General features: G+C 41.5%; 2 protein-coding genes, 1 long non-coding RNA gene and 1 pseudogene across 9 annotated transcripts in view; all 4 read left to right on the top strand.

Moving 5' to 3' along the window:
- Positions 1-7,545, top strand: part of TBX19 (T-box transcription factor 19) — a 43,781-nt gene extending 36,236 nt beyond the window's left edge. For 3 of the 4 annotated variants that reach the window (XM_032291465.1, XM_032291464.1, XM_032291463.1), the window contains 2 exons: positions 2,064-2,199; positions 5,841-7,545. In XM_032291465.1, the coding sequence (XP_032147356.1) occupies positions 2,064-2,199; positions 5,841-6,135 (431 nt within the window). In that variant the 3' untranslated portion in view covers positions 6,136-7,545. Of the gene's footprint in view, positions 1-2,063; positions 2,200-2,283; positions 3,037-5,840 lie in introns of those variants that run through there. The other variant, XM_032291466.1, reaches the window with a different exon arrangement.
- A 26,811-nt stretch (positions 7,546-34,356) lies between these two features.
- On the top strand, positions 34,357-36,347 carry LOC116560182 (annotated as a pseudogene). Its single transcript, XR_004272841.1, has one exon. The product of XR_004272841.1 is annotated as a dynactin subunit 5 pseudogene (transcript).
- A 3,773-nt stretch (positions 36,348-40,120) lies between these two features.
- Positions 40,121-209,144, top strand: XCL1 (X-C motif chemokine ligand 1). Of its 3 annotated transcripts, XM_032291459.1 has the most exons (8): positions 40,121-40,525; positions 40,696-40,826; positions 110,827-110,866; positions 164,021-164,201; positions 204,106-204,267; positions 204,379-204,528; positions 207,807-207,921; positions 208,791-209,144. In XM_032291459.1, the coding sequence occupies exons 6-8, from the start codon at positions 204,468-204,470 to the stop codon at positions 208,957-208,959; spliced, it is 345 nt and encodes a 114-aa protein (XP_032147350.1). In that variant the 5' UTR covers positions 40,121-40,525; positions 40,696-40,826; positions 110,827-110,866; positions 164,021-164,201; positions 204,106-204,267; positions 204,379-204,467; the 3' UTR covers positions 208,960-209,144. The 3 variants fall into 3 exon arrangements, with proteins under 3 accessions (XP_032147350.1, XP_032147351.1, XP_032147352.1); XM_032291460.1 differs by lacking the exons at positions 40,121-40,525; positions 40,696-40,826; positions 110,827-110,866; positions 164,021-164,201 and having other exon boundaries at positions 202,042-204,267; XM_032291461.1 differs by lacking the exons at positions 40,121-40,525; positions 40,696-40,826; positions 110,827-110,866; positions 164,021-164,201; positions 204,106-204,267 and having other exon boundaries at positions 204,297-204,528.
- Positions 209,145-251,026: 41,882 nt separating this feature from the next.
- Positions 251,027-256,857, top strand: LOC116560180. Its single transcript, XR_004272840.1, has 3 exons — positions 251,027-251,227; positions 251,411-252,498; positions 256,494-256,857. It is a non-coding gene; the product is annotated as an uncharacterized LOC116560180 (long non-coding RNA).
- Positions 256,858-258,847: the final 1,990 nt, after the last annotated feature.

Genomic DNA, 258,847 nt, shown 5'->3' with positions numbered 1-258,847 from the left:
AAGGCAGCCCAGAGGGGTTAACATTTAAATTGACCTTTGATGGCAGGGCGTGGTGGTCCAACGCTTGTAATCCCAGCACTTTGCAAGGCTGAGGTGGGTGGATCACGAGGTCAGGAGTTCGGGACTGGCCTGGCCAACACAGTGAAACAGCGTCTCCACTAAAAACACAAAAATTAGCTGGGCATAGTGGTGGGTGCTTGTAATCTCAGCTACTCAGGAGACTGAGGCAGGGGAATCGCTTGAACCCAGGAGGCGGAGGTTGCAGTGAGCAGAGATCACACCACTCCAGCTGGGGTGACAGAGTGAGACTCGGTCTGATAAATAAATAAATAAAATAAATAAATAAATAAAGCTAGCCTTCAAAGATGAATAGAAAAGGACAGAGTGGGAGTGGGCGGGGGTAGAGGTGGATGACATGTGCCACAGGCAGAGGTGCAGGGCGTCCCAGGTAGGGAGAGTGGGCTGAGCAATGGTACAGAAGAGGGAAAGAGCCTGGGTGGTCGGGAACAGCCTTGGAACAGAGTGTAGGGGGAGTGGGGACAGATGGAAGACACCAGAGTTAGGGCTGGAGAGCCTGCAAGTGGCAGATAGTAAAAAGAAGAGAAGTGGCCAGGTGTCTCAGTCCACTTCGTGGGGCTATAACAAAATGCTTGAGATTGGGTAATTTATTAGCAATAGAAATTTATTTTCTCATAGTCCTGCAGGCAACTGGTAAGGGTCTTCTGGCTGTGTCATAACATTGCAGAAGGCATCACATGGCTGGTGGGGAAGAGGGGGAGAAGGCAGGAGGCTAAACCCATCCTTTTATCAGAAACCCACTCCTCCAATATTGGCATTAACCTATTCATGAAGGTAGAGCCCCTGTGGCCCAATCACCTTTCAACACTGTTGCATTGGGAATGAAGTTCCCAACACATGAACCTTGGAGGACGCACTCAAACTGTAGCACCAGAGATACACACTGGAATCTTCCTCCTCTCTCTTCTCTCCCCCTTTTCCCTTCCTTCCTTCCTGCCTGTGCCTTCTTCCTCTCTTCTGTATATACACTATTTATGCAAATAGAGATTCAAAGAAATGGAAGACATTATTCATTTCCCCTCCATAAAAACTGTATATATTTAAGGTGGACACCATGATGTTTTGACATACATATGCATAGTGAAGTGATTACTGCTGTCAAGCAAATTAACTTGTCCATCCCCTCACATAGTTACTTTTCTTCTTGATGAGAGCACCTGAAATCTACTCTTAGCCAATTTTCCAGTACACAGTACAGTATTATTAACTATAATCTTCAGACTGTAAGTTAGATCTCTAGACTCATTCATCCTACGTAAGTGCAACTTTGTATCCTTGGACTGACATCTCATTTCCCCAGCTCCCCACTCCTGGTAACCACCTTCTACTCTCTGCCTCTATGTATTCAACTTCCTTAGAGTCCACATGTAAGCGAGATCATACAAGCGACTTCTTTTTGTAAAAAGGTACAATTTTTTTTCTTATTTTTTTTTAAATTATAAAGCTGGTGTGTCTCTCTGTGTTGTCCAGGAAGGTTTCAAATTCCTGGGCTCAAAGTGCTAGGATTACAGGTGTGAGTGCCGTGCCTGGCCAAAAGGCCCTGCTCTTGAGATATTTAAACCTACTTGAGGATGGCTGAGAAGAATAAGCTCCTGGAACTCAGAAATCTCATCTAGGGCACTGGTGGCCCTTAGGCTTAGCTTGAGGGGAGGCTGCTATGGTCCCTTCTTAAGAGGGTGAATATGGTGAAATGAGTTAGATCCGGGACACCCAGGGGAAATCATTCTACCACACTGAGGCTTATCTACAAGATGGAGATAAGGAGTCTCTGGTGTGAATATTGAACTATGAATAACACCTGGCATATGATTGACATTCAAGAACCCTATGTTTCCTTTTATTTTCTATTTCCCTGAGAAAGAACCAACAAACTATTGGTGCCTGTAGTGCAAGCCATGGTTATATTTTGCTCTAGGACAATGTCACCGATCATCTTTATGTTTCCTACATTTGCTATCAATTCAACTGTTGTTGTTTCCCCAAAGTGAATTTGATAGAAAGCTCAAGCAATAATCTGCAAGTTTTCTCGGGACCTGACAGCTGGACTTCCTTACCCTCCACACCCCATGCCAGCATCCTGTCTGTACCTCATACCAACGGACCAATCAATCCAGGGCCCAGGTAAGACCAGCATCATCAACTCACTCATTGGTGCTCTTGGGGTTTACTTTAGCACTGGGGACTCAAGTTCATTCTTTTTCCTAGGGTGACTGGGTCTAAGCTATTGTCCTGACCTCTAAACCACTAAGAAGTAAAGGTGGCAACAGGATGCGTTCTCCTTATATAACTGGAGAAACAGCCCAGTCATATACTGTATGGCCTGCGACCATTTGTCTTAAACCGGTCAGAAATACTTTAAACTATGGTGGTAGCAAATAGATACCGACTGCAGAGGAATTAAAGAGGAAAACTATAAATATACACTGAGAAGTCAAGACCCATGATTGTCCATTTTCCCATAAGTCACCCATCCTAAAAAGGGGACATATTGTGGATGGCTATCCTGTCCTCACAACCCTGGTAAGAGGGCTAAGTGCAGCATGGAGGACTATGGTTTAATCCTCACACTAGCGACTTGCATTAAGTTCTGACTTCTAGAAATCTGAGTGGGGAAGTGGGAAGAGAAGGCCCCTTTGAGTCTGACAGGCTGGGGTTTGAGTCCCAGTTCTACCTCTTAGTGACTTTGTGACTTTGGGTAATTTTCTTAGCCTTACTGAGCTCCAGCTTTCTTACTATCTTAGCCTTACTGAGCTCCAGTATCATGGAAATAACATGACCTACGTACTTTGCAGAGTTACCATGAGCATCAAATGCAGAAATGAGAAAATGCATTAACATTCTTTGTAAGGAGTAACGTTCTGTGTAAATGTCAGCTATTATGCAGAATTTTGAGAAAGTCCAAAGTGGATTCAATATTAAAATATGAGACTTGGCCGGGGCAGTGGCTCACGCCTGTAATCCCAGCACTTTGGGAGGCCAGGGTGGGTGGATCACCTGAGGTCAAGAGTTTGAGACTGTCCTGGCCAAAATGATGAAACCCTGTCTTTATTAAAAATACAAAAATTAGCCAGGCAAGGTGGCGCATGCCTGTTATTCCAGCTACTTGGGAGGCTGAGGCAGGATAATCACTTGAACCTGGGAGGCGGAGGTTGCAGTGAGCCGAGGCACCGCATTCCAGCCTGAGTGACAAGAGGGAAACTGTCTCAAGGGGAAAAAAAAAAAGATGGGATGTAGGATGACATCAGATGACTTGTGATTTGTAAGTCTAGAAAAAATTAGGAGAATGTGATGGCCTAGAATCACCTGGGGTTGTTGCTAAAATGCAGAATCTGATTGGTAGGTCTGGGTGGGGGCCTGAGATTCTGCATTTCTACCAAGTTCCTGTGTGTTGCTGATATTGCTGTGGCCCACAGGGGTGTTGCCATGAGCTACCTGTGGTTGTCAAACACTTGAAATGCAGCTAGTCCAAGTTGAGATATATTGTGAGTGTAATACCCAAACAGGATTTTGAAGATTTAGTATGAAACAAAGAATAAAAATCTCAGTTTTTTAACATATGTATATATAAACATATAGCTGTGTATGTAAATATAGATGCTATTATGTAAATATCATGTAAATGTATACATATATAATAATTTACATCAAATGCATCAAATGCATGTTGAAATGATAATATTTTGAACATTTTGGTTAAATAAAATATTAATAATAGTTGTTTTTTTTCTCAATATGGCTACTAGAAAATTTAAACTTATATATGTAGCTGGCATTTATGGTTTGCATTTTGATGCTGATCTAGAGGATCATTTACATTTGACACTGAACTAGAGGATCTGAGGAAAAAGCATTGATTTGGGCTGTGGTAGGAAGTGAGAAACAGAATGAAGATGAGGTTCCCTAAAGATATTAAACAATCATGTGCCGAGTTGTATACTAGACACTTACATATACATAAGTCATCCATATATAAGTCTCCTGTAGTACTCAAAGGCAACTATAAGGCAGGTGTTAAAATTTCTGTTTTGCTGATGAAGAAACTGAAGCTCAGAGGCCTTAAAAATGTACTGAAGGTCCTGCAGTAAGCAGTACAGCTCAGAGCCCATCGTTCTCCCACTGGCCCAGGAGGCATCAGAAGGGGCCTGTGAGAGATAATGTAGAAGAGCATCTTCTGATGACTGGGGCCAGAATCCCCACAAGCTGAGCTAGCACAGAGAGAGCTCCGAGGATGGGCTTCTGCAGGTTTCATATGGTCCAACGAGGCCTGTAGCACTGAAAAATGGCACCAGGTGAAGGATGGCATTGCCAACTCTGGTTTCCTTGTTGGTGTGTTTAACTCATTCCTGACTCCATAAATATTTTGTTAGAAACAAAACATAATAAATGTATTCAATATTGCCATCGGATAATAAGCCAATTATCAAGTAATGCAGTGTTGGGCAATGCAGAAACTCTCAAATGTAAGAGACATAGTGATGACTAAAGGCTGAAAACATTGGGATCGTTGTACCTATTCCAACTGCATCTATATTAAGGGTGCAAGCTTGCTGTACATTACAATCACCTGGGAAACTTAAAAAACTCCTCATACCCAGGCTGCATGCCAGACCAGTTCCATCAGAATCTCTAGGGCAGGGGAGTGGGATAGGGGTGGACCCAGGCACCAATATTACTTTTTTTTTTTTTTTTTTTGAGATGGAGTCTCACTCTGTCACCCAGGCTGGAGAGCAATGGTGTGATCTCAGCTCCCTGAAACCTCTGCCTCCCAGGTTCAAGCGATTCTCCTGCCTCAGCCTCCAGAGTAGCTGGGACTATAGGCGCGTGCCACCACACCCATCAAATTTTTGTATTTTTAGTAGAGACAGTGTTTCACTTAGTTGGCCATGCTGGTCTTGAACTCTAGACCTTGTGATCCGCCTGCCTCGGCTTCCCAAAGTGCTTAGATTACAGACGTGAGCCACTGCACCAGGCCACCAATATTACTTTAAAAAACTCCCTGAATGATTCCAATGTGCCCAATGTGCAACCACATGTGTGAACCAGTGCTACAGAACTAGAGAAGGCAAAGAAAGTGTTCTAGCTCCCAGCCTTTCTGCCAGGGACCAGAGCTCACAGGTGGAGAGCAGGAAGGGAAGAATTAATGATAACAACTCATTTACTGAGTACCACATGCTAAGGACCATATACTCCTCTTCTTATTTAATCCTTGTAGCAATCTCTGTAAGGTAGGTAAAATTATGACTCCACATCTTGAAGATGAGAAAACTGACACTCAGAGATATTAAATAATTTAGCCAAAGCCACAGAGCTAATAAATAGTAGAGCTGGGATTTAGACTCCAGTCTTCTGCCGGCAATGTGTCTTAGTTATTATGTTACACTGGCCAGGGAGAGATCATATGCAGAAATCATACAGTTTCAATAACTTTCTTTTACTGCCTTGCTAATTTTACATAGGATGCAAGAGAGCCCAGATTAGTGAAATTCTGTGTCTAAAACCAAATAACTTGCTGGTGGCAGGGCCAGTGCCAGAATCCTGGTCTCTGGACACTTAACCTTATCATTATTCCACCATACTTTGCTGCTTCTCTTAGCTTTTCTGCAGAAACAGGACTGATCTGTGTCACAGCTAGAAATAAAGCTGTGGTCAGAAGCCCTCTCGCAACCATGCCCTCCTCAGCACTGTGTACATGCTTGTCAGGTGGGACTTCTTCCTTGGAGTGCCATTGAACGTTCCCTTCCCCTCTTTCTCTGTCTCTGCAGCCCCTATCCGTGCCTGTGGACCATCAGCAATGGTGCCGGAGGCCCCACTGGGCCAGGCCCGGAGGTGCATGCCAGCACCCCAGGAGCATTTCTCCTCGGAAACCCAGCTGTGACTTCACCCCCCTCTGTGCTGTCCACCCAAGCACCCACTTCGGCTGGTGTGGAGGTTCTGGGGGAGCCCTCGCTAACCAGCATTGCTGTCTCCACCTGGACAGCAGTGGCCTCACATCCCTTTGCGGGCTGGGGTGGCCCAGGAACAGGTGGGCACCATTCTCCTTCCTCATTGGATGGTTAAGCAGGATCCTAGGAGCCTCTGTCCACAGAGACCCTTCTATGTGTAGAGTGCTTAGAAACCCCATCTACTGATCTAGTGAGTCAGACTGTGAAATCTCCCTTCCCACTAGCTGGCGGCAGAGGTGGGTTATTACAGAAGTCGAACTGGGACAGGATTCAGTTTGGATGACGCTAGTTAGGTCATTCACACCTCTCCACCATTTCTTCTGCACTCCCATTTTCTCTGCAGCTTATTCTTGCCATTCTTAGGTGACAGAAGTCTGTTAAGTACTGTTCTTGTGCTCTGCTCCTTAATCTCAAGTAGTTCTGGAAAGCCTCACTTCCTCTTCTATGGAGCAGGTGCAGAGCTGTTAAATGAGCGCAAAGTTTACTGAGCTAAGGCCACTGCTTCCTGCTTTGTGCAGCCCGGGAAAGTATGTGTGGCTACAGGGCTCACGTTCATGCTTCTGCTCTGAGACTAGGAGGAAGTGTAAGCCATAGAGTAAGGTTAACAAAAAGAATGAAGCTAATCATGTGTTACTCACAGCAGTGTGCCCAGACTTGTGGAAATGAAGTCATGTCACCCCTCTGCTCAGAAACCTTCCGTAGTTCACCGTTACCAATGGAATGAAGTCAAATTTCCTCACTATAGCTGGGTGTGGTAGCTTGAGCCTATAATTTCAGCCCTTTTGGAGGCCAAGGTAGGATGACTGCTTGAGGTCAAGAGTTCAAGAACAACCTGTGCAACAAAGTGAGGCCCTGTCTCTCCAGAAAAATACACACACACACACACACAATGAGCTGGGCATGGTGGCATGTGCCTGTAGTCCCAGCTACTTGGAGGAGAATGGCTTGCTCTCAGGAGGTTGAGGCTGTAGTGAACTATGAATGTGGCACTGCATTCCAGCCTGGGCGATAGATCGAGACTTTGTCTTAAAAAAAAAAAAAGAACGAAATCCTACTATGAGCGATCCCACCATCTGGCCTGAAACCACTTCCCCCAGCTTAGGTACCTCTGTTACCCTGTCGGCCTCCTGTGTTTCCATCGAGGCCGGCGTCTCTGTTCTCTGAACATTCGTTGCACTTTCCCACCTCTGTACCTTGCCTGTGCCTGAGTGTCCTTTCTCCAGTTCACCTGTGCGAATTCGACCCACCTCCCAGGGCCTGGCTGGAATGCTACTCCCTGCATTCAACATCTGATCTGCTGAGATACATCTGATCTATCCCTGCTCACTGTTCTCCCACTGTTTTTGCCTCTGCCACAGAGCCACCTCACTCTGCCTTGTAGTTTTGTTACCTGTGAGTGTGTCTTTCTCTATTAGACTGTAAGCCTCTCGAGGGTGAGGCCTAGCCTTCTTGTCTTTGTAACCCATAGCACCTGGTATTGTGCCTTGCCTATTGTAGGTGCCCAATAAACACTTGCTGAACTGAATTGGTGTAATGTGCATGTGTGCTTCGAGCACAGTGTGAAGTGGCTGGGAGGCAGAGCTCCAGGACACATGCCCCATGACACATAGGTGTGTCCGTGTGGGGGCCGAGGAATATGCTGGCTATGAGTTACCCCAGCTCCTCATCTAAGGCACCACCAATTCTCAGTGAATGACAATGATATATGGAGATGGGGTGTGCTAGAGTGGTTATTGCCAAATACTGGTACTTGGATCACCTAAGTCAGGATCCCCTGGAGCAGGGCCCTTGATAGACATATAGATTCCTGGGTATACCCCACAACTGTTGGGCTAGAATCTTTGGGGCTGGTGTCCAGGAATCTGCACTTCAAACAAGAACTCCAGGCATTGGCTGTGGGCTAGGTTTGGAAATTCCTTGCCTAGAAGAGAGAAATAGAATGGTAAATACACCAGGATCCTTATTTCAGATGACTTTTCACCTCTGCCCCAGCCAAGATCATTGCTGTAACCAGTGAGCAAAATCAGTTTCATGAGTCTTCATCTTCTTTTTCTACCTACCACTGGATGTACTAATACCTTGGGAGTGAGATTTCCAGACCTGGGTGACGGGCAGTTCTCCAGACATCGACTTTAGACTGCACTGACCAAGCAGCCCTTCTCAGAGCTACTACTTGGGGAGTCTAAGGTTCCACTTGGAGCCTAGCATTGGCTCAGCTGCTTCCACCACTGTTCCATCAGCTGAGCCCATGCCAAGGCTTAGTCTGAGGGGTCTAAACATGACACTATTGAGTCCTTGGCTCTTTCTACAGCAAAAGGTCCTTCAACATGCTGTGGTTAGCACTGCCCAATAGTTCTGTCCTGTTCCATTTTTTGGATCTCAGGAAACAATACTATTTCAGCTACATGGTGTCCATGAAAGACACATTACTTGACTTCAGGTTGCCTGGCCAGAGCTCTGAGCCACTAGCAGGTGTGTGAGTGGCCAAGGCACAATGGATCCATGCATTTGGAGAGCTGCCTGGTCAGCATGCCCACAAGGCAGTGTTGCTCCTGTTTCCCCATCCCTTTACAATACCATTAGAGGTCACTAAGGTATTCACATATTAGTATCTCTGCAAGACATACTTTGGTAAGTTATAACAGGTGGTCATTTCTCGATCTGCTAGAACTTTAGGCTATGGTGGCCTTTAATTGCCCCAGCAGGTCTAGCTAAGGCCTCTTCACCAGTCATGCAGCAAGTCCTGGCACCAAGTCCTTCACATGTCCTGTACCAAGAGCTCAGCAAGTGTAATTAGGGGATAAAAACTCATCTCGATTCTCGCCCTTCCTGCACCTGCCCTGGCCTCAAGCAGACAGAAGACCTGGCCCAGGGGCACAGAACAGAAAGAAGCTCATAAACATTATATTTTCATTTATATTGTTCAGGTGAATGGGGTCTTCTGCAGCTTGATAACATGAGCATTAGCAGAGTTTGGGGTGATTATTTCTCCTCAGTCTTGTAGGATGCTCAGCTTGGAACCTGCTGTGATTCTTAAACACATACTCCATGATAGTTGGTTTCACATATAGGTTCTGTTAGCTGTCTAACCAGAGACACTTTCTGTTTTCTTCCTTAAAAAAATTTTTTTTTGAGACAGAGTCTTGCTCTGTTGCCAGGCTGGAGTGCAGTGGTACAGTCTCTGCTCACTGCAACCTTTGCCTCCCTGGTTCAAGTGAGTCTCCTGCCTCAGCCTCTTGAGTAGCTGGGACTACAGGCGCCCACCACCATGCCTGGCTAATTTTTGTATTTTTAGTAGAAATGGGGTTTCACCATATTGGCCAGGCTGATCTCGAACTCCTGACCTTGTGATCAGCCTGCCTCAGCCTCCTAATTATAGGCATGAGCCACCATGCCTGGCCTGCTTTTTTCTTTAAATAGTCTAGGGCTGATTTCTGATCAGAAGAAACAATGCTAGTTAGTTAAGTCAGTCTCATAAGTGACAGATTAACTTCTGTAATGTGTTAGACAAACTCTGGAGTCTTGTATACATTTCCTTGCTCATGTATCTTCTCTACTTAGCTCATTATAAAACAAAAATGGCGCCTTTCAGGTTTTCTGAACTATTACATGAAATTTAAGAGGAACTGAAATCCCTCTTGAATAGAAACAGTTATGTAATACTTTCAGCCAGATGGTAGAGATTCTAACTCTCCCTGAAGCCTGGGCTATTGAAAAGCGTACCCTGCTGTGGGGCCTTCATTGGAGTCTATGTGACCTCACCAACCCTCCCTTTCCTGGATGAGCCAGCCTCATTCCTAACCACCTCTGCCCACCATGCTGAGCCAGATGCCTATGAGAAACTGCTGATTCCCTTTATGTCACTTGGTGGACACCCCCCAGAACTGGAAGGTGGTCAAATTAGGGGAGTAAGGTTTTCGTGACCTAAGTTCATAAGAAAAAAACTCAGTAAATGATATCGGAAGCTTAGTATGTCTTCACCACTTTCCCCAAGACTAGAATAAATTTGAGTGACTATCAGCAAGTTAAAATTTGTGAAAAATATGAATTCTGTTTTATGGAAATTGTGGGTCAGTCAAAGTAAGGAATGGCAACTGGGATATTCAAGTGGCACTTCTTTCAACTCCTTCCTTTTTATTTTCTCCACCCATTCCCACTTTACTGAGCCACTTGTTGGCTACTGGCCAGGTTGGTGAGCAGAGAGAGTACAGGCATCCCGGAACAGAGGTTAAGGTAGGGCTACGTGGTGCCAAAAAAGATATAAAGGAAGAGCCTCTGTGGTCTGAAGACACCAGAACTTTTCCATCATCATCATTGTAGACACATCTATGATGCTGTATGTCTGACACCCCAAGCTTCTAGGAACAGAACCCCCAAACTCTTGGTGAAACTGCCTTTTCGGAATAAGTAATGAGAGAAATCTAACGTGACTGACTCCATCTTGCGTCTAACTTCACAGGATAAATTGCTTATTCCAGCATGAAGGCCAAGATAAGTATGAGATAAATTTAGTTCACAGTTAACCTATGAGGCAAGGAAAACTGCCCTCCTGCCTTGTTTGTAGACCGAAGCTGCATTCATAAGACAAGGTTAAAATTATGGTAGGGCCTTGAACTTTGCTATAGAATAGGCATAAACAATGACCTGCCATTGCTTCGTTTGTTTTTCCATAAGTTGTTTGCTGCCCCAGAATCACAAAACTGGGGTCACATGATTATAACTCCCCCAACTACTCCTATCAATAACATCACTGTTGTGAAGCTTAAAGAACTTGTCTTTGAGATATTTTTCAGATTTAGCATTTGAACAGAACAAGAGATGCCACCTGGTCCTGAGGCCCCTTTCAGAACTCAGCCACACGAAGACAGTTTTATGGGTCTCTGTGGTTTCATCTCCAGCCAATTAATTGTTTCAGTTCTCCAGCTCCCTCCCTGCCAAAGTACCCAACCTACTGAAATAAAACTGGAGTCTGGCAAACCTGGAGGCCAGAGCAACAGGTCAGGCCTGTGTGAGGACTTAGAATTCAACTGGTCAGGGGTGAGAAGTTGATCAAACTCTCATTCTCAATATGGAAACATTGGAAATTCACTTTTTCTGGTCATGGCCACTCTGATTTGGAGCACCTTGTAGGAGTAGCTGTGTGTGTATTTGTGTGTGTGTGTGTGTGTGTGTGTGCACAAGTATGTTTATTTAGTGATGAGTTCCATGTCCCTAGAGAAGAAGTCAATAAACCTTTGGTACAGACTCATTTTGTTCTGAAAGAGCACTTTTTGGGGGGTAGGGTTTGGGGAAGAATTTAACAAGGAGTTTTGGGTTAACCAGGGCTGGCTCTGGAGGATGGAGCTGTAGTATCCCTCCTACATGCCTATGAGATGGGGAAGGCTTTGAGCTTGGAGGTTGCTGAAGAGGGATCAGACATATTTAGATGGGAACACAGTAATCTCTTAGGAGGAAAGACCTTTTCTATTTGTGGTTCAAATGTAGTGAAATATAATGGATGGCTTGGGGTTAGCCAAGACCAAGATTGCGCAGCAGGAAAAGTATATTTCCTCTAAGACAAAATTATATTACCACAAGGGGAGGAATAGTTTGAATGGATGACTGGTTTCCACACAAGTCAGGTAAGAGATGCTTCTGGACCCTATATGGACTCATGCAGCCACCTGGACACTGGTATGCCTTGAGAAAAATGGCTGGTATGTGGGTTAAAAGAGTTGATCCTTAAGTATGAATAGCTTGGGGCCTGGGCTAAAGTTGCTAAGTGGGATACGTTGGGGTAAAGTGTCCAGGGTTGTTAACAACAGGAAGTCATGAGAGAGTGAGGAGAGAGTGAGGATACTCCATGGATTTCTATTAATTAAGCATGTGGGTGTGGATGGTCATTAGAGTTAGAAATTTAAATTAGAGAAATGCTTAACTGTGCTGTTACAGGGTGGATGACTGTCTTGGTTACAGTTGAGGGCAAAGTCTGTTTTCCATTGCTGTACCTTCAACACCTTGCACATGTGCCTGGTAGGTACATGGTAGGCACCCCACAGGTATTAATCAAGAATTTTTAGAAATAATCCTTAGCAGTGCTTGGAAATTTCAGATGGGAAAACATGCTTGGTTTGATAAAAAGTTCTTTGTATAATTTTTGTCAAAGCTATGTCTTTATAAGATTGTATCTTTTTGGAAATTTTTTTTTCTGCTTTTTTTTTTTTGGAGACAGAGTCTCGCTCTGTCACTCAGTCTGGAGTGCAGTGGCACGATCTTGGATCACTGTAACCTCTGCCTCCCAGAGATTCTCCTGCCTCAGCCTCCCGAGTAGCAGGGATTATATGTGCCTGGTATCATGGCTGGCTAATTTTTTTTGTATTTTTGTAGAGATGGGGTTTCACCATGTTGGTCAGGCTGGTCTCAAACTCCTGATCTTAGGTGATCCACCCCATCTGCCTCCCAAAGTGCTGGGATTATAGGCATGAACCACTGGACCCAGCCAGATTATTATTTTTGATAACTTTATTGATATATAATTTACATAGCCTATTTAAATTGTACAATTCATTGGATTTTTCTAGTATATTTACAGAGTTGGGTGCCCATCACCATAATCTAATTTTAGAGCATTTTTGTCATCCTACAGAGAAAGCTTATACCCATTAATAGTCACTGCCCATTTCCTTCCTTCTCACCTCCATCCCCAGCCCTCGGCAGCCACTGATCTTTCTTTCTCTGTAGATTTCCCATTCTGGGCACTTCGTCTGAATCATGTGATGTATGGTCTTTTGCGACTGGCTTCTTTCACTTAGAGGTTCCTTGATGCTGTAGTGTGTATCAGTACTTCGTTCCTTTTTTTGCCAAAAAATATTCCGTTGCTAAATATGGCCACGTTTTGTTTATCTATTCATCTGCTGATGGGCATTTGGGATGTTTCCAATGTTTGAACATTCATATATGAGTTTTCATGTGGGCTAGATACTATTTTTCATTTTTCTCATCTTACAGACTAGGGAGCCATCTCAGGGAGCGTAGACGGGGTGTTCAGTGTAACACAACTACTAGGGGCAGAATTCGTACCTATCTGATGGTGAAGCTTTTGCTCCCATTCACAACTTGATGTCACCCTGTACTGAGAATGGTCCCAAGCAGGAGCAGTTACGTTATTCCCCCTGGTTTCTTGTTACATTTATATCAGGTTCTCAGGGCTGCGGTGGTGATTAGGGAAAAGAGTCTGTGTTCATACTTGGGAGGAGGCTGGGTGTAGGGAGTTGGAAAACGGAAGACAAGGAGATTGTGCAATGAGCCAGGCTTCATGGGCCAGGGACCAGCAGGGGCCTGGTGGTAGATTGCTGGTCTTCCAAGGGTGGGGTAGCAGGGAAACGTCTCTAGGTCATTTCCAGAAACCTTTTGGGACAGATTCTGGTGAAAAGACTGAATTTTCTGGAGCAGTAGAATGTGGCTATGAGTACATTATAATTTGATTAAAGCAATGTGATTTCAAAATCTAATGAAGCCTGGCAAATATTGATTGATACTGAGGTGATTCATTTTAGGATAGATATTTTTAAAAGTGCACTTATTGACACCAAAACAAAAATGTGCTGTAGCCAAAGCATTCAGAAATCCAAGACTTTGCAGCTTTAAAGTTCACAAATGTGAGGAAAGGGAGAAGGACTCTGTAATCCTTATAATGATTAGACCTTGAATTGGGAGGCCATATGTGTAAGTTACGCCACTGTTTGGCCAGCCTGCTGCCAAGTCAGCTACCAGCAAGATGATGCCGTAAATTTCTTGCTCTACAGAGAGGATGTGATACAGGGACCACTGACACTTTCTTGTCCTGGAGAGAAGTCAGTGTCTCAGACTGAGGGGCTTTCTGGGATGTGGGCATTTCAATTTAAAATGGAGACAGCCTGGATTTGCCCAGGATAAGTTGGTCAACATATAACATTGGACAGGTACTCGTGGGATGACGAGTGGGAGTCCGGAATCCTGCTGTGTGGACCACATGGGGAATGAATATTTTTCTGAAAAGAGATAGGGCAGAGATGAGCAGAGCGAGTAGAAAAGCTAACAGATGGCCTTAAATTCCTACGGTTACACTTTTCTTAGCATGCTGTAGGTGGGTCTATTGTTTAGCACAATTATTTACAGGAGGCAAAGTGTTATGTAGAGCAGCTAGAAGCATTGGATGCAGTAAAAGCAGCTTTTTATTTCATCATAGACAACCTGTTTATCTCTCCCAGCTCTATCAAATATACCCCGCAAATACTTGGCTGTGATCTGAGACCTAGGAAAACAGCTTGCTATCTCTCTCTCCTGCTTTTTTTTTTTTTTTTGGCATGTGATTTTAAGATTTTTCATTTTTAAAGTTATTATAAAACTCCAGGCCTAGAGCATGGTCCAGAACTGTTGGGGGTTCACAAAACAGATCAAGAATCAGAGTTGGTGAGTCATACAGGCTCACAGCACTCTGAGACACAGGGATAGGGCTTATTCATTAGTTCAGACATTAGGTGTTCCAAAGGAGGTCCTGGGAATGTGGTAATGACATTGCCTCAGGATCAATTATTTGACTGTTGTTTAAGAGGTAGGAACCTCATCAATGGGTTTACATAGGGAGGAGATAGGAAGTAGAGAAAGCCAAGCATTCTTCCAGTGCCCTGATCTCTTGTCATGTGGGCTAGTGCCTCATAAATCCAGAGAGGTTATACTGCAGGTGGGAAAAGGGTAGGATAGGGCTCAGGGAGTTCTCTCTCTTCTTTTCTTTTTCTTTCCTTTCCTTTTCTTTCCTTCCTTCCTTCCCTCTCTTTCTCCCTTCCCTCCCTGCCTTCTTTCCTTCCTTCTTTCTTTCTCCCTCCTAGAGCCTAAGCGAAAATGGAGAACTTTCCACATAGTTCTTCTTGTACCAGTTGGTGGACTTTCCCAAGTTCAATCTTTTATGGATAATGTTGACATCTGAAGGTCTTATTTTTTATAATTGCCTCAGTTTTATATATTTTGGCACCTTTCTCCCTCACTGGCCAAAGCTCCCCAAGGGTTTGTGTCTCCTTCGTCTTTGTATTTCTGGCGACTTCTATAAATGTCCATTACATCGTAGCGGCTCAGTGAGTGTTTCTGAACCGAATTAAACTCTCTTTCTTTTATTCTGATGTCACATTCCTGTCCTTACTGAGTATCCATTTATTCCTGCTTACCTCATTCTTTTACCCTTTTTTTTTTTTTTTTTTTTAGCGTTTTTTGTTTTTTAAATTTTTCTTTTGATTACTGGAGGTACAGGACCATAGATGTTCAATAAATTAATAATGTTATGAGTTTAGCATTTATTCGATTCCTTTTATTTGCAATGCAATAAGCATAAATATTTTAGCGTAATGCATTCAAAAGGTACCAGGGTAGAAAAGCATCTCCCCAGTACTGGGTCCCCATGGGGTGATGCTTACATTCTTGTTTTTATCCAATACAAACCAAGTACAGAGTTTATCTTCCCTCCCATCAGTTTATGCTCTATAGACATTGCAAGTCCTGTGAAAAGGCTGAAGCCTCCAATGATGTGCTATTCTTAGTTTCAATCCTGGCTGAGTGCTGTCAGTTGTCATTTCAGCAAAGCTGGTGTGAGACTTGTGGATACAAAAAATGAAGAGTGGAAGGAGAATGCAGTTAGGAGAAATAACACAGAAAGTGCATTTTAAATAAAATTTTATGATCACTGAAGATATACTTACTATTATTTATGGGAGAATCTTCTTTTCAACAATTTCCAGTATAATCTTTCTCTGTCTCTCTCCAATCCCTCATAAAATGTTTCCCACTGGTTCTTACATGATTGACTCTGAAGTCTCCATGTTAAAGGCGAGAATGAGAGTTTAAAAAATAAACGATTACAAATAATTCCCAAAACCCATTTTAATCGTTAATCTTTTGTCTCCCACCTCCCACTTGATTGAGGATTGCTTGTTTAAGTGGCAAACATTGGCTTGGAATTCCATCTCCCTCCTTTTCCTTTAATAATGTTAATGATAATAAAAATAATAATTGGTATTTTTATTTTGCTTTGGAGCTTACAATGCATCTTCACATTATTTGGACCACTAAGCTGAGAAAGACCCATAAAGAACTGTCTCACAACACTACTCTCATTCCGATTCTTATTCTCATATTTTTGGATTATGGCTATGGCTTCCCCTCTCTGTCTTTAGGCCATCTTACAATTGCTGTGAGCACCATCTTCCTAAAATTCCATTTGGGTTACGTCACCACTCTGCTTAAAAACCTTCAACGACTCACTACTGGAAATATAAGTATAAAAGCCAGTTTCCTTGGCTTGCCGTGGAAAACCTTCCAAAACTGACCTCAACATGTCGTTCCAGTTTAATTGCCCATTATTCTTTTACATAAAACTTATGTTCCAGCCAATCTACTATTATCCTTTCCACAACTTACTTTTGACTTTTACTGTTTCTCCATGTGAAACTACCCGTTTAATGTTTTTGTTAAACCCCGTTTAACTTTTAAGGTCCAATACACAATCCATCTACTCCATGGAGCTCTCCTGGCTGACAAAACAGATCTTTCCCTCTTTAACTTTCTTTACCACATGGTTCCTTTGATCCTTACTTTTCATTAAAAAAAAGGTTAATTTTAAGCATTTCTATTTTCCTTATTATACAGGTATGTGTCTTTGTACAGGGGCCTACCTTCTGCAATAGACTAAAACCCTGAATCTCAGTGACTTTACACAGTAAGCCTTCAGTTTTTACTTATGTGGCATTCTGACACAGCTTCTGGATGGAAGAAGCCATTTGGTGGCTCTTCTATTTTTAACACAGGCTCCCGAGTTTCTCTTGGTGGTGGACGTCTTCTTTCTTCACCTCAGCCGGCAGGGATGAATGATTCTTATCAGCCAAAGCTGGAAACAGTGCCTATTGCTTCCTTTCATATTCCATTAGAAATCCATCACAGGCCACGAGGGAGGGTGGGAAATGTCTCGGCCTGTGTCCCTGAAGAAGAGGAAATGAGTTTGCTGACCAGCTAGTTGGTTTCTTTACAGATTATGATAATTTGCCTTGTCCCCATTGTTCCACTATCAGCCCTTAAAGAAAGACATCCAGGCAATATAACTTTCTCTTTAGGAGATTCTCTCCCTTAGAAGAAGTTTTGGGGGCAATTCTGCTATTTCTCCATTTCACTTGCTTTTTTCCATGGGAGAAGAAATAACATATAGAGAACTCAGGGACAATCAGATGCCCACTGGACCAGATTAAGCAAAGACTGTGGGAGGGACCCAGGTCGTGTTGTGCCTTTAAATTGAACAGTTTTGGAAATGCAAACATTATGACTATTGATTTGATAGTGTCCCCCTAAAGTCTTGGACGGATTTTTACAAGTAAGAGCTCTGATACTTAAACTTCCTTAGTTCAGTAGTAATCCTGTCTTTGGGTGCTACCAAATTGGTAAAGCCACTGAATTCCTTGTTTAGACTCTGCCATCCGCCAGTGTATAAGGAGGCTGCACTCCCCTTTCTGTTCTTCTCTAGGTCAGATCAATTGCTACAGGCCTGCCCTAAGGTCTGAGTTGAGACAAGAGCCTCATTTTGACTTCAGGTCTTAGCTGCATTCTCTGATTCAATGTAGTAGCTTTGTCATGTGTGAATTTTGCTAGGCAGAACTATGTTTTCCAGAATCTCTTTCTTGTGTATTGCTACTTAAGGGATCCCCCAGTCTTATGGGAAGTGAAGCAGCATCTGCTTTGCAGCTCATACAAGTTCTTGCTTATCCATTGGAGAGAGGCAGTGGCTGAGCCTGCCATTGCTCCAGCCTGTCTGACTCCTCCTTCAGCTGCTCTGACTCCTGGGCAGGGTGTGTCCATTTAGTTCCAATGATGATGGGCCCTGGTTTCTGTAGGACACTCATACTATCCATATTGAGGCAACAAGAACTGACACTGGTTATTTATCTGTGTGGTTTTTGGCTCATGCCTATGGGCTTGAGCTTATTCTTGTTCTCCACTGTATTCTCACCTTCCCTCCCCAACTGCCTGCCCTGAGTATTTCAAGTTCCAGCATCAGACGTGAAGACAACAGTTTTATAGAAACTGCTTAGCCAGCTCCCCCAGTTGCATAAGGTAATATCCCCGTAACAAATCTATCTATCTATCTATCTATCTATCTATCAATCAATCATCTATCTTTCTTTCCATCCATCCATCCATCAATCATCTATAGGCTCATGCCTGTAATCCCAGCACTTTGGGAGGCCGAGGCGGGTGGATCACCTGAGGTCAGGAGTTCAAGACCAGCCTGACCAACATGGTGAAACCCCATCTCTACTAAAAATACAAAAATTAGCTGAGCATGGTGACAGGCACCTGTAAATCCAGCTACTTGGGAGACTGAGGCAGGAGAATCGCTTGCACCCAGGAGGCAGAAGTTGGAGTGAGCCGAGATGGTACCATTGATCATTTATCAGGCCAAAATTTATATATGGCCTGATAAATAATATCAGGCCAAGTTTAATGAGACTGGACATATTTTGCAACCAAATTGGTCCTATTGTTATTATCTTTGAGACAGAAAAATAATATTTCACCAGAAAAATAGAATGTAGTCTTGTGGATATCAATATTCTAGTCTCACTCATTATCCTCAAGATTTTGTCATCTATAAACTGCTCTGTTCCTGAAGCCCTGCAAGCTAGAGTTGAACAACTTGATATAAATTTTAGAGGACAACTCTCATGCCTATTGATGCATGCATGGACCACTCAGGGAATACACTGAACTGTTCAGTGTCATAATCAGAGACATTCAAATTACAAACCAGGAAAAGACCTTCTGAGTTCAAATCTAGAAATCTTCTCTACTAACTGCTCCCTGGACCCAGAGGCTGAGTTGGTAGCTTGTTCTACCTGTTAACCTTTGTTTTTATTTTGTTTCTTTTGGTTGATTTGGTTAATGGGACACACTCCAGTGTCTTGGAATTGTCCTCGTATACTCGTCATTGCAGTCTCCCTGGTCCTGGTGCACTGTATTCTTTCAAGGGTCTTAAATGCACGTCTGTAGCATTTAAGACCATTAATAGTATGTGAGAAGGTGTCACTGTGATTAGGGTGACAAAAATGGATGAACAACGAAAGGAATATTTCTTCCAGGAGCCTGATGTTGTGACTTAGGAACTTTGTGCTGAGAAGAAAAACCAGCCGTGATCATGACAGGGAATGGTGTTTATGCCCAAGTTGTGGTCAGTCTATCATAACAAGAGGCTGATTGATAGGTGAGGAACTGCTAAAATGTTTTGAAAATTGAGAGGTCATTAGGCTGGAATGGCTCCAGGGCTTCAAGCTCCTACTGAGCAAGCAAATCCCAGCATAAAACGGTGAGATGAATCTAGGGCCTTTACCAATCAGAAACCAGCAGCAGAAGTTAGTTCATGGCTGCTAATTGGTAAAGACTCTTAGATATTTAAATATGTTTTCTTTGCCTTTCTTCTGCATTTAGCCCATAAATAAAGGCTTGCTGTCCAAGCTGCTGCAGCAGTTTTCCGAACTTCTGCTGGTGATGAGTGCTGCCCAACTCACGAATGATTCTTTGCACAAATCAACTCCATTAAATTTGTTTTGTCTAAAGTTTTTCTTTTAACAGCTCTAAACCTATCCTCTCTTCCCATGGCAACCCTTCACATGTTTGAATATAGCTCTTCAGTTTCTCCCTGGGCCTTCCATTCTTCCATTCCAAACATCGTCAGCAGCTTCAGATTTTCCTCATATGCCGTCATTTCTAAAGTGCTCATCACTTCTCTTTCCTTTTATGCTGTGGCAGGCAGAATAGAACACAGCATTGCAGACAACACGGCATATTCAGTAGAGCTCCCACCTTGCTTGCTCCCAACACTGCTTTTCTCTTTCAGCGCTGCCTAAGACTGCTTTGTCATTTTTGGCAGTCACATCGGGTTACTAAAATGCCTAGGGCTTCCCACATGAACTGCTATTAAGCCAAGTTTCAACATCCTGTATTTGTGTGGTTAACTTAAAGAAATCTATTTCCAGGACTTTAGTCTTAACTCATAATATAAGCCTGTTGAATTACTTTTGAATGACTTCTGCCATGTGATGCATTACCAAACCAAGCCCTTCTAAAATTTGATAAGCATGTGTCAGAGTCTTCCCATTGACAGAAATATTCCACAGACACAGATGAGCACAGAGGGTTTTAACTACCTGAAATCACTTGCCTAGAAAAGAGAGAGAATTTCCTTATGAACTCTTACTTAACTAGAAAATCGAATTAATCAGGCCTTCCAGTCCCTGACCCTTCTAATTAACTAAAGTTCACAGCATTATTATTATTAAAAGTATGAATGTCCCCACTTTGGCATACATAATACATACCAGGGGTTACTAGGGGTTCAAACTTGCAGAGGAATCACAAACAACCGTCAGACGTAACTTTAGTTAAATAAGCTAAGCTATTTTTCCTAAGTGTTGATTTCCTAAGTTGGTTGACAGGGTCCTCTCCATGCCTCCTTATGGATGCCACTGACATCACTTTAGTGGTCTGCATTACCTGGAGATTTCAGAGCTTGGATATTAAAATCTCTTTCTCCCCTTTAGGTCTTGGTTTTAGTCCTCAAAGGTCTCTGCAGGGGAATGAGGAGCCGAGAGAAAATCACATTGCTTACATTTTCCTGCTTCCTCCTCTGTTTCTCTATTTATTCCCTAGGGGAGAATATCGTATTGGGGGAGGAGCACAGGAAAAGTCGCCCAAGGGCCACGGGATACGTTGTGGAAATGAAGAGTGCTGGTCCCACCCCTATTGTCCTGGTGATGGGGTGGAACGGCAGGCACCAGCCTCCGTTTTTCTGCCTGTGGGTGTGTGTGGTTGACCTCCTTAAATCAGAGCCAAGCGCGTGACCCAGAACTCTGCACCATCACCCCTGCCCACTGCATAGCCGATGAGGCTCTCTGGAGCTTTCAAGTCTTTATCTAGGGAACCGCGTCATCCTCCCAGGTCGGACACTAGGTGGCAGCAAAGCTCCGACTCATCAATCACCCCACCCTGCGTCCAGGCCGTCTTCTGACGCAGAGCTTAAAAAAAGATACTGCAGATTTTCCTTCTAAGGAAGGCGCTACCCATGCAAGACTAGCAGCTTTAAAGAGAGCCATAGCTATAACTGAAATTGTCAGGATGAAAGCGGCCTTCTGAGTCGGATAGGCAAAACACCACAATCAAACTTCAAAACCAAATCATCATTTACGAAACTTCTTTGAGGAAGGTATAATGCAATTTTGGTCCTGGTGCTTCTGACCTGACAACTCGATATTAGAGGTGTATGAAAAGAAGCAAATCTTCTGGTTTTCTGAGGCCCGCTTCTGCCTGCTTGGCAGTGAAAATGTGAAGGTTTCATAATAAGTTGTTGGCTCTGGAGTAGATGGTTCTGCATGTTTTACTGGTGTCCAGGGTCTGACCGATGACTCTAGGACCGCAGTACTAATGAGCATCTTGTAGACAGCATATGGACCTCAGGCAGATGTTAAGATGGGGCCAGCCGAGGAGCTAATTGAGAAGGATTTACTCAGGAGGAAGAATCCGTCTGCATTCTTTGAGCCTTTTGGAGAGTGGATGATAGAGCCCACTGCATAACACAACGCTGTTGTATTGTTGCATCGTAGAGGAAGGAGAAGGACAAGTGGTGGGCAGAGGAGGCAGTGCAAACAAGAGTGCAAACAGAACAACACTTCAGTCCTGTCTGTGTAGAAAAAGCTAAGGTGTCATGAGACCTCTGGTTGTTATAATGTAGTAAGCCCACCCCGCCATCCCTGCTCCCCACTCTCTCTCACATGCACTGTCGCTTCAACAGGATTTTCTTTTTAAAATTTTTATTGTACTTTATGTTCTGAGGTACATGTGCAGATCATGCAGGATTGTTGCATAGGTACATACATGGCAATGTGGTTTGCTGCCTCCATCCCCATCACCTATATGTGGCATTTCTCCCCATGTTATCTCCCCCCAACCTCCCCACCCCCCGATGTTCCTCCCCCAGCCCCTCCAACAGACCCCAGTGTCTGATGCTCCCCTCCCTGTGTCCATGTGTTCTCATTGTTTAACACCCACCTATGAGTGAGAACATGCGGTGTTTGATTTTCTGTTCTTGTGTCAGTTTGCTGAGAATGATGGTTTCCAGATTCATCCATGTCCCTACAAAGGACACGAACTCATCATTTTTTATGGCTGCAATTATTCCATGGTGTATATGTGCCACTTTTTCCCTGTCCAGTCTATCATAGATGGGCATTTGGGTTGGTTCCAGGTCTTTGCTATTGTAAACAGTGCTGCAATGAACATGTGTGTGCATGTGTCTTTATAACAGAATGATTTATAATCCTTTGGGTATATACCCAGTAATGGGATTGCTGGGTCAAATGGAATTTGTATTTCTAGATCCTTGAGGAATCACCACACTGTCTTCCACAATGGTTGAACTTATTTACACTCCCACCAACAGTGTAAAAGTGTTCCTATTTCTCCACATCCTCTCCAGCATCTGTTGTCTCCAGATTTTTTAATGATCACCCAACACCATAAAAACCCTAGAAGAAAAAACCTAGGCAAAACCATTCAGGACATAGTCATAGGCAAGGACTTTATAACTAAAACACCAAAAGCATTGGCAACAAAAGCCGAAATACACAAATGGGATCTAATTAAACTCCAGAGCTTCTGTACATCAAAAGAAACAATCATTAGCGTGAACTGGCAACCAACAGAATGGAAAAAAATTTTGCAATCTACACATCTGACAAAGGGCTAATATCCAGAATCTACAAAGAACTAAAACAAATCTACAAGAAACAAACAAACCCATTCAAAAGTGGGCGAAGGATATGAACAGACACTTTTCAAAAGAAGACATATATGAGGTCAACAAGATTTTTTAAAAGAGTGCTGCCAAATTCCTTTAAGAAGCCAATCCATTTCAGCTGAGGCTGTTACACTTGCAAAAGCAATCTTGCTGAAGATGAGCTTTTCAGCTTGTTTGTTAGCTACTTAGGTAGCTCTAGAGACTCCAAGGAGGTGATAAAAAGGCCAAGGACAGGAAGCCAGAATCAGAGCAAGAGTGATAACCCGGTCAGATACCTTGTCTTTTTTTCTCTGTCATCTAAGCAGCCCTGAATTCCAAGTGTAGTAGAGATCTGTAAATACGTAGAGGATAAGAATTTTGCCATCTGTGGACTCTGAGTTGACATCCTCACCTTTCAAGGTCTTCCTGTGACTCACAGCGAAAGAGGGAACTTGGTCCACGTCCTCAATGTCTTCTCATAACCCTCGTCTTCCCTTATTAGCCTGGGTGATGGGAGGAGATACATCTACTTGCTGTCCTGGGTCAATGGACCACTTACCCCTCATTAGTGCATCTTAAGCTCAGATGTTATTTAAAAGTTTTCTGACATCCCTCCTTCTTCAGGAAAACTTTGACTAAAGAATAAGATTCAGTTAATAATGAATCCCCTACATTAATGCACCAAAATTTATTTCTTTGCTTACAATGTAAAGGATTTCCTGGTAAATCTGTGTGTTTATGCTGGATTTGCTCATAGTTTGCATTTTCTCTATGCGTCCAAGTTTGCTGTGCTGTGTCCCAGATTTCTGTTTGCCACAGGGCATGCAAATGAGGAGGTTGCCAGGATGTTAAGTAAATAGATGTATAAAACATAATGTCCAAAAATATGGGCATGGTGCTTTATAGCCTACAGAGATTTCAGATGTTTTATCGAATTTGACCTTTGCCTTATCACTGTTAGCCAAGATGATTATCCTCATGCTATAGATGGGAAACCAAGGCTCTGAGAAGTTAGGTAAGGGCACTGTCTTAGGGCACTCAGCTGGGAAGTGGCAGGAAGGTTTTCTGTTACTGAAGTCCATGCTGTACTTGGGTATCTTAAACTGTTCCAAGTTTAGCATAGTTAGGGGCTGGACACACACAGCTGATGATAAGGGATGGAGTTGTTGTGACCTGAGCTAAGATAGATAAAAACCAAAATGAAAATGGTGCTGTAGGTGGATTAATTTGCCATAATTTCTTTCCCCACTTTCTCCTCTTTCTCCTGATTTTTTTTTTTTTTTTTTGTAAGTGACAGGGTCTCGCTACCTTGCCCAGTCTGGAGTGCAGTGGCTATTCACAGGTGTAATCATAGCACACTACAGCCTCAAACTCCTGGGCACAAGGGACCTTCTTTCTTCAGCCTTCTGAGTAGCTGGTGTTATAGGCTTGTACCACTATGCCTAGCTTGTCTCTTGATTTTTAAAAGTAGTTTTATTAATTTTTTCTGTGTCAGTGTGCTTAACTGTAGAAAAAGTAGAATTTTATTTTCTTTCTTTCCCTCCCTCCCTCCCTCCCTTCCTCCCTCCCTCCCTCTTTCTTTCTTTCTTTTCTTTCTTTATTCTTTCACTTTCTTGCTTCCTTCTTTTTTTGAGACAGAGTCTAGCTCTGTCACCAGGCTGCACTGCAGTGACGTGATCTCGGCCTGCTGCAACCTCCGCCTCCTGGGTTCAAGCGATTCTCCAGCCTCAGCCTCTCGAGTAGCTGGGATTACAGGCACGCGCCACCACACCCAGCTAATTTTTGTATTTTTAGTAGAGACGGATTTTCACCATGTTGGCCAGGATGGTCTTGATCTCTTGACCTCACGATCTGCCCACCTCGGCCTCCCAAAGTGCTGGGATTACAGGTGTGAGGCAGAATTTTCTTTATGATAAGCCAGACAGAGCTGGGTGCAGTGGCTCATGACTGTAATCCTAGCACTTTGGGAGGCTGAGGCAGGTGGATCATCTGAGGTCAGGAGTTTGAGACCAGCCTGGACAATATAGTGAAATATAGTCTGTATTTAAAAAAAAAAAAGACAAAAAATTAGCTGGGCTTGGTGATGGGCACCTGTAATCTCAGCTATTAGGGAGGCTGAGACAGGAGAATTGCTTGAACCTAGAGGCGGAGGTTGCAGTGAGCCAAGATTGTGCCATTGCACTCCAACTTGGGCAACAAGAGCAAAACTATGTCTCAAAAAAAAAAAAAAATCCAGACAAATGCTTTCCAAATTCAAAGGACACCGTGAAAGTGATGGGCAAGATTGGAATAAAGAGAGAACTTGAGCCCAAATTAATGGTGTTTTTTTATTCTTGGGGCTCTGAGCAGCTGGCCCCAAACAGCAAGGTGCTGCTAAGGATCAAGGTCTTGCTTCCACTGCAGATTTTCCTTCTGCTTGACTTTAGGGTGGGCGGGTGGAGGAGGCTCCATTGAGGAGCCAGGCAGACCTAGTTTGAAGCCCTGTCTCTGTGTTGCTAAGCTGAAACACTCGACAACATTTTTAAAGCTTACTGAGCCTTAACCACCTCATCTGTAGGGTGAGGCTCCATAATACTTAATTTGCAGGGCTGTTTTGAGATTAAGGCAGAATACTTGTCAAATGCCTGGCACTTTGCAGGTAGCGGCTCTAAAAGAGAAACAAGTGAATCCGTCTAATATCAAAGTAGTTGCTAGGATATTGTATAATTTCTTGGGCCTGAGACTTAAGTCAACTGACAAGTTTCAAGAAGGAAGAAATCTAGGTTGGGCATTTCTGTCTAAGTGTGATGCCTACAAGGTTGCCCACAAAGGCAGCCAGGCAATTTCATCTTCCAAGAGTCATACAAAATGATTTAAAAATGACCATTTAAATTTTATCCCAAAGAGATACAGCCATTATGGAAAATAGTATGGAGATTCTTCAGAAAACTAAAAACAGAACTACCATATGATCTGGTCATCCCACTTCTGTGTACATATCCAAAGGAATTGAAATCAGAATCTTGGAGAGAGATTTGCACTCTCATGTATTAATAGCATAACTCACATCCACCAAGATATGAATACTGCTTAAATGTCCACCAGTGGATGAATGGATAAAGAAAGTTTAGCAATGGAATACATACATGCAATGGAATATCATTCAGCCTTAAAATAGAAGGAAACCTTGCCATATGCAACAACATGGATGGACCTGGAAGGCATTATGCTAAGTAAAATAAGCCAGACACAGAAAGACAAATACTGTACAGACTCACTTATATGTGGAATCTACAATAGCCAAACTTGTAGGAGCAGAGAGTAGAATGGTGGTTGCCAGGAATTAAGGGGAAGGGGTGATGGTTAAAGGGTATAAAGTTTCAGTTGTGAGAGATCATGCATATTTGAAATAGATGCAAGGATAAATTCCTACAGGACGAACATATAAGAAATTAACATCGTTCTACTTTTTAAAACAGAGCAATTAATTTGTAAGCTCAGGGACATCTGTGGATACAATGAATTGTTGTTGCTGCCTGACATTTGGGGATGTGCATTCTGGCTGTCTTGGTGGAGAACAGCGTGTAATATATGACTGGAGGCTATTGTCTCAGGTACCCAGACCCGTCGGAAAAAACAACACCCATTCTCGGCCTGCGGGATGGTCCCTGGTTGAGGCAGAGAACTCTGTCCTGGACCTTGACTTTGTCCTGTTCAAGAATTTTATCCTTGACTCACATGAAGAAAAAAACATTTTATAATTTAGCAGACAGGACAAAGCACGGAGGAAGTCTAATAACGATGACAGGTCAGAGAGTTGAAAATCATTTTAGCAGCCTGGAATAACAGGCTAAAACTAACAGGATGAAGTTAAAATTTCAGAGGTTTTTTTTTTTTCCCCTAAAGCAATTGTCCAAATTTAGAAGGAGAACTGTTTATGGGAAAAGATCCGGGAGCCAAAAGATACAGCAGCTGCAGAGACAATGAGAGCGCAGAGGCAGGCTAGGTCTAGACCGAGCGTAAAGAACTGGCCTGTGTGCTGTTGGCTCTGGGTCTGGAGTTGGTGGCAGACCTGCCGTCTAAGGAAGACACTGAGAGTCAGGGCTGTGGTCCAAGCAGGCTTCAGGATGATGATTACAACACTGGAAAGTGAACACTGCACAAAATTATGGGGTGTTTTACGGAAGAATAGAGAAGAGGGAGTTTCTTTCGGATCTTGGGAGATGGGTTATGCAGAAGTGGGACTGACTAGTTCTGAGTAGCACCGAAGGCCAGAAATAGTTCTCCAGACCCACTCTTCTTCACTCTTCACTCTCAGTTTATAGCAACTCCATTCTAACAGGCCTTCTCTGAGCATCCTACAAAACGATCAGCCCATCAACCTTTTTTTATCCTCATCCATCTCCCTTCTGTGTTTTCTTCATAGCACATGTTAGCACTAAATAACTCTACGTACTTATTTTCAGGCAGCTTTTGAGAAGCAGTGTAAGTTGGTGTGTGTGTGATGCTAGGCTGTGGAGTCTGATTGCCTGGGTTCAAATCCTAGTCCTGTTCCTTTCCTGTAACTTTAGGCATGTGTGTTAACCTCTCTGAACTCTATTTCCTCCTCTATGAAAGGGGGGATAAGGTAATAATTGTATCTACTTCATAGGGTAGTGCAAGCACGAAATAAAGTAATTGTTGCGAAGGACTTAGAAGAACTCCTCCCTACGTACTCAGTAACTGTAACTCAGGTGTTGAGGGAGGGGCAGGTGTGTCCTTGATTGTGAGTGAGGTGCAGCTTGTCTCTGCTTCCGTTGGGATGTTGGACTTCCAAGATGCTCTGTAGCTTCTGAAGAGGGAAATGATCTTATAAAGTGACAAAGGTCATCACTGGGCAAGAAGAGCAACTAAGGAACTGCTAAGTCCACTGAGCTTATAAGATGCCAGATAAGACTCTTTTGGGTGTAAATAACAGAAATAGAATCTGGGGCTTGCAACTCCCGGGAAGCTGGACAACCAGGCATGACAAGCATGCAGGAATTGTTACCTTAGGTAGCCAGTCAGGCAGAGCAGGGCAGGAGGGGGATCTGCCTGCCCAAGAATGTGGGGCAACCATCAGGTAATGGCCAGGTGGTTTTTAACTGTCTCTCTGAAATGGTGATTGGTCTCAGCCAGTGCCAGAAAAGGCAGTCTTCCTATAGACAGAAGAAACCTGAAACTGGTGATCAGTAGCTTCCTGATAAAATCTCAGGAGTTGGGCCAGTGATCCCAAGCATGTGCATGAAGAGGCAAAATGGTGGAGTTTAACTGGTATAGGACCTGCTGCAGGCATTGCACCAGAATAGGTAGAATGCCTCAAGTGAGCCTGTGCGAGGACACTGCATGCTCCCCTCCCAAGCTCTAGCAGGCCATTACACGCAGAAAACCCACCTCAAGGGAAGAAGTGGGGAGAAAGGATGCAAGACCCCAGAAGTACGCCAACATAAAAGCCCCAAGCCAGAAGGTCAAGCCCCACACTTATGCTCCAAGATGCCCGCTTAGCCCTCTTCCACGTGTACTTTCTTTGCATTCCTGCTCTAAAGCTTTTTAATAAACTCTCACTCCTGCTCTAAAATTTGCCTCAGTTTCTTCTTCTGCCTTATGTCCTTCAGTCCAATTTTTTCTCCTGAGGAGGCAAGAATTGAGGTTGCTTCAGAGTTGTATGCATTTGCTGCTGGTAACTCAGACATCCGTCACTGATAACAGAACCAGGTGGGCTCCTGTGGGTCATGAGGCAGGAAGCCAAGGTGCTTTTTTCATAACTCTGGGTGACAGAGTTCAATTGGTCCTGTAGTATGCAGGAGGCCGACTCCCTCCTACCAAGATTCACAAAAATAGGAAATTTTTCCAAATAGGATGTGGGTTTCTATTATGGTTTGAATTCGTCTCTCAAAAATCAAGTGGTGCCAGTGCGACAGTATTAGGGTTAGGGAGCCTTTCAGAGGTGATTAGGCAGTTAGGGCTCCTCTCTCGTTAATGGGATTAAGGCACTTACTGAAGAGGCTTCTCTCCTGCTCTCTCTTGCCCTCCCACCTTCTGCCATGCGAGTATGCAGCAAGAAGGTCCTCACTGGACCAAATGCCAGTATCTTGATCTTGGACTTTTCAGCCTCCAGAACTGTGAGAAATAAATTTCTGTTCTTTGTAAATTACCAAGTCTCAGGTATTTTGTTGTAGCCGCACAAAGGGACTAAGACAGTTAGTTGCTGGCCAGCTGGACAGTGTGGCAGAAGTCCTGTGTCCTGCCTGACGTCCCCCCCACCTGATGAAGGCGCATATTCCCGGTGAGGTCCAGGTGTTGGGAGGACAGGCTTGCCCTGTAGACCTGGCTCAGTCCCAGTCAGCAGCATCTCTTTTTGCTAGTTCTTCATCTCCCAGTTGTGCTGGTTGGTGATATGTCATGTGTCGCTTTGCTGTCACAAGATTCTTTAGTCTTCATTGCAGCCTTAATAATCTTAACACCAATAACAGTCCTATAATAGAAAAATAATTATTAGCATGCTCAAAAATGTATCAGATGCCAAGCATGGTACTTGGGTATTTACATGTGATATTTCTTTTAATTTTCATTTCCTTGAGGAAGATATAATTTTTTCCATTTTATAAGTGAGGAAACAGAGGTCAGTAATCAGTAAGTAACTTTCCCAAGGTTCCAGAGTGAGGGAGAGTAGGAGCTTGGATTTCTAAGCCTTTGTCTGACTCCAGAGCCCGAGCTATAACCAATGTACTATATTCTCCCGTCATGCAGTGGGGAAAAAATGTTTTTACTTTTGTAAAATGCCAATAGTAGATTCCTTAGGCTACAGGTTGGTCTTCTCTAACTCACTTTATTAAACTGTAATGTTTACTTTTGAAGTAGAAAAACTCCTTAACCACGAAACCAATATAATCTTGCCCTCAAGCACAGCCACATAGATAGGCTCAAACCACACCGGGCAGACATAAGCCAGTCAAGGTGCACTGTGAGAGAGGCAGGTGGCAGTGTCGGCTCTAATATCTTGTGCTGGCCACCGTCTTTCTTTCCCCGCCTGGAAGAACGTGCAGTGTATTACCTGCTCCCTTTCCCCTGTCGTGCTTGTCTTGGTTCTTTTCCTCTCCTCCCTTTCCCTCTCCTCTACTCTCTTTTCTTCTCTCTCCCTCTCACTCTCTTTGCTTTCTTTCCTCTCTAGCTTAACAATATTCCCCAACTTATACCCTGGAATTTTGCCCAGGTACTTTAAGAGAATCTCCCTCCGTCACTTACTTTCTTTTCTTTTTTCCTCCTTTTCCTCTTTTATTTTGTTTAGTCCATTTGTAGACCAATTTTTAAAAAATTATCATTGATAAATGCATGAATATTGCCACCCAAACGTCAGTGGAAAGGAAAGTTCTATATCTGAGGGTGAAATTAGGCAGCTGGCATAGTCAGGATCGAAAGTCCTGGAAGCCATTTTAGAAAATCCAGGCCAGGTGTGATGGCTTATGACTGTAATCCCAGAACATTGGAAGGCTGAGGCAGGTGGATCATTTGAGGTCAGGAGTTCGAGACCAGCCTGGCCAACACGGTAAAACCTAATAGCTACTAAACACACACACACACACACACACACACACACACACACACACACACAAATTAGATGGGTGTGGTGGTGGGCACCTGTAATCCTAGCTACTTGGGAGGCTGAGGCAGGAGAATCACTTGAACGCAGGAGACAGAAAGTGCAGTGAACTGAGATCGTGCCATTACACTCCAGCCTGGGACTCTGTCTCAAAAAAAAAAAAAAAAAAAAAAAAGAAAATAAAAAAGAAAAGCCACACAAGTCTTTCGATATATCTGAACACACTTGTAATGAAACCTGCTTTTTTCTCAAGCACTGAAATTTAATGAGTAAAAACATTCAGTGATGGGCAGTGGGTAAGACTGGGAAAGCAGAAACATAATTAAATAAGGAAAAAAAATGATACCCTCAAAGAGCTCCCAATCTAGTTTTATCCATTATTTAAAATCATCTTTTGGCATTCATTCCTAGTATCAGAGTCATTTTTTTTCTCCCTACTAAGTGAATTTTCTGTCAATTACATTTTGGATGGGAATTTTGCAGGCAGTTTTGGAACCCAGCCACCTTTTATCAAAACAATTCTATGGGAAAATGCATTTTTAAGTTCACAAAAACGGACTTGGACACCAAGTGGAACACAGTCTTTTTGTACATGAGGGCTGCTCTGTGAGCGTCATTGGACGACTACCTTCTAAGTCACTAGGCTGACCTATGGCTGAAAGAAATCTGTATCTGGCACCATCTGGGGTTTGAAGGAAAGGAAGTGCTGTTGTTAGCATTTGTTCCAATACTTCACCTTATCATGACGCTAAGAAAACCCCAAGCTGAAAATGACAACCAAAGAGCTAGAAGCAGTTTTCTAAATGGGACTGGTGTCTCTACCAGCCATTCACTTTGGTCTTTGGGTTTTAGCTTCAGGTCTGTCCTCCTGTCACAGCCCAATTAGAGCAGGGTGAAATAGATAAGGGCACGAGAGGCTGTGTCAGCTGTGGCCAGCACTCTTAGGATGGTGATGATGATGATGCTGCTGGATGGAAAGCTTGGGCAGGGAAGGAAGGGAGGGAAGGAAAGAGGGGAGTGTCAGATGCTTCTGTACTGGAAGGCTCATGAAAGAAACAGCAGTACTGGGTATTTCATAATACATGCCATTGGGTGAGAAAATGAGTTTCCTGACATTATTATTTTTTTAAAAAATGGCATTAAAGAGAGTCTACTTTAGGTAAAATTAGTCACGAAAAGTACTGGGTCCACAAATCTGGAGGTGGACTTAAATCAGGCAGAAGGCCCAAAAAAGGATGGGGGAGTTTGATAGATTCTTCCGTTTACATTTCCTCTCAGCTTTGATTTTTTTTTTTTCAAAACATCAATTCTGTGACCATGGACTATGGGGATGAGGCTGGGAGGTGGAAGGAGAGGAGAGCTCAGAATGTGTAGATCTCCCAGCCGAGGGAGCCTGGTGCACAAGGGAGGTGACTGCACAGTCACTTATGAGACCATCGGCAAACTCGGAGGCATCTTGTTTTTTGAAAGCTGTCTTCATGAAAAACAGGGCTCCTTAAATATGACGGCATATAGCACCATTTTCTGAACACTTATGAACCCTCAGAGGATGTAGGATTCAGTCAGAAAGCTACTTGTTTAGCCAACCTGTTTACTCAGTACAATTCTCTGGCTAACAGAGTAGGAGGCAGGGTGAGAGGAAGGTGTGAAAATAAAGACAGGGCTCCTTTCTTGAGAAGCACATATTCCTTGTGAGAAGAAGATACTAATACGTAGGGATCAATGAAAGCAGGATCAGAGGCAATTCACAAGGCAGTATGCTGCCATGTATATAACCCGCGAGTGGAGGCCAACAGGGAAAGCCAAAGTCCCCTGTGCGGGCTGGCTGGGGAAAGTTGCATGAAGGAGTTGGGATTTGAGTTGGATCTTGAAAAGGGGGAGGATGTTGACTGGCAGAGAGCAGGGACGACACTGTGGGCAGAAGAATTGCCAGCTCGTGGGGGAACAGGGAATAGACTTGCTGAATTGGCACAAAGGGAGAGATTTCAACTGTGTGGAAGTTGGGAGTTAGGGACTGGCCAAAGCTCTCGCTTTGAGTGAGAGCACGCAATCCTATTAGCCAGTGTTGTACGGATTTTTTTTTGAGACAGGGTGTTGCTCTGTCACCCAGGCTGGAGTGCAGTGGCATGACCATGGTTCACTGCAACACTGACCTCCTGGGCTTAAGTGATCCTCCCACCTCAGCCTCCCGAGTAGTTGTGAACACAGGCACATGCCACCATGCCTGGATAGTTAAATTTTTTTTTTTTTTTTTTTTTTTTGTGGACAAAGGGTCCCACTATGCTGTTCAGGCTGTTCTTGAACTCCTAGACTCAAGCAATCCTTCCACCTTGGTCTCCCCAGATGCTGAGATTACAGGAGTAAGCCACTGCTTCTGGCTGATTCTTGATTCCACAGGTGATGGGGAACCACTGCAGATGTTTGGAAAGGAGGAATCACATGACTTGAATCATAGATACACTTCATTAGAGTTGCAAGAATCCTTAGAGAGCATAAAAGTCAAATCCTTCATTGTATATATGAAGAAACTGAGGCCCAGAGAGGAAAGATGATTAGTCCAAGGTTGTCCAGCAAGTCAGTGGCAAGGCCAGGTCTCTGATACCACCCACCAGTCCAGAGGCCCTTCCCTAATGTTCCAGGGTTGTGTGCTCTTTGGAATATTCCAGTCTTGAGGATGGAGTCCACATCTGCTCATGGTTGCTGTCTTCTGCTGAACCAGACTCTGCCTCTGCCTCTTCCCTGCCACAGTCCCTGTTTTCTTTCTGGGATTTGGACGTCCTTGCGAGAGAAGCAGCTTCCTTTTGGTGCAGAGAGCTAAGTCCAAGCAATGATTGTATTTGGAGTGATTGTGGAGTTGGAAATATGGCTGATGATGAATTTATCATACAGCTTGGACATCTGTTCTTTCATCAAATATTTACTGAGCACCTACTAGGTAATAGTAGTAATAGGCACTGTGCATCATGCTAAGAAGACAACTGGGTTTTTAGGCTAGCGGAAGAAAGAGAATGAGAACATAGCTTAGGAAGTGAGGTGTGGGTGGGAGACCCCGCCAGTGCTGAGGCAAGGGTCTGAGGCCTCAGCCTGTTCCCGTATAAATATTGAACTAGAAAAGAATTAGAGATATAGTCACATAGTTATTCCTGTATATAATCATAAATAATCACATAGTTATTCATATGTAATCATATATATATACACACACATATATATATACTCAATATAAACTTTTAATTTTATTAATGAGTCTCGGGTCATGAAGCATGGAACTGAAGTAACACTGTGAAAGAGGTGACCCTAAGGCAAGATGCTGTCAGCCCTCTGTCACGCCCGCTTAAGGGCTGCGGGAGGGCGCCTTGGCTGTGCGGCAGTGCCAGCGGCTGGGAAAGCGCCTGCTGTTTAGCTAGCTATGGAAGGAGATGTCGGAGATGTCTCCTTCCTCGGAGGAATTAGAAAACTCCACTCCCCCAAGCTCTTGCGGTAGGCCTGACGGCTGTCAGGGGACCCACACACATCTGGGGGCTTAACCGTCTCTGTGATGCTGTGCTTCAGCGGTCCCATTCCACGTCTACTTTCACGTTCCGCTTCTGCACCTGGTTCCTCTTCTTAGAGGATAAGAATTAGTAAAAGTAACATAAATCTTAATGTCTTTGTTCTTTCTTGACCAGTATGAAAAAAGTGCAGACGCATTAGGTCTTCTCCTTACCTCGGCTACTTCAAAGCCCTGGGCCCGTCTCCAAGACACGTGAGTTACCTGACCCTATCACTGACCACCAATGCTTCGCCCCACCTACCCTGCCCCCTGTCTTGTACTGAATAAAAGTCAGAGCGTCCGGGCACTGGGGCCACTGCCGGAGTCCACGCTTTGGTGGGCAGTGGACCCCTGGGCCCAGACTTTCCTTTCTCTATCTCGGTGTCTTGTGTCTTTTATTTCCACAGTTTCTCATCTCCGCACCAGTAGAGAGGGGCTCACAGGACCCTGCAGGGCTGGACCTTACCACAAGAGGGAGCTGTATGGGCACAGAGAGCACTGACCCATTGTGGAGCAGGGGTGGGGAAGGCGAAGAGCAATTGGGCAGGCAAAGAACTAACCGGGAAGGAGGGAGGGAGAAAGAGAGAGAGGGAAGAAACAGAGAGAGAGAGAGAGAGAGAAGGAGAGAGAAAGAGAGAGGTTCTTTCAGGGTCCGCACTAGGCTCAGTGTGTCTGAAGCAGTGTGTGCTGGCTTGGGAGATTGAGAGATGGGGCTGGAAAGGTAAGTGGAATAGATAGTAAAGACCTTTATCGACCATTTACGAAGCTTGGATTTTAAATAGCAAAGAGTGGAGAACAATAAGTATTTACAGATGCTTACTCTACGACCTCAATCAGTTTTTAAAGCAACTCTAAGAGACAGGTGCTATTAGTATCCCCATTTTACAGATGAGAAACCTGTGCTAGAAACGAGAGAGTCAGGATTGAAACCAGGTAGTCCAGCCTCAGAGACCATGTATTTGAGCATAGCCCCTGGGCTATGTGGCCTCATTTAAGGGTTTCAGCAGAGAAATGCCATGGCCACATAGAAATGTTGGAATGGCAGGATCTCAGAAAGACCGACCGACTGACTGACGGGATCCAGGGCTGAGGGAGGGAGATGGTGGCCGTGGAGTTGGGTGAGCTGCTCTACCAGTCTGAGTACCTCAAGACAGCATCTGGGAACAAAGTCAGTTACCAGTGTTGTGTGGAATCTAGACCATCGTTCTCAACAGAAAGACTGTTGTGATGAACGACTGTGTTATCCTAGGGGATCTGGCAAACGTAAGAGTTGGACACCATGGTGTTGTGAAAAGTCGTAGTGTCATAAGGCCACCATTCAAGACATTCAGCAAAGGTGTTGCATTCTTTCCTTTACATATTGGGGACCATGTCTTTATTGAGGACGATTGTATGGTCAACGCAGCTCAGACTGGTTCCTATGTTGGCAAGAGCTGTGTGACTGGGTGCTGGTGTGTGTTGAACGACTGCTGCAAAATTCTTGACAACGCAGTATTATCTCCAGAAACTGTGGTCCTACCAGTCACTGTCTTCTCGGGCTGCCCAGGATGCTCACACAGGCAATGCCCAGCTTTGCTGCTGCTAATGCATCTGGCCAGTTGTTGCAGTTGCTCATAATCCTGGGAAAAGGTGTTTGTGACTTTTCGGAGCACAGATTCCTGTTGGCTGTTAAAACTTGAAGGGAGGGGTGATTAGTGTTTCTCTCTCTTCTTCCTAAAAGGACCTTAGCTGTCCTAGGGTAGTTAGTCAAAGATTTTTTACCATTTTGACCTAGGGCCTTTGGCTTTCACTAAAAGTGGGGACCTCAGCATCCCAGATTATACTTTTGCCAGGTGTTAGATTTGAGTCTGTCATGTGGATGCATTAGTTAGATGGTTAGTCCTTGCCTCAAGGTACTTACCTTATTTCATTGAAGACACCGTATCTGTGAACTCTTGCTTCCTGCCCTGGAACCATTCAGCCTACCCTGTATTTGCTATAAACTCCACAATTCACACAAAAATGTCTGTATTAGGAGCCCAGTCACATATATATATATGAAGGGCTCTTAAAATCAGTTTGTGGGCACAGAGCCCCAGGAGTAAATGAAGCTGCCAGGGCTGTTCTTACCGTCTCCTTCTGGCCAATAGCACAACCATTCCTGGTTCTGCTCTGACCTCTTAGCTTAGAACGCAGATTTAGAAGTGAGGGGCTGAGAAAGCTGGCCTTGCTTAGTGCTCTGATCTGTAAGTGAATAGGGCAGAACAGTTCAGCCTTGAAGGTTAGAATTTAGCAGGAGCCATCCTGACTTAATGTCCATTTTTGGGGTTTGCAAAACAAAACAGCTGTATGTAATCATTTCCGCTAGTTCCATCTAGAACTCCTTTCTAGTTTGTCATTTTTAAAAAAACGTTTATACATTAAAACCACATAGCTCAGACAAGATGGAAGTTTATTTCTCTCTCCCTGAACAGTGCAGAGATAGTCAGCTGGTCCTGGCCAGGCAAATGCTGGTTCCATGATATCGTCAGGCACCCAGGTTTCTACCGTCTTGCCATGTGACCACGGTTAGCAACAAGGGAGGCTGTAGACTTAGTTTCTACGTGGACAGCTAACACTCTGAGGAAGGAGATTCTGCTAGTAAAAAGGAGCGAGGGGAGAATGGCCACTGGGAGGCAACAAGCAAACTCGAACAGGCCTCTGTGTTGCTTCCTTTCCTCCTGCTGCATGTGAGCCTTCTTCATGCATCTGGGGCCATGACAGCTGTTAGCTCCAGACCTGCATCCTCCCAGCTTGGAGGCCCTGAATGAACAGCTTCTTCCTGTCAAGTTCTAATTTGGAAAACTCCCAACATTCTCAATTGTTTTTTGTGAGTCCCATGCTCTCTTGGATCAGTCACTGTGGCCATGTGTGTTTGGCCACGTGATTAATCCAGTGTAGGTCATGACCTTTTCTCCATCCAAAACAAGGTGCTAGGAAGACAAAAACAATAGCTAATACAAACAATAGGAGTTTATAATTATGTGCTGATATATTTGAAGCTGTGTTGACAGTCGTGAGTGTGTATCCTTGGGAAGGCCAGCTGGACTCTGTCTCTCACCCCAGGGACCTAGGAACAGTCTGTTACCACACAATTACTTTTATAATCCTCGAGAAGAAAATCTCCTTGTCCTCAGAATACTTCCAGAAGAACAACCGGATGGGAAGAACCTTGGTTGGGACTCTTTCCAGTGGGCTTGGGGCAGAGGGAATTTAATGGCTCATGTAGCTAAAAAGGCTGGGCTAGACTGGGCTTCAGGCTGCATCCCAGGACTCCAAACAGGGATCTGCCTCCTCGGCTCTCAGCCCTGCTTTCCTTTGAGTTGGCTTTATTCTTGGGCTTCACAGTGTGGCCCCACAGCACCTGTTATTGGTAAAAAGCGCTCCCCTTTGATGACGGAACTGCTGGATTTGGTTCTCATTGGTCCAGACGAGGAAGATACCCAGCCTCAAGTTATCACTGTGACCAGGAAGATGAAATGCACTGAGTAGACAGGGCTGGCATGCACCCGCAGAGACTGAGGGGTGGTACTGGTGGTTGTGGTGGTTGGATGATTTTAACCGAAGAAGGGATGAATGGGTGTGTAACCGGGTTTTTTCTTGGATGTTGTAGGTTCTTGGCCTCCAACCTCTTAAAGAATAAGCTGTGGGGCTGCTTCAGCTGCACCATACGCCCTCGAAAAGTGAGTATCGGACCCAAAAATGTTGCAGAAAGGTGATTTTATTTAGGTAGAGAGAAGAGAAAGAAAGAAGAGGAGAAAGCTTTCCACAAAGAGTGCGGAAGGGGATTCCAGAGGGAAAATCCCGGAGGGAGCTCCCACTATGTGGGAGGGGATTCCACAGAGCTGGAAATCTGGCACAGGTGAGGGAGCACGGACTTTTACCCTGGGAGGAAAGCCCGCCTTCTCCAAGACCCCGGGCCAATGAAAGGAGTTCCTTAGAACTTCCGCTGGAGTGATTGACTTTTAGTTTCTTACCGCGCCCGCGAAATTCAAACATAAACTGTTGAATCTCCCGGATGGAGAGAGATAGGAGGGAGGCATGGCTCGGGGGAAATTCTTGCCCTTAAAGCTATGCCCCGGGCCGGGCTCAGTGGCTCACGCCTGTAATCCCAGCACTTTTGGAGGCCGAGTGAGCTCAGGAGTTCGAGACCAGCCTGGGCAACATGGTGAAACCCTGCCTCTACTAAAATACAAAAAATTAGCCGGGCGTAGCGGCGAGCACCTGTAGTCCCAGCTACTCGGGAGGCTGAGGCAGAAGAATCACTTGAACCCAGGAGGCGGAAGTTGCAGTGAGCCAAGATCACGCAACTGCACTCCAGCCTGGGCGACAGAGCGAGACTTGGTCTCAAAAAAAAAAAAAAAAGAAGCTACACCCCCTCATGGACCCGGAAAGAGAACACATTCCCTCAGGTACTGGGCAGTAAAAGCATGCACAGTTTAGGCCTCTTCTCTTTTGCTCTTGTCTTCACTTTCCTCCCTCTCCCTGCTGTCTTTTACCCTCTACCCAATCTCTCAGCACTCTTGGGAGGTGCCTTCCGAGGATCCTCCTGGCAGGGGTGCCTGAGCCCGGATTAGAGGACAGGGACAGGATGTTGCATAGCCACAGTGGTTGTTCAATAAAGACCCCCCATTTGGATATGGTTAAAAAAAAAAAAAAAAAAGAAAGAAATGTTAGAATGACAACTCTGGCCATAGTGAGGGAAGACCTGGGCCAGTAAAGGAAAATGAGCTGTGAAGAGCTGCCCTTGAAGAGGGTCGGACTGTAAGAAGATAATCAGCATCTTTAGCAAGCCGGAAGACACTGCTGTCCGATTCTGGAAGTGGCAGTTGCTTCCTTCACAGTGTAGGCAGGAGAGCCTCGTGCACACTGAGGCTTTTCAGCTGCTGGAATAGATGCATATTTGTGAGTGTTTAGGAGAAAGGAACAGAGCTGACTGAGGAAATGGAGGAGGGATGATCAAGGTCAGAATGATGTGTCACTGATCCATGTGCTTCTTGAAGGCTACAGTACAAAGCACTGGGAAAAGTCAGGTGGACAGAAAGCAGGAGGGCGTGGGGCAGAGGAGGAGGGCGTGGGGCAGAGGAGGAAGGCGCAGCACTAATCTACACACCCTTGATGGCAGAGAACTCCATCAGTATGCCCCAAGCAGGAGGGGCTTGGGGCATCATTCCCCATGAAGGCAGAATAGGGAAGAGAGGCAACATCTTGACTGGACATGAGGAAACACCCTGAGCAGCAAGGGGATACAGGAGATGATGACCCCTGAGTGTCCAATCAGCTCCTCTGTCAGGTATGAGTCAGCCTCAAAGAGGAGCTTCTTAAGCTCAGTTCTGGATTCTGGCCACACAGAGGCAGCCTGGCCGTTTGCTTGTGGCTCTGCTCCTGGGGCAGAGCCTCTACGGAGAATAACGCAGAGAGACAGTGGGCTGGGTGAAGGCAGGAATTCTGCAACCAGGGCTGATGTGCCAGTGTTCAGCTTTGTCTTTTCAGCTATAAAGCCCATCTTGTTTCTGAGGGGAAGGAAGATAAAGGAATAATGGCCGACTGGGCCTGACCCAGGAAGATCCTGTGGTTTACTCTTCATAGCCTAAATTACTAACACCTAACACCGGGCTTAGCATGCAATTCATACTCAAAATGTCTGCAGCACACATCAGGAAGTCCTGCAAAATCAGATATATAGCTGGAAATACTGACGGCATGAGGGACCAACAGACAGGAGAGGTCAAAAGCGTACACAGAGTTTTGCATTTTGCAAACCCGGACTGGGGAAGAGTTGAGTGGCCATCAGTCCTGCACTGGAGAGGGACGGTGGCTTCTGAGACAGGACACTTCCTTTATAATAAGGAAGCCTCTGAGACACTCCTCTTTCAGAAACAGAGAAGTGACTTGCTTATTGGGTTAAAAACTCATCTTGTAAGAAAACCCAGGTTGGCTGCGGAGTTTCCATGGGGAGGATGCTGCAGACTGCCTCCCTCCTGCTGCAGGCTGACTCATTCCCTCTTAGACAGATTGTGTCCTGCGTGGGAGTTGCTATGCAGATCCCAAAGCTGTTCCCTGAGAGTTACAGGAATTACAACCTGCTGAAGGGAATGATTGTTCTAAATATGTTCTTTTTTTAGTATATTTGCTGCTGAAGCGAGCACTAAATATGTTCTTTTAATGAGACTTTATTTTGATTATTATTTTATTAATGGAGTCCTAAGAGGAAACAGCAAGAACCACTGTCTTCAGAAAACCATTTGCTTTTCTCTTTGGGGGTGTTTGGTCAATTGGCTCTGAATGCTAAACTCCGCAATCAGGTCAGGCCTGACTTTTAGTGCACCGGTGTTTGGCAAAAGTCCTGGGCTAAAATCCTCCAGGAAGGCTGCTGCCTTGGGATCAGAGTCTCTGGGTGGTCTACCCCGGCACATGGCATCACCCAGGGATCTGATGACTTAGTAAGGGCCTGTTACTGGTTCATTATGGCTGGGATCTGTTTGAACAGAGCTGACAGCTGTCAAGGCCTCCAGGGGAAAGGAAAGAGCACATATCAGGTATGTTATTTTTCCAGGTGCCCAGGCCGAAAGCTCACACCTCCTCAAGAGGAAGCTGGGCTGGCAAAGGTCCTCATTGCTTGTGTGTGGCACCCCCTAACGTCAGATGGTTGCTTTTGGTTCTGTTCTGTTGGACATGTGGCAAGAGCTAAATTTTTAATCATTCCTAGTTTACAAAGCTTGGATACTGTGTCTGGTGGCTGCTGGTAATGCAGGAGACGTCCAGGCCGATTTTTACCGGGTGAATATGAACAAGAGAGGTCCCCAGAACAGCAAGATCTCCACTGGGGGTCATCAGGAGGTAGGCTGCACACAGTGCCCAGCTGGTTGTTAATCCAGCGCAATTTAACAAATGTCTGCTGAGTGCCTGTTGAAGGGCTGGGGCGGGAAGGTCAAAGGTAGGCCTGCCTCCAGTTGCTCATGGATAGCAAATTCTTCTAGTTCCTGGAGAATCTGATAAAAATGCTGAGAGCTCAGCTTTATCATCTGTAAAATGGAGGTAATAGAAACCTAATGGTGTCCTTGGGAGGATTTAAAGGGACAATGCATGTAAAGTATGTTATATTTGCCTAGTCCATACTGGGTGCACATTATTTGTGGAAGGGCTAAATGAATGAAAGTGAATCAAAAAGACAAATATGAGTCAAGTATGCATATTGTGCTGAGAGGTAGTAAATCTGAACTAGTATTTTAACACGCTTCCAGGTGGGGGAAAGTGCAGGTTAATTTAGGATGGGCTGACTTGTTACCCAAGTCAGGGAGTGTGAAGGCTGAGAGCTGAAGATCAGAAATGGGTCTCAGTGTGCGTGCTGGGTTGCGTTGGAGACACAGAGCCAAGTGCTATCAGACCAAGGGGGCTTTGGGAGACCATTGGGAGTCAGGGCCCCGCATTACTGGTGATCAGAGAGGCAGGGCTGGCTCAAGGGCGTGCACACAGAATGGGCAAATGAACAATAAATTTGGAGGTCTGGGGCCCTCCCTGCTGCTGGAGATGTGTTTGCATGGGTAGGCCTTGTCTTTGAAAAAAGGTGGAGAATGGAAACTCCTTCCATGAGGCACTTACATTCATTTCTATCCCTGGCCTGAGCCCAGAGAAGTATTACATTAATACTTATTGGATTAAAGGTTGTTTCTCTTTCCACTGCTTCCACCAGTTTTCAGCTTTGCCTAAGAGATGAGGGTATGGACTGTGAGCCAGTTTCCTCTGTCTGCCTCTGCTCTGCCTCTTACTTGGTGTGCAGTCTTACTAGGCAATCTCGCTCTGTCTCAGTTTTGTTAAATGTGAATAATACCTCATCAGGCTGTTATAAGGACTGGATGAATTAGCATAAGTCAAATGCTGAGAATAGTCACTCACACACTGTAAGTTCTCCAGTAACTCTTAGGCATTATTAACACCTTCACCACTGAAATGAGGATCCCTATCACTCTGGTGGGTAACCAAGCAGGAGAGTCCTGACTGGGAGTAAGGACCTTTGAATCTCATCCTACCATGTTGTATCCTAATGCCTAGATCCTGGCACACAGTAGGTGCTCAATAAATATTTGTTATTGTTGAATTGTATAGAGTAGAGTTGCTGGTGCAGGGCAGGGAAGGAAGGACAGGATCCAGGGTCCTTTAGGCAATCAATTGCCTGACTTCAGGAAAATGGGGCAGGAAATTGGTGAGGGTCTCTGGACTTGGGACCCAGGCACAGCTTGCGGACTGATTAGTGTGGAGGGCAGGAGAGGCAAGGGAGAGGGAAGAGTGAGAATCACTCTGGGGCAGCTCCATTCTCAGATAGGCAGAAAGCTGGTTTTGAGTCTGCAGTCAGCCCTTTCACTTGCATAGGTTAGGAGTGTTGGGTCAATATTCCTGGTTATCAGCAGTCTCTTATGTAAAATGGAAATGATAATACCAAAAATATGTTCTGCTTTTCTAAGCCATATGTTTGTTAATAAGAATCAAATGAGGCCATACCTGCGAAAGTGCTTAATCAACTATAAATTACCGTGGAAATATTATGACTCGTATAATTTTCTATCTCACTGAAACCTTGATTCCTTAGCATATCTTCAGCTTTTCAGTCTCTGGGATATTTGCATTTTCCAAGAGAGTCTAGAAAAAAAGCCTTAATTATGTCAAAGGAATGAATGGTGAAGACTGAAATATTAGAAAGGTGTTTCTGTTCAAGAGGACCTTCTCATCCTGAGCATCGGGACTATGATCGCTAGGAGAGAAGAGCCAGGAAAGAGAGCTTTATAAAATGGTGGCTGCAAAATGCTTCTAATTTCCATTACTGCTAACCTCCACAATTCTCTTCTTCCTTCCTTTTTAATCTCACTGAATTGTAAAGCGTTACAGTAGGTCATGATGGGAACTCTGTCTGTGAAGCTAAGCTGAGGGCAGGAATTGGCCTTGGGGGTGCTTCTGTGCCCAGAGAGTACAGTGCCTATTGCTTTCAAATAAGTCCTATAAAGAAATTGAAAATATCATGTTGTGGTAATATTGAATCCACTTGTACATGTGCAAAAATACCTCCACTGAACCCTCTGGGGAAACATTCCCCTTCAATTTCTTTCCTTGTGCATGTAAACCTCTTTTTTCAAAATCGATCAATCTACATACAGCAAATCATGTATAGCAGGAAGCAACCCTTTCTTTTTTGAAAGAAGGAGTGCCATCTTCTTTCTATTTGCAAGATAATTGGGAGAGATATGTTTGATTCTTATTTCCCACAGTTTAGTGAGGAATGAGTGAAACAAACTAAGGCAGGTTTTAATTAGGGAAGTAATACAGTTCTGTAGGGAAATCACCACCTAGTTGCATTGAAGGAGCTGTCAGACTTGAAAGTGAAAAGAGTGGGCCCAGCGCAGTGGCTCATGCCTGTAATCCCAGCATTTTCGGAGGCCGAGGTGGGAGGATTGCTTGAGCCCAGGAATTCAAGACCAGCCTGGACAACATAGCAATACCCCATCTTAAAAAAAAGTTAAAAGAGTGAGTGAATTTCAAGTGCTTCCAGGCAGGTGAGGTACCCACTGTTTTTCCTCACACAGAAATGTTTTCCACCCTCCTTTTCATCGACCATAAGAGCTGCTCGACCAGAAGAATTGCACTTATGCATAATTTCCCTCTCAGCTCTCTTTCTCGTGGATGCTGATTAGTTAATGCATTCATTTGCTTAAAAATATTAATTGAGCGGCATTTGATTTTATAGTATGGCTTTTAATAGTAGCAAAGTGTGTGGGTTCTGCTAAAAATTTGCCCCCAAACACAAAGTCTATTTCTTCTTTGCACTCAATTTTAAGGAATTCCATTCAAACATTTGTAATATAATAAATTACTGTTCTCGAAGACGCAACGATGGGGATGGGGCAGCAGAATGGGGACTAATTGGCTGGGACAGGGGTCAGGTCTAAATGAAGAGGCCAAGCTATTGAGAAAACAGTTGAGGACAAGATTGAGAGATGTGTGAAGGAAACAAAAGAAGGGGTGAGCTCCAGCGCATGTGTAGAAATGAGGATACAGACTCAGATGATGCTGCGCTCACAAGTTCTTGGTAGGGAGGGCATCTTGAAGCTAAGCAGAGCTTGTCCTAGGGTCCAGGCATGACAGAATGAGAGAAGGGCCTGCTGGGGCTCTTTCAGCATGAGGACGTGTTTCTCAAGCTCCTCCTGTTCATGCTCTACATAGAGAATGATCGCCATGGTATGCCACACTGAGGTAAACTGAGGGGCTGCTGCCTGCATAGGGGGCCTGGCTCTGTGACTCTTGACCTTCAGCCTAGCAACTGTGGAGACTTCAGGGGAAGGATATCTCCTGGCACATCAGTGACCTATCTGCAGCATGCTGGTTGGAAAACTCTGGTTTGGGGAACCTACTTGTCCTCCCCAGGGGAGAGATGCAAGCTTTTTTTTTTTTTTTTTTTTTTTTCTCCTAAGAAAAACCACTTGGAGTCAGAGATAAAAGACAGTTTTGAGTATAGCATTCATTCTGCAGGACTCCCTCTAGCTCAGGCCACTGCATGTTAAACAATGTTTGTTGGGCACCTGCAAGTGCCACACTGTGTGTTGTGAACAGAGTGCTCCACTGAATACTGAAGAAGAGGAAATGTTGTCTGAAATCTCTGAGACAGCTCAGCCCAAAGGTGGAAGGGCTTCTGCTGCATTACTGCTGACACTGGGGCTCTGGCTGTGGTAGGGTGGGAGGCATCAGCACATCTGTAGCTCTGGCACCAGGAGCAGCTTCTTGGGGTTGGCACTGCAGATTCAGAGGAAACAGCCACAAGAGGCTGTGGCCTTGGCCATGCTAGAGGCTTTTCTCCCATGGTGTCCATGGAGACTTTGTGCTTTGGCAGCACCTTTGAGTTTCAGAGATGTCAGGCATTGCAGCAGGGGAGAAGAAAAATGGCTGATGCCATGTGGTGGCCAAGAGGACTCTTTTGTGAGCACATGGAGACATATTTTCGGGACGTCCCCCATAGATATGTTAACTTAGGAGGGACGTTTGGATTCTGTAATGATAAGTAAGGGCAGTGTCAAGTAATGCTAAGGAATGAATGTTTGTGCCCTCCTTGTCCCCAAATTTATATGCTAAAGCCACAATTCTCAATATGATGGTATTTGGAGATGGGGCTTTTGAGAAGAAACTATGGTTAGATAAGGTTGTGAGGGTAGGGCCAAGGTCTGATGGGATTAGTGGCGTTATAAGCAGAGACATCAGAGAGCTCAATCTCTCTCTCCCTTCCCACAGGCACTGAGAAGGGGTTATGTGACCGCACAGTGCAAAGGTGGCTGTCTGTGAGACGAGGAGATGAGGCCTCAGAATAAAACCTGCCTGGCTAGTGCCTTGATCTTGGATTTCCTTGCCTCCAGAACAGAAAATAAATTTCTGTTGTTTAAGTCACTCAGTCTACGGAATTTTGCTATGGTAGGCAGCCCAAAGAGATTAATACTAATAATGCTAATAATGGCCAAACCTTGCCATCACTCTTGTTTTAACTCCCAGCATGTGCAGTCTGGAGAAACAGCTACACATTCTTGAAAGCAAAGCCCATTCTCTAGCAACAGGTATTCTTTAAGCCACAGCAGTTACCGTGGGCAGGTGGTGTGGGCAGAGCAGACCCTCATGGAACCTGAGCCGGACTCTCTGTTGGGTTCTTCCAGATAGTGCCACTTACTTTTCACAACAGCCTGCAGAGTGGGTATGATTATCTCCACTTTACTGATGAGGAAAGTGAGATTCAGAGAGTAATTTCCTAGTGAGGATGGCATCCAGATTTGGACGCGTGTCATTTGATTTACACTCAAGCTCCCATTCTCTTGAGCAGAGCTTAAGCTAGGGAGTAGAAAAGCTAGTATTGTATCCAAGAGCTATCTAAATTTGAATTTCATGTTCTTTTCACTCTATCACTCTAATTCTCTATACTCTGGGAAGACAGTTTGTTTTTCAACTATTTTAAGTCTCTATTTCATTCTTAAAAGAATCATATTTTACTCTTAGAAATACGTAAATGTTATTGGAAAGTAAGACCTACATTTTCAAGAATTGAGACAAAGTGTCTTCCTTGCTTCTCTAATGAAAATTTGGTGTGGAAAAAAAATTTTTTTTTTGAGACAGAGTCTTGCTCTGTCATCCAGTCTGGAGTGCAGTGGTGTGATCTTGTCTCATTGCAACCTCTACATTTTTGGCTTAAATGAGGCTTCCACCTATGCCTCCTGAGTAGCTACAGGTATGCACCACCACATCCAGCTAATTTTTGTATTTTTTTGTAGAGAGTTTTGCCATGTTGGCCAGGCTGGTCTTGAACTCCTGAGCTGAAGCAATCAGCCCGTGTTGGCCTTCCAAAGTGTTGAGATTGTAGGCATGAGCCTTGCCTGGTTTGGATTTTTTTTTTACATGAAAGGAAGTGTCTGGTCAAACTGTTAAGATAAGTGGACTGGACTCCCCATTACTTTACTTCTGTCCAAGAAGCTTCCATTTCTTGGGTGCTAGAAAAGGTAGGTTTGCAGAAGCTAGAGGGGGACTGAAAACAAGTGACTATATTAAATGCATTTGTTGGGCCTAGTAGCTGGTGAATGTGGTTGAAATAGAATATAAAATAAAGCAAACGTGAGTCAGAGGTTAAATGAAGCCATTTGAAGGCTGTTTCCGGGAGGCTGTCTTCATCATCATCGTCAACACCAGCAGTTATGCAGCATGCTGATCACTTTCCCTATTTTACTGTATTTAATCTTCACGATGGCTCTAAACGTAGGTACTGTTAATATTCCCATTTAACAGGTGAGGAAATTGAGACTTAGAGATATTGTTTTCCCCAGGTCATTGGCTGGTTAACTGTGGAAAATAGACGATCTTGGTATCGCTGAGTGTTGCCTACACGGAAGGGGGAATTGTGGTGTTGTGGCATTTGGGGGCAGTTTGATTTTGATTCAGTAAGCAGGAAGATGTTAGTGAAGTTTGGGGGCAGAAAGCGATGTTTAGAGCAGTATTTTAGGACAATTAGCCAGCCCTGTTCACCATATAACAAGGCAGGAAGATTGGTGCTCTCAAGACCAGCTAGGAAGATATTGTGTAGTTCAGAGGAGAGGAGATGAGTATTTGAATTGGGTGGTGGCAGGAGGTCTGGGAATGAGGGGATAGATGCAAGAGTCCATCAGAGGAAGAGGCATGGTCTCTGGATGAATACCGAAGTGGAAGAAGGATGAAGCCGATTTCAGGATTTCAGACTTGAGCAATGAAAGGACTATGAGGCCTTCAACAGAAGTGGGAAGTGAGAAGGTGGAGTTTATTTCGTTGGAAGAAGAGGAGTAGAGTAAGGTGCTTTGAGCTGAATAGAGAATCTCTGGATGGACTTACAGAGCAGGCTGGTAAGAGGTCGGGTTTAGGGGTAGAGATTTGGGCAACACCTGCAAAGTGGTGATAGTTGTAACCGTGGAAGTGTGTGCTTCCAGGCTGGGCTCCTAAAGCCGTGGTGGGGTTCAACCTTGAACCATGCCTTGAGGCTTGGCTTGTTCATCTCCTCCCACTATCTCAGGCCTGTCAGCTAGTCCAGGTTGAAACCCAGCATGGGATAGAAAATAGCATCCTTCCTCAAGATACTTTTCTGATATCTTGCACAATTTTGCAAAAATAGCTGTACAAATCTAAAATGATTATGAGAAAATGGTGCCCCCTGAAATTGCACGATACGCACAACAAGCACCAGCTTAGTCATCCTGCATTAGTCCTCAGGGTTCAGATATTTTGGCTCCACATTCACTCCTCCTCTCAAGCTTTCCTGCCTGGGTTTGGCACCTTGGTTCTGGACTGAGTACTTCTGAACCAAATCAATACCACTGGGCTCTCCGCTATTATATGCCCCAGGTATCAGGCTGTGCAGCTGCTTCAGTGCCTCCTTAGGTCTCCCAGCCTCCCACTCTGTCCAAGGTCATGAAAGAGGAAAGATTGAGATAGTACAAAGAGCGTCCATATCAGGACTTTAGGGGTCACCGCCATTATAGGTGGAAGAGACAAAGTGACAAGAACTCAGAAGTTGAATGACTCGGAGCCCCGGTGTTTGGACGCACAGTTCAGTACTTGCTCCACTGGCCTAGGCCACCTCCATTTTACAAGTCCTAGGCAGCAGTGCTTGATCTTAAAAGCAGCCTTAACATATTATAAAATGCAAAGGCTATATGTATGTACTTATTTATTCTCTAATAACTATTGTATCACTCAACTGATGTCAAACTAAATTGCTATTTCTCAACTGAGTACTGTGCCCCAGGTCAGTTCTCTTTCTGCCATTCTATACTCAGATGTCTCTTTTGTATGCAAGTACAGATTTTTCTCTGCGTCACTGGTAGACATCTAGAGGCCAGTGCTGCATCTGATTAATTTGTTTTTTATAACACTTAGCATGATGAAGCAGGCAGATAGGTGCTAACGAGAGGTATTGATATTCTGTCATCTTCCTGGGAAGAGGTCTAGGTGGCTTCAAACATAGCTACTTGTTAATTTGTAGGTCAGTGGTAAGGATGGGCACCAACAGGGTGATGGGCGGATAAGGAGTAGAGGGAGGTGAAAAGTTCTGTCTCAGGAAAAGCCATCTCATCCACTCCTTTAGCATTGGGAACACAATAGTTAACTTAATATTGGTATGTAGTGATACACATATTATGGCCAATTTCCGAAATTTTCTTTCTGTTATATCTAACTTTGGTTTGTTACAAAATATCAGGAACACCGAAGACACGTTGAAAGGTAATCAAACTGGCAAGTAGCAGAGTTTGTAAAAGCAAAAAAGTTGAGGCTAAATTAACTGCTGTTTTGGTAAAATAAGAGTGGTTGTGTTGGATGGGGAGAAGCCAGTATTCTGAGGATTTAGGAAATGAATTAATAGCGTTCCTCCTTCACTTGCTAAGTTTAATGAAATGCTGTCACAGCAAATCAGCCGCTTTGGACTGCCTACCTGACAGTATCTGCGTAACAATTTTGTGATTAAGGTGGAAGGTGTAGTGATACATCCCGTGTTATGTTTTCTTATAGGTGATATTCTAAGCATTCAGTTTGTCAGTTTCTGAGATTTTTCTTTCCATCTTAGTTTTTTTAAAAGTCAGGAAATGACTTTTCACAATCAGTTAGGACATATAACAATGTTAAGGTAAGTTTATGAGCTGCATAGGTACTGTAATAAACCTCCTTTTAAGTTGTAATGCTTTGAAATAGCATATTAAAGGATTACGAAGGGAAAATTGGAACATCAGTGTGAGTTGTTTCACAGTCATTTGTCGGTCTGCTTGTGACCGTGGCCTTTTCTCACTAGTTTCTCTATCACCTTTAGTACATTACTTCTTGGCACAGGTTGTCTAATCATGTTTCATTTTTGCATCAAAAATCCCTTGGTTTAGTGATTCTTAATCATGTTTATTTTGGAATGTCATGGACCTAAATTCTTTGAGAAGTTCTTGAAAACCCTATATCTTTTCCCGAGAAATAGGCTGCATATAATTTCAAGAGGTTCAAGGTAGGGAAAACAAACTAAAAATCCCAACTTATTTGACCTTAAGAACTTAAATTGCTAACCATATTCTTCTGCTTCTTCCCTTTCCTGAACCCCTTCCTTTGCCTCTTCCTCAACCAGCAACTGCACAGAGTGGCGAGTAAGAACATAGCTGATAGCAGCAGGTCAATCGGAGTAAAACAGATATCCCCTGATCCTGCTTCTAGAATACTGTCTTCCTGAAGGCGAGATACTAAATTTGAACCAAGCCTGCTTAAATAATGAATTCATATAACAAAGAGCACTTGAGCACCCACTAGATACCTGGCTCTGAAACAGGTCTGAAAATGAATAGTGACTAGGGCTTCAAGTCTAGTGGTGAAGATCAGTTTAGAAACAATTAGTTAAATATCAGGTCTTGTTTCCTTTATGAGGTCAGATAGCACCTTGATTTCTAACCATGTCACCTCACAGATGCATAGTTTCTCATAAAAAAGACTGACAAAATTTCACAGGAAATACACCTAAAAAATGCATGTCTTATTAACCACAAGCACCTCTGTACAGGTTTCTCTAGACATTTCCAGTGTTGGAATACTTCTATTGCATAAGTTCCTGGAAATGGACTTGCTAGATCAAAAGGTTTGATTATTTAAATTTTTAATAGAGAGACCCAAATTGCTCTTCAGAAAAAGTTGTGCCAATTTCCTATAAAATCCCTGTCATTTATGAATGATGATTCTTGTTCAGTGATTAATTCTGCAAGAAATATTGACATTTCCTTACATGGGCCTCTGTGTAAGTTCTCTTTCATTCCTTTAAAAGTCTTACTTGTCTTCTCTGGGAGAACCCGGTCATAATAATGAGCTCATCCTCTGTTGCATCTCTGACACATTGTTTTTGGAATCTCACTTGTCCTTGTCCTCCTTGTAGCCTTCCCCCAAATGCTTGCCTTCCAGTTTCTCTCCCAGCTGCTCTGGGCCTGGTCTCCATTGCTGCTGGTCTGCTTTGTCCCTGTTCTGGTCTCCAGCAGCACATCAGGGCCTCTAGGAGTGAAATTTATGGTGCCTTTCTCTAGCCCTTTGAAACAAAGAACACTCCTGTCTTTTCCCTTGTAGGAAGGGAAAATGGATTTAGCTAAGCATGGAGGAGATTCTGGGTTGAGGAGGAGAAAAGAGATAGGGAGGGAAGAGAGAGAGAGAGACAGTACATTTTTCTTTTAGCTGTGGGATCAAGCTTTTCAATTTTATTTTGGTCACTAGAGTTTTTTTTTTTTGCATGTGACTTTTTGTGGAGGCTGGAGGCTGGCTTGAAGGTGAGAACTTTGTGGCCTGGCCTTACAAGACTCACAAAGGTCAAGGCTACCACCAGCCCGCTGCCCTTGTGCCAGGCATATAAAGTGCTACCACAGGTGCAAAGTTAGACACAAATGGCACCTTTGCATACATTTTAAAAAGCATCAGGTGCAGGCAGTCCTAAGCCTTTCCTTCAGGCGAACTCAACTTTGAGCCAGAATGCCTGGTTTGGTAAGAACAGGGGACATTGTACTTCAGCCCCCACTTACACTCTTGGCCACATGTCTTTACGCAGTAACTCACACAACTGCACACAGCAGTCCTGGCAGGTTCCATACCTAGCTGCTGCTCTAAGGGCCTCCATGTCAGTGGCTTGTAGTGTGCTCAGGGAGACACACACACATGGCCTGAGCACTGAGCAGAGGCCTCAGCCTCAACAAATTCATTTTCCTTCAAACTTCCCTGCCTCAACTGACTGCTCTGTCTGTCTCTTGCCTAATATCTCTCCCGTGTCCTGGAAACAGCCACACTGAGGTGTTTTGCTGTAGCCTGCCTTGTTTTAGTTAGAGTAAGTTTTGTGTTCAGCTTTGGTTGATGGCCCAGCTGTGCTGGCACCTCTGAGCCCAAGGCATGTGTCATTGGCTTAACCTTGCTGGTGATAAGGCTGTAGAAGTTAATGCTAGCTGCCATAACAGAGACACTCTGAAATCCCAGCTGCCTACTACAAGAGAATTTGTTCCTGACTCACAAAGCAATCCAATGTCTGTGTTCAATGTACAGTTGGCCTTCTGTATCATGGGTTCTGCATTTGTGGATTCAACCAACCATAGGTCAAAAATATTTGAAAAAAATGAAAAAGGACAATACAGTATAATAATCATTTACATAGTATTTACATTGTGTCAGTCATTATAAGTAACCTAGAGATGATTTAACCTATATAGGAGGATGTGCATAGGTTACACACAAATACTGTATTGTTTTATAAAAGGAACTTGAGCATCCCTGGATTTTGGTATCCGTGGGGGTACTGGAAGCAACCATTTTTGGATACTGAGGGACACCTGTAGTGATTTAGGGATCCAGGATCCTTCTATCTCCCTGCTATGCCATCTTAGTCTGAGGCGGCAGAAGGAGAGAGAGGGTGTAGATGGCCTCATTTTGATTTAAGAATGACCCATATCACTTCTGCTCACTGGTAGGAACTGGTCACGTGGGGCCTGGGTGCAGAGGCTGCTGGGAGGCTTCTCCAAAACAGTTTTGCAGCACAGAAGGGGATGGCTAAACCTTTGTTGGTGGCAGTAGGCTATCTGAGAGAATGGCATCAGGGGTCTCCAGCTTCCTCCTCCCTGCCCAGTGGTTACCCTTTTTTTCTGTGGGGAGAAATCGTTATACTTATTGAGTGACGGGCTTTGCCCAGAGATTGAGGATTCAAGTAGAAAGGGAGTGGGGAGGAGAAAGGGGTTTTAACTTTCTTGATCAGATTTGCCTCTGTTCCTACTCCACAGAGTGAGGGCAAACCCCTTCCAGTCTCCCGCTGCTATCCATTTTCTCATTCCCTGGGTCCCAAAGCAGAGTCACAGATACATTCGCATGGGGATCATTCAGAACCCCTCTGTGGTTCCCTGTCCTGTTTTTCTTTTCTTTTCTTTCTTTCTTTTTTTTTTTTTTTTGCGATTTTGCCTTTTCATAAAGGCAGCTTCCTCCCTTCCTGTGTTTGCTGAGGTAGGTGGGAGTGGGAGGGCAGTTCTGGGAGTTCTGGAGAAGCTCAGGGAATCAATTAAGTCTGACACAGGCCAGTGAAGCCCGCGGGAGGCGCGGCCGCGTGGCTGCGGAGGTGTTCTCGCTCAGTGACGTCAGGCGCGGCTGCCGTTGCCTCGGCAACCTCACCTGATCACAATGCCGTGGGCGCACACGCTGACTTCTGGGCTCTCGGCTTTAGTGACGAGGAGCTAAAAATGAATCGCGCTATCCCAGAAAAGCAACTTAATCATCAGGAGATACTATCCAGTACTCATGCAACCTGTAGGTGGAGCCTGCTCAAGGGAGTGGATGATGCTGAAGGACATGTGGGGGACCAGGATTCTTTCTTTTCACATAAAATCTTTATGTTCTGGGAAAAGGAAACTGCTAGTTTGCCCTCTGACAGTGCTCTTCAGTCCCACCTGTTTCATATGTAATCTCATTGAATTATGTGGCCCATTACTCATGAGGGTTCTGGAAATATCACAGAGGTAGGCACCATTAGATGCCCACATGGTAGAGAAGGGGAAATGGCCCCACTCGAAGCTTAAGGTCCTCAGCTACCCACGTTCAACAGATGTGTTCCTTTTCCTCTCATATTTGCTTTTGGAGCCGCTCAGATGTTCGGATGTGCCAATTTGGATTATATGCAAGAAGGTCACCAGAACTAGTGGTTGAGACAGAATTGCTTTAGTGGCCAAACACCTAGGCATTTGAGTGACACTGACCTACCGGCTCTACCACTTCCTGGCTGTGTGATCTTGACCCAATTAATTAACGTCACTGAGCTTCAGTCTCGTCGTAAAATGGTAGCATCTACTCCATGGAGTTTTGAGCAGTAAGTGATATCATACATGTGAAGTGCTTAACACATGATCGAGCACATAATAGTTACTCAAATAAATGATGGTTATTTCTCCTCTTTAGAATATTTCTTAAAATGCTTCTGGTCTGGGGCTGACATTTGCACACACTAAGCCTTCGCACACATTAGAAAAAGTGACTCAGCTGGCAGACAAATTCGACAATACTCCCTCCTCCTCCAGCCTAATGCAGGCCTGTGCAGGCTCCCAGAGCCTTCATGGTTTGGCAAACGAAGAGTAAGCGTCACATCAGCATGCAGCGGCCCTGGCTCTGAACTCCTGCGTCTCTAGTTTCTCAGCAATTTTCCTGGAAGGCAGCTTGGAAGAGTTCAGTCTAATAGAAATATTTAAAAGATTCAAAATAAATAAGGGTTGGGGCAGGTGAAAGTTCTACATAGATTTAATCACCGGAAATCAGGTGTCAGTTCAGCATTGCTGGTCTCCTCTCTCCTCTCACCACAGGCCTGCTTACTCCCAATGGCTAGCCTGTCTGTGACAAGCTGCAGGCAGCATCGGTAGCTTGTTTTTCAAAAAATTCCTTCTTGTTGTTACTATACTTTAAGGTTGGCTTGTTGTGAGCTGACACTGGATAAGGTGTGACCTTATTTTATTTATTTATTTTTTTGAGACAGGGTCTCACTCTGTTGCCCAGGCTGGAATGCAGAGGCACAATCTCAGCTCACTGCAACCTCCACCTCCCGGGTTCAAGCAATTCTCCTGCCTCAGTCTCCCAAGTAGCTGGGATTACAGGCACTCGCCACCATGCTTGGCTAATTTTTATATTTTTTAGTAGAGATGGGGTTTCATCATGTTGGTCAGGCTGGTCTCGAATTCCTGACCTTGTGATCTGCCTGCCTTGGCCTCCCAAAATTCTGGGATTACAGGCATGAGCCACTGCAACCAGCCAAAGTGTGACTTTATTACGGATGGTGTTGAATTTAGGAGAATTTGATGCTGGTTCTGAAAGCTGCTGCTCAAAGCTGGCTTCTTGGGACTGTTTTCTCTATTGGGGTGCTGCCATGATGAGTATTAGAGCCATTCACTCAATACACATTTGCAGAGCAATAGCATACACCACAGCCTGGGCTGAACTCTGGGATCTGACAGATTGAACGTAGTCCCTGTTCTGAGGGGACTTGTATTCTAATGTGGGAGAAGAAAGACAGAAAAATGGTCATTTGGTCTTGTATATTTATATACACCTGGGAATCCTGGATTGCATGCTGGACATTTTATGTAAGAATAACATCCAGTTAACATCTGGATGATGTTAGCTTTCTCCAAAGAGAATTTGTTTCTGCTTCTGGCAGGCTGTTATACTGGGGGCACATCACCTTCATCCTATTTGGGATTGAGATGATTCACAGCTGTGTTTCAGTTTTGTAAGAATTTGTCTATTTCTAAGTCACTTTTACTACAAGGATGTGTCTGCTGAATAATGACTCCCCAAAGATGTCCATATCCTAATGCCCAGGATCTGTGAATCTGTTAAGATCTACAGTAAAGGAGAATTAAAGTTGCAGATGGTGTAAAAGTTGCTAATCAGCTGGCCTTAAAATAGAGAATATCTTAGATTTTCTGGGTGGCTCCAGCATAATCACTGGGACCCTTAAAAATGGAAGAGGGAGGCTGAAGAGGAGGTCAGAGTGATGAACTGTGACAAGGATTCCATCTGGGCTTGCTGACTTTGAAGATTGAGGCAGAGGGCCACCAGCTGAGGAATATAAGCAGCTTCTGTAAATTGGAAAAGGCAAGGAAATAGATTCTCCCCTGGAGCTTCCAGAAGGAATGCTGCTACCTTGATTGGAGCTCAGTGAGATTCTCGTCAGACTTCTAACCTACAGAGCTACAGGTTAGCACCATACCTTTGTGTGGTTTTAAGCCACTACATTTGTGGTAATTTGTTGCAATAGGACATTAATATAAGGGTTCCTGCTGAAAGTCTTTGAGTGTTTTTTTCGAGAGCATCCTCTTGGTGGGTCTTGAACTCCGCATTTTGTTTCCATATCTCTGTGAGGCTGCTAAAATCTTTCCCTTTTACCCAATGGTTTCTGCTTGCCGCTTACAAGCCAGCAATAAATCAGCAAATCTGGAGAGCAAGAGCTGTCCAGAATTCAGAATCGCTTCTCTGTATTTCCTTTCTTTTAGGAATCAGTTCCCTACACTTGGGCTGACTTGGTAGCCCTGAACTCAAATCTATGTCTCTCCAGCCATGTGGCACTTACCAGCTTCTCAGCGTGTAGCCTCATGCTGCTTATGAGTCAGCAGATATATATGCAATAAATAAATTAAGCCATTGTGTTACTATTATCATTAATTGAGTTTAGGAAATCCTAGCTCAGCCTAATGGCTTTGGGTGAGTCATTGCCCTTCTCTGGGCTTCTTTTCCTTCATTTATATAATGAGGGTTTCAGATTAGATTATCTCCAGGTTCTCTTCCAGCTGTTGCCATCTGCAATTCTGGGGTGACCTCTGTGTGCAGGAGAGCACCAGGTGGGTTGGTTTTGTGAGGGTCTAAGAGATGGAGTCCCTGTAGAGAAAAGGGAACTCTTGTACACTGTTGGTGGGAATGTAGGTTAGTACAGCCATTATGGAAAACAGTATGAAGGTTTCTAAAGAAATTAAGAATAGGAGTTACCATACAAACTGGCAGTCCCTCTGCTGGGCATACACCCAAGAAAAATGAAATCATCACCTTGTAAAGATATCAGCACTCATGTTGGTCGAAGAATTATTTATAATAGCCAAGATATGGATACAACCTAAGTGTATGTTGATGGATCAATAGATAAAGAAACTGTGGTACATTATTACAATGGAATGCTATTCAGTCCTAAAAAAGAACAAAATCTTGCCCCTTGCTGCAACATGGATGAGCTTGCAGGACATTATGCTAAGTGAAATAAGCCATGTACAGGAAGAAAAATATTGCATGATCTCATTTATATGTGGAACCTGAAAAAATTTCTAATATACAGAGATAGAGAAAAACAGTGGTTACGGGGGATGGGATCAGGGGAGGAAATGGTGAAGTAGGTCAGAGGATTCAAAGCATCAGATATTTAGGATGAACAAGTCTAAAGAGATAATGTACAACATGAGGATTAAAGGCAATAAAATTTTATTGTAAATAGAATTCGTGCTGAGTAGATTTTACCTGCCCCCCAAAAATAGATAACTGAGATGGTGAATATGTTAATATGCTTTACTTATAGTAACCTTTTTACAATCTATGTGTATTCCATAACATCATGTTATGTATCTTTTTTTTTTTTTGAGATGGAGTCTTGCTTTGTTGCCCACGCTGGAGTGCAGTGTGTGATCTCAGCTCACTGCAGACTCCGCCAGCCGGGTTCAAGCGATTCTCCTGCCTCAGCCTCCCAAGTAGCTGGGATTACAGGCACCCACCACCAGGCCCAGCTAATTTTTGTATTTTAGTAGAGATAGGTTTTGCCATGTTGGCTAGGCTGGTCTGGAATTTCTGATCTTAGGTGATCTGCCTGCCTTGGTCTTCCAAAGTGCTGGGATTACAGGCATGAGCCACCACGCCCAGCCCTGTTATATATCTTAAATATTAAAAAAAAACTAGTTTTTTTTTTCTGGGCCTTTTTACACAATAAAATTTACTTAACAGTGAAAGAAAAGGGTAAAGCCCTTGCCCAGAAGGTGATTCCAGTATCCTTATTATATTGATGAAATAGGCCTATTTATACAGAAAAAAAAATTAGAGAACCAAGTAGCATATAATCAAATGATGAGACAATACAGAGCAGGCAGACAGCAAGATTTCAATTTAGATCTAATGAAATGACACAGCCAAATATTATGAGCTCTTGTCGCTAAAAAAAAAATAACAACCGTAAGCCTCAATACTTTCATGTCAGCACAGTTTGGTTAATTAATCCATGATTAATCGGGAGAGTTAATTGAATTCACAGAATTTAACAAACTAACATCATGATGGATTTAGGACCCAATGGAGTTGCAAGCTATCTAACATTGGTTATTTGCACAAGCTGTGATTTTGACCCGATGATTGAGGTTCTTGTAAGCAGTGTGGCAGTTAAATGGCTGGCAGTTGGTTCCATATTAAATAGGATGGCATTAGGTGGTATTTTGCCGGCTCTGCAGTTCAGTTTGTTTTCTGGGAAGGGAGTCAAGAAAAAAAGCAATAAAAGCCCTTGATTATATAAGCATTAGACAAAAGCAAGGACTCCTCGGGGAGTTCTAACTCTTATCGTCTTTGCCTCCTCAGTGCCCTAGTGCATCGCTTGGCACACAGTAGGTAATTAGCTAAGTAACTGAATGAATGAACGTGTGCATGAATAAACAATGATTTCTCCATCCATCTCTGAAATACATATTCAATAAATTACCCTGCTCCAGGACCTAAGGCAGGTATTGTATCTAAAAGTTGACAAATAAGTCCCAGTCCCTGTCCTGGGAGGGCTCCCAGCCTCATTGGGATAGCTGTCTCCCAACAAGTAATTGCCTGCCATTTGATGTAGTATCAGGTCAGTGACTAGAATGAGAAGCACAGAGAAGGATCTGAGGGAGGTTTCACAGAGGAAGTAACACGTGATCTAGACCTTCATGCACGAATAGATGTTTGCCAGACAGAGAACTGGGGAAACCATGGTCCACAGAGAAGGATGGCGTTACTGTTAAAGATGGAAGTGCAAAAGCAGAGAGCCTTTGAGGAATGCTGAGTGGCTTTGTGTGGCCAGAACGTGGGAGGGAGCAGAGGGTAGAACCAGAAGGGGGATTGGAGCAAGTTTTAAAAAAGGGAACGCCACTTTAGTGAGCCTCGATTTTATCTGGACCTAAAAGGGAGTCTTTGAAGGATTTTCAGTATGTGAGTGACATGGTCAGATTCATGTTGGAAGGAATTCTCGTAAGTGGACTTAGCTGGGTTGGAGGAGAGAGACTCGCGGCAGACCCTGGTTAATAGTTGGTATAGACAGGCAAGGCAAGAGGGCAGCAGGTTGGGTGGGGAGGATAGGTGGCCGTGGTGGGAGGAGGATAGGAGGGCATGCTCTGGGCCAGTTAATTTCTCTGAGCACCCTTTAGTCTATAAAATGGAAAAAAATAATTCCTACCTCATAGCGTTGAGATTTTGATGAGAAATGGCACGCAAAACTCTAAGTATATATTACCTGGCTCATAATAAGCACTTAGTAGACATTAATTGTTTATGATTCACCTGGGGAACAATTATAAGAGCCCCAGCTAAGGCAGCAGCTGTAGGGATGAAGCTCAGGGATAAAAATGAGAGACATTTAGGAGGTTGGCTAAAATGCTGAGTCGTGTTGCTACCCTTGGAGCCGAAAGCAGTTTTATGCTGACATTTGCTGCTGCTGCACAGTCAGCTCTGCTGGCTTCATTATAAATTTCCCATGAGGCCCTGGGTCGTTTGACATTGGGCCATCCTGGGCTGTCAGGTAGAGCCCACAAAACTAAGTCAGCCTCCAGCAAGAGAGGCCCTGCTCTGGTTGATAGCAGCTGCACCTGAACACCGGCTCATTGCACCTGTCCTGGCAGGAGCTCAAGGCACGTCTTGCCTAATGGTGATCAGCTTCGTTCCTGAGCAGCAGAGCCACATAGGCCCTCCACATGGAGTGGCAGACCTGACTGCATCGGGAAGGAGGCTCAGGCACAGATAGCAGCTTCTGTGAGTCCCAAGTAGGTGCCCATGACGTTTCTCTTGGTCTGATCCCTGCTGTTAGGAACCTAATTGTTTGTATTTAAATGCTCTTTGTCTTCCACTGAATGCAAATACCCCAAAGAAAGATAGTATATGTTAAGGGAAGGGATAACAATTGGTACCAGAAATAATAATAATAATGTGACACCAAATATTTATGGAGAACTGTTTAGTGTCACTAAGCACTGTGATGGGCACCTTCTATTTATTGCCTCATTTAATTGTTCTCACAGTCCTATGAGGTGAGTATTATTATGCCTGCAGACATGAGAATTGAGAGAAGCTAAGAAACACACAGCATGCATCATTGAGAGCATGGTGGTCAGAGTCTGAGAACTAGGGCGAGAGTGAGAGCAAGAGCTGGAGAGAGGTAGATGTTAGGTATGGAATGTTGAGTAAGTGTCCCTGGAGGGGAGAGAAAAGGAGGAATGAAAGGTAAAGGAGTAGCTAAATTCTGGCCAGGACTGGCCCTGCTTACTTCATAACCACTAAACTTACAGATTTGCTTCTCCCCATGCCACTGACACTTTTTTAGTTTGGAGGCATAGAGATGATCGCAGGGCTCCTAAGATTGGTTGAGTTAAAGATTCTGGAGGGGTCTAGCTTGACTGCCTAAGAGATTCCACTTTATCTAAGTCTATCCAGCCACAGTCAGAGCAAAACAGATCCCTCAAGAGCCAGGGTTGGAGATTAATAGTTTTTGCATTCCCTATGCAAGGCACAAGGCATGGCACTCAGTAGTTGCTCAATAGATGCTCACCTTAAAATGTTACCTAAGGAGTCCCCACTAGAACTCAGGTTTGCTCACCTCAGAGCCCTGCACACTCCTCTGACTGCTCTCTCTGTTTCCAGTGATAAAGGAATCAGAGGTTCTTTATGTACACATTCAGGAGGGACTGTATGAGGATCCAATGCAATTGAACTGCACTGTTTATTAATGCTTGCTCATCTGAACTATTTAAAATTTGAATCCTAAATTCTAGGCTTTTAATCAGAAGTGGGCAGAGAAGATGGACAAGGCAACTGTCCTGATGGACAAGGCAACTGTCCTGTTCTTCAGGGTCATGGTGACACATGTATCTCAGACACAGGGTCAGAATGACTTGATGGTGTCCAAGAGGTATCACATTCCAGCAGTAAACTGTATGTAAACTGTAAAGGTATCATGGACACGTCCAAAATGACGCTGGAGAGAGTGCTGGAAGTTAGGAGGTCCTGGTTTTGCCACTAGCCGTGTGACTTTGGGTATCATGTTTGCTTTTTGTGCCTCGGTTTGCTCATTTGTAAAATTGGGATATTGGATTTGATGTAGTTTTCAAACTGCATTGAGATTTGGAGTTCTGAGTTGTGATCTATTCCAACTCAAACTTGTTACATTTGGCTTCTACCCTCCCTATTGCACTGAAATGAAGTCACCAAGAACTCTGTAAAATGAAGAACGCTTTTTAGTCTCTGCATTCTCTCTGTGAACCATTTTCTTTCCCTCCTCCCTCCCTCCCTCCCTCCCTCCTTCCTTCCTTCCTTCCTTCCTTCCTTCCTTCCTTCCTTCCTTCCTTCCTTCTTTCCTTCCTTCCTTCTTTCTGACACAGGGTCTTGCTCTGTCACCTAGGCTGGAGTGCAGTGGCGTAATCATGGCTCACTGTAGCCTTGAACTCTTGGACTTAAGTGATGTGATCCTCCCCCCCAGCATCTCGAGTATCTCAGACCACAGGTGTGCACCACACATCTGGCTAATTTTTAAAATTATGTAGAGATGGGGATCTCCCTATGTTATCCAGGATGGTCTTGAACTCCTGGGCCCAAGTGATACTCCCACTTCTGCCTCCCAAAGTGCTGGAATTGCAGGCAAGAGCCACTGTGCTTGGCCCTGTGTGGACCTTTTCTTCTAGCAATTCTCTTTTCTTTTGGCTTCTGAGGCATCACTATCTTCTGGTTCCTTCCTAGCCCTACCTCCTTCATGGAATCTTCTTCTTTCCCCTCTTAAACTTCAGTGTTTCTCTTTTTACGCCATACCCTAATGGTGAGTGACCTTATTTAAAGTCAATTTCAGCTTCCTCAGATGAGTACCAATTATCTCTAGGCTTCTCTCTGGTGTTGCACAGAACTGTGTCTCTACTAGATAGTTCTACTAGGATGCACATAGGCATTTCAAGTTCAGTATGCTAAATCCTTGGTGAAACACGCACCTTCTGCTATATTTCTTATTCCCGTAAATGTAATCACAGGCCCCTTAGTTGTTCATTTTAAGTATGAACAACTTTCACTCACTTGTGTATCATCTCTTGCTCAGCAAACCAGTCACTACCTTCCATAGCCTCCTTAAATTCTCCTGTATCAATCAACGCATCTCCATCCTCACTGATGTTGCCTTGGATTAGTCCTTTATTGCTTCACTATATGTAGGTACCATATAGTAACCCAGGTTACCATTCTTCCTGCCATCAGTATTTTCCACCCTCCATTACTTCTTCCATACTGCAGACTGAGGCATTTTTCTCAAATCCAATTTCCAAATTGATATGTCTTTCTCCTCCAGTGAATTTTTCTCGATGTGCTCCTTGGTAAAGTGTTTTGCTTACCTCTCTAGCATCATTTTTCTTTCCTAGGCCACATACATTCTTGCTCTGATAGTACTACCCAGCCAAGACCTGAGCTTCTAAAAATTTTTTTGGGCTTCTTTTTTATCCTAACTTGCTTTACTGTCTTTGATCTTTCCCAGATCTTCTTGTAGCCACTATCTTTAAAGTCCTAATATTTTGATGGTAACAAACTTAGGCCATTTATATTTAATAAAACTTATAGTTCCTTTATGAAAATGCCCATATAAGTTAATCACATAAATGAATGGGAGCACACATACAAAAATAAGTGGGAGAATGTGTTTTATGTTATAAAAATGTGATTTATACTGAATTTCTAAGCACAATTATAAAGTAAGGAAAAGTGCATAGCTTTAAGGAAGTAAACAAATTTATTAATAGATTTTAAAATTGGAAAAAATAAAATAATTTGAGAATATTTTGCTCCTCCTAAAGCCACTGGCCACCATTCTTCCACTATTCACGGACTGGACAATGATGCATCTAATTAGAACAAGAGTGTAACGGACAGTGTTTTCCAAATTGTGGGTCAGATATATAAATAATTAAAGGAGATGTTGGCAGGTTTATTATTTGTGGTCTAGCTTATTATCTTCAGATATGTGTTCATATGCAAGGCTGCATTAAGATCAGACTTAATTTTCACTTAATCCATCAAAAAATTTTTCTTAAGCTCAATCAAGCAATGGTACAATGATTGAAAGAAGCAAATTATTCATATACTCTGACATGGCTTCATGTATCATTATTAGAATTGATGTGGTGACTTATTCCTGGAGAAATGCTAAATAGCTATCATCCTGCCCTCATAATTGAGTGGATGGGTGGTTTAAAAAAAATCTAAAAGATCTCTGACTTGTTTTGTAAATAATTTTGTCCCATAACATAATGAGGGGCTAATCTATAAACCATGTATAAATTACATGAAATACATTTAGCCAAAATGAAATTAAGATGAACATTGTCATTATGGATCTCTTAAGTGGAGAAAGAGAAAGTCATTAAAGATTCCACATAGTTTTCTCTCCCTGGTTGCTTAATGTTAGCACTCAATCAGATTCATTGAAAAAATCAGTGTTGAAAGAATGTGTGGATGTATTTTAGTGCTGATACCCAGTTACTATTCTAGGTATATCACTAGGATAACTTTTAGTAGTTGTTATGTGTTCTTAGGCAAATCTTCTAACTTCTTTGAGCAGTGTCTTCACCTGTAAAGGGAGAACAATACTAGCAATCACACCCACATCATAGGTCCACTGGAGGCGTAGTGAGTTTATGTATGGAAAACTCCTATCATAGTGCCTGCAACTTGGTAGGTCCTCACTCAGCCCAGCTCCTACAAATGCAAACAAGCAGATACATGTGCAAAACACATGGGCTCAGGCACAGAAGGACAAATATAGCTTTCATGTGGGCATGAAGATTGTCCCAGGGGTCATGGGGAAATGAAGACAAGCTAAAGAAAAAGAATGGCTCAGGCAGGCAAGTGGACTATTTCACAGAAACCATGTAAGGCAAAATTCTTCATTTTCGGTGATCATCACTATGCTCAGTTTATATGCTTGTTGGTTGCTAGTCAGCCGTGACATCTCACAAGAGTTTCTAAAAAGGAGTAGATTAAAATTTATAATCCTGTTTCTTCCAATTACTCATCCCCACTTAGCCTGAATAGCTGATAAGGATCTTTCATAAACTGGTTTCTCAGAATCATGTTCATAAAGCTATAATTTAGAGCTTCTTCATTCTATGGAATATGATCTAATGTTATTTCTTTGTGGAGTGGAAAGGGGTAGGTGGAGAGTGGATGGAGACTGAGGGGATCAGGGCAAGGAGAGTGAGACTAAAATAGGTCTAAATATTTGTCACCATCTTCTGAATTAAGTGTAACATTTGGACTCTTTCTTAGATATACAAGTTGTCTCTGAAATCTTGGAAGGTTTTCCTCTTATTGAAGATTCTGGGAAAAGATTCCCGAGGTTCCCCAGGGCAGGATCTGCCTACAATTAGTTGACAATGCAGATCAGTGATTTGCCAACTTGAGGCTTCCCAGGGACTGCTCTGAGAAGGGGTGGGGGCCCAGAGCTAACTTAGGGTGTGGTTCAAGGCCTGGGGCCATTCATACTGTGAGCAGCCGGGATGCTCTTCTCTAGAGAGCGTCTGGGCAGGAGGGGTGGTAGCATCTGAGCACCAGTGTGCAAGTCCTAGCTCTGACTAATGAATGGTTTCAGGCAAGGCACTTAACCTTTTTGTTTCTTATTTTCTATGTCTGAAATGTGCAGATTATGTTATCTGTCCTGCTTATCAAAACACATTGTTTTGAAGAGCAAATTATAGAATGTATATGAAAACACGTGGAAAACAAGAAAGCTTAGTACAAATACAAACCTCTCCAGGAAAAAATAGAGATTCTGGGCTGCTTGAAGGAGGAAAGTGTGTTGAAAATGCCACCAACAGGGCTATCCTGATAAGCAGAAGGGTGTGGCAAACAGAGAGCCAATATGGAGTGGTGGCTAAGAGCTCAGACCTGAGGTTGAATCCTGATGCTACCACACATAACATGCATATCATGAGCATATTACTTAACCGCTTTTAGTCTCAGTTTTATCACCTGAACAATGGGAATTATCAAATATTTACTACCTGGGTTGCTGTGAAAATGAAATAAGAAAATATATGTAATGTGCTTGCCATGTAGTAAACTCTTAGTGAATATTAGCAACATATAAATGGACGTGACACCTCTTCCAGCTTTGCGCTAGGGGCTGACTTCATGTATGTGACACTTGGGTTTATTTTTTTGCACAACCTTTCCAAAGTTCTTTATGTCCTACATAGGGGAGGTAGAAGGAGGGAAATCACAAAAATTGTGACAATTTCCAGATTAGACATAGTGTAGGTGTTGTCACCTTGGAAAGAGTTTGGTCATATTTCTTAAACATTTTTTAGTGTTGTCTTGGAGATGATCCAAGAACATTTTCTTTCATTCATTCAACAAACTTTTACTGAGCACTCAGTGTGTAGGATGAGCTAGGCTAGGAGATAAGGATGCAGTGGTGAGTAAGATAGATAAAATTCCTCTGCTAAAGAAGCAGATGCTCTAGTAGGGAAGATACAAAAAAGTACATATTTAGTATGTAGTATGTAGTAACTAGAGCTAGGAAGAAAAGTAAGGTAGGGGAAAGGCACAGCATTGTCTCTGGGAGTGGAGGAGTGGAGGGGTGGAGACAGTAGCCACTCTCCCCTGTCCTGAACCAAGGAGCACAGAGTGCAGGTCACAGCTTAAAGGGCATTGCACTTGGCTGTCCTCTGTGGCTGCATTTTTAAAAAAATACAAGCATGTTTTAAGACATGAGAGAATGACCGCATATCCTCTCTGTCTCTATTTGGAGGCAGTGAGCTTGGTCAGTTAAGACCCTAGGATCATAAGCGGGATAAGGCAGAGGTGACGATCTCCTCCTGCCTGTACCCCTGTCCTGGCCCATCACTGCCCATAGGGTAGGGGTGTGTGTGTGTGTGTGTGTGTGTGGCCTGGGGTGGGATGGGAAGGTGGATGGTTTGGTATACATAAGGTCTTTTTCAGAACACTTGAAATGCAGACCTCATCTGATAAGACTTTCTGTGACTTGGGTATATTATCTTCACAGCTCACAGTTTCATGGGACATTTGTGCAGATGAAATTGATCAGCAGCAGGAGGAAAATAGTCATTGCCTAGGCAACCAGCTGATGACTCATGCAGGCTTTGAAGCAGCCAAAGCCATGAGACTGCAGTAATTTTCCAGATGCTTAACCCGCCCTCCTCTTTCTCTTCTCATTGTTTCCCACTCTCCATCCTTCACATCTTTCTCCACACCCACTTCCCTGGATGCTCCTACTGGATCCTGAGCTCTCTGGAGTAGGCATTAAGACCTCATCCCACCGCTGTCTATGTGGCTTGATCTGCTGCTGCTCCTCATTCTAGCAACCAGGGGATGAATGGCCAGGCTGCAAAAGTCTTGTTGCTACAGAGCTCCAAGAAGCTGCTTGTTGCCTTTAATAACAAAAACCTTGCATGAGAGTAGTACCTTTTCTTCTCATCGAATCTAACCTAAGCTTGTCCATTTGTCTTAGAGATCTGCAGAGCATTCCTTTGAGGAGAGGCAGTTAAACCTTGGGCCTCCCCAAGCAAATTTGTGGAAATGATATTTACAGGTGGCAAAGCTCCTTTTGACACAGCTCTCTCTGTTGGGTTTTCTTGTCTTCTTGCCCCACCTTTCCTCACTCATAATCTGGGGTCTGATTTTCCAGGCTCTTCTTAAATATTCATCATAATCCCCTCTAAAATTCAAAGTGATAGAAGTTTAAACCATTCCCTCTTCCAAAGGCATTTTCATTTTAACAAAGAGCTTTCAAAGGCAAAGTATTTCAAGACCCTCCCTCAAAAAAATCTTTAATTAGCTTTTCAAATACAGATTTAGGCAGTGGGGCTTGGGTGGTGGGCTGTGGTCTGGTGAGAAGGTTTTCCCCTGCACATCGTATGTGCAGTACCTTCTTTGCTGCTAATACTGACTTGAAAAACATTCATATTGGATACTTATTGGTGCCTCAATTCTGTATTTCACCCCCCATGCATGGGTATTCCATTCACATATGTACACACACACACACACACACACACACACACACACACACACCCTTGAGCAGCAGGAGCAACCAGTGGGGAAACAACAAATCCCCAGTGATAAAGGTTGGTTCGCTCATTTTTATTTATTGGATGTATGTGAAGCATCTACTCTATGTAGAACATGGTAGCCATCGTTAGGATTGGGATGTCCACCTCAAAATGGCTTATGGTCAGAATAGATTAAAGGCAAGCAGACGCACACTTCTGTGGGAATGAGTAATTCAGTTTGGGGAGAGGGTGCTGGGTATGACTGCCTCTCAGAGTTTGCCCTCTGGGTCCCTTTACTGCTCTTGGCCTTAATTAATTCAGTTGGCTCAGGTCTATGAGAGCTTCCTCACTGGTGCTCCACCCATCCCATTATGGTGTCACTCCACCTTGAGATGACCAGACTTGAAAACCACCAGTCACAGACAGTTGCTTGTTCCCTTCACCCTTTCCTGAAGAAAGCTCTTCTGATTGCAGGGACCTTCACAGTCTGAAAAGAAGCTGAATGCATATCCTTCCGGTCTCTCTGTGCATTTACACATACAGAAACATACATGACTTCTGAGATGGATGAGTCCTTAAAGGGTACACACTCCAGCCGTTTGTCTAGTGCAGGCATCACTTCGAAAGCATCTCCAATGGTCATCACTGTCATCTCACTGCACCCAAATGCTCCAGAATGAGCAGCCGCTTCTCACAAGAAAACCCCTTTGTTTTTGAACAAATTTGAATGTTAATTTATTTGTGCTCTTATTTACTCCACAAAAATGAATTGACATGCTTATGGTTTTTAGACAATGGAGGTGCAATGGTGAGCAAGGCATTGCTATCGTGGCTTGTGGTCTTCAAGAGAGGCAAAATTAACTGAACAATCCAGCAGGACTGTAGTTACCAATGGGGAAGAGTCCTGGGAGGCAGCAGTGCCGGGGGCGATGAGACCATAGCGTAGGGGACTCTGGGCCAGTGAATATGCGAGGCAGGGGTCAGGGAAGTCCAGGAATGGCTTCCTTGGGAAAGTGATGCAGGCGCCAAAGAATGGAGCTAGCTGGGCAGTGTGGGGTTGGGAGCATTCCAGGCAGAGGAAATAGACTGTTCGGAAATTATCGTGAAGTGGCAGGAACCACAGCAGGTTTGAGAAAGGGAAAGGGGGCCAGTGTGGCTGGAGAGTCCAGAAATGGGCAGATCAAGCATGGCTTCCAGGACACTGTGGTGGAGGCCCCAGCTGACTCGCAGTGCAGTTCAGATGAGGTAGTAATAATGCAATAATGGTTTCTTCCTGTTTCTCTTCTTCCTCTGCCCCATGTTGCCTTCCTCCTCTCGCCTCTTTTTTTTTTTTTTTTTGGGAGCTGGTGCTCTGTAACTAATTTGGTCTTTCCCAGAAACCCCATCTGCTGAAGAGCAAAAATTTCAGTTTCAAAGCTTAGTGTGAAGTAAAAATATAAATACAGACGGTCCCTGAGTTACGGTGGCTTGACTTAAAAATTTTCGACATAATGATGGTGTGAAACTGTCACAAATTCTATGTAATGTACAGTATTCAATAAATTATGTCAGCTATTCAATACTTTATTGCAAAATAGGCTTCATGTTAGGTGGTTTTGCCCAAATGTAGGCTGATGGAAATGTCCTGATCGTGTTTTAAGACAGGTTACAGTGTTCAGTGGGTTAGGTTGTAGTAAATGCATTTTTGACTTATGAGATATTTTCAGCTTATGAAACATTTATCAGGATGTAATCCCATTGTAAGTTGAGGAGCATCTGTAATCTTGTGAGTAAACATACTCAGATGCAGCAACCCTGGCCTCCAATTCCTCAAGATGGTTTTGAAGAGTGGGCTGGATTTTGGCTTACTTGGTGCTTGTAACGGAAATGACAAAGGAGACCTTGGAGCCTTGCAGTGACCTGGACTATCTTCTGCTTTTTTCAGTCTCTTCAGAAGTGTCCTTGTCTTCCTGGCCTCTAGTTGCTCTGCTGATGTTGGTGGCTGTGGTCTGCTACTTGTGCATCTTGTAGCTGGGTTTTTTTTTTTTTTTTCCTTTTCTCTCTCAAATTAGTCAGAGCCCAGCATCTGCCCCCAGGATGATCTGATCTTGTCTCAGCTCTTGCTGTATTTTTGTCATGTTCTCAGATGACTTTGTCCATGTGTCCACCTGAAGTGTGTGGAGTAAAGTCTTCTGATTTCTGCTCCTATAAGTCTTGGTAGGTTGTGGGCTCTCAGTTAGGAGCTTGCTGTATATGGGAATATGTGCAGGATGAGAAGTATAAACTACATGTTTTGATTGCTACTATAGAACAGCAAGGAGAACCTTCTGTGTTCTGTGGGGAACCCATGATCTGGGCAGCCAGATTTGATTCTAGATTAAGTTAAAAGAGAGGATAAAGGAATTCAGGAAACCTTTTCTTGCATAGCTGTTGGTTTGCTGCAAAATTCCATTTTAAAATAAAAAATGGGAATATGAACTCTTCCTCCCAGCTTCTTTGCATTTTTCCTTTACAGTTTTCATCTTTCCCAGAGCAGACGGATGGCTCTGGCCACCTAGGGGATGCATTTACTTTTTTGGATTGGCATAAGAGAAAAGTGTGTGGGGTGTGTCTATGTTTCAAAATAGGATCTCTGTTACTACACTATTTTAAGGATTTTGGGTGCTTCTCCCTAGGATCATTGGGAAGTCACTGAAGCATTTTTAGCAAGGGAGTGACAGATTCAGATTTGCATTTTTATAAAGATCTTGCTGTCTACTGCAGAGAATAGATTGGATGGGGCAAGCAACATGCAGGCAGATCAGTCAGCAGTCAGTGGGTGGTGGCGCAGGAGATAAACAGTGATAGAATTGAGGGATGTCTAGATGGTTAGACGATAGGATACAGAGACGGATCAGATATGGGGTCGAAGGAGAAATAGGTAACAAGAAAGAACCTCAGTTTCTGCTTTATATGACTGGATAAATTTAGGGACCGTTTACTGAGAAAAGGAAAAGAAGGAGATCTAGATTTAGAGAGTGGTGAAAAATATCCTGTAGGACATTTTGAGTTTAAAGTATCTCTGAGAAATGCAAATGGAGATGATCAGTAAGTGGTGGGATGTTTGAGTCTCAAGCACAGGGCAGAGTCATTTATGTGTAAATGTCTTAGTCTGTTTGAGTGACTTAACAAAATACCATAAACTGGGTAGTTTATAAACAACAGAAATTTATTTCTCACAGTACTGGTGGCTGGAAAGCCCAAGATCAAGGTGTCAGCAGATCTGGTGTCTGGTGAGGGCCCACCTTCTGGTTCACAGATGGCTCCTGCTCCTGTGTCCTCATGTGGTGGAAGAGGCAAGGCAGCTCTCTGAGGCCTCTTTTATAGGGGCACTAATCCCATTCATGGGTGGCTCCACCCTCATGACCTAATCACCCCCCAAAATCTCCACCTCCAAATACATCACATTAGTGACTCACCTTTGACACATGGGTTTGGGGGTGCACACACATCAGACCATAGCTGTAAGTGAACACTGGTGCAGTGGAAGCAAACAGCCCAGGGAGGGAGCATGGAAGGAGAAGAGAAGTGGGTGTTGGACAATAAAAGAAAACACAGAGGTGTGGTGGTAGATAAAGGGGACTTATATTAAATGTATAAAAAGAATTTATAGGAAGAGAGGCTTTTCTTGTTAAAGAGGGTAGAGCCTTGAGCACTTTTAAATATACAATCCTGAGACGGTGGCAAAGCGGAGAGGAGAAAGCACACGGATTTAGAGCACAGCTTCCTTATCTCCTTCCCCAGACAGGGAAAAAGAAGCTTCCCCTATGACATAAAGGAGGGAGCAAGGGTCCGCCTAGAGCAGATGAATCTGTAGTGGGGAGACCAGGAGTTGGAGGCATTACTATCTGTTAATCTCTGTTTTTGTTGTCATGTAGGATATGAGATCCTCCAGAGAGTGGATTGGGTTTTAAGGATGGGGTTTTGGTTGGGGTTTTAAGGATCTGGTAAAAGTGTTGCTGTGAGATAATGGGAGACAGGTGAACTGGGACAAATAGGGTGGATGACAGTATTTTGTTGTGTCATCTCCAGCCTTAACTTTATGTGTTATTCCCACTCTGGCCTTTTCTCCTCTGACTCCTCCCAACCACTGATTCTCAGGATCCACTGCCTTCTCCATTGGATTCTTCCCCCGCTCCACCCCCAATTACTATCCTCAGTCTGAGAAAATGATGCATCTATTGAGTTAACAAATCAAAGAATGACTCCATAAAGGGCAGCCATTTGTTATTTGAATAAAACTTAAAAAAAAAAACCAAACACCATTTCCCTTAATTCTCTGTATCAATTTGGAGTTTTCCCTTTTACTTCCCTTCTTCCTTTTCCCCAAATTAGGCGTGCTAAGACTCCCTATGAGTTGCCCTCTAGCTAAAAGATTAAGGGAGGGGAATAAGTTCATGAGCATGGCAAGGCTGCCAGAAACTGGGAGATCCAATTAAGACCATTGTAAGCTTTGCTGCCATTAGAAGAAGAAAAGTTAATTGTATGACATGAGCAAATATTTGAAAAACAAAGTAATTTCAAAACATCTAAAAGCAATTATTTTTTTTTGGGATGGGTAGAAACATTAAAGTAAAAAACAGATTAAAGAATGAAGATGGCTAATGCTAATAATGACAACTTTAAAATAATACATGAAAAAAGTATGTATGACTGCCCTTCAAAACTGTTATATCTTCATGTATATTTTTATTGTTCATTGAGAATATATTACCTATGTCTTGGAGTGTAGCAGGATAGCATTAGCTACACTACAGAGTGTAATTTTCTCCTTTTAGAATTGTGATTGAAGTTCAAAGCTGAGAAAAGAAGGTGCAAAGAACATATATTCTAGGTTCAGAGTGCCATTGCGAGTTGCTGAGGCCAGTCTTCAGAGGACTGTACATAAAGAGGAGGACTGAAGAGAGGGGAAAAGGCTATCTTTTACAGGAACGCAGTGTTTGTGATAAGGGATGTTCTTCTTCCTCCTTTTTGCCTCCTCCAAAATCATGGGTAAATGTTGGATGAGAGCTACTTGTAAAACCACTGGGGCATCTGATTGCTGGTGGCTATTGGGATATGGAGATAGTCAAACAAAGAAAGCCAGAGAGGGAATATGAATAAGGAGCTAGAATACATTTCCCCTGTTTGGTGTGGTAAGAATGCTGCAGTTAAAATTAGATTTGGCTGCAGGTGACAGAAAACCTAAAGTAACAGTATGGCTTAAGTTAGATGTTTATCTTGCTTTCTCATATAAACAAACTCCATGGATCTGGGCAATCTAGAAACCTTCCAGCTCTGGTAATAACAGATGAGGCAATCTGGGCCAGCCACTGCTCTAAAGGCAGCTAAAAAGCTGGGGGGAAAAAAAAAAAAAAACACCTCTCCTTAGAATCATCAAAGAGCTAGCAAGATAGTGAGACATACCAGGCTATAACCCAGAGAGATGAGTAACACTAGGCCGCTTTTGTCCTGGGGTACTTTTCAGTTCAAAGAAGAGCAAAGAGACTGATTTGTACTTTCTGGTGGCTCCCAACGGTAACAGAGAAAGTGCTAATTGGTGGACCCTGGTGAATCACCTCTGCTTTATGCTGTGGCCCCAAGGGGCTGTACTTTTGAAGTGTAGATAAACCAGGAGTTTATTTCCTTGCACAAGAGCCCAGTTTCTTTGTGTCATATGTGTCCCAGAAATCCAAAGGCCTTCAGTCTAGATTAAAGTGGTCTTTTACTGCTAATGTCTCTGGTGCTTGGCAGAAGCCAACAAAAATGTCCCAAGAAAATAACACTATGTTAGGTCTCATATTATTTCAGCAAATAATTTTCTTTTAAATAAATATGTACTATACCATCAAAGATAATGCAGTAAGACACGATGAATAAGAACCAACCAACAGAAAAAAAGACGGTGTAGGTACATAAGTGATATAGGTATTGGAATTATCAGACAAAGACTATAAAACAACTGTTTGCTCTCTCCAAGAAATAAATACTTGAAAATTTAGCAAAACCCAGAAATTTAAAAAAGTGGCAGAATAGACTTAAAAAGAGTATCAAATAGAAATCCTAGAACTAGAATGCACAGTAAGCAAAGTAAAGAATCCAGATGGAATTAACAGAAAATTAGATATAGTTGAAAAGAGAATTAATAAATTGAATATTATTAGGAGAATCTATCCAGTGTGGTGAGCCAACAGGATGGCAAGACTGAAAAGAGGGGAGGAGACAGGAGAAAAAAAGCACTATTAGAAGTAAACAGTCTACAGACAATGACAAAGGACAATTTCTCAGGTTATAAATCACTTGTAAATTTCTTTACCCCAAGTAAGATAATCCCAAAATACATAAAGTAAAAATTATCAAAACTTCAGAAATAAGTAGAGAAATTGACAATCATAGTGGATGATTTTACTACACATCTGTCAGTAATTGATAGAACAATCAGACAAATATCAGTAAGAATTTAAAAGAGTTGAACAACACATTGAATAAACCTAAGAATGTTTCAGGAACTGTTCTAGGTATTGGGGAAGAGTAGTAGATAAAACAGAAAAATCTTGGCTTTCACAAGGAAAGCTATGAAGAAACATCAAGCTGAGAAGGTGATACAAAGTACTAGGGGTTGAGGGGTGGTTTGCAAATTTTAGTGGGGTGGTCAAGGAAGACCTGACTGAGAAGTTGACATTTGGGCAAATACCTCAAGGTAGTGGGAGGAAAAGCATTCCAGGAAGAGTAAATAGCAAGAATATCCCTAATAATACCACCTCACAGCTCTCTTCCGTTCTCCAGGGATGACCTCAACTATGAGGAAAGAAAGGGGTTGCAAGAGAAAGAAAGTAGCAAAGTGGAGGAAACGACCTTGGAAAAGAAATCTAGAGGCAGAAAGATTTTGAACTTTGTCTCAAAAAATTCTACCCCTGATCTTGATCAGAATAAAGTTAGCAATGATGAATTTTTATTTTATAGCCATTTATGCATTAAATAAAATTTCCAACCAAACACAGAGATCTCTAATCTCACTACTTTTGCAGAATTATTTTCATTAAAAGTTTTCCTTCTAGTCTTATCTATACACATGCCTCTTTTTTTCCAACCCATAAAAAACCTTTATTGAGCCCAGATATGAGTCACAGAGTTAGGTGACTCATCTCCCATAATTTCTTTGAGCCAGAATCTAAAGGTGAAAGGGTGATGATTTCCACAGACAACCTGTGAAGCATGGTTCTGGGGCATTCAGGGTGCAGGAGGTGCTTGGTTGCTCCTAAGGGCATGATGGGAAATAGAGGATTAGAAAAGTTGAGCCAGAATTCAGGGTCCTCAAAATGGGAAGGGCTGGGGCAACAGCAGCACGAACAATCCTAGTTTCCATTCTGCACACACAGGCAAAAGGGCATCAAACAGCAGCATAAAAGGGAAGGAGGTCCAAATTAAAAAATAGAACACAAAACACAACATTTTATCAATAGGAAATCAATTTTCATCTATTCACCGCGAGAGAAGCCTTGGAAAAATCCATCTTTCTCCCATCTATGTTTGCAGAGCTCCTTACACAATGCCTAGTACACAGCTTGTGTGCGGTGAGTGCTGGTGGGTTTGGGTAAACCAACAGTGATGCCGTGGCTAGATGTGGTTAGTACTGTGAGAAACTGTGAGCTTGACACGCCTGGGTTCAAATTCTAGTTTTACTAGCTGTTAGTTGTGGGCCTTGGACAAATTACTCTTTGAGCCTCTGTTTCCTAATTTTAAAATGGTTATAATAGTTCCTACCTGGCAAGGTTTTAGTGAAAATTAAGTGAGATAATTCCTGTCATGGTTTTCAGCACACGGCATGTGCTGTTTTGACAACTTTGTCACTTTGGTTCTGTGACCATCATGCTAAAGGCTAGAAGTGAAGGTTGGGGAGATTAACAATTTGATTGTTAATCCATAACAAAATATTTCAGGATATTTTGGTCCGTATTTTGTAAGAAATATCTTAATTCTAGCCTCCATTTTATCATCTACCACAGACTTAAGTAGTCTTTGAATTTCCAGTAGCATTACTGTCTCTGGCTGTGAAAAATAGGCAGTTCTCCAAAGACCTTTCCATGTCTGTGCTGAAAGGTGCAATGCAGAGTTTTGCTGCAGTGAGTCTGCAGGCACTGTCTTGCTGAGAAAGCCTCTTAGACTCCCCGAAGCTGGCTTTGTGAAGTTTCTGTTTTGCATAATAATACATTTGGCCTAGAAAGGGCTTCAGGAACATCATTGTCTTTTATATTGTGAGCCTGATTATATTAATCAACTCCCAAAGAACAAGTCAATCACTTTCCTCCTTGGGCCTCTTTGGTGCCATTTAGAAAAGCATCTTGCTAGTGGAGTAGTGGTACCTGTACCTCCCTATCTTCTGTATGGACTGGGGCAAGGTGCAAATCAATTGCCTCTGTAAAACCCTCTTCCTTCTGTCTGCAGAAGAAGGAGAGCAGGAGACAGAAGGTGTGTTCAGATTTGCTAACCTGGGACTTTCTGACTGAACACTGATTATCACTTGATGTTCAAGTTTAAATGTGTCAACAACAACAAAAAATCTATCTCCATCCTCAGGAATGCCATTCCAGTTGAGTTTGATTTTATTTACTTATGTGCTTGTAACTAAAAGTTTCCTCTGGAAGGAATAAAGTCATAGGAAATGAAACAAAATTAACAGTTTCTCTGCCTTCTTAATGTCACAATTAAATATTACTCTCACTAATTATAATAGTAGTTATCCTTTATTGAATAATTAATATATTCTTTTGCTAAGTGCTTTATGTGTTTAATCTCTTTTTTATTTTAAAAACAATTTGCAAGGAAAGAAGTATTTATCCCTATTTTGCTGTAAAGGAAACTGAGATTCCACCAAGAAGTCATGTCTTTACCTAATTTCATTACAACATCCTTCATTTGATACTCTGCTTACCTAACACTGCAACTCTGCCTTCTGAGCCCTCGTGTCTACATTTGCAGGCCTTCAGTCTCTTCCCTCATATTTGTTCCAAATGCAGTCTCAGCTATGACCCCAGTATCTGAGCATCTGAGTATGGGCTGGCTGCAGTCCATTGCTATTGGTTGTTCTGGGACGGCACCTTTTTGTTTTTTTGCTTATACTCTAGGTAGATGAGGATATCAGATCACTACTAAAAATACAAAATGGTACTGTGTCATTTTGTAAAATTGGTGGTAAATATATAGCATTTGATAAATCTTGAGATGGTATAGGCTCAAAGTAAAAGTGGGTTTTAGAAAGTATTTAGGCAGGCTGGTCCCAGTGGCTCACACCTGTAATTCCATCACTTTGGGAGGCTGAGGTGGGTGTATCACTTGAGGTCACAAGTATGAGACCAGCCTGGCCAATGTGATGAAATTCCATCTCCACAAAAAAAAAACAAAAAAAACAACCCTCCAAAAACAAAAATTAGTTGGGTGTGATGGTGGGCGCCTATAATTCTAGCTATTTGGGAGGCTGAGTCAGGAGAATTGCTCAAGCCCAGGAGGCAGAGGTTGCAGTGAGCCGAGATCATGCTACTGCGCTCCAGCGTGGGTGATATGTTGAGTGACCCTGTCTCAAAAAAATAAATAAGTAAATAAAAGAAAGTATTTAGGTAAATGTATACAAGAGGTTTTACTATAAATATAGGGACTAAGAATCCTGTGGCTATCACCTCTTCTTTGGTTCTGCTTCTCTTGTGAACATATCTTCATCAGTTGTACCGGACAATGTGTGGTGCCACCCATCCCACCATTCTGGTACTCATTTCTACCAAGCGTGGATGGAGGCGTTGGTGAGGGAGAGTGAAGAGGTGCCTGATGTCGGCAAACCTGGTTTCTCTTCTCAACTCTACTGTCAACGAGCTATGAGACTTTGGGGAAGTCAATTAATTTCTCTGGTCTTCAGTTTTCTTTCTTTTTTTTTTTTTTTGAGACAGAGTCTTGGTCTGTTCCCCCAGGCTGCAGTGCAATGGCATGATCTCGGCTCACTGCAACCTCTGCCGCCTTGGTTCAAGCGATTCTCCTGCCTTAGCCTCCTGAATAGCTGGGATATACAGGTGTGCACACCCAGCTAATTTTTTTTTTTTTTTTTTTTTGAGAGGGGGGGGTTCGCTCTTGTTACCCAGGCTGGAGTGCAATGGCACGATCTCGGCTCACCGCAACCTCCGCCTCCTGGGTTCAGGCAATTCTCTTGCCTCAGCCTCCTGAGTAGCTGGGATTACAGGCATGTGCCACCATGCCCAGATGATTTTTTGTATTTTTAGTAGAAATGAGGTTTCACCATGTTGATCAGGCTGGTCTCAAACTCCTGACCTCGTGATCTGCCCACCTTGGCCTCCCAACGTGTTGGGATTACAGGTGTGAGCCACCACGCCTGGCCCAGTTTTCTTCTCTGTAAAATGAGGGCATTGAATCTACAGTTCTCTTAAGAGACCATTTTAATGGAAAGTTAGGATGTCGAGAACAGAGAAAACCATTAGGCTCTAGCCAGAAACCCTTGACCATGAGTCAAGGATGGGTGTCAGAGATAGACTGTTGAATTCATTGGGGATAGCTGCGAAGCATGGCCCTATTTCCTATGCTCAAATCGTTTGAATATTGCTACCTTCTCCTCAGATGTTGAAAGCATGTCTTCCTTTTTCAGATGAGAGAGCTGAGGCTAATTTGGCCATTGGCTGGCCATGGACTATTAGTTATTGCTGATTACTTAGTTTGCAGGGCAAATGCAATATCAATGAATGGCAGATGAGTGGCAGCTGACGTGATGGTAGCCAGGAATAATTGCCAGTAAATGAAGAGGGCTGCCCTACTTTGCTTTACTAAAGTTAGCAGGTGCCTGCAGAGACTCATGGCTTTTAATGATTTTTGTTAAGTTTGGAGAACAGTTGGACTGCAGATTAATTTCACCATGTTTCTTCCTGACATTTCTCATTTAAAAGGTGCTAAAATTCTAAAATGAACAAAAATCAAAAGTGTCTTCTTTACTCAAGGGGAAAATTGCCTCTGTGCAGAAATGCTTTCTAAGGAATATTGACTTCCTGATTTGACTGAGACATTTGTCTGTCATGAGTTTCCTCACTGACCCTACTTTCCTTTCTTTTTCCAAGTATTTGTTTCTACGCACTTTTGTTCATTCTTCTCTTTTGTCTGAGATAAAAAGATAGTTTTCTTCCTAAGTGCCAACTCTTCCACCTGTACTCTGGAATTATCTTCCTGATTGTAAAAGTAATACATATTTATTGCAGAAAATTTGGAAAATGTGAGCTGTAAAAGAAGAAAATAATATCACTCATAATCCCACCACACAGAGAAAGTGCTGTTAACATTTTGAGGTCTTATTTTTTTTTCTAGGCAGATTTTAAAAAATAATAAAATTACGATTATATTGTACACTAATTTGAGTGGCACTTAAAAATTAATATTATACAGAGAGTATTTTCCATGCTATTAACTATTTTTTGAGAACTTTAATGACTGTATCAAATTTTATTGTGGGATTGTATGCTAATTTGCTAAGTTGTTCCTTTCACCTGGCATTAAGGCTTGTCCCTGCACTTTTGATCTCGTCCTTTCTTAGCTCCCCTAAGAGTTCACCCTTTCATCATGCCTCTGCTCTTCCTTCAGCACCGCTGTGTTTTCTGCTGATGCTTTCTTGCATCTTCAGGCACATAGGTGCACCTCTACTCTCATCTCTAATCTGCTGTGTCATTTTGGATGTTTCCCATTTCAGTCTCTGGTTTTTTTTTTAATTGTATCACGTCTGTGAACTGATGGTTCTGTCTGGAAGGAAGGCAGAATGGTTTTGTCTGGAAGGAAGGCTTTGTCTGGAAGGATGGAAGGCAGAATAATGCTTCCGAAACATTTGCATGTTCTAATCCCTGGAACCTGTGAACATGTGGTCTCACAGGGCAAAAGGACTTTGCATATATGATTATATTAAAGATTTGAGATGAGGAGATTATCCTGGATTATCTGGGTGGGTTCAATACAATTACATAGGTTCTTAAAAGAGTTAAAAAAAGATTTGAGGATGGAGGAAGGAACCATGAGTCAAGGATGGGGGCAACATCTGGAAGCTGGAAAAGGCCAGGGAGCAGATTCCCCGTAGAGCCTCCAGAAGGAACGTAGCCCTGCTGACACCTCAATTTTAGCCCCATGAAATCCAGTTCAGACTTCTGATCTCTAGAACTGTGAAATAATAAATCTGCATCATTTTATGCCACCTGGTTTGCAGTGGTCTATTATTACAGCAATGGGAAAGTATTACAGTAGGTGACCAATAGACATTTTAAATTCTTGAGATTTGCAAAAGGCCTTAATACCTGTCTACTGTGATCCCTATCCTGAGTTCCTCTTTTTATGACTTCTGTCAAAGGGAAGCCTGTGGTGTATACATTGGGATTGGGAAGAAGATTACAGGCAAAGGAAAATGGGAGATGAGAAAGCATATGTAAATATACAGTAGAATAGCTTTTTGGAGATGTAAGTCACATAACATTTGGCCCATTTAAAGAATATGGTTCAGTAGATTTTAACTTACTTAAAGAGTTATGCAACCATCACAATTGATTTGGGAACATTTCATCACTCCAAAAGGAAATCCTCTACCCATTAGCAGTCATCCTCTAATCCCTGTCACCCCCAGTTCCTGGCAGCCACTAATCTACTTTCTGTCTCTATAGATTGATCTATTCTAGACATTTTACGTAAATGGAATCGTACTATATGTGGCATTTTCTGTCAGGCTTCTTTCACTTGGTATAATGTTTTCAGAGTTCATCCATGTTGTAGCATGCATCAGAACTTCATTCCTTTCTATCACTGAGTAATATTCCATTGCATGGATAGATCACATTTTGTTTAACAAGTTATCAGTTGATGGGCATTTGGGTTGTTCACACTTCTGGCTTTTATGAATGATGCTGCTATGAATAATTGTATGCAAATTTTTGTGTGGACATACACTTTCATTTCTCTTGACCCTGTATCTAGGTGTGGAATATCTAGGTCATCTGGTGACTTTATGTTTAAACCTTTGAGGAGCCGCTAGTCAGTTTTCCAAAGGAGCTGCACCATTTGATTTTACTTTCCCACAAGCAGTGCATGAGAAACCATCATCAATAGAAATTCTTGCTGGCCTCTGAAAGTTATGTAGAGGACACAAAATGCAAAATGTGGACAAGAAAGAGTGACCTGGATGTCTCTAGAAGTAAAACAGCATCAAAAGAAACTTGGGTGACCATTTGGCCTGAAAACTCTTGAATGATACCTGGATTTTTTTTTTTTTTTTCTGAGAAACAGTTCATATTGGCCAAATTCTATTGGCAACTGGCTGCAATAAATTCTTTTGATGACTTTAGTCTGGTTTCTTTGCATTTCATTTGACTAGCTTTTGAGAAATTCTGATGACTAATGCCCCAGAGGGGCTTCTTGAACAACACAGTGGGGCAGGACTAAGTGCCCCGTATGAATAAACACATACTATTATTCTTAGTTAAAAATAATGACAATTCAAGGTGAAAAGCATTATGCATTTTGGAATTTCTATTAGTTTGCTAGGGCTGACATAATAAAGTACCACAGACAAGGTGAATTAAACAACAGAAATGTATTCTCTCATAATTCTGAAGGCTGAAAGAGAGCTGAATCAAGGTGTTGGCAAGTGTGGTTTCCTTGGAGGCCTTTCTCCTTGGCTGACAGGTGGCCATCTTCACCACCTATGGACTTGTCTTCACGTGGCCTTCCCTCTATGTGTATCTGTGTCTTAATCTGCTGTTATAAGGATATCAGTCATGAGGGCCCACCTTGATAACTTCATTTACCTTAGTTACCTCTTTAAAGACCTTATTTCCAAATACTGGGGGTTAGGACTTCAACATAGGAATTTTGGTGGGGACACAATTCAGCCCAAGACAAAGTTCAGTATCATGAAATCGTATTTACTATACCAAAGGGATCTGGGCTAGTGGAGAAAACAGACTTTAAAAGTATATATTTTTTTACTGTGTGTCTTTAGGTGAAAGCCTGAGCTTCAGGTCCTTATTAAACATGGAAAGATGTTTGTTCTTGGTGCAAGAATGTCTTTGAAGGGTACTGCAAGACCTAGACCAGACTCGAGAAACGGTTAAGTGGATGCAGAATACATTCTCAGTTGTTCTTCTGTCTTCCTCTATATTCCCTCCTCACCCATCACAATTAGGTATCAATATCTCCTTGCTGTAACCCTTCCGCTAAAACCTGTTCTCACTATCTGCAACTTATTCACGCTGTAATATGAATGTCTGACAACAACTTCAGGAGGTTTTTTTTTTTTCTTTTCTGCTTTATGTTTTGTTTTTCCAGAGGCCCAAGACTTAAACCAAAGGAATCATGCCTTAAAGGAATTTCAGAGATGAGTGAGGGGATGAAAAAAGTATTTCCTGAAATCCTTTTCAGTACCTTGGATATCACCCCACCCAGATAATTGCTTACTCACTCTTTTACAACATCAACCTTGATAAGAGCTCAAGACGAAAAATGCACTTAATTAAAATTAAAGCCCAATTCCAGAGAAAGATAACTTGCAAAAAAATTTTCTAGCTCTAAAGTTACCCACTTGTGTTGCTAATGATGGTGTACTTCTTAGTGTGAGTCAACATGTACTGGCTCCTGTTTTCAGGGTTCCTAGATTTTTATCTGCCTGCCTTATTTTCAGAGGAACTGGCCTAACATCTCATGAGTGTTGATACTATTAGAACTGGCCAATATTTGGGTTGGCTAGGGGGTGGGGTGGGGCTGGGAGGCTGGCTTTCCTGTTGGTCTCTAGCCTGCAGAACTGTTGCTGTCAATCACGTAGAATGAAAACTCCAACTTTAATGGCTCTCATTACATCATTCACTGTCTGAAGAGGGCGCACACTGTAAGTTAACACAAGCAATGACAGCTGAGGATGGAAGCCTGAATGTATTTGATCTTCATGATTTCAGTGTCTGGAGTGATGACTAGATATCTTTGTGCCTCTTCCCTTTCTAGTTGCTGAAAAGGTGTCTGATTCAACAGAAAAGCCCTTCAAAGTCTGTATGAAAGAAGCTTGTCTCAGAGCTTCTTGATTATATAAAGGCCTCTTTAGCTTTGAAATGTGGAAATAATCAGAATCTTCCTATTATATCCTGGGAAACATACTCAGAGACATAACAATTCAGGAAGAAAAATGGACAAAATGCCTTTGGAACCTTCCCATCTCACCATAATTAAATTTAGTTCCAGGAAGTGGAGCCTAACGAAGGGCAGCTTTTGTGTAGAAATTATTTCCCCCTAGATCTAGAGATGACCAGATAACCAAAGGTTGAGATTCATTTGATTAAAGCCTAAATCTCCATCTTTTATTTTATGAATCTCTTTCAGATTTGTAATTCTTATCTATAAAATAGAAATATGCTACTCTTCTAGCTGTATGACCTTGGGAAAATCACTATACATTTCATACTTTAGTACATTTCATACGTTAGTAAAATTAATATTTTACTTATTAGTGTTACAACAAAATAAGATAAGGTTTGTAAAGTGCCTAGCACATAAAGATTAGATTACTTTGCCTTGCCTTGGTAGCAAAACTCTCTGAAAAAGCCACTTATTATGAACATGTTGAATTTTTTGAAAAATAGAGAATAGTAAGATGAACACAACTTATTTATTACCTAGATTTAACAACTGTTAACATTTTACTATCTTTGCTTAATCTCTTTTCAATATTTTTCTGAAGAATTTGAAATAAATTACAGACATAACTTTATTTTAATTTGAAATGCTTAACATGTGCCTGTAAAAATGAACATATTTTCCTATAACTACAGTACCACTTTAGTCTAACAAAATTAGTAATAATTTCTCAGCATCAGCTGACCCTTAGTCTATACTGAAAATTTTCAGTGGTTTCTAAACGTCTTTCAAAGCTGATTTATTCAAGCAAGATCCTGATATGCCTCTAATCAGGGAACTCCATTTTATCTCATTGCTGTCCACTAAGGGGCCAGCCTTGTTCTGCTGTTTACTAGTCAGCAGATCTGAAATTCTTCAGTAGGCCAGGCTAGGAACATACTTTAAGCTAATTCAATATGCAAACTTAAAAAGATAAATTATTCACAACAGTAAATGACTCATATGTTTTCAGGGACTGGTTGAAGACTTGAAGTTGTGGTCTTCCTTTTGGTACATCTTAGTGAGCATTCACAGGTGCTTGAATGACGGGAAGATGATTAGTGGTAGTGGGTTTGGGGTGATGCAGACAGGATGAAAAACTCATTTACATGGCAATCTAAATGAATCAAATTTACAGAAGCAGAAAGTAAAGTGCAAGTAGGTAGGACAGTCCTGGATCTAGCCCACTGGCCAGAGGATCTTATAAACACCCTTAACTCAGCTCCAAAGAGAAAACCATTTCTCCCAACTTCCTTGGTGGCCAAAGATAAAATTGGGGGATCCCAGTGGAGGAGGTGGCTTTGCACTAGGATGGAATGGACTCATCAATACCCCACATAGGTTTAACTCCTACCTATCAAGTCTTGGTGGAAAGGCACAGATCTGGGTCCAGTTCCCAGCTCAACTCGTCTAGCTGCATGACCTTGGGAAAATTACTATACATTTCATACTTTAGTTTTGTTTTTTCTTCTGTGTTGTGCTAATACTTTCATCTACTTTTCATAGATGTCGAAGAGATGTTAGCCAGTGAACACAGAGCTCTAGGTGTATAGTAACCACACTATCTATCTATCTGTCTATCTATCTATCTATCTATGTATCTATCTTTTTATTATTATAATAGTTTACCTCCTATGGTGGTTGGTGCTTCCAGCTCTATTGATGAATGCATCCCACACTTGATTGTGCTCAAAATGTCATGACCTAAAGTGAAATAAATACAGGAGACATAGAAACTTATTGTAGGATAGGGGTTTTCTGTCGCATTTCAAGCAAAGCATTTCTCCCCTGATCCCTGTCCATCTCCTAACCCTCTTGGTCCATATGGAGGTACTGCAGTTCAAAGTCACAAGGCTATCCATGGCTGAAGCCTCTCTCTAACTCCCAGATGCCAAAACCTTGCAAAGCTCTGCCTCCTGCTGGTCCTACTTCCCAAGGCCAGTCCTGGATCTAGCCCACTGGCCAGAGGGTCTTATAAACACCCTCAGCTCAGCTCCAAAGAGAAAACTATTTCTCCCAACTTCTTTGGTGGCCAAATTATCCTTTTCTAAAGCAGTTTTATTCCTATAGAATTTAGAAAGCAAAATACCTTTGTTTTCCCAGGAAAGAGATTTTCACAACAGCCTTTGGCAGGTACTTGTCATTGTTCAAATGTTGCTAGGAGACAGGGGAAGGCTGGCTCAAGAGAGTTGCAAAGCATGGCAGTCTACTCTCTAGAACTGCGGTCTTGATTTCAAATTTTAGCTTGCATCTGAATCACCTGGGCTAGTTAAGATTCAGGCTCCTGAGTCTACAGGTCTGGGATGGCTTGTGTTTCTAATAAACATTGTAATATAGATGACCCAGGGATCAGGATCACACTTGGAGAAACATGGAAGCAAGTCAACTTGCTTAAAAGTGAGTGTGTGGAATTACCTCTCTAAGAATTGGTTTTCAGTGAATTAAGAGCTTGGAAACGTTTTCCTAAAGAACATATGGTCTTTTCAGTATGATTTCGGAAGATAGACCTCCACAGTCGTTAATCCATGCTGAAGTGGTGTTCTGGTTTCTTTGCCTTTATTATGAAAAGCTTCTGTAGCCTGTTATCATTTACCTCATCATCGACCAGGTAGCCAGGAGAGGGAAGGGGAACTTTCTAGGCCATGGAACATCACATTAAAGGCCTGTGATGGGAAACGTTTGAAGAGCTGAAGGATATACAGATAAATTAATATGATTTGGTGCCAGCCTGGCTATGGGAAATACCAGGGAGAAGGTGATGCCCATGATGGGTTCTGGTTTCTGCTTATCTACCTGGTGGGTATCATTCAGGAAGTTAGGAAACACTAGGAGAAGAGTCTTTTCTTTTTGTCTGAAGGATTGGGAGATGGAAATGAGAGTTTGGTTTTGGACCTGGTTAATTTGAGATGCCTTTGAGATGTCTAACAGAGATGATAAGTAGGCAGCTGAGCTGATGGGCATGGGGCTGGGAGGCATCTGGATTTGACACGGAAAACTATGAGTCATGTGAGAAATGGTGTTTATGGAAGCTGTGGGTATGTGCACAACTTTCCAGATAGCGTGGAGGGAGAATTATTAAGTTCTGATGACTGATCCAGAAGAATCTTAACAAGTAAAGGACAGGGAGATGGGGAGGAGCCAGCAAAAGGAAGCCTGAGGGAAGCGAATTTTTCTCAAGTGAAGAGTTTAGGCATTAAAAGTCAACTGGAGAGGCCGGGCTCAGTGGCTCACACCTATAATGCCAGCACTTTGGGAGGCAGAGGTGGGAGGATCGCTTGAGGCTAGGAGTTTGAGACTAGTCTGGGCAACATAGCAATACCTCATTTCTATTTGAAAAAAAATGAACTGGAAGAAACCAGTTGTTAGAAGGAGGTTGAATGTACTAGAGGGAGAAAGATTCCGTATGAAATGTACATAGGAAGGCAGGAAGGATGGGACCCACAGCCATGTGTTCCAAAGAGGTTATGGTGACACCGTCACAAAGTATTTTGCTGAGTATATGTCAGCACACAGGAATTCTGAGAGTGTCACAGGGTTTTTGGTCTCTGAAGGGCTAGTGTGCTTTGGCTTTACCTTCCACGTTGACTCCTCTGTCTGGGGAGGAGATGTCTCTATGAACATGCAAGAACTGTGGATGTTTGCAGAGACTCAGGACCGAGAAGGGTTTTTGTGTGGGAAAGTTTATCTCCAACATTCCCTTCAACCAGGCTGGTCATGCAGTGTCTATAGTGCTCTATGCCCTGACTTGGCCTCAAAAGGAATGGCCTGGAAAGATCAGTACTTGTTTATTCTTTTCTGTTTTCCTCAACTGAATTGTGCAGCCATATAGGATTCCTATTATAAATTCCATGAATCAGCTTTTCCTAATGAAAGATTTTTGCATTTTGGGGCAATTTTGTGGAAATATTTTGCAAAATGTGAAGTGACAGCTGCCTCTTGTCAGACAGCCTGATTCCAGCTGCACTGGCAATTTAGGTTCCAGAAAGTTCTCAGACAGGAAGGAGTCATGCTATAGACAGAAAACAACCCGTACATTTAATTCCACTGGAATTGCATTTAGATCTTATGTTCAAGCTAGAGAAAGTGTGTGATTCTGGAATGGTTGCTGAGAAAGATTGTTTCCAGGTTTTTATTCATCTATTTTTACTTTCTTGGTGCCGATGACCAGTTTAATGCATGTCAGCTGAGCACTTTGTCCACGTTGCTGAGTGCGAGACAGATGAACAAGGTATTGTCCATGTTACCAGAGTGCTGGGGATAGATGGATTCACAGATACAAAGTGACCATCTCTACAATACAGATACAGATAAAACAAAATGAAACGAAACGGTAACACAGAAGCAGAGAAGGTGAAGGAGGTGATGGAGAGAGAGAGAGAGAGAGAGAGAGAGAGAGAGAGAAAGAGTGTGTATGTGTGTGTGTGCGTGTGTGTGTGTGTGTGTGTGTGTGTGTGTTTATTGGTGAGACTGGCAGAGCTTGGACAAAGCCTGGAACTGGAAAATGCCCATAGAGTAGATGACAGTCAAGTTGGATCTTGAAACATGGGTGGGAGTTTGACAAGCAGAGATGCAGGGGAAGTGGGGAAGCCAATGGCAAACACAAGGCTTGTTTGGGTATGTTTGCTGAGCAGAGCTGTTACCCTTGACTCTACAGGCCACACACCTTCAATGAATTCCCACCAATTGCAAAATAAAGCCCAACCCTACAGCCAACTTGGAGTAGGGAATGTCTGGCAGTGCAGTTGGGCTTCATTTTGCAGGTAGTGGAGAGTCATTGAGGGGGTCTGGCCCAGAGAGGTCCGAGGTAACAGCTCTGCTCAGCAAGGTCGCCCAGGGGAGAGATAGAGGGGTGAGTTGGGGTGCAGGGAGGCCTGTTGGGGGGGCTGTGTCAAAATCCTAGGTGAGAATCCATGAACAAGAATGAGTGAGAATAGGAACAATGGGGTTGAAAAAAAGGAGATGGCAGCTGTGAGGGAAGGACATAGAAAGGAAAGGGGGAAGTTGACAATGAATTGAAATCAACAGACATATTTACTCAGTAGAGACAATGTTTATCCCCTATCCTCAATATTTTCTCTCACCCTCTTCTTTAGTTATGGAAATAATAGCCAAGTACATGGTTACTCAGGATAAAGACCACATTTTTTTCTAGCCTGCTTGCAGCGAGGGGGCTCTAGGTATCAAGTTTTGGCTAACAGGATGCAATGGGATAGTTTCTGTGTGCTCTCTGTTCCTTCTCCCCGCAATCCCCATTCCAATTCTTGGATGTGGCTGGGTTGGTTGGAGCCCCATCCAGTCATTAACAAGGCCTCTGCAGAACAGGTCAGCAAGAGAGGAGGAGTCTTCTTCCCTGAAATCATGGACCAGCCTTGCAGGCAATTTTATGGGAGGAAGAAATAACTACGATCTTGGTTAAGCTACTTTGTTTTGGGTTTTCAGTCACTCACAGGTGAACCTAATTTGAGCTGACAAAAATGGTGACTGATTTTGGCTTCTGCTGACAAACCCAGAGACTAAAGCTAGGAGCCTGGGCCCCAGGAGAGGGGATGTTGGAAGGAACATCCCATTTAGGAGAGCAGGGCAGGTTCTGAGCACAAGGTAGTAGGCAAATGCTAAGAAGAAAGATGGTCAGGAAGAACCCCTGCCCCACGTGCTGCCTTTTGGCCCTGGTAGAGTTTGTCACGTGCTAGTCCTTAGTTAGCAATGTCTTGGGAAGCAAAGAAGCAAAGGGATGCCAGTGTCCACGCTTGGCTCTATAGAGAACAGGATGAACAGCTTGGGCAGCCAGGAGAAGCTGTTATGAGTTGGCCAGGGATGAAGGACAGAGAGGTGATATCTGGAAGAGGCATAAGGGACATTTTGGACAACATAAACACTTCTGGACACCCTTAGTTGTATTTGGGAGGGTACTGATAATTTCATCTTACACAACGGGGAGCTCAGATGGCCATCTTCCAAATATCGAAGGGGACAATTTGCATTTCGCCTTAGGTTAGAGGTTGGCATAGATGACCTCCAAAGCTATTTTCAAGTCTGAGAACCTATGATTCCATGAAACAATTAAATCACTAGCTTGATTTCCTAGTATATGTCATTCTTGTTTCCCCTTAACTGACTCTAGGCCCAAATCTTTTCTGGCACAAGTAATGTGCTCAGATACACGGTGTGCTCAATACATGGTGTGCATGTATTGGCTGGTGGGGCTAGGATAGTAACATTGTGATTGGGTTTTCAGTCCACTAACGTCCCGCTAGTGCTGACCCTGAAATGGGATGAGACTTGAGAATCAACTGGGAGGACGGCCAGGACTCAGATGGAAATGGAAGTCCTGGAAAGGAACACTGGGATGAGTGCCAGGCCATACGATAATTATTTTCAGAAGGTGTAATGATCAAAGATAATATTTTGAGCAGGAAGCATTTCGGGACTGGATCTGGGGCCTGGGATCCCAGGAGAAATGAAGCCAAAGGGATAGGTGAGGCCTAGTCTGATGTGGCTGGTGGCAGAGAGGGTGGCTTCCCTTGGGGAAGCCTCTGTTTGTTTGTTTACTTTTGAATATGCAGAAATGCTGAACAAGAGAGATTTCATTTAAACTAGGGAACTGGAACTAGTTGCAGAAACTCCATTTATATGTCAACCAGTACCAGGGGGCATTGTGGAATGTGCAATGATGTACTTTTTGCCTAATCCGTGCATATATTGTGTCCTGAGACTCTCTGACATTATAGAGTATTTTTTTTTAATGGAGAACTTGGTAGGCAGCTCAGGAGGACATTCCTGATTCCAGAAGCAAAGCTTCTGAGAAAGAAATGCCTGCTGCCCTGGGTGGCAGCTCTAGAAGGTTAGCCGAGTTGTTACAAAAGCAGTGGGAGATTTCATTATGAGGACTAGATCTAGGTATATTTTATCTCCAAATTAATTTATTTATTCTTTTGTCGTCTTATACCATCTCTATATTTATATCATTCATATGCATCTTATATTTATTTTCTTTGCCATCATAGATAATTAAATCCTATAATACTGTTTGGCACAAAATCGAGTATGTCTATATCTATCTATCTATCTGTCTATCATCTATCTATCTGTTTTTGGAGGGAGCTAAGTTGATCACCTTTTAAGGACTGTGAGAGGCATTTTAGTTTCCGCTCCAGGTTGGCTTAGATATTCTGAAAGGACATCATCTATCCCCTCTCCCCTTCATCACCTATGTCTAAAGTTTTTTTATTTTTATTTTTTTTTTTAAGAAATAATCCCTTCAGCAAATGCTCATTCTGTTGCCTCCTCAGGATATTAACCCTTTAGGACAACTTACTCCAAAAAACATCTTACTCAGTAAACAGGGTTATGTTCTGTGGATAGAACGCTGAGCCCAAGCAGCTCTGCAATTGCAAAGAAAAAAGCCCTAGTCCAGAATTATTTTGGGAATGCAAGAGAGGCCAAATACATTGCTGTCAGAAAAATGGAAAGTGGAGAGGGAGAGACACTATGGAAAAGGTGATGAGCATAAAAATAAATTGCAGGGAACCAAGTCAGTGTACAAATGGTGAGAGGCAGCCCCACTGGAATCCTTCATCCTGACAGGTCCCAAGGCACAAGCTGGGCACCTTCTTGAGGAATCATTTCAGCCTGCAGTGTGGGGAGCTGGACAGCCAAGATCTGCCAGAGACAAATGCTTCTCTGCAGGCGAAGAGTGAGGGCAACTGCAGCCAAGTGTCCTGGAGCACAGTGGGGCTTTGCAGAGGGGAGAAAAGGGCAGGAGGCAGAACGAAAGGACCCCTTCCCTGGGAACAGGCACTTCCACCCATCTGCTCCCTGAGGTCTCTGGGCACTCCTCAGGGGCTCAGTTCACTAGTGTAAACTCAACTCTCTGTGTTTTCTTGTGGTAGCATTGAAGCCTCATGCCTTTTTGAACCGTGGGAGGCAGTATGAAGTTAGAAGAACATTTTAAATGAGATCAACTTAGTTTGAATGATAGCTCTGCCTCTTAGATGTATGATTTTGGACTAGCTACTTAACCCATGTAGGCCTCAAAATTTCCTTGTCTGGAACATCGGGATATCTCCTAAGATAGCTACGAAGGCTAACTAGTAATAAACAACAATACTTTTAGTGTTCTTGCTCTATAGAAGATTCTCAGAAAATGTTAGTCCTCTTCCCCTGGGGCCATGCTTTAGACCTGGCACCTGTAGAATTTGTGTAATTTTGTAATTAATGGCTGTCCCACCTAAGATGGCACCAGCAATATGCCTAATATCACCGGACCCAGATGAAAACTGACCAGCTGAGGATGCTTTATAGCCTTCACCAGAGAGGGGACAGAGCCATCCTCACAGGAATCCCTGAGCAGCTGTTTATGAAATGCCCATCCTGTGCCCTGCGCTGCGCTAGGGACAGTGAAGTAAGTATACATAGCTATTTAGAAGAAGAATCCTGCCCCGAAGGCTTTATAATCTGAATGAGAGAGCAACTCTGACACTTTATAGATTAGAATCTCTGAAACTCGAAACAGATATACAACCCCAGATGTGGTCTATATTGTAGAGTCCATGAGGGACTATGACATCTTGGCAGAGAAATTCTATACCTCTTTTAGTGCAGCAAAAGATGGCAGCACCTCTGGGGCTGAAGCATCTTATGCTGAATTAAACAGACTGAGAAGGACTGATAAAAACAAATAAGAGCTAGTGTTTCTTTAAGATTTTTTTTTGTTTGTTTGTTTTTTGCCAGGCCTTGTACTAATCACTGTACCTCATTCATCTTTATTGTAACCTGACAAGGGCAAGTAATATTAACTACAGTTTGTAGGCACAGGGCTGTGTGCTGTGGAAGGCAACCCAAGGTGACATGAGAAGGACCAAGATTCAAACCTAGGTCTTCCTGGCCTTAAAACTTGATGTTCCTTTGACAATGATGTGCTGTGTCCTACAGAATTAGGCAGCACACCCCTAAGAACTGCTGAGTAGGCAGCATTTCCCCTAAGAACTTTCAGATATCACTTTGGAGTAAGGACACACAACCCTGGTAGAAATATAGCAAGTGGCTGACTACAGCATCACAGGTAGAGAGAGGGAGAGGCCAAGGTTGAGTTGAAAGCACCCCTGCCAGTCTGCTCCTCTGTGCAGAGTGCAAACACTTTTGTGCCACCACAGCCAGCACTGGGTCACTTCCCTGGCTCGGAATGAGACCTCTCCTCAGTCCCTGGGATGAGATACTTTCCTCAGGGAAGGACCACTGCAGCCAGGTGAGACAGGTGGTGAATGGTAACGGGGGGCACTTTAGTCCTGGGTCCTTGTTCTAATTCTTCCCTTTCCTGGCTGGTCACTGAACCATCCAAGCCTGAAAACTGGGTTAGTTTTACCATCGCCTTCCCAGGGTTTTGAGGGAGTAAGATAAAGTCCTACAGTGAGAGAGCTCTGTAAAGTGCTGCACCCATGCCAGGTAACATTTGACACCCACTGCTGTGGGTGAGGGGTAGATTTTTTTTTCCCCGAAGTGTAATTTGCTAAATTCGCCCTGAAAATAGACTCCAAACTACATTGTTGGCAGAGGATGAAAGAAAGGCCTGACAGTTGTCTGCCGAAGCCATAAAACTGCTCTCAGGAAGCTGCTGGCTACAAGGATAGCCCCAGCTGAGGACAGTGGCCGAGAGAGTGACCTCCTCTGGCCCTGCGGAGAGAGAGGAAGGTCTGCAGTCGACGCCAGCCACTCAGAGCAGTGTGGGCGGCAGGGAGGGCCACACAGCACTTGACTGCTGCACCGCCATCGTTCCCAGCAGGGCATCTTCTCAGTCCACTTGCCTGGCATTGGCAGGGCTGCACAGAAGCCCAAAGGCCGAGCCAAGTGGGGTGGTAGAGAGGAGCAGTGAGAAAAGAATGGAAAAAAAGAAAAAAGAAAGAAAGAAGAAACCCCTCCAGCTAAATGCTATCCTACCACGAAATAGCGGACTTTTCCCTCCAACCCTCGGTTCCCCTTTTGCCAATCCCAAGCAAAATAATGGACGAGTCCGATTCTGTGGCTGCAGCAGATATACAGTCTGTCAATCTGAAAATGGTGGCTGTTACCTCCAATTCAGCCCTGGGTACCTGGGGGGTGGGGAGGGAGGTGTGGACGGGCCATGGGGTTGGTCCTATCCTTTGCTCTGGGTGGTGTTTCCATCTAGGGTCTGGGTTGGCCTCACCTTGGTTAGTCCTGAGAACTGCAGCCTCCTCAGCCTTTCTGCAGCTGTCAGGGGCATATTTTATAAAGATTGGATCCTTTTGCCTCGATGTCCTTGGGAGGGAGGATTGGTGGCCTCAAATCTGAGGATACTTCTGCTTTGGAACATAAAATCTGATGGGGTCAGAGGAGTTCCAGGGTACTCCATAAGGATTTGGATGGGTTTTGGGTTTCTTTTCTAGCACTTAACCAACCTAAAAAAACTGCTTAGGGTCTGGGCCTATTCACGAAAATCAGATTCCAGAATATGGTGGTGAACCATCAGGACTCGGGCCACTGCTCTCAACCATGAGCTGTGGAGCCATTGCCAGTGAGCTATGACACTGAATCTGAGCCCAGTCTCCTTGGCATTAGAAGTCTTTTCAACAGAGAATTCTCTGAAAGTATTACCATTTGTCAGGAGCTGTCACTTGAAATTTATTTATTCATTCAATCGTGTGACAAATATTTACTGAGCTTTTACTTGATGTCAAATACTGCAGTAGGCACTGTGATAAAATTCTGGGTAAAATCAGAGAGTATTCCTGCTCTTCAGAGCATCAAGTTCAGTGGGAGAGCTCAAATGTACCAACACATGTAAAATTGCAACAGTGACAAGTATGTGTTAAGGGGAAACATAGAGTGCTCATAACTAGTAGATTTCACCTGGCTGGGGAAATTCAGGAAGAAGGGATAGCTGAGCTGAGATCCGAAGGATAAGTAGGAGTTAGCCAGGTTGGGGGCTGTGGGTGGAGGGGCACTTCAGGCACAGGGAGGAGCCTGTGCACACCTGCGGTGGGAGGGAGGCTGGAGAGTATAAGGGCTGAGCACAGATGAGGCTGGAGAGGCACATGGAGCCTGTGGTCTGGGCTTTTTGAGCCAAGCTAATGGGGTTTTGCTTTTATTCTGAGATCAATGGGAGGTCACCAGGAAGGTTTACATGGTGAAAACGTGTGTTTTGAAAAGACCACTCTGGATAGAGTGAGTGTACAGAATGGATTGGACGAACTCATCACGAATGTGGGTAGACCAAGGTGTTGGTGAAGATGTTACTTGCATTTTGTACTATGGGTTGCAGTCAAAAGAAATCTGGAAGTCACTGCTCCAGAGACTTCTAAGGAAATGGGTCTGTTCTGGGGTTCTAAGCCAACAGGAAGGAACTCAGCACTGAATGGGGAGGGACTAACATTTATCATGTGATCACTGAATCATTCGCTGCAGTCCTGGGGCCTTGGCCATGGGTGGCTGAAGGTTTTCTAGGATGATTTCACATTTCTGGGCTCAGAGACAAGTAAGCACGTCAAGCATCTAAGTCAATGCTGGAGCCAGGTTTTAAATCCACATCTCCCAAATCCCATGCATGCTACCTGCAAAAAAGGGAAGAAGACAAAAGTAGGCAAATTTGCTTTTTATTTTTTTGGAGACAGTGTCTTGCTCTGTCACCCAGGCTGAAGTGTAGTGGTGTGATCTCAGCTCACTGCAGCCTCTGCCTCCCGGGTTCAAGCAATTCTCCTGCCTCAGTCTCCCAAGTAGTTGGGATTACAGGCATGCACCACCACACCCGACTAATTTTTGTATTTTTAGTAGAGACGGGGTTTCACCATGTTGGCCAGGCTAGTCTTGAACTCCTAGCTTCAAGATATCTGCCTGCTTTGGCCTCCCAAAGTGCTGGAATTACAGACGTGAGCCACCATGCTCGGCCCAAACTTGCTTTTGAGGGCTCATGACTGCCACATGGGCCCATCTGTGCTGAACATGTTCACTGCCTAATCTGCCATGGGTTGGCAATGTCTGCATCAGGTCCAAGCCTTCTTTTTATCTCCACGAAGTTGTTTTCCTAAGTCTTATTGGACCATAGACAGATCAGCCCCATTTCAAACGATTTCTAGGAATGAAGGCTCCTGAATCCTGTCTTTCCTGTATTTCCTGTGTTGGCTAAAGACTTTATTAAGACGTTTCCCATACTGCATCCTTGTACCTGTGGGTCAAGCTCAGAATCAAGGACTTCTGAGAGTATCAGAGCTCAGACATTTGGGATATTGACTGTTTTCCAGGGACCCTGTATTTAGAAATCTGACAAGGAGTCATGATATGAGCTATGGAGAGCTGGTTCTTTGGGTTGCCACAGAAACCAAATGGAGATGAATTTAGCATTAAATTACAGGGTACTCACAGAGATGGAGTCAAACATTTGTCTACTACTGCTTTTTTCTTTTCTTTTCAAATTGAACCTTCCTGGCAAGTGGCGAAACACCTGTGAAGCTAATTGGCAGCAGCAGATTGTGCTGTGCTAAAGGAGTGGGTGTTCTGGAAGCTTGGTAAGCCGCAGGGACTTAGATTTTCACCCGAGGCAGGATTGTTGCTCAAGCATCTCCCTCCAGGTCTAGGCTCCTTCTGAGGGAGGAACACCTTGAGAGGATAGCACAGAGAACAACTGGACAGTCTGGAGCTGTGGGTTCCAATAGAGTTGTCACTAGCCACTGGACACTTGCATTGTGGCCACTGGACACTTGCGTTGTGATTAGTTCACACTGGGATGCGCTGTGAACATGAAACACCAGATGTCAAAGACTTTGTATGACAAGAACAATGTAAAGTGTCTTATTAATTTACAAATATTGATTACATGTTGATTTGATAACCGTTTGGATATATTGGGTTAATTATGATTTAGTATTGAAATGAATATCTCCTGTTTCTTTTTATTATTCGTAATATTGTTACTAGAAAATTTAGCATTGTATATGTGGCTCACATTGTATTCCTATCAGAGAGTTCTGGTTCAGACACTTGTTCTGAGGCTGGATTGATGTTCCATGAACTGAAGAAGTTGTTCAACCTTGTGATACTTTGGATTCTTGATCTGCACGATGGAGGTATCAACGCCATCTCTCGCTTCTTCACAGGTTTGTGTTGGAGATTTGACGCTGATGTGGGCTCTGTAATGCACTTGCTTAATTTCCCCTTCAAGGACGAGGTACTCACTCCCCCAGCTGCCAGTGTTGGCTGCTGAGGACTCAGCTGAGCCGCTCTTCAGACACTGCCTGTGGCTGAAGAGAGCCACCCATCATGAGCTGCGGTCTTTCAGGTGAGTCTCTAAGACGCAAGTGGTTCATTCAGTATCAAGTACAAGCAGGGCCAGAGATCACCAGGAGCTACGTGAGCAAGTGGCTTTGACTCCCACATCACCACTATTGTTTCCTCTCCCTCAGCAAGTGCCCATGGCTATGGCTGCTGTGGAGGCTCCCTGAAGAACGGCTTAGAGAGGAGAAAAAAGGTCAAGAGGGGTCACAGATGGGTTGGCTTTGTATGTGGGCTCCAGTTTGAAAATGGACTGCTGTGAACTACAGTTCCGCTTGGGGGTGTCCCTGAAAGAGAGATGAGAGGAAATTCTCTCAATAGGCAGAGCTTTGGGAGGTAGAGCTAGTCATTCTTCTGTGTGGAAAGAGAAGTGGATTAAAGTACAAATATATTTTGGCTCATGAGGAGTAGTGAATGGATTGACTGGTTGGTCAGGGACCTGGAAAGAAAAAGATCAAATGGCCAATGTCAGGGGCTGGGGAGGGGCATGGGGATGGGCAATGGGAGTGGGCACAAAGCACTGGAGTCTATGTATTGATGTTAATGCTACCTGATAGCAGCTACCTCGGAAGAGGCACCAGACAGCCATGTGGACAGAATGACTGCCCATTGACATCAGCCAGCCTCAGTCTTCAGTCATTCTAGTGTCTGAGCAATGGGTATGAGATTAGAACAGCCATGGTATTAAGGATTCAGGTGGCAATGTGGTATACTCTCTAAATCAACTACCACTGCAGGGGGCTGCGCTGCAAAGGGTGGAATTCATGGATCCTGGAATTGAGGGGTGAACGTGGAAGTGGCCCTGTCTACCATCCCTCCTGGTGACTCACAGTGGAACCTGTGCTCTCCATCCCCACAGCAGGAGACTCTGTGGGTCTAGAGGTGCTGGTTCCTAGGGGGAGAAGGCATCCATCGAGGTATATGATAAGGGCCCATTATACTTAAGCTGTCATTGCCAACTGTCTCTTCTAGCTCCTTGTACTAAGATATCAGCAGGCAGGGAAAGGAGTCTCCACACTGGCAGGAGCCATTGGCCCTGATATCAGGAGGAAGTAGTGCTGCTGTTATTTAAAGAGGGTGGGAGATGATCTGTTTTGGCATTCAGGGGATACATTAGGGTGTCTCCCCTGCCCAATTTGAGGTAAATGGACAAGTGCAGCAGCCACAGCCAGAGAAGAGTGTGGTGACCAGGGGCTCAGTGTCCTCAGTGATGAGGGCTCGAGCCACTCCACCAGGCATGGAGGCCAGCAGAGGCGTGGACCAAGGGTGAGAGGAATCTGGAATGGATAGAAGAGGAGGGACAGAATAAGACTCAGTGGCAGCCTCAAGACCAGAGCAGTAATGTGGTTTTTCCCACTAATCTCCCACTGAGAATTTCCCCAGGCGAAGAGAGCAGCCAGAATAACAGTGAAGTTGCTCCCAGAAAGGGCACACTTACACTATGAAGTAAGTGAGCTGGTGGTGCCAAGGGTGTGCTGTCCCAGGTGCTGCAGTGTGCTGCTCAGATTTCCCACACAGAACCGAGCTACTTGTCCCCTGACTGCTGGGAGTACTGATGGCCATTGGCTCCCTTCGGAGTCCCTCTCTAAGAATTACCCAGATTGGTTGGTGTGGAATACAAAGGCCCGGTTCCTTTGTCTTAATTAGGGACAGCTTTGTAGGACATCCCAGCTCCTGGGCTTCCTGTGGGATTCATCTTCTCCTTCTGCCCAATCTTACTCCCCTTACGCTCTTAAAGATGTTATTTCTGAGAGCACTCCGCAGTACACTTCCTGCATATTCTGTCTCACAATATGTTTCCTGGACTACCCAACCCAAGAATGATGTCCCAGGCACTAGATGGTGCAAAGCATGCTGAACTCGGCCTGGGAAGCTCTAGGTTCTAGTCAGGGCTCTGCCCTTTCATGGGCTGTCTGGCTGGCCCAGGTTCCCCATGTATGAGTTGGGGACAGCAAGGAAGGATTTAGGATCAGGTGATGGAAAGTCCCTTCCAGCTGTGACTTTTCATATGTGTGAAATGGACGGGAAGGATGTGTTACATGAAGAGCTGGAATGACCTTTGCGAACCTTTCAGATGTCCTGTACATGTACAGAAACTAAACGTTGGAAGGGTAGTGTGATTTTTTTCATGGCTGCCCTAGAGCTGAGATATGGATAGACTTCAGTCTGCCACGTTGCCTGGGTGTATCCCCTTTACCATCTCTGGAGCTCCAATGTCACCGATTAGGGGCAAGGTGCAAGAGTGGATAGGACAGGAGAATTTGAAGGTTTATTAGAAGGTTCTGATGGACCAGCTGCTGCACCTGCATGTCCCTGGGTTCTGTCATCCAGCAGGCAGGGCAAGCAGTCACTACACAGGCAGCAGTCATTCATCCTGAAAATGAGGAGGAAATTCTATTTACTTACCTCAGATTCCCAGGATGTTATAGCCTTTGTCCTAGGGCAGTGCTTCTCAAACTTCAACATGCAAATGAATTGCCTGGGATCTTATTAAAATATAGATTCTGATTCAGGAGGTCTGGGGTGGGGCCAGAGAGTTCGCGTTTCTAACATGCTTGTAGGTATGGATGACAACTGGTCCACGGACCACATTGTGAGTAGCCAGGTGCTAGAGTGCAGCTGTCAAACTCTGCGTGCCTCAGAAACCCCTGGGAACCTCTTGAAACTACTCATCATCATAGATTCAAATTCAGTAGTACAGGATGCGCATCTCTAATTTTAACAAATGCTCTAAGTAATTAAGATAACTGCCAAACACTTGACAACTATGGCGTGGTTCTGTAGCAGTGACCTTCACAGTTGCAGCCAACATTTATGCTCCTGAATAAGCTGACCAGGTATCACACTCCTGATGCATGAGGAAGGAGACAAGGCTGCAGCCTGAATCACTGGGGACACAGCTGCTGAGCTACACTCAGCGTTCAACATGGGCCAGGCACAGATGACCACAGAAGGAACTCCTGGGATTTGTAAAAATTACCCTAAGAGGGTTATAGTTGTATGAAAACAATCAAAATACAGACATAAAAATTTGTGGTTACTTATAAAATGTATTTCCAAAGTAGCCGTAACCTTCATAACAAGGAGCTTTATCTCTATTTCAAGGCTGACGGGCAGTTGATAGGCTACTTGTGAGTTGCACATGAGGGCATTTCATGGTTGTCACAACTCTGGCAAAATTGAGATCAAGAGTGTAGGCTTAGGCTGCAGGAGCTGAGAGTCCTGCTTAAAAACACATTGCTTCGTTCCCTGAGCTTCAATCTCGGGCTTGTCCAAGATGCCAGTCTAGTTGGCAGCAGCATGTCACCCCATGGCTTTCTTAGTCCATTTAGGGTGGGAATGGGTTCTTCAGTGATGTTGGGTGGAGAAAAATAGACCTACCTCCCCTAAGTGTCTCCAGGTGGCTCACCTGCTGCTTCTCTGAAAGACTCCCCTTTTCACCTCCCTGCTCACCACCAGCTGCCTGGAAAATGGACATCCCCAGTACCTGGTGGGGGAGAAGGTTTTGCTGCCTCAGCACAGGGTGGGCTGGGCATGAGAGTGAGTAATAGAATGTCCCTAAGAAATCCACCCTCCCTGCCAAATGTGCGTGCCAGCTTACACCTACGGAGAGTCTGGTTGCCTTTGCTTGTTCATCAGAAGAAAATAAGATGAACCCTGAAGGGAGATGCTGTTGGTAGGACAGTCACCATGGCAGGTGAGAACTTCCCACAGGGCATCTCAGAGCTAGGGGTTGGGGAGGGCGGTGCTGTCCTCAGGCAACCAACCTAGGACCTGCCACAGAAAGCCTCTGCTACATGCTGGATTTCCAACCTCAGGTGATACTGCAGGTTGGGATAGCAAAGGAGTTCAAGAGGCCTTCAGCACACGCGGCCTCCAAGGAGAATGGAAGGCAAGGGGGTGGATTAATGGAGCTGAAGTCAGTCAGGACAGCAGCAGCACTGGCCCCGTTGTCTAGTGAGAGGAGAGGCCCAGATGCCTGTGGCTGAAGCTCCTTGGTTGGGTTGTGGAAGCAGAACTGAAGGCTGAGTTTTGCTGTTTGACCACCTTTGTCTGAAGTGAAATGACGAGATCTCTGGACTCTTCTCTCTCTCGCCTCCCAGTCTCTTCAAAGCATCTTTCCTTCTGGTACTCACTGGTGCATCCCCCAAATTATTACTCCTTATACTTTAACTGAGCCCTTGCCACCGCCTGAAGGATTTTTGTCCTTTATGTTCTCTTCCCTTGTCATCAAGTTTGTTTCATAAAATAAATCACCTAATTAATTAAATAACTATTGACCGTGAACTTAGTTTTTGCCATATACCACGATAGGGTCTAAATGACCTCATTTAATCCTCAGATGAGGATTTTCCTATGAGTAAACACTGTTATTCTGGCCATTTTACAGACGAGAAGGATGAGGCAGGGTGGCTATGTGATGCCCTATGCCTGCGGAGCCTCCTTTGGTGGAAATCATGGCGCCCTGGTTTTCCTGTCCTCAGGCTGTGAAGTTGCAGCTTCACTCTCAAAGTTCTTTTTTTGGGGGTGGGATGAGAGCAAAGATAAGTGGAGTTCACAATTGAGTATTCTCTTTTGTTTCAGGAGATAATTATTCAGAAAAAAATCTCAGGAAATTGGTCAATTGCAAAAACTGTTGTATTTGTTATCTCATCTGTTTGCTGATAGGGATTAGAAATGAAAGTTTTAAAATATTAAGGGCTGATGTAATTTTTTTGGGGTGGTAGACAGGAAAGAAGATACTAAGTGAGAAGCCAGAGAGCTTGTGTCCTTTTCACTCAGTCTTGGGGAAGCAGGACCTGCTAACAGAGCAGTAAAAGATGACAGCTTTAAAAAGACCAGGAGAGGCCGGGCGCGGTGGCTCACGCCTGTAATCCCAGCACTTTGGGAGGCCGAGGCGGGTGGATCACGAGGTCAAGATCGAGACCATCCTGGTCAACATGGTGAAACCCGGTCTTTACTAAAAATACAAAAAATTAGCTGGGCATGGTGGCGCGTGCCTGTAATCCCAGCTACTCAGGAGGCTGAGGCAGGAGAATTGCCTGAACCCAGGAGCCGAGATCGCGCCATTGCACTCCAGCCTGGGTAACAAGAGGAGCGAAACTCCGACTCAAAACAAACAAACAAACAAACAAACAAACAAAAAAAAAAAAACACCAGGAGAATGGATTTGATTTCTTAGCCTCCTGAGAAGAAATAGGGTTGGGAAGCTAAGTACCCAGACACTTAACAGTGAGGAAGTCCTGCAAAAGACTGCAAAGATTAATCAGGTGTTGGCTTCCTTGGGCTCTAATAGTGGAGATAACATTTGAACATAAACAGCTATACTACAAAGCATCATGTGGAGCTGGGGTCAGCACTGGTGAGATCAGCAAAGCCGCAGTGAAGAGAATTCTGTTGCAACATTTCTGCTGCAGGCAAAGAGCAAGAAATCTGAAATGCCTAAATTCGATCCAGCCTTTACGTGGTGTGGGAGAAGTCTGTGTTGGGATAGAGCGGGGCCGCTGTGTGACCTTGGGCATGTCTCTTTGCATTCAGATCCTCAGCGGAACGACAAGCCTCCAAGGCTTCCGTCTGTTCTCAGCTGGAGGGGAGAAATGAAACCGCAAGAAAGGAGAAAGATGTGTGCTACAGGGCTCGTGCAGGGTTTTCCTGGGAGAGTCGCTGGTTCACAGTGTGACATGGAGCATCAGTACGAATTTCTTAGTTGCAGTTTTCTCCCTTCGCTGTGGAGAGCGGAATTCCAGGCACTGGGCAGCTTGGAGAGAGCATCGCTGCGATTTTCAAAGAAACGTGGTCCTGCAGTCCAGAGACAGCAGGTGGCGCTCTTTCTCCTGAAACACATTGATGTCTGCAGCTTGGCTTGCAGACTGTGCGGGGGATGCAAACTGAGTAAGATCTCTGCAGTCTGAAGGCATCCAAGGAGACCAGGGCAAAAAGGTCTGGTCAGGACTGCCTGCCAGGTATAACTGTTCCCTCACTTGAATGCCCCCTGGAGGCGCCACCTGGGCTTGGGCTGCAGCACTCACCAAGGTGAACACACACAGCCTCCTTTCCACAATTTTGCCGTTAAGTGGCTGCATTTGCAAAGGAAAATCTTCATTTTCACACATGATGACTGTACCTGTCTGGGCTTTAGATTGTGACGGGGAAGAGTCATTCCATCTCAGTGTGTGATAAGTATACTTATCACTTATTACATGGGAAGGCGAGAGGTCCAGGGTCCTCCCTGCCATTTTAGGTGATACAGTATCTTGGGGAATGCAAAAAAAAAAAAAAAAAGGCAGAATCTGGGAGAATGTTTTACCTGGAGGATCTGGCTTTTACCTGGGAGGTGTCACAACTTCTCAGTGAGAAAAAACTTGACATTAGATCTCCTTTGAATATCTATTAAAGAAAAGCAAAAAGAAAACAAAACAACAACAAGAAACCAAAATGAAACATTTCCATAATGAAGAGATCACTGGATTGGAATTCATGAGTCTAGTAAGGGCACTCACTGGCTGTGAGACTTGGGCAGGGCACTTACCTCTGGTCCTCAGTCTCACTTTGATGTTCAGTAGTTATTGATTACTACTGAACATCAAAGTGAGAAAATTACTACTGTTGATTCAGTAGTTATTGGTTAATGTCTCTTCTAGCACATTACATAGTGTGTGTGTGTGTGTGTGTGTGTGTGTGTGAAAGAGAGAGAGAGAGAGAGAGAGAGAGAATGAGGAGAGAGAGAGAAAAGAGAGGCAGCCGATCAAACAGAATAGCTTTTGGGGGAAAATTTGTATAAGGCAAGACAGAAACATACATGATTGGGGACTGAGGAAACCCTTTCACTTTAATTTCCATTTCAATCATTGAAGCTCATAGCGACCACACCCAGTCAAAAAGTCATGCCATTTTCCTCTTCCGGGAACTGAAATAGATCCCTCAGAAGTATCACCATCAATGTATATACGTACCTGTGATCCCCATTCAGTTGCTAGAACAGCTGTGTGCCCTCCATCAAAGCCTCTCTTCTGGCTTCTGAGGTGAGGGGGCAACTTCAACAAACCAGGTCCCAACGTGGAGAGAGAGGTAGCTCTTCCTTTGCTCCAGTGGCACTGAAAGCATGTGGTAGAGGTGAGGGGGGAGGAATTATGGTGGGGAACAGGTGGTGGTGTTCCAGGGATGTAGGAGGAAACTGCAATGTTGCACTCCTGCTTGAGGGGCTTGGCCATTCAGCAGCCATCATCAGCCATCAAACATGTACTGAGCACCTTCTGCGTGCAGGCGAGGCACTGGGAATACCTCTGGAACCCCACACAGTCTTTGCTCTCAAGGAGCTCACTGTCTCATGAAGAGAAATTAGATAGAGTCTGTTTTCTATCAGAAAAAGATAAGAGTCTTCTTTTCCTGAAGAAGCACGTTTAGGCTTTAAGGGGCTCACAGAAGTGCCCTTCTCAAGGGATGCCCTCCCCAATCTTCCTACTCACTTGCTCGAGGTTTGGCTAGACACAGTCAGTAATAAAAAGGTTGCTTTTCAGACAACAGGGGATGACAGCAGGGGATGCAGCTTTGCGTGTGCTTTGCCTGCTATGCAGATGGTCGCCAGGCCACCCTGTTGAGGATTCTGTTTGGCAGGAACGTGCTCTGATTCCTTAACTGTAGGCTTTGGGGACCAGACGTGCCCAGGGGCTTAAAGGCAGCTGAAGTGAAGCAGCTTTTCTGCACACTCATCAGCATCAGGCTTCAAGCCGCAGTGAAGCATGGATCCGAGAGAACTACAGTGCCCCAGGTGGGATGCTGCAGTGTCCTTGGGCATACCTGTGGCTGCTGCAGGACATACTGAGCACAGTGGGCCATGGCTGGGTCTGAGCTGCCAGCTGCAGGATGAGCTGCTGACTCACTGCTGCAGCCATGAGACCTTTAGCAACTGGAACAGCACAGGGAATTCTTTCTTACTTTAAAGGAATATGTGATGGAGAGGAGGGCAATGGGATGACGAGTCAAAGTGTGAGCCTAAATAGCAGCTGTAATGATTTTCGGAGAATTCTTGGGCAGAAATGTTTTTGTCAGCCTTGGAAGAATGCAGCCTGTTGGGGACGTTATTCAATCAGTCAGTCAGCATGTATTAAACACCTATCTTGTGCCTAGTATTTATTGTATGCTTAGTTTATAAGGGGAAAATGAGGAGTAGAAGATGTTTCTTACCCCACTTGGGGATTATTATGACTGGCACTTAGAGATCCTTACTCTGTGCCAGACATAGCATTCTGTGTGTGCTAGTTTATGTCATCCCACAGTAGCACTATAAAATATTATAGGTATTTTAGTTTATTCTACTGTAAGTTGGGAAGTTAGAATTTGAACCAGAGAATTTGAATCAGTTCAGAGTCAGAGCTCTTTACCATCATGCAATTCTGTTCAAGAAGTGCACACAATTTGAGAACAATACAGGATAATTCATGATTAAGTGCTAAATCATATTTATAATACAAGCATTTGTGATGAGTCCAGAATAAATCCCTATCAATCTGCAATCCCGAGTCAGCTGAAGTGTGTAGATTTGCTCATGTTTAAGCAAATATTGAGCCTGCAGAGGGAGTTTTTGAGAAGGTGGGGGGTCAGAATGAGCACTCGTAAGGTCAGGGAGTGGCAGCTGTGGGTACCATCAACAGGATAGCATCAGGTGACCTGCTATGAGTCTCAGGCCACTGTGTGCCTAGAATAACCCTAATTGTTGGGGAAAACACAGAAAGATAATTAAACATATTTTTATCCTTTGAGAATTTGTCTGGTTGGATTTACCTGACCAATTCATCAACTTAGGCACTATTAGCAAAATAGGACGAGAATGAGGTTCATAAGGGGTTGAAGAGGGCTCATGACCATCCCATTCAGTCTTTAACGGATCCACATTTGTGTTAGCGAGGAGTCCATAGGCCTTTTGCCAGATGATATTGACAAAGACCTAAAAGCTCTTAAATTTTCCTGTGACGATACTGACCATACATCTGTGGTGGAGCTGACCAGAACTACTCTCTGGTTTCAAGGATGAGAGAGAATCCTGGGCAGCTGTCAGAGAAAAATCTCTCATGAAACTGATGAAATACCTTTGTCTTTTGGCTGGTAGAGCTGATTTTTCCAGGGACACTAATGTGCCAGCTCTCTGACCCAAAGCCCAGTGTCTCGTACACTTCTCAGGCACTCATTTGGGCTCCTGGATTCGGGTTACAGTATCTCCTTTTCTCTCTTTCTCTGGTGTTTAGCTAAGGTGGTGACTGATACAATCGACCTGATTCTAGTTCTGTTTTGCCCATAGTTATTAACCTGTTTGAGTCCTATCAGGGACTCTATACACTTCAGCTGGCTGGCTGAGTTCTGGGGCTGAGTTCAGCTGGCTGGGGGTTTTAGAAGCTTAAAAATGGTGAGGAAGACAAAGAGATGAGTAAGATCAGATAAAGATATTCCTGGACAAAACCCTTTGGCACAATGCCAGAAAAATAACAGCTCAGTTCAGGAAGACTCTGGGGGCAGAATCTGAGACACAGGCCAAATCACGGTCCCAGTAACCATGGAGAAAGCAGTTTCCACGACAGCCAAGCAGAAGGAAACTTACCACCTTGTACCTGAAAAAGGTTGCTCTGGAGCTGTTCTTTGGGAATGGAATAATTATAGAGGTGGACGTGGGTGGTTATGGACAAGGAAGAATAGATCAAGCAGAAAAATTGGAGTTGAGGCAGGGATAACCGGAGAAGACTGGTAACCATGTTGTCTAGTCCAAGCTAGAGAGAATCCTGAGGCTTTAATTAAAATCATCAAGTTATGTTTCTTCTATTCAAAGGTCTCTATTCAGAGGAAATACAGTTGTTTTTGCACTGGGAGTACCTGGCTGTACCTGTTCTGTATTGAAAGAGACCCTGAGAAGCAGATCACCGCAGAAGAATAAAGGGAAAGCCAAGGCCCAATACTCTGCTATTTCAAAGCAAAACCACCACGTCTGTGGTGGTGATGTAGGATTCTTTCCGTGTGGTTAGACTCACTGAGCAGCTTTCTCTTTGGGGCTCTCCTAAGCCTATTTCCTGGTGCAACCAGTGACCGAGTGAGACTCATATTCCGTGATAGCTAAGAATTGGCTGTGGGCATGGGCTGGAAATAGAGACACTTAGAAAATTGTTAATTTCTCACCTCACGCCTGTAATCTTAGCACTTTGGGAGGCTGGGGTGGGTGGATCGCTGAGGTCAGGAGCTTGAGACCAGCCTGGCCATCAGGTGAAACCCCATCTCTACTAAAAATACAGATGTGGTGGTGCATGCCAGTAATCCCAGCTAGATGAGAGGCTGGGGCAGGAGAATTGCTTGAACCTGGGAGGCAGAGGTTGCAGTGAGCTGAGATCACACCACTGCACTCCAGCCTGGGTGACAGAGTGAGAGTCTGTCTCAAAAAAAAAAAAAAAAAAAAGAAAAGAAAAGAAAATTATTTATTTCTCTAGTGCAGGGTTGTGTCTCACTCATCTCTTTATCCTCGGCACCTAAAAAATTCCCAACACATCATAATAAACCAGTTATATATGTTTATTGAGCCATTTTAAATGATTTGTGCTTTGGGATTGGCTATGTGGAAGATACAAGATCTAAAGGACTGTATCCTGTCTCTGTTGTCTCAGAAGTATTTCTCAGATAATAAAATACTGGCAGATTTCTGATGATTCTCAAGAAAGCTGGAAAATAGGCTAAAAAACATGGAGGATAATAAGTTATCTTAGGGATAGAAGAGAAGAAAATCTCTTCAAGAGAACTTACTGAGGTTCTGGTTTCTCATGTTGTGTAAGAAGGCAAATTGTTGCAATGTTTGCAGGAAAGGTTTTATCAACATATGAGGTGTTTGTCAGGTGGACAAGGACAATGTGTGCAGGACGGATGTGGCGCAACAAAGCCCAGCCAGGGAACTTCTCAGGGTGGTTGTTGGTGGGGTGAGTTGGTATAGCTGGAGCACAGGTGGTGAAAGGTGAAGATGAGACTAGAAGGGTTTCAGCTGTTGGTGGTATGATTCCATTTTCTTTCCAGAAAGACAACACTGGTTGTAGTGTAGAGAAAGGAGAGGGAGAAGGGATGATGGGGAGGCAGCAGGTCCAGGTAGGATTCAACTGCAATAACCCGAGTGATGAGAACCTAAGCTGGGGGCAGAGTCAGTCGGTGGGAGAGGACTCAAAAGGGAAATGAGGAGAGTGGCACTTGACTGAGTTTATACACTGTTTGGGGTTGGTGGTGAGGGAGCAGAAAGAGTCTGGGAAGGTGAACGAACACTCAGGGTTTGCGGTCCTGCTGCAAGGGACAACATTCTTTGAAATGTTTTTATCTTAAACATTCATGCAAATTTGTATTTTTCACTTAGAAAGATACCAACATTTGCATGTCAATGAAAATAATGTGTAAAACAAGTTTACAGACTGAACTTTCCAAAGCTTCAGAGAAAATGAACATGTAAGGAAACCATGGTTGTGTGTGGTTTCTGATGCTCCCATCAAGTAACCTTTTGAAAAGTGTGGGAGTCCTCCATGATCTGGCAATACCCTCCCCTTCTAACATTTGCTTTGGCCAAACTGGTCTAGTTACTGTCCCCTCAACCTTCTCATAAATATTCTACTTCTCTGGTTTTGTGTGTTTCAAATTTTCTGGTGTTTCTCTAGGCCATCTTCCAGGTCACATTCTCCCTCCAGCCTTCCAGAACTGTGACCTCCTTCCAGCTCCTTTCTCTGAAATTCTGCAGACTTGTTCTGCACTGCTTTTGTAATTTAACTGTAGATGAAAACATACATAAAAGAGCTAAAAAAGTATTGTAACTATCATTATTATTACGGTGCTTCAAGGTTGTATGTTTTGTTTTATTTTCAAGCAGATTATAAGCCCTAGAGGTCAGGGACAATGTCACTGATGTCTTTGTCACAGCACTCAGCTCAACATATACTTTTTGAATAGTGCAGTCATTCTGTATGTAGAAAACAAACTTACATCAAAGTAGAAGGAACAGATGGTAACTTTTTTCCCCTAGAATATATTTGTGACTTTAAGTTGAATGTTTATTTCCATTAAACAAACTCTTTTATTTCCTCTGTAAAGCAAATCTAAACATCAGAAAGCCAGGATATCTCCTCCCTTTATGTTTTCTCCTTGGATGGGACAAGTAAATGGTAGGGCCTGGGTCACCTTAGGTGGCTGTGAGTCTGACGTTGTACGAGTGCAAGCGCTTTTTCTGTCAAGTCTGCCTGAGCCTCGTTCTTAGCTTTTTAGGCAGACATTTCTCTACTAAGGAATCTAAAGATGGAAAACCTAAGAGAAGTATGTTGGGAAATTACTTTCTAAAGACATTCATGCAGAATTGTGTGGCTTTCCCTGAAGCCCTCCTCTCCTTATACTAGGTTAGGTGTTTCTACTATGTCACACTTTATTGTTGGTATTGATTTTCTGGGCTCCCCAGTAGAGGAAGCTCCCTGGGGGGATGTCTGTGTCTTATAAGGCAAAAATCTCATCAAAGAGTGTATTGGAATTATTTCTTGAGAGAACATAGGAAGAGAAAACCGGAAAATGTACCAGAAGGAGGTAGAAGAAGATGAGGATCATGTGATACTTTTTTGGTTCACTAAAGGTCTGAATCGGGTAATCATGGGTTGAGAAAATAGAAAGAAAAAATACAGAGAATTGCTGGTGAGGCTGTTGATACAAATAGAAAGACTGAATGAGGGAATTCAAATAAAAAAGGCAGAAAAGTATGGAATAAATGGATGAGGCTATGCTTTGAAGGAATCAAAACATAGTATATCAATAGATAAGTGACTTTAGATTCAGAGAAGGAAACGGAGTCTTTTGAGTTCATTTCATCTCCTTTCATATCCTCCTGGAACTACGTTCCAGGATTTTCCATTTCTTTCTCTGATCCTTTTTTTCTGCCTCCCTTTCCATTCTTAAGGACCTTTGTGATTACTTTGGGCCACCCAGATATTCCAGAACAGTCTCCGTATTTTAAGGTGAGTTAAAAGTTTCCATCTGCAACCTTAATCCCATTTTGCCATGTAGCCTAATGCAGTCATAAGAACTGGGAATTAGGGAGTGGACATCTTTGGTAGGCGAGGCTTTATTCTGCCTGCCACAATCCTTGGTCACCATTATTCTGACCTGGATTGCTGCAAAAGCCTGAGCTCTGCAGGCATCATACAGCCAGCAAAAAGCAGAGCCAGAATGTGAATGCAGAAGTCAGGCTGCCTTGAGTCAATATGAAATATTTGCCTCATTGAGAGGACTTCAAATAGCCTAATATGAAATTGAGTCCATGTTAGCCTATTTGAAGTCCTCTGAATGGGGCAGATATTTCACGTCTCTGTGCCTTTGCACATGACACTCCCTTTGCCTGGACTTCCTTCCTTCCCTTGACTCTCTGTCCAACTTCATTCATACTACTGAGCCAATTCTCTGAAATCATGGGCAGAGCTGATTACCAACTGAACCCTTCTGCACCAGCTACATGTCTGTGCCCACACTACTCACATCCGAGTGGGCCACACTGGCCAGGTAGCTTCTGCTTAGAGCCTGGCACATACTGGATACTCAAGAAAAGAGTGTTAAGAGCACTGTGCTGGGGATTTATTCTTTGCAATTTATTGGAGCGTTTTCCTCATGCATTTTTTTCAGGTGTCTCCCTTCCCATGCTGCCAGAAGCATCCATTTGCCTCAAAGAGGATTAGGGCTTCTATAACCAGAATACAAAAGGAAAACTATGTAGCTTTTTGATGCCCAGAGTAGGAATTATTTAAACAAATTGTTTGTTTTTTTTTTTTAAATTAATAGTTTTGTGATACCAGGCCTTGTAAATTAGAAAGGGCTTTTCAAAACTTCTTTGACTTTTTAGTGTATTAAAGGCCGGCTTAGTTGAACTAGGTCTTAGAAATTCTTCGGTAGCATAGCGGGACACTGTTTTCTGCAATTAACCTAAGCATAAAGTTTTGTTGCCCTGAGAAGAAGAAAGACAAGTTGCAGAAAGTGCATTCCAGAGAGGAAAAGAAATGAAAATCTCTGCCTTGGGCCCTGATGAAATTTGGGAAGGAGAGGAGACATGGGCTGAGGAGAATCTTGCATCATGATTCTGCCTGGTAGATGTGGGAAAGCCAGAAGCAGAGGACATTTTCATTTTCCTATTTTCCTTTTGGGACTCTGGGAGGAAACTGCCTTGGAAGATATTCCTTGTGTCATATGGAACAGTCATGTTAGAGCAAAGCAAATAGGAAGCTATGGTTTGGCAGAGGGAGAACTTGAGCTCAGCTTCTAGAGGTCTTCTCCAGCTCTCAGGTGGAATGAGAAGAATCCAGATATTTCTTCCTACCCCACTGAGTGACATGAAAAGCAGCCGATTACGCGGTGGGCCAGCGACCCTGTAGTGAGGGCTGTTTGGCAGACCAGCTGCACTAGGGATCAGATGACCTTCTAGACCCCAGATCCCAGAGGGCCCCAGAGGCCATGCAGTGCCAGTGAGAGCTGATGTGGGGCCAAGTCAGCCAGCAGGGCCACTAGGCTCTCTGCAAATAAGAAGAGGTCAACGACGAGTCTGACTCGCTGCTGACTTCGACTGTGGGCATTGGCAAGAAGAGAACTGACTAGGTGAACAAGAGCCACCTTCAGGGGGCCCATGAGAATGTGAAGAGAGGCACCAAGACCCACATGCAGATTGGAGGCCTTGCCACCCATCACCATAATCTCCCACATACGGCCACATATCATCTTAGGTGGGCGGTACAGGAAGGGGATGCACTCAGAAAAACCAAAAATAGACCTGCAGAAAACTTTTACAATGGAAAGGAGGGCTTTTTTAAACCAAAGTGAATAATAAAGAACTAACTGGCAAGATTAAGTTTTTGCTGTTTTCCAGCTACCCATTTTGTTGACTGCATTGCTGGTCTAGGGGTGAGGTCAGTATAGCACCAGCTGCACATGAGATTTGATGGGGTGTCACTCATCGTATGAGTCCTCAGCATCTTGCAGTCTTTCTGTCTAGTTCCTGAAAACCAGAATGGCTTGACTCCAAGGGTACAACTGTCTGGAAGTGTCATAATTAGCAGCTTTTCTTCTGAATGCCACTCTAAATGGAACTAACAGTTTATTTGAATCATATACCTTCCTCCTTGCTGCTTTTGCTATTGGTGTTGTATTTTTTTCCTTTGCTGTGTAAAGGATAAGTTATGGAAAAAATTAACTTGGGATTCTAATTTTTTTTTTTTTTGCTTAATAAATGCTGATACATTATTTATTATTAATTATCACCGGAATTTAAAAAAGTGATTCCATGGAATGATGGTATTGACAAGAAACCTAATTACAAGAAATGAGCAAGACCATTTGACTCTCTAGAGTATAGAACCTGTAGAAGTCATTTTAATTTGCAAGATATGTTTACCGTTTTAGAGAGACAGAGAGGAAATTTTCATTTTCAGGGATTGACGAACAATATCCATGAGTTCTTGAAGTTGAATAACAGGAAACTGTACTTGCTTGTTGAACCGTTTGGTTACTGGAAGAAGCTGCTGGTCACAAAATGCACATCCAATAGACTGCAGTTCTACTGGCAACACTTGGTTTGACAGTGCAACAGGGATACTCACTGCTGGCAATTCTGCCATACTTACAGCTTGTGTGAAAATATCATTCTGGGCACTTTGTGTTCTGTTGTCTTCTTTGATGAACTCCAAGTATGGTACTGCCTCACTCAAGGTGGTGGGAGTTAGCAAATCTACTCCAGAGTTAAAAACATTTTTGACCACTAGATGGTGCATTTAGCCCAGGACAGCTTGGTTACTGTCCACAGCAAGCCTGGGGAGGGGAGGGACTGAGAAAAACCACAAATTTATTTAGACTAAGAAAGCCTATGCTTCAGGGTAAAAACTTATTGCTTGCTGAAATCATGAAAAATAATTATCTTAAGATAGAAGATAATGAAAATTATGAGTAATTTACACAACCTTTATTGTTTCGATAACACTAATGTTCCTCCCTGCTTCCACATCTTTTTACAGGAATGAAGAAAGAAGGAGCTAAGACTTCCAGGTGATCTAGGTAAGACCACCCCATCCCAGAACATCCACACTATTTACAGGAAAAGTGGACAGGGGCCTGAAACTCTGTGTGCTCCTGTCCCTTCTTCCTCAACATACACAGCCTCTCCATGACCACCAGACCACAAGGCCTGACCTCATCTGGTTCTCGATCCCATTTTGCATGAGTTACCACAAGAATTCTGGGATTCTCAGATCCTCCTCAGCCTTAGACTCTAATTCCCATAAAGGTCTCTGCAGGGTATGGCAATGGAGCCTCCCCATCCAGCTGCCCTGCTTTCTGATTCTCCATGGCACTTATGGCCCCTGCCATTTATATAACTTATGTATGCTAGTAAAAGCTCTATGCAGACAGAGGTTTGCATCTGCTTTGTTTACTTCTGTATTCTCAGGGCACAGAACAGTGACAAACAGCATTTAATAAATATTTGTTGAAAGGTTAAATATTATTTACTTGGCCTGATCCAAGCAGGCCCGTGCGTGCATAAGAAATGGAATACAGGTTTTCAAGAGCTTCTGCAGGCAAGGAGACTCAGTATTTCCTGTACCTGCCAACTTTCTCTGTTTCCTTTGATCCCAAAGACCCTGTGGAGTTCTTGCTGAAAGGAAGATTTAAATGGCAACTTTCACATGATCCCTTAGAGCTGTGCAATAGTTGGTATTTGCCTGCAGCCTTTCCACCAAGGGAGGCTGATTAGTCTAGAATGGGATTACCACAGGGGATTGTACAATCCAATTTTCTGAGTGTCTTGGGATGCTGCTTCTCTCCCCACTCAGACAAGAAGGGCATTATAATATAAGCCTTTGTATTATCTCTTCCACATCCTAATAATTAGTACAGGGAGTCCCCCTGCCCCTCAGGTGACATTTAAAGTGTTCAGTTTATATAACTTGCATAAGGTTCATATGGATGCTGCCCTCCCCACTACTCAGAGGCTACTTCAGAGGCTACAGGGAAACACCCAGCTGTGGGAGTATGGCCTGCCCACGAACCCTTTAACATGTTCCTTCTTCTTAAGTTTAGCTGCTTTTATAGACAGTGAGCACCTTGAGGGCAGGTCTGGGTCTTGCCCATCTTTGTAGCCCCACGCACCAATTTCAATCCCCTGAGCCCCCCCCACTGCCAACCTCAGGTAGTTTGGTTTGTCTACAGCAAATGATAAACTTGGCTGATATTGGCATGGTGATGACTTTCAGTTTTAATAGGGAGTGTCATATTTTGGTAGCAGACATTGCAGTACCTAGGCCTGTGAGGACGTTCCTTCTGCCTCTTGACTTGCTCCATTCACTTTGTGTTGTGTCTAATGCATTGCATTTAAATCAGAACAGCTTGATGGATCTCTATAGAATATTTTTTATTTAATGTTTATTGAGAACTGGCAGGGAGAGTGCTGCTTGAAAGCACACAGGCCATGTCTATTTTCTTTCAACATCTACAACTTAAAGAAAGAGGATAAATCACAGGCACGTGGAAACTAAGCTCTTTCCCTTTTATAATATAAACAGAACTTTTCATCTGCTTTCTCTCTTTATGAACAGACAGATCTGCAAGTGACATGGATAAGTGATGGCAACAGTTGGCTCCCTAGGTGGTCTGATGGTGACAGTGACTCTGTGGCACCTTGTGATAATTTGGACAGTTTCCCAGTTTGTGGACATCCTCCTTTCTCCCTCCTTCAACTTGACCATTTCACTGTGATTATCACTTCCAGAAAGGGATAAACTAAGGAAGGGAGGTGGACAGCAAATGAGCCAATTTTGCTGCAAGTTGGTCATTCCAAAAACCATGTGCAACAAGAGGGAGAGGCTGACATTAATGACCAGGATAATGATTTGAGATTATTTATGGCACAGTGCTTCCCATTAAATTAGGCTGAGGAATTCCCTTTTTAAATTAGCTCAGAGGGCCTTGTCTGTGTGTCTATCAGAACAACAGTCCATCGAGGTGGGAGAAGAAGTTGTTTCTATCATTGCAGGAATGATGACAATCTCCACACATCTCCTCTCTTTTTATGTAATAGCCTCCAACATGGGGTATGAGCGTTCCTTCTGTATGACAATTTACTGCAGCACAGGAGTAAAATATTAGAGTTTCTATTTCTATTTATTTATGTCTAAAATAAAAAAGAGATCGAGCTCTAAAAATTTATACTATATGGGTTGACAGTGACTTACATATAAAATTTATAAGTAAATATATTTTGGGGGCACATGCTCAAAATTTTTTACTCACAGGTGTGGATAATCAAAAAACTTTAGAGGCAATGATATAAATAATCACAAGGAGAAAATCCCCTTGGAATATTAGAAGTTTCTCCGAATCGGGCAGCATTCAAAACAGGAAAGGTTCATATAAGTAATTATTATAACAACAAAATTTAAAATCGTAACTCAGGAATTCTCATCACAGAGATATTACTGCATATTACCTTAAAGCTCATGTCAAGACAAGATGTCAACACAGAAATTTAAACATGTCATGAAAAGGGCAAATAAAATTGACTCAAGTTGTGATTTGAATATGGAGAATGGCAGAGAGTTTCTGAGACACACTGTGGGGAAGGTGTAGCAAAATGGTCCCTAAGGGAGAGGCCTTAGTCTCATGTGCAGGAGCCAGAGGTGCCTTGTGCAGGGGGCACTTGGTAAGTGGAGCATTGCTGTGCCATCCCTGCAATAGCGCCAGTGATAGCCAGTCAAGATGGCCATGCAAGAGCTGAGCCCCCTTTTCCCCGGCTCTTTCTCTTGTCAACCTTTCCTTCTTACACTCCATTGAAAGGCACATTTGCCTTTACTTGTTGGGGTATCTTCTGAGAGGAGATAGGTACCTAAGAGATTAGACCAAATATGTCATGAGATTTTTAACAGATTGAGAGCTCAATGAGAATATTAAAAAGTTGGCCAGACACAAAGGCTGATTTTTCTGTTACTGCCTTACTCCAAGATCATTCCACTTGGTTGAACTCTGCAAGTCAATGAACACGTGGCTTATCTCTCCGGCTGGAAAAGGGCAACAATTTCATCTTTTGGACAATGCCTAAAGAAAGTCTCACTCACGATTTTAAGCTTGAGTCCTCCTAAGTAAGAGAAATAAGTCTTTGTTATAGATATTGAGGCTGGATGACACCTCCCCTTGGCCTGGTGTGGACTCCCTCTCTAGAAGGCATTAACTGTTGCTGCGTTAGCTAACTCAGAGGTTCATATACTCTCTGGCTGTGGGTCATTCTCTCTTCTGCCCTTTGAAGGATTCTGAAGTTATTAAGAATCAGAGTGGGAAACTGCTGGGTAGTGTTCCATCAAGGCAACTATGGGAATGTTTGAGCCAAAGGATGGTGGCTCAAGACAAGGAGGGCAGGGGACCAGTGTACAGGGAGGACCCAGGGGATCAGGGCTGGTGTCAAGGCCAAAGCCAGCTATTGTACGCAGTCGGGTATTCCTCACTGATGTCTTTATACAAAGTGATATTGCAGGGGAAGCCAGCCAGCATTAGGATACAGGGAATTATCCCTCCTTTTCTGTGTTCTACTAGTTTGCTAGATCTTCATCTTTATTTTTGACGTTTTTCTAATCAAATCACTGGAGAGACTTTGAAATACACAAGAAGTATCCCTCTTTTCAAATTCCATCTCTTGCCATCAGCATGAGGACTGCTTTTTGCATGTGGACAGTCTGTAAGACATGTGGCATATATTGGTGACTTTCTTGTCCTTGCAAAGTCACAGGCATGTCACTGCCTGGATAGGTTTAGGAAACACAGCTCTGGCTTAATACCTGCTCTTCCTCACCATCTATTTGGGGATGTTTGATGATTTTTCAGTGTAGAATACAAACAAATGAAGATTTATCAAAGATGCCTTTGTTTAGCAACTGGCTAGCTATTTTATCATGGCTTTAAATTTAGCTTCTTACTAATGACTATGTGCATTTGGGAGAAAAGGCTGGCTTTGCAGATAAGAAAGCAGCTGTGTGCGTCTTGGTTAATGCCTTTATTATATCACCCTCTACAACCAAATTTCATTTTCATTAGCTACAGAAATGTTTGAAATCAAGCCTATATTCAGGGCACAACTGATCACTTCAAAGGATTCAAAGATACGGAGTAGGTGCCACAGTTGCTTTTCTTTTTCTTTTTTTTTTTTTTGGCTTAAAAACAATAAAAATTCCTTCCTTTCCTTTCCTTTCTTTTTCTTTCTTTATTCTAAAAAATGGGATACATGTGCAGATGTGCAGGTTTGTTACATAGATACACGTGTGCCATGGTGGTTTGCGCACCTATTGACCCATCCTCTAAGTTCCCTCCCTTCATCACCACCCCCCAACAGGCCCTGGTGTGTGTTATTCCCCTCTCTGTGTCCATGTGTTCTCAATGTTCAACTCCCACTTATGAATGAGAACATGTGGTGTTTGCTTTTCTGTTCCTGTGTTAGTTTGCTGAGGATGATGGCTTCCAGCTTCATCCATGTTCCTGCAAAGGACGTGATCTCTTTCCTTTTTATGGCTGCATAGTATTCCATGGTGTATATGTACCACATTTTCTTTATCCAGTCTATAATTGATGGGCATTTGGGTTGGTTCCATGTCTTTACTATTGTAAATCGTGCTGCAGTAAACATACGTGTGCATGTGTCTTTATAGTAGAATAATTGACATTCCTTTGGGTATATGACCAGTAATGGGATTGCTGAGTCAAATGGTATTTCTGGTTATAGATCTTTGAGGAATTGCCATACTGTCTTCCACAATGAAGACAGCATGAAAATACTAATTTACCTTAGTATTTAAATGAATGAATTAAATGAAAAATGAGCTAATTTATATTCCCACCAACAGTGTAAAAGTGTTCCTATTTTTCTGCAGCCTCACCAGCATTTATTGTTTCTTGACTTTTTATTAATCATCATTCTGACTGGCATAAGATGGTATCTCATTGTGGTTTTGATTTTCATTTCTCTAATGGTCAGTCATGTTGAACTTTTCTTCATATGTTTATTGGACACGTAAATGTCTTCTTTTGAGAAATATCTGTTTAGATCCTTTGTCCACTTTTTGATGAGGTTGTTTTTTTTCTTGTAAATATGTTTAAATTCCTAATAGATTCTGGATATTAGACATTTGTCAGATGGGTAGATAGCAAAAATTTTCTCCCATTCTGTAGGTTGTCTGTTCACTCTGATGATAATGTCTTTTTCTGTGCAGAAGCTCTTTAGTTTAATTAGATCCCATTTGCCAATTTTGGCTTTTGTTGTAATCTCTTTTGGCATTTTTGTCATGAAGCCTTTGCCCATGCCTGTGTCCTGAATGGTACTAGGTTTTCTTCTAGGGTTTTTATGGTTTTTGCATTGAAGTCTTTAATCCATCTTGAGTTGATTTTTGTATAAGGTGTAAGGAAGGGGTCCAGTTTCAGTTTTCTGCATATGGTTAGCCAGTTTTCCTGGCACTGTTTACTGAATAGGAGATCATTTCCCCATTGCTTGTTTTAGTCAGGTCTGTCAAAGATCAGATGATTGTAGGTATATGGTGTTATTTCTGAGGTCTCTGTTTAGTTCCATTGGTCTATATGTCTGTTTGGTACCAGTACCATGCTGTTTTGCCCACTGTAGCCTTGCAGTGTAGTTTGAAGTCAGGTAACGTGATGCCTCCAGCTTTGTTCTTTTTGCTTAGGATTGTCTTGGCATTATGGGTCTTCTTTGATTACATTTGAAATTTAAAATAGTTATCTTTCTAATTCTGTGAAGAATGTCAATGGTAGTTTGATGGAAATAACATTGAATCTATACATTACTTTGGGCAGTATGGCCAATTTCACAATATTGATTCTTCCTATCCATGAGGATGGAATGTTTTTCCATTTGTTTGTGTCCTCTCTTATTTCCTTGAGCAGTGGTTTGTAGTTCTCCTTGAAGAGGTCCTTCATATCCCTTGTTAGCTGTATTCCTAGTTTATTCTCTTTGTAGCAATTATGAGCGGGAGTTCATCTGTGATTGGCTCTCTGCTTGCCTATTGGTGTAAAGGAAAGCTTGTGATTTTCGCACATTGATTTCGTACCCTGAGACTTTGCTGAAGTTGCTTATTAGTTCAAGAAGTTTTGGACTTACCAGCTTAAAGAGGTTTTGGGCTGAGATGATGGGGTTTTCGAAGTATAAAATCATATCATCTGCAAACAGAGATGACTTGACTTCCTCTCTTCCTTTTTGAATACCCTTTATTTCTTTCTCTTGCCTGATTTCCCTAGCCAGAACTTCTAGTACTATGTTGAATAGGAGTGGTTAGAGAGGACATCCTTGTCTTGTGCTGGTTTTTAAAGGGAATGCTTCCAGCTTTTGCCCATTCGATATGATATTGGCCGTGGGTTTGTCATAAATAGCTCTTGTTATCTTGAGATATGTTCCATCACTACCTAGTTTATTGAGAGTTTTTAACATGAAGGGATGTTGAATTTTATCGAAAGCCTTTTCTGCATCTATTGAGATAATCATGTGTTTTTTTTTGTCTTTGGTTCTGTTTATGTTATGGATTACATTTATTGATTTGCATATGTTGAACCAGACATGCATCCCAGGGATGAAACCAACTTGATTCTGGTGGATAAGTTTTTTGATGTGCTGCTGGATTCTGTTTGCCAGTAGTTTAATGAGGATTTTCACACTGATGTTCATCAGGGATATTGGCCTGAAGTTTTCTCTTTTTTGTGTGTGTCTCTTCCTGATTTTGGTATGAGGATGATGCTGGCTTCATAAAATAAGTTAGGGAGGAGTCCCTCCTTTTCAATTGTTTGGAATAGTTTCAGGAGGAATGTTATCAGCTCCTCTTTGTATTTCTGGTAGAAATCAGCTGTGAATCTGACTGGTCCTGGGCTTTTTTTGCTTGGTAGGTTATTAGTTACTTCCTCAATTTGAGAGCTTGTTATTGGTCTATTCAGGGATTCAACCTCTTCCTGGTTTAGTCTTGGTAGAGTGTATGCATCCAGGAATTTATCAGTTTCCTCTAGATTTTCTAGTTTATTTGCATAGAGATGTTTTTAGTATTCTCTGATGGTAGTTTGTATTTCTGTGGGGTCAGTGGTGATATCCTCTTTATCATTTTGTATTGTATCTATTTGACTCTTCTCTCTTTTCTTATTAGTCTAGCTAGCAGTTTACCTATTTGGTTAATTTTTTTTTTTTTAAAAAAAAAACAGCTCCTGGGATTCATTGATTTTTTAATAGGGGTTTTCATGTCTCTATTTTCTTTAATTCTTCTCTGATTTTAGTTATTTCTTGTCTTCTGATAGCTTTTGGATTAGTTTGCTCTTGCCTCTCTAGCTCTTTTAATTGTGATGTTAGGGTGTCAATTTGAGATCTTTCTAGCTTTATGATGTAAGCATTTAGTGCTATAAATTTCCCTCTTAACACTGTTTAGCTGTGTCCCAGTGATTCTGGTATATTGTTTCTTTGTTCTCATTGGTTTTAAAGAACTTCTTGATTTCTGCCTTGATTTCATTATTTACCCAGGAGTCATTCAGGAGCAGGTTATTCAATTTCCATGAAATTCTGTGGTTTTGAATAAGTTTCTTAATTCTGAATTCTAATTCTATTGCACTGTTGTCTGAAAGACTGTTATGATTTCAGTTCTTTTGCATTTGCTCAGGAGTGTTTTATTTCCAATTATGTGGTCAATTTTAGAATAAGTGCCACGTAGCACTGAGAAGAATGTATATTCTGTTGATTTGGGGTAGAGTTCTATAGATGTTGACTAGATCCACTTGATCCAGAGCTGAGTTCAAGTCATGAATATCCTTGTTAATTTTCTGTCTTGTTGATTTGTCTAATACTGACGGTGGGGTGTTAAAGTCTCCCTCTATTATTGTGTGGGAGTCTAAGCCTCTTTGCAGGTCTCTAAGAACTTGTTTTATGAATCTATGTGCTCCTGTATTGAGTGTATATATATTCAGAATAGTTAGCTTTTCTTGTTGAATTGTTCACTTTACCTTTATGTAATGCCTTTCTTTGTCTTTTTTGATCTTTATTGGTTTAAATTCTGTTTTGGTGGAGACTAAGATTACAACCCCTGTTTTTTTTTTTTTTTTTGCTTTACATTTGCTTGGTAAATTTTCCTTTATCCCTTTATTTTGAGCCTGAGTGTGTCTTTGCACATAACATGGGTCTCCTGCACACAGCATACTGATGCTGTGTCTTGACACCTTATCCAATTTGCCAGTCTGTGTCTTTTAATTGGGGCATTTAGCCCATTTACATTTAAGGTTAGTATTGTTATATATGAATTTGATCTTGTCATCATGATGCTATTTGGTTGTTTTGCACACTAGTTGATTCAGTTTCTTTGTAGTGCCATTGGTCTATGTAAGTGTTTGATTCCTACTAGACATTATCATTATTAAAAAACAGATGATCTTGCAAGTCTATCTGTGAAATGCTGACCAACAGCACAAAGAAAAATCAGAATCAGAGGGAGGTGAAATGTTGTTGGGAAAGGCTCCATAGAAGATTGTTGTGTTGTCATTGATATTGTTAAGAGGAAGAAGACCATGTGCATCTTCATTCATTGCTCCATCTCATACAATGCTGCTGTTGCTAATGGACAGCTTGGATCCTGCTGTCCTTGAGAAATAAGCTATGTCCAGTACTCATGTATGTCCCCCCGAGAGTTCATGAGATCCACCTTTGTAAGAGTAGGTGGAGAGCCACTCAGGCCTGTTGTAAGCATCATGCTTAGTAGTAGAGAGCAGAAGAGAGTCAGAGAAAGGGGTGAAAGTGTTCAGAGAGCTTCAGGTCTCTGAGACAACTCCCCAAGGGCAGGGGAGGAGAAAGAGGGGCTCAGGGGAGACAGAGTGCAGTAGAGAGATGGCCTCTGCCACCTTCTCATCAGACCACCAGCACCTTCGCTGTGTTCTTGAGCCAAGTGTCTTGCCTTCCCCTTCCTTTACCATCCTCCTACCCAGGAGGAATGGGAGAAAATTCTTGTTAAAAAAGATCTCCTGAGGATCACTTTAGATAGCCCATATGTAGGAGGTAGTCCAGCATTCCTCACGTCCTGCCATTCTTTTTTCTCGTATTTTCATCCCACATCCTTTCTTTTACCTCTTTATACTCAGTTTTCTTGCTCTTCTCTCTCAGGGTCAAGGATAAGGAAGGAGAAAGAAGGGAAAGAGGGAAACAGAGGGAAAGTAACATAGGTGTGGTTATATCTAGTTTCCCTCTTGGGTGCTGGGCTACTGGGAAAACGGGCACTTCCAGTGAATTTCTTCAGGATCATGGTGACTGAACATGTTAATTAAATGAGGTTGCCTTTTTAAAAAGCTGCTTGGATCCATTTTCGTTGTGGTCTATATTGCTTATTTCTTTGGTGTACAAATCTGATGGGAGAAGATCCATCAAAAGAAAGGGAGGGAATAGAGGAGGAAAGAATGAGAGATGGGGTGCTCTTATAGTGTGTCAACTACACCCTGACTGCCTCAGGTACTGATTTGCACCCCTCCACTCCCTCCTCTACCATCCAGCCCAGGGGACCCCCATGCATGCCATGCTCTTTTCAAGTCTGCCTCTGCTTTCTTTCCGGGAGCCTTCTTTCAACTGCACAACTTAGAGTTATTTCCTTCTCCTGTATTACTTTATTCCATGTTGACTTTCTCCCACTGTAGCAATGATCACACTGTAGTATAATTATCTTTTGGTTACCTTTCCTTCTCAGTAGGCCATGGTCTTGTTGGGTGGAGGAACTGTGCCTTTTTCTTGTTTCATGCATGTGCTGGACACGCTAGTGATATTTGTTAAATTTTAAAGGAGTGAATGAATCCTGCCATGTATACATGTATAACATGTATAACATGGCACTCATTTACATTTTCCCCCATCTCCTGAAACCTAGTTCATTTCCCATTTCACTAGCACCGTCTTCTCTGGTGTCCAGTGTGAGAATTGGCATAGAATTCAGCTAGCACCTGCAGAGCCTTCCTCAGGCTCCTTTCTCAGAACAACTGCACAATTTGGTCACAATGAGCCAGTGTCTTTTCTTTTTCTAATATTTTAAAATTTTATTTTACACTCATTGGTTCCATGTGCAGATTTGTTATACAGGTATTATATTAGTCCGTTCTCATGCTGATAATACAGACATACCTGAGACTGGGTAATTTACAAAGGAAAGAAGCTTAATTGACTCACAGTTCAGCATGACTAGGGAGACCTCAGGAAACTTACAATCATGGTGGAAAGGGAAGCAAACACATTATTCACATGGCAGCAGCAAGGAAAAGTGCTGAGCAAAGTGGGGAAAAGCCCCTTATAAAACCATCAGATCTCGTGAGAATTACTATCATGAAAACAGCATGGAAGTAACGGCCCCCATGATTCAATTACCTCCCACCAAGTCCCTCCCATAACATGTGGGGATGGTGGGAAATACAATTCAAGATGAGATTTGGGTGGGGACACAGCTAAACCATACCAGGCATAGTGTGTGATGCTGAGGTTTGAGGTATGATTAATCTAGGCAAGTGAGCCAGAACCCAGTAGTTAGCTTTTCAAACTTTATTCCCCTTCCCTCTCTGCTCTAGTTTCCAGTGTCTATTGTGCCCATCTTTATGTCCATGTGTGCCCAATGCTTAGCTCCCACATATAAGTGAGAACATGCGGTATTTGGTTTTCCATTCCTGAGTTGATTCACTTAAGATAATGGCCTCCAGCCATTTCCATGTTGCTGCAAAAGACACGGTACATTTAGTGCTGTATGGAACATATGAGTGCATGTGTCCTTTTGGTAGGACTTTGTATTTTCTTTTAGATGTATAGCCAGTAATGGAATTGCTGGGTTGAATGGTTGTTATTTGAGGAATCTCTAAACTGCTTTCTACAGTGCTTGAACTAATTTACCTTCCTACCAACAGTATATAAGCATCACCTTCTCTCCACAGCCTTGCCAGCATCAGTTGTTTTTTGACTTTTCATGTAATGACACCCATACGCTCAAAGTAAAAGGTTAGAAAAAGATCTCTCATGCAAATGAAAAACAGTAAAGAGCAGGGGTTGCTAGTCTTATATCTGATAAAACAGACTTTAAACTAATAATGGTGAAAAAGGACAAAAACGGGCATTACATAAGGATAAAGATTCCAATTCAACAAGAAGACTTAACTATCCTAAATATATACACATCCAACATTGGAGCACCCAAACTCATAAAACAGCTACTTCTTGACCTATGAAAAGACTTAGAAAGCTGTACAATAATAGTGGGGGACTTCAACACCCCACTGACAGTGGGGGCAGAAAACTAACAAAGAAATTCTGGGCTTAAATTTGACACTTGACCAATTGGATGTAATAGACATCTACAGAATACTTCATCTATCAACCACAGAATATGCATCCTTCTCATCCTCACACAGACATGGAACAACATATTCCAAGATCAACCACATGCTTGGCCATAAAGCAAGTCTCAATAAATTAAGAAAAATCAAAATTATACCAAACGTCCTCTCAGACCACAGTGGAATAAAAGTAAAAATCAATACCAAGAAGATCTGTCAAACCATACAATTACATAAAAATTAAATAACTTGTTCCTTAATGACTTTTGGGTAAACAACAAAATTAATGCAGAAAAAAAAATTCTTGGCAATAAATGAAAACAGACAAAGAATATACCAAAATCTCTGGGATTCAGCAAAAGCAGTGTTAAGAGGAAAGTTTATAGTGCTAAATGCCTACTTCAAAAAGTTAGAAAGATCTCAGATTATCACACGGAGAGGAACTAGGAAAACAAGGCCAGTGTCTTTACCTTGTGGCCCCAAAGAAGTCTGACCTCAAGAGTGAGAATGTAGGATTTTTGAGGGAAAGGGTGAGCCTGAAAGCAGTTAGGAGGTAAATTAATTCTCTAGCCATTCACAGAGGGTGCAAAATCTCAGACCAGAAAACAAGGCAGGGAAGAAAGGCACACGCTATACATCAGCCAGCCATGGATGGTTATCACCATTCAGACTCTCCAATATTCTTTAACAAGCTGCAATCAGATGATCCTCATTTTCACTTGAGCTCAGGGTTATAATTTCTTAAAAAGTACAAAGGGAGGCAAACTCTAATGGGAAGTAAGAGCAAGTCAACATGAATCTGAGGAAGGGGAACTGCTTTTCATTCTGGTTTTTAAATAGGTGATGGTCGGAGCTGGCAGAAAGCCCAGGATATGTCAGCCATCCTGGAAAGGAGATGTTCTTGTTGTAAATCTTGTGTTGATTCTCGCCCCCTCCCATGCCACCTCCCACTCTTGCACATGCTCACACTTCTTGGTAAGTACGCTGGAGCTACCTCCCCCATGCCCCACAGCACTTTGTACCTCTGCAAGCACAGGGGTCACATTCTGACTTAGAGTGGTTGTGGGTGTCTCTCTCTTTTTCTCAACACAAACATATTGGAGTTTCTCACTCATCGACATTTCTGCCAGTGCCTGCAGGCAGCTTTCCCCACTGTGAGGGCCCTCTAAATATTTTCCTTTACTGGAATTAAATTTGCCCTTTTCGCTAAGGTGCCATATGGACAGGGGAATTACTAAGTCCAAGAGTAGTTTTGGCTTCCTGATGGGAAAGAGTTCTTGTATAACAGGAATCCTACCTAGGCCTCCTATTGCTCATTCCCAGGACAATTTCTTAGGTCCACCTTTGTCTTCCCAAATTGCCCTTATATTTTGCCACTGCCAAGGCCCTTTGGTCTTAGCTGGCTTCTCCCTTCTTTTAACCATTCTCTCTTTCTTTGTCTCTTGGTAATCTTTAAACTTAACAGTTTCCTAAGACTGGTTCCAGGGCAAGGTCCTGCTTCCCTGCTATGTCTCACAGGTGAAACTCTCTCTTGCTGCTTTTCATAGTGGAGAGAGACTGGGTCAAAATAAAGCAGAAGATCATACAAAGCTGGTCTTTAATTCCTGACTCCCTTATAAAACAGACTGGAAACTCTGGTGAAGTCTGTACGCTGCTCTTATCCATGAAGATGAGACTCTCTCAACTCGCTTCTTAAATACAGGCTAGAGGATAAAATTGAGGTCCAGCAGTTTGCAAAATAGCTGATGTCTATTGAGAACCTACTGACTGCTAGGACCTATACAAGTTCTTTACATACTATTTTGTTTACTTTTTCAACTGAACATAAGAGATAAATACTATTGTAGTTCCATTTTGTCAATATAGTAACTGAGCCTTAGAGAGATTAAGATACATGTTCAAAATCCCCTTGCCATGAAATGATGGACTAGGGTTTATATCTTATTCAAAAAACAATATTACATCTTATTCGAAAAGCAATATTATTCAAAAAACAACATTATTAGCTAATGGTTACTCAAAAAGAATGTCTTTTAAGCTCCAGTGAGAAGTTTGCATCTTTGAGAGTGTTAGGATGGATAAACATCCATTTCACTGCTTCTAAAAGAAAAGAACAATTATATTATTGCTAGTCTAACCGGAAATAGTCTGGTTAATTACTTATAAACTAGTTCTTGGAACAAAGACCATAAACCTTGACTTGGTGCAGGAAATGATGTGGTTTTACATGCTCAGGAAACAATGACCAGAATAAAATATTTGACAGATTTTATGCTCTGATTGAGAATTGGAGGCCTGGGGGAATACCTGAATGACTTGCATGCTGCTAAATATTTTTCCACAATATGGTTTTTAATGGTTGCATAGTATTCCTTTGTATGGTTGCAACAAAATTTAGTCACATGGAATCTGGGAAATAGGGAAGTTACTAAGAGCAGGAGGAATTTTAGGAAAGAGAAATTGGGTATTAGTAGTGCAGTAGCTAGCTTTTCCAGCATTAGGAATTTTCCTGGAACTAGCTCTGTCCAGGGAATAACCTATACATGCTGTGTACTTTTCCAGGCAGGAAGGGGAAGGACCCATGCTTCTTGGTCTAGCTTCTTCCCAGAAACCTTTTCAAAGGTCATCCAACTCAATCTTGTAGTCTTAGCAAAGGTCAAAGATTCAGATTCCAGTTCTCTTAAACCAGCTATAGAAAACATATCTTAGAACTCAATGGAGTCAGGCTTATTTGTAACTTAGATTGGCTGAAGCCTTTATTAAATGAAAAAAGATGGAAGCATACCAACATTCCTAACTGAATGCCATTCATGGAAAGAATGTCTGGAATGGAATCCTCTGTCTTGGCTAAATTTGAAAGGATAGCATGTTCTGAAAAGAAGGATGAAGGAGATTAATTTGATCTTACCTACTGGCTAAGGATCAAAATGTTAAGAGAAGCACAAGAGATCATCTTTCTGAGCAGGAAGAGTCTACAAATATTAGACATACTGAATTAAGTCATTAACTGGAGTCATGTCCTAGAATTGTGCCCATGCACCTGGCCAAGACATTTCCTGTTAATTTCAGGTCCAAGGTTCTCATAGTGTGGAACTACCTTTAGAAACATTAAATAACAGATCTTCTTTCAGACTAGACCATGATGATGGCATCTTTCAGGCAGAAAGAGGAGGGTTAACTGGGCTGGGAGAGGACATAAGGAGATGTCTAACCAGTCTTCTCACCACCAAAAACAAAACAAAACAAAACAAAAAAACAAACTCATTAGCACCTAGCACAGCACCTGTGCTAAGCCTCTATAGTAATAGAAGCTTAATACGTATTTTGTGAATAAATATAAGAATTAGAGGCTGAAGTAGAACTGTGGACTGTCTATTACCAGGCTTGGTACTTCAGTAGAGTGTCTGCTAAAGAATAAGGAGAGGAGCTGGGCTTAGACCTGCTCTCTCCTCAGCTTCTCAGCTTTATAGGTCAGGAATTTCCCAAGGTATTATTTTATTTTAGTCTTCTCTGGAACAGAAGCGACAAAGAAGAGATGAGATGTAGTTAGAAATTTATGAGAAGGGATGGGATGGAGAAAATAGTGCTGACTTGACTCTGTGTTGACAGGGACCCCTGCCCATCAGCAATGCTTTGAGCTGCAAGTAGAAGGTGGGGGGTGGGGCAGATGCTACGTTGGTGGCTATAGAGTAACAGATGACCTGGTTGACCTTGATTATTGACCAATATATTACAATGGAATGGTTGAGGGGTTACAAGTATAGACACAAATAATTTTATATGTAATAAGTAAACGAATACTTTATATGTTTTTTTTTTTCTGGGAAGATGGAAAGCTCTTTGTTAGAGCAAATAATTTGAATAGTGACACATGCAGAATAAAAATCAGATTCATGACCATGACCTTCAGTTCCTGCTTTGTGTTGGATTAGCCTTGGGCAAGTCAAATAAGCTAGGGAAAAGAGTATTTCTATTTCCCTCTGTAAAACCAAGTTGGCCTAAATGTATATTTCTCCTTTCATATAATTAGTGTGAGCATTCAACCTGGATGGAGGCAGAGAGTCTCTTTTGTAATAAGCTGCTATTAGAAAGTCTCATTTTGTTGAGAAGAGAAACCCCTGAAACTGATGGCACTTGGAACAAACTTTCTGGGACACTAAATGGCAGGAGACCCAGTGTTTTAAGAAGTCATTTCTGTCTTAGTTTGTTATTAAACTGTGGAGCTTCCTCCTCAAGATAGTAATAAGTCATATAATACAAATTGATTTAAAATGAGACTTAGGGGCTTACAGAATCCCAAGGCTGACAAGCATCAAAAGTGCCTGCGGATCCTGCAGGAAGCCAATCCCCAGATGTTACTTTTGGCTGGGAAGGGTGAGGAGGAAGTGGTGGAAGAGTGAGACTGTCTCAAAAAACAAACAAAAAAAGTAAATCCTTGGTCCTTCTTGTTCTTAGCTTTGACTGCAGAAAGGAGGCTCTTCTTTGTCTTTTTATCCCCCTTGGTCACATTTGAAGTGGTGTATGAGAACATGTGTTCTTGGGGGCCTTCATGGTTTTCCTGGTCTGTTTTATGCTGCTGCTGATTTAGTTTCAAGATCCACATAACTTCTCCCTATAGTCCGTTAGACAGCTACATCTACCTGCAAGAAAGGTTGGAAATGTAGTTGCTAGCTGAGTGACCATGTGCCCAGAAAGAAGGAAAAAGTGGATTCAGGGGGGCATTAGCAGTCTTTCCCCTTCATTCGTTCCATAAATATTTCAACACCTAATGTGTACCAAAGATATTCTAAGCATGAATACAATGAACAAAAGAGATAAAAGATCCATATTCTTATATTCAACCTTAGAGCAGTAATGGCGGAACACCAAAAATAATAAAAAATATCAGACAATGATAAATGAAGTGGCCCAAATAAAGCAGAGAAGCAGTGAGGGAAGTTCATGGAAACAGGGGTGGTGTGTTGCAATCTTAAATAGGGTGGTAAGGGAAGGTGCTCTAGGAAGGTGACATTTGAGGGAAGGCCTGAACGAGTGAGGGAGCAAACATGCAGGTGCATGTGAGAGAAAAGGGATCCAGGCAGTGCTAAGAGGATGTGCAAATACCCCAGGCAGGATTATGCTTTCAGTGAGAGGAAACTTGGAGTTGAGTAGGAACAAGGAAGTTGTTATGGAGGGAGCAGAATGAGCCAGGGGGTGGGTACTAGGAAAGGAAGTCAGAGAGATGGGGAAGGGATAGGGATGGGCTGGCAGATTGTGTGGAACCTTGAAGACTACTGTCAGAACTTCAGCTTTTACGCTGAGTGGGGCCACTGGAGAGTTTTGACCCAAGGACTGCCATGCTCTGACTTACACTTTTGAAAGGCTATTATTTTGCAACTAGATTATGAGGGACAAGGACAGATAGGAGATTGGCTGAAACAAGAAGGAGGCACCAAAACACCTCTCCATAAAACACGCCCACCAGTGCCATGACAGTTTACCATTACCATGGCAACAATCTAGAAGCTACAACCCCTTGCCATGGCAACACCTGAAAGTTACCACCCATTTTCTAGCTAGTTCTGGATAACTCATCCATTAATTAGCATATCATTAAAAGTGGGTATAAATGCAAATGCAGACCTGCCCCGGAGCTGCTATTCTTACCCATTTTTTATGGGGTATCCCTGCCCTGCAGGAGCAGCCTCAAAGCAGTAACACTGCCTGGCTGCCCAAGTGAAGTTGTTTTCTTCTACCACTTGCTTGCTTGCTCTTGTCTTCCTTCCTGGATGAGCCAAGAACCTGCCTTGCATCAATTTCAGTAGCCCAGGAGAGAGACAGTGGTAGCAAGAACCAGGGTGGTGGTGAGGGTATGGGAAGTGATTAGAGTCTGTCCATCCAACTATGTTCTCTAGTCAATTTGTGAAGAAGTCCTCCCCACCATGTACAGGTATTCTAAATAAATGAATGAATATATGAGTGAATAATCAAACACATTTACATTTCTATCTGAATACATAGCACCTCTATTTGAATCACTATGTTGTTTACTGGGTTTGACATAGTGAGATCTCCAAGATCTAGCGTTACTTATATTTGCAACCTCATTTTCTTCTCCCAGTCTCCTCCTAGATTGAGTGCAAAACTGTCTTCTCTCTTCTCTCAACCTTTTCCCCTCTCCTAACAAGCCTCTCTATGTGTATCACTTCCGCCACCGTCACAGGCAAAGACCATCTTCTTATAATGTTTGCCCTGCATGGTTCTCAGTTCTTGGGTTACAGGAAGTAGTTAGTAAAGTTTGCTAGACTGAACTAATTTCCTTAACTCTTGGCGTCCTCACCTGTTTCCTCATTCCTGCATGTCATTTTTGTACTCTCTGTTTATTCTCTTTTAGATTTTTCCCTCTCTTAAAAATGAAGATGATACAAATGAGCTTATTTAGGACAGACACTAAAATTATCTACTGTTGAAAGGTAAAACATTTATTTTTCTCATTCTCTCTTTTTTCCTTCTTTTCTCATTCTCTCTCTCTCTTTTTTTCTTTTCATCAGAAAGACTTGAGTTAAAATTCTTACTTGCTAAGTTTGTGACATTTGATAGGTTTCTTCACTTTGAGGCTTCTATAATTTTATCTATAAAATGGGGACTATAGTGCTCACCTTTCTGATGTGTTTGCAGGTTGTGTAAGTAATATATATATATAAAGCAGGCTGCTTTTATTTGAGTCTCATTAAAAGCTTTATAGAACTATAAGGTATTATATTCTTCTGTCTTCACAGATGAGGCTCAAATTCATATGTCTTAAGTGAGAGAACCAGATTAGATTTCAGGTCTTTTGCTTCCTAACCTTTTCACTGACTCTTTCATTTGACTCCAGGGCTAGCAAAACTCGGTGTTCAAGCTGGGTGTGGTGGCAATGTCTGTAGTCTCAGCTCCTTGAAAGGCTGAGGCACTTGCGCCCAGGAGTTGTAGGCTGGCCTGAGCAACCTAATAAGACTCTGTAAAAACAAACATACCAACAATAGGCAAGCAGAGAGTCAACTCATAAATGAATTCCCATTCATAATTGCTACAATTACAAAAATAACAAAATAACTAGGAATACAGCTAACAAGGAAAGTGGAGGACCTGTTCAAGGAGAACTACAAACCACTGCTCCAAGAAATCAGAGAGGACACAAATAAATGCAAAAACCTTCTATGCTCATGGATAGGAAGAATTAATATTGTGAAAATGGCCATACTGCCATTTCCACAACATTGATTCAATATATAAATTAAGTAATTTATATATTCAATGCTAAACTTCCCATTAAACTACCATTGACATTCTTCACAGAATTAGAACATTAAACAAACTATTTTAAAATTCATATGGAACCACCACAACAAAAAAAGCCTGAATAGCCAAGAAAATCCTAAGCAAAAAGAACAAAGCTGGAGGCATCATACTACCCAACTTCAAACTATACTATAAGGCTATAGTATAGTTTATTACTATACTATAGTTTATTACTATAAGTAATGAAAAAGCATGATACTTGTACAAGAACAGGCACACAGACAAATGGAACAGAATAGAGAACTCAGAAATAGTACCAGATACCTACAACCATCTGATCTTTCACAAACCTGACAAAAACGAGCAATGGGGAAAGGATTCCTTATTTAATAAGTGGTGCTGGGAGAACTGGCTAGCCATATGCAGAGAGTTGAAACTAGATCCCTTTATTACACCATATACAAAAATTAACTCAAGATGGATTGAAAACTTGAATATAAAGCCCCACACTATAAAAAACCCTAGAAGAAAATCTAGGCAATACCATTCAGGACATAGGCATGGGCAAAGATTTCATGATGAAGACATCGAAAGGAATGGCAACAAAAGCAAAAATTGACAAATGGGATCTAATTAAACCAAAGAGCTTCTGCACAGCAAAAGAAACTATCAACAGAGTAAACAGACAACCTTACAGAATGAGAGAAATTTTTTGCAATCTATCTATCTGACAAAGGTCAATATCCAGAGTCTATAAGGAACTTAAGCAAATTTACAAGAGAAAAACAACCCCATTAAAAAGTAGACAAAAGACATGAGCAGACATGTATCAAAAGAAGACATACATGAAGCCAAGAAACATGAGAAAAAGCTCAACATCACTGATCATTAGAGGAATGCAGATCAAAACCTCAATAAGATATCCTCTCACACCAGTCAGAATGGTTATGAATAAAAAGTCAAAAAACAACAGATGCTGATGAGGTTGTGGAGAAAGGGGAACATGTTTACACTGTTAGTGGGAGTGCGAATTAGACCAACCATTGTTGAAGACATGTGCAGGATGTGCAGGTCTGTTACACAGATAAACATGTACCATAGTGGTTTGTTGCACAGACCATCCCATCACCTAAGTAGTAAGCCCAGCATCCATTAACTCTTCTCTTCTTCAAAGACCTAGAGGCAGAAACACGATTTGACCCAGCAATCCCATTACTGGGTATATACCCAAAGGAATATAAATCATTCTGTTATAAAGATATGTGCATGTGTATGTTCGTTCCAGCACTATTCACAATAGCAGAGACATGGAATCAACCCAAATGTCCATCAATGATACACTAAATTAAAAAAATGTGGTACGTATACACCATGGAATACTATGCAGTCATAAAAAGGAGTGAGATCATGTCCTTTGCAGGAACATGAATGGAGCTGGAAGCCATTATCCTCAGGAAACCAATGCAGGAACAGAAAAACAAACACTACACGTTCTCACTTATAAGTGGGAGCTGAATAATGAGAACACATGGACACATGGGTGGGAACTACACATTCTGGGGCCTGTTAGGGAGGGAGAGCATCAGGAATAATAGTAAATGGATGCTGGGCTTAATACCTAGGTGATGGGATGGTCTGTGCAACAAACCACCATGGCACATGTTTACCTATGTAAGGAAGCTGCACATCCTGCACATGTACCCCTGAACTTAAAAGTTGAAGAAAAAACAAACAAACAAAACAAACAAAATCTAACTAGTTGCAAAATGCTCAATATGGACTGGACGCTTCTGAGTGGGTAGTTTGAAATTTTCCTAAGTTGAATCCTAAAATGACCTCTGATTGATCAACATAATTAACGAGCTCCTCGCTGTGTGCCCAGCATTGCCAGTAGTTGCGTGAAGGGCCACAGATGTAAAATTACTTTCATGCTCTCATTGAGAAGGCAATCTAGCTGCACTGACAATGCTGGCATCTGTGGAACAACGGTGGAAGTGACAAGCCAGAATAGAACAAGGTGTGGAGAAAGTGATATACAATCTCTAAGACCGGGTGGACCAAGGAATTGAATGGATCAGGAAAGGTGAGGCTGGGCTTCCTAAAGAGGAGATGTGAGAACTGTGTCTTGAGGCATGCATGGGATCTGGCTGGGCAAGGAGGAAACGGGGGCATCTGGGGGGAGGAGATGGAGAGAGCCTATGGGGCAGCAGTGCTGCCAAACTTCTGTTTTCCATGTACTCCATGTAAGTGCAGTTATCACAGTTTAAAAATATCTAGAGGACAGTGTCAGCAGCAATAGATTTCCACTAGATAGTCGGGTTACAGGATTAGAGCATGCAGGCTTACATAGAGCCTCTTCCAATAGGCGACCTTGTGTCTGCGACACCACATCAACAGGGCTCATCCTGTTCTCTGTCCTGCTGTGCTCTGCTGTGGGGCCTGTTGCAGGCTGAGAATTTGAAGGGGAATAATCAAGTGCCAGGAGAGGGAGCTGGAGGAAGTCGGAGGCTGGCTCAGCTGCGGAAGGGTAGGCCACCTCCTAGCTGGAAGTTTGTCAAGGTTGGAAGCAAAGCTTGGTGTTGGCCACCTCTTGCTGAGAGGGAAAGGGAGGAAGTGAGAATGGGGTGCTTGTGCTAAGGAGGAGCTGAGGCCAGCCCCTGCCAGCAGCCTTTCTCCTGGCATGCTCCCTAGGGCCTGGGATTGCTAATCTCTTTTAGAAAAGCAATGAGTTGGGCTTCAGTAATAGTCTGATTCTGAACTAGGGAGTTCTAAGGAAGCTAAAGGAGAAAAAGATTATCCTTGACTGAGGAGAAAGAACTCATTCTGCTCACACTCAAATAGCAATGTGAAATACAAACAGTTCTTTTAAACCACCCCTTAAGGAAATAACCACAAGGTTTACTGTGACAGTTTTTGAGATAGTGAAAAAATTACGAAGTAAATGCTCAAGAATAGGGTCTTGATTTAAATGAGTTACAGAGAGTTCCTATCAGGAGGTGCAAAGCAAACATCAAAGTGAGGCTATAGAGTGGAAATCAGCCAACTGTGGCTCATAGGCCAAATCTGGTAGCTGCCTGATTTTTTTAATGACCCTTGAGCTAGGAATATTTGACATTTTAAATGGTTATCTAAGAGCTTACATAATAGCCTCAATTTTGCTTTGTAGTCTGCAAAACTTAAAACACTATATAGCCCTTTAAGAAAAGTTTGCTCACTATTGCTATAAAAGGATATTTAAGGAGATACAATTTATTATTATAATTAGGTGAGAATATAGTGTTAATTTGTGTCTAAGTTATCTGTTGCTGTGTAACAAACTACCTTGGAATTTGGCATTTTAAGACACCTACCATTTTGTTTGCTCATTATTGTGTGGGTCATGATTTTGGACAAGGCAGGGTAAGGATGCCTGGAGCCTTGGCCAGGATGGTCTGAAGGATTAGGGCTGACTGGAATGGGTCTATGAGAAACACATGTGCAGGGATTTAATTCTCTCCATCTGTGACTGTATTCTTCTCCATGTGGTCTCTCCTTGTGGCTAGCTTGGGCTTCGCCACTGCATGGCAGGCTGAGGGTAGATGGATTTCTTACATGGCAATTGGTTTCCCCAGTGCAAAAGTAGAAGCTACCAGCCCTTAAAGGCCAGCCATAGCTTTATTCTGCTGCATTTCACTGAATGTCATGAAGAGTTCCAAGGTCACAAGGTCAGCCCAGATTCAAGAGGGGTGGAGAAATAAACCTCCTCCTTTTTATGGGAGGAGCAACATACGTGCACGGGGGGCTGTGAGTAGAGCAATGTGGAGCTGTCTTTAGAGACCACCACTGTGGATAGTAAATATGCATAGAGACAGACCTACACTAAACAATTTTAAGGGGATACAGAAATGTGAAGAAATGGCCCTACCTATGTTATAAATTTGTGGTAGACATCTGTCATATTCATGCTTACCCATCATTTTGAATAACATTTTTAGATTTGAGTAAGTGAATTAATGTTCTACCTCCTTGCAGTTAGGACGCAAACATATGAATGGAACATTTCAACAAAACAGAACACAAGAAGTGTTAAGAAATCTCGGGCTTTGAAGCCAGACTATCTGAATTCAAATCCCAACTTTGCCACTGATTGTCTGTGTGGTCTTAGCCTAATTACATGATTTTATGTGCCTCAGTTCCCTCAGCTAGAAAAAAGGGATATTAGTAACACCAACCTTTTTAGGGTTTGTTTTTAGGCTTAAATGAGTTAATGCCTCAAAGAGCTTAGGATAGGGCAAGGCTCTGCCAATCAGACATAAACATGAAACTTCAATTCAACTATGAGCAATATGAGACAGCAACTGACTGTGGATCTGTACAGACATCCAACTTTTACCTTAGTCACAAGACCAAAATGGAATTGATCTGGTGGGAGGAATGGCTACAAAATAGTCAAGTTCCAGGGATTTATATATTGTTTCTCCGTTGAATTAGTTCTGTGTGATTTTGGGCATTATTCCTGAAAGCTTCAGTTCTAATCCGTTTTTCCAGCTAGTTCAATAATTCTGTGGGCAAAAGTATCTTTTAAAAACCTCCCGGCCGGGCGCGGTGGCTCACGCCTGTAATCCCAGCACTTTGGGAGGCCGAGGCGGGTGGATCACGAGGTCAACAGATCGAGACCATCCTGGTCAACATGGTGAAACCCCGTCTCTACTAAAAATACAAAAAATCAGCTGGGCATGGTGGCGCGTGCCTGTAATCCCAGCTACTCAGGAGGCTGAGGCAGGAGAATTGCCTGAACCCAGGAGGCGGAGGTTGCGGTGAGCCGAGGTCGCGCCATTGCACTCCAGCCTGGGTAACAAGAGTGAAACTCTGTCTCAAAAAAAAAAAAAAAAAAAACCTCCCCACCATCATTTTTCCCTGAACCATATAGAGTGGATATAGATACAGTGCATTCTGTTGTTCCCAATTCAGAACTGTGGCTGATATAACAGTGGTATGGTTTCAGGGATGTAAAGAAAGGCCTTTTGGACTATTTTTTATGTCTGGAATTGTAGCATCTGGGAATTTCCTCTAAGACTCTTATGTTGATATGCAAATCCTAGAAGAAAGGTGTCGTATATGGAGTTTTTAATTGTTTTTGTGTAAAATGCTTTATTTGGAGCTGGGGAGGGCACTCATTTGGATTCCTGTCTAAGCAGCGTGAGTCTGGAATGAGAAATGAGATTGTTCTGAAAATGTTTCTCTTCCCTTGTTCTCCAGAGTTGGGCAACATGACATTGGTTTGTCATCTCACATTTCCAGGGTTCCCTGATAATAACCAGAACTTGTTTTTGCCTTAAAATGTTTCACATTCTTTCCCCTGGGTGACACATAAGATTTATATAACTTCCATATTTGTCGGATCCACTTAGGCGAAACCATTCAGTAGATCCAAGAAATACCTCTGATGTCATGATTTGGAGCATACTCACATCCATCTGAAAAATGTTCAGTAGTCATTGTCAGGTACTGTCAAAAGATGCCAAGAACCCTGAAGAAAAAAATATAAACATTTCTGGACTAGAAGTGAAGTACGAATGGCCAGCTGAGTTCACTTGATTATGTGTATAATAGTTGTCGTTAGAGGAGGGGTCGAAGTTGAGAGAGGATTGTAAACAATTTAGATGGAAGAGAAAATTTCTCCTGGATGGATAGGGAGGGATTGTATAAATTGAATGCTCACCTTCGAGCTATGCAGGACTACCTTGCCAATACTCATAATGCTGCAAGAATCATGATATTAATGTTATTTCTTAACATTTCATAAGGCAAACTGCTGTCATCTCTATTTTACTCCTTGGACACTCACAGTGGGTTATGGTGCCAGTCATAATGACCAGTCTCAGGCAGATGAGTCCATCAGGCCTTCTCAGAATGTTTGCTCTCTGGAAGATGGCGTTACCCCTGTGGATGGGGACAGGGAGACACATGGGCAAGGTAGACATGGTGAGACACTCAGGCAGCGCAGCATATCAGAGAGTGGTGTTGGTCAAAGTCTGGATGGGAGCAATGGAAATAGGTTGAGGGAAGGCACAACAAAACACCACAAGGGATGAGAAGGGCCACTAAAAATAACATAAGAGCTTGTTGGAGACAGATTTCACATATGCATTTTACATTTTACTAAGACACCCCTACTTAAATGTTAGAGAGCTCTGTGACTTTTCCTTTTTTTTTTTTTCCCTAATAGAATATTTCTTCTTTTTTCCTTCTTTCTTTTTTTTTTTTTTTTTTTTTGAGATAGACTCTTACTCTGTCACCAGGCACCAGGCTGGAGTGCAGTGGCGTGACCTCAGCTCACTGCAACTTCCACCTACCGGGTTTAAGCAATTCTCCTGCCTCAGCCTCTTGAGTAGGGGGGACTACAGGCATGCGCCACCAGGCCCAGCTAATTTTTTTGTATTTTTAGTACAGATGGGGTTTCACCATGATGGCTAGGATGGTCTCAATCTCTTGACCTTGTGATCCGTCCACCTCATCCTCCCAAAGTCTTGGGATTACAGGCATGATCCACTGCGCCCGGCCTCTTATAGAGTGTTTCCATGGAACTCTGCTTAGAATCTGTGGCTTTTCTGTGCGTGTATGCGTTTTGTTTTTTTTTTTTTTTCTTAATGGAGTATTTCTATGGAACTCTGCTTAAAAATGAGAAGGGTTGGGACCTAGAAATCAGATGATTATTACACCTGGGTTCTTAGATTCACTTTTATATTCACTGTGTCTTCAAGCCATTGGTTTATTTGGTTATGTCAAAAAAGTCACATCTGTAAAATGAGAAAGTAACATTCATGTTACTGTTGGGGGATGTTTGATTATGAATTAGAGAGGAGATGATATTAGAGAATTATTAATTTTTAGGTGTAATAAGGGTAAATGACATGTTGCTTACAATTTGCTAAGATACCTCAGTTTTAAAAAAAAGACAGATCAATAGTGATTTGTTCATATTGTAAGTTTCAGGAGATGAATAACACCATTCTATCTACTTTTCTATAGATTGGAAATTTTTCTTAATTAAAAGTTAGAAAAGAATACTCATCTTACTTATCTCACAGGATTGTTGCAAGAACCAAATACGAAAATGGATAGAAAATGTATAAATGGAAAAGCCCTAAACAAATATGGGTTGTAGTTATTTTAATGGTTCTTAAGAATAATACAAAGGATTACTGAGGCTTGAGTAGGCAGTCTTCCCCTCCCTGTGTTAAAGAACCAGTGCAAAAATGCTGAAAATTCCAAAGCCAGAATGCCTCTTTTCCTCCAAGTGACTGCAAACCCTCTCCAGCAAGGGCATAAAACTGGATGGAGAATGAGTTTGACGAATTGGCAGAAGCAGGCTTCAGAAGGTGGGTAATAACAAACTCCTCTGAGCTAAAGGAGCATGTTATAACCCAATGCAAGAAAGCTAAGAACGTTGATAAAGGGTTACAGGAACTGCTAACAATAGTAACCAGTTTAAATAAGAACATAAATGACCTGCTGGAGCTGAAAAACAGCATGAGAACTTTGTGAACCATACAGAAGTGTCAATAGCCAAATTGATCAAGTGGAGGAAAGGATATTAGAGATTAAATATCAACTTAATGAAATAAAGCATGAAGAAATATTAGAGAAGAAAGAATGAAAAGGAATAAACAAAGCCTCCAAGAAATATGGGACTGTGTGAAAAGACCTGGGTAAATAATGAAATGAAGGCAGAAATAAATAAATTCTTTGAAACCAATGAGAACAAAGAGACAATGTACCAGAATCTCTGAGACACAGCTAAAGCAATGTTTAGAGGGAGATTTACACACTAAATGCCCACATCAGAAAGTGGGGAAGATCTGAAATAGACATCCTAACTTCACAATTAAAAGAACTAGAGAAGAAAGAGCAAACAAATTCAAAAGCTAGGAGAAGACAAAAACATAACTAAGATAATAGCAGAACTGAAGGAGATAGAGACACGAGAAACTTAAAATCAATGGATTCAGGAGCTGTTTTTTTGAAAAGATTAACAAAATAGACTGCTAGCCAGACTAATAAAGAAAAAAAGAAAAGAGAGAAGAATCCAATAGACACAATAAAAAAGAATAAGAGGGATATCACCACTGATTCCACAGAAATACAAACTAACATCAGAGAATACTATAAACACCTTTACGCAAATAGGCTAGAAAATCTAAAAGAAATGAATAAATTCCGGAACACATACACTTTCCCAAGACTAAACCAAAAAGAAGTTGAATGTCTGCATAGACCAATAACAAGTTCTATAATTGAGTCAGTGATTAATAGCCTACCAACAAAAACAAGCCCAGGACCAGATGGATTCACAGTCAAATCCTACCAAAGGTACAAAGAGGAGCTGGTACCATTCCTTCTAAAACTATTCCAAACAATGCAAAAAGAAGGACTCCTCCCTAATTCATTTTATGGAGCTAGCCTCATCCAGATGCCAAAACCTGGCAGAGACACCCTCCAAAAAGGAAATTTCTGCCCAATAACCCTGATGAACATGGATGTGAAAATCCTCAATAAAATACTGCCAAACCAAATCCAGCAGCATATCAAAAAGCTTATCCACTATGATCAGTTCGGCTTCATCCCTGAGATGCAAAGCTGGTTCAACATATGCAAATCAATAAATGTAATCCATCACATAAACAGAACCAATGATAAAAACCACATGATTTCTCAATAGATGCAGAACATCCTTTCATGCTAAAAACTCTTAAGAAACTGGGTGTTGATGGAGCATATGTCAAAATAATAAGAGCTATTTATGACAAACCCACAGCCAATATCATACTGAATGGGCAAAAGCTGTAAGCATTCGCTTTGAAAACCAGTACAAGACTAGGATTCCCTCTCACATAACTCCTATTCAACATAGTATTGGAAGTTCTGGCCAGGGCAATCAGGCAAGAGAAAGAAATAAAGGGTATCCAAATAGGAAGAGAAGAAGTCAAATTGTCTCTGTTTGGAGATGACATGATTGCATATTTAGAAAACCTGATTGTCTCAGCCCCCCAAATTTTTTAAGCTGATAGGCAACTTCAGCAAAGTCTCAGGATACAAAATTAATGTACAAGAATTAAAAACATTGGTATACACCAATAGTAGACAGAGAGCCAAATCATGAGTGAACTCCCATTTACAATTGCTACAAAGATAATAAAATACCTAGGAATACAACCTACAAGGGACATGAAGGACCTCTTAAAGGAGGACTATAAACTACTGCTCAAAGAAGTAAGAGAGGACACAAACAAATGGAAAAACATCCTATGCTTATGGATAGGTAGAATCAATATAGTGAAAATGGCCATTCTGGCCAAGGTAATTTATAGATTCAATGCTGTTCCCATCAAGCTACCATTGATTTTCTTCATGGAATTAGAAAAAAACTACTTAAAATTTCATATGGAATTGAAGAAAGAGCCCGTATAGCCAAGACAATCCTAAGCAAAAAGAACAAAGATGGAGGCATCATGCTACCTGACTTCAAACTATACTACAATGCTACAGTAACCAAATTAGCATAATACTGGTACCAAAACAGATATATAGACCAATGGAAGAGAACAGAGGCCTCAGAAGTAACCCCACACATATACAACCCATCTGATCTTCACCAAACCTGACAAGAACAAGCAATGGGGAAAAGATTCCCTATTTAATAAAGGTTCTAGGAAAACTGGTCAGTCACATACAGAAAACAGAAACTGGACCCCTTCCTTATACCTTATACAAAAATTAACTCAAGATGGATTAAAGACTTAAATGTAAAACACCATAAAAACTCTAGAAGAAAACCTATGCAGTACCATTCACGACACAGGCATGGGCAAAGACTTCATGACTAAAACACCAAAAGCAATTGCAGCAAATTGACAAATGGGATCTAATTAAACCAAAGAGCTTCTGCACAGCAAAAGAAACTGTCATCAAAGTGAACCGGCAACCTACAAAATGGGAGAAAGTTTTTGCAATCTATACATCTGATAAATGTCTAATATCCAGAGTCTACAAGGAACTTAAACAAATTTATAAGAAAAAAATCAAGCAAAATCATCCAAAAGTGAGTGAAGGATATAAACAGACATACCTCAAAATAAGACATTTATGCGGCCAATAAACATATGAAAGAAAGCTCATCATCACTGGTCATTAGAAAAATGCAAATCAAAACCACAATGAGATACCATCTCATGCCAATTAAAATGGCAATCATTAAAAAGTCAGGAAACAATAGATACTGGAGAGGATGCAGAGAAATAGAAACACTTTTACACTGTTGGTGGGAGTATAAATTAGTTCAACCATTGTGGAAGACAGTGTGGTGATTCCTTAAGGATCTAGAACCAGAAACACCATTTGACTCAGCAATCCCATTAACTGGGTTTATACTCAGAAGATTATAAATCATTCTACTATAAAGACACATGCACATGTATGTGTATTGCAGCACTATTTACAACAGCAAAGACTTGGAACCAACCCAAATGCCCATCAATGATAGACTGGATAAAGAAAATGTGGCACATATACATCATGGAATACTATGCATCCATGAAAAAGAATGAGTTCATTTCCTTTGCAGGGACAAGGATGAAACTGGAAACCATCATTCTCAGCAAACTAAGATAGGAACAGAAAAGCAAACATGGCATGTTCTCACTTGTAAGTGGGAGTTGAACAATGAGAACACATGGACACAGGGAAGGGAACATCATACACCCAGGCCTGTTGGGGGGTGGGGAGCAAGGGGAGGGAGAGCATTAAGATAAATACCTAATGCATGTGGGGCTTAAACCTAGATGATGGGTTAATGAATGCAGCAAACCACCATGGTACTTGTATACCTATGTAACAAATCTGCACGTTCTGCACATGTATCCCAGAACTTAAAGTATAATAAATAAAAAAAAAGAATAACATGAAGATTATTCCACTTTGCTCTTGTCTAGGTGGATACTCTTAGTTTCTCTTTTTCTACTTTTAATACCTGAGTAATAAGAACAAAGAGGACCTGTTCCAGAGAGTTCAAGGGAAGGTTTTCTTCTAATGCTTTCTTACATTGGGCAGAATGAAGGCAACAAAGTCTACAAAGAATATTGAGGAAAACAAACGGCTGGACCCCACTCCTTTCTATATATAGGGAGTGGTCTCTAGATGACCGAGGTTCCAACAAATTATAGTATACATCACAGTACCCACTTCCATGCTCTAGTTCCCCGACTTCCAGAGGGAGCAACATGCTCGATTTCTAATAATGCTTTCAGTGCAAGAGGGAAGAAAAAATGCAGAGTTAATTGCTGAGGTATTGTGGAATCACCTTTTAGCCATTTATCTGGCATTTGCCCAAGAACCTTAAATCCTTGTGGAGACACAGTATTTGGAGACACTGTACTAGCACAATATGTCTACAGAAATGTTTGGTCTCTTCTTGCATCTTCCTGAACTTTAAGTGTTATTCCTAAGAGTGCAATATAGCTACATTTTCTCCCTCATATTTTAATGAAAATGAATTAATGATTAACCTGCTATCCTTTGCGATTTTATTCACTTTTTATGTACAGTAGATGCTGATTTTCCTAAGGGGTTGTAAGCTCTCTGCTTGATAAGAAAAGATACTTTATATTCAGCTGTTTGTATATTAGTGGTGTTGTACCAGCTCTTGCAGGACTAATGCATTGGTGACGCCAAATATTAAATTGCTTGCTCTCTTGTAGTTTGAATAAAACAATGAATTGGAGAGCACAGATTCCCAGGCTGGCTGGAAGCCAGGCCTCTCTTTCTTTCCAAACCATGAACACAGTGAAGCCTTGGGTAACCTTGAAAAAGTCACTTTGCTTCTGCTACTTTCTCTACCTTTGTGAAATTAGGGCAATGATGTGTTTAACCCGTTTCTTTCCTTAGGGTATGTGAGTAAGGAAGAGGGTGTTCATCAAGTACTTTGGCTGCTTTAGAGGAGATGCTCTATTGAAGGCAATAATAGGAAATCTTATAAATCATGAGACCTCTTGTGGATGTGTTGCCTGGATACAAAATATTCATATTATTATTTTCCATTTTGCAAATTAGATCTGTTGCACAGTTAGGATTACATTGGATGGACATTTTTTCATACTCAGAAATTATGTTGTTGTTTGTTTTAAGAACCAAAAAAAAATCCTCATTAAGTGGTATAACAATACGATTGACAAAATATATGAAATTCTTCTAGTGGCTTGGAGAGAAATATTTTACTAGGAAAAAAAGCCCAGAAAAGCTATTCAGTTGATCATTCCTGGTAGAAAATTATTGTAAGTAATTAAACATCAAGCAAACTTTTCAATGATGTCCACAGCACTCTTGTTAGGATGGAAACCTAAAATCAATATGAGAAAACCTCCAGACCCTTATGACCAAATTGGAGTACATTTCATAGCAAAAACTCATGTCTTAACATGAAAGAAGGAATAACCCTTGGGAACCTAGAGTACTTCTATGTTTGGTTTCTGAGAAGAAGAGGCAAAAGAACAAATTGATATCAAATATTTATTTTGAGAAGACATTTCTAGGACAAGTTCTTTAACTGTGGAAGGCTAATTATTATTATTAGTCCTCTTCAATAATCTTCAAAAGTCCTCTTGTAATTCTGTAGGATGAAGCTATTTGGCATGACAGTCCTGAACCACTGAAATCAAGAAGATGACGGCTGCACGGAACCTTAGAGATTATTAGACAAACCACTCTCCTTCACAGAGGAGGAAACCAGGGCTCACAAGAGGCCCTCACTGAAATATACTTGATAGGCTGGGTGCGGTGGGTCACTCCCATAATTTAAATACTTTGGAGGCTGAGGTGGGAGAATCACTTGAGGCCAGGAGTTTGAGGCTAGCCTGGGCAACATAGTGAAGCCTTACATGTACAAAAAAATTTTTAACAAATTGACTGGGTGTGGTAGTACGCACCTGTAGTACTATCTACTTGGGAGGCTGAGGTGGGAAGATCGCTTGAGCCCAGGAGTTTGAGGCTGCAGTGGGCTACAACTGTGCCCCTGCACTTCAGCTTAGGGCCTGGGTGACAGAGCAACACCTTGTCTCTAATCTATATATATTATCATGTACAAAGTGTTTATTCATTAGTTCAACACATATTCATAACACACCTGCTATGTGTCAAGCAAACATTACTGATTACCTCCTCTTTGACAGGTACTCCAAAATGTAGTGGGAATGGATAACAATTCTCAAACAGAGTAGGGTTTAATAGGAGAGACCTCCTGTAAGAATATAATTACAGTGCAATAAAATATGTATGAAGGCAATGGGACATAGAGAAACCCACTATTTCAAGAAATACTGTAGAATAGCATTTCCTACAGCTTACCCTACAAAATATAACAATCTATCATATGAAGGGTATTGAGGAAACAATATTCTTGGCTATATAAGGTTAAGAAATGTTGAGTACTTTTTTTTTGTTGGAAATGCACAATGCCCATAATGTATTAGAGAAGTATGTTAAAGAAGTTCTGCAATTTAAACATCCTTCTCAAATTTATTTGAGCATGGAAAATATCCCTCAACTCAACATTTTTTCCCTCTTTCTCCCTTTCCTTCTCTTTTTTGTCCTCCTTCTCTTTCTCTTCTGGTAGAACATTTGTTTATATCTCACAGAATGCTCATGTTACATAGGACAGAAGCTTTAAAAAGTGTTTTGGCCACTTCTCAGTTAATCAGAAAGCTCCATTAGCGAAGAGATCATACCCTCAAAAGATTCAGCTAATGGAAGTTTACTGTAGTTCCGATACATTGTTGGAATAAATGTCCCAATAGTGATAAATTAACATTCCCTTATCACATATGTAGAATGTTGAAGCAATAATGAATGCAATTTGGGAAATTTGATTATTAACCGGAAATGGAATAATTTGAAATGTAATATAACAAATGATGGCTTCTTGTTTTGCTACAATTAACCTAATATGTCTAGGATAAGAAATAATTCAGAAGGTATAAGGTTTCAGAGCAAACACCTATTTGGGGAAATGCTCCTAGCCACTAATGAATGCAGACTGGACCCCTGAATATAAAAATTCTTCGTTTTGGTGGAAATTAGAGACATAGAGAGTGTTGATTTCTTTCTTGATGAAATGCCATCAAAAACGTTAAAATTACAGATCATTCCCTGGGGAAGTCAGATTTCATATCTATTTTTTTCTTGATATTTCACTTAGTTCTGAAGGATTGCAATGCAACACATCTTTGCATATTATTTTATGGAATTCATTTTCTCTATTACTTGTAAATTGCCCAGTATATTTGATGTATATGGCGTATATCATATATATACATGGATATATGATTTCCTTTTTCTGTACAACCTTGCTTAAAATTCTTCATTGTATTAGTGATCTAAATGTAATCTGGAAATTGTGTTTGGGGAGCTAGTTGAATGGTGGGCTTGTGCTATTTGTCAAGTCAGTATCTATGGCAAGACTAAAAATCAAATTGGATGGGGTTTCTTTCTTGCATTCCTTTACTCTACTACATTTTATTTTCTCAATCTCTTGTAACCTTTGGCAACAATTCCTGATAGCCAGTAAAATTTACCAACCTATAATGGAGACTCCAGCAAAGTGTCCTGACAACAAACCCTACTGTGTGTTCAAATCTCAGCTTTACTGTACTCTCCTCCAGGAGGTTTTTCCACTTCTCTGACACAGAGCTAAGTGCTCGCTTAAATGCTCCACAGCAGTCTTCTTCTATGGCTCTTTCCCACTGCTGTATCTACTCATCTCTTTGTTTATCACAGTCTCTGTCTCTCTTGCAGCAAAAGGTATCCTTACACATTTTACTAGTTCTGACTTTTCCTCTTTAAGACGATACTTACCTTGCAGTACTGAAGGTACTTGTTTGTCTGGATCTCTGGGTCCCCTTCCAGACAGGTTATAAGTTAGGTGAGGAGAAGCGCCACGTCTGTCTTTTTCACTGTAGAATTATCAACAGCTAGCAGGGTAGAGAGCCAATAAATGTGTTGAAAATAATTCAGTTGATGTGACTCTTGCTAGACCTCTTCATGCCCCTCACTGGGCTGGGGCTGCCTGCTCCATCTATTAAATGAGACTTAAGTGACTTGGCCATGGAGTCACAGTGTTTCTGGATTTAGATCACTATACCTGACCACTGTGTCCCCACAGAGCCCAAATCACTTCCAAAGACAACCTGAAATGGCCTCCCTCTCTCCATTAAAGCATGTGCGGGTACTTCCAAACCCAAGCTTATATCCCATGCCTTCAACATGCCTTCCTGGATTCCTGGATTGTCCCCAGCTAAACTTGTCCCTATAGCGGGCATCTTCTCGACACCCAGGGGCTCAGGGCTTCAGAATACAGGCACATGTGTATTAGACTAGGCAAACTATACTGGAGCTGAGCTATTTTGTTTGTGGGCTAGCTATATTGTCCCTGATGACAAACCCTGAAGGTAAATGCATGTAGGTTCAGCAACCCTCTAGTTTCCTTGATTTTCTCATTATGTGTCTGTCAGTTATGAGTTTGCATTTATCCTTCTTAGCCTCTTCACATTTTTATCCTTTATACAACACCATGATATATTTTCGATGTGATCTGTTTTCATGTTTTTTTATTCATGTTTAATTTACCTTTTTAATGCTTCAAGGACATTTTATGAACTCTAGGCCATTTTCTGGCTCTAGTCCTATTCTTACTGTAAAGTATCTTGTGACTTAAAGAAATGTCTTAAGTTCTCTGGAGACTGGCTTAGGTTTCAGCTCAAGAATTCTGACTATCATGGCAGCATTATTTTTACCTAGCTGATTTCCTATATTCTCAAATCTTCATCTGTATCTTAATTACTTCCTGGATTGGGAGCTATAGTAATTATAATACTATAAATGTTAGTACCGATGTTATCTACTAACAACTAAAATATTTGATTATTACATTGTCTCAAGTATGGTGCTAAGCACTTTACATGCACTATTTTACTTAATCTTCATAAGACACTGTCAGGTAAGTGATATCCTCATTTCACAGACAAGGAAACTAACATTCAGAGAAGTTAAGTAATTTGCATAAAATAGCAGAGTTTGTATGTAAGTGGCACACCTAAGATTAATATAGATATGTTTGACATCAAAGTTAATTCCTTTAACTATTGGCTTTATTTCAGGAGAAGCTAGTGCTGGAAATACCATAGATCCAATTGAGGGAAGAATTTTCTTGGGGGTCTCCCATTATTCACTTACCAGGCTCACCTCCAAAGAGTTTTAAGTCTCTTCTTTCTGCAGAACAGGCAAGAAATTCTCGATGGTTGTGAAACTCCCTGGTCCTGTAATATGCCTATTCCTGTGCCACATTTATCAAATGATCCTCTCTGTTAACAACAACCCTCTCCTTCCAGTGGCAGATTAAGAAATGTTAGGGTCATCTCTTTTTCTCTCACATTCTGCATTTAATCCATTAGGAAAGGCTGTCAGCTCCATTTTCAAAATTTGTCCAAAATCTGACCACTTCTTATCACTTGCATTTGCTGTCAATCTGGTTCACCATCATCTTTAACCTAGATTACTGCAATATCCTCTTGGTTTCTTTCCTGGTCCCCTTGTAGCCTTCTAGAAACTTAGCAGTGACCTTTATAAACATGTGTTAAAATACATCGCTTCTCTATTGCCAAACCTTTCTGACTGAAAGCCAACGTTTTTACAATCATCTATTACACAAAGTCCTGCATTGTCTCCCCACACCTCGCCTCCCCACTACCACCCACCCCTGCGGTACTTCTCTGATTTTACGCCAGTCTACTCCCCACCTCACCCTGGGGTAGATTCCTCAAGTACAAGGTTGTGCACCCACCTCAAAGCTTTTGCTCTGACTTTTTACTCTACCTGGAAATATTTTCTCCAGATATCTCCATGGCTATACCCTATCCTTCTTCAAGTTTTTGCTCAAACATCACCTTTCAGTGTCCACTCTATTGAAAATCAGGACTTCCCTGGACACCCGATGCTCCCCACACTACCCACATCCCTTTTCAACTTAGAACATACTGCACAATTTTCTTATAGGTTTATTTTCTATTACGTTTCTCCCCACTAGAATACAGGCTGTGGGAGGGTAAGAGTTTGTGTGTTCATTTACTAATATATCCCTTATGCCAAGATCAGTGCCCTGATCATGGCATGTGCTCATTTAATGACTGTTGAATGAAGAAAGGAGAGACTGCCTAATTTTTGCATTTTAATTGAGGTTTTCTGCAGCACAGCACCGACGGGATTTGCAAATCAGGAGTTCAGGGCAGTCTGTGTAATGTTTTTTCATACTTGAAGATTATGCTGTGTTTATAATTTTAACGATTTTTAAGATAGTCTTTTCTTTAGTTTTTCATTTTTTTTTGGTTTGAAGAGTCATTATATTGCCATGCTTTCCTCTGATTCCAGCTCTACACTTATTTAGCATTCAGCTTTCTGGACCTCTCTTGTTTTTCGCAGGAGTGAAGGTTTCTGGTGTGGCTGCCTGGTCATTTTTATAAAACCTCTGATTTCGCTGATGTGTATATTAATCTCTCCAGCAATGCCCAGCAGCTTGGTGGAACTTTGGCTTCAGTTGCATGAACTTCCAATGTCTAGAATCTGTTTGCCTAAGCTGTAGAATCCTTTCTTGAATTAGACCTATTAATCTATCAATATAGTTTGATTTATGTTCCTATTGTCTGTTTTTCTGCTTCTTTACATAGGCAGAATAGAATGCCCTGCAGTTTCTGTTGACTGCAGGTTTAACATTTTGCTATGAGGAGTACTTAGTGTTACTCGCAACTAGGAATTTCATCATGTACTCCCTCTTAGTACATACGAAAAGTTTAACTAGCACGTTCCCTGGCACTGATCTCCCACAAATAAGCACTTTGCAGTTCTTCCACCTCAGAAACATTTGTGTATTCCTAGTATTTGCATCCCATTTCTAAGGCTAGTTCCTTACACATGGCCTCCTATCCTATATCAATTTGTTAAAAATATCCCAGTGGTACAATTATGAAAGTCATTGAGGCTTTAAATCAAGTGGCTTTGTAGGCTCTACTTAATTCTGATAACTCTCCTTTCAAACAACTTTTGTAGAATTTAAGCATGAAATAATAATAATAGATAATGCATATATCTGAGTAGCCGTTTACAGTTCATAATGCTTAGTGGAAAGATTATGAACATTGCAGCCAGCCAGACCTGAATTGGAACCTTGCTTCGACATTTACTAGCTTTGTAATGCTAAGCACCTTACCTCCCTCACCTTTAAAAGGGTGGCGGGAACACCTTGCAGGCTTATGGTATTGTTGGATGGGGGGAATGGTGCTTGTCAAGGGCCTAGTGGGTGCCTGAGGCAAAGCACTGGATGGGTGCTCAGTTCACATGGGCTGCTCCATTTCTCAGCTCTTATACTGACTCTCTTGCTATAACCTCTGTTACCTCTACACCTCTTCTAGGTACTAGGATTCCTTATGAAAAAGAAAACCCATACCCTCATGGAGCTTACCTTTTAGAAGGGGCGGCAGAAAATAAAAACAAAGAAAAACACACAAATATGTAATACTAGATAGTGATAAGCGTTGAGAGAGAAATAGAATAGGGTGAGGGGTAAGGATTAGGGAGAGGATAAAGAGGGGCAAGGGAGGCTAGTTTAAACAGTGAGCCAGAGAATGTCCTGGAGTGAGTAGGAGACAAAGTGGATGTGAAGCTATGGATCTTGACTTCAGTCAGTTGTTCTCATTTAAGAGTTTGATGAAGCTGCCCTCACATTTTCTTCAGCTGGCCAGGTGTGGAAGGAAGACACATGGGTCTCAAGTTTCTAGGTTCTTATTTGGAGTTCTTAGGTGTAGAAGATACCTCAGTTGTCAGTTAGTCCTGCGTCACAGTGGCCATTTGCAAGGGTAGCAGTTCTTGACTTTTCCTATTAAAATGATCCTATAGTTTTTGCCTTCAAAGTCTCATTGAGACAAGAACTTGCGTCTTTTTTATATGTCTATCACCAACACTAAGATGCCATCATCTGTCCTATGAACCATTGCAAAAGCCTCCTACCTCGTCTGTGTGTATCAATTTTCACCCCCTCCAGTACGTCTTGAAGTTTTTATGCAGCATCATTCTGGTGGGCAGCCTCCTTGGAGAGAGGGCTCAGAGGAAGCAGCAGCAAGACTCACCAAGACCTATTTGCCAGCTTTTAGGATCTGAGGGGCTGTTGCTGGGCTGGCTTCAAGAGCCTGGCATCCCTATTTCTGAATCACAGCCATTGGGATGAGTTCTTTTTTTTTTTTCCTCTCTCTTATTTTTTTTTCTTTCTTTTTTTTAAATTGTACTTTAGGTTCTGGGGTGCATGTGCAGATCATGCAGGATTGTTGCATAGGTACACATATGGCAATGTGGTTTTCTGCCTCCATCTCCCCATCACCTACATCTGGCATTTCTGCCCATGTTATCTCTCCCCAACCTCCTCACCCGCCTGCTATTGAATGCAGCCTTTCCATGATCTTAAGGTCACAGTTACCCCAGATAATCTGTTCAGTACCCTGAGAGTCATTTGTGGAACACCAGTGCATATGGTGCCCCTCCAGTCAGTCCGGTGACTATGTAAGATTTTCATTCTATTTCATCTTCTTGAATACCTACAGTGGTTGTTATTTTCTTCATGGAATACTGACTAATGCTACTTGTTCTCTTCCATTTCAGTGCCTGGCTTTCCCTTTAAAAAGGCTTGCCTCTACCTTTTTCTCCCTTAAAAAAACAAAAACCAAACAACAATAACATTATTTTTGGGCTTAAATCGCATGATTTAAGGTCTTAAGCTCACCTCAATGGAGGAGCCATATACTTGTATGCTTCTTTTTTATTTAACCCAACAGGTTTCCAGATTCACTCTCCAAACACACTTCTTCTTCTTTTTTTTTTTTTATCCTCATTCATCTTTCAAATTCCCAATTATTTCTACTGTGTGCTTACCAATAAAAACTACTGTGAAAATGAAGGATGAAGGGTCTTTGCAAAGATGAGGATTTATTCTTCTTAATATTCTTCCATTCTTTGATAACAAAATTATCCTGAAAATGAACTATCATTATGACACCTATGGAAGCAGAAAAGTCTAAAACAACACTCAAGATGGCTGTTTGGGAGAATATTCTTAATAAGCTATGCTAGAATATAGGTCAGGTCAGCTATATAAATATCTAAGACCATACTCTGAGACACTAAATGCTACTCATAAAAAATTAAGTGAAATTTAGAGTGGTTTTAAAATTTATTACAAATGACAAATTGAAAAATAAGCCAATTGGCAATATAGATTTTATTTCTATATTTAGTGCTGAAAAGTCATAGGAATCCCTTGGCCAGTGATTGTGGAAAATTTAGGTTTGGAGCTGTAAATTTTGAAATTTCCATGGTATTAAATTATTTCAATGAGTTCAAAAATATCCTAAATAATTGGGAGAAAGATGTTATTACCTGTTTTATACACTACTAGAGTAGATGGTTTCAGATATTTTTTATGTGAATCATTTTCTCTCTTTGATCTAATTTAATGGGCTAGAATGTTCTCCATTTGACCACGTGTCTCGATGAAATGAAGTCAACTAGTGTGCATACTCCTGCTTTTTATTTTCTCAGTGTAGATATGAAGAACAGGAAAAAGAGATTTAAAAATGTAATAATGATATTAATATATTTAAGTGTGTCTCCAAGTATTTTTAAGTATTGTCGCTTGCTAAAAATGAGAACTTTTATTTTTAAATCAGTGACGGGGTCTGTAGTCATTAGAAAATCATTTTTTGGTGGGGAGAAAAGAGCAGTTATTACACATTTGTGCAACTTTTATTTTCTAAATAAATTTATAATCATGTAACATTCATATATTATTAATACATTTCAGGCCTTTTAAGCAGGAGTCATACATTTTAAAAACTTATTACATAATTTAAAAATTAGGAGAGGGAACAAAATTTGGAATAATGATATATTTTAAGAGAAAAATATATTCTCAAACTCTTATGCTGATAACAATTTGCTAATGGCAAATCATCTCTATTAAAGCAATTTCTCTAAGGACTAATGGATTACATGTCTTCAACCTCATCAATTATTCTAGATGTATGTGAAAGTAGTGAAAGTGTATTTCTTTAACAATATATTTGTCATTCAGATTTTTTACTCACCAGGTGGGTCTTTTCCTGGTTTAGTGCATAAGGGGAGATTAGATTATGGAGAATATTTCTGTTCATGAAAGACACACACTAAATCACTTTAGTTTCTGTGCTTTCCAGAAGAAGCTAAACATTTACAGGAAAAAATCAACATTCTCAATGGCTCCAGTGGACTTTTAGCATTTCTGTAGATGTAGGGAAAAGAAACATGGTTCAAATCTCTCTCGGGCTTCTGCATAACTTTATACCAAATACCATACACTCCATTGGTGACAATTTTCTTTTTTTATTCTTCTCAAGCAAATTATTAAAATGTGAACATTTGGAGTTAAAAGACACAATGAGGGAAGAAAACTGTCACCAACCAAGCATATGGTATTTGGTGTAAAATTATGCAGAAGCCAGAGAGAGATATGAACCATGTTTATTTTCCCCACATCTACAGGAATGCCAAAAGTACACGGGAGCCATCGAGGATGCTGACTTTTTCCAGTAAATGTTTGACTTCTTCTGGAAAGCACAGAAACTGAAATGATTTAGCGTGTGAGTTTCATGAACAAAAATATTCTCATAATCTTATCTCTCCTTATGCACTAAACCAGGAGAAGACCCACCTGGTAAGTAAAAAGTCTGAATGACAAAATATGTTGTTAAAGAAATACAGTTTCATTATTTTCACATACATCTAGAATAATATATGAGGTTGAAAGCATGTAATCTAATAGTCCTTAGAGAAATTGCTTTAATAGACATGATTTGCAATTAGCAAATTATCAGCATAATAGTAGATACTTTAATAGAAAGAAGAATTTACATTCAATACATGGTCAATAAAATTTTAGTTGAAAATATATCACTTGGAAATGTTAAATAAATGATATAATCTGGACTCATTGTTTCTCTGATGCCTCTGAAACTACCTTTCTCAGGAATATAAAGAACTTAAAAAGTTGAACTTAATTTTGCCTTACCCAAAGCACTAAATATGAATTCTGTTTTCAGAAAAGACATATCCAAAATAGATAAATACAGACTTTTAAAGGCAAGTTCTTTTATATTATAAAAGAATGTGATTTCACCATGGTGTATGCCTTTGTATTCAATTAAGAAAATTGCTTAGCTTAACTTCCTAAATTTTCAGAAGAGTTTTCCCACATTGAAATTAGCCTGCATCTCTGGGAAAAGGCGAGTGTCTCATGGCTGTGTACACCAGACAGGGGCTGGAGGGTCATGTCTTAAGGACACTGGGAAGATTCCTTCCAGAGAGAACGACTGAACTGCAAAGGAATATTGTCAACAGCCAAAGCTTTTATATCCAGCTGCTATGACTTTATACTGCTGATATAATTAAATCTGGAAAACACTTCTTTTAGTCTCTCTCTTTCAAGCAAGTTTTTGTCAGAAATACTAATCCCTATTAGAGCAAGGACGCTTCATTGAGATGGGGGTTAGACACATGGGTACTGTTCCTGTTCATCTACTAACTAGCTACACAATTGTGAGCACATTGCATCTTTATATCTCTAATCCATTCTTAATCTAATTAATTTTGAATTTCCATTTTGCTGGTGTGAAATAGGAATTCCTAATATGGTCCCTGCCCTCCCCACATCCACTGGTTGTCTCAGAGCCTGCTCCCAAGACACATGTGGTCTTCAACTAACTTTGCTTGGGTTTGCAGGCAGGTAATTAGACAAGAGCATCTTGGCATTTCACCTTCATTATGCCTATCAATCTCACTAGAAGAATATAGTATTGAAGAGTTCTGTGTTATTGAAGTTTGGTGGGCATAATATTAATTGCATTATCTGATATATAATATAATTTTTTAAACACATAAATTCTTTTGAGTACTTACAGTATGCAGTTAGCTAGATACCCAGTGCTTGTGCTAGGGTTATTATACGAAAACAAAAGATTCAAGTTTTTTTTTTTTTTTTTTTGAGATGGAGTCTCTGTTGCCCAGGCTTGAGTGCAGTGGTGCAATCTTGGCTCACTGCAACCTCTGCCTCTCAGGTTCAAGGGATTCTTCTGCCTCAGCCTCCTGAGTAGCTGGGACTGCTGGCATGTCCAGCTAATTTTTTGTGTTTTTAGTAGAGATGGGGTTTCACGATGTTGGGTCAGGATGATCTCAATCTATTGACCTTGTGATCTGCCCACCTCAGCCTCAAAGTGCTGGGGTTAGAGATGTGAGCCACTGTGCACAGCCAGGAACATTCTTAACTTGCCCTCTAGGCTGCCTAAGCAGGGACTGAGGTGAGGCAGGAAAAGATACTTGGTTAAATAGCTACCTATAACCTCAGCAATATATATTGGGTAATCAGTCTGTCCATATGGTTTAGAGAGGATCTAAGGAAAACGACCTAGAAAGCAAGTAGTGGTTTGGAGGGAAAGATGGAAGAGCTCATGTCAGCTGAGAGCAAGGAGGTGGAATTGACACCCTTCAGAAGGATACTCTCCAACCCCCAGGGTGCAAGACTCACCATGCAGGCCAGCACATTATTTCTCCTAAGATGAGGTGGGCAACTCAGTGATTCTTTGTATTCTGGGGTCATGCCACTGTACTTTAATATGGGTTCAAAGACTGGATCTTTCCTGCATTTTCATACAGTTATGGATAAATACTAAATTTGCATTTATTTATCGAATTTAAAAAATTCAAGTCATTTTGATAGTTGATAAAACCCAGAAACCATTAAATCTAGCACCTCAGTGAAACCAGAGCAGCATTTCCTATTTGTCTTCAAGTCTTAAACTGGTAAATTGGGAGCTGGTATAGAAGGTAAACGTCCTTCACAGGCTGAAAGAAATCAAAGACTAGAGGAAATTTACAATGCTGTAGGATTGATGAATTTTGTCAAGTGTCGTAGAGAGACTGTCAGAAGATAAAAGCCAGTAGAGGTACACTATTAGACAGTGGGTGGGTTCATTTGAGTTTCTCTTAGCAAACTGCTCAAGCTTTCTTTCTTTGGCTTCAGATGAATGTGGTGTTTGATTTCACTTGTCACATGATCCAGCTGTTTCAGGAAAATACACTTATGTTTTCCATTGAACAGTCCTGCTGCTATTTTTAGTTGACATTGTGCAGGCACTGCATCTTCTTGCAGGCATCATCTAACTCTATAGCTGGCTGGTGTTAATGAGGCCAATATTGTGGGCTCTGTAGCTGGCTTTACACCAAGAATTTACAAAGTGCAGGTAGCTGGATACCCACAGACTTCTCCCATGGGCGGCCCCCTCAGCTTCCTCAGGGCCTTCATGCTTTTGTGCTATTGCTCCCTGTGCTGTTGCTTCTGGAGTAAATATCTCCCAGATGAGAAGCTGGAGGCATCTTCTTCAGTCTGAAGGGCAGCACATTAAATTATCATTGACTTGAATTAAAAATGGTTTCTTTAAGTGAGAAATGCTATATTTGTAGGAATGGTACTATGGTAGAAGTTTTTAGCCTGTCCTCTCTCTCGTTTGACCACTATTTGGTCAATAAAGCCAATATTTCTATGAAATGAGTCACAGAATGTTTTGGTTTCCCAGTGCATATGAAAGTTATGTTTATGTGATACTTTAGCCTATTAAGTGTACGATTATAGCATTATGTCTAAAAAATAGTGTACATACCTTAATTAAAAAAAAACTTTATTGCTAAAAGAAGTTAGTGATCATCTGATCCTTCAACAAGCTGTAATCTTTTTGCTAGTGAAGTGTCTTGCTTCAGTGTTGATGGCTGCTGACTGATCAGGGTGGCTGAAGTTTGGGGCACCTGTGGCAATTTCTTAAAATAAGTTAACAGTGAAGTTTGTCACATTGATTGACTCTTCCTTTCATGAAAGATTTTTCTGTAGCATGTAATGCTGTTTGATAGGATTTTACCAACAGTAGAACTTCTTTCAAAATTGGAGGCAATTCTCTCAAATCCTGCTGCCACTTCATCAACTAAGTTTATAGAACAGTCCAAATTCTTTGTTGTCGTTTCAACAATGTTCACAGTATCTTCACCAGGAGTAGATACTATATCAAGAAACTTTTCTTGTTCATTTATAAGAAAAATGCCTCATCCATTCAAGTCTTATCAAGAAATCGCAGCAATTCAGTCATATCTTCAGGCTCCACTTCTAATTCTAGTTCTGCCGTTACTTTCTTCGCTGATGTCTTACATCCCTCAAAGTCATACATTAGGGTTGGAATCAACTTCTTCTAAACTCCCGTAAACGTTGCTATTTTCACCTCCTCCCATGAATTACAAATGTTCTTAATGGCATCTGGAATAGTGAATCATTTCTAGAAGGGTTTCAACTAACTTTTCCCGGCTCCATCAGAGGAATCACTGTCGATGCCAGTGATAGCTTTGAAAAGTGTGTTTCTCAAATAATAAGACTTGAAAATTGAATTGATTCCTTAATTCATGGGTTGTAGAATGAATGTGTTAGCAGGCATGAAAATAACATAAATCTCTTTGTATATCTCTATCAGCAATAGACTACATGCACTGGGTGACTACATGCATTGTCAATGATCAGTAATATTTTGAAAGGAATCTTTTTTTTTTAATGTACAGTAGGTTTCAATGGTGGGCTTAAAATATTCAGTAAACTATCCTGTAAACATGTTCTGTTGTAAGGCTTTGCTGTTTCATTTATAGAGTACGGGCAGAGTAAATTTAGTATAATTTTTAAGGGTCTTGAGATTTTCAGAATGGTAAGTGAGCATTGGCTTCCACTTATAGTCTCCAGCTGCATTAGCCCCTAACAAGAGTTTGCCTGTCTTTTGAAGCTTTGAAGCCAGGTATTGACTTCTCCTCTCTGGCTACAAAAGTCTTAGATGACATCTGCTTCCAACAGATGACTATTGCATTTACATTGAAAATTTGTTATTTAGTGTAATCATCTTCATTGTTTTAGCTAGATCTTCTGGATAACTTGCTGCAGCTTCTACACCAGCACTCGCTGCTCCATCCTGTAGTTTTATGTTATGGCGATAGATTTGTTGCTTAAATATCATAAACCAACTTCTGTTAGCTTTAAACTATTCTTTTGCATCTTCCTCACCTCTCTCAACCTTCATAAATTTGAAGAGAGTTAGGGTCTTGCTCTGGATTAGGCTTTGGCTTAAGGAAATGTGACTGATTTAATCTTCTATCCAGACCACTCAAACTTTCTCCACATTAGCAATAAGTATGTTTTGTTTTTTTTTTATGATCATTCATATGTTCACTGGTGTAGTACTTTTCATTTCCTTCAATAATTTTTTCTTTGCATTTACAACTTGGTTAACTGGCACAAAAGGCCTCACTTTCAGCCTATCTCAGCTTTTGACATACTTTCCTCACTAAGCTTAATTATTTCTAGCATTTTAAAGTGAGAGATGTGCAAATATTCCTTTCACTTGAACACTTAGAAGCCATTGCAGGGTTATTAATTGGCATAATTTAAAAATTGTTGTGTCTCAGGGAATAGGGAGGCTCAAGGAGAGGGAAGGAGATGGGGGGATGGTCAGTTGGAGCAGTCAGAACACATACAATGTTTATCAGATTTGCCCTCTCGTATGGGCATGACTCATGACACTGCAAAACAATTATAATAGTAATATCAAAGATCACTGATCAGAGACAATCATAACAGAATAATAATGAAAAAGTTTGAAATATTGTGAGAATTACCAAAATGTGACACAGAGACATGAAGTGAGCACATCCTATTGGAAAAATGGTGCTGATAGGCTTGCTCAACACAGGCATACCACAAACCTTCAATTTGAAAAAAGTGCAATATCTGTGAAGTGTAATAAAGTGGAGCTCAGTAAAATGAGGTATACTTGTACTGAAATATAATGATGACATTAATCACCTGGAGTTAATGCAGACTCCACAACTTAAGGATGCAATCCCCTGCAAGACTCTCCTCATTTTAGATGCAAGGCACAAATTGAGGGGTCCCCAGGCCACCTGCTATGATGAACTGGCTATGAATTTGGAGATTTCCATGATCCTCTCAGGTTTGAGATTTTGCTAGAATGACTTACAGAACTCATGGAAGTATTATAATTGCAGTTAAGTTTATAAAGGATAGAAACGAGAACTGGTCAAGTGAAGATACTAACATGGTGAGGTCCGGTAAGGTTCCAAATGTAGAACTTCCATTAACCCTTTCCGTGTTGTCAGGGTGCATCTTTCTAGATACAATGATGTGTTTTCCCAACCAGGAAGCTCCCCTGAACCTCACTGTTCTGAGTTTTTATTGGGGTTTCTTTAGGTAGGCATGATTGGTTAACTCATTGGCCACATAATTAAGTTCAATCTCCAGTTCCCTCCCCTCTCCAGGGTTCATGAGTTTTGGTTGAAAACATCTGGCTCAAACCCTTAACCCTCTAATCACATGGTTGGCCTTTCTGGCATGACCAGCCCCCATCCTAAGTCATCTCGCTAGTGTAAACTAAGGTGTGGTCCAAGGGTGCACCATGAATAACAAAAACACACTTGTCACTTGGGAAATTGAAGAGGTATAGAACACATTTTTCCAGCAATCTGGGACAAAGACCAGGCATATTCTTTGTTATATAATAGCAGGAAAGAAAATTATTACCCTCATTTTCAGATGGCACTGAAGAAGGCAGAGTGACTTGTTCAGTGTCACAAGGCTGAATAATAATGGGGCCAGAATACCAGTCCTTGATGTCTGATCCCAAGTCTCAGTCTCTTTCCACTGCACCATGATAGATCCCCTACAGAAAGGCCAATTTCACATCATAATTGTCATTATGTCTTTCAAATTTTTTGAGTAGCTGGATCTGAGCTAAATGTTCCTTTGGCAACCATGACACCTGTTCCTGGTGGTTACTAAGAGGTCCTCCTCCTCTGGGCTTTGCTCATTGATGCTGTCAGTATGGGATTAGCAGCCCTGATCAGGAGGTCTATTGTATGACAGGTAAAAACAGCTGTGCAGACTTTGAAGGTGCAAACTGGAGCTACCTCTGTTCACCCATGAGGTTGAGTGGATCAAGGAGTCACAAATCCTCAATTTTAGTGTCCTTTTTTGTTGTAATCTCCATTTATGATAAGAGCATTTGCTATTGGCAAGCTATCTATCTATATGTTTACCATCTATGTATCCAATCTATTCATCTAATCTACCTGTCTGTGTGTCTATCTATCTTTCATCTGTTGACAAGCTTTCATCACCCTTAAAGGCTGATTGTGGCTGTGGCCTGTTTTCTATAGTGGGGAAGGAAGTATAGGTAAGGTTGAAGATTCTGGGCGTGGCTAAAATGCAAAACGATTTTTCTAATGTTGCTTCCTTCTCCCTTCTCCTCTCTTTCCTAATATCCCCTCTCCCTCCAGTCTTTCCTATTCCTTTCTTCCTTTCCCAGTTTTCAGAATGCCTTTTTACTTCTTCTCCTACATGGAAATGTCATCTTGGTTAAACAGCCATTCCTATGTTCCAGATACAATTCTATGAGCGTTGTGTCTATAGCACATGCCATCCTCACTATTATTACCCTCATTGTATGTATGAGAAAGCTGAAGCAAAGAGATGTTTAATGAATTTTCCGGAGTCTCCAGCTAGTTTGTAGCAGATCTGAGCTTCAAACCCTGGTAAGTAGATGCCCGAGTCTGTATTCACTAAACTGCCTAGATTAAATAAAAAGAATTTCAGCTTAAGTTTCTGGCTTTGTTCCATAAGACATATGTGACCTCAGTCATGTTGTAGAAATTGTCTCAGTTCATTATCCTTTAAACAGGATAAGAAAACCCTTCCTCGGGGAGCACTACACATTGAGATCAGTTGGGGGGAAATAGGGGAGGGACGGTGGGGGGTGGGGAGCTGGGGAGAGATAGCAAGGGGAGTGATGCCAGATGTAGGTGATGGGGAGGAAGGCAGCAAATCACACTGCCACGTGTGTACCTATGCAACAATCTTGCATGTTCTTCACATGTACCCCAAAACCTAAAATGCAATAAAATAAATAAATGGGGGGGAAAAAAAACTCTTCCTCAATATGATGCCGCAAAGACAGAAGGAGAAAATGTGTGGAGCAATATGCTCTCCACTCGCCTCCATTTTCCTCTTCTCCCTAGAACAGGGTCATGGAAGGACTTTGAGAGGCTGATATGTGCTCTTTAAAAGCCATGCCAAGCTTTGGGAGTGCAGTTGGGTTGCCTGTGCAGAAATGACCTTTTGAGATGTCACTCAGCCAGAAGCTGGCTCTGGCTCCTTATCGCCTCACCACAGCTGTGCCCAAGTCACTGTCGAGAAAGACTGGCTTGACTTTTTTTTTTAAACTAATACTTTCAAAAAAGTGAGCTTCAGTACCTAGAAAATCCAGATATGTCAGGTCACAATATACAAGTCTTTTCTACTCCTTCAGGGCCATTTTTCTTTCTGTTCTTCTGTGATACCTTCAGCCTTTGCAGCAGAGAGGTTGTGGGCAGGAGACCTGTGACACGGGCTTTTGCCTCTGGGAAGCACAGCAGAGACCAAGGCAGGACACAGTCATTTACACCCACACTTAGACTGTACTGCTCAACAGCGTGACTGGAGGTTACAAGGCCCTTGTAGTTTACTTCTACGGGTTTTACTACTTAAGGAACGGCTGCCAATGGACTTTTCTTAACCCTCAAGGTCAAATTCAAGTTCCAAGCTGGGTCTATGGAGTTTTCTTGTCCTCTGCAACACAAACAGTGGCCAGTCTCTTTAATTAATTCCCCTTAGTTCTGCTTGATTTTTGATTTTTCACCTTAAGTATTTTTTTTTCAGTGAATACAAGCTTTTATTATTTTTAATGCTCTCTCTTTTTTTAATTTTTTTAAGAGCAGTTTTAGAGTCACAGCAAAATTGAGAGGAAGGTACAGAGATATTCCATACAGTCCCTGCCCCACACATGCATAGCCTCCTCTCTCTAACAGTGACTTCCATGAGAGCTATGGCTGTTACCTTATTCCTTTCTTTGTTGAGTGCCTAGACCCTTGCCTGGGATTTGGCTGATGTCTAATAAATGACTGTTGAATTGAATGTGCCTGCCTGCCTGTCTTTCTACCTTTTTATGTATTATTATGGTCTCAGGACTTTCTACTGTCTATCTCACAGATTCCTCATTAGGCCCTTACATTGAGATTGTTTACTTCATTGGTCCTAATGGGATTTCTTTGACCTTTGCCCACCCTGTAAATACCAAGTTAGTCTAGCAGAGTGAAACAAAAAGTGAAGTTTGTACTAGGCAGGCTGGGTTTGGATACTCGTCCTTCAGTTTACTTATTGTGACCATGGGCAAGTGGTTCACCGTCTCTGAGTCTTGCAAAATGGGATGATAATGTCCAGAGCTGCTGCTGGTACCCCAAATAGTGTCTTTGTGTGAATTAGAAAAGGGAATCTCTTGTGGCCTGTGGACTCTTGGTGTGGCAAGCTGAGTGTGAGTTGAATTTTAGCTACTTGCTCCCTTGGCTGGTACATTCTGTAAAAATCATTCAAGGCAGCTCTTAAAGGGCCTCTCTCCCTGGACTGGCGTGAAGGCTAAATGACACTGTGCATGGGAAGAACCTGGCAGAAAGCAGGGAATGAAAGTATTTTATTTTTTGGTACCTGAAATGAAAATAACACCATGTTACTTACAGTGTATATCCACTTTCCCTCCCACTAACTCCCACCTCTGCTAACCCAAAGTCCTCTATCTGTCCTGTGCCATGGGAAAATCCTAAGCAATACTGAATTATCCATGAAGTTTGCTACAGGAGTCTCATGTCTCTTCTGAGGGTTTTGTGTCCTCACCCCTACTCCGGCTTCAAGAGCCCATTGCCTTCACTCTCTCTTCTTCCTCTCCTCCCTTCTCCAAACAAATTTTGTCTCTGGAAAGGAGCTGATCTCAGTAGTTTGAGCCTTTTCATCTTTCTAATTGTGTACTCACAGACTTTCTCTGCTTTTGGAGTTTAGCTCTGGCATTACTAAATACATGTGGGTCACAAAGTAATTACTTCTTCTGGGACACAAGGCAGATCTGAAGAGGGACCCTGCAAGAACTAGTGTCTTATTGGCTGAAATAGATCTCCCTAGATTATCAAACATGACAGTTTGATAATCACATCTTTATCAGACACTAAAGTAAATGAATGCCCTTTAAACCAAGCAATGTACCCACCAACATTTCCTCTATATCTCTGACCCCATCCCATCATCAAGTCTTACAAAGGCCTCGTTTGTGTTTCTCTCTCTTTTTCTTTCTGATCTCTCCTGTGTACTCTAACAGAGCAGTTAGGATTGCTCACATCTTTGTCCTTAAAGCTCCCAGTGGCAGAATATAGGAGAGAGAGTGGGATGCTAACTTCATCCTGCTCCTTGGCATGCCCTGAATCCCAAACAGAATTAGCCCAGACGCACACTGGGACAGAGGTTTCAAGACTGCAATCTCCTAAACCTCATCAGAATCTTGAGCTGGACCCTTGACAGGATTGCAGAACTACCTTGCACAGTGACTCTGACTCAGTTTAGAGGGCTGAAATTTTAGATATTGAGCATCCCAGGAAACCAAGCAAATCATGAATAAAGAAAAGGCTCATGAGCCATTTTTGCGCATCTTGGTGAAGTTTTTGCTATGGTTTTTGTTAGTCTATTGTCAGTATAAAAGAGTGACTAAGCAATGGGTCATGAAATGGATGATCTGGATTTAAATTGTCTCTTCCGCCTATGTAGCTATGCGGGTGTGGACAAATAACGTTTTGTGTCTTGAATTTCTTTTCAGCACAATGTGGGTGATAATGGTGCCTATGTAATTAGATTATTAGGAAGGGTAAATGAAGTAGTGCTGATAAAGTGCCCAGTACAATACCTGGCACATTGGAAAAGTGCTCATCATTGCTAGTTGCTTATTCCTACCAGAGGTAACAGTGGCAACTGAAAGCATTTTCTTCTTTCCTGAGGAAGGTTCATTTGAAACATATATATTTTTTTGGTTAAATATGTTATTTGGGATTTTGGAGAGCTTTCCCTGCATTGCTAGTTTGCTGCAGTGTGATGTTATGAAACGACCATCATTAGACTTGAATGCAAAGACCCAGCCAGGTATTAGTTCTGATTCCATTATTAGACTATAATCTTGGACTCATCACCTAAGAGGGCTTCACCTCAGTTCCCTAAGCTGCAAAACAAAAGGATTGAATGAGATTAACTCTGTGATCCTTTCCGGCTGCAAAGCCCTGTGATTCTTTGTTTACACTGAGCAGCTCTGGTTCAGGGAAGAGGCTGAGTCTGGACTCAAGTACAGATGAAGGCTTGGTGTGTTGGTCGGTGGTTGGAAAGCCTGAGTTGTTGCCATTCTTGCCTTTGATCACTCACATTTGTTTCATCAAACTGAGCAGGTGAAGTTAGGGCTCTAGCAGCTTGGACTTCCAGAGTCTTGCCTGAGCAGGTGGCCCTACAACAACAGGCTTCCCAGGCGGACAGTTCAATGTTGGCAACTTATTCCAGGCAGAGAAGCCAGAGGTCTGGGTGGTTCTTTTTCCTGCTGCCTAGTCTCTCTTCGTTCCTAGTTCTTGGGGAGGCCAAAGTGTTAAAAAGTGAATTCAGACATCTAATCAGACTCCAAAGCTGTGCTCTTGGGCAGTGTGCTCTGCTGTATTAGCAATACTGAATCTCTTTTCTAAAGACTCTGGCAATTAGCCAGTGAAGATGAATTAGTTTATGGGTAATTGTCCATGTGAAAATTAGTCTATGTGCAATAACAACTTCCTGTAAAACAGAAATAAGACAGCATATGAGTAGGCTGGAATAGACATACAGGCCATGAGGCCCTAGAGTCATTTGTGGCTAAAAATTTCCTCCACTCTTAGGGTCAAAGGGCTGCTCTGTTACTGTTGGTCTGCTCTGTTACTTGGACACCCTCTCTCTCCCTCCCTTACAAAGAAGTCGTTGCCACACTTGGATATGTGGTGAAGGAACTAGCAATTGCCAGCCTTATTTTAGGGCACAGAAGTTACTGGAGAGGAAAGCTATGTATGTGGCCCTGATTTGTGCCACCCCGAATTCCTTCCCTAGGCAACTCCAGGAAATCTTGTCTATGTTTCCTCCAAGAAGGAAGTGTGACAACTAAGCTACGCTGTCACAGATGGGTAGCACCAGAAGGAACTAAGTGGAGGGATGTTAGAGCTCATTTGTAACAGGTTCCTATGTCACTGGAGCTCTTATGTGGTCTCTTACAGGCACCCATAGATGACTCAAACAGCACTGTTTACATTGGCTTTGGGTACCATGGGGCTAAAGGGTCTGAGGGGATGCAGTCTTCTTATAATGCTAGATGAGAAAACACATCTCATGATGATATCACAGCTATTGTTTGCTCCTTAAATCTTAAGAGATACAAAGGAGTTTTCAGGTGGCTGCCCTAAAGAAATTGGCCAGTGAGTTGCTCCCAGAGTTTAGGAATACATGGCTTCTCAGTGTGCTCATATATGCAACCCAGATGTTTGCTATGACTGTTTGCCTTTTAAGGTTCAGATTTGACTCACCTGAAAATCATTTTATGTGGATGCTCAATGCTTTTCTAAGATTTTTGCAGTTTCACAAAGAGGCTTATGCTTCATAATTATCTTTAGTTCTGAGCCTCTGCGGCCATTGAACAGTTTGGCTTCTAGACCACCACTTTTTTTTGTGTGTGTGTAGTTGTTGTTCTCCACTGGTCAGTGTGGCTAGAAAACTCAGCCCTGTTGTTTGATCACACACACACACACACACACACACACACACACACACACACACATCGTTGTGGGTCTAGCAGAGTTTATCAAAGGACTGAAGCTTGGAAGAAAAAGCAAAGAAGTGTGGCATTTACTTGAAGCAACTTAAAAATTTCAAATTTATTATGAAATGCTTTTGTTATTAAAGGACCTTTGGACAGTCTGCTCTGTTACTCAGCCATTCTCTCCTTCTCCTTCCTGATTAATTTTTGGCTTGTTGATCTACACTTGGGGTTTCACCTTCACCCCCACCCCCCGGGGATTCCCTAAAGATGGCTCAATCTCTAAGGAGATTCTGATGCCAGATGTTCAGATAATACCTTCCTGCACATGCTACATATGTAGCATTGAGAGGAGTCTTAGGGTAGAGCTGGTTTCTGATCTATGTTTATGTCTCAGTTGTGAAAAAATGGTCAGTCAAGCTGTACATGCTTCAGTCTGTTTCATCCCCAGGCCATTTTGTTTTATTCTTTAAAGAAACTGATTACCTTGTACAGACCATGTACTTTCATGACTGGAGTGAGTTACTTCATGAATCTCACTAAATTCTTGTCAATGATTGCTTACTCCTCTCTGATGTGTTAACTGGTGGCCCTTCTGGAATTCTGCCATCTATCTTTATTCCCAAGGCTGGGTCTCAGTAGTCACTTCCCCTTTGCCTTCTTTCTTGCCTCCACTTAGAGAGAGCCCACACGGACCCCTTACTCTGGAATCTTCCTTACTCTGGGCTGTATGCTAGCAGAGCCATTTGAAGATGTGTGTAACTATGGTCTCAGGTGGACAGACGTATGTCTGAAGACTCTCAAGTCAGACAATTGCCATTTTCCTCGATCTCTCTTCCTCAGAGAAGTGCTCCTGCATGGTATTGTTTTCCATGGAAACTTCCTTTTAAGTCACCAATTAGTAGAAACCTGTTGAGAATCCGTTACATTTATGTGACCACATATTAGTTGCTGTAAATCATTATATTCTGCCTAATATTGAAGTTTTCATGCTATTTTCATTCCTACTTTATATCTGATCTAATCAGGGACATAATGTCTTGGGTGAGTATAATTTAAATGCTATTTCTGCTAAATGATGCTTAGCCCCAACCTTTTATTTGATCTTTGAAGGACAATCTCATTCATTTTACATTGCTCAGAACCCAGAACAAGCTGACTTGAATGCTTAAAATAGCCCAATGCCCCACAAACAGTGTGTAGTGGAGTTGAGTCACCGCCAGGGAAAGTCCACATCTTGGGTGTCATTATGGTCAGAATAAAGGTAAATACCTCAACTCCTTTCAGAGCCGCTCAAACATCAGAGAGCTGTGTGGTCTCTGCAGAGTTTATGAGAGAGCTGGGCTGGATGGCAGGGCCTGCTGTGTGACCTCATGTGGCCTGCTAAGTCCTGGTTCCCACTTCCGCCTTCCATCCTGCTGAGGGAGAAAGAGACACATTTCCACAGTCTGTAATGAAACGGAACTGGGGTAGGGGTGCTCTGGAAATACACATCCCCCGAAAGAGCCCAGAGGGAGAAACCACTGCAATGGAATGAAAGATCAGTTCTCTCATGAGGCGTCTGCATAGGGTTGAGAATGGGACTGAGGCGTGTTGTGGGTGGCTAAAAAGTAGACTGGTTGAAGGTCCAAACTCACTGTCAAGAAGGTGATGTGTGAAGTGTGGGGGCTGAGGCTGAGGAATTGGAAGGTCAGAGGTCTGGGCTGGCAGAACAGAAGGAGGAGTGTTATCTGGGGGTAAGAGGTGATTTGCTGGTCAGGAAGGTGACTTTCCATCTCTTTTCAGTGGTGCTGGGTGGTGGGAAGAGAGGAGGAAGCTGGGCTGGATGATGTGGTGTGAGCTGGGTGAGGAGCACATTTTAACCTGTTATTATTTGTTGAAGGTGTCTGATGCACGGTGAGATCATGGAGGAACCGCACATGCGGGACTGACTGAAGTAACCAACTGAATATACTCATCTGACCTGGAGCTCCCTCCAGGGGGAGAGTTAAATATATTGACTTTTGCCCTAGACTTTAGTTCTGATGAACACAGTCATATGATTATTTAGATTCCAGCTTCACTGTTACTTCTTCAAGGGACTTTCCCTAACCTCTCACATTAAATTAAGTATCACAGACGTATCCACACTATTAACAGCTGTGATTTTCCTTCTTAGCACTTGTTGCTGTGTGCATTCTACATTCATCTGTTTAATGTCTTTCACTCCTCTAGACCATTATGTTCCACAAATGCAGGAAGTGTGTGTCTCATTCATCATGGTACTTCAAAACCCAGCATGGTTTAATAACTTTTTGTTGAATGAATGAATGAATACATGAAATAAATGTTCACTGAGCACCAACTGTGTGCCAGCTCTGAGGTGACTGCTTCGAGGAGGTGGCACGAGGAGTTGGTGACAGACCCTCCTCACCGCGTGGCTTGCAGGGCTTTGGTAGAATCATGCAGTCAACGACACAAGGCACAGCACAGAATCAGCCATAGGAGAGGAGCAAAGGGGCTCACGGAGAAAACGGGAACTAGTAATGCCCTGTTTATAATGACCAGTTGCAAAGACAATGAATGAAATGATCCACCAGTCCTTACAATTTGACTGTGGGGAATGAAGGGTGGACAGTATTATTTCTTTTCACAGAGGGGAAATCAAGGATCGGAGGTGGTCTGAGATTTGCCCGGAGTGGTGGTGTCAAGTTTTTTCCTAGTACACCGATTTCTCATTCCTTTTGAGACAGATCTTGAAGATTGAGAATTCTTTTTTTGTCTTATACTGTGAGAGAATATTGACAATCAGAAATTGATGAAAGGATTGGAAAGAAAGCATTCAAGAAGGAGGGAACAATATTAGTAAAATCACAGATGTTGAATATTCTAGGATCTGGTAATCATGGCATCAAGCTTATTAAGGCTAGAGGAAATTTAAATCAGTGAATCCAAGTCCTTTATTTTATAGATGCAGAAACAGACCCAGAGAGATGCAGTTGCCCTGTCCACAAGGCAGTTAGAGAGATTAGCTGGAAGCAGGTCTTTGATCATGTCTACTTCACAGCATTCCTATAGCATCCTATGAAATGGATTCTGGTATTGTCTCCAGCCAAGGAAAGTGAGCCTTAGGAGATTAGGAAATTTAAATTTGCTGTGCTACAGGAAATCTAGGATTTAATCTTGTGTTTTAGGTGATCCAAAACCTGAGCTCTTAGTTATGGTTTTCTCAAGTATTTAAAAATAGTTTTGGAAGCTATTGCTGGGACCCAGGGAAAGCATCACAGTGAGACGCTAGCAGCAGAGTTGGAACTGGTGTCTATGTTCCATGACTTGGAGTTGAAAGGGCAGCTCTTCGCTACTACATTAAAGACTCAGTGTAATTTTAAGGACCTGGTCAAAGGCTCTCCTTCCTAATAATAACTCTGTCTCATCATTCAGCTGATATCAGGAACTCTATTAACTTAAAGGTTTTTAATTTCATGAGAGAATACTTAAACATAATTCCAAGTAAAGCCAACTCACTAAGCTGTGAATTTATTGGGGCTAATGGCAAACCCAAGGTGAGTTTTGAGCACACTGAGTGTGAGGTAGATAAGTGAAATAAACTTTTGTACATATTAGCAATAATCATATTGCTGAACATGTGTTCTGTGCTGCCCCAGCACCAAGCCCAGGGCATACACGTTACCTCGTGTGACCCTTCAACCCCTGTGTGGATGACATTCTGCTTTCACTCCACTTTACAGATGAGGAAAGGGAGGCACAGAGAGGTGAGGACATTTGCCGAGAGTTACAAAGCCAGCAAATGGTAGATCCAAGATGTGAACCCAGGTAGACTGTCCACTCTCTTAACTACCCCATGGGTCCAGAACTCAGGACAGGCCATGGAAAGTTTTAATGTGGTTGAACATCAGAGACATTACTAAGAAATGGAAATGGCCTATTAGGTCAGCAAGTTTTTGATAAGACTCGGCTTCTACACCTGCCATGGGAAACTGTGGCACTGTTTGTTTTCAGGGAACTTCTCTGGTGTAGTTTAAGAAATTTGGAAAAGTGTGAGAAATCCTGCCACTGTATCGTAGATACCTGCTAAACGTCACGTCACTTATCCTCAGGTTCAATCTGTCTTCTGGTTGTTACTTCTGTTAAAAATTGCCTCCTGTCAGCTTCTCCACTGGCAGAGTGGCAGATTTCTGGGATTAAGTTTCCAATGATCCATCCAAGGGCTCCCGTGCTGTTTGCTGATGTCACCTGATGGACCGGCATTTTACTAATGTACACACAGGCCCTTTGATGTTTCAGCATCATTTAGCAGTCATCTCTTATGTCCAAAATCTTCAGGGGTCTTAGTACCTGGAAGGGAGAAAGGAAGGGAAGGCAAGTGCCATGAAAGGTTAAATGTCAAGGAAGAAATTAAAGATCACTGACACAGAAGTTAAGGTGTTGGATAAGGGCTCCAAAGTTCACGTGCTGCCTCGGGCTTTGAGGTGCCATCGAAAGCCCATGACGTTTTGCATGCCAGCAGTGTCCACTTAGCCCAAGGTGGAGTGCTGGCTTCGACAGGCTGGACTGCTGAGGTGGATCTGGCCTCAGCCAGGAACAGATGCATTTTGTGATAGCTGTTGCAAGCAGAGGGTGCTGCACTTACTGACGCTAAAAATAAAAGTGCTGCCGAATGCTAAGGGACTTCAAAGTCACTAAGAAGTGTGCTTGGGGGAAACTGCCACTTCCTGTCGTGCATATGAGAGTTTAGAGAGGGACTGACCGCAGCGTGTGCAGCGAGGAGGCCAATCTGATGTCTGTAATGTACGGGGAGAGAGGGGTGCCGTGGAGCCCACTCCCTGATGCTAAGGAGGGCTGCATACAGATTTGTTCGCCTCAGAAACCTGACGTTTGTCCAGGTGCTTCCTTTGCTTATAAAGTCCTCCTCCTAGCACATCATGTAACCAAATCCTACCGATTTACAAATCAGTCAAACAAACAAAAACGTCAAACAATGTACTGTTTCCTTGCTTTCTATTTCCCTCATTGCCCGTGGTCTCCTGAAGGCAAGGGCCTGTGTCTCACTCAGAATCTCCAGGGCATAATGGCACAGCGTGCTGGAGAATTCTCTTTTGAATAAAGAAGTCTCCCTCTAGAGCACTTTGCCCATCCCCCTCTTGCCTCATCAAGGATACCTCTTGTTTCTTCTTTTTTCGTGGCAGATAAATGATCCCTTTTCCACAAAGTTTGTCTTCTTCAGTGGCCACTGCACATTCTACCCCAACGCCTCCCAACTGCTCCACTATGCCCTGATGGGAGGGACTGCGGGGGGGAGTCCCCTCCCTGCCACCCCTGCGTCCCTGGAGTGATGGGCAGAGAACCTCATTACCAGTGACTCTCTTGGTGTTATGGGGAGATGTGAGCACTTGTCCCAAAGGAGTCAAAAAAGTCAGAGTGGAAACAAGGACTCAGCTTGTCTTATTCTGAGCCCCTGTTAAAGAAGTCTGCTTTCTGTTTGGCTGGATCTTTGATTTGGCCTCCTAGAGTCATCAAGAGAATACAAACAATCAGAAGAGAACTTCCACATGCTTCTGTCCCCATGACTCTCAATCTGCTTTTCCTCCGACGAATGAAACATCTCTGTTCCTACCCAAGCCAAGCCTTCCTCCATGGGGGCCCAGGACCCCATGTCTACTTGCCCAGTCAAAAGTATCACTCCAGCTTTGTTTCTGCTCTCCGGTGTCTCTCCCACCCCTGGATTTTCCAATTGGCATGTAAATGCACAATGTTCTCCTTTCTAGAATTAAATCTATCTTGAATGTACATGTTCCTTGATCTATTAGCCCATTTCTCTAGCCCCCCTTTGAGCCATAAGCTGAACTCCTCAAAAGGGTTATCTTTATGAACTGTCTCCACTTCCTTTTCTCACCTTTTCCCTTGAACACATTACAGTCAAGTTTCTTCCCCCCCCACCTGTTTTTTTAAGTTTCTTTTTCTTTCGTCACTCAAAAACTAAAACAAAACAGAAATCCAGCTTGCTTTTGTCAAGGTCATGATGAGGAGGGTGGCGATTTGTTTGACTCTATTCAGATCATTTCTGGCTTACGCATGTGGTCCTGTCATGTTTTAATCATCAAGAGCTTCTTTCTTTACTCTGAAAAATGTTCTGATTTAAGCAATATATTATTATATGGTCACTTATATCTCAGTAAAGGACAACTCCTTTGTTTTACTTCCTTGGGCCCAAGTCCTGGAGCCATCCTTGCCTCCTCTCTTTCTCTCACACCCCCATATCATTCATCAGCAACTATGACATCTTTAAATTCAAAATATATCCACAATAGCATTATATTTCTTCATCGTCTCCAATATCCCTGTACTCCAGGCTACTGTCATATTTTACCTACTTTGTTTGATCACCTGCTTATTGGTCTTTCTGCCTCCACCTTGCCCCTCCCTCTACCTAGAGTCCGTTGGTTACACAACAGCCAGGATGATTCTTGAGGCTCTCCCTGACCTGGCCTGGTCATCTACCTCTCTGCCCAATACTCCTCACCTTCTCAACTCTAGCCATACCGGCCTCTTTCTTCTTCAAGCACACCAGGAATGTTCCTGTTTCACCTCAGTGTCTTTGCATTTTCTGTTCCCTCTTCTGAAATTCTCTTCTGGGTTTCCCTATGTCTCACGTCATCATGTCTCTGTTAAAGTTTCAGCTTGTCACCTTTCCGGACAGCCCTGTTTATATGCAATAAAACCACTACTACCATAACCTCCTCACAAACACTCTCTGTTCCCCCTTCTCCCGCTTTATTTTTCTCTGTTATAATTAACACCCCATTGACATATTCTTTCTGTTTCTTCTGCTATAAGATGAACTCACGAAGACAGGAACTTTATCTATTTTGTTCTAGGCTTTATCCCTAGCACCTAAAACAGTTCATGGCATGTAATAGGCACATGATAAATATTTGTTAAATGAAAGAATGTACAAATAGATTTCTAGCCTTACAAAATGAGATCAATGGCACATTTTTCAAAAATTTCCTGATGTCCAAAAGTTGGTATCCATTGTGTAGCATGAGAGATGCACATAAAATACAAAAAAAAAACTACAAAGACTTTTTGTTTTCCAGCTATTTCAAGAATAATTTGGCACACTTATTTATTTATTTTATTTGTATATATTCATAGGGTACAAGTGCAATTTTGCTGCATTGATATTGCATTGTAGTAAAGTGCATTTATCACTGGAGCAACTGAAAGTTCTTTTTGATATAAAAAGGTGACAACCAAAATGTCCTCAAACAGAAAAACTTTTATTTAAATTATATCATACCTATATGGAGAATATTATATAACCATAAGAATGATCAATAAATAACACTTAATGGCATTAGAAAGTATTTATGATATGATGCTAACAGAAAAATATGAAAAGAGGTAACCAACTGTAGAGTCTCAAATATGTAAACATATGAATGTGTTCTTGGGAAGAAAAAACATGGAAGAAAATGCTCCAAAACATGAATAGTGGTAATTTCTAGATGGTAGAACTATGGGAAATTTAAATAGTCTATTTTTTTATACCTTTTCCAAAATTTTCCTCATGCATATTTTTTGTTTTACTATCAGAAAAAAAACTTCTTATATATTTCAAAAGTTATAGCATTCTAAATTCACTGAGGTAAGATGTTTTCTTTGAGTTTTTACAAGCGTGATAAAGATTTTGATAGGCCCACACATTCTCTCCTGAATCTATTAAGGATGACACTGTGCATTTGGAAGTCAGCTGGCTGAGCTGGTAATCCATGATCTAAGAAAACACAGGTTCAAAATTCTTGGTATCAATATTATATTTACCCATTAAAACAAGCTTGTTGGGGTGGGTTACTAGTTGATAACACTGGTTTGCCTTTATATTATGAATGGGGGTTGTTAACATAATATTTAATTCAGTAGACCTCTGGGTACTACAGAGTATACATGCAACTATTATTAACCTTATTTTGTGAGGCTTTATTTTAATGTATCATTAAACTTCTCTTCTTGTGCAAAGAGGGTGATAACATCCTTTTTTCAATTATTAGAGATAATAGTTTCTCAATATTTGTGAGAGTGATTAAAGTGTTTTTTGAGGTTTTAATTTATTGTAGAGAAAGGGTTGACCAAACTTGACATAGGTCAACTATTTGAAAAATCTGAAAGTCAAAACTCAGATTAACTCTTCGATCCATGGAGTCAAAATAAAAATTTCTGCTCCTATTCTTATTTGCCATCTGACTCTTGTGATGGAAATCTGGAGACTAAACTCATGAGAATCTCAGATAAAGATATCATGAATATGCATGTGCTCATTTCCCACCTGCTTTTAATAGCTGTCTAAGCTGGGACCCAAGTTTAAAAGGGTCATCCATTAAAAATTTATATTTTGGGGTGAGAAGAATTTGACAGAGTAACAGTGAGAATAGGCAGCATCGTGCTGTTGTTGGCCAGCTTGGGAACTCGCTTATAAATTGTAGAGTCTCATCTTTGTTATTGATCATTAAAAAAAATCTTTAACGATAAGAGTACAATTTAAAGAATAGCAAAACCACGTAGGTTAGCAAAGAGATTACAGCAAGTAAAATGCTCTGTGTCTGTCTCCCCAGTCTTACTATTCCTCACCCCTGAGATAACCACTTTTCTGAATTTTGTGTTAATCACTCTTTTGGTTTGATTTATAGTGTTATTACTTACATATATATTTCTACATAATATACTGTTGATATTTTGCATATTTTGAGCTTTATGTGAGTGGAATTATACTGGATATATTTCGTGGATGTATATTTCTTCCAATATTAATTGAAGTTTGTGAAAATCCATCTGTGCAACTACAGTCTATTTTTCATTATTGCACGATATTCCATTGTGTGGACGTACCACAATGTATTAGTCTATTTTACTTTTGATGGACATATAGGTTATATTCAATGTTTGCTATTACAAAGGCTGCTATAAATATTCTTTTAAAAATATGTGAAAGTAAATATCTATGTAGAATGAGAAAATAAATCACAACAGATTATGGGGGCCTCTTTCCTCTGAGGCAGTTTTTCAGGGAATTTACCATGGGTCTTCTCTAGAAATGCTTTCTACTTGTAATCTGCCTTCCCATCTCCACATAGAATATTCTACAACTCTCAGCAAAAACACTTGGCCCATTAAATGGGCTTATGCAAGAAAAAGCCTGAAGCTTATTAAGCCTCACGACTTTTTGCTACATCCTTTTTGGGTGGGCTCACATCTGGGTTCAGAATTGTGGGCATGGTCAGATGTTGGATGGGCCAGACTCCCATTCAGTGAGTGGAATGTGCCAGTCACAAGTGGGCGTAAGAGCCTGACGGTAGAGAGCTAGGTTCTGCTGAATCCCTACCATGTGCCTGGTACTGTGCATGGCATATTCTAGGCACTTCTATCCCCTTCCTCTCTTAGCTCCATTTCATTTATGGAAAAATGTAAGACTTAGAGAGGTGAAGAATCAACCTGGATATGTCTAATTCTGTATTTTTCTCACTTGGTGCTGCTAAAGCCTTTCTACTAGAAAAGCTTTCATCTTGGTGGAAGATTTACCTATTCTTCAGTACACACTGCTCTTAAAGAGCAACTCATGTATCCATCCAGTGTAGGAGTAAAACAACATATACACATTCATGTCGTGCCATCCACTTATACCTTTTTGGCTTAAGGAAGGAGTTTTTAAAAACCAGAAGGAAATAATTCTTATGTGTGGTCAAATGCATGTCAGTCTTCACTGATGATAAAATTACCACTGTCATCAGTGGAAATCTCTACTTTCATTCCAAGAAAGTTTGGGGTCTTGATTTTTTTTTTTTTTTCCTCATAGCTGCTTCTAATTCTTCTTAAACTTATGACCAAATTTTACTGGTTGGGTCTCATCTTTTCTATTTATAATCCAACAGTTCTCAGTCCTCATTCAGGGTCATTGTGATGATTCATGTGAAAAGAGTTTAGACTTTAATAGGCCTATTTGAATACAGATCACATACAGCTATGAAAAGGCATTGGTATTAGTTTTATTGTTATTAAGAAAAACATTTGCAGATAATAACACTAGTTACAAAAATTTGCTCTCCCTTCGATGGAAGTGAAAAATGTATTACTTTTCTTTTTTATTATGAATATTATATAAATAATTTGTGTTCATTATGAGCATTCTTGAACTATCTCCTAGAACACATGTTCAAGAGTTTCTCTAGGTATAAACGTGGGAGAAAAATTCTGAGTTACTGGGTATGTGCATGTTTAGGTTTCCAAGGATTTGCCAAACTGCTTTCCAGAGTGTTTATACAAATTTATAAACCTAGAAGCAGGAAATGAGAATTCTCTTCCTCCACATATTTGTCAACACTTGTTATGGTTTTACTTTCTTATTTTTAGTAATCTGGAAGGAGAGACTTGGCATTTCATTCAGTTTTAATTTTCTCCTAACTACTAATGATGTTAAGGTTGAGCATGTTTTCATTTAATTTATGGCTTCTTTGTGTTTCCTCTTCTATAAAACACCTGTTCATAGGTTTTGCCCATTTCCAAGATTTTTTGGTCTTCTTTTTATACTAATTGTAGGAAGTATTTTTTTCTGGATATAAATCTTGTTTTTGTATGTGTAGCAAATATTCCTTTCTAATAGTGTCTTGTATTTTCCCTTTTTATACATCTTTACATAAACAGAAGTTGTTAATTTGAATGTCATTAAATTTATCAATCTTTTTCTTTGGGGTTTCAGTTTTTGTGTGTTTGTTCTTAGTCATAAAAATCTTCTATTTTTTTTTCTACAAGTCTTTTATTTTTTCCCCACATTTAAGTATTTATTGCTGTGAAATATTTCATTTCCCTCTATGTGGTTGCATTTTCTTCTATGTGGTTGCACAGTAGATCCAGAAGCACTTATTTAATTGTCTGTTGTTTCTCCACTGATCTACAATGCTTGGTCAGTTACAGATTATGTGGGTCTGTGTCCACACTCTTTTTCTGCTCCCTGGGTCATTTTGCCTATTCCTTCCTAAGAGCACACTGTCTTAATTACCTGCCTTTAAACCAAGTGTTAATCTCTATCCTTTAGGGTATGACCTGTTCTTCTCCACTCTCCATCTAACTTGGTAGAATTGTATACTCTTGACACTTTATTTTTAAGTAGAAAAGTATTTTAATCTGTCACTGGCCATACAGCCAAAAGTGAATGGATCACTTCTCCCTTTTTTCAAGGACTCTTTATCTTACAGAGTTGTTTTGAAAATCATGGAAGACATAATGAATGGAAAATGTACTAGAGAAAAAGAAAATGATCTTCAGTAATTTCTAGGATTAGGGAATTTCCCTTCCTTTTAAATCATTCTGCTTACTCTTCAGGCTTTAGTTTTCTCATCAGCTCATTATCTCAATACATGTAATATCTGAGCTGACCTGTGAAATGAATTCAGAACCTTCAGACTGAAAGTGTAGGTGCAGGAATACACTTTAAAGGTGCAACTTCCTGTGGCTGCTCACTTTTATTCTCTGCCTCTTGGACAAAATAGGCTTGGTGATTACACATGAAGCCTTGAGGCTGGGAGACATGAATATCCTTGGAAAAAGTACAGGATGAGCCTTTAGAGACAGAAATTAGCCTCACATGTGTGAGACCTTGCAGGTGCCCCCTGCCCTCCTGCACCTACCCTCCCATGCAGCTCCTCCCCTTCACATGCCTCACATGAGCACAGGGCACAGGTCACAGCTCCTCCTACTCTTTACTCACTGTTGAGATCGTCCTTCAGTAGGCAGTTGGGAGCTGCAGAGAAAGATTGTGGTTTTCTTTGCAGGCAGTTGTGGGTGTTACCAAGTGAAAGGGTACTTGTGTATGTTAGTATATGTCATCATGGGGGGAAAAGAACAATAATACTCTACCATCGCTGTGGTGGGTTTTCCTCTCACCCCACCCAACTCTTCTATTATAATCTATAGTTGTCCCAGCCTCTAGGCCCCTTGCAAATGTCACTACTTCTTTCCTGCCTCCTCCTCATTCTCTTCTGTGACTTTTTAGGGCTTTCTATGGGCAGAGCTTTTATTTAAGGGGGCTGGACAAATGATGCAGGATGCCTCCTCGCTTCGTGTGCAGGAGGGCTGAAAACCACATTGCTCAAGTCCAGCATATTTGCCTACAAGAAACATGTTCCTTCACAAAATATTCTACTTCCTAATTTGCCATACCAAATGACATGGAAAAATCTCCCCTTTTTTTTGTGTTTTCTCTTTCATGCTAATACCTGAAAAGGGAAAGTAGATGGAAGTTAAAGCAAATTTACATGAGGCTGAGTGCATGTTGTTGAGTTCTTCATTCTCCATTGAGAACTCTTCCAATGTGCACTTAGACTCTGTCCCAGTATTAATCCCAATTATGGATACAATGAGGTGAAGAAAAATATTTGGACTGATTCCTTTTAGAGACAAGACTATATTTATTTGTTTGGAAGAAATACTTTGACAAGTTGATTGAGTTTGAGTTGTGAGACTCCAGGGCATGTGCAAGTAATGACGTTTGCTCTTCTAACTTGTAAGGGTGAGATAAAGAGTAGAATGCATTTTTCTTTGAAAGGGAGGGGTGCCAAGAGAGAAAAAGAGACCAAGAGTGACTTGATGGAAGACCGTGGGCTACATGATGCAACACCATCCCTTCATCCCCTGCTTCCCTGAAAATCAGAAAAGTTACTGATTTTCCAAGTTCTTGATGGGAATCACTTTGTTTTTGCAGAAATCTGAGGAGCTGAGTGTGTCTTGTCAGCACTGATGTGGAGTTGAAACAGAAATAGTAGGTTTAGAGGTAGTAGATGGAGGCAGAAACTGTGACAAGAATGTAAGTGTCTCTAGGAATTTGCAGAAACTATGGGGAGGGTTTTGGCTTTACAAGGGCTGAGGAATTTGAGGCTTTAACCTAAACCTGGAAGTCAGAGGGACAGAGGAGTCCCTTATGACCACAAGGTTGCAGGAGGAAAGTGATGTGGTTATCATAAAGAACTGCAAAGCCTCTTGTCCTGTAGAATACAGTTTAGCTACTTCACAACAGCTTGATTAGGCTTGTCTACCTTCTCTGCCAACTCCTTTTGCTTGCTAACTGTTGCACTGAAATTGTGGACCAGTTGGCACTGTCAGTGCTTATATGTGCTAGACAAACACTGGGTGTTTCATCCCTTCAGACTCCAGGATTCAAGGAACTTATTGATCACAGAAAACCTTGTAAGTATGTGTGTAGCAGTGAATCTGTATGCAAGCCAAGGTCCAGTCCCTTAAAACCAGAGTCAGTAGCCTTCAACAAATCAAGGTACTCTCTACTTATGAGAGAAGCCTATATGCAAATTTAATTTTACATATCATATAAATTGAATCACATTTTACATATGTCATAAGCTAACTCTAACATCAAGAACATGTTTGGAATTAAAAAATACTCTGAATCTGGATCTTTAAGTTCTTAGATTCTGAAGAGATTTCACAAGAAACAAAGTATGAAAAGAACCTTATCAGTTAATAACTTAAAAGAGCAGGTAACTCTAATCTGATAATCAGAGAGAGGACCCACATCATAAGCTCTGAAAAAAGGCAGCAGCCCATCAGGACTTACAAATAAAGCCCCCATCTTCTTGGGACAGAGCACCTGGGAAAAGGGGCGGTTGTGGGTTCTGCTTCAGCAGACTTAAATGTCCCTGCCTGGCAGCTCTCTGAATGGAGCAACAGATCTCCCAGCACTGTGCTTGAGCTCTGATAAGGGACAGACTGCTTCCTCAAGTGGCTCCCTGATCCCTGTGTATCCTGACTGGGAGATACCTCATACAGGAAAGCTCTGGCTGCCATCTGGTGGGTACCCTTCTGGGTCGAAGCTACCAGCAGGAGGAACAGACAGCAATCTTTGCTATTCTGCAGGCCCCACAGGTGATTCCCAGACAAGCAGGGTCTGGAGTGGACCTCCAGCAAACTCCAGAAGACCTGCAGCAGAGGGGCCTGACTGGTAGAAGGAAAATTAACAAACAGAAATAAATGGCTTCAACATCAACAGAAAGGACATCCACTCAGAGACCCCATCCAAAAGTTACCAACTTCAAAGACCAAAGGTAGGTAAATCCATGAAGATGGGAAGAAACCAGCACAAAAAGGCTGAAATTGCCAAAAACCAGAATGCCTCATCTCCTCCAAGGAATCACAACTCCTCACCAGCAAGGGAACAAAACTGGATGGAGAATGAGTTTGATGAATTGACAGAAGTAGGCTTCAGGAGGTAGGTAATAAACTTCTCTGAGCTAAAGCAGCATGTTCTAACTAAATACAAGGAAACTAAGAATTTTGAAAAAAGGTTAGATGAAATGCTAACTAGAATAACCAGTGCAGAGAAGAACATGGAGCTAAAAATAGCACAAGAACTTCATGAAGCACGCACAAGTTTCAATAGCTGAATTGATCAAGTGGAAGAAAGGATATCAGAGATTGAAGTCCACTCTGTGAAATAAAGCAAAAAGAGTGAAAAGAAATGAACAAAGCCTCCAAGAAATATGGGATTATGTGAAAAGACCTAATCTAACATTTGATCGGTGTACCTTAAAGCGATGAGAAGAATGAAACCAACTTGGAAAACTCTCTTCAGGATATCATCCAGGAGGACTCCCCTAACCTAGCAAGGCGGGCCAATATTCAAGTCCAGGAAATAAGGAGAACACCACAAAGATATTCCTCAAGAAGAGCAACCCCAAGGCACATAATTGTCAGATTCACCAGGGTTGAAATGAAGGAAAAAATGCTACAGGCAGCCAGAGAGAAAGGTCGGGTTACCCACAAGGGAAGCCCATCAGACTCACTGCGGATCTCTTGGCAGAAAACCTACAAGCCAGAAGAGAGTGGGGGCCAATATTCTACATCCTTAAAGAAAAGAACTTTCAGGCCGGGCGCGGTGGCTCAAGCCTGTAATCCCAGCACTTTGGGAGGCCAAGGCGGGTGGATCACGAGGTCAAGAGATCGAGACCATCCTGGTCAACATGGTGAAACCCCGTCTCCACTAAAAATACAAAAATTAGCTGGGCATGGTGGTGCGTGCCTGTAATCCCAGCTACTCGGGAGGCTGAGGCAGGAGAATTGCCTGAACCCAGGAGGCGGAGGTTGCGGTGAGCCGAGATCGCGCCATTGCACTCCAGCCTGGGTAACATGAGTGAAACTCCGTCTCAAAAAAAAAAAAAAAAAAAAAAAAAAAAGAACTTTCAACCCAGAATTTCATATCCAGCCAAACTAAGCTTCATAAGTGAAGGAGAAATAAAATCCTTTACGGACAAGCAACTGCTGAGATATTTCGTCACCATCAGGCCTGCCTTACAAGAACTCCTGAGGGAAGCACTAAACATGGAAAGGAACAACCAGTACCAGCCACTGCAAAAACATACCAAATTGTAAAGACCAGTGGTGGCACTATGAAGAAACTGCATTAACTAGTGATCAAAACAACCAGCTAGCATCAAAATGGCAGGATCAAATTCACACATAACAATATGCCTTAAATGTAAATGGGCTAAATGCCCCAATCAAAAGACACAGCATGGCAATATTCACAGTTATTTTGTAGACATGGGACAACATTATTAATTCTATCCATTTTATAAGATCATTTAAAAATAATAAGAATAAATTTTAATCCTTGTACTTAATGATCTTAAGGATTTATATATACATTAAATTTAAGAACCAATGATCATTGGTTTCATATGTGCACTAAATTTATTTAATATTTATCATATCAAATAAATTTGAATTTAGTATTTATCATATTAAATAAATTTAATGCACCTATAAAACCAATTAGCTACACATTTAATGTATATATAAACAATCATTTCCAGTCAATACAGCAGATTAAACTGATGTATAAGATACCCTCCATTCCAAGCACATGGAAGTGCTGAGTAAAATATAAGATAATACCATATAATGTGAAGTAATTAATTTCTGGATTCAAAATCAGAGAAAGGAAATCTGGAGGTGCTAGAACTGAGAGTGAACTTGAAGACTGAACAGTGAGCAGGAGCTGGAGCTGAATAGGGCACAGCGCACAGAGAAGCAGGGTGGGGACTTACAAGTGGGGTGAGGGCTGTGATTTTCTTGGTGGAGAGACAGCAGGAGTTCTCATCCTTTTATAAAGTGAGAAGTTGAAAATGACTTCCTTGCACAAAGCCATGTATAGCAAATGCCCCATCCATGAAACAGACTGGAAAATATCTGTCTGGCAGTCAAGAGCAAGCATGACAGTGGGTCACATATTTTGGGAAGTGCATTAAAAAAGAGTGATGTAAGAAAAATCAGAATATTAAACCTCTGTTGGGAGAAGGCATATGGCCCTAATTTATATTACCTGTATGGTGCTGAAAATCTAAGCAAGGAAACCAACAGTAACAACAACAAAGAATCTCCACAAATAAAAAAATAGTGAAACTAGTGGGATACCAGCAAAGGCCAATGCAACACTGTCCCATGAGGACCTCTTCACCACAGACAGCAAGAGAGGGTGCTCCTTCAGAAGAAAGCACTTGTCAGAAGGTTCACTTAATTGCAAAGGAAGATGGAACCTCATTACCAATAGGGAGAGAGAAACAGAGAGAGAGAAAGAGACGAAAAACACAGCAAACGAGAAAAACAAAACACAACAAAATATAGAAAATAGAGAAGCTTCCAGGGAGTTATTTTAAAAATAACAATAGTTAAAACATTAAAATGAACGGGCTGGGCATGGTGGCTCATGCCTGTAATCCCAGCACTTTGGGAGAATGAGGCAGGCATTATCACCTGAGGTCAGGAGTCCGAGACCAGCCTGGCTAACATGGTGACACCATGTCTCTACTAAAAATACAAAAAAAATTAGCTGGGCATGACAGTATGCCCCGTAGTCCCAACTACTCAGGAGGCTGAAGCAGAAGAATCTCTTGAGCCTGGGAGGAAGATGTTGCATGAGCCAAGATTGCACCAATGCACCCCAGCCTGGATGGCAGAGCAAGACTCCATCTCAAAATAAATAAATAAATAAATGGATATAAATCATTAGGAAGGAAAAGAAATAATAAAAAAAAATCTAAACAAACATATTGAAAATAATAATTTAAAGAAACCTCAACAGACAGTTTAAACGTTAACTAGACACTTCTGAAAAGAAAATTAGCAAATAGGAATTTAGCTCTGAAGAAATTAGATAGAATACAGAATAGAGAAGAAAATGTGGAAAATATAGAAGAGAGGTTAAGAAAGATGGAGGATAGAATGAGAAGGTTCAACATATTATTTCTACTAGGAGCTCCAGACAGAGAGACCAGATGCAATAAAGGAGAAGAAATATGAGTGATGGCTGAGAATTTAACAAAACTGGTGAGAGATGAGTTTTCAGATTGAAGAAATGCATTCAGCTGCAAGCAGAATGAATTTAAAAATTTCTACACCCAGACATATTGTAGTAGAACTGGAAAACATCAAGACAGAGGGAAAATTCCTAAAAGCTACCAGAAAGAAAAGAAAAATTTCTTAGAAAATAACAAAAAATCTCATAGGTAACAGATTTTTTATAAAAACAATAAACACTAGTTGATGTCTGTATTAGGTTATTCTTGCAGTGCTATAAAGAAATGCCTGGGAAATTTATAAGAAAAGAGATCTAATTGGCAAGCTTTTCAGAAAGCACAGTGGCATCTACTTCTAGCATGGCCTCAGGAAGCTTCCAATGATGGCAGAAGGCAAAGGGGGAGCAGGCACATAACGTGGCAGAGAGAGAGACCGAAAGAGAGAGAGAGAAAGAGAGAGAGAGAGTGAGCAAGCTTATGGGGGGACATGCCACACATGTTTAAACAACGAGATCTCACCAGAATTCGCTATCATGAAGACAGCACCAAGCAATGAGGGATCTGCCCCCAGGATCCAAACATCTCAATCCAAAGATTGAAAACCAGTGCTCTAGGTTGACTTTTCCTAATTCTACTTTAACTTCATCATGCTTTATTTGTGTGACACAGATATCCATTCTTGGGGCATTTGAATCAATCAACTTCATATGGTGAGTTCAGTCAGTAATTGTTTATTGAGCACCTAGTTCATGCCTGGCACTGTAGTCTATTCTGGCGGTATAAAAGTGAACAAGAAACCACTGTTCCAAGGAGCTTAAAATCTATTTGAAAGGAAGTTTAGTGTATAATTTGTTTTCTCTGTAAGTTAATCAGATTAATATTTTAACCGTGGACCATTGGAGATTGCATTGGGATGATTTCTCTTTTTGCCAGAATGATGATTGATGGTGCTATCTTCATCCTTTAGGGCATCAATAGTAAAATAAGCATTGCAACCATGAAACCCTTCAATCCTCAGCACAGTCTATGCCCAGCTCAGAGAGCATGGAATGCTGCCAGCTCTAACTTTTCTGCATTTTCCTCAGAAAGTTTGAGTGTGGCTTGAAACAAAAGCCTTCAGTATTTCGACTCCATTAGGGCTGCTCTGTTTAGTTGAGCAGCTTGTACATTGTATAAGGATATTCAGCTGAGGATGCAGGAGGAAGCTGAAATTCAGCCTAAGTACTGCTCTTTTAGCCCTCTATGAGACTCCTTCTGCACAGAGAGACGCACTTTTCCAAGCTGTCTGGCCAGAAGGGATGACTTTTTATAATCTGCATGATGATGGTATATAATTTAGCGGGTAATCTTACTGACCACAACAATTTCCTAATTCAGTACAATCCACAGAGCTTGTGTTTACTGCAGAGGTATCATTTGAAATACTAGGGACCATATGTTTACTCCAAGAAAGAAATGACTCAGAAAATATATTTATGAAACATTAAAATGTTAGGACTGAAATTTTTTTTTGGAAAACATGTTTAGCCATCTAATTTTCCATGTGTAGAAAATGACTTTGAATTTCAGAAGTTAATGGAAAGTTGGAGATCATTGTGTTTAACTTTCTTACTTCATAGGTGAAAAAATCAGTGCCCAGAGAGGAGAAGCAACTTTTCCAGGGGTCACAGTCACCCAGGCCTCCTAACTCCTAATCCGGTGTCCTTTTGATTTTACTATATTTATCACTACACAGCTAATTAGTGGCAGAATAGTGCAGACCTCAGGCCATCGATACAAGTCAAGTGATATCAAGACAGCTTCCTAATTCAAACACAGGAGTCTGAGGCTCTGCCACTAAAACTGGATGGCTAGTCTTATCTTTTCCTTGTAAAGCCTCCTAATATTGGGCCAGGGCATATTTCACCTGTGTTGCCTCTAAAGAGCTCCTTTTAAGTAGTCACCCTTTCTTCTCTCAGATGTCTTTGTATCCTGACCCACTTCTGAGTTAGGTGCAGGAACTGTGGTTGCTGTGATTATGCTTTCACATGTAATCCACCAGCAAAGATTGAGAAAAATCACTTTCTCTTTTGATATAATCACTACCCTGTAATCTAGGGAAAGCAGAGGGGATAAAGTAATCATCTCAGTATCACTCTGCACCTGTTGTGTGTTATTTCCCCAGGTGGCAGTGTGCTTACATGTGAAGGTGACACATCTCAAGGACAGCTGTTCTGGTGGGAATTGCTCTCTGGTGGGAGCGTGTTCTTACTTCTTCGTATTTCAGAGAGTTCTGCCATGCTGCCCTTCTTTCCAGAGCTAATGGGTCATGGATGACCATTCTTTTTACAGTTGCTCTGTCTGATACGAATGGCATCATTGTCTGGCAACCTGATGAGAGATCTATTTTGGAGGTGAATGCAAGAGATGAGGGTTCTGATGGCCTACCTCATGTCCTGGCTTTGCCACATGGTTGGATGACTTAGGTAAGTCACTTTATCCTGTCTGCATCTCAGTCTCTTCATGAATAAAATTGACATAATCAGACCTGCTGTTTTCCCTTACAAGGCTCTTGGAAGGATGAAACAAGGCAAAGGATGTGCAAATGCTCATAGTGCCGGAGAGCTCTATAGTGTAAGCATCACTAGGATCTATGTGTAAGCCAGAGAACTGGCTAGGGTGGAGAGGTAGAAGGCAGGGTGGGGAGATGAGTGGTATTGTCTATCAAAGGGTCCTAAGGCCGTCTTGGGGATTCCTGGCAATGAGCTCTCGGGCTAGGATTGGGAGGCTGGGTGGGAGGTGTGGAGTAGAGGGATGGGGTTGGGGGACTCCTGCCAGATGGAGAGGCCCTAGATGCAGCCTCAGCTTCCCACAAGTTCTCTAGGTGCTATCAGTATGGGAATGCAACTCCTGAGCATCCAGTACCCACACTCAGAACTTTCGCCTTCTACTTCCAAGGCCACTTTCATGGATCCCTATTTTTTTAAAAAAAACAACATGGGGTAGGACCCCTCTTATAGATAGAGTGAAACTAGAGCAAACCTCTTGATGTGTTCAGTTGTGCATGACCAAGCATCTCCATGGAATTTCAAAAGATGGCAGCTGCACAATCTGTGCTGATACCTCTGTCTGAATTTCAGCCCACACCATGCAGTATTTGCATGATGTTCATGTGAGCATCACCCTCAGTGCGGGTGGGCATGGGGCACTAAGAATGAAAGATGAATGTATGGCTCTGACTATGTGTCTTTGTATTCCAGAGCCAAAAATAAATATCCTGCAGGGTGCTTGCTTTACTGTGCAGGCATCCTTTTAATTTTTGGTGTCACTCATCAAGTGTTGAGAGTAATGATTATTTATAGTGTTTATTGCTGTCTTTGGCATTGTGCTGCTTCAATATTCCTGGTGGGGGAAGGGAAGAATATTGTGGAGAGGAGTGGGTATAAGAAGAAACTGGCTAAGGATCTTAGAGCTTGAGGATGGAAGGAACCTTAAAGAGCATTTCTTCTCATCTTTTCTCTCCTTTTCTGGTAAGTGGTCCTGCAGACTCTGTCCAAACACATTCAGTGACGCATAATTTACTGATTCTCAAGTAAACCTGTTTCCTTTCTGGACAATTGCAATGGGAGAAAATAATTTATAGGGTTATGCTGAAATATGCTTTCTTCTATTCTCAATTCTTTGGTTTCAGTTATATCCTAAAGGTATTATCTCTAGATGGATCAACCCTACATGATGCATTCAAAAGACATTGTCAAAATAGTCCTACTGTTGCCTACAGGGATTAAATCAGAGTTTTAGGCATGGTAGAAAATTAAATTTCTCTAAGAAGCAGTCTTGTAGATACCCTTTAGGACTTGTATTAGAGGAAGTTTTAGTAGGACCTGCAAAATGGTAAAAAAAAAGAAAAAATGGAATCCCAGATAGCAATGGGATCTATACAATTCAGGAATATTTTAAAAATCCTTAAGACAATGTATGAAGGACCCATTTATTGCCCACATATTATGCCAGACATAGTTCTGGGGCTGTGTCTACAGTGGTAAACACAATAGGCAAAGTACCTGCCTTCCTGAAGCATATCTCAAATGAGCACAAGACCCCAAATCAAATCAGTAAACTAGTCAGTATCATAACACGATAAACACTATAAAGAAAATGAATAGGGCAAAGAGACAGACAGCAGCTCTGTGTTTATCTGTAATTTTGAAATAGGAAAACATATCAAATTTTTTTTTGTGAGTTAAATTTTGGGAATATAGTTATGGAATCTTTCCCTCATCCAGGTGTAATAAAGATATTCTCCTATGTGTTCCTTCTTTCCCTTCCTTTCCTCCTTCCTTCTTTTCTTCCTTCCTACCTTCCTTCCTTTCTTCCTTTCTTCCCTCCTTCCTTCTTTCCCCTTTTCCCCTCCTTTCCTCCTTCCTTTCTTCTTCCCCCCTTCCTCCTTCCCTTCTTTCCTTCCTCTTGCATTTAATTTATCAGAAGCCTATTTTTGTATGTGGTGTGAGGTAGGAATCTTATTTTATTTTTCTCTGTAAAATAAGCAAAAGTTTCCAACAACACATTCTGAATGATATACCTTATTCTCATCTGATCATAGTTTATATATGTACATACATACACACATATGTATGTGTGTATATATATATGCATAATTTATAAACATGATTCTGAGCTTTCTGTTGTTCTGGTTGTTAATCTCTAAATTAGCACTATTGTGTTTTTTATTAGCACAGCTCTATCTTATGTCTTAATACAGCTAGTGCTCAACTTACGACCACGGTTGGGACCACGGACCGGTCGTAACACGCTTTGGTCGTAAGTTGAGTAGGCTATATGTACAGTTGAAATGGTGCACGTGGAGATGGTAGTGCCGCCGGAAGCTGGTCCGCACTGTCGTACGCCCAGCTGGGCAACATTTGCGCTGCCAGATGCGGAGCAGTCATGGCTAGCGTTTGTGGTTGTAAAGTCAAATGGTCGTAAGTTGCATAGGTGGTAAGTTGATCAATACCTGTATTTGATAGGGCAAATCTTTACTCTTGGTTTTTCTTTTCCCAGCTTGTTTTAGCTGTCTGTGAATATTTTTGTGCCATATAAATTTAAAAATTTGATTAGAAAGTTTCTTCCAAAAACTCTATGGAAATTTTAACTGGAATTGCATTGAATAGTAGACTAATTTGGGGAAAACTAACATCCTTACAATGTTTGTCATCTGGTTCATAAATATTTATGTCTTTTTTTGCCTTTTAATAGAGCCAAATATTTCTTTTATATTAATACAATATAAATATGAAGCAGAATGCAAAATCATCACAAATTTTCAGATAAGTCATGAAGTTTCAACGAACTGTTACACTTCCAGTGTATTATAACTCCTTCTTACCAAGACTTTCCTTTAGGAGAGATCTCTCTCCTCTGCCCTTGAGACTTAGCTGGACAAGTTTTGCCCATGTACATAGTCCTGCAAGCACACTCTCTCATGAGTGGTTAAGTAGGTGGCTACTGGAATCAGATCAGTTGGATTCAAATCCCTAATCAATCATTTGTTAGCTGTGTAACCCTGGACAAGTGCCTTAATCTCCCCAAATTCTTAGTTTTGTCAGTAACACAATGAAGAATCCAATAAGAGAATGTGTGTCAAATGCTTAGCAGAGTGCTAGAGATGGAGTAAGTGCTGAATAAATGTTAGTGACTATTATAAGCAATTTTCAGCTATTCTTGCTATGCTGTATCACATGTGCATGTGACTGTACCTGTCAATAAAAAAAGAGAAGAAATGTTTGCCCTATCAAACATTAAATAAGCTTTCTGAGGCAACTGCAATCTAAAGCTATTCCTTGTTCACTTCAAATGCATAATTATTTAAAAAAATCAAATGTGTGAGGTTAGTCTCAACAAACAAAAAACTAAAACAGGCTACAAAAGAATAAAATTGAGGCATCTGGTAGCAGAGAAGTGGATACAATATTAAGTTTTTAATAGAAACAAGGTAAAAGCTTTGCAATGGGAATTGTGAGTGATTTTGTGGCCTGAGTTAGTATATCCGAAGTGAAAGAAGAGACCAAGAGGTTGAGAGAGAAATTCTGTAGTTATTACATAGCATAGTTTTCACTACTCTTGGTTTGGGGCAAGGGCAGAAGCAGCAGGAAGGGAGGGTTGAAGCGTGTTTTATTATAAAGTTAAGCTGCAGTTGATCAGGAAACCACAATGTTGAAGACATTCTCGTGAAGGAACTGTTTAAGGTAACACCAAGAGCAAGTAATAATACTAAAGTCAGTGAAAGTGACTGCCAATGCAGGAGCTACTTCTTGACTTACCTAAAAAGTTGATGTCCCACTCCCACTAAGGGGGATCGGGGTCCACAGATATCGGCTCTTAGGAGAAGTCAACTTTACTGCCACTGGAACTTTGAATAAACATCCAAGGTTAAATCAAATACTAACCAGTAGTAGTTTAAAGAGGAGGAAGACTCAGGCTATGCCTGGGGAGGTTTCATTTTAATTTTGAAATCAACAGTTATCTAAAAAAATTTTTCCAACATAAAGGCAGGTAGTTTATGTCTAATGGCTGTTTATAAAACTCTTAACTAAATCATGTTTTTATAAAAAATGTGTAATTATGATGGGCTGTAACAAGGTATTATTTATTACTTCTTTCTCTTATCCATACCAGGCAACAGTTTAACTGTAGACCAAATTGCTAATACGATTAGTTCCTGGTGGAAATAATGAAATTGAAAATGCAAAGAATCAGGAGTACATAACGAGTTTCTAGGGGAATGCATTTATGAATTCAAATTTTTAAGAGAATAGCAAATATATATAGTTGATACATTAGATATTATACTAAGTGTTAAACTTTCCACTGGATCATTCCCATTAGCATCCAAACTTGATATTTTTTCTCTCATGTAAGATGCAAAATAAACGAAACATCCTCCTTGACTCCACTTCCACTTCAGCTACAGTCCTTTTACCCTTAAGCCTCTATAGTGATGCTTATGGGGCAACGGTAGTCTAAAATTATTCTCTTTAAAGAGTTGTCATTAATTCCTCTCCCAGGTCTTCTCAACCCTTCTTCAAAGGTTTCTGCTCTTACCAATCCACTGACACTTTTTCCCTTGTGGTCATTCTGTGGCAGCCATGCTGTCAAATCCAACTATTTCTAATTTCTGACAAATCTACAACATTTGGCAAATTTGCTCACTGTATTTCTACAAACACGCTCCTGCCTTGACTTTCATGATACCACACAAGATTGGTTTTTCTTCTGTGTTTCTATCTACTTCCCAGTTTTCCTTGCTGGTTCCTCCTCCTCTTCCCAATCTGTATCCAAGGCTCAGTCCTGAATCTCTTGTTTTTTTTGGTCAACTCTACCTACATGCCTTGCCCATTATTAAGGCTTTAATATAAGCTGATGCCACATATAAGCTGATGACTCCAAAATTATTATTTCCAGCTTAGACATGTCCTCTGGATTCCTGACCCAGATATCTGTCTACTTGACATTTTCATGTGGACGTCTACTAAGCACTTAATATGACCGAAACAGAGCCCCTAAATATTCTCCCTGAAACCAGTAACTACTATATTTTCCCACTTCAGTTAATGGCAACACCTTTCTTCCAGGTGCTCACATCAAAAACCTTGGTCTCATCCAAGCCTTGGTCTCTCTTCATTGTCTAACATCCTGCACCCAGTTTGTCAGCAAATCATGTCAGTTCTACCTTCAAAATAAACCAGCATTTGAGCCTTCCTCATTGGCCCTCTGGTTCAATGGGAGGTAATAACCTCCTAAGGGGTCTCCCTGTGTCTATCTTAGCCCTCTGCAATCTACTATTAGCACAGCAGACAGATAAACCTGTTGAAGCATAGGTCAGATTGTATTACATCTCCTCACACATTTTCCCAATGTCTTCATTTCTCACTCAGAGTAAAAGACAAAGTCTTACCAACAATCTATAAGGGTTAGAATGGCCTTGCTCCCTGTCACCTCTCTGCCTTCATTTTTTACCACTTCTCTCCTTTGATTTCTCAAACCATCTACTTTGGACATCTTGAATAATTCTTGAATACATCTGACACATTCTTGCCTCGAGGCCTTTGAACTTGCTGTTTCCTTTGCTTTCCTGGAGTGCTGCTCCCCCAGATAGCTGTGCGGCTAACTCCCCCATTCCCTCTAGTTCTTTTCCCTAAAGTCATCTACTCATTGAGGCCTGTTTTCCAGCTACCTTATCTAAAATCTCAGTGACTCCCTCCCCAATATCTCATCCTCCCCCTCTATCCTTTCTTTTTTTTCTCTTTAATACATAATGACTTCCTGGTTTATAATATACTTACATAAATATAATAAATTTTACTTATATAATCCTGTTGATTAACTTTCCTTTCCATCAGAATGTTTGCTCCATGAATTCAAAGATTTTGCTTGTTCTGTTCACTCCTGTAGCCCTGGTTCTTAGAAATAACAGCTGACATGTTATAGGCCTCAATAAATATTTGTTGCATAAATGAATTAAACCAAATGTAGACAAAGAGAAATGATTTCTTAGAACTCTATCCTACCATTGTTCTCTGTAAACATACATTTAAAAATAATTCTTTTATCCTTTCAAGTGGAATAATTTTTATCATTCTTAGCCACAGCACCATTATAATCTTTAGCAACCAGAATTTTCAAACACTGAAATATGACAGCATCAGTGTTACCTAACTGTACCATATTTTAATCAGTCATTTATTGAGTACCCATTTTGTTCCTAGAACTGGGTATTTGGTGAACTGTTACTGGAATAGAGATATTTGGAGACAAACATCTCTCTTATTTGCCAACTGTGTGATGACCCCATGCAGTCACAAAATCTCTGGGGCTCAATTTCTTCCTCCTTTAATAGAGACAATAACACGCTCTCCTCCAAGTTGTGGAAAGATGTATGAAACTTCAATCTATGCATAAGTGCACACTTCTTGATACTTTCACCACAAGAAAAGCAACTTCATTAGAAAGAATAGTTTTTCTGGTATTAACATAAGTTTTATCTCATACGCTTTTGCAAGCATTACAGATGTTGCTGCCCATCGTTGCCTGCTGGGTGGGTAGAGAAGGGAGTTGTACTTGTTAGGGAAGATTATACCAGAAGGATATTATTTTAACATGCAGGAGAAGCCTTAACTGACTCTACACAGATGCAGAGCCACTAACAACAATAATAATTTACCCTTTACAATATTTTACTGCATACAAAGCACTTTCTCATGCCTTATTTCATTTTGAAATCATATTTGGCAGGCAGGATTTATATGATCTCGTTCATTTTTTAGAGGAGAAATTGAGGCTTCATTTAAGTGACTTGTCTGAGATGATGCAGTGGGCCAGTGGTGGAGCTAAGACTGTATTCCTGATTCTTTGAATAACTGTCTTTGGAGTATCTGATGCTCCTTTATTAGTAATTCTGTCAGCTGGGTGAGGGCCTAACTACAGTTCACTTTACTGGCATCTACTCATTGTGATGTTGGTGTTTTTGCCCAGAGTTCAAGCTTTCATGCCCTCCAAAACACCCTTCTCATTATTTTGGAAGGGTCCTCTGAGGCCGACAGAGAAATGCAGAAAACCACACAGAAGTCTGAGCTCTTTTTTACATTCTCTTAGGTACCTGGTAGGATGACTAGAATGTCCATGCTTCATGAGTACCCAAAGAAGAAGCAGAGCCTTGAAACAGAAAATGACAGATCAACAAATCCTCTTCAAGAGTCTGTTATGTGCCTGATACTGAAGGGAGACAGGCAAGATTGGAGCACTAATTTTGGTTGAATGGCTAACAGCCTCATCTAATTCTCTTACCTGCTATTTAAGTTCATTACTACTCTGCTTAAGCTCCTTAGCAGACTTCAGTGCCCCAAACACATTGAGGTTAAAATCTACATGTGTTGGTTAACAAGGTGAAGTTTTTTGCTCTCTGGCTTCTTCCTACCTTTGTTGCCTTAGAGCTCACATCAAACCAGCTTGCTTGCCTCATTGGTATCCAGGCACTTGATTTCTTCATCTTCTCGATGTCATTAGACTTTGCCTTTGCCGGGAATCCTGGGGCACTCTTGTTTCCTCCTTTATCTGGCTAATCTCTACTCATCCTTTAAGGCTTGTCTGGGTCATCAATCCTCTATAATTACTTTTCTGTCCTGCTCTTACCCACTGGGAGAGATGCCCCTTCTCTGTGGTCCCACACAACTCTTTGCTTTTTTCAAATACTGCATTATCACTCTGTGTTGCAGCTGCTTTCTTGACTCACCCTCTGTCCCCAGTGCTGGCACTGGGTATGGAATTGTTAGATGCTCCATAAGGCATCTTCTGGATGAATTAACGAAATATGAGTGAATTGTTGTCAAATATGAAGAAATGATTGGCAAAGCAATTTTTATTATTTATTTTTATTTTTATTTTTTGAGATGGAGTCTCGCTCTGTTGCCTAGGCTGGAGTGCAGTGGCATGATCTCAGCTCACTGCAATCTCTGCCTCTTGGGTTCAAGTGATTCTTGTGCCTCAGCCCCCAGGTAGCAGGGATTACAGGCACATGCTACCATGCCCCGCTATTTTTTTGTGTGTGGCAAAGCAATTTTAATTTCCTCCACAGCCTATGATATAAAAGATGGAACTCAGCATGCAATGAATATTCAGATGCATGACCTCAACTCTCAGTTTGGCTCTTATGTCCCTCTCGACTTTTGTGCTTGATAGGACTTAAGTCTTAGCCTGACACCAAGAAGGTGACAAGAATCCTTGCTCGTAGAATGGAGCTATGGCATGCATCCACAGCAGTGTCCCATAAAGCCTATGTGAAAGTAGCAGCTATGTGAGTATGTGGGTGTCAGGGGCAATAGTTTGCTTTTGCCACATGTACCCACACAGAATACTGTACACAGAGCACACACTGAATTAAAATGCTGGAACCCTGCCTCAGGTGGGGAAGCTGAATGAAGACAGAATCAAAATGTGAGCCTTATGTGGTGGCAAATGGAGAAAAGATCAGCTTTTCCACTCACACAGGGGCTCACCCAGACCACTGATTTCTCTTGCATAGCCTATCCTAGGCAGACGGCCCCCTCTCCAGCCTGCTGGTTAGGTGGCTGCACTGGTGATCCCACACCCAGGGGAATCTCCAGTTCAGAACCTTAGAGTCACCCATGGAAAGTCTAATGACTAAGATTTTAAGTCAGAGAACAGCAAAGGGTGAGAAACTTGGGGGCCGAGAGGCAGGACAGAGACTTCCTCCTCTGTCTTCAGCTTTCCTCCCCTCAGCGCTCTCAAAACAGAAATTATTTCTCACCTGCTCCACTGCCTCCCCCCAGCCTCAGCTTTAGGATGGTCTACCACAAACATTCTGTCCTGACTGCTAGTGGAGAAACCACCAACCTTTCTGCTGTCAGGCACCACGCAGGGGAAGATTCAGCCTGGGTCAGACCCACCACCGCCAAAAATCATGTTGATCTTTGGCTGGCCAGAGTGAAGAGAGAATGAGGCTGACGAGGGAGCTCTGGAAAAGACACATTGCCTCTTGCCTCTTGTGGGTGTGAATGTAAGCAGGGGGAAAAGACATTGGTCATCGGGAAACTTAGCTTGGGAGATCTTTGAGGATGGGAACCAATTGTCCTCTGTAACTCTGAGCCTGCCACTGGCGTAATCCCCAGCAGTGGTGGTCATTCAAAAATGTGGAATACATCATTGAATAAAGGAAGGAGGGGATATGGGATTATTCCCCAGAAGGTAACTGAATGCTTGCTAGCTCATGGTGGCAGAGAGGAAATAACTTTCTCTTTGTATTTTTTTCCTAAGGGGTCAAAGGAGAAGCAGGAATGCTCAATTATCTCCTGTAAGTAACAACAAGGAGCTTGCAGCATGAGAAAATGTCGAACTGCTTTGTAGATGCCATTTAGCACTAGGAACAAGCTATTTTTAAGTCATGATTAACACGTAACTTGGCTAGGAGACAACTTCTTCAAGGGCTGCTGGCCTGGGTACTGAGTAATAGTCTTATTTATTACCCATGGGCAGGGCAACTGCACTCACAGGTGGAGTAGACCATCCTAACTATGGTTTGACTTGAGGGAAGGGTGATCCAGGCAGAGGAAACAGCATGTGAGAAGGCCTGAAGTATGACAAAGCAGCATCTTAATAAATGAGGAAGAGTCGATGAAACTTAGCCAATAGTACTAGAAGACCTAAACAAAGTGAGAAGTGTAGTAATTATTTCTATTTCACCTAATTTGATGGAATCATGGGTGAACTTTTAGGGCGAGGTATCTGCAAATCAGAGCTTTGGCTTAGAATTAAGGCTTTTGAGGCCACCTCCGCTCTGCCCCTGCACCCTTCTTTGCCCTCACCCATCATAACATTACAGAAAGGATACTGCCACTTTTGATTCTTTCTGGAATAAGCAAATCTCCAGATTGCCTCAATTTTATTGACAGAAGGAAAGCAGGGGGTGGGGGGGCTGCTTTAACAGTGTCTGTCTGTTACCTGCTGAATCCAATGATCTCAATTTGAGTTCCAAAATGTGCCTTCTTGGTTCTCCTTGCTTTGTTTTCAGTTTTGTTTGTGGGTTTCTTTGGTCTTTGATAAGTTAGTTTTATTGGATACCTCCTGTTTGTCTGCTTGGCTCTCCTTCCAATTTTCTGAAAACTACCCCATCTGCCACCCTATACAAATGTTTACCTCTGTTCCCCAGGAACCTTGAGTGGGGCTTGAGAGATTCCAGTTTCAGTCTGGCTGGGACTTTTAATAGAGAACCTGAAAAGCAGGGGGGCCGTGATGCACCATGTGTCCTATTGGAGGTAAAGAAGGCTAGCGTGCTGTCAGGGAATGTGAGATTGAAAATGAGGCCCTGGGGTCTCTGAAAGGCTCAAATCTTGCATTCAGATTGCTATCTGGGCCTGGGTACATCTCTGCTCATGGCACCTATGAGCTTCCCTTATATCCTTTTGATAATCCAGGGTATCCAGTATTTTATCTGGAGACCCTGGTTGGAGGAGACCGCAAAGAAATTCAGTCCAATTTTGATACAGAAATATGCTTTGCGGAGCTGGTTCCTGCTGCCACACTCCACTTTCGCATTCCCTCTTCAAGTAGAAACAAATCATATAGAAACAGACTCTTCCTGGTCAGGGTTTTTATTTAAATACCAAACTTCAAACGCAAAAGAGGAAAAGTTTAAGTTTTTTGGTAAATCAGGAAAAACTCCCATTCAGGTGTCCAGTCATTTAAGCAAAAGTAATTGTTTTGTTCTCCCTCTACTGAATTAAGTCACTAATTTTCCTCAAGTAACATTACTCTAAAATATTCTTTTAAGAACTTTCATTCTCAAGTGCATAAAATTTTGCATAATATTAATACTATATTAATAACATCAACTAATAAATATCGAGTGCTTAATACATACATACCAGGAAGTCTTCTAGGTGTTTTGCATGTGCTGACTAATTTGATTTTTTAGCAGCCTCATCCGGTATATTATTATTTCCATTTTATATATATAGGGAAACTGAGGCACAGAGAGGTTAAATGCATTAAGCAGCTTGCTGGAGGTCACACACTTACTAAGTGATCAAATGGATATGAACACGGCAGTTTGGTTCCAGAGCCAGGGCTCTAAACCACAACAGTAGATTACTCTTAGAGGTAGATATTCCACAAATAAACAAAATCACATTAAATTAAAACGAGTTTACATTGAGTGTTCTGGGGTCTGAAACCGTATACACATCTGGTTCTACAACTTTCATAGAGTGCCTGATTTTAAATGCTTGGGTAAATGGCTGTACGTCATGGCCTCCCCTGCAAGCCCTCAGCTTCCATGTAACACCTAGAGTGAGAAGTTAGTAAAGGAGATTAGTCTGTTTGCTAGATCATTCTTCTCTGCAGTTTTCCCCCATTCATCCTAGACTGATCTGCTGGGGCATGTAAATGACAAGTAGTCACTTTCTAGGAGGCGAAGAGCAGGCTGCCTTCCTGGGGTGCTCTTTGCTTTGGTCCAAACATTTTCAACTTTTTCCACCATTCCTTTGAGCTATCAGAAATAATTCAATCATGTTTGAGTTCTGTGATTTTGCATGAATATTATCTCCTTGGGGATATACCTGTCTGCAGAAATTTTCTTACAAACTTTAGTACATGTTCAAATAAAAAATATAGCCTTTTACAGGATACCAAAAGAAACTGTTCTTTGTGGGCCTTTGGAATGGAAATTCTGTCCTTGTAATTTCCCATGGTGATTCTAAGTGCATGGTCTTTTCCAAAGCAATTATTGGCAGTGAGCAGTAAAAGTGGTAAAATATTTTCTTTTATGTTTTAAGCCTGCTACAGTTTTAAAGAGTTTAAGTATAGGGCTTTATAGTGAAAGCAAATAATTAAATCTCCATGTTTATCTTCTGCATGCCAGATGAGGGTGCATCCCTAAATTCTTTCCCTGTTTATCTTTCCCATTTTCCCCTTTCAAAGACAAATCTTTAAACTGAACAGATGTTTTGAACTTCTACTCACATAGCCTAGCATCAGAACTTACGGAAACACGTGAGGGAGCAGATAAATTGAGACAAGGAACCTGGCTTACCTGATCCCTATGTTATCAAGGACAAGCAGTGGCTGGAGAAAGTTTGGTACATGTGACTAAGATAAGCTTCTGAGGAATGTCTGATGGTGGTCGGAGTGTAAGGACTAATGGTTTTGAAAGTATTCATCACCATCGGTGACGAAATTTCACTGCAGGTTTGGTTACTTTCAATAAACCACGTAGACTTACTGTGGCTTCCCTTAATGTGATGAAGCTAACATTCAGCACAGTGCATTCCCAGCACGACCATGCATTAGGGGTAGTGTGTGTGTGTTGTGTATTTGTGTGCATACGAGAGAGAGAAAGGGCCGGGGGAGACAATGAAGAGAGGGTAGGGGGAGAGAGCATATGGAAGACAAATTATACTACTGCTAAGAAAACAGCAGCTATATAATTTGTCTTCCATATACTTTGTCTACGGCATCCCTGTTGTTCTCTTAGGATAAATCAGGCTTTAGCAAAAGTACCAGTGCTGTTAGTAGGGTCATTTCTACCATGATTTTGTGCTACTTTATAAAAAGCAACCCTAGACTTGTTTTTAGTCCTTTTTATTGAGATGAATTCTGGTAATATAATGATTCTCATTCATGAAAACCAATAGATACCATTTATTTAACCCAGAAGTTGTACTTCTTGAAATTTGTCTAAATAAATGATTGGACAAGTGCAAAAAGATATATGGGAAAAGTTATTCTCCGCAGTGTGTTACAATGAGAACATATGGACACAACGGAGGGGAACATCACACACTGGGGCCTGTTGGAGGGTGGGAGAGCCACGGGAGGGTTAGAAGGGGGTGGTGGGATTGGAGAGGCCTAACATTAGGAGAAATACCTAATGTAGATGATGGGGGAGTGGATGCAGCAAACCACCATAGCATGTGAATACCTATGTAACAAACATGCACGATCTGCACATGTACCCCCAAACTTAAAGTATAATTTAAAAAAAGAGAAAAGTTCAGAACCACAATACACAGTATATAAAAATGTCAGGTGATGATGATAAGAGGTATGAATTACAATAAAGCAGGTTAAGAGAAACTCTGGGAATGGGGAGAAGCTGCTATTTTATAAGTAGCGATGAGAGCAGCCTACTGATAAGGCAATAGTTGATGAATTTGCTTCTAGAACCAACTCTGAAGTGCCATTCAGATTCAATTCAATATCATATACCCTTGAAGGCAATGCTTGCACTTTAAGAATTCTTCTAGGTTCTGTGCAATAGATTACCGACTAAGGCACTAAAACTAAGCCTCTGTCATCAAGAATTTATTTTTCTATTTTGCTCTACCGGAAAAAAATTGGAAAATTTTCAGTAAAGATTAAAATAAAAAATAATTTTAGTTAATCTGAAAATTAGGTAATGCATAGCACTCCATGCCCTCTTATTCTACCGTAAAAACAGTCTTGTGTTTGTGACTGATCTTTTCATTGGGAAGATGAAAATGTCTTCCAGCTTAACATCAATCATGTTTCTTCCTCCTGATATTTCAGATATGGGGAGGAGGCCAAGTATAGGAAAGCAGAGAATCATAGACCTGGCTGATTCCATAAAAATCAATCATTGTTATTCATAATAATAAAATATGCTAGATGCAGTGGTTCATGCCTGTAGTACCAGCACTTTAAGAGGCCGAGGCAGATGGATCACTTGAGCCCACAAAGATCCTGGTTAATCTGGTTTTACAGTTCAAGCAATAACAATTGAGAGATATCTGATATGGCATCAATCTTCCAGCCAGCTTCATTTTTATACAGTTAATCTTTGTATACCTTTTAAAGAAACCAGTATGTATGAAAGTAAGAGACTGTCTTCAGCGAACTTCCTGTAGGGAGCTTACGCTACAAAGATATATAGACAGGTATACAAAGTTTAGAGAAATGTATATTCTTATTGCTGAGTAGTCCATGGTTGGATAAAAAGGGAAATAATTTAAGGACCCATCAAGAGTGGTGTATCAATTAGTGGTGTATCAAAATATCTGGCAGTATAGGGCACTGTGTAGTAGCTTGGGCTTGGAGTCTGGTAGACCAGGGTTTGTATCTTTATCATTGCCAAACTTTGTGATTTTTAGTGAATTACTTAAGCTCTTTAAGTTTCAATTTTCTCATCTATAAAATGTAGACAACAGTTCTACTTATTTCATTATATTTTTTTAAGGATTAAATAAATGGGTTAATGGCCTTTTGTACTTGGCAGAAAGCCTCACACATCGGAAATGTACAATAAATCTACACCCATTGAATGCTGTAGAAAGATTGTGAAATGATATACATAGGTATATTTACCCAGAGTGCTGTTTGGAAGAGGGTCCATCTATTATGGTTAAATGGTTATTTCTGGGTAGTGGACTTTGGGTGAACTATATTTTCTTAAAAATATTTTCTATAGTGCCTGGATTTTCTTTACAGTGATCATACTGTTTTTCTAAGAGAAAATACAAGAACACTATTTTAATTTAGGGAAAAAAGGATGTGGAATTTAAGAGATGTTGTGGGCATGTTTCAAAGAAAATAATAATCACAGTAATCTTGCTTTATGTTTACCCTTTAGAAACTTGAACCTCAAGCACACCATTAGATTAATGATAATTGTATTGCTATGACAGGTCATGCTAGACCTCATCTGCTCTTTGATCTAGATTACATTTCCCAGATGCAACTTTATTCTCTATTCTCTCACTCTGTCCTTGCTTCTAGATAGGACCAGATAACTGGCTCTCACCCATTATATGGGACCAAAGAATACATGTCACTTTTAGATAAGAGTAGGTGTGCCATACTCTTTCATTCTTCATCCTGCAGCTGGAAGAAAAAGACTCCCAGGCTTTAGGAGATGGTATTATTCAGAGGTGGAAACAACCTAAATTCCTGTTTCACTTTCTGGAGGAGAGCATTCAAGACAGATAACTGATTGGGAATATCTACATTGATTTTCTTGTTAGTCTAATCTGAATGATACAATTATATATCATCTACATGAATTTACATGTGACCTTCTTCTATTCAGTTAATTACTTTGTATAATACGTCACCATTAACCTACCTTCAACTTGGGCACTTGGACATTCCAAGTAACTTACATTTAATAATGCTCCTTTCCTTTGAAATTCTCTAAGTACGTACCTAGGAGCAGGCTTTCTGGATCTTCATGGCATGCAAATGCTCAGCTTTATATGACAATGCCAAACTGCTTCTCAAAGTGTTAATACCAATTTCCAAAGCCAGAAGTAATATGTGCTGCTTCATTTCCTTGCAAAGTACTACTATCAGAGTTCTTAATTTTGACGACTTTGAATGGGAAGAAGGTGAGGGTCACACTGTGGTCCTGACTTTTGTTTTTGTAATTACTAGTGAGCTTAAGGCAAGATACTTCTGAAGAAAAAGGTAGAACTATTCAAAAACCAGAGCTAGAAATGTTGGATGTGTAAAGAAAAGAAAGCCTTTGGATCTCTATCTCATAGTCCATACAGAAATGAACACTAGAAAAATTGAAAATTTAAATGTGAAATGCAAGACTTTAACATTTTTAGTAGAAAATAGAGGTAAATCTCTTTCTGACTTTGGAGAAAGGAAGAATTTATTAAAGTACAAAAATCATTAACCACAAAATAAAATAGTACAAATTAAACTATATTAAAATTATGTATTTTTATTCATCAAAGACATCATAAATGTAGTGAAAGACATACTATGAACTGAGAAAATACTGCAACACCTATGACAAATAATTAGTGAGGCAAATATATAAAGATTCTTTACATACCAATCAGGAAAAGATACATTGCCTAATAGAAAAATTGGAAAATTATACAAACATGTTCTATAGAAGAAGAGTTCTTTATTTGGATTATACATTATGTATGATGAAATACAAAGTGACTTTTCAGATGAATTAAGATATTCAGACCAGAAAGGCATAAGAAAGAGAAGACATTGAGTTTCTTTTACTTGTACCCCTCATGTTTCTGTCCTCTTCCCTCAACAATGAATGCTTTCCTTCAAAAATTGATTTTCCCGTTCCACTGTGTGGTCACACATGCATGAGCAGAGTTGATATTCCAGAGCACTAGACTTTGCAGATATAAATTTTGATGTTTTGGGAAGGCAGAGGCTGGTGGATCATGAGGTCAGGAGATCGAGACCATCCTGGCCAACATGGTGAAACCCTGTCTACTAAAAATACAAGAATTAGCTGGGCATGGTGGCACGTGCCTGTAGTCTCAGCTACTCGGGAGGCTAAGGCAGGAGAATTGCTTGAATCAGGGAATCAGAGGTTGCAGTGAGCTGAGATTGTGCCACTGCACTCCAGCCCGGCAACAGGGTGAGACTCTGTCTCAGAAAAAAAAAAAAGTTGATGTTTACACATGCATATGCCTGCCTACACACTCTTGCACTTACACACCACATATACTTGCATTTATTCTGGATATAGAAATTGAGCAGCTCTTTTATGCCAGGTATTGTACAGGAATCTGAAGAAACGGCAGTGAAAAAGATAAAATATTCCTGGAGAAAGACAGACATTAAAAAAAATCAATAAGCAAATTGTTATATTTGAAGATACCAATGAGAATAGAACAGCAAAAATAGATCAAATGATACCAGAATGGGCATGTTTACAAAGTTTTAAATTGTGTGATCAGAGAAAGCATTTGAGCAAAGAATTGAAGGAGGTGAGGGTTTCAGTCATGCTTACATCTCAGGGAAGAGAGGATCAGGCAGAGGGAATGGGTAAATGCAAAGACTTGGAGTCAGGAGTGTAATTGACATGTCTGAGAAACAAGGTGGCCACATAGCTACAGTGATGTAAGAGGGGTAAAGAACAGCAGGGGAGGTTGTCAGAGAGTGAATGAGAGAGTCAAGCATAGGGCATAGGTACTTGTAAGCCCTTGCAAAGACTTTGAATTTAACTCGTAAGAATGGACAGCCATCGAAGGATTTTGAGTAGAGAAATGACATGATGTGACTTACATTTTCGAATGGTCACCTTGGTAGATGTGGTCACTTGAGGCAAAGGAGGAAGAGGCAAAGGTGAAAGCAGAAAGACCCGTCAGGAAGCTATTGCATGACTCCACTAATCCAAGTGAGAGATGATGGTGGCTTGGCATAGGGTGGTTTGTGGGTAGTGAGAACTGTTTAGGTTCTATTTTGAAGATAGAGAGCCCATAGTATTTGCTGATTGGGTGTAACATCTATGAGAAGGAGAGGAGTCAAGGATAAAAAATATTCATTATGACAAGTATCCCTCAACTGATTGTTGTCAACCAATGTCCACCCATTAGCAGGTCATGCCCACTTTGCACTTGGTTTCTGCTTTTTGTCTGTTATTTTATTCTTCCCCAAAAGAGATTCTAGTGTATGCTTTGACAAACTGAAAGTGAACAGTTCATTCTGAGAGTTTAACAAATTCCATGTCAGTATGCTAAATAAAAATTCAGCCATTATTCAAATTGTCAATTTGATTGAAAACAGGAGAAAGCCTCAAGCACAGTCTCCAGAGTTCACGCCTTTATTTTTTACTTCTTTTTATTAATTTTATTTTATTTAAAGAATTGAAAGATAAAATTGTATGTATTTATTGTGTACAAAACGATGTTTTAAAGCATATATACATTGTGGGATGACTAAGCCTAGCCAATCAATATATACATTACCTCACATAGCCATCATTTTTTTGTGATGAGAATACATTCATTCTCTTAGCATTTTCAAGAATACAATGTATTTTTAATTATAGTCACTGCATTGTGTAATAGATCTCTTGAAGTTATTCCTTCTGTCTAGTTAAAATACTGTATTCTTTGACCAGTATCTCCCTAACCCAACCCAACACCTTTCAACCTCCCCAGCACCTGGTAACCACCATTCTATTTTCTGTTTCTATGGAATCAACTTGTTCAGATTTTACATATGAATGGGATCATGCAGGCTGATTTCACTTAAAATAATGTCTTCCAGGCTCATCCATGTTTTGGCAAATTAATGATTTCCCCCCTTTCTTGGCTGACTAGTACTCTATTGTGTATATGTACCACATTTTCTTTATCTAGTTAGGTTGATTTGACATCTTGGCTATTATGAATAATGTTGCAATAAATATGGGAGTGCAGATGTCTCTTTGATATACTTATTTCATTTCCTTTGGCTATATACCCAGTAGTGCTATATATCCAAAGTGCTGGATCACATGGTAGTTCTATTTGTAATTTCTTGAGGAACCTCTGTTGTTTTCCATAATGTGTAGTGGTATATATCCAAAGTGGATATATATATAGCATAATATATATATAGCAGTGGTATATATCCAAAGTGCTGGATCGTATGGTAGTTCTATTTGTAATTTCTTGAGGAACCTCTGCTGTTTTCCATAATGTCTATACTAAGTTATATTCCTGCCAACAGTGTGCAAGAGTTCCCTCTTCTCCAATCCTTGCCAACACTTGTTATCTTTTGCTTTTTCCATCACAGCCATTCTAACAGGTGTAGGGTGATACCTCATTATGTTTTTTTAAAATTTAAATTTCCCAGATGATTAATGATGTTGGACTTTTTATCATATACCTTATTGCTATTTGCATGTTTTATTCTGAAAAATGTCTATTCAAGTCTTTTGCCCATTTAAAAATTGTGTTGTTTTCTTGCGAATGAGTTGCTTGAGTTCTCTATATATTTTGCATATTAACCCATTATCAGATGTATAGTTTGTAAACATTTAATCCCATTTCATAAGTTGTCTTCTCTCTCTGTCGATTGTTGTTTCCTTTGGTGTGCAGAAGCTTTTTAGTTAGATGCAATTCTATTTGTCTGTTTTTGCCTTTGTTTCCTTTATTTGCCTAGACCAATATCATGGAGAATGGCTTTATGTTTTTAGATGGTCATCTTTCACTTAATACACAATCATTGTAATTTTGGCCTTTTAAATATAATTCATTTATATAAAAACTAATTGTTGAGCGATTATTACCTACCAGGCTTTCTGCAAGTGCCAGGGGATCCAGAGATAACAAAGGAATCTCCTACTCTCAAGGAGCCTGCCATCTAGTGGGAGATACAGGAATGTAATTGAGTAGAACACAATGAGATTAGTTGCACAACAGCCTTGAGAACAGAACAAAGTTCTAAGAGAGCATAAAGGGGTGGCACAACTTAATTTTATCTAAAAAATTCAGGAAAACTTATACAGAGAGGAGGAGTTTACAAGTAACTGTGTAGGGAACTTTCATGGGCATTTCAGTTAAAGGAAACAATGTGTGAGGTATGAGAAGCATAAAAGAGGCTGGCCCATAGGGTTGACTGCACATGTATGTGTTTGTTAAGGTTTGGGAGTGTGTGAGTGAATGGTGGAAGATGAGTGTGAAGGGAAAAGCAGTACTAGTTCTTGAACATTCTTATACATGACAATGAAAGATTTGAAATAAATCCTGTAGGCAACAGAAATTAGCAAAGAGGTTCTCAGTAGGGAAATGGCATGATTAAATTGAAGTTTTACAGGGATGACTTTGGCAAAGCTGCAGATAATAGATTAGAATGGAGGAGATCCTGGTCTGGGAAACCGGTTGGTCCACTGCAATTGGCCTAACATTTGAGCAGTATGGGAAGAAAGGAGGAGACATCTTGAAGAACTACTTAGAAGATAGACTTAGTCCAGTCTGGCTGAGAATGACATGTGGGTGGATAGCAATGAGTCTAAGATGGTCCCTTTATAGCTGTATTTGGAAATTAAATGGAAGAGAACACATTACTCCATGCTAAGGAGTAATACAAGGAGAAGCAGTTTGAATGGAAGATGTGTCCAGAGCTCAAGGACTGATTGTGTAGCAAGGTAGAAATCATTAAAGAGCCAATTTGAAATTTAGAATAAAGTCTGAAAAATCAAATGCGATTAGTGGAAAGTCTCTTAGAGGTTAACCTATAACTTTTATGAAAATGTAGGAATTTATTTTCATATTCCTAATAGCAATGACAAAACCTTTAACTACACATATATTTAATAAATACATTTTATAGATACCTATGTAAAATAAAGAACAACCACTATACAGACTCAGTGACTGAAAAGTTCCAGTGCAGTCAGTATATTTGAATCCTACTGGGAGCATTGCAAATTAAAATTACATTTTGGGGAGACTATATGGCAATATATAATAAGAGCTATAAAGATGATCATATCATTTTACCCAGTAATCCTACTCCTGGCTATTAAAGGGAAGTAATTCAGTGTATATTAAGGAAATCAACCTTATAGTTCTGATTTTTTAATAAGTTATAAGAAAATGTTTAATGTGTATGTGTATATATTTATTCAAAGTAGAAACACGAAGGCTAAAAAAGGGAAGATATTTAAATTGGTATTAAAACAATATTTAAAATGACCACAATTATGAGAACACATGTATGCCAATACAGAGTCACTGGAAAAATATTAGAAATGAAAACACCAGATGGTAAGATTATAATTTTCTTTTTTATTTGAAATAAGTAGGTATAGCACAACTTTTAGAAAGCTTTTATAAGTGTGTGTGTTCAGTTGTAATAAAGCAAATATATGCATATAGACATGCTCAAGCCATTATTTAATTGTTTCTTGGGTACCTGGGGAGATTGGTTTGACGAAAGGGGAATAACTTGAATAAGGGTGGTGGAGAAAAAAGAAAGCAAAGGATTGAGAAACTCAGTGTGGCAGCAGCCTCTCTTCACCTCCTGAGAGAGTCAAAGGGTGGCACCAGGGGCTCATGATCCATGGTTGTGGAAGACCCATGTCACACTGGATGTCACATGAGGTGGGATAGAACACAGAGACCACCCCACCTCATTTCCTTTACAGTTTCCGTGCTGGGCCATGACAGTGAACAGCCTTCAGGCATGTCTACGGCAGAAGATCTATATTCAGACTGGTGGCAGGAGACAACACAACCACGTTTTCTTTTATGCATACATTTGGTTTCATTGACACATTAACCACAGGCGAAGGGGCAAAGGCCGCAAGGTTAGTATGAACAAGGAAGAGGGACTTTTTTTTAAAGAAAAATGAAAGCATCAGTATTGCAAAGATTTTCCATGATCCTACACCCACGTTGAAAGCCCCCTCTCACTACAGGAAGTGTGCTGACCATTGGAGGAATATAAGAGGTCCTCAAAGAGCCTGATCCTCACTCTCTCCCTGAACAGCTCAGCAGGACCTCAGCCATGAGACTTCTCATCCTGGCCCTCCTTGGCATCTGCTGTCTTACTGCGTACATTGCGGAAGGTAAGTCGAGAGGCTGTCTGTAAGTTAAAGGACAGGGAGGCAAGGCAGGTGGGCACACACTTTGGGTTTGACTCAGGTTTTGACTGGAGTAAATGGCTTTTCCCAGATGAACCTTAAACTTCACATGTGCAAAACAGGAATGATGGTTTTGACTGTAGGGGCCATTGTAAACTCCCAGAACAGGGAGAATTTGGTTAGTATCTGGGCTCCTACTTTTCCTAATTGGATAATTAGGGGTAAATTTCTTAACCATTCAGGGCCTGTGCCTATTTATGTATAAATTGAATAAAATAAGAGATGTGATCACCTGAGATTAAGTTTAAATAAATATTATGGCTTATTTATTCATTTAATAACATCAGATTTCCTTACAAACCGTAATTGGTTAATTAACGTTAGCTCTGGATTAGAGGTGATGATTATAAATGCATTTGTATCTTTTGTCTATTTAATATATAGTTTGATAAATCATCAGAATCTTTGAGAGTTCAGTCACAATGTGGGGATGCACTAGAGGCTGTATGTTCTGGAGCAAATCAATTTTCAACACAAAACTAAGCCCCGAATGGCTGGAAATTCAAACCTTCATACCCAGAAAATCAATATTACCTTAAAGTACATTGGGGATTCTGTTATTGCTACCATGAATATTACTATTTATGAGAAATTTTCTGGATTTGTAAGAGACCATATTATAATAAATACTAACAAATAGATCAGCACCTTACACACAGTTCAATAAACCTGCAAGACACATCCAGGTAAGATTTAGATATACTGAGCCCTTACCTGAGCATTCAGTAGATATTTCTTGAAGGATTACTTTTTCCTACAACTGGAGTAAATTTGTCAACTTATTTGTGCTCTAACTGATAGACTTACCCTTTGGACTGTGATATATAATTTAATCATGGGTCCACAAGGGAGTCCATGAATAAAGGTGGCTGGAAGTCCTTGAAATTGTGTGCCAAACAAAAAAAATTAATGATACAAAAAATCTGATTACTACACTAGGCGACATGCATTTTGCTAAGACAATGGGCATACCATTTGAGGGAGACTCAGGTCTGAGTGGGGGGAAGGAAGCTCTGTTAGAGCCTGAGAGGAACTGCAGACACTGCTGTCAGATTCCCAAGTTTTCTATTTGAGGGAGCTCAATAAGTCTCACTGGTGCCTAGCTTCTTATGTACAGAAGTAAGGCAAAACAGTCTCTGCTTTGACTCAACTCTGCAACCTGAGAGAAGGTGATGTTTTAAAGAACAGCATAGACACACAAACGTTGCTGAGAATAAGGAAAAGTCTTTGTGGTTTCAAGTATACAGTCTTGGGAGTTCATGTTAGATACTTCACAGGGAGAAATACTGTTAAAGCCCAGATTTTTCCTCTTTCACTGGCTTCAGAAACAATTCAGCATTAAAAATAAATTGGCAAAGGTAGACGGTAGGAATGTGCTGACTGGCACTGGGAGCGAAGGAAAGGAAAAGGAATGATGAGGAAAAGCAACATCCGTGAACACTCTTTGTTTAGTTCCATGCTTTAAAAAAATGCCTTCTGATAATAGCAACACGACAGAGCAAACTTGGTGGTTATCAGTGGTTACTTTAGATGCTTTTTAGCTGTCTATTTCTCTAGGAAGCAAAGGCCAGTGTCTATAGCTAAGGAGAAAATCAGCACTTAGAAACTTTGATTAGATTTTGCCCAACCCTTAACAGTATTAATTCTCCCAAGTTATTTTTCCTTTTGCAATGTAAAATGGTTCTCTAAACTTAATAGTTTAATTCCCCTTGGGCCATTACTACTGGGGATGAATATTTTAGGGCCGACTTCCTTTATATATACATTTATATGTATAAATATATATATAATATTACCTTTTACCATTTATTAATTTTTTTGAAGGAGAGTTTTTATTATTTTTATGTACAGAAAACTCAACAGTGTACATTTAACCCAGTTTAGTGGCAAGTTCTTCAGCCTTTGCTACTTCCAGCTTGGCAATGTGAGCCACAGATTTTTGACCCAGGATACTGCAGATATCATCATATCCATCATTGTAATTGGTCCTGATAGCTTCCACCAGCTTAGCCAAAGCTTCTTTGTCTTCCTGGTTAACCTGTGTGATGGTGACAGTGGTACTTCCTGTGGACTGGATGTCCCAGTCTTGCCTTCCTTCTCCTTGATAATGCAGTAAGGGAACCCCATTTTAGGACACAGGACAGGCAGAAAGATAACCAGCTTGATGGAGTCCATGCCATGTGCAATCACTACCAGCTGAGCCTTCTTGTTTTCCAGCAAGGTGGTGATGGTGCTAACACCTGGTCAAGGGACAGGTGGTTTCCTAGTGGGGACACCCCCTTTGCCAGCAGCTTTCTCCTCAGCCTGGGCCAAGAGTCTCTGCTTCTTCTTTTGCTTTGTCTTTGGTTGGTACTTGTGGATCAGGTTAAGTGGCTGAGTAGCTGTTTGGGGTCTAAGGCCTGGGTGAACCAGTTAATTGCAGATGGCACTTTCAACTGCTTATAGAGGATAGCTCTTTGCTGCTGCAACCAGATATAGTGGGGCCATTTCACTAAGCAGGTGAGGTCCCTTTTGGGCTGGATGTCCTGTCCAATGCCCTTCTTCACGATGGCAGGGGCTGGGGTCACCTTCTTTCCTTTGACCTTCTTTCTTTTCAGCATCTTGGGAGGATGGCGAATGGAGACCGTTTACCATTTAGAATGAGAACACCTTTATTTAGTCAGTGAAAAACAAGCTTCCCTCCCCCACTAAATGTTGCCTTGCCTAGATTACTCTTCACGCATTAGTCTCTCACTTATAGTAACATATTTCACTATTTGAGATGATCTTTTCTGTTTACCTGTCTGTTGCCTGGCTCCCTCATTAGAAGATGTGCTCTATGAAAACAATATAACATCTGTCTTAATAAAACATGTGGGACACAATCAGCACTGTTGTATAAAAGAATGAATGTCACTGGAGCGACTGCTAGCCGTTCCAAGAGTCTAAGTGAAAATGTACACAGACACGGGATAATACCTTGTTAACGTCTCTCAGCATGAAATTCCTGAAACAATTATATTGATTGAATTTTTAAATTAGTCAACTATTTACTAAGAATCTATCATGGGCAAGAGATTCAGGATGCCTATGAGTCAAATCTTCCCCCCAAAAGCAAATGGACTTATAGTCTCACATTCTCAGAGTAATTTAACAGATGATTGTTCCTATGATCTTGATAATTGCTTTATTTTTAATTGTCTGGTATTTTTTTCGCTCACCAGGTATAGGGAGTGAAGTCTCAGATAAGAGTGTCTGTGTGAGCCTCACTACCCAGCGACTGCCAATTAACAGAATCAAGACCTACACCATCAAGGAAGGCTCCTTCAAAGCAGTAATGTGAGTTTCCCTCCTCAGAAGCTGGGCTGGGTGGATAACTAGAGGTATAGAAATGTAGTTCATAGAAATGCTGCCCTCCTCAGGAAAAGAAGGCTAACATGGAAGAACACCTCAACTTAACCAATAACCTCTTTATTTTTCCTTATCAGTCATGTCTTTATGCAGCCCAACCAAATAGAGATTATTGCAAAAGTTTGGCTGCCAAATAAAGAATAGAAGTCTGCCTCTATTTAGCTTAGCAGAAGAGTCGGATGAATACTGTGCACAGCTCTGAGGGCTGGGTTTAGAGATGGCTGGCCCATTCAGGGTTTCCCTGCAGGCTGCACTGGAGTGGGGGTGGTTCTTAGGGTTGAGTTAGGCCGAGTGCCATGCTTTGTCAGTTGCATATTTCAAGAAAATGAGTCAATGGACAACCTATATGATGACTTTCTTCTACCAGAATCTCATTTTGAGAACTAATAACTCCTCCCAACACATAATGGCAAGCTTTACTCTAAGATATGAAAATTGAACAATCACCTTTTATTCAAAAAATAAGATGAGTATTTTTGAATTTGAAAAGGAAGAGAATATGTAATAATAGAACTAGATAGCCTCAAAGGCTTTTTGTTACATTTGGTGACATGGATGAGAAAATGAGCCTGTGAATTATGGTCAACAAGGGGCTGGATATTACTTGCAGATATTTCTGCTTTATGTTAAAATAGATGGCAGAAGAAGGGTCCTCATTTATGATTTCATGGCTCAGAAAGACTGTTTCTTGCAGTAATTTCAGCACAAGATCTCTTCATGTCTGCTCTGATCTTAACTCCTGGCCCTGAGGCTTTGAGAATGTGGCTAACTTCATTTATGTTTTCCTTGTATTACAGTTTTATTACCAAACGTGGCCTAAAAGTCTGTGCTGATTCACAAGCCAGGTGGGTGAATGACATGGTCAAGACCCTGGACAGGAAGTTCAAGACCACAAATAACATGACCCAGACCAAGCCAACAGGAACCCAGCAATCAACCAATACAGCTGTGACCATGACTGTGTAGCCTCTGGCACCATGACCCTCTCTCCAGCCAGCCAGCTCATTTCACTTTATACATTCATGGACTGAGTTTATGCTCACTTTTTATGAAAGTACTGCATGAATACAATTATTCTTTTGTATTTTTCTTTTAAATGCCTTCTGCATTCACTTATATGTTCTAATGAATAAATATTTATTATTAAGAATAATTTCCTAGGCTATTCATTGTATGTAGGGAAAGGTAGTGTATCATTTGTGTTTGATTTCTGTCCTACCTGTACCTCTTTTTGATGGTAACCGTAATGGAAGAGATTCCGGCTAGTGTTTACCAGGGGTGGAAGCTATATTAATCACTCTTAGATTCCAGCTTGTAATGGTTCTTTACACACGCGTCACAGGTTACAGCTGTGACAGTGGCAACAATTTGAGATCTATTTCAACTTGTCTCTACAATAGAATTCTGTTTATAGAAGAAGGGAGAAAATGATCCAGTTGTCATTGGGTTCCCATTCTGAGGGTCCACTACTCAAAAAGTTGCTTCACTCAACTTTTTTTTTTTTTCTGTGTTTTATTTTGGTTTCCTCTTAAAGGAATAGAATGACACAACTTATCCTTTTTTAGCCTCATTAGCAAAAATTAGAATTTTGATATAAAGTAACTTTAAGTAAAAATCAACACCTTTTTAATTGGACAATAATCTCACTACCTTTATATAAGTTATGCTTTCTTGTATAACAGATTCATGCTGTCTTGTATGCTATTTAAATTGCTAATTTGTTTCATGCTTAGGGTTTTACTATCCAAGTAGCTGATGATGTATACGTCCTGTTCTATCTGCCCCTAAATAGGAAAACCTGACCTTGTCTTCATAGTTTTACGTGAACTCACTCCACCAGTACATACTTACGCATGCCTAATGCATTCTTGGCTGGGCACTGGAATGCAATGATGAAACCTTAGGTGTTTACCTTCCGGGGGTTTACACTGGGGAAACACACAAGTAAGCAAATGATTTCAATGCAGTGTGATATGTGCAATGATGGAGAAAGCAGAGCATGTGAGGGTTGAACACACAGGAGCAAGGCTGTCCAGATCTTAGCATGAAGGAAGGGTAGGCATAAGTTTCCCTTTAAAAATAGCCTTTATCCTGAGACCAGAAGGATGAGTCAGAGTTATGCGGAAGGTTTCAGTGCATTCTAGGCAAAGGGAACAAGCTGCACTGGCAAAGGCCTGCAGGTAAGAGAAATCCTGATGAATTAAAGGAAATGCAAGTAGTTTAATATGACCAAGGGACAGCGCAGAGGTTAAGAAGTGGATGCAAAAGGTGGTATGAGGGAGGCAGAGGAGATATTATGAAGGGCCTTGCCTGCCAGTCCAAAGAGCATGTACTTCGTTTTAAAGGCTGTGGGAAATGACATCAGCTGCCAGGTGGAAGACGGGGTGTAGAGAACACGACAGGAGTCAGGAAGCCAACTGGGAGGAGGCTCTGGACCTGGTGACTTCTGAACTTGGCCTGGCATGGTGCAACAACTTTTTAACCTTTACTTCGTGAGTCTTTACTGCTTAGCCAGGGAGCACATTAGTTATGCATGACTGCGTGACTCAAGATGTGGCTCAGCTGTGAATGCCAAACGCCTTGGGCCAGTGACTCCTTTCACCAATTTCCTTGGTTGTATAGAGCCAGCGCTTGGATAGGAGAAAACAGCATTGGTGGAAATCACCTTATTACTTTCATTATTCATTGGCTAAGCTAAGGTTGGATCCGTGGGAACGCACTTGGAGCTAACCACCCAGAGGAAGAAGGAGGCTCATCTTTATTACTGCTTATTTCACCCTGAAATACCATTTATTTGGCTTTATTTTCTGTCTTACTTAGAAGTAGGTTAAAGACTATAATTTGATGCCTATGCACCTAGTGCCTGGGACATCATAGCCTTCCAATACATTTTTGTGATAGGTACGACCTTATATGTATCTCTACCTTATATGTATAGCTCTACTATAGCATAAAAAGCTATAGGAATATAGTCTTCTGTATATTTAAGTCCATCCTGGGGAAGTTAGGAAAAGTTTAGCTGAAAAGGTACCTTTGAACCTGAGGAAGAGCTTGCCAGGAAAAGACCAGGGTGGGCACTCCTGCCAGAGGGGCTAAATGAATGAAAGCACGGAGGTCGGGAAATGAAGGCACATGTAGGGAAGCTGCTTGTTTCCAGGATGGGTGTGTTATAGGGCTCAGTGATTATAGAGGAAAGGTAGCTTGAGGCCAGACTGGGAAAGCCTGAGTACCATGACAAAGAATGGGATCTTAGACAGAGGCACCCAGTTTGCAGCATGGTCAGATGTGAGGTGGAGAATAACAATTTGTAGGAAAATGGTTGAGGGCAGTGGGAACCATTAGGCGATCATTGCCTTGGTGCAGGTTAGAGGAGATGCTGGCTGGAGTCAGGTGGTGACAATGAAAATAGAGGTAAAGGCCCCAAGATAGTGCTGGAGTGGCCTGTTTACCCAATGGCAATGGGCATGAACCAGCTGGAGGGCTGGAGCCGGCTCTGAGGGTTCCAGCATGGGTGACTGGTTCCGAAACAGCACAACTCTTGGTAAGACTAAGGTCTAAATTCTGGTGAGGCTACTAATAAATCCTGAAGAAAGTAACAAGCACCAAGGATGGGGAGATGAGGAGAAGAAATAACCTGGGAAAGTGAAAACCTGATTATCAGCCTTAATAATCAAGTTATTCAGACAAAATCCCAAACTACATTTTTATTCCCTTCTTATAGACACTTCTTTTACAAGAACAAGGTAAAAATAAGTCTGCATTTCTGTGAAACTCTTTATGCCCCTTGGAAAATAAAAAAGGTACATATAAATGGAATACAGTATCCGCCGGGTGAGTCACTGGTGCTATTTTAAAAGGGATTTGTCACATGGCAGTGGGAGGCAGAGAGCAGAAGAGATGAATCTGTAATGAGAGAAAGAGAAATGAGGTGAAAGAGGTTTGGAGTGGAGATCAGGGGCACCCAAGCATGACTAAAAGGCGATGTTTGATGAGGGAAGGTGAGGGAGAAGCCAAAGGGACTTTTTTTTTCCTTTTTAGGAAAAAAAGTAGTAAAAATTTGGACAGACTGCTGAGGTTAGAGGAGGGCTAGAGTAATAACCTGGGGCTATTATCCTGGAGGCTAGGAAGGAAATTTAGAGAAATCTCAGCTAAGAGAAAGTTCCTCCTTATCAGAAGAAATTTCAACCCAATACAGGTGATGTATGTTGATTTTCTGTCACACTGTGCTGCCTAGAGTGATTGCTAACACTGGATATATAATCTGCTTCTTTCTGGAACTTGTGATTTCTCTCATCAAAGTGGAATTGCTGAATGAGATATTTGGAAAGAAGTTTCACCATCAAGAATAAGGAAACAAAACACCACATGGCCAGATGGAGATTATCTTAATCGGAATCATGAGGTGTTAATTATCTTAACGGGAATCATGTGTGATGGAAGAGTGACTCCCCTTTCTCTGAAGACTGGATGGAAGATTGAAGGTTGGGTGGGTGGGGAGGTTGATGAGAGAGTAGAGTATTAGAGAACTAAACCCAACATAGGCAGTAGATAAAAGAGGGAGGAGCCATCATGTGATCTCCCTCTCCCTCTCTCTCTTTCTCTGAATAAGAAGCTTGTGTGGTTGCCAGGAGCCTTAGCTCTGCCTGGGTTGTACACTGGCTCCACCACATACCATTCAGGTGGCAGTGGGGAAATTCCTTAATTTCTCAGTGCCTCAAGTTGCCTAACTTATATAAACAGAATAATAATAATACTAGTGCCGACCTTGAAGGCTTATTGTGAGGGTTCTAGCACTTAAAATAGAGCCTGACACATAGTGCGGGCTCAGTAAGCATCAGCTTTTATTAACCGTAGTCAATGGAGTAGGATGCGGTAAAAGGGAGGGTGAGTGAAAAAGGGAGTAGACACATCAAGCATCTTCAAGAGTTCCTGATAGCTGACGATCCACTGTTTGAGACCTGTCTTCATCATTTAGGCAAACTGTGTTTTTCTATATTGTCTATAATTGCACATAACTCATATAAGTCATAGAGTGGTCTATGAAATACTTATTCCATGAGAGCCTCCATTAAAAAAAAGACTCTATGGTCAAATGTATTTAGGAAATGATAATAACATCCCACTCCTCTTTGGCATAGCATCTCAGAATCTCTAAGAAGTACTGTGGAATGTATACCAATTAAATCTCACCTACCTCAGCGTTTCCTCAGGTGAATCTGAGCACAGAACCGCTTTCCATGTACTAGTTATTAATATCCTAGGAACACTTATTGAACACACATTCTTAAAGCATTGTTAGACCAAAAACATGCTTAGATCCATTATTCTGAAAGAATAATGCTACAATTAGTGTCTCTGTAAGCTGCTAGAGACTGGAGTCCCATTTTTGGAAATGTCTGTTGTTCTGGAGTTTGTATGTATGCTTGTGTGTGTGAATATGAGGTTCTCACAGACTCTTTGGTTCCTGTAGATTGTTAATTAATCAGTGCCACCCAAAGTACCTACCTACCAGCATGCACTGAGTACTGTATTAGTCTGTTCTCTTGCTGCTAATAAAGACATACCTAAGAATGGGTAATTTATAAATGAAAGGGGTTTAATTGACTCACAGTTCAGCATGGCTGGGGAGGCACCAGGAAATTTACAATCATGGCAGAAGGGGAAGTAAACACATCCTTCTTCACATGGCTGCAGCAAGGAGAAGTGCCAAGCAAAAGGGGGAAAAGCCCTTCATAAAATCATCAGATCTTGTGAGAACTCACCCACTATCACACGAACAGCATGAGGGTAACTTCCTCTATGATTAATTTACCTCCCACTGGGTCCCTCCTGTGACATGTAGGGATTATGGGAACTACAATTCAAGATGAGATTTGGGTGGGGACACAACCAAACCATATCAAGTACCTACTGTTCATAAGATGCCATACTAAGCATTCTTGGGGCCAAACTAGAATACCTGAAGGATCCTAACTTTCCTCTTTCAGTGGCTTTGCTTAGGCTCTTCTTTGTGCCTGGAGAGCAGCACTCTGCCTCCTCTTTCTTCCTTCTGTGATCATCAGCATCCATCTCAGATGCTACCTTCTCCAAGAAATCTTGCTTGTCCTTTGAGCCAGATCTAATTATGTGGCTTTTCTAAACGTTGAGGCCTTTCTTCTGGCATTCATTTTATTCTTCCCTGAATTGTAGACATTTGTAAACTTCTCATCTCTCAAAGAGATCAGGAGCTCTTGGCAGCAGGAACTATGTCTTATTAATCTCTGTATTTCCTGCAGCATCTACAAGAGGGCTTTCCCATGGTCTGTGCTCAATACACAGTTGCCGAATTAGAACTATTAAAGGGAACATAAGACCTAGTCCCTGTGACTTATGTATTATATTGTAGTTGTAGATATAATAACTATGCATGAGGATATGATGACAGTAAAAGTCAGAGGTCACTGATAACTGCCTAGTAAAAGGAATGTACTGAGGATGACAGTATATCTCTTTTATAATATCAGCTCCAATTGATTGGTAGTGGCTGCAGACTTTCTGTGTTGAGTGGGATCTTCACATTATTTCCTGGCTCAGCAGGGAGTGCTGTGATCAGTTATTGATGTCTGCATTGTGCTGTAAGCTGGCCAGTACACATAGATCATTCAGTGACTCTGGTATGGTCCATAGCATATGGGGCTCAGAGAAGGAACAGTGACCTGTGGGCAGACTGGGCTCGTCAGTGAATGGACAAAGAGATTTTGACTGGGCCATGGAGGTGAGTAGAATTTAAAAGCCAAAGCAAATGGGAGAGGTAATGTAGGCACAAAGGTGTGAAGGTGGAAAAGACCAAGATATTTTTGTTGATGATTTGATCAATTTGCCTTTTCTATTAGACTATAAACTCCATGAAAGCAAGGCTCACTTTTGCTCTGTTAGTGGCTGTATGCTGACACTGGGCATAATGCAAACACTCAGCAAATATGCACCAAGTGGGCAAGGAGTATGACCAGGAGAGTCAAGATGACAACTAGGTTGCAAACAAGAATGGAGGAGCAGCGACAGATGAATGAGAAGCGGACTTAGGAAAGGTCCTTGAGGCTGAACAATCAACTTTATCTTGTGGGCATTTTGAAGAGTTAAAATTTTTTAGGAGAAAACCTGAGTTTCATTGAGATGTAAGTAGCATTTGAGTAATTTAACCCATAGCTGAATTAATCTAGTTATAGATATAAGTAGTATATGAGTAGTTTATCTCATAGCTGAATTAATCTAGTAATTTAGAATCATTTTGTGTGGTTGGCCTCATCACAGATTCACATAACTGTGCCCACACCAGTAGAAATGCAAATCATGACAAATCGTGAACATCCAGACCAATCGCTGGAACTGCTCAGCTGAGGTTGAGCATCCTGGGTGCCTCAAGAGATCCATGTCACAGACAAGCAGGCCTTTTGCCAGTGGGCTGCAGGCCCAAGACACATAGTCATGAGCAGAGAAATCGAGAGCCAACGGTCTTCCTTATCCTTAATGACACCACTAGGGCAGCTTATAATTTGGGAAGAAGGTCCCTTTTATACCTCAGGGAACATTTAGGAGAGAGCTGTACTGTCAGGCCCTGAAACATGTCCACATTAAATAGGTTGAGAGGGGAAAGTGGTTATTTATAAATCCACACCATTACCTTTACACCTGGGGTGAATGAATACAGGCCCTAGTGTATATTTTTTATTACAAACAAAATAGGCAAACTGATTATTAGTGTAGTGTAATGATTGTTTTCATCATTTTTATAACTATGTTTCTCCCTTGACTGGAATTCCCTGACTTATTCATTATAGCATTCAGATGTTGTGGCAGGCTTGGAAGAAGTTGTCTTGAGTCTTGAGGAATCAGAATTATTTAAATATTTCAGTTGACAGTAGCAGAGAAATCTAATGATTAGATGGGCTACACCTGATTGAGATCAACAGTCCTTTGATATGTGTCAAAGCAACTGTGCTTTGCACGCTTGGGTTAGAACTTATATTTACATAATTGAATATGAATATACTAAAAAAGTTTACATTCCATCTACTATATTTGTAACATTTAGTAAAAAAGACATTGGAAAGGAACATTAAATTCACAAGTGAGATGCTTAGTGCAGTTGAGATTTTGTTTCTTGACCTGGGTGCTGCTTACATGGGCCTGTTCAGTTCACGAAATTTCATCTATTTTTTAACTTACAATATGTGTACTTTTTGATTTATGTGTTATATGTCAATAAAAAAATTGAAGAAATTAATTGCTTAGTTTTCTCTCTTAATCATGATGAATCATGTTTAAGACTAGAGTTCATTAAGAACATGGGAGTTAAATTTGACAAAATTGAGAGGGCCGAATTTTAAAGGTGGACCTAAAAGTGGAGGAAGATGGCCAATTTCTGGTCACATTCGTTTTGAAAAATTAATTTTGTGTAGTGATATAATACTAATCATGATCATGTGATTCCAAGATTGAAAAGCCTTATAGGTAAAGATGAAAGATTAAGTGCTTGAAAGATTTTTTCCTTCTAAGCAGTAAAGTGTTTCTCCATCATCTTGTCAAATGCTAAGAAGCAATGTCACTGAACACAGAAATGTTGCATGAAAGTGAAAAGATCCCAGCACACTCTGCTGGCAGATAATTTTGATGCCATGAAACAACATCAAATGCTCCTGTATACAAGTGTCCTTTTTAGAACATTTTTAAAAAATTATACTTTAAGTTCTGGGATGCATGTGCAGACATGCAGGTTTGTTATATAGGTATACACATCCCATGGTGGTTTGCTGCACCCATCAACCTGTTATCTACCTTAGGTATTTCTCCTAATGCTATCCCTCCCCTAGCCCTCTATTCCCAACAGGCCCTGTTGTGTGATGTTCCCTTCCCTGTGTCCATATGTTCTTATTGTTCAACTCTCACTTATTAGTGAGAACATGCGGTGTTTGGTTTTCTGTTCCTGTGTTAGTTTGCTGAGAATGATGGTTTCCAGCTTTATCCATGTCCCTGCGAAGAACATGAACTCATCCATTTTTATGGCTATATAGTATTCCATAGTGTATATGTGCACATTTTCTTTATCCAGTGTTTCATTGATGAGCATCTGGGTTGGTTTCAACCAGATGCTTTGTTATTGTGAACAGTGCCACAATAAACATACATGTGCATGTGCCTTTATAATAAAATGATTTATAATTTTTTGGGTATATACCCAGTAACAGGATTGCTGGGTCAAATGGTAGAAATACATTAGTTATTTGAAACCAGTGAGAACAAAGACACAACATATCAGAGTCTCTGGGACACAGCTAAAGCAGTGTTTAGAGGGAAATTTATAGCACTAAATGCCAACAGGAGAAAGCCAGGAAAGATCTAAAAGTGACACCCTAACATCACAATTAAAAGAACTAGAGAAGCAAGAGCAAACAAATTCAAAAGCTAGCAGAAGACAAGAAATAACTAAGATCAGAGCAGAACTGAAGGAGAACCCTTCAAAAATCAATGAATCCCAGAGCTGGTTTTTTGAAAAGATTAACAAAATAGATAGACGCTAGCCAGACTAATAAAGAATAAAAGAGAGAAGAATCAAATAGACACAATAAAAAATGATAAAGGGGCTATCATCACTGATCTCACAGAAATACAAACTCACATCAGAGAATACTATAAGCACCTCTATGCAAATAAACTGGAAAATCTAGGAGAAATGGATAGATTTCTGGACACAGACACCCTCCCAAGACTAAACTAGGAAGAAGTTGAATCCCTGAATAGACCAATAACAAGTTCTGAAATTGAGGCAGCAGTTAATATAGCCTACCAGCCAAAAAAAAAAAAAAAGCTCAGGGCCAGATGGATTCACAGCTGAATTCTACCAGAGGTACAAAGAGAAGCTGGTACTATTTCTTCTGCAACTATTCCAAACAATAGTAAAAGAGGGACTCCTCCCTAACTCATTTTAGCCTCATCTTAGGAGGCTAGCAACATCCTGATACCAAAGCTGGTAGAGACACAACAACAACAAAAAATTTCCGGCCAATATTCCTGATGAACATTGATACGAAAATCCTCAGTAAAATACTGGCAAACTGAATCCAGCAGCACAACAAAAAGCTTATCTGCCACGATCAAGTAGGCTTCATCCCTGGGATGCAAGGCTGGTTCAACGTACACAAATCAATAAACGTAATCCATCACGTAAACAGAACGTTTTTACTTGCATTAATTCGCTAAAACTTCACAGCCAATGTCAGGCAGGATGAAGTAGGAAGCGCAGGAATGGCTGCAAAGTTTACAGACCACGGAACCACGGTAAAAACTCAACCAGAATTCTTTCTTTTGTGTGCTTCAAATGTTCTGCGTTGAGATTTCTAATTTTTATAATTAGAAAAGATGTAAATAAAGCACACCAACAAACACTTATTGAGCGTCTATTCAATGTAAAACAGATCCCTGGCTGCATTGAACAGTGGAGACAATTGATAAACCCTTTCTAATTGATTTGTGATCTCTTCCTCCAGCCAAGTTCTTAGCTTTCTCTGAAATTTGATAAGATAGGTTTTACTAACCACGAGCAAAACTACAGTAACTCTTGCACTGTGTTTTCTCTCAAGAGAAACGTTCTGTAAACATTCTGTGTTTGAAGCTCTGATGACCCGAATACGGCTACAGAAATCAAAATGTTATGAGGAGGCAAATCACCCTTGGTTAGCACAGCCAAATCCGGGACCTATGAAGGGACTGGGGGTTATCCACAAGGATAAGGTGGAGGTGAATGATTTCTAACTCCAGCTCCTATCAAATAAATCTGATTCAGTGTTTTATGTACAAATATAGTGTTTCCCTTATCCTCTTGTTGAGGAAGGATGCATGAGTGATGTCCAGGCTTGGACTCTGTGCCCTACCACCAATGCCAACAGCCTTCACAGCAGACTCTGACTCAAGGCACTTCACAGCAGTGTCTTGCAGGAGGAACCACAGAGATTCTGTATGAGTTTTCTGCAAAGAACTTAAAGCATTTTTGTAAAGACATCTGCAGATTAAGAAAAGAAAGGCTTCTCTCTTTTTGGTGATGGCCTTGGATTGGTATACAACAGCAAGCCTGAAATATGGAATCAGCTTTCCCCCCCATCGGCCATGATTATGTCATGATTCATTTGTTTTTTAATCATCATGTTAGGTTTGTGCTGTTCTGCCTGAGGTTGAGATGCTTGGCTGTAGGATACTTACTTTTGCTTCCAATAGAAACTGTAGTGATGACTTTAGTGATGGATGCCTCAGCTCCATCCTCTTGTTCCTCACCTCCTGGAACTCAGGAGAAGAGACTAGGGAGGATACACCTGCTTGTCTTGCTGAGTAACTGGTGTGATTCTTGGAGCAGTATTGTCTTTCTTTGTGCAGCACCATCTTTATATATTCAGAACTTGGGAAAAGGATAAGCACACCATAGAAGTTAATAACAGACTCCCCCGTGTGTTTTAGAGAGGTGGATTATGCTGTCAGTTGCTCTGAGAACCACCTTTCCTTGTTGTTCCTTTCTTTCTGTCTAGCACTGATATGCTTGGAGTGTCCTGGGGTCACAAGTGCGTTCATAAGTACCTGTGTATATTGGGAAGATTCCTAAAATATAAAGGAATATATAGAAGAAAGGAAACTGTAAAAACAGAGTCTCTTGACATTGAGATGAGCACTAGTGTAAATAAATATTTTACTCTTTTCTTGATTCCATTTTGTGTGTATAGCTTTTGAGCAAAGACACAATTTAAAAAGGTGTAGTTATCCACTGATTACACAAATAAATCACACGGATTGCTATGAAGAAGTGTAACAGATTATGCTCTGGAGGAAGAAAGAGATTGTGATGAATTGGCATCATCCATCTTGGATGTTCCTACCCTCCTATTCTTAATGTTAAATTGGATTTATGTGAGTGCTTGAAATTTTTAATTTTTCTGAAATGTGTTTATTTCAGGCTATGGGAAATGCATTTATTTCAGGTTATAGGTTTATTTCATGGCTGGCTTCTCTACAGGATGGAACAAATGTGGGGAAGCCAGCATTGCAAGTGCACCTCTTATTTTTTACTACACAGATCTTGCTGATGTAAGAAAAAAATCAAGAGATTCAAAATGATTAAGACCATTTTCTAGGATTTCAGAGGAACAGAATAAACAGAACTTTGTTCAGTGGGATTTGGTTTAATTGTACTTCTTGGCATGCTTTCTTGGTATAGTCAGTGTAGGACTTGGTGTAGTGAGTGTGGCTCCATGGCATTGGAGTCAGACATTATGGCCTTAAATTCCAGCTTGGATAAACATTGGCAGAGTGACCTTTAATAAACTGCTAAATCTCTCTGAGCATCATTGTCTTTCTCTGTAAATAAGATGGCCTAACTTACATGGTGCTTGTAGGAATCAAATGAGATACACTGATGAGCAAATAGACAAGGGGCAAGACCCTGTCTTCATGGAACTTCTTTCTAGATGGGGTGGTCAGGGGGAACTACACACAAGTGCACACACACACACACACACACACATCAATCAAAGTGTGCCAGGAGGTGATAAATAGTACAAAGAAAAAGCAAGATAATAGGATAGGCAGGATTTTTAGGGAAAGGGAGGGATGAGTAGTGTTCTATTATAATAGAATGTCATCAGGGATGTCTTTTCTGATAATATGCAGGAAATCTGAATGAAATGAGGGTTGCCGTGAAGATATCTCATGGAAGAATATTTTATGTTGTAGGAGGGTGCGTATGCAAAGGTCCTGAGACAGGAGTATGACTGATGTGCTGAAGAGGACATCAGGGTGGCCAGGGCTGGTGACAAAGAGGAGAGTCATATAAGGGGGCTCAGAGGGCTCATGGAGCATTGTGGGGCCTTGTTGGCCATGGGAGGACTTTGGGTTTATCTGGAGGAACCACTGGATATGTTTGAGCAGAGCCATGATGCAATTTGTTCTAACCCTATAAAGAGTAAATTCTAATGAGTCAAGGGTAAAAACAGAGATTCCAGTTAGACCATTAAAATAATCCAGGCAAGATGATAGTGGCTGGGATGGTAAGCAGAAGAGATGGTGCGAAAATGATCATATTTGAGACTTTTTGGGTCTGTATTTTAAACAATATTGTTGTGCTATAATTTATATACCATGAAATGTATCCATGTTAAATATACAAATAATGTTTTCAGCACGGCTACAGAGCTGTGCGATTGTCACCACAAGCCAATTTCAGAACATTTCCATCACTCCCAAAAGGTCCTGCATTCCCATTTGCATTTAATTCTTGCTCCCACTCCCAGTCCCAGGCAACTTCTAATCTGATTTCCGTCCCTACAGATTTGCTTTTCTTTGACATTTCATATAAATGGAATTGATATATGTAGTCTTTTGAGTCTTGCTTGTTTCACTTAGCATTCTATTTTTAAGACTCATTAATGTTGTCCCACGTAGCATTAGTCTATTTCTTTGTTTCTGAATAGTATTCCATTACATGAATATACCACGTTTTGTTTATCTACTTACCAACAAATGGGCATTTGGATTGTCCTACTTTTTGGCTAATATTAATAATGCTGCTGTGAATATTCACGAATGAGTCTTTGCATGGACATATGTTTTCATTCTTCTTGGGTAGATACCTAGGAATAGAATTGCTGGATCTTACTGTAAGTCTGTGTTCAACTTGTTAAGAAAGTGCAAAACTGTTTCCCAAAGTGACTGTATCATTTTACTTGACCATTAAACATGTGAAGTTTCAGGTTTCTCCATATTCTTACCAAATCCAATGAACAAGAGCATGTAGAGAGGATCATGGATGGCTGATCCATTGCAAATGCAGAAAAAGTAGAGGAATTTATCAGGAGAGCTGCATGTGGGTTGAAGGTTTGGTGGTTGGAGCATGAGGGGACTTGCTTCTGATGGATCTTACTGTTTCCATGGTCATCAGTTGAGAGTGGAAAGAAGGAAAGAAAAGCATTGTTAGCTTAGAAAGAAAGGCAAGAAATTGACATCTAGAAGAGTGGCAGAAGTACTGAACTAGGGAAATGTGGCTGGATTGAAGGATGGAGAGGAGCAAGGCATTTTTGGTGTGTGCAAGGCAGTTAGTAATGCTAAGCTGGAAAAGGAGGTGAGTGAGGATGTTAGGGAGTGATGGTCAGTGCAAAGGTGGTAGAGTCAAAATATTTAAGGACTTAGTGGGCTGAAGAATTATTGGATTAAAGTACAAGAAAGAAGGAGATACAGAGATAGGGCATGCTGTCCAGGAACCAAGGTAATGCATGAAATGTCATGCATTGGTGATGACAATGTACGATCATGAGAGTAAGGGTCTGAAATAGGGTAGAAAGAAGAGATCAGACCAATATTTGAAAACAAACAGTCTGCATGGAGAGTGAAATCGGCAAGAATTATAGTAGAAGTAACGATGGAGAGATGAGAACCACATCTCATCTCTCTGTTGTTGGAGATGAAGTGATGATGGAGAGATGACATGCTAAAATCTTCAAATAATGAAAGCTAGGATGTTTTGATTCTGGAGAGGACTGCAACAGGAGAGGAATCTGGCTTCTAGTAGTATTACCTCAAGATCTTATCTTCAAAGTCTCTGTGTAGGGGCAGGTCAGGATAAAAGAGAAATAGTGGTTTGGAAACAGCAATAAAATGCAAGGAGAATGCTTCATCTGTTTTCAGACTCCCTGTACATTAAGTAAGGGAAGCAAAACCCCTGCCGCGTGCCTGGTACAAAGCAGGCTCTCCAAGCGTGTTAGCACCTTCTCATAGTCAGCAGTAGAGGTTCTCAAGGTCTGGATCTCTTACTTTTTAAATTAATTATTTGGCTTAACTAAAATCTGTTGTGGCTTGGCATTTGCATTGCTTTAAATCTACTTTTGAGCATATTATTATTATTTTTAATTGTACTGTGGGCTCTGGGGTGCATGTGCACATCCTGCATCCTGTAGGATTGTTGCATAGGTACATACATGCCCTGGTGGTTTGCTGTCTCCATACCCTCTCCCACATCACATACATCATACATTTCTCCCGGCGTTATCCCTCCCCATCCTCCCTACCCCCCAAGTGTCCCTCCCTCCCCTCCCCTCTACCCCGCCACCTAGCCCTGTGAGGGTTGTTCCCTTCCCTGTGCCCAAGTGTTCTCATTGTTCATCACCCATCTATTAGTTATAATATTGTCCTGGCAGTGTTAATGGTGGGACTGCCAGGCATTAATGCCAAATCTGAACTTCTTCCTAAGCCCCTTTCCCCAGGTATTTCTGCAACTTCTCCAGTGATTTTTTACACCTGCCCTTGAAAGTCTTGCTTGTAACTCCTTGTGGCCTCTGTTGCTGTGGGAGCCAGGCACCCTCACTGCCAGTGGAACCTCTAATCCTGTGTATTCTGCCAGGTGTGCGCCAAGCTGAGTGCTGGTTTCCTCCTGCTTGAATCCATCACATGGTGTAGATCCCTGGCAATTGGATATAAAATAGAGAACGCACACTCCTTCTAGTTATGCTTTGTTAGGAATTGGGAGTGTCCCACAAGAGAATTGCTCGAGCCCTAACATGTTAAAGAGAAGATCATTTTTCAGTAAATTCCACAGCCCCTTTTCTCCTAGCCTCATGTGTATGTATCAGCATAGCTGAGTTAAGGCAATTTCCAAGCACCTTTGTCGTAAAGAATGTAGAAATTGTGACTCCCTTCCCACTTTGGGACCCCGCAGTTGAGTCTATTCATTGTAATGGAGTTCTCTTTAAAAATGTCAGATTCTGTCCCATGGCCCTACAATCTCTCACTGCAATCTGACTTCAGTGACAGCTTCCTCACCACAGCCCCTAAAGCAAAGGGAGGCCTTTAGAAATTTCTGCATATACCTCACTGCCAATTGTGGATCCTGTGTAAGTTTTATCTTCTTTCTCTCAATTTTTCTGACTCCACCCCTCCTTCAGCCTCACTGGCACTGTTGTGGATCAGGGGATGGAAGTGGAGGCTTAGCGGCAGGGGTGTTGCCACCTCCACCACGGAGGAACACCTGCCAGGTACCTCATGATGCTTCTGTTCCATCAGATCAGATGATAGAATCTCATCTAGTCACAAGCTGAGGAAAAAATTTATATTTCGAGCATAGGGACCTTCACAGAGAATGGGTAGAACCTGGGAACCTTCCATTTTCTATCATTCTTGACTCAGCTGGGTTAAACCCAACTTACTCAGTCTGATGTAAACCACAGGTTCCTTTCAGTCTTAGTTCTCATTGCTCATACTCCCAGTCGGTCCCAGGTATCCAAGTAGGACACAGTTATTAAAGAGCACACGGTTTTAAAGCATTTTTTTTCTCACAAGTACCTACAAATTTCTCCCCCTCAAAATGTAAAAGGTAAAATTATGATAATAGTAAACCTAGAGAACACACAATAGTAAAAAAAAAAATCGATCTTATCATCCACAAATTTCATGGAGTTGTTTCTATTTCTATTTTGCTTATTCCCCATGCCTCTGTGATTTCTTAAAAATCGAATTGGGATCATATGTAATTTCATACTTCCCTCTAAGAATATTAAGTGTTATAAAACTAGAGATTTAGGATACTATTATTGGTTAATTTGATTGAAGAAATAAAAAAGATAAAATAAAATATATTATAGCTAATATAAAATGTCTATATTATTGATTTTTCTTTGAAGCAATCCTGGAAGCTTCTTTCAGAGGCTGACCTCTTCCTCATCTACAACTTCATCTACCACCACAAGAAAAAGAAAAAGAAATACAATAAAAAATGTGAGCTGACATTTTCAGTTTCTGTCCTGCCTCAATATAATGAAAACCTTTTGCCTTCACTTCCAGTGAGTAAGAGGCCAGTTGCTATGATTGGTAGGCTTCATTGTGACCCTGAGATGTTAGGAAAGGGACAAATCATAAAGGCCACTCATTAATTCCGATTTTAGTGAGATTTTTATCTCCACCCAGGAGATGTCTGCAAAATGATTCATGAGTGCTTTGAACAGGGTTGGCCAACTCTTATTTCAAGAGAATTGAGAAAAGGGGATTTATGATGACACAGTCTGCCTGTTTTCCAGGCTGATGTTTGCAATATGTTTTTGAGAGCAGGTCAGTTCTGCTGCTATTTCATTCTCCTGGCAGGCCTTTGCCTTCCACGTGGCAGAGTCCCTTCATGTAGGAAATTAGCTAACAAACTTGAGATTTGCAAAAAAGGCAGACATATAAATTTGATGTAATAAAGAATGCATTAAGACTAACTTTCTTAAAAAACAAAAAATACACACTTATTTTTGACAATGTATGATCACATACCCAATGACAATGGGTTATATGAATAAAGGGCTCGTACATGCTGATTTCTGGAATGCCTGCTGTCCCACTATCCTTTTTCATTTTACCTGCTCTAACACCTCCTCTTTTATGCTTAGATTGGGAACAGAAATGTAAAATTAAGCACGACAGGGAAAATTGTTCATCTGGTTCAGGAGGAGCTGAGGCAAGTGGTAAGTTAACAATCTGACAGGGGAAGCTGATGCTCTTCTGAGATTTACTGTCCAATTTTGCAGCTCAAATTTGATTAGGTAAAGTTGCACCCAGTGCACTTTCACAAAAGGAAAGAATTCAGCCTGATGCTGCTCTGTGACTTGAAGTTTACTGCCCTGCCTTCTCTTGCAAGGCAAACTATGCAGATAAGTCCCATGCATGAGGACTGATAATGGACCATGGAGGTAAAGGCCTCTCTTATTCCTTTTGCAAGCCAGCAGCACGCACAGCTGGCGAATTTGCCATTTTTTGAGATCGTCCAAGAGTCATATATCGCAAATATATATTTCAGTCATTAAGCAAAAGTGTGCAAGAAATAATTTTCTGTGTTTTCCAAATCTCTACTTAATGCTACCTTCAAGCCCATTTCACTAGGATTGAACAATGTAATCTGACTGAATTTGGAGTCTCCTCTTCCTCTTGCCGTTTTGCCCTCGACCCGAGGCGATGCTAGTAAAGCTGACACTTGCTGGCAGCAGCTCATCCCCACCTGATGCACACAGGTACCCACTGCTCCTCATGGGCCACCACTGGGACATCCCTAAATCACGTCCATGTGACTCTTTCCTCTATTTCTGAACTATGGAGTTCTCCTGCTGCTTTTGCCCCTCTTTAGGGGTTCTAGAATTTCTGCTAGGGGCCTAAAGCTTTAGCAGAAACTGCTGTCCATCCGCATAGTGTAGTCCTGGCCAGAAGAGCAATCCTCTTGCCCATCTCAATATCCAAGACCTAGTTCATGTCTTATGTACTCCACAAGGCCTCTCCTTTTCACTCCAAAGCCCATTTTTTTTCTCTTCCCTTTAAGATCCTATAGCATTCAGCTGGGTGTGGTGGTTCACACCTGTAATCCTAGCACTTTGGGAGGCCGAGTTGGGTGTATTGCCTGAGGTCAGGAGTTCGAGACCAGCCTGGCCGACATGGTGAAAACCCCATCTGTACTAAAAATACAAAAATTAGCCAAGGATGGTGGCAGGTGCCTATAATCCCACCTACTCGGGAGGCTGAGTCAAAAGAATTGCTTGAACCTGGGAGGTGGAGGTTGCAGTGGGCCAAGATTATGCCATTTCACTCCAGCTTGGACAAAAGAGTGAAACTCTGTCTAAATAAATAAATAAAAAAATAAAAATAAAAATAAAAAGGTCCTGTAACACTCATCTAGCACTTGTTATGAAGGGACTGTCTTGCTGTAGGGCTTTCCATGAAGGCTTGCAGGACATTTTAGGGATGGGCTCCATCACTTTTGCAGTCTAATGAGCATCCACATGACTTTCTCATATAAATTAGCACACCATCTTGAAGCTAAAAAGTCCACATGCTCATGTAGAGAGGCAAAATCATAGGTTATAGGAGAAGGATGAAGTTGCGTGTTATAGGTTATCAAGATCATGCATCAAAGAGTAAAAAAATGCCACACATGTATTTTATCTTCTGCACTACATTAACAAGCTCAAAGGTAATGTCACTGTATTAACAATCTTTTATTTATTTCAGTCCAGTGACTCATTTGATTGATGATACTTCTGCTGTATGCTGACCCAATTCCAAGTGCAATGAAATCACAAGAAGGAAATTAAAAAATAAACAAAAATTCCCACCAGAACGTTTATTCCCAAGATAAATTGGGAAACAATATCTATGAATATGATTAATGGATAAGCCCAAATCATGAATACCTCTATCATCTCTTTATTAGTAACTCACAGCAAGTTTGGTTCAATTCAGTCAAAGTTTGTTGCCTTTCTACAAATTGCTGCTGTATGAGTCTCTGGTGATAGAGAGAAGACAAAGACATGGTCGTGGGGTTAGAGTGCTTGGAATTTCTTAGCAGGCGGGCATGCTAGATAGATATAAATGCAGTATTCAAGAAGCTTATTTTCTTAAATACAGTGCTCATTTTTGAGGACAATACTCCAGAGGTATTTTAGTTGTGAGTGATGCTGAGGTTTGAATATGTATTTATGTAACTTCACTGTGAACTATTTTAATAACATTACATGTTATTCTTTTTATAAAATAGTATATAATTCTTCTTGTAGATCATTTTAAAAAACATAAAAAAATACATAAGAAAATAGAATCATATGTAAATCCTAGAGAGAGAACATTTTGGTATATTTTCATTGTTGTATTTCTCGTAGTTGAGATTATTGTACATGGAATTCTTTTCTTCCCTTTCCATCTACTATTATACGATTTTAATGTAATTATTATGCAATATTCAATGATAATGATATCTAATGTTTATGGATGCTAATGTATATGATATAATTTAACCCATGTGACAGTCCTACAAGGTAGGCATGTTCATGAACCCATTTTGCAGATGAAGAAACTGGGCAAAGTTCAGTGAGGGAATTTGTTCAAGATTTCACTATGATTAAAGCGGCTCTTGGGGTTGAACCAAGTCTGAATGATACCAAGCTCAGGTGCTTAACCAACAGGCTGTGCTGTGTCAGTTAAATTTTGGCTGTGAAAACAGAAGCCTCTCTGAGTTTTTTCACTATAAAGGAATTTGACATAGGGAATAAGGCTTATGCAATCTTTGTAAATGCCTCCCATTGGAAGGAAGCAATGGTCAGGAAGGCTCTAGATCTAGAAACTCAAATATTGCAGTGATACTACTACTACTGCGCTTAGCTGCTTGCAGCACCTGGGAGCTGCTGGCAAAGCCCCACACCAGCCATTTGCTGATACTCAGACAAATGGTATCAGATTGCTGATACCTAGGTCTTCTACTAGAAGCAATGGCCCATCTTTTTCTTCCGCAAACGTCACAAATGCCACCCCGATGATATCCAAACAAGCACTTGAGAAACGTGGTTTCCAGGTTTTCAGCCCCTGTGATACAGAGAAAAGCTTAGAAGGACAGAAAGGCTACTGAACATCTACAGATAATATCAGGCTCAAAGGTTATGAGACAAACCATGATTTTTTTTCTTTTTTCTTTTGAGACAGAGTTTCGCTCTTGTTACCCAGGCTGGAGTGCAATGGCGTGATCTCAGCTCACTGCAACCTCTGCTTCCTGGGTTCAAGCAATTCTCCTGCCTCAGCCTCCCGAGTAGCTGGGACTACAGGCGTGCGCCACCATGCCCAGCTAATTTTTGTATTTTTAGTAGAGATGGGGTTTCACCATGTTGACCAGGATGGTCTTGATCTCTTGACCTCGTGATCCACCCGCCTCGGCCTCCCAAAGTGCTGGGATTATAGGCGTGAGCCACTGCGCCCGGCCTAATTTTTTTTTTTTATCATTCTACATTTACGTTGTTTCCAGGCCTGTGGCTACAGGTTTCACTAGCTCATATGCCCACCTGCATATATCTTAACCACACACCCAATTTCAGTTCTCCCAGGGAGAACTGAATATGCAGGTGGGGATTTGACCCAGGGAGAACTGAAATTGGGTGTGTGGTTAAGATATATCCCAGGTGAGCTCACAGATGTTCTGCTCTTCCACTCCTGGCCCCCTGCCGATGCTTACTGTCCAAACAGCCGCTTGGGGGCAGCACCTCCCCGCTACCACGGATGTTGGCACCCCAGCATGGTGATGCTGGCTTGTTTCCCTAGGCTAGGCCTCCTTATCTTCCCAAAGCTACAGACCCTCAGGTTGCCAAAGCACATCTTCATCTGTCTTATGCTAAACCCAACCAAGGTTCTTCTCCAAGTGAAGAATGCTCTGCACTAAGTCTTCTAACTTCTTCCTTGAGTAGTAAACAGAGTTTCCAGGCCTCTATGTCTCATTTATGGAAACAGCTTCTTTAGTCTCTGAGGGTGATTCTCTCTCCCTGGTGGCTAGACTGACCTATGGAACTGGTCGGAGGCAGATGTCTCATTGTCTGCCACCTACTCATTTCTATCGCTTGATGTCCAAACTCTTAGAAACTCTTTCCTTGATGAAAATCAACTCACGGAAAAAAAAAACTCCAGTTAACTGCCATCTCTGACACTTCTTGAAACCTTAGGTTCAGAAACTTTCTGTGTATCTACTGCTACAATGAAAATTTTGGCCATTGCTCTTTATTCACATTCTCTTCTTAGAGAAGGCTGTGATACATATTGGCAAATTTCTTCCAAAAGATCACACCAATTTATGCTTCTACCATCCAGTGACAGTGTATGTATTTGTACCCTGGTAACTGCACTCTCCACTGAATGGAATTTTGCCTTTCTATTGAGACATTATATTTATGTGTGTGTGTGCATGCATATGTATATGTGTGTGCATGTATATATATACATATATATATATACATGCATATGTATATGTATATGTGTGTGCATGTATATATATACATATATATATATTTATGAATGTGTATTTCCCTCAGGATGTTTTGTTCACCATATTAAAATGAATTATGCCCCAATTCTCTCTGCTGTATCCTTGAGACTCCAAAACACTGAGCCTTCCAAAAATGTGAGAACAGCAACAGCCCCAACATATCTCTTTAGTCCGTTGTAATTGTGATAATTGCAGCTGTTGATTGATTGCAAGGTATTCTTCCAGAGGTCGAAGGGTTGTGTCGCTAAGGAGTAGGTTTAAATGCAAGTGACCAAAAAACCAAAATAATAGTGGCTTAAACTAGATAGATTTTTTGTTTCTCTGTCATCTAGTGACAAAATCAGTAGTAAATCAGGCCAAAGCTGGTATGAGATCTCTGGAACCCAGGTTTTTTTTCTTAATTCTCAAATTTGCATCCACATTCCATCCAGCAAGAAGAAGAAAAGGGAAGAAAAATATGTTTCTTCCTTCAAAAGACATTTCTTAGAAGCTGCATGGGTAACCCCCAAAATATAGGTAAGTTTAGCTGCAAGAAAGTGTAGGAAATTAAGTCTTTATTCGATGTAATTGTTTTCCATCTAAAAATCAGAGAAGTTAAGCAAAGAACAGATATAAAGAAACAAATAGAAGGCTCTCATGTGAAGGTATATAAGTTATGATGTCTGTTCTTAAATTACCCACAGTTTACTTATTTCCTGGAAAGCCTGTATTCCTCTTTTACATGGTAAACACAATGTTATGGATAATGGCCTGTTTCTTTATTTCTTTTAATTATAGTCTGATTTTCCTTTGACATAGATTATGGTTTCAGAGATAATTCAAATTCTTTTTGGACTTCAAGTGGCTGAAGTTTCTTGTACTTTATTTTCTTTCCTAGCCCAGCCTCTCTGTCTGGCCATTAATTAATCTGAGAATAAACACTCAAATGCAGCTGGTAAGTTGTGAGCCTGAAGATTTGTTTCACATCTTTTTTTTTGACAAAAGAAATGTGGAAGTGTACTAAAACATGAGGAAGCAAAGAAGCTGAGAAAGAGGGAAATACAGACAATGAATACAACCTCCATTATCCAAATAAAAAAACATAGTTTGACCATTCCAGGGAAGTTTAATGGAAGCTGTACATCAGTGGGCTCAGGGCAGTTTACAGAGGCAGGGTTTCACCATGGTACTGTATGTATCTTGTACATCTCATAAAATGCACAACAGTAAAAAATTAAGATAATATAATTTCATAAGTTACTGGTGAGATCAGTAGAGATGGTGATATAAGCTTTATTGACTAGCAACCTTAAACAAATAACAGGTATGTCTTGAGCAATGAATCCCAGAAGTGTTGCTTATCACTCATAGCCACTTGGCAAATGGTGTTTCTGCTGTCCAATTGGCTGGGAAAAACTTTCCTATTTAATTTCACATTCATCTTTATTTCTAGCTTTCTCATCTTTCACCTGAACCATGTACATATGCAATGTGCCTTACTCAAGAAGCATTTTCTAAATGAAGCAATTTGTGTATAGTTGATACCCAATTCGGATACATACATTGATTGAGGGCTTTTGCCTGAGGATTGTATTACTAGAATGTGCCTTTAAAAAAATCCATATACCACATCTAATAGGATGGCTATTAAAAAAATCAGAAAACAAGAAGTATTGATGAGGATGTGGAAAAACTAGAATTCTCATACACAGCTGGGGGAATGTAAAATGATGCAGTCTTTATAGAACATATTAGTTTGGTGGTTCCTTAAAGAGCTAACCATAGAATTATAGTATGATCAAGAAATTCCACTCTGAAAAAGAATTGAAAACAAGAACTCAAACACACACTTGTATGTCAATATTCATTGCAGCATTATTCACAATAGCCAGAGATGGAAACAACCCAATGGTCCAGCAGCACATGAATCAATAAACAAATGTGGCACATATGTACAATGGAATATTAGTCAATCATGAAAAGAATGAAGTTCTGTTATATGCTACAATGTGAATGAAACCTAAATACATTATACATAATGAAATAAGCCAGACACTATTGGACAAATATCGTATAATTCCACTTATATGAAATATCTAGAATAAGCAAATTTATAGAAAGAATGTAGATTAGAGATTACCAGTGGCCTAGGGGAGGGGGAAAAGGGAGTTATAGTTTAATGAGTACAGAGTTTCTATTAGGTGTGATTAAATAGTTGTGAAGAAAGATGGTGATGATGAATGCATAATAAGATGAATGTAATTAATGCCACTAAATTATACATCTAAAATGGCTAAAATTACAAATTTTATTGTATGTAGTTTGCCATAATAAAAAACATTTACTTTAATCTTTCACATTTAAATGGGGTTATGGTTGGGATTGGTCCCCATCAAATCTCATGTTGAAATTTCGTCCCCAAGGTGCTGGTGTTGATAAGCGGGTCCTAGTGGGAGGTGTTTGGGTCACAGGGAAAAATCCCTCATGAATGGCTTAATGCCATTCTCATGGTAGTGAGTGATTCTCCCTCTGGCCGACTGGATTAGTTCTTATAGGAATGTTCCCACAGGAGTGGTTTTTATAAAGCCAGGATGCCCATCGAGTTTTTCCTGTTTGCAGGTGTCTGCTTCCCCTCTGACCTCCATCACGTTATGATGCAGCTCCAAAGCCCTTACCAGAAGCCGAACAGGTGCTGGCACCATGCTTCTTGTACAGCCTGTAGAACCATGAGTTAATATACCTCTTTTCCTCATAAATTACTCAAGCTCAGGTATTCTGTTATAGCAACACTAAACAGACTAAGACAAATAGTATTACTACATTTTATAGTTTACAAAGGATTGCCATATCTCATTTAATCCTCATAGCCCAACAAAGTGGGAAGAATATCTAGTAATCCCTGAACCCACCTGACCCCTATTTGACCCGATCTTGCTTTAATGATGATAAAGCTGAAGTTTAGAGAACCTACTTAGTGAGTTGCAGAGCCAGCATTGGTACCCAAGTCCTTAGATTCCCTGCTCAAGGTTCAAGTGTTGGTCCTCTTAGGAATTCAAGCCTTGGAAATCCTTCTGAAGTCATGGATCTACAGGTGCCCTTACCCTAGCTGTCACTGTAGACGTTTACCCTCTGGATAAGATTGGCCTTCACCTCACCTCCACTTCAGGCATCTGAATATCTGAATGGTTGTTTGCAGTGTATGAATTCAGCCAAAACAGGCCTGGAAAGAGATTTGACTTCAGAGTTCAAGGTGCTCTATTCAATAAGATGAAGATGCACAGGGAGAAGATATCCAAAATATTAAGTATTTATCTAGAGCGGATATAATGACTCCCAACACTGGGGCACAAGGTGAATCAGCATGGGAAATTAGGACTTAAGACATCCTGGGAATTGTTGTTCAGGGCCTAACACTTTAAGAGTCACTGGAAGCCCTTTCTACCTGTTTAATCCTCACAACCATGGGGTAAGAAGAGGGCAGAAAATGTTTTCCATATTTTATAGCTTAGGGAAGGTTAGTTCTTGTCTAAGGTCATCCAGTCAGAGGGGACCAAGATGAAAATAGAACTCAGGTGTCCTGACTTCAAGACCAGGGCTCTTTCCATTAGGTTGCAGCTGACTGCTTCTAGGAGACCACGTCCAATGCCCAGTAAATGCCATGTAGAAGGCGGCTGTTACTATTCTAAGTTTCATGTGGGGGATGGGGACAGCCAAGAGTGGAGTGTGGGGATGCCATCCTGGATATGGAGTCCTTTTTCATGACTTATGCCACTCTAACTGGCATAAACAAGACATAGCTGAAGATTAAATGTCCTGAACATTATTAGCCCATTAGATTTCTTGACACATTTTCCCGTAATGCTGTCTTGTTTACATTCCCAATCAGGTTCTGCTTACCAAGTTTCTAAAATATTCATGAGGAGTTGTCCTCTTCCTTGCCAGTCCCCAAGGAGCAAACATTTTCATGTATACTTTGGGAAGAAAAACGTGTTTATTTTTAATTGAAAGCTCAAGTAGCCAAGAAGACATTGCTTTACCACTTCTACCCTTGCTTTGTGGGACCAACTTGTCCCAGTCTGCCCAGAACTTTCCTGGCTGAAAGTCTGTGTTCTCCCTTTAATCTAGGGCAAATTGGGGTGGTCCGTCACCCTACCATGGTCCTAATTTTCTTCATTAGTTCCCCTCCTTGAATCCATATCCCTTCTGTTACTACATTTAAGACTAGCTTTTGAGAACTGGATCCTGCTAGGGTTCAGCGCTTGATCACAGCAAACTGGAATCTTAGGAATTAGTCCTGGGCAGAGGGTGATGTGGCTTTTTTGGCTTTCCCAGCCTAGGCATGTTGTGTTCATTGCAAGCAGTTTCTTCTTTCTGCCTCTGCAGGTGATGAACCCAACAATGTAAAATGCTTTGTCCTCACTAAAAAGACATTCTGTGGCTCAGTTACATCCAACAAAGGCAGATGGATTGATGAGTTGGCTTGATGACCTTTTCTCTGTAAGACAAGAAGACTCCCCAGGAAGGTGAAATGCAGACTTTTTTAGGTCCTGGGCTTCTTGGGGTGAGATTTGAAACCCAGGAAAGGAAGAGAGTGGCTGTGGCTGGTCAGAAGCAAGAGGAGGAGACGCTGGTGCCGTTCACTCTCGCCAGCAGGAAACTGGGACTAGCCCATGGCCCCAGGGAAAATTCTTAATATTTTCACTGTAGAACATCTAGTAAAGCCAGACGGGAAGCAATTACTGACAAGGTCAGTCTATGAAGTGAGGTAATTGAGAAAATTCAGCACAAACCAGTTTGTCCTTCATTTCTCTTAGCAAAGTAGATTTGATGATTTTGGCTGGCTTTACCCGGCGGGTGATTGTCGCAGCAGGTTGGGTGAGGCACTGTGCTAGCAGAGAGGTCAAAGCACTGACTCAGACGCCCCCTTCTCAAGTGTCCCTGTTTTCTTAGGAAGAAGAGTTCGCTGTCCATGGTTAGAGCAGCCTGCCTTTCTGACCTGTGACAGGGCATTTGCTGTGCTGGATTTGTTGTTTCGGGGCATGACGATTTGACAGCTCCGGAGAGGAGGACAACCTAGTAGCATTTCAGCTTTCACTGCCTCTCCAGGGGTTTTAATGATAGAGATGAATTCACTGCATGTGTGCAGGGGGTTATGTAAGCTGCAAGCAGTAGCGCAGAGCGGAGAATGGGAAGGCATGCGGGGGCGGCACCGCAGTGCAGATCAGAGCTTGGAGGCTGGGCTGAGTTCACAGCACACGGAGGTGCAGCGCCTGCAGGATGCAATGCAGAGCCAGTCCGAGAGCCTGCAGCAGGGGCGGAGGGGCAGCTTAGGAGCTTCCTCATTTGGCCATATTCAGAGGGGAGGGCTGGGAATGGCGGGGGAAAACTGCCTTACTGGGGCTGGTTTGTGACAACGGCTGGGGGATGAACTGTGGGAGGTTGCTGAGGAGACAGAGGGGAGAGGGAAAGGCCAGACAGAGGCCCTGGAGCTGCGGTGGAGGGGTGACGCATTAAAGCAGCAGGCCCCTGTAACTGATTAGCTGAACAGTTTCGCTTTGTGGGCTTCTCCTCTGTCGGCTCAATCTACTCCTTCCTCCCCACCGCCCTCGCCCCACCCCCCGTCCTCCAAATTCTTTCTTCCTTATAATCTCAGCCAGACTCCTCCCCATCTTGGACTTTCCTAAACCATGGGCCCACCCAGCACCTAGTAAATAATAGCTCTCCTTGATGTCTCAATGGGGTGATGGGCAGATATCTCTGCTGGAGTCATCATGTTTGAGGATGCTCAGAATCTCAGCTGAGTGGCCACCTCCACCTAACGACAGTCTGCCCCAAGCCCACAATCCTTATTTGAGCTTATTCTGCGTAAGGAACTGGGTTAAGTCCTTCAGGGAATGTTGCTGCCCTCTGTGGCTTGCAGGATAATGATAAAAAATAGGACAAGAGCTCAGATAGATAAAGCATCCAGCTGAATAGGGTACCTGAACACCGCGAGAAAGATGCGAAGTGTGTGTGTGTTTCTATAGGCTCAAACACCTAACACATATTTCCTTCCAGCTGATTTACTGCTTTGCAGGAATAGGATATGAATTATTTTTTCTGACCTCTAAATCCAATGGGGTTTTCAATAGGGTGAAGGGTAGAGGTACATCTCAGTTTCTATCCAACTTCAATATATTTACTCTCTTTTTGATCTAGTAAAGAAAGCTTGCCTTTAAAATCAGACAGACCTGGGCATAAATCTTGGCACTGCCACTTACATGCTTTGTGACATTGGGCAAGTAACCCCACTTGCCATCTGTTTTTGCATCTGTAAAACAGGGATTAAATAAAAAGTAGTTAAGGGGCACAGGTTCTGAGGTTAAACTGTCTGGGCTTGAATCCAGAAATCACCAAATACCATGTGATTTTGGGTAGATTGCTTAACTTCCTGGTGCCTCAGTTTCTTCATCTGAAATATGGGAATAATAATAGCACCTATCTCATAAGGTTACTGTAATAATGCAGTATGTCAATACATGCAGAAAGCTTAAAATAGTGGCTGTCAGAGTATCTTCTAATAATGATGGAAAGAGTATCAGTCACATCACAAGGATCCATGAGATATCAATTTGACAGCATACATCAAGATACCCGGAAAATACATAAGAATATCTCTGAATATCTTCTTCCCTTATTTATCATGAGTTAGGAAATCACAGAAAAGCCTTCTGTTCCAACATTCTGTGGCACATAATTTAATATGAACAGATAATTTTTTATTTTTTGCCACTTTTTAACAAAATGGAAAGTTAATTTGATATAGTGAGTGATTACTAATTTAATAAAATAGCTGTTAACATTAAGCAAAAAAGTTATGCTAAAGTACAGTTTTCAAAAAGGTAAAATCATGACTCACATGCAAATGTAACATGAATAAATGTCAAAAATTTTACTTAACCCATTAATTAATTAGGGAATGAGTAAGATGCTAAAATGAGTTCAAGGAGAATTTGAAGAATACACAAACACACACAAGCAGGAATGCTGAAATGAATTTGATAAAAAGATAGAAAACTGATTAATAGCCTACAATGCAATAAAGTAAAATGTTCGGAGTTACTTTTTTTTTTTTTAACAGGATGAAAATCAGTCAAATTTCTACCAATCTACTTGCATTTCTTTACATAAGCATCATTTTCTTTACTCTCAGTTTTCTAAAACTCAAATTCTATTCCTTCAGAGTTGTAAAATTAGCTAGTGAATGAACAGTCAAAAGTGCACACCCTGTGGAATCAGATGACTCCCCCGAGAGTCTGCTAGCCGATGCTCATCCCCTCACAGAAACAGCCCCCAGACCCTCATAATTCAAAGCAAATCAAAAGAGAAAATACCTTCGGAGTTAGAGGAGTTTAATTAGTGAAAAGTATACTTGTCAGTTGATTCTATAAAATAAAGAGAATCTGCATATGTGTTGTTATCTTGTCACACACGCTGGATTCCTACGTTCAGGACCACCATCCATCAGATGTGAGACACGTAGAGGCCACTGAAGTGAGGGCTGGTACCAGAGGCTGCTCTTTGCTGACTGACTTCTCAGAGAGACTCCATGGCCTGATAACTCTTCCAGTGGCATTGCAGGCTTGAGAGAGAAATCATGCCACAAGTCTCCAGGCCCTGTAACAGGAAGCCCAGGAGGACTGGAGAGATCTAGGCCCCTGGGAGTTTGATGGACGCTAAGCTGCTGGGCCACAGAACAGGGTAGCTCTCTCCTCTGACTTCTTCCTGGGGCTCCCAGGAGTGCCCATCACAAGTCCCTGAGCCATATTCATATTAATACGTTTAGGCCTGGCGCGGTGGCTCACCCCTGTAATCCCAACACTTTGGGAGGCCGAGGCAGGCAGATCATGAGGTCAGGAGTTTGAGGCAAGCCTGGCCAATATGGTGAACCACCGTCTCTACTAAAAATACAAAAATTAGCTGGGCATGGTGGCATGCGCCTGTAGTCCCAGCTACTCAGGAGGCTGAGGCAGAAGAATTGCTTAAACCCAGGAGGTGGGGGTTCCAGTGAGCTGAGATCATGCCACTGTAATCCTGCCTGGGCAGCAGAGTGAGACTCTGTCTCCAAACAAAATAAACAAACAATCAAAAAACCAAAAAGAAGGTCAGTCTCCAATCATAAAGCAGCAGATCTCTGTGACTTTTTAAACCACTTTGGTATAATCATGGGCTAGTAGGGATGCTAAAAATGATCATGATTAGGGCTCCCTGGAAAGTTTTCTCCAAGAACCCAGGCTGAGTCTGTCCTTACTTTCCAGGAGGGAGTCAGCTTTGTTCCCCAAAGCAAGGCCTGGGAGCTCCCTGGGAGTCGATCGCTTTGAGTGTTACTTCCAAACTCATGTGGATGAACGAGTACACTTAGATCATCAGTGGGCCAAATGCTGTCTTTTCTCCTTTTTTTGAAGGTGAGATAAGCCAGTTTCTCAGTCACCACTGGGAGGAGAGAGGGGGAGGGAGAGATGGCAGATACAGAGGCTCTTGGTTTGAGATACTGAGTGATACAGTGAATTGACCACAGTGCTTCTCTATTCCTTTTGAGTTTGGGGGAACCAGGGGGAAGGGAGGGAAAACATAGTGGAGTAAATCAAGTATGATTTATTCATGGACTGGCAAAGGAGCTCTCTCTTCCTTGCTTGGGCCGAATAATTAAGTCTAATTAATGGAAAGTGATTGTAGAGGGAGTTCAGAGCCTATTTCCAGTTGTCATTACCCAAAGACAGCAATCAAAATGTAGATGAGCTATCTCTATCTTACCCCAGGAGGGAAACTCGGCTTCTTGATAATGAAGGGGAAACGGCAAATGGATGCTGCTTGTGGCTTCCCTATCCACAGTGGCCGCCAGGGTGGCGGTGGGGGATGGAGGGCTAGCAGACCCACTTTGTGTTCTGAAATGGTGCCACCCTGTCTCCACTGTCTGCTGTCTGCCAGGGCAGGCTAAGTGCTGCACTAATGTTCTCTTCTCACACTGCTGGGAGAGAGGTAAGAGGCCAAGGAGTCTTGTTGCTTCCTCTCTTCACCCCAACCTCAACCAAGATGAGCAGCTAAGTGGCTTTCTCCAAAGTGCACCAGACGATCGGGATTTTTAGCCAGAAAGGGCACTTTGGAGCATTGCAGTTTGGCAGCATTGGAGATTCACTCTCATTCTGACCTTCAATCTAAATAATTAGAGCCTTCTCTACTAAACAAAGAAGATCTGGGGCAGCACGGGACGGAATTAGAAATAACCACCGGGATATCTGAGCCCAGCCCGAGGAGGACAGCCCAGTGCTATAACCCAAACGGGAGAAAACAGATCAGCCGGAGGCAGACATCTTCTGAATCTACATTTGTCATTATTATTTTTGAAAACCAGAAAAATGACTCCCAACCAACCCCTCTAAACACAAATCAGCCTGGGATGAAATTGCCAGAACACCTCCTTCCCTGACAGGATCATAAATTAACCGTGGGCTGCAGCAGCTGCTGGGGCATCACTCTGGCCGCTTCCAGCCTGTCCCGGGAGAGCCCCCAACAGTCCCTCCCTCCCCGCCTATGTCAGCGCCGCTAAATTTAGCTCTTCCAGCATGTGCACAGTTTATATTTAGTGCCTAAAAGTCAGAGTTCAGTGTACAATTCATCAAGTCATCAGCCATCCCTCTATTCAAGCGACACAACATAGAAAAACCCTTCCAAAAGACTCACTTGCTTTCCAGAAGGGGTAGATGCCATTTTAAGGAGGAATTCACTGGGCCAGAGGGCTTTTCTGCTCACCCTGGTGTGTGAGGAGTGCCAGGTAGTGCCAGGCCTGGAGTGGGACTGGGTGGAGGGGTGAAGAGGGGAGGGAGCAGGACCACTCAGAGAGTGGACCGCAAACCCTGCTACTCTCAGTATCTGCTGAAATTCAGGCAGCTGGCTGTGGGTCTTAAGGGCCCTGCTTAACTGTCACTTTCTGATGGGAGCTTGCCTTGAGACCCTGCAAACAAATTAGGAACCACCCGCTGCACACAATGTTTTCTCTGCCACTCTCAATAGCAGCAAGCAAATCACCAGATGTTGCTGAAATGCAGGTTCCATTTGGTATGTTCAGGGTAAGGCCTCACATCCTGCACTTCTAACAAGCTCCCAGGAGATTCCCAGGTCCACAGTTGAGAGGCAAGGGCTCCGCTGTAATCGCCTGGCAACGTGCTATCTTCTGTCACAGACCGTAAACTCCCTGAGGGCACTGACCTCACATGCCCCCTGGTACATAGTCAGTGCTCAGCAAATACTTTTAATGTATGAAAACAGTGATCTGACTCCTCAGGAAAGTCTTCTAATGCAATCTTCTATTTTGGTTCACTAGCAACAGCAGCAGCTAAAACACATAGGACTTTATCATTTACAAAGCATTGTGAAGTGTACTCTAATCCTCATAGTCACCTCACGAAATATTGTTGTTGTTACTTTAAAGTAATTTTATTTTATTTTTTTATTGTACTTTAGGTTCTGGGGTACCTGTGCAGATCATGCAAGACTGTTGCATAGGCACACACATGGCAAGGTGGTTTGCTGCCTCCATTCCCATCCCTACATCTGGCATTTCTCCCCGTGTTTTCCCTCTCCAACGTCCCACCCTGCTGCTGTCCCTCCCTTGATGCCCCCCAACAGACCCCAGTGGGTAACGCTCCCCTTCCTGTGTTCTTATTGTTCAACACTATGAGTGAGAACATGTGGTGTTTGATTTTCTGTTCTTGTGTCAGTTTGCTGAGAATGATGGTTTCCAAATTCATCCATGTCCCTACAAAGGACACAAACTTATCATTTTTTATGGCTGCATAGTATTCCATGGTGTATATGTGTCACATTTTCCTTGTCCAGTCTATCGTTGATGGGCATTTGGGTTGTTTCCAGGTCTTTGCTATTGTAAACATAGTGCTGCTATGAACATACATGTGCATGTGTCTTTACAATAAAATGATTTATAATCCTTTGGGTATATACCCAGTAATGGGATTGCTGGGTTAAATGGTATTTCTGGTTCTATATCCTTGAAGAATCGCCACACTGTCTTCCACAATGGTTGAGCTAATTTATACTCCCATCATGTAAAAGTGTTTCTATTTCTCCACATCCTCTCCAGCATCTGTTGTCTCCAGATTTTTTAATGATCGCATTCTGACTGGCATGAGGTGGTATCTGAATGTGGTTTTGATTTGCATTTCTCTAATAATCAGTGATGATGAGCATTTTTTCATATGTTTGTTGGCCTCATATATGTCTTCTTTTGAAAAATGTCTGTTCATATACTTCTCCCACATTTGGGTGGGTTTGTTCATTTTTTTCTTGTAAATCTGTTTTAGTTCTTTGTAGATTCTGGATATTAGCCCTTTGTCAGATGGGTAGATTACAAAAATTTTTTCCCATTCTGTTGATGGCCAGTTCATCCTAGTGATTGTTTCTTTTACTTGGCAGAAGCTCTGGAGTTTAATTAGGTCCCATTTGTCTATTTTGGCTTTTGTTGCCAATGCTTTTGGTGTTTTAGTCATGAAGTCCTTGCCTATGCCTATGTTTTTGCCTGAATGGCTTTGCCTAGCTTTTCTTCTAGGGTTTTTATGGTGTTAGGTCTTATGTTTAAATCTTTAATCCATCTAGAGTTAATTTTAGTGTAACGTATAAGGAAGGGATCCAATTTCTGCTTTCTGCACATGGCTAGCCAGTTATCCCAACACCATTTATTAAACAGGGAATCCTTTCCCCATTGATTGTTTTTGTCAGTTACATTTGTGTGCAGATAGAGTTCATTATGTAGTAAAGAGATGAAACATTGGAGAGAGGGAAATCCTTGAGAAGGTAAAAGGGAATGGAACTTAGAGCACATATATTGGGGTTGACTTCAGCTTAAAGCATGGAGTTCATGCATTGTAACAAGAGTGAAGACAGTGCATATAGGTAGACTGGTTGATGGGAGCACATGGGTGTTCTGTTATCAGCTGTGAATATAAGATGAGGAATTGTTGTAGTTTGAAGTGGGAGGTAAAGGTGTGAAATTCTTGTCTTGAAGAGAGGGAGATTGAATGAAATATATATATATAAAATAGAATGAGAAGGTACCACAAAAGGGCCCAGGGAGGTTAGTAGCTGTGCATTGCAAGTGACAGAAGTTAGCCTGGCTGTGTGTTTTCTCTAGCGGGGCTGGAGGTTCAGAGAGAAAAGGGTGCCCCATCATCTCTCTTCTTTTCCTTATTTTTACCTTGCCTCACACAAAGCTCTTGAAGTTCTTGGCTGTTTGCTCCAAGCTTTGAGTTCAATCCTGGATGAGAACTGGGGGTTGAAGACAGACAGCACTTTCTTTGGAATGTCTGCTCTTCCTGCCAGTCAGCATTCATCTGGCAGGCTGGCCTTTGACTGCACTGGTATTTTAAGCATTCAAATGTGTTCTAAGACAGTCTGGCAGCCATTCTATGTAAGTCAAGCCACTGCCCTTTACACCAGAGGGAACTTAGGGACCCTGGAAATCCTCGGTCAGCAGAGCCTGGTTGGAACTACAATGAAATCCATTTGCCCAGGGACACTAATAGACACAATTCAGAGGTAAACAGATTTGGAGCTTTCATTTAAGTAAAAAAGAATGTCAAGGAAGGAAGCATCTAGGATAGGAGTAAAGTTTGGCTATGACAAATGAAACAGGCTTCAGATAAAAATGGTCTCCACCACCACCCAAAAATAAAGCATATAGTGTAGATGAGATACAGGGTCAACCTATACCCTGTCACCTAGATATGTACTGATGTCCTCATCTCTGTGAGCCAGGAATCATAATAGAAATTACATTATAGAGTAGTTTTATATTAATACCTAAAAGGTACTTGGAACATTATTTGATGGAGTAAAGCTCAATACATACTAGAAAACATAATAGTACTGATAAATAATTCATATTATTTTATTATTATGTCTTGGCTAGTACTGAGCTCCTTTTTGTTTCTGTGTCTTTTCTTAGGCTGTGAAGAAAATCTTATTTAAATAAACAACAAAAATTAATAGACTGATTAATGTGGTTCCTGTACAAGGATGGTATCCACATCTATCAAGCACATCACAAATGTGATGTGGAGGTAATGTCAGGTAGTAAGAAGGTTCATGGTTTTGAGCCAAAGACCCCCTCAGCCAGCCCAGGCATTTAGCCAACCTATTTAACCTTCAAGAACCTTACCTCTTTGATGTGCTAAATGGAGAAAATAATATTAATTTTTGAGATTTTTATCAGAGTTAAATAAATCAATATATAGAATGTACTTTGAACTATGTCAGGTACATAGTATGCAGTAAACAATGGTAGCTATGATTATTGATAATTCTGGTGAATCCTCAGTGGAAAAAATCCTTCCTGTTCTTTTCCAGCTACAGAAATCCTCTTCACCCCTCCCAGGACCAGCCTCTGAAAGGATCCTGTCCAGATTCTCCTAGTTTCTTCCTCTTGGCTTCTGTTAACACGTTGCTCATGCTTCTAGTGCATCATTTTCCCCCTCGGTTAATTTTGAAAGTCTTTTTCCTTGTATGTCTGTCTTGTGAGCTAGATTTAATGTTTTGTTTTTTTTTAAAAAAATTCCATCTATAGACAGCCGGGCACAGTGGCTCACACCTGTAATCCCAGCACTTTGGGAGGCCGAGGCAGGCAGATGACGAGGTCAAGAGATCAAGACCATGGTGAAACCCCATCTCTACTGAAAAATACAAAAATTAGCTGCGTGTGGTGGTGCTCACCTGTGGTCCCAGTTACTCGGGAGGCTGAGGCAGGAGAATTGCTTGAACCCAGGGGACAGAGGTTGCAGTGAGCCAAGATCTCAACACTGCACTCCAGCCTGGCACCTGGCAACAGAGCAAGACTCTGTCTCAAAAAAAAAAAAAAAAATACGTATATAGACTTACAACTCAGCGGAGAGGCTAGGATGTAGTAACCATCCAACAAATATTTATAGAATTAATTGAGAGTTCTCTCTAATCTCCAACCAGGGAAACTGACCTACATTTAGAAGAAACTCCTTCCCCCTCTTTCCTCAAATTTCCCTCTCAGAATTTTGGGAACAATATAGAGTAGTGACTGAACATATGGTCTCTGAAGTCAGTAGACCTCTTCTGAAATTCCATTTCAGCAATTGGCATAGTGTTGCAAGGAAGGAGGGCATACACAAAATGCAACCAGCGCATAGTAGAAGACCAGCGTTTACTAGTCTCATTCGATCTTGGAGCGCAAGGATGGCATACCTGGCTCCAGTCAAGAAAAGATCATTGTCCAGGCAGGACAGAAAGGAAACAAACTGTTCCTAGGTTGTCTCAGCTACTTTCTGCACCAGCTGATCAAAGTAATTAGAGCAGGTAAGAATTTAGTAAAGACAGGCAAAAAAATAGATCCTTCTTCCTTGCCAGGGATAGGATAGCATGTTACGAAAATATCACTTAAAACTCTGAGGACAGGCATTAGTCATCAGATCTCCAGTTACTGAAAGCATCTCAGGCTTGATGTAGGAAACTGGCTGTGAAATGGAAGGTCAGACAGAGGAGGACCTCTTCATCACTTAAGCTGCTGCTGGGCTCTTCTCTGCCACCAGCTGGGTTCATTTTATCAGTATCCAAGAAGAAAGGAACAGGAGCTATAACACACACATCAGTGCAGTGTAATGGAAAGAAAAGTAGATTCAGATCCTGGGTTTATCACTTACTAGCTATGAGGCTTTTTCAAGTTACTTAATCTCTGTGAATATCATTTTCCCAAAGATGAGCAAATTAGAGATGATGTAATACACATACTATGTACTTGCTAACTGGTAACTTCGTCATTACTGTGCACCTGATTCTTTCAAATTAGAGATGCATAATCAAATCTAACTAAGCATAAACAAAATCAATTTCAGTTGAAAGATTCTGATTATTACTAGTTTGGAATATGGGCCTTCTGAGACTCTTTGTGCCTGGAACAAAATCTTATGAGTCAGTAAAGTTGGTTTCTTTCTATTCTGGATCTACTTGCCGTACCTCAAATCTCAGCTTAGAATTTTCTTGAGATTGTTTTTAGGGGCATGAGCTGAGGCATGGGAAGACAGTAATACTCACTTGCTCCTACTGTAGAGAAAACTGCTCAAGGGCACATGTCCCACTGATGGTGGATTAGTGATGCCATCTTCCTTCATGAAGGACAACGCTATTAATATCGCAATGACTCACACTGTGACTCTCCAGGCATTTGACGGATGGTAGAAATAAATGTAAAAGAATGTGGCGTATGGTAGAGAAGGGCTCAGACCTAGATAGATTTTTTTTTGAGACGGAGTCTCAGTCTGTTGCCAGGCTGGAGTGCAGTGGCTCAATCTCAGCTCACTGCAACTTCTCCCTCCTGGGTTCAAGTGATTCTCCTGCCTCAGCCTCCTGAGCAGCAGGGACTACAGGTGTGCGTCACCATGCCCAGCTAATTTTTGTATTTTTAGTAGAGACAGAGTTTCACCATGTTGGCCAGGATGGTCTCAATCTCTTTCCCTCGTGATCTGCCTGCCTTGGCCTCCCAAAGTGCTGGGATTACGAGCGTGAGTCACTGTACCTGGCCTAGATAGAATATTTTAAATGGGCAGTAGCACCTTTAGCTTTGAGAGATGAGAAACATGGAGGTCACTGGTGGGCTTAACTAAGGCTAGGAGAGAGAGGTAAATTAGAGACAGAGTTAGAAAAGGAACAAGAAGAAAAAGAAGGAATGAGATCAATAAAGGAGAGACATATTAACAGAGAAAGAAAAAAAGTGACTTGAGGAAGAGGCAAGAAAAGAGTGACCTTATTTAGAATTGAAGCTCAAGCTATGGGGATGACCAATGAAAGACAATTAAATTTGTAAAATATACTCAGAGGTCAAACAGGTCCCAGAAAGAAGGTATTTAGGAACATCTAACTCAGTGGTGAGATGTTTTGGTGAATTTGACGAAATTCACGGACAAGAAAATGCATGTAAATTAGAACTTCTTTGTACAATTTTATGGAGTTTATAGATTTCCTAAAGCCAATCTGTGGATCCCCTCTTAGGAGATCTTGTTTTATGTGTTTATATACATCATTCTGAGACAGCAATAAATGTAGTTTCCTCAAGCAGATCTGAAAGTCAAAACAAAAAGCTTACTAATATTTTCTTGGGGTCTTCTCCACAGCATGAATGTCATTTTTCAAATCTAGCTGTGGTCATATTTAAATATTTAGTCAATTCAGGCATATTTTTTTAATTTCAGTTTTTTTTTGAAAGTTACTATTAGTAAATGGTCCAAGGGTTCTGGGCTAAACAAAAGAAGATTGTGACTTCGAAGAACAAAATTTACCTTCTGAGTGTCAGACTTTTTCAGGTCAAAAGGAAGAGGTCCATTGGAGTCTCCTCAAGTGACAAGGTTTGTTTTACGTATACACAACAAATTGAGGAGAATAGAAGTTTCACATGGTGTCATGAAGGAAAGGAAAGACAGTTGTTTAGGAACTGGGTCATCTGGGTTAGTGTAGGTTGAACCCCCTGATTTTCTAGTCCCCCCAGCAGCAGGAGTCTGTTATTTCCCCTCTCGGGCTTCCCCTTGGTGGTGCCTTTGATATCGTCTGTCATTCCCCCTGCTGCCGCCACCTCTTTCTCTTCAACAGATTTTGCCTGCTCAGCCTTTTGCTTTGCTGTTTTCTCCCTCCAAGTTTTTTTTGTATTCTTTTTCCCATTTTTAAGTGCTGACCTCTTTGAATGTATTCCAGATTGCCCATGAAAGCCGCTGATGGCTCCTTATTCACCATCACTTGTGATGGAGCCCTTCATGGTTATTCCACAGCAGCGGCTCCTGAGGCCTGTGTCCACCCTTGGCCAGTCTCTGTGACCAGTGTCACCATCATGTAGTCAGAGTCCTTCACAGCATCATAGTTTCTTCTCCAGTGTAATAGCTGTTGCACTTCGTATGTTTACAAAGCTGTACTCTCACATCCAGTGCATCGTCTGACCCTTGCAATAATCTTACAAGGATTATTATCACACTCACTTTACATACAAGGAAATGGAGAGTCAAGGGAGTTGGGGGGAAGGCGCTAAGTCACTCAGTTATCAAATGGGAGAGCAAACTCAAATCCAGGTCTTCTGATCCCGAAGTCTTTGTGGACACCAGTCAAGACAAGGGAAGTTGGGGGCAAGGCAGGAGAGATGTGAAAACTGGTATTGAGATAAAATGACTATTTCATGCACACTAAAACATTAGTGTGCATGCGTGTGTGTACTACCATTTTGGTTGAGACCAGCTCTGGGGGGTGCTCTAGAGAAAGAGAAAGGGTAACAGAGAGGCAGCTGCAGCAAGTTCTCCAGGTACTGGGTACAGGTGCCAGGGCATGTGTTCTCTCACCCGTGTGTTCTTGATCTGGAGATCAGCAACAGAGAGGAAAAGGGTAGTAACCTCAGGAATATGTGCAGAAGGACCTGCAAAGGGTCATCTGAGCTGCAAAGCTTCTTTCTCCCCAGTGCCATTTAGGAATGTGCTGTGCATTGAGAGCCACTTCTGGCCTGTCCTGGTAGTGAGTGAGATCATTTGACTTCCTCTATGCCTTTTGGAGGGCTTGAATGCTATGTGTCCCTTTTCCTAACTTCTTTATTTTCTGCTGTGGACTCATTATCATCATGCCTCTGGCTGACTCAGGCACTGCTTGTGAAACACTCTAAGTTGCCTTCCACTCTTCAGTCAAAAAAGGGGCAGCATGGGACTTCTGTATGGTGATTACTCTCATGATCTGATGTATTAATGATTCTCAAAGCTTAATAGGTGTAAGAGTCATTCAGGGAGTTTGTTAAATTGTAGGTTTTCAGTCCTGTCTGTCAGATATTCTGAGTCAGAACTTTGAAATGGGGCTCGGGAAGATATGCATTTCAATAAAGTATCTCACGATATATTTATGCAAATGATTTTTGGATTATGCAAGAGAAACATTGTAATTTGGATGAATCTTGGTTTATTTTCACTAAGTAGAATAATAAGATTTACTTCATCAGACTGCAAACAAATCCCTTGAGTGCCAAAACCATGCGTATATCTTCTACCATAATTCTTAGCACATTGCCTGGCATAGGGTGGGTTAAATTCAGTTACCCACAACTCTCAGAACCTCTTTGTTAGTCTGAGCTAGGGGATTGCAGAAGACTTGGCTCTAAGTCTCTGGGGCTAAAGAAGACATTAGGGTACACAGCCGGGGGAGCTGTGACATGTGCTGAGGAAGTGATGTGAGTTTTCAGAACATCAAATTCTGCCTATGCTGTTAACATTTTTATATGAACCTTTAATGTCTTTTCTCTGGAAGCAATTTAAGTCTTAATGTTTTGCATCTTCTACTTTGAATAGGCTCTCAAATAAGGGTTCCCCAAACTTTACTTCATTTTTCAATGTTCTTAGCAATCCTATCTAGAGAATTCACATTCTTTATGGTTTATACCAAGCCTCAGTGTTTTATGTGTCAGATATGAGGTAAAAGGTTGAACTTTTTGGCAAAAGCATTAGCTAAGTTCATGATGTGCTCTGAGCAGACTCAATGATTGGTGGAAAAGTACATTTGAGTGCCCCTGATGCCCATGGAGAAATGCCATACAGTGACAGGTACTTTGAGAGTAATGCCAATCTAGTGCCAATAGCCAGGACCTGTCTAAACATCATGGAAAATGTAACTCTTTGACAAACCAATAGTCATCCATAACTTCCTGAATTACGCCCAGGAAGGACATGTTCGATACTCCACACACCATCTTCAGAGATGTTCCAGAGGAAATCAAGCAATTTTAGCCAAGTCTCTAGGCAACCTCAGAGGTTTATCACTTTATAGAGCCAGGAGCAGGGATTCAGGAGTAGATTTTATGTATCTTTTCTTTCAGAAGAGGACAGACTAAATCAGCAAACCATTGGTCCAAAATAAAATCTAATCTATGACAGTGTTCCATCATCTGGCATCACATAAAATATTATTAATATGAATCCTTGAGAAGCAATTGTTGTTTTTTTACCAAAGCAAATGAAGAAGTTAACATTGGAGTCCTTCATATTGGAAAGGATTTGCTGAACATCTGCTGAGAGACAGTTCTGTTGAGATTCGCTCTTCTTTTAATTCCTTACCTATTAAGTGCATTTGCAAAGGAGTGGGATCCTTACTCCTTGAAATGTCAGCAGCACCTGCTGTACCTTAATTTTTTCAATTAAAGAATGTAGACTGTGACCTATCGTAGGAAGAACCATCTGGCTCAGTGTTGTTTTTGTTGGTTTCCAGGTTATCCCATGCGACAACGTATGGGAAGTGGGGGATTCTTAAAGCTTCTTTAGATTTTATCCTCACAGATAAAAATAGGCGATTCGAAGAGGAATAAAATGGTTCTCAATTGTCCTCAGTAGCCTGCTCTGATAGCTGACCTTTTATGCTTGGTGAAATGATCTTTCAACTGAGTATAAGTCTATCTAATTTAGGGGAAGATTTTTGGATGACTAGTACTCAAATGTTCGCCTTCTTGGAGGCTTCCCTTAAATAATTTATGTATCATTTGACTGGTCAAGTCTTGGTTAACGGACAGACACATTCAAGGCTTCAATCCTATCATGCTTATTTCCAATGTTGCAGCCTCTCCTTTCATCATTTATAACTTCCCTGAGCAAATATATCTCATGTTCCCCAAGAAGCCGTTCTGACATCCTCCATGCCTCCTGTTTTTGTTTTAGCTGTTATGAATAAAGGTTTCGGAATCTATTCCAATATACTTTTCTAAATGTTTTTTTCTAACTATTGGTGGTTGTTCTAGCTGATGCCTATGAGACATCCCTGTGGAGTTGTAGGAAGGGCAGGTGGAGTCTCTGAGTTCAAGGGGGAGATCTGGGCTGGCGATATTCATTACAAAAAGAAGTTGATGACTGAGTAGATGAGGTGCTATTACTACTCCCTCCTTGGAGTGCGCTCCTTATTTGGCTTCTATGACACCATTCTTTCTCATGTCTTCTCTTGCACCTTCTTTCCATTTTTCTTGGCAGGCTCCTCTTCCCCATCAGCCTCTTTTATGTTATATTCCATAGGGTCTTTTCTTCTGTATTTATCTCACTCTTCTCACTCTCACTTGGGATCTCACCCATGTTTATGCTTTTTACCATCATCTAACGCACCATCACATGATACTGTAATTATTTGTTTACTTGTCTCTTTTCCCACTCAACTGTGAGCTCTTTAAGGGCAAGGACTATATCTAGATCCTTAGCACTTACCATAGCACCTAACTATAGTAGGTGTTTCATAAATATTTGGTGAATAAATAAATGCATTTATTTATTTATTCCTTTGTTCCAGAACAATAATTAAAACCCATCCATGCCTGCTATTGCAAGAACCAGGAGAAGTGGTAATGATGAACAAGAGAAGGAGGGTATCTTCCCATGATGACCAGTTACTTAGACCAATTCACAAGGCTTCTGTTACTCAAAACAGGGCACTAATTGCATTATCATTATTTCAACTCCCTCTCATGCTGTACGTAACATGGATGCCATGGGAAAATGTACTTAGAGTTCCAAGCAACCGACTTAGACATCTTTGCTAAATAAGCTTTTCTTAATTAGGTCTATTACTAGTCCTGCTCTTGGTGCTTGTTGATTTAACTACATTTCCATTCTTTGATTTGGGTTCTTTGTCCCTAATCCACATAAAATAACAGATCATGGGTCAAATGTAGAAGACAGTATGCCAAAATGTAAAAGGACATCATGATGAAAAACACAAGACCTAACGCACAGTTGCCCAAAATAAACCCCAACAGAAGCACTGAATAGGAGGGAGTACATGCAAAGGAGGGGAAAAAAGGAGTGTTTGCTGAAAACAAATTCTTACCCTCTCTGAACTGATTATAGAAAAACAACAGAGATGGTCAAAGTGCGTGTTGGAGAAGTAGATTAAAAAATGAAAATAAATGTCGGTGGAGCCATGACCATTTTCTTGATTCTAGGGAATTGTCTGTTTTATGGTTTTTGACGACTTCTTGCATGAAGAAACTTTAGGAAATGTCATTTAACTGTAATTAGCTTCTTAGCTAAATTAAGTATACTTTCTTTTTAGTTGGACTCAGAAAACTGGGCCAAGGTGGAAACCTATCCTCTCTTGGGGAAACCCCACTTGCTTTTGTTAGAAGCTCTGAAAATCTTTCAGATCAATTGTTCCCTCTGGGTGTCAGGTATCTTCCAGGGAAACTGGTTCATTTTTCTTAGTGTTATCTGGGGCCAGTTGCTGGGTGCCCTCAGAGACAGAGTACATCCATTGCCTGCTCTTCAAAGTATTAGGATAGTGTGTGGTGCAGGGAATGTGGGGGGTGGAGGTTTTTATCCTCCCTGATAGCCAGATGCAAGAGGGTCAAGAAAAATCTACTTCTAAATTTGAAAGGTGAGTATTAAATTTTACGCCAATGATCTGTTTATAATAATCTAAGGCAGCTTCTGTCTGGGTTAGCTCTGTACAGAGCCACGGAAAAGGTCAAACTATTTCATTTTCTATTTTCTAAATAGATAGAGAGGGCTTTTCTTACACTGTTTGACCAAGGTGCTTTCCTTTCTCCCCACCTCGCAGAAGGAGGTTCAGATGTGTTGCTTGTCAGATGCAGGAAGACCCTTTCTACCTCAGACTGATGCCCTAATATTGAGCTGCCCCAGAAAAAGGGAGGTGATTGAGATGTTGAAGGTTAAAAGGAGGAGAAGGATAAAGAGACTGCATGAAGATGCATTGTGGCAGGCCTAATAGTCATATCCACACATCTGAGGGATTATGATAAAGAAGAGCAGGAATCAAGTTATTTTATATTCCTCCAAAGAACAGGACTGTGGAAGTAGCAAGGGACAGATATTGGCACAGTATGAGAAACTATCCTATCAGGAGAATTGCCAAGTATCCAGTAGGCTTCTTGAAGTAGCAAACTTTTGTCTCCATGTGTGTTTAAGCAGAGATAGGACAAGTGCCTGCAGGTTGGAGTTGGGGAGGGAAGCCTCAAGGAGTCTAAGCATTCTGCCTTTTTGTCTTGCTTTCTTTACATTTCTTTTCTGTGCATTGGGAATAATTGCTTTCATCTACTTGGTAGGAGCTAGGAAGGAGTCAGGGAAAGCTTTCTGCATGCTTTGAGCTTTGATGGTTGAAATTGCGTTGCAAACTAGATTGCTACAACTCGGGGGTGCTCTTCTGGGCTTCTTGTTGCCAATTTTAGCAAGTATTATTTCTGAATCATTGTGTGCTCTCCTAGCATCTGTCCTCTAAGGATGCTACTTTTCAGTTATCTCTGAAGGTGGCCTAAGGGGACACTTTCTTTACTTTTTAAGTGTCTGTGCCACCTTTTTCTTGGATGCCCCTTTCCTGTTTCCTGGGGATGCTGAGAATGTGTTGGATAAGTATGAATAAATGAAGCAGAGTCAGCTTAGAAATAAACATTCCTTCCCTGTCAGGGAAAAAAGCGTTTGTCTAGTCTGTCTAGATTTTAAAGTGTGATCCTTAGTGGCATCCTGCCATCCTCTGTGTGCTGGTGTGGAGTGAACCGTGCCCCCTGCCCTGCGGCACATGCTGTTCTTCCTGGAAGGCTGAGCACAGGCAGAGATTGTGGTGGCTACTTGCATGCCAAGGACCAAGACACACCTCTTCTCAAACACTGCCTGCTCTCCTCTGGAGTTCAGGTAAGTCCACAAGCCTGCCCCTGAGCTCACCCTACTTAGTGCTTAGTGAGAGTTGTAATTCCTTTGAACAGTTCCAAAGTTTTTCTATAATATGGAAAGACTCTCATTTCCCATTTAGGTCCTTCAATTAGTGGAGGTCAATATAGGTCTTTAAACCTGGGTGAGATGGTTCTGGTTCCTATGTAACAACGCCTTCCAGCTGGCCAGCTTACCCTGTACTGTGGATGCCTGGTCCCTAGCTGAGGCCAACAAATAGATAGCCAATGGATAGACAGATTTAGCCCATCATCATGTCTATCCCATCCTGCTGCTTTGGGTTCCAACCCTACTCTAAGCAGACATAGAAAGACTTGAGTCTGTGATGTAGCCCTCAAGAAAGAGGTGATCTAAGTGTCATCTCTAATTATAGGCACTGACAATATAAGTGCCTTCCCTTATTATTTTTTATTATCTTTCTCTTTCTCTCATACTTACTCAAATGCGCATACGTAGAGCAGACTACACCCTCACTCAGCTCCCCAAGTCTTTGTTTCTCCCTTGCCCAATTTTCTTTTATTCCTAGCAAATAATGGCATTAATGAGGAAATCCACCAACTTCACATAGTCTGATTTTAAAGAACTATGGCTGATGTACTTCAGTGAATTGTTGGCTTGATGTTTCTCTTTGACATTTACAAAGGCAGGTCCCATGGCATGAGAGGCAGGTTGGGTAGGATGCAGAAGACATTGGGGAATGGAAGACATTTGCGGGTGAAGACCAAGAGCTTGCTTTCTGGAAAGAAGGCTCGGTGGTGAAGAGGGATGGTTGTAACAAGGGAAGGGTCAGCTAAGTAGTTTTATTTCAGACTGGAAAGCGATTACAAAGTTATACCAGGGGAAGCCAAGACAAAGAGTTATTACTAATTTTCTAATTCCTACCTCTACAAAAGTTTCTATTATTTCTTTACTTTTGTTTATTTTTCCCAGCTTTCATTCTACCCCAAAACAACACCAAAGAAGCCTCTATAACTTTTAACTATCTAAATAATGGCATGTTAACAATACTGTTTATCGGTCACTTATTATATGACAGGAAAGGTACCATGCACACCTATTATCTCATTAAAATAATCTACATATATGGTGTATATAATTGTCACCTTCAAATTACAGATGATAATAAAGAGAGATTTGAAGACCTTAAATGACTTTTCCAAGGTCATGCTCTTAGTTAGTGGCAGAACAGAATTGGACACTTTGATCTTTTAAATTTCAGGCCAACACTTCTTCTGTTACCTTTTGGCTGTTCTCAATCTTTCTAGGCACAGAGGAAATGGTGGTGGCATTGAAAAGTTCTCTAATGTAAGAAGACACTGTAGAAGACTGATCAATCAGAATTCCTCAATGGAAAAGGAGAGATTTAATGCACAACAAATACTGTCATGACAAAAATAACACCTTAGACCAATACATTCATTTATATAACAATATTTATTGAAAATGGAAAGGGCATTATTCAAGGAGCTAGAGATGCATTGGGAAAAAAGAGACAATAGATAATTCCTCTGCCCTCATGAAACTTATATTCTACTCAGAGAAGATAGTTAATAAAGAATTAAAAATTGTTAAGTGTGGTGCAAAGAATTAAAATCAGCCAGTGAGATAGAATCTTAACGTTATCAGATCTTAATGTTATCCTAATCTTAACATTATGAGATTTCAAGATTTACTAGAAGGCTTCAGTAATCAAGATAGGGTTGTAATTTATAATAAATCTTGAAATCTGATAATATTAAGTTCCTAAACTGTTTTTTTTTTAAATTTTTTGGGATATTTATGGAATCAGGTCCCATGGTAATGTGCATATAATGCTTATATACACACATATGAAAGACATAGGTCAAAGGAACAGGAGAGAGTCAAGGAATAGACCCACATATATATGGCCAAGTGATTTTTTTGTGTCATTTTTAGATTATTTATAATGCACAGAGCCATTGCTTCCTAAGTTGACCAATGTACTTTCATTTGTTGTTCTGTGATTAGTTCTATGACAGCAATAGTGTCACTATACTTTTTCCCTTTTCATACAATGCTTGGAAGGATTTGCACCTTTATAATAGATTTTGTGTAGAAAAGGACATAGGTAAATATGAGTATTACAATGTAAGCATACAAAAATAGTGGCATTGAAACATTTCTAATGTTTTTCAATATTAGAAAAATCTAAGACTAAAATGTATTTATTTTAAACATGAGACATAAAGTAAATTAAATTCTGAGCAATAATAATGTTATAAACAAAAATTGATGGTTGTTCACCAATTGATTCTTGATAAAAGTGCCAAAGCAATTCAATGGAGAAAGGATAATCTTTATAACAAATGATGCAAAAACAATTGATATCCATGTGAAAAAAATACCTCAAATCTTACCTCATACCATGTATACAAATTAACTTGATACACATCACCATAAACACAAATCTAAGAGTGAAAACTGTAAAACTTTTGGAAGAAAAATTAGAAAAAAATTCTCAGTGACCTTGGGTTAGGCCAAGGAGGCTGGAGCCCAGTCAGTGAGGAGTGAGGAACCAGTTATGATAGAGAAGTGGACAGGGCTGATCATGTTCAGGTCTAATTCATTTGTCAAGAATGTTTTGTAAAGTCATTGAATACCTCTAGAAGGAGGTACATGGTGTTTGGTTATCTCTTGGTTTATGTTTTGCAATGGTCATCTTGGCTGTCATTTGGAGAACAGTTCCTAGTGAGGGCCAAGTGTAAAGAGGGGGTTAGACAAGGAGGCTTGTCACTGTTAGGAGGCTGGGATGAGAGCTACTGGGGCTTTGTATCAGTGTGATATCAGTAGAGATGGAAAGAAGTGAACAGATGGAGGATATGTAACTGTCACTTTATGATTTGCAAAAGACTTTCAGCTACATTATCTCTTTTGGTTTTATAACAATCCTTGTGAGGTAGTAAAGACATAATTCCCATTTTGCATATAAGGGCATTATTCTCTGAAAATGTAGATTTGTTTCTATCCATACAGCTAGTAAATGGAAGGACTGTGTGGGAAAACTCAGTCTTCTTGATACAGTAGAGATGTTGCTTCTTCCCTACCAAATTGCCTCCCCTGGAGCCAGAAGAAATCCCACACATAAGCATCATCTCCATAGCTAAATACAGTCACACTTTTTGGCTCTATTTTGGGTTAATTTACCTCGTACTGACAACTTTGACTCTCAAACACTTTAACAGTTATTTCAGGCATCTATTTCTGCTCAAAGATGCACTGCTGCTATTTTTGTAAGCCAGATGATGCAGAGAATAGGTAATGTGATAGGGAACATTTTACCCGTCATAAATCACTGACTGACATCAAACCAGATTACCAGGGATCCATATATGTTCTGCCTAATGACATCTGTAAAGATGACAGCACATAATCATATTCCTCTTTGATGTTTTAATAGTATTTACACAAAATAAAAACTATTTATACAAAGATATAATATTAGATATTTTACGGATGTTATCTCCACTATTTTTTTTTTTGCAGTAACACTGATAGGCTCAAGGAGGTTAATTTTCCCAAATACCTAGAAAGCGCTTTGTTTGAATGTTTGAATCCAAGTCTCTAAGGCCAAAGGCCAAGTTCTTTCCACCATAATACTGTTTATTGGAAGAAAGAGTAAAACCATTATGTACTTTCCTCCTTGGCAGTTAGTATTTCCAACCCAGCCAACACTAGCTGTGGGAAGTAGGCATGATTCCCCATAAATGTATACTTTAGTTAAGAATTTATAACTCAGAAGCACCACAAAATACAGTTCTTAGACTTTCTTCTAGGTCATGCCGACAGCAAGAATCTTTGATCTTCTGCAGGTGTGACACCTGTTTATTGTTTTATTTTCTATAACCCTAGCACTCCCTCTCCCTACAAATACTATAGAAACAACTCTGCTATTCAGTGTAAGTGAATTAAAATTAAATTTTGCCATTTGTTCTTTTTAGGGATTTTTGCAAATGCCCTGGAAATTTGCAAGAACAGTGATCTGTTGACATCAGATCTATAGCCTGTAGCATTGTCAGCTGACAACTTTCCAAAGAAGATACGGAGTAATCAGTGCAAACTTTGTGGAAGTTTGGTTGATAAAAACCAAGAGCAATAATATTTAATCTATATTCAGCTGGTTTGGAATGTTGACAACATAAGTTAAATATAAATTATTACCAAATATAAGCCTCTTTGGGGGATTTTGCTTATTTTCATTATCAAATAATGGCAATCAGTTTAGTTTTGCTGGCCAGTGACTAACCTTAAACCTCTCAACCTAGCTGGCAGTAGGATGTCAGGAGCTAGATGGCACTATGGTGTAATTCTCTGAGTCGCCCAATTATAAAGAGTTTGTCTGATTGTGATGATAGAGGTTTCTGGAATGAGAAATTCAGCTCTGTTTTGCTTGTGTCTTCTCTAAATGCAATTTGGTACAACATAAAACAGAGCATTCTCTTCTGTCTTGCTCACCCCCTCCTGCTCTTGATTTCTTTTTGATAAGCTCATGTGTGTGACATGCACAAACACACACACACACCCTGTTGAGAATTATTTTTTAAAAATCAACAATTAAGAGTCTTTCAGACAAAAGGTGACATCCACACCTTCTAACTCATGTCCCTGATTCAGGAGTTTTCCCCCTAGTGACAAAGGTGCTATTTATAGGTCATACACAAGCTGAGGCCAGAGCCTACTATGTGAATAGCTTGTAATGTGGCAAGAAGGACAATGATTGTTAAAGCTGATCATATGAATTGGGGCATTCTTGTTACACCCTACTAAAACAGGGTGGAGAAGCCAGGGGGAGAAAGCACTCGGGGCACATGATACTGCTCTAAGAATGTAATTCTCTGCAAGCCTAGTTGCTGAAATTTCCTGCTGTAACCTGAAACCAGTTTTATCTAAGGGCTGCTGAAACAACCCCTTGTGTTTTACCTACTGCCCTCACTCACCAACCAAATCTTGCCAACTCTCCCAGACCTTACTAGGGCCAGTGAGCTTTCTCAAAGGACAACATGTAATGTTTCCTTTTTTGAAAAATGAAACCTTTAACTTCTTCATTATTGGGACATATTGAAGACAGTCTGCATGCATGGCCTGAATTACCATTGTTTCCTCCCCACAAAAGGGGTTAATTTCAGAGATTAACCTCTCTATTTCATTTGACTTTGACAATACTTTGGAATTGAAAGAAGACATTAGCAGTTTCTCAGTTCAACTTCCCACCACGGGATGTTTGAAGTTCATCTCATTAATTTTGAAAAACATTTTATTTCCCGATATTTGAGTCTATTTGCAGAAGTTTAGGAAGGCTCGGAAGAAGTTTCTGGTATAGGAAGGCTGAAAATGGTAGCCATGCCATGACTGTGCATTCTTATATGATAGAGCAAGACAGGATGAAACTGAAGGGCCAGGAGATTAACAAGGTGGTACCTTCCTAGTGTGTCCTTCTATGTCACATGGCATCCTGTAGGGGGAGTTAAGCCACTCAACCGCTGTAGCTGTAGCATTTAAGGCAATGAGATCTTTTGCTTCTCACAACCCTTCCTTCTTTACCCTCCCTCCATAGCTTTGCAGCTGCCAGAAATGTTATAAATACTTCATTTGCCCTTGATACAAGAAGAACAGACTATCCAGAGCACAGGAAAGAGAAAGAACATGATGGAAGAGATGATTGTGTACATATTAGAAGGCCTCTAGAAAAATTTCCCTTCCCCCGATATTTCCTCTTCAAACTGTTTCAGGATCATAGACACCATTCTCAGAGATAAAGTATATTTCTGAATTGAGGCTAGTTTTATTTAGTATACAGGAGCTTGTCAAAATGCACATCTTTGGTCACATAGTATGATCAGGTTTCCTGCAAAAAATTTAAAAGAAAATGAGAAAATAAAAAGAGGTAAGCTATTGGATTGCTGAGAACAGTGTTCTAAAAAATAAGTGGGATTCAGTTTCCATGTAGTTGTGCAGTTTTGAGTGAGTTTCTTAATCCTGAGTTCTAATTTGATTGCACTGTGGTCTGAGAGACTGTTTGTTATTATTTCCGTCCTTTCTCCTGAATGACGACTGAATAAACAACGAAATGAAGGCAGAAATAAAGATGTTCTTCAAAACCAATGAGAATGAAGACACAACATACCAAAATCTCCGGGACACATTTAAAGCAGTGTCTAGAGGGAAATTTATAGCAATAAATGCCCACATGAGAAGAGAGGAAAGATCTAAAATCAACATTCTATTATCAAAATTGAAAGAGCTGGAGAAGGAAGACAAAAAAAAAAAAAAAAAAAAAACCTCAAAAGCTAGCAGA

This window comes from Sapajus apella, unplaced genomic scaffold (assembly GCF_009761245.1).
Source record: "Sapajus apella isolate SASKATOON/1434 unplaced genomic scaffold, GSC_monkey_1.0 scaffold25, whole genome shotgun sequence".
In the NCBI taxonomy this organism is placed as follows: domain Eukaryota; kingdom Metazoa; phylum Chordata; class Mammalia; order Primates; family Cebidae; genus Sapajus; species Sapajus apella.
This window is presented reverse-complemented; position numbering and strand designations above follow the sequence as displayed.

Bases quoted from the DNA above. Each gene is read 5' to 3' on its own strand.
- XCL1 (XM_032291459.1), top strand. From the start codon at position 204,468: ATGAGACTTCTCATCCTGGCCCTCCTTGGCATCTGCTGTCTTACTGCG. The intron at 204,529-207,806 runs GTAAGTCGAGAG...TTCGCTCACCAG, and splicing joins TACTGCGTACATTGCGGAAG to GTATAGGGAGTGAAGTCTCA. The intron at 207,922-208,790 runs GTGAGTTTCCCT...CTTGTATTACAG, and splicing joins GGCTCCTTCAAAGCAGTAAT to TTTTATTACCAAACGTGGCC.